The sequence below is a fragment of the Aegilops tauschii genome, chromosome 3, assembly GCF_002575655.3.
Source record: "Aegilops tauschii subsp. strangulata cultivar AL8/78 chromosome 3, Aet v6.0, whole genome shotgun sequence".
Lineage (NCBI taxonomy): Eukaryota > Viridiplantae > Streptophyta > Magnoliopsida > Poales > Poaceae > Aegilops > Aegilops tauschii.
In genome coordinates this window covers 254,353,535-254,641,892 of record NC_053037.3, presented here as the reverse complement: position 1 = coordinate 254,641,892, position 288,358 = coordinate 254,353,535, and positions in this window count along the sequence as shown.

Genomic DNA, 288,358 nt, shown 5'->3' with positions numbered 1-288,358 from the left:
GAACAGATTTCCATAAGCTAAGCACTGGAAGATTTCTATAAGCATTAACTATACAAAATGTAAAGGTAACAAGTTTCAGCATTGGTATACTAGCTGTGCAACACCATTAAACCAAATACAAAAGTCTAAAGGTAACTAGCATTATTAACTAATGACAATATAAAAAAATTGCAAACCATGTACCTTCAAGGTAAATATCATTTCGAACTCGAGGGGACTTGAAAAATTTGCTATCCCAATCTTGATAATCGACCAAACATAAAAACTTGATCACCTGAATCAAGAAAACGGTCGGAGGAGGAGGTGCCCACTCTTGACCATTCCTCTTCTCTTCATAAATTTTTCTGCAGTTTAACCAAAATAAAATGACATCAGCGCCTTGGCATTTTGATGCGGAGCATCCTACGAACATCACCATGTCAAGAGTCCATTTGGCAAGTGACACGTGCGACATCTACTTCACATACACAAAGGTGAATCATCTCCTTTACACGTGCTCACTTGACCCTCTCGAGGATGGTATACTACTTGACTCTCCTTCCGTGTGCATACATAGGTATTGTCGGAACATCACGGATGTCGAGGAGGAGTGCGAGCGCAAGTGTACGTCTACACCATTCGCGAGGGAAGCATGGAAGAGAAGAAGGAAGAAAGGAGAAGAAGACGGAGCAGCTGCTGAAGCTAGCCCGGACGTCCGGACCGCCGTCCGGATCATTCGGACCCAGCCGGATCATCCGGGTCCCCTTCCGGATCATCCGGGTAACTGCGCTGAGGACACCCGAAGGCTTCCACCGAAGCCGGATCATTCGGGACTCCGTCCGGATCATCCGGACCCCCGACGCCCGGATCATCCGGGACCTCGTCCGGATCATCCGGCCTTGCCTACGCGCATGACTCGGGCCGAGGCCCATGTACCCATTCTGCCCCCTCACTTACCCCTTCGTGGCTTAGACTATAAATGGACCTCCTCCACCTCCTTTCTAGGGTTAGCAAAGTGATAGCTCATTTGATAGAGAGCTTTGCTCCTTGTACCACTCTACTCTTGAGAGAGAGAGAGACCAGAGAGACCACCACTCCCATGGAGTTCAAGACCTCCATGTGAGAAGATCATGCGGGATATATCGATCAAGACCCCCTCTTGGGCGCCCCCCTTCAAGACCTCCTCATGGAGATGAACCTTACCTTGTATCTTTCCTTTTGTTGTTCATGTACCTTGTGGATCTTGTGTGTTTGATTGTCTAGTGGATGTGGGATTGGACTTGTTCTTAAGTGTTTCCCCTTGTGATTTCTCTCCGTTCTTCCCCGTGTTCTTCGTGTTCTTCGAGGGATCTCGCTCCTTTCGTGAAAGATCGGCCATCTAGGGTTCCACCCTACATCATCTTGGATCAGAGCCTAGGTTGATCACGATTTCGGAGCCTCCCCGTTGTGTTTTCTAGCCTAATTTTGTTGATTTTGTCCTAAATTCGAAAATCCCCACCAAAAATAGCCCCAATTTTTTTTGTGATTTGTGACTTTTGATGATGTTTTGTTGATTTTGATCCATGGATTTGCTTGGTTTCGAGTGGGTCTAGCATCTCCCCAAGTTTCCCACCTTCCATGCACAAAATCTCCTCAAATTTGCCCCGAAAATCCCCCATTTCCGCCCAAAAATTCATCCCCGAGAGGAAATCCCGAGCAGTTTGACTTGCCCGGATCATCCGGACCTTCTCCCAGATCATCCGGACACCTCCCGGATAAGCTGGACCCTCCCTCGGACGTCCGGATAATCTAGACACCCGAATACCCGTACCGGAGCTGACGAACCCGGATCATCCGGAAGTACTCCCGGATCATCCGAACCAAGCCCGAATCATCCGGACCTCCTCCCGGATGTCCGGTTAACCCTGACACTGACTCGGACAGATTTTTGTTTTGGTCATAACTAATTCATCCGGAGTCCGTTTTTGACGTTCTTTAGCTCATTTTGAAACTCTTGACATCCCCCTTCCCACAAAAATACCACCAACATCACTTGACTCCATCAAATTTTTGGAAGTTTGGCATCTTTGCCTAGGGCCACCACCATATCATCCACTACACCACCACTGACTTCCGCAACCTAACCCATTTTGATTCCCATCGCATACGTGGTTGCTTGAGTAGTGATTCGGGTCTCCTAAGGTGTTTCGGCTACTTAGGGACGGTTGCTTATTCATCAACCACCACCAATACTTCCGCATAGGCTTGCCCACCATATACTTCCGCCACATCAACTTAACCCAATTTTGTTTGTGTTGTGAGTTGTGTCTCCTAAGGTGTTTCGGCTACTTAGGGACCGTGCTTTCAACTCCGACACCGTGTATAGTCCACCACCATAACCTCCACTTCCGCATTGCCTAGTGCAACACCACCGCTTTCCGCTACCACCATTTGACATTTGTCCTTGAGATTTTGAGTTGTGGTTTTTCCGTTTCCTAAGGTGTTTCAGCTACTTAGGGACGAGTCTCCATCATCTTGGTATCGACATCAAGAACACCGCCACTCATCATCACAACGGACGGTAACCTCGACGACATCAGTGTATATTCCCTTGCAATTGCATTGATAACCCCTAGCCATTTTGCGTCACTTGCCTATCGAGACTAGCCATCTGAGTATTGCCGGCAACGTTACTTGTGCACATTAGTGATCCACCCTTCCATTGCATACATACCATATCGTCTTGGTATCATATCATCCCTTGTGTCGCAAGATTGTTCCCGCATATACACAATTGCTATCTTGGTTTGTGCATTTCGCATTGCGGCCAAATCAAAAAAAAGGAAAAAAAAAAGAATAAGCTTTTAAGCAAAAAGAGAGAGCAAAGAAGCTTGTAAGCAAGTGCCATAGCATCATACCGCATTGTATAAGATTGTCATATCCGATCATCTTGGATCATACCACCGGAACATCATACATATATAGCATACTTGGGATAGCAAGTTGATACATTTTGCATCTTATAGGTTGTGCACAAGTGTCGTATCCGCCTATAGAGCAATCGTGCTAGCATCTCTCTTGAGTTGTGCAACACGAGCGTTTTCCGTGGATTCCACATTTTGAGCTCATTCCTTGGTTGCACGACCCCAATTATCTATCCGTGTGTGCGTTTCCGTGTGCCATTCTTCGCTATTGGTCTACTTGTTTCACTTGCGAATTTGTGAATCTCTTTCAACATTATTGATTCTTGCTAACATTTTGCATCAAATTTTTGTGCCACTATCCTCATCGAGCCACTCCATAAGCTTTACTTGATAGGTGTGAGTGAACAAGTCCGGTACCAATTCCACTATTCTTTCCTCTCACATTGAGTGAAACGGGATACATCCTCAACTTTGGGAAAAGGTAACTTGGTATTGTTTATCTCATTTCCTACTCACCTCTACTCGAGTCTTGTGATGGATAGGCAAGGCATTTCACCTTCGGTATACAACAACAACGACGAGTTCGATGCCACGAACAACTCCAATGATGCCAAGATGCAAGCTCAAATGGAGGAGATCAAAGCCCTCATCAAGTCCTACAAGAGATCTTCCTCATCTTCGAGAAGACACTCTAGTGCACATGCTTCCGAGCTACCATCTCCGGCAAGATCACATCGGCATCGACACCAGCACCGACAAGAACGTGAAGGTCAAGGGCTCAACACCAACAACCGCTCAACGACTTCACCATCTCCCTTGGCATCTTCGCCAAGCGACTTCAAGGCATCTTTGCCTACGGACATACGGCATCTTCGCCAACAAGGACCCCAAGACTACGCTCAAGAGAAGCTCCCCAAGCTCAAGTCCGCGACTTCCACGAGCTACTACGACCTCGACACCGACCACGAGATTCCTTTCTATGGGACTCTAGAACCCGAGGAGTATCTCGAGTGGGAGCGTTTGATGGACGACTACCTCAAGCTACATCAAGTTCCTCCCGAAGATCAAGTGAAGTGCGCCACAAGAAACTTCCACGACTACGCCTCGACATGGTGGCTTCACACACCTTCGGCGAGCCACGACATGAGTTGGCCCAAGACGAAGAGAGCTTTGCGGCGAGAGTTTGTGCCTCCAACCTACACGGAACAACTTCTACACCAATTGGAGAACACCATCCAAGGATCCAAGTCCATCGACGAGTATTTCAAGGAGATGAAGATTGCCTTGCGACAAGCCGGAGTGGACGACCCCATGTCGATGAAGTTCCACTTCATGATGGGATTGCACAATGACATCTCCAAGATAATCTTCCTCGAGAACTACAAGTCCCTCGACGACAACTACATTGGTGCTCTCAAGGCGGAACAAGAACTCATGAAGGCCAAGGCTTCTCCACCCCAAGCACACTTCTCGAAGACCAAGCTCCAAGAAGGCGAGCATGAGGATAGTACCACCAAGATGTCCAAGCCCGATGAGCTCCAAGACGATGCTCCCAAGTTCGACTTCACAGCCATCCCTCTTTGTGGCATTGATGATGCCGAGTCCTCCACGACTCTTTTTCAAGACGGTGCGGCGACGAGTACGACTACGGAGACCTTCAAGGACCAAGCTTTGGAGGCGTGTGACATGGTGACGAGCAAGGATGATGCTTCCATCTTAGGAGGCGAGAGTGATGTTGTGCCATCTTCGGCCTTCATCCATGACGTCGACGACGAGATGGTTGAGCATGGGATTTTCCCTTCGACCACGGCGACGTATGATGACTTGAGTGACTTGTGCCACCATATTGAGAGTGAGAGTGACTTCACCACTAGCTCCATATACGATGTGTTGCCCCAATTCCCATGCGAGGAGAGCCACAACCCCCACCATTTGAGTGAGATGAGTGACTCCACCATATGTGAGTTTGAGTGCACCTACCTTGAGGGAGTGAGTGAGCCACCACATAGAGAGAGTGAGGCCATTTGCATTTCTAACAACTTGACCTCTACCTCTATTGTGTCTTCTCATTTGGTGCTAGGTCTCATATATGATGATGCGCCGATCCTCGACGACTTCGTCCTCCCTTTGGACAAGACGATGGCCATGGTGGAATATGATGCACCCCCCACATGGTTCCATCATGATGAAGATGGCCACCATTTGGTCTTTCCCACCTCACCTACACCACTTGAGTGGAATGAACAAGGTAACATAGGTGAAGGTGATGCTCTAGTCCCACTAGTGGACATTCTTGACATTGATTGCTTGCATGATGTTGATCAACCTATTACCATGCCTCATGCTAGTGCGACTTCCCCATGTGATGATTTGCCCATTTATGATGAGTTTGATGATTACCATGTGGAGTCTATTAGTTGTGAGGCCATGTAACATAGGATTTCTTGTGACAATTCTTTAGGTCACATCATGTTTGACAATCCGCTTGACTTGTCATATGCTATGAATGAGATCAACCATATTCTTATTTGCAATCTCATCGTAGTGACTATGCATATGCCATTAAAATGCACCCAATTTGCACTTATGGCATAGATGACAACCCCATGGTTATTGGCATTTGTTTTTCTTGTGATGATATTGATATGCTCCCTTTGCATCATTTATCTCATATGCCATTCCATGACCACCTAGCTTTGGATATGCATTGTTTTGGATGTTGTCCATTTTCTCCATGTGATGTTTACAATATTGCTCATGAGGAGACCCCCATAGTTTCCTCATACATTTTAGGAGATTTTGCTTCATCATATCCATTGCATGATCCCAATACTTGTGTGCACAATATGCTTCCCATGAATGAAAATGCTATTGTTGTGCCATATAATTGTATGCTCAATTTGCATCCCCATCGTGTCATACATAATACCTATTCTTTCATGATGGATGACATGTTCTTATACCATGCATCAAATTTCTTTGAGCAATGCTTATCTTGTGCTAACTCACACATGCACATACACATCATGATGGATGATGTGTACATTTACCACATACACAATTTCTTTCGTTTGTGTATTTGTTGTGTAGGATACTTGGACTTCGTGTCGACTTCCACTTCACGTGAGTTGACCATTCGAGCTTTTGAGAGCGAACCACCTTCTACCACGACAATTCTACATCGCACTTGCTTGTGCTTCGGCATTGTGAAGGACGCACAAGGACATGCTTTCAAGGTGATATCCTTCTCTTTTGAGAACCCCCAAACCATGAGCTTGGATATTATGGATCATACTACTTGTGTTGCTTGCTCCATTAGACTTCTTGGTCATCTTGGACCACTTGATTATGCACATGTTAGAGATCTTGCTTGCCATTTCAACATTCCCATGCCTCATGATATATATGCCTTGTGTGTTGCATCCAATTCTTGGATTACTTGTTCCTATCACATGTTTGGTTGCAACAATGTCATCACTTCACATATGCTATGTCCCATTGATTGCTACATGATTGACTTGATCGCCTCACACATGATGAACAATTGCTCTTTCCATTGTGTTGAGTGCCACGATATCTCCACTACACCCTATGCACATTATGCTAGGATGGTCTTGCACTTGCCCCATGTGTTTAGACATATCATTATATTTGGTGTTGTGAATGACTCCTATGCCTACCATAGACCATTTGTCGAGCGCTTTATGCATGATCGCTATGACCGTGAGATTGATGCTTCTTCTCTTGTTACATATATTTGCATCACTACCTCACATTTACATGCTTCTTTCCATGATGTCCTTCTTTGTGCTCAATTTATGTGCTTACATGCCATGTCACAATCCTTTGTCACACCATATGCTATGCTTGATGACGACACTTGTTGGGTGAATCACCACTTGAATGCTTGGTTTTGCACTAACGCTAACCACATTTGTTTTTCCAAGTGTTTGTTGTCTTTGCTCCTTTTGAAGGAATCCCAAGACGGTGCGACATTGGAGAGTGCCCATTTCGAGCTTCAAGATGACGACAACTTGGTGATCGACCAATTCTACACGGCGACGCCATCTCTTTCCCATGGTGATTTAGATTTTGATCCGAGGTCGGATCTTTCCCAAGGGGGAGGGGATGATGCGGAGCATCCTACGGACATCACCATGTCAAGAGTCCATTTGGCAAGTGACACGTGCGACATCTACTTCACATACACAAAGGTGAATCATCTCCTCATCTCCTTTACACGTGCTCACTTGACCCTCTCGAGGATGGTATACTACTTGACACTCCTTCCGTGTGCATGCATAGGTATTGTCGGAACATCATGGATGTCGAGGAGGAGTGCGAGCGCAAGTGTACGTCTACACCATTCGCGAGGGAAGCATGGAAGAGAAGAAGGAAGAAAGGAGAAGACGGAGCAGCTGCTGAAGCTAGCCCGGACGTCCGGACCGCCGTCCGGATCATCTGGACCCAGCCGGATCATCCGGGTCCCCTTCCGGATCATCCGGATAACTGCGCTGAGGACACCCGAAGGCTTCCACCGAAGCCGGGTCATCCGGGACTCCGTCCGGATCATCCGGACCCCCGACGCCCGGATCATCCGGGACCCCGTCCGGATCATCCGGACTTGCCTATGCGCATGAGTCGGGCCGAGGCCCATGTACCCATTCTGCCCCCTCACTTACCCCTTCGTGGCTTAGACTATAAATAGACCTCCTCCACCTCCTTTCTAGGGTTAGCAAAGTGATAGCTCATTTGATAGGGAGCTTTGCTCCTTGTACCACTCTACTCTTGAGAGAGAGAGAGAGACCACCACTACCATGGAGTTCAAGACCTCCATGTGAGAAGATCCTGCGGGATATATCGATCAAGACCCCCTCTTGGGCGGCCCCCTTCAAGACCTCCTCATGGAGATGAACCTTACCTTGTATCTTTCCCTTTGTTGTTCATGTACCTTGTGGATCTTGTGTGTTTGATTGTCTAGTGGATGTGTGATTGGACTTGTTCTTGAGTGTTTCCCCTTGTGATTTCTCTCCGTTCTTCCCCGTGTTCTTCGTGTGCTTCGAGGGATCTCGCTCCTTTCGTGAAAGATCGGCCATCTAGGGTTCCACTCTACATCACATTTTAGTGACATTGTACAAAAATATTGACTTATCTATAAGCATTAACATTGCAAAAATCTAAAGGTAGTAACATGTTTCATCATTGGTATACTGGTTGTGATGTAGCGTAGAACCCTAGCGGCCCGATCTTTCACGAAAGGAGGGATCCTACGAAGAACACGAGGGGAAGCACGAGGGGAAACACAAGAGGAATCACTCAAACCAACAAGATTCGATCACACATGTGCTAGATCCTTGAAACACAAAGAGACACACGATCCATATCCAACAAAGGACGATACAAGAGGAAACTAGTTCATCTCCGTGAGGAGGCCTTGAGGGGGGTCTTCCCGTAATGGGTCTTGAATCCGCTTGGGGGATCTTCTCCGAAGAGGTCGTGAACTCCAATGGAGAAGTAACCAAGTGGATGAGCAAAGCTCTATCTCTCAAATGAGCTATCACATTGCTAACCCTAGAAAGATGGAGGAGGAGGTCTATTTATAGTCTAGAGTCACGAAAGGGTAAGTGGGCTTCGGCCCAACACACGGTTGACACACATGCGTCGGACGTCCGGAGGCTCGCGGGGGATCGAACGTCCGGCTAGGGTCGGTCGTCCGATGTTTTGGCTTTGTTGGGGCTTGGTCGGTCGTCCGGTCGGGGTCGGACGTCCGAGGCGTCATTCGTCCGGAGGCTTCCATACTTCCAAAGTTTTGGTGCTGTGGTGGAGGTGCCGGTCGTCCGGAAGGGCTCGGTCGTCCGGGCGCTGGGAGGTGTCGGTCGTCCGACGAGCATCGGTCGTCCGATCGCTGTAGCGTTCGCTGGCAGGGACTTGTCCGGCTGGCTGGAGCTTCAGGCATCGGTCGTCCAGTCGTGGTCGGTCGTCCGACGGCTGGAGACCTCAAGGCTCCTTTTTCTTCCCGTTCCTTGTACTTGGTGTCCTCGCTGTCTTGTCCGTTGGGTGTAGCTGCTCCATGGCCTTCCTCCAAGTACCTGATCATGCATAGGGTCTCCGCTTGAGGTAGTAGCCATGTCCCATATCTAGAAAGTGGTAGTTCGGAGAGGAGCGAGTTCACCTTGTCTTTGATAGCCTTTGCTCGAGCTCTTGTCATTGGTCCAAGTGGTGTCGTGGGAGATGTAGGTAGGTCCATGGGGATGACCTTGGGATGCTCCGCATCAGGCTGTGCAATAGCATTAGAATGCCTTAGCTAAAAATCTTTAACACATCCACAATCAACAACTAACCCTGAAATAATCCAGTGACATTAAATGGCATTGCTTAAATTTATCGATGGCATTAGACTGAGTGCGGCAATAGTTAAATGTGGCATCACTTTAGAAGTAGCATTGCTTGACTTTACCGCTTGCGTTATACTAACAACAAAAAAGTGGCAATAAGAGCATGGGGGGCCCATTCGGACAGTGAGCGCACCAGTACAATGTACCTCCACGGATGCATAGAGTGGTGAGGGGGGATGGTTGCCCAAAGCAACAAATATCCATGCAGCATATGTGGATTACGTCCCATTTTTGTTCTCTTTACCCACCTTTTTCCTATGTGAGGACAACAAACCGATCGACCTGGTCATTCTCTATTGCGTTGTCATGCCTTTCTACCCTTTTTCAACCAAGAGACACGAGACTCGTTCCTTAGCTACTGATTTTCCCCTTTTCAACCTAGATGCTGGTTCGATGCCTAGTCTCTTCGACAGTACTTTCTCCCTTCCTTCCCTTATTCAACCCAGACATTGATTAGTCTGTATGAAGTAAGGTTTCCTTTAATAGTGCAAATTAAGGTTTTCCTCTGTGTGACCAGCAGAGCAGAGGATATCAAATTGGGGAAATGGTGGAGTGGAAAAAGAGCCACATGCAGCGACGTGGCAGATGGGGCAATAGAACAAGGGTATGGTTTGAAAAGAGGTAGCATACCCGAGGGTCGGCGAGAAGTGGCTTCGCTTGTGGTCATCGTCCTCCGCACACACTACGACAGCGAGCTTGGGGACGGAGGCCATCACGCGCCGGCGCTATGTCAAAGAGGACGCCCTTGTCATCAGTGTGTGACCTCGCTCGTCAACAACGAGTGTGTCAACGCTACATGTCCTTTTCTTCCCCGTGGATCTGTGACCATCAGTGAGGAGGGAGAGATACGGGCACCACCGTCTTTTTTAGATCTACAAAGAGGGTGATAGTGTGAGAAGCAAGTGGGCAGCCCTTAGCAAGCAAGCGCTGAAGCTCCAGCCTTTATATCTTTTTTGATACTAGTACTAGAGGTGGAGTAGTGGTAGAGTAGTTTATATTTTCTCTGCATAGAGTACCAGTTAGTCGTGCTTCAAAACTGAACAACATGCTATGAAAAAAATAAAGTCGAGAAATAATGCGGCACCTTGGGCCAATGCGGCCAGATCACATTTTGCATGAGAAATGACACACCATGTTTCGTTGACATGTGGTCCCTTTCCAACATGTCAGTGAGACGACGGCGAGTCCCTTTGTAAATTTTCCGAATGGACGTCTATGTAGGCTGGGGCGCCTCTTCCTGTACCGTGGCAACCGTCCATCACCTCTCCGCCTTTCCCTCTCGATTTCGAACTGCTGTCGCACGCTCTTCCTCCCTCCATTTGCCTTCACCCTAGATGTAGGGTAGAACCCTAGATGCCCGATCTTTCACGAAATGGAGGGGATCCTGTGAAGAACATGAAGAACACAAGGGGAAAACACGAGGGGAAATGAGAGTAATCACTCAAATCAACAAGAAATGGTCACACATGTGCTAGATCCATGGACAATACGAGTGATACACTATGCAAACGCAACAAGGGACAATACAAGAGGTAACTAGTTCATCTCCGTGAGGAGGCCTTGAGGGGGTCTTCCCGTGAGGGGTCTTGACTCCACTTGGGGGATCTTCTCCGTAGAGGTCGTGATCTCCTATGGATAAGGTATCAAGTGGATGAGCAAAGCTCTATCTCTCAAATGAGATAATCCTTTGCTGTCCCTAATTCGGAGCTAGGGGACGAGTACTTATAGTCCAAGGGGTAAGTTGGGGGTTACATGTGTCGTTGACCTTTTACTGCTCGCAGGCAGACTGGTTGTACTGGATATGTGAGCGGTTGTACCGCTAGGGGCTCAGGTACCGTTTGTACCGGTGGTAGGGCCGGTTGAACCGGTCTTGCTGTAGTTGCCGGGGTAACCGGGCTGTACCCGTCTTGTGCCGCTCGTTCACAGAAGCTGGAGCGGTAGTTGGGCGGTTGTACCTCTCAACTGGTAGTTGCACGGTGGTTGGGCGGTTGTACCTCTATCTTTGCGCTGGAAAAATCCCTCTCCATGCTCTTGGTGTCCATCTTGCACCATTCCTTCTCCTTGGTTGATTCCTTGGTTCCTAATCACACAAAGCATCTCCGTTTGAGGTAGTAGCCATGTCTCAAGTGGGTCAAAGGGGAGTTCAACAAGGAGAGAGTTAACCTCGTTCTCGATAGCCCTTGCTCGAGCTTGTGTCATCGGTCCATGTGGTGTCTTGGGAGACGAACGTAGGTCCATGGGGATGACCGTAGGATGCTCCGCATCATCTCTCCCCACCCCTTGGGAAAGATTCGACCTCGGATCGAAAACCTCATCACCATGGTAGGGAGAGAGATCCTTGACGTTGAATATGTCGCTTACGGAGTACTTGTCGCGTGGGATGTCGATCTTGTAGGCATTGTTGTTGTAACATTCTAGCACCTTGAAGGGTCCGTCGGGTCTAGGTAGAAGCTTGGACTTGCATTCGTTGGGGAAGTGGTCCTTGCGAAGGTGTAGCCACACAAGATCTCTGGTGTTGAATATTATGGGGTTCTTGTTAGTGTTGATCTTGGTCGCGAGGCGTTGTACTTGGTGCTCGATGGTGTGCCTTGTATCTTCATGCACCTTCTTGAGATATTTCGCTCGTGCACTCGCATCCTTGTAGAGGCGCTCTTGTAGTTGTAGAGGTAGAATGTCCAATGGGGACAACAGATTGAAACAGTAGACGACCTCGAAGGGGGACTTGTCGGTAGTCGAATGTCTTGCGCGATTGTAGGAGTACTCGGCGATGGGTAGACACTCCTCCCACTCCTTGATGTTCCTCTTGATCAACACGCTTAGGAGAGTAGATAGCGTCCGGTTCGTGACCTCCGTTTGGCCGTCGGTTTGTGGATGGTATGCCGAAGAGAACAAGAGCTTGGTTCCGAGCTTGGCGCATAACGTCTTCCAAAAGTAGCTTAGGAACTTGACGTCGCGGTCCAAAATAATTGTCTTTGGCACTCCATGTAGACGCAAGATTTCCCTACAAAAGAGATTTGCAACATGTGAAGCATCGTCATTCTTGTTGCGTGGGATAAAATGTGCCATCGTAGAGAAACGGTGCACAACAACAAATATAGAATCTTTGCCATTTTGAGTTCTAGGCAAACCAAGCACAAAAATCCATACTAATATCTTCCCATGGGTGATATGGAATAGGAAGTGGCACATAGAGACCATGGGATTGAGCTTTAGACTTAGCTTTCAGGCATGTAGAGCATCGGTTGGTGTAGCGGGAGACGTCGCGGAACATCTTGGGCCAAAAGTAGTTCTTGGAGAGCGCAGCGAAGGTAAGTGAGCCATAAGTCCTCCTCCACGATCCTCTTACAAAAGTAACAAACGGAGACAAGACTCGGGATACATAGTTTGTTAGCTCTCATAAGATAATCATCCTTCATGTAATATCGTTCCCAAGACGTATGCGTCAAACATTTGGTATAAGAGATAGCAAAAGTAGGATCATGCGCATATAAGTCTTTTATGTGCTCAAAGCCAATGACATTCAATTCAAGTAGGTTCACAAGCATGCATTACGAGAAAGCGCATCCACCACAACACTCTCTTTGCCTTTGATATACTTAATGACGTAAGGAAAAGACTCAATGAATTCACTCCACTTAGCATGACGCTTGTTTAACTTAGTTTGACCCTTAAGATACTTAAGTGTTTCAAGATCCGTGTGAAGAATGAACTCATGAGGGCACAGATAATGCTCCCAAACACGCAAGACTCTCACTAAAGCATATAACTCTTTGTCATGGATGGGGTAGTTAAGTTGCACTCCGGAAAGTTTTTCACTAAAGTAAGCTATGGGGCGCTTCTCTTGCTTCAACACACCTCCTATGATGGAACCACTAGAATCGCAATGTATCTCAAATGGTTTATCAAAGTTGGGTAATGCAAGCAAAGGGGCATGCGTAAGCAAATTCTTAAGCTCATTGAATGTGGTATCTTGAGATGGTCCCCAAACAAATGGTGCATTTTTCTTACTCAAGGCATGTAAAGGTAAAGCGATGGTGCTAAAATCCTTCACAAATCGATGATAAAATCCGGCTAAGCCAAGAAAACTACCCACTTGTTGCAAGTTTGTTGGTTGGGGCCAAGTTTTAATAGCTTCAATCTTAGATTCATCTACATGAACACCCTTAGAAGACACAACGAAACCCAAGAAAACAAGCTTATCAACACCAAAAAGGCATTTGTCCATATTAGCATAAAGGCGATCTTTTCTAAGAGTGTCGACGTGCATAGCAGGGGTGTATGATTGGGATGAACTTTGCCTTGTATCTTTTCCCTTTGTTGTTCATGTAACTTGTGGATCTTGCGTGTTTGATTGTTTAGTGGATGTGTGATTGGACTTGTTCTTCAGTGTTTCCCCTTGTGATTTCTCTCTGTTCTTCCCCGTGTTGATCGTGTTCTTCGAGGGAGCCCACTCCAATCGTGAAAGATCGGCCTACACCGGGTTAGCCCCGTATCACCAGGCCCATGTAATTTCAAAATACTTGAATATAGGCTGTTTTTAGAGTCCGTATGTGTGGGGAAACAAGAGTTAGGGTTGGTTTCGGATCCCTCCTCCAAGGCCACGAAATTCCCCCCTCTTCCTCCATATATACAGCCCTTAGGGCAACGTTTAGACTTTGGATTTTGTTTAGATCAAAAGTTCGCCATAGCTGCAACTTCGCGTACTTCGTTTGTGTTCAACGACCAGACCAAGGCGTCACAGAACCCCACCTTCATTAATAAAGCTTTCCTCTTATATTCGCAATATCTAGATTGCAATCTCAGTTTCTTGATTGTTCTTCATTTGCTCGCAGGAAATAGACCCTCGTGGTCAGGTTGATCGTGCTCCGGCGTGGTCAATAACCCTCGGAAGTTGGTTTAGCAATTGCTAAGGCACGACGTCTTTGCACGTTCGTAGTCAGATCGTCAAAGTCGACTCCCATAGAAAAAGAAAGTTATGTCATCGAAACATCAGGACACCTTCGCCTCTATCAGACTGCAAGCAAAGACGGCGAGAAAAAAATCAAGAAGCAGAAGTGTCAGAGAAGCCCGAAGCACGATGCGAAAAAAGGAGAGAAGGAAGGAGAAAACAATAGATGAATTACCCGGAGGAGTTTGCCGGGCGGAAGCCTCAGTTTCCGCGGCAACATTAGTTGCCGGGCCTTTTTTTCCGTCTCCTTCCGTGACAACCACGGCATGGTCCAGGGCAAGCTCTCCCATTGAAGCCATCATCAGGGGCTCCTCGACTTGATCGGCGGGCGGAGTAAGTCCTTCCCGGAGGGGCTCGTTCTGGGTCATCTCTCCCCCTCTTCCCGCCGAGGAGGTTGGGAGCTCTCCTGCATCACTCCCTACAGGACGAGCCAATCCCATGCTTTCATGTCGGGGGCTGAGCTGGGGGCTTGGTGTCGGGTCGTTCATGCTGCTCCCCACTAGGCATGTGCCCTCCACAGTCTTTGGCGGCTCCGCGTGCTTGAGCCGCTTGGACCGGTGGATGAGAGTCTCTGTCTCCTCCTCCTCCCTGGCAAAGGCAACAAACAAAAGATCAGTCAACAAGAGAAAGCGGGCATACTGAAGCTACTAGAAGAAAAGGAGATTGTTCGCTCTTAATCTTCATCGATGAGCATGGAGTTCAGCTCAAACCCAATGGGCGGTGAGGGCGCCCGGCCTCTCTTCTGGGGCGGGGGAACGGAACTTGCCGACAGCTTTGAGCCTTGCCGAGGCGCAAGAGACTGTGACGAGGACGAGTTCTGTGAGGAGCTCAAGCCTGACTCGGAGCTGGAGTCAATTTACGCAGCCGCCGATTGCTTGGCGGGTGGGGTTTTAGCCCCGGCAAGACAGGAGGAATGCTGGCGCACCACATCCTGCTTGTTGCCCTTAGGCAATCTTCTTCACCTTCTTGGTGGCAAGCGCAGGATCGGGAACCGCCGCTCCCCGGTTGGCAACCCGCCTGTGAGAGCGCTGGTCCAAGACTGGCTCGGGGGATTGAGGGCGTGCCGCAAGCCATTCCTTCTCGGGTTCCTCCACCTCCTCAGCCTCCTCTTCCTCCTGGGCCTCTGCCGCCGTGGTGTACAGAGCCTCAAACCGGGCAGGCTCGTCCCCGCAGGCTCATTCCTGGCAGGTTCGATCTCAACAAGCTCACTCCTGGTAGGATCGTCCCCGTTAGCTTCCTCTGTGGCTTGCGTCTCGTCCCTACCGTGGGAGGAGCCTTTGTCCTCAACCTCCCCCTTCTTCTCTGCTGCCTTCTCGGCCTTTGCCTTTGCGGCGGCTTGAAGTGCCCTGTCTTCCTCGAGCCGCCTCCTGATATACGCCTCATCCACCTTGGAAGTGCGCTTGTACGTATTGGTCTCCTCACTAGTAGCCTTCTCCACAAGGCTGGAGGACCACGCAAGCTCTTCATCGAGCGTGGGTAACCGCCAATCACCTGAAACTCCATGAGCATTGCAATCTGGCATCCATTTCAAGATCTAATCCTGGGCGGAGTTGACGTTTAGTGGGACGACACTTGCCGACAACTTGAACGGCCCTAGGATGCGGAACAGTTGTTCGCACAACCAAGCATGCCCATAGACCGACAGATTGTTGGCCAGACCTGGAAGCAACCTCATCCTATCTGCAGCACCTCCTTATAGCCAGGCGAGTCTGTCCCTCTTCTGCAGAGGTGCAGTGCAGCATCGAAGGAAGTTGGCCCCCACATGCCTGATGGTCAACCCGGCAGCCTTTAGGCGGGTGATCCTGTTTATTGCTAGGCAAAGCCTGTCATCGGTGAGACCAAATTCCTTCCACACATTGTCCCGCACAATGCACTCTTCTCGTGCCTGATAGAATTCCGGGGCTTCCTCATCTTGAATCCAGCACCAATCTCCCCTCCATTCCTCCCATCTACCGCGCTGTAGTCCAGGGAGGTAGCCCCAATTCTCCCTCGCCATCCGAGGCATCCAACTTATATTCCCGGAGCGGTGGACCTTGCTATCCACTCGTGGTACGAAATAGTGCCTGAACAAGTCAACATTGGGGGCAACCCTGAAAAAGTTCTCGCACAAATGGGCAAAGATCGCCATGCACGCCATTGCATTCGGTGTGAAATCAAGAAGGTGAAATCCATAGATCATCATCATGGCTTCGAAGAAATCCGAGAAGGGGGGACAGAGGCCATAGATGAAGTACGCACAGAAGAATCGATATGAATCTAGCAGGTCCTCTTCCCCCCCCCCCCCCGCCAGAACTTTGGGTGCACGATGCCCCTTCGGGACCTCCCTCCCCCACATATATCCATACCTTGCCTGCAAAACGTCACCGTCCAGGTTCGACGGGAAGAAGACCACGTCTCCCCGTCGGTTCTTGTCCAGCTCCACGGCTCTCTTCTTGCTTCCTCCGATGGCTGTCTCCTACGGAAAAGATGCGGAGGAGGGCACGACTCTTCAGAAGTTACCGTTTCACATTAACTGCTACAGTACCACGACCCGCGGTAATTACGCGAAGTGGACGTTGGATTGACTAGTCATCATAGCAAACCACTGCATGCGCAGCATTTTCCTGCCACGTGTCCGTGCACTGTTTGGGGCCTAACCCAACGTGCCCGGCGACACCTATGGCTCAGGCCCGGGGGCTTCTGTCGGGTACACATACATGGGTGTATGTTTTCCCCTGACTTGTGCATGGACAGTGAACCTGCAGGCCAACGATTGCAACATCGGAGACCAAACCAAGCAGAAGAGACCAGCTCTTTGAGGATTCAGAGCAGATCAAGTCAAGCCAAGGGAAGAAAGACACCACTAAGAGGAAACCTCCCTTGCCGGGCAGGCGAGCCTAGCGAGGTCAAGGTTACCCCAAAGACAAGCCTCTAGACCGTCCTGGTAGGCCTTCCGGACCCTACGAAGGCAAACTACCCCGCCAAGGCTTCACCGCTCCACCTCACAGCGACACAAGTCATCGATCGGTGTGGTGTCAAGCCCCCAAGTGATTAAGTGGCTGTTTCTTGCCACATGGCAGCCACTTCCTATGGAAATCGCCTCCAGATGACACCCGTCCAGAGAAGAAGACAGACAAGAAGGTGACAGAACAGCTTGGCAAGGCTTGCCGGGCATGCCTTAATGTGACACTATGCGGCGCATTTAATGCGCTCTGCCCTGTCTGCAGAGTTAGGTATGATAGCACTATTTGCTATCTAATCAGTACACAATGACTAATTTGCCATTGTGGTGACCCCTTGATCTATAAAAGGAGGCCCGTGGCAACCATAGAAAGGATTCAGACCTACACTCGTACGCGCGTAGCCATTCTCACCCCAAGGCAACCCTGCAGGGCTAGAGCACTGCGTTTCCACCACAATCCACCATCAATCCACCAAAACAGGAGTAGGGTTTTACGCCTCACGGCGGCCCGAACCTGGGTAAAATTGCCCATGTGATCTCTGCCGCGCTGCGTGATGTTCTCCGCTCTTTGTGCAATGTGCTCATCCCCCATGCCGAACCACAAAGGGGCTCATGGCCCCATAGGTGGCCATGGTTTCCCATGACAAAGAGTTTGCAAAATGGTGCTAAGATGGGTGACATGATCTTTTAGAGATTTGCTAAATACAAGAATATCATCAAAATAGACCACAACAAATACGCCAATGTATGGGTGAAGAACAAAATGCATCACACGCATGAAGGTGCCGGGTGCTTCCGATAAACCCATTGGCATGACCAACCATTCATACAAGCCAAACTTGGTTTTGAAAGCAGTTTTCCATTCATCACCTTCTTGGATGCGTATTTGATAGTAGCCACTTTTAAGATCAATTTTAGAGAAAATTGTGACTCAACTAAGTTTGTCTAGCATGTCATCAAGGCGAGGAATAGGATATCTATAGCGGACGGTGATAGAATTGATAGGACGACAATCGGAACACATGCGATATGTACCATCTTTCTTGGGAATAAGGATTACCGGTATGGCACATGGGCTCAAGCTTTCTCGTACATGGCCGTTGTCGATGAGTTGTTGAACTTGCCATTGGATCTCCTTGGTTTCCTCAGGGTTGACGCGGTATGGAGCCTTGTTAGGAAGAGGTGCTCCGAGTATAAGGTCGATGCGGTGTTCGATGCCTCGAAGAGGAGGTAGGCCTGGAGGTTGCTCGTCGGGGAATACATCATGGAATTCCTCCAATAGAAGACAACACTAAAGGTAGATTGTGAGTAGTGTTAGTCCTTGTCATTTCATCCTTGCACAAAAGATAGTGCATAAAACTTGGATCGGTTCTCACACACTTCTCTAATCGCACTTTTGGTGGCAAATAGTATTAAGTTTTTCTTGTCGCTCATCGTGGAGGCACTCATTTTGGGTTTGTGTGATAGAGGCATAGATGTCCCGTCTTTCGATGAGATGGTGGCTATCGTTTATGCTGGAGTAGACTTTGACGATCCGACAACGAACGTGCGAGGACGTCGCGCCTTAGTAATCGCTAAACCAACTCTGAGAGGTTAATGACCACGCCGGAGCACGATCAACCTGACCACGAGGGTCTATTTCCACCAAGCAAACGAAGAACAAAAAGAAACTGAAACTGCAATCTGGATATTGCGAATAAAAGAGGAAAGCTTTATTGATGAAGTGGGGGTTCTGTGACACCTTGGTCTCATCGTTGAACACAAACGAAGTACGTGAAGTTGCAGATATGGCAAATTTTTAATCTAAACAAACCGAAGCAAAAAGCTACTAGATGGATCTACTTATATAGTAGCAAGGGGGGCGGCCAAGGAGGTCGGAGGATGTCCCAAGGCAGCCTAAAACTAACCCTATGTTGTACAAGGCTCATGGCCCAAGTGGAGGTGATGCAACACCTTTGGACTTGTAGTTTGACTCGGATTCTGCTGCAGCGTTAGATTGTTTCGTCGATAACTCAACGCCCCGGATGAATTCGAAGGTGAATCCAATTGGGTTGGAAAGATCACGAAATCTACTTTCAACAAAAAAGAATCACCCAATTCGGAGTCCGTATGAAAGTGTTCTTGGCATTTTGAGTCAGGTATGTCTATGCAGTCCGAATCTGAATCCAGAACGTGAGAGACTTGGACTCTATCTTCTCTTGGCCCAAAAGTGACGTGAGAGGACTTTTTGAACAACACCTAAACTTCCTTTTCCCCCTCATCTTCATATGTGGATTGTACAAATGTCCTATACACCTGCAATTAGACATCACACAAAAGTCTGTGAAGTATTTTTGTCCTGGATAACATAAATAAATAATTGCATACTTTGCATTAGAAATCACCTCACAAACATAGATGTATGCAATATTTTTGGTCGTATCCAAGGTAGTCATGTCCTCATCATCCTCCCCTTCTTCAAAACAAAGCCATCCTCGGCATTGCTTAATCTGAAATGTGGCTAACAAAAGAGTCAAGGTGTACATGTTGTATATGTATATGTCATCCATTTTTACTTCCCTTGGTTTTTGCACATATGACACATGTATACATGAGTAACTTTCATAGTTCATAAAATCTAAAGCCAAAATATTATCACAAGAAGTAAAAGGCATGAAAAAATTGCAACTCAGTTTGCACATATAAGTGAAGCTCTTATTCATTTCAAAAGATTGACAATGTTCATCATTCAACCATCCCAACATTGGTGAGTAAACCTTACTTGCATTAAATTTACATGCTACAACATGCTTAAATAAGCAAACATGCAATAAGTCATTGGACACAGAATCATCACCAAGATTAGAGGTCATATCAAAATGATTAAACATTGGTTCTTTTGCATCAACAGTTAATTCAATGAGTGCACTCAAAATTGTTGGTGTTTTAGTTGTTTGATCACATGCCACATTCATGACAGTAACATGAGTCTCTAAAATAGGTGGTGTGCTCAAATCAATAGGTAACTCAACACATGATGTATTCAAGTTAACTAGGCATGCATCATTCTCATGTGAAAGTGGAAAATCTGTACCTTTGTCATTACCTCTTATGACCAACTCAGATGATGTAGGCACTCTCGGTGGTGATGTGTCACATGGTGGAGATGATGTAGTCCTCGCAACAACGTATGTGGTTATCATAGTACGCCTAGTAGTTGAAGAAACATCTGTATCAACAGTTGGAATGTGCACCGTGCGCTTGTTCTCCTTTTGGGCAACACGTCGTTTTATTTCCTGTTGAGCTTTGCAAGCAAGACGAAACAAATGGTCCATAGGATAACACTCTTCATGAATTAGTATCTCCTGAATATCATGGTTTAATCCTCCCCAAAATCTATCCATAAAATCTTCTTCACTTTCTTCTAAAAATGAGTGCAATAAGGTATTTTGTAAATCATCATAATATTTTGTTACGGTGTCACTACCTTGTTTTAAATGTTGTAGTTTTTTAATCATGCCACGAGTATAATGAATATCTACGAATCTATCTCTCATGACATGTTTTAAACCATCCCAAGTAGTAGGTATATAATCAGGGTTTAACCGGCAGTATTCACTCCACCAAGCTAAAGAAAAGCTACTGAAAGTACTAACCACACCTTGAAATTTTCCACGCTCATCAAAATTATGGGAAGCAAATATAGCATTTATTTCGTACTCCCATTCAATATATAAATCAGGCCTAAAATGACCAATAAATGGTGGCATGGAAACATTAACCTGATTATGTGCATTCTGATGTTGTTGCTCCTCTTGTGACGGTTGGTGTATTTTCTTAGGTGGTGGGCAAATCTCCCACGATCGATGAAGCCCAAGAACTAACAACTCCGGAGCCTGCCATGATTAGTAGAAACAAGAAAAAAATCTAGAATAATGTTCCTATGAACTACTAGGATGTGATGGTAAAGCGCTCACAGTAAAGCAAATATCAATATTCTTACAAGTTCTTACCATGCAGCAGGTGGTGACAGGCAACCAACGGTGTCAAATAACTCTCAAGGTTGAGTAAAGCGATTGCCAGGGGGAACGTACGTATACACGGGGTAGAAATATGTGGAGCTTGGAAGGCTTAAATATTTGGTAGCAAAAAATTAGCAATAATCAATTCAGAGATGCAATGTTGAATAAACGCTCAACGATGGTACTGTGTTGGTCCTAGGCTAGACCAGACTAGAGGCGTGAGCCTAGAACACTAACGAGGTCATGGCGTAGCACAACTAGCATAAATAAATGACATGAAGTAGCTCTGGACAGAAAGATATAAGTGTAGATCACAATAGCAGTAAAGATGATGATGTGAAACAACTGCCAAGCAGGATATAACAACAACTTCTCTCCAACGTTCTTCTAGAAAAGTTTGTGCCAATTTTCTGATAATTTTTCTCAAGAATGGCACTTACTCAAGATTTCAAACGCAAAAAGAATCACTCAATCCCGAGTTGATATGAGGAGTCAAAAAATTCTAAAACTGGCCTGAAAAACTTGAATAAGCCGTGTTCGCGAACTTCGGAGGGCAAAATGACCTATTTAGAAGATGATTTTTATGTGTCAAATATTGAATCAGCTTCTGCAATTATTTAGATGCGGCTTGTCGCTAGCTTTAATTTGACCACGGAGCCAAAATGGACTTCGTCTGAAGAAGATATGCCAGTTTGACTGAATAGCGTAAAAAACATATTTCAATCGGAATTCAGCTACGAGATTGAGTCTAGATAGATCCGAATTTGTTTTTTTTTCTTTTTTTTTTTCTCACACCTTTTTCCTCTCTCCCTATTTCCAAGACAAACTAGATAAGATGCAAATTGGATCAAGCGAAGATGTGAACGACCTCGACTATAATTATTACATTGTACGATGGGTAGCACGTGGTGGAAACTGATGGATGGGGTGGTGGACAACGGAAGAGATAACGATGCAGCGGCAGCGTGACTAATGTGAGCAAAACTCGAAACACTAAACAAACTAGACACTAAGACTAGCAACTCGACACGATGATGCAACCCATAATTCAATAATGCAAACAGTAAAAAGAAAATTGCAAAGGCTCAGACTGGCTTGGACAAAGGATGAATAGATCTAATTTTTTTGTCGCTTTTTTTGGACAATAGGTAACAAAATAAATCTAATCTAGGGAAAACTGGAAATTCTCACCGAGCAACCTAAAAAATGATAGCACTTGATAAAGGCAAAGTTGTCCGGTCTTTCGACGATATGGTGGCTATCGTTTATGGTGGAGTAAACTTTGACAATCTGACTACGAACATGCGAGGACGTCGCACCTTAGCAATCACTAAACCAACTCCGAGAGGTTATTGACCATGCCGAAGCACGATCACTGATCATGAGGGTCTATTTCCTGCAAGCAAACGAAGAACAAGCAAGAAACTAAAAATTGCAATCTGGATATTGCAAATAAAAGAGGAAAGCTTTATTGATCAAGTGGGGTTCTGTGGCACCTTTGTCTGGTCGTTGAACACAAACGAAGTACGCGAAGTTGCGTTGGCTAACTTTTAACTAAACAAGTCCCAAGCAAAAAGCTACTAGATGGATCTACTTATATAGGAGCAAGGGGTGGCGGCCAAGGAGGTCGGAGGACGTACCAAGCTAGCCTAAAACTAACCCTAGGTCGTACAAGGCTCATGGGCCCATGTGTTGGTGATGCAACATCTTTGACTTGTAATTTGACTCGGATTCTGTTGCAGCGTCAGATTGTTTCGTCGATAACTCAACGATCCGGACGAATTTGAAGGTGAATCCAATTGGGTTCGAAAGAGCACGAAATCTACTTTCCAACAAAAAAGAATTCAATTTGGAGTCCATATGAAAGGTTCTTGGCGTTTTGAGTTTGGTATGTCTGTGCAGTCCGAATCTGAATCCAGAACATGAGAGACTTGGACTCTATCTTCTCTTAGCCAAAAAGTGACACACGGGGACTTTTTGAACTGCACCTAAACTTCTTTTTTCCCCTTATCTTCATATGTGTATTTTACAAATGTCCTATACACCTGCAATTAGACATGGCACAAAAGTCTGTGAAGTATTTTTGTCTTGGATAATATAAATAAATTATTGCATACATTGCTTTAGAAATCACCACACAAATATAGATGTATGCAATATTTTTGGTCGTATCCAAAGTGGTCATGTCTCATCATTGTGGCTCTCACTCCCTTTTGGGTGGCTCACTCTCTCACTATTCTCTCCACGATGTGTGGTTGCTTGCTTGTCGCCGATCACTTGGCTTGGTGACATATGTCGTAGCACGTACTCCTTCCCTTCCATCTTGAAGCTATTGTGATTGGTTCGCCCGTTGTGGATGACGCCTCGGTCAAATTTCCATGGTCGTCCAAGTAGGAGGTGGCAAACAGACATAGGAACAACATCACACTCCAAAGTGTCTTCGTGTGCTCCGATTTTGAAGGAGACTTGGCCATGTGTTGCACTTGAATTGTGCAGGAGTCGCTAAGCCATTGGACCTTGTAGGGATGAGGGTGCTTCATCTTGACCAATTGGAGCTTGGAGCATAGTTCTTCACTTGCCAAGTTTTGACAACTTCCTCCATCGATGATGACCTTCACGGATCTTCCATTGATGCCCGCCTTGGTGCGGAAGATAAGGCATCTTTTGTCTTCGTCTTGTTGATGTTGAAGAGTCAAGACCTTGGAGACAACTAGAGCGGGGCTTGAATCTTCGTCACAAAAGACTTGGTCATCTTCATCTTCATTCAGTTGCTGGTGCGTAGCCACATTCTCAAGGGCTTCCATTTTGCCTTCACTCATGGAGTCGTATGTACCATCGTCGTTGAAGATCATGGTGCACTTATTGGTACACTCGAAGGACTTGTGGCCTCAGCCGCCGCATGTGAAGCATTTGATGGAACTTGTCTTGATGGTCTCATCCGGTGGAGTTGTAGATGATGAAGCTCTCGGCTTGAAGTTGCTTGTAGTAGGAGGATGACTTGAGGTTGTCGAAGTTTTCTTGTAACTTGACTTGTCGCCATTGCTAGGAGAAGCTTTCGTCTTGGAAGAAGGTGTCGAAGTCGTTGAAGCTTGATTGTAGGAGGAACCGTAGGACTTGGAAGAGAACTTGGCATACTTGAAGTCATCTTGCACTTGTTGCTCCACTTTGGTAGCTTGATGCACTAGCTCGATGAGGTTGGAGTAACGTTGGAAGTCGGCTATCTTCTTGATAGGATGGTTGAGTCCATTCAAGAAATGTGCCATAGTTTGCTCATCATCTTCCGTGACATTTGCTCGAATCATTGCAATCTCCATTTCCTTGTAGTACTCTTCAACACTCTTTGTTCCTTGCTTGAGGAGTTGTAATCCCTTGAAGAGGTCGCGGTTGTAGTAGGTTGGCACAAAGCATGCTCTCATGACATCCTTCATTTGCTCCCAAGTTGTGATGGGTGGCTCACCTCTTGCTTCACGGCGCTCAATGACTTGCTCCCTCCAAATGAGGACATAGTCTTGGAACTCAAGCGATGCCATGGTGATCTTCTTCTCTTCCTCATAGTTGTGCAAACGAAAGATCTTGTCAACCTTCAATGCCCATGAAAGGTACTCTTCGGGATCACTGCATTCGGTGAACTTGGGCCTGGTGGACTTCAATTTGTCGTAGCGTTGCTCTTCATTATGTTGGGGTCGAGGGTGATGACGTCCATGACGAGGAGGATTGTCTCCCTCAACTTGCTCTTGGCATGGAGGATTTCCATTCTCTTATTGATCTTGGCGAACATGAGGTTCTTGTCGAGCTTGTGGAACTTGTCAGTGCAATCGTGCTTGATAGTTCCTTTCTTGACCTTCGTCGCTAAGTACTTCGTCTTGCTCACGAGTATGTCGGTTGCGTGTGTCAACGGCACAAATTGTGTCTCGGAGGGCACGTTGCGCCTCAAGGGCTTGAGCTTCTTGTCGTTGTTGTTGTTGACGGAGAGCTTCGGCGTCTTGCTCGTCTTGGTGTTGGCGTGCTCGCTCTTCCTCTTGTTGGTGTAGGCGTTGCCGTTCTTGTGCTTGCGCAAAGGTAGCTTGATTTTGGCGATGTCGATGTTCTTGTGCTAGGAGTTGCTCTTGAGGATCGTTGCCGTGTAGAGGATTGTGGTTTGCTTGACGGTCTTGGCGCACAGCTTGTCAGAGAGTGTTAAATGTCGGTGTACTTGAGCCGGAGATGGTGTCGTCGGAGTGTCGACTCGAGCGGCTCCGTCTTGAATATGACGAAGTGGTAGAAGAGCGGTTGACCAACAAGGCACGAATCTCGTTCATTCTTGCGTTGCCCTCTTGTTTTTGTTCGTCGAGCTTGTTGTCGAAGTAGTCTCTTGTACGTTGCTCGGACAAGTCGGCGGCGAGATTGTCAATGCGGTCACTCAATGCTTGTTGTTCTTGATGCAATGCTCTTTGTGCACCGAAGAGGTGGTTCTTGGTGACGTAGGTGTTCGGGTCCTCGTCTTGCTCGATGAAGAGTGGGTTCGTAGAAGTAGTTGGCCTATCCATCATTCCAAGCAAATATGTGAGTGGAAGAAGAAAAGAACTATACCAAATGTACCTTGACCGATGTTGAGAATGGATCAATGATCACTCAATAGTGTAGCAAGGAAATAGCACAATTGGTACCGTTTCTTTTCAATCTCTCACACCTACACGAATAAAGCTTATGGCCGGGCTCAATTAGGATGGTGGCACAAAATTTATGCAATTGTTAGTGAGGCTCAATGATGTTGAAAAAAATTCGCAAATTCACAAATGCAACAAGTAGACCAATAGCAAGATATGAGACACGGAAACACACACATGGATAGATAGATGGGGTCGTGCAACCAAGGAATTAGCTAAAATGTGGAATACACAAAAATGCTCTTGTTGCACAACGCTAGAGAAACGCTAGCACGATTGCACAATAGGTGGATACGAGACTTGTGCACAACCTAGTAAGCAAAATCCCACGACTTCTATCCCAAGTATGCTATATGTATGGTGTTCTGGCGATATGATCCAAGATGATAGAGTATGACAACCTTAATGTAGTATGATGCTATGGTTCTTGCTTAAAACCTCTTTGCTTATCTTTTTTGTTGCTTAAAAGCTTGTTTGGCTCTTTCTCTTTTGAGCTCTTTCTTTGGCCTCTTATGCAAAACTTCACGAACCAAGATAGCAATTGCGTATATGCGATGACAACTTTTGTGACACAAGAGATTATACCAAGATATGTATATGAATATGATATGGTATGTATGCAATGGGAACTATGACCACTAATGTGCACAAGTAACATTGCCGGCAATATTCAATGGCTAGTATCTATAGAAAAGGTACGAAAAACGGGCTGTGGGGTTATTAATGTAATGGCAAGGAGTAGACAAAGTGATGAGGACATGACTACCTTGGATACGACCAAAAATATTGCATACATGTATATTTGTGAGGTGATTTCTAATGCAAACTATGCAATAATTTATTTATGTCATCTAGGACACAAACTTTTGTGTCATGTTTAATTGCAGTTGTATGGGACGTTTGTACAATCCACATATGAAGATAAGGGAAAAAGAGAAGTTTAGGTGATGTTCAAAAAGTCCTCTCACGTCACCTTTGGGCCAAGAGAAAATAGAGTCCAAGTCTCTCACGTTCTGGATTCAGATTCGGACTACATAGACATACCTGACTCAAAACGGCAATAACTCTTTCATACGGACTCCGAATTGGGTGATTCTTTTTTTGTTGGAAAATAGATTCCGTGCTCTTTGCAACCCAATTGGATCACCTTCAAATTCGTCCAGAGCGTTGAGTTATGGACGAAACAATATGATGCTGCAACAGAATCCGAGTCAAACTACAAGTCCAAATGTGTTGCATCACCTCCACTTGGGCCCATTGGCCTTGTGTGACCTATGGTTAGTTTTAGGCTGCCTTGGGACGTCCTCCCACCTCCTTGGCCGCCACCCCTTGCTCCTATATAAGTAGATCCATCTAGTAGCTTTTTCTTCGGATTTGTTTAGTTAAAAGTTAGCCATTGCAACTTCGTGTACTTCGTTTGTGTCCAACGACTAGATCAAGACCGCTTTTTGGATCGCCACCTTTATCAATACTTCATCTATATTCACAATATTCAGATTGCATTATCATATTCTTGCTTGTTCTTCGATTACATGCAGGAATAGACCTTCGTGGTCAGGTTGATCGTGCTCTGGGGTGGTCAAAAACCTCTCAGAGTTGGTCTAGCGATTGCTAAGGCGCAGCGTCGTTGCACGTCTATAGTCGGATCGGCAAAGTCTTCTCCACCAAATCGATAATTATCATCTCATCGAAAGATCGGGACACCCCCGCCTCTATCAAGTGGTATCAGTTTTCAGGTTGCTCGGTGAGAATTTTCAGTTTTTCCTAGATTAGATTTATTTTCTTACCTATTTTCCAAGAAAAAGCCACAAAAAAAAGTTAGATCTATTCATCATTTGTCCAAGCGAGTCTGAGCCTTTGGAATTTCCTTTTCATTGCATGCATAGTTGAATTATCGGTTGCATCACCGTGTCGAGTTGCTGGTCTTAGTGTCTAGTTCGTTTAGAGTTTCGAGTTCTGTTCACGTTAGTCACGCCGCCGCTGCATCGTTATCCCTTCCGCTGTCCACCACCCATCCATCAATTTCCAGCACGTGCTACCCACCGTTCATTGTCATAATCATAGTTGAGATCGTTCACACCTTCACTTGATCCAATATGCATCTTATCTAGTTTGTTTTGGAAAGAGGGAGAGAGAAAAAAGAGAGAAAAAAGTAAAAAAAAGTCAAGAGAAAAAAAAGAGAGAAAGAAAAAGAAAAAAGTGTGAGAAAATAAAAGAGGGAAGAAAAAAACAAAATTCGGATCTATCTAGACTCAATTTCGTAGTTGAATTCGGATTGGAATCTGTTTTGTTCACTGTTCAGTAAAACAGGCATAACTTCCTCATACGAAGTCCGCTTTGACTCCGCTAATACTCAAATGAAAGCTAGTGACGAGCCACATCTAAATAGTTGCAGAAGCTAGTTCAATATTTGGCACCTCAAAATCGGCTTCTAAATAGGTCTTTTTGCCCTCTGAAGTTCGCGAACACAGCTTATTCCAGTTTTTCATGCCAGTTTTAGAATTTTTTGACTCGTCATATCAACTCGGAATTGAGTGATTCTTTTTGCGTTTGAAAGCTTGAGTCAGTGCCATTCTTGAGAAAAATTATCAGAAAATTGGCACAAATTTTTCCAGAGAAAACTTGGAGAGAAAGTATTTGGCATATCCTGCTTGGCTGTTGTTTCTCATCATTATCTTTACTACTATTGTGATCTTCACTTATGTCTTGCTGTCCAAAGCTACTTATATCCTTTATTGATGCTAGTTGTGCTACTTTGTGACCTCATTAGTATTCTAGGCTCGCGTCTCTAGTACGGTCTAGCCTAGGACCAGCACAGTACCGTCATTGAGCGTTTCTTCAACATTGCATCTCTGAATTGATTATTGCTAATCTTTTGCTACCATATACTTAAGCCTTCCAAGCTCCACATATTTCTACACCGTGTATACACACTTTTCCCCGGCAATCGCTTTATTCAATCTTCGAAGTTATTTGACATCGTTGGTTGCCTGTCACCACCAGCTGCATGGTAAGAACTTGTAAGATATTGATATTTGTTATACTGTGAGCATTTTACCTCCACATCCTAGTAGTTCATAGGAACATTATTCTCAGATTTTGTTTCTTGTTTTCTACTAACTATGGTAGGTTCCGGAGTTGTTAGTTCTTGGGCATCATCGATTGTGGGAGATTTGCCATCACCTAAGAAAATACAACAACTGTCACAAGAGTAGCAACAACATCAGAATGCACATAATCAGGTTAATGTTTCCATGCCACCATTTACTGGTCGTTTTAGGCCTGATTTATATATTGAATGGGAGTACCAAATAAATTCTATATTTTCTACCCATAATTTTGATGAGCATGAAAAATTTCAAGCTGCGGTTAGTACTTTCAGTAGCTTTGCTTTAGTTCGATGGAGTGAATATTGTCGGTTAAACCCTGATTTTATACCTACTACTTGGGATGATTTAAAACTTGTCATGTGAGATAGATTTGTTGATGTTTATTATACTCGTGGCAAGATTAAGAAATTACAACATTTGAAACAAGGCACTGACACCGTATCAAAATATTATGATGATTTAAAAACTACCTTGTTGCACTCATTTTTAGAAGAAAGTGAAGAAGATTTTATGGATAGATTTTGGGGAAGATTAAACCGTGATATTCAAGAGATACTAATTCATGAAGAGTGTTATCCTATGGACCATTTGTTTCATCTTGCTTGAAAAGCTGAACAGGAAATAAAACATCGTGTTGCCCACGAGGAGAACAAGCGCACAGTGCACATTCCAAGAGTTGATACGATTGTTCCTTCAACTACTAGGCATACTATGACAACCACATCCGTTGTTGTGAGGACCACATCACCTCCACCATGTGACACATCACCACCGAGAGTGCCTACATCATCGGAGTTGGTCATAAAAGGTAATGAAAAAGGTACTGATCTTTCACCTCCACATGAGTACGATGAATGCCTTGTCAATTTAAATGCACCATGTGATGACCTACCCACTACTTTGATCACGCCACCTATTTTAGAGGACTATGTTGATGATTTGACTTTGTCATGTGATCAAACAAATGCAATATTGATAGAGGCAAAGGTGTCCCGTCTTTCGATGAGATGATGGATATCGCTTTGGTGGAAGTCGACTTTGACGATCCGACTACGAACGTGCGATGACGTCGCGCCTTAGCAACCGCTAAACCAACTCCGAGAGGTTATTGACCACGCCGGAGCACGATCAACCTGACCACGAGGGTCTGTTTCCTGCGAGCAAACGAAGAACAAGCAAGAAACTGAGATTTCAATCTGGATATTGCGAATATAAGATGAAAGCTTTATTGATCAACGTGGAGTTCTGTGACGCCTTTGTCTGGTCGCTGAACACAAACGAAGTACGCGAAGTTGCAGCTATGGCGAACTTTTAATCTAAACAAAACCCAAAGTCTAAACGACGCCCTAAGGGCTGTATATATGGAGGAAGAGGGGGGGAATTTCGTGGCCCTTGAGGAAGGGGTCCGAAACCAACCCTATCTCTTGTTTCCCCACACATACGGACTCTAAAAACAGCCTATACTTATGTATTTCGAAATTACATGGGCCTGGCCCAATAATAAGGTGACGCAGCACCTAGAATAGCCTCTGGACGAAACTTATGAAGTAGCATCTTGTATATTTCGCCCAAGGCTTCATGCACACATTATGGTGGCTTCAACGTTGATGAGGACATCAATACCATTGTTACACCCACAGCCCCTGCTGCTATACATACTGGACCAATTACTAGAGCTCGCGCACGCCAATTAAATTACCAGGTACTTTCATTTCTTGGTAATGATTCTAATGTTCATGAGAATATGATGCTGCCTAAATTGGATACATTTGTTTTGCTTACAAATGAAGGGCCTAGCTTTGAGAAGGATGAACATTGGAGCAAGAACAAGCATGGAGATGATGGCATGCGCATGGGGAACAAGAACGGAGTTACAAGTGATGATTTCAAGACGTTGAAGCCACCATAATGCGTGCATGAAGCCTTGGACGAAATATACAAGATGCTACTTCATAACTTTCGTCCAGAGGCTATTCTAGGTGCTGCGTCACCTTATTATTGGGCTAGGCCCATGTAATTTCGAAATACATAAGTATAGGCTGTTTTTAGAGTCCGTATGTGTGGGGAAACAAGAGATAGGGTTGGTTTCGGACCCCTTCCTCAAGGGCCACGAAATTCCCAGCTCTTCCTCCATATATACAGCCCTTAGGGCGTCGTTTAGACTTTGGGGTTTTGTTTAGATTAAAAGTTCGCCATAGCTGCAACTTCGCGTACTTCGTTTGTGTTCAGCGACCAGACAAAGGCGTCACAGAACTCCACCTTGATCAATAAAGCTTTCATCTTATATTCGCAATATCAGATTGCAATCTCAGTTTCTTGCTTGTTCTTCGTTTGCTCGCAGGAAATAGACCCTCGTGGTCAGGTTGATCGTGCTCCGGCGTGGTCAATAACCTCTCGGAGTTGGTTAAGCGATTGCTAAGGCACGACGTCCTCGCACGTTCGTAGTCGGATCGTCAAAGTCGACTTCCACCAAAGCGATATCCATCATCTCATCGAAAGACGGGACACCTTTGCCTCTATCAAGTGGTATCAGATTTCCAGGTTGCTCGGTGAGATTTTACAGTTTTTCGTAGTTTAGATCGAGTCTGTTCTTCATACCTACAGTCCACGAAAAAGCCACAAAAAAATTAGGGTTAGTTCATCATATCCGAACCAATCTGAGCCTTTGCATAATCTTTTTAGGGTTTTTGCTTTATTGAATTTGCGGTTGCATCGTCGTGTCAAGTTGCTGGTCTTAGAGTCTAGTCTTTTAGAGTTTCGAGTTCTGGTCATAAGTTGTCACGCCGCCGCCGCACCATCATCATCACCTTGCCATCTACCACCATTGCTTATCCGCCACCGCTTTGAATCCGTATCCATATACCACCACCAATCCGTATCCATATACGACCACCGATCCGTATCCATATACCACTACCGCTACCATATACCACCACCGCTGCCATATCCTACCGCCATATATCCACCACCAATCCGAGTTCTTTTCATATTCAGTTGGTTTTAGAGATCCATATATTTTCCGTTTCGTGTTTCCTTGCCTGAGTAGGTCTCGGAAAAAAAAGAGTCTAGAGACCCCCGGGCAGTTTTTAGGCCAAAATTTCGGCAACCAAAAATATTTTTTCCCTATCCTATTTTTAGGCCCCGGGTAGTGTTTTGAGACACTCGCCATCATAGTGATTTTTTGTCGCACTTTTTCTTCATCGCTGCCCTGATTTCCGAAAAAAAATAGTCAAAATTTTTTGTGCCCATCCTGTCAGTTTGACCTGGGAAGAGTTTTGAGACACTCGCCATTATAGTGATTTTTCGCAAAAAAAAAGAGGAGCGCAGAAAAAAAAGAGCGCAAAAAAAAGAGCGATTTTTTTTTCCTGAGTGTGCTTTTCCCTTGTTTACGTGCAGCGCCGTGATTTTGTTAGTGTTCTAGGCTCGCGTCTCTAGCACGGTCTAGCCTAGGACCAGCACAGTACCGTCGTTGAGCGTTTATTCAACTTTGCATCTCTGAATTGATTATTGCTTACCATTTTGCTACCATATTATAAGCCTTCCCAGCTCCACATAAGTCTACATCGTGCGTTTGACTCTCCCTGGTAATCGCTATATCCAAGCTTTGAGAGTTTTTGACTACAACGGTTGCCGATCACCACCTGCTGCTGGGTAAGAACTGGTAAGAATTTGAGATTCGCTTGAAGGTTTTGTGACACACCACCATCACCACCACTTCTAGTAGTCCGCAGGATCATATTCTTTTGTGTTTCTATTGCTGCTAACCATGGCAGGTTCACAAGCCGATGAGACTGATTGGGAGAACATGACGAACAAGGAGTTGCATGATAAATTTCAGCAAATGATGAGTGGCCTGGTGGGAGATGTGCTAAACAGATTTGAAGAGGCTATGGAGAAGATAGATGCCGTGGAGAAGTCGTTTGAGACAAAGCTGGATAACAAGTTTACTGAATTACTCAAGCGTCTTCCCCAACCACCACCGGCTGCACATGTCGCACCTCTACAACAACAACAACCACATCTCCAACGCCGCCTTCCAAATCAAGTGGGACGGGCACAGCGCGTTCCAATTGAGATTGGTCAAAATTCGGGTGCTGCTGCACCTACTGTTGATGCTTCTTTGGCTCCTGCTCCTGCGGCGCCTGAGGAGGATGACGATTATGCGGGCGATTATGAGGATGGGTTGATCAAAATCAGAACTACGTGCAGCCACCAGCACCACCACCAGCAGGTCGACCTCAGGTATATATTCGCAACGGTAGGCCGGCACCACCACCTCAGGTACGAGATCATGACCATCTCCCTAAACTTAAATTGAATATTCCACCATTTGAGGGTAGATATGTTCCTGATATATATCTTACTTGGGAGTTAGAAACTGAACAACGATTTACATGTTTACAATATCCTGAGGAGAGACGTGTTCCTGCTGCTGTTTGTGCTTTCACTAGCTTTGCATGTGTTTGGTGGTCTGAACATTGTAGATTATATCTTGTTCCAGCTACTTGGGCTGCTTTGAAAACTGCTATGCGTACTCGTTGGGTTCCACCATATTATCAACGTGAATTACTTCAAAAATTGCAGCGTTTAAGACAAGGGAAAAATTCTGTAGAAGAATATTATCAGGAATTACAAACTGGCATGATTAGATGTGGTATTGTTGAGGAGAATGAAGCTATGCTTGCACGTTTTATGGGTGGATTAAATAAAGAGATTCAGACCATTCTAGAGTATAAGGATTATAATAATATCACTCGTTTATTCCATCTTGCTTGTAAAGCTGAACGTGAAGTGCAGGATCGACAGCCATTGGCGCGAACTAACTTTTCTGCAGGTCGACCTTCATCATGGACACCGCGTGCATCTTCTACTTCCACTTCACCATCACCTCCATCAGGTGCCACCTCCAGCCGTGATACACGAAAGCAGGCACAACCACCACTCTCTGCCAAGAGCACACCTGCCGGGCCTGCGCAGAGCTCTTCTTCTTCCATGGCATCGACAGGGCACACAAGTGATATTATTTGTCGTCGTTGTAAGGGAAGAGGACATTTTGCGAGAGAATGCAAATCTCAGCGTGTCATGATTGCTACTGAGGATGGTGGGTATGAGTCCGCTAGTGACTATGATGAGGAGACTTTGGCTCTTATTACACGTGAAGAACATGGTGGAGATGATTCTGAAAATGAGACGCAATACATGGCTCCTGAAGACGCTGACAGGTATGAATGTTTAGTTGCTCAATGTGTTTTGAGTGTGCAGGTCACACAAGCAGAGCAAAATCAGAGGCATAATTTGTTCCATACAAAGGGAGTTGTGAAGGAACGTTCTGTTCGCGTCATCATAGATGGAGGGAGCTGTAACAACTTGGCTAGCATGGAGATGGTGGAGAAGCTATCTCTCACCACAAGACCACATCCACATCCTTACTACATCCAATGGTTCAACAACAGCGGCAAGGTTAAGGTAACACGTACTGTTCGTGTGCATTTTAGTATCTCTACATATGCTGATTATGTTGATTGTGATGTGGTACCCATGCAAGCATGTTCCTTATTACTAGGTAGACCATGGCAATTTGATAAAAATTCTGTACACCATGGTAGAAACAATCAGTATACTCTTGTTCATAAGGATAAAAATATTACTTTGCTTCCTATGACTCTTGATTCCATTTTGAAAGATGACATTAATAGAGCTAATAAAGCAAAACAGGAGAAAAATAAGAGTGAAAATCAGATTGTGGCAAAGGAATTTGAGCAACAAATGAAACCTAATAATAAACCATCTAGTGTTGTTTCTGAAATTAAATTGAAAAGTGCATGTTTACTTGCCACAAAATCTGATATTGATGAACTAGATTTCAGCAAATCTGTTTGCTATGCTTTTGTGTGCAAAGAGGCATTATTTTCATTCGAGGACGTGCCTTCCTCTTTGCCCCCTGCTGTCACTAACATTTTGCAGGAGTTCGCTGACGTCTTCCCACAAGACGTGCCACCGGGATTACCACCTATTCGAGGGATTGAGCATCAAATTGACTTAATTCCCGGTGCATCGCTACCCAACCGTGCACCATACCGTACCAATCCAGAGGAGACGAAGGAGATTATGCGTCAAGTACAGGAGCTGCTCGACAAAGGTTATATCCGCGAATCTCTTAGTCCTTGTGCTGTTCCTATTATACTCGTGCCTAAAAAGGATGGTACGTCGCGTATGTGTGTTGATTGTAGAGGCATTAATAATATTACTATTCGTTATCGTCATCCTATTCCTAGGCTAGATGATATGCTTGATGAATTGAGTGGCTCTACAATATTCTCCAAAGTTGATTTGCGTAGTGGATACCATCAAATTCGTATGAAATTGGGAGATGAATGGAAAACTGCATTTAAAACTAAGTTTGGTTTATATGAGTGGTTAGTCATGCCTTTTGGGTTAACTAATGCACCTAGTACTTTCATGAGACTAATGAACGAAGTTTTACGTGCTTTCATTGGACGATTTGTGGTAGTCTATTTTGATGATATACTGATTTATAGCAAATCTTTGGAAGAACATTTGGAACATTTACGTGCTGTTTTTATTGCTCTACGTGATGCACGTTTGTTTGGTAACCTTGGGAAGTGCACCTTTTGCACCGACCGAGTATCTTTTCTTGGCTATGTTGTTACTCCACAGGGAATTGAAGTTGATAAAGCCAAGATTGAAGCTATTGAGAGTTGGCCGCAGCCCAAAACGGTCACACAAGTGCGGAGTTTTCTTGGACTCGCTGGTTTCTATAGGCGTTTTGTGAGAGATTTTAGCACCATTGCTGCACCTCTCAACGAGCTTACAAAGAAGGATGTGCCTTTTGTTTGGGGTACCGCACAGGAAGAAGCCTTCACGGTATTGAAAGATAAGTTGACACATGCTCCTTTACTCCAACTTCCTGATTTTAATAAGACTTTTGAGCTTGAATGTGATGCTAGTGGCATTAGATTAGGAGGTGTGTTATTACAAGATGGCAAACCTGTTGCATACTTTTCTGAAAAATTGAGTGGGCCTAGTCTGAATTATTCTACTTATGATAAAGAACTATATGCTCTTGTTCGGACTTTAGAAACATGGCAACATTATTTATGGCCCAAAGAATTTGTTATACATTCTGATCATGAATCTTTGAAACATATTAAAAGTCAAGCTAAACTGAATCGTAGACATGCTAAATGGGTTGAATTCATTGAAACTTTCCCTTATGTCATTAACCACAAGAAGGGTAAAGAAAATGTTATTGCTGATGCATTGTCTCGTCGCTATACTATGCTTTCACAACTTGACTTCAAAATATTTGGTTTGGAGACCATCAAAGATCAATATGTGCATGATGCTGATTTTAAAGATGTATTGCAGAATTGTAAAGAAGGAAGAACCTGGAACAAGTTTGTCGTTAATGATGGATTTGTGTTCCGTGCTAACAAGCTATGCATTCCAGCTAGCGCTCTTCGTCTTTTGTTGTTGCAGGAGGCGCATGGCGGAGGATTAATGGGACACTTTGGCGTGAAGAAGACAGAGGACGTACTTGCTACACATTTCTTTTGGCCAAAGATGAGACGGGATGTTGAGCGTTTTGTTGCTCGCTGCACTACATGTCAAAAAGCTAAGTCACGACTCAATCCTCATGGTTTATATATGCCTTTGCCTGTACCTAGTGTTCCTTGGGAGGATATATCTATGGACTTTGTTTTAGGTTTACCTCGAACAAAGAAGGGGAGGGATAGCATATTTGTTGACGTGGAGCACACTTTATACCATGTCATAAAAGCGATGATGCTGTTAATGTTGCTGATTTGTTCTTTCGTGAAATTATTCGCTTGCATGGTGTGCCAAATACTATTGTTTCCGATCGTGATACTAAATTTCTTAGCCACTTTTGGAGATGTTTATGGGCTAAGTTGGGGACTAAACTGCTTTTTAGTACTACTTGTCACCCCCAAACTGATGGACAAACTGAAGTAGTCAATAGAACATTGTCTACTATGCTTAGGGCTGTTTTGAAGAATAATAAGAAAATGTGGGAAGAATGCTTGCCTCATATTGAGTTTGCTTATAATCGTTCATTGCATTCTACTACTAAGATGTGCCCTTTTGAAATTGTGTATGGTTTCCTACCTCGTGCACCTATTGATTTGTTGCCTCTTCCATCTTCGGAGAAGGTTAATTTTGATGCTAAACAACGTGCTGAATTGATCTTAAAAATGCATGAGTTAACTAAGGAAAACATTGAGCGTATGAATGCTAAATATAAACTTGCTGGAGATAAGGGTAGAAAACATGTTGTGTTTGCACCTGGAGATCTTGTTTGGTTACATTTGCGTAAGGATAGATTTCCTGATTTGCGCAAATCAAAGCTAATGCCACGTGCTGATGGTCCTTTTAAGGTGTTAGAGAAAATAAATGATAATGCATATAAACTTGAGCTGCCTGCAGATTTTGGGGTTAGTCCCACTTTTAACATTGCAGATTTGAAGCCTTATTTGGGTGAGGAAGATGAGCTTCCGTCGAGGACGACTTCATTTCAAGAAGGGGAGGATGATGAGGACATCAATACCATTGTTACACCCACAGCCCCTGCTGCTATACATACTGGACCAATTACTAGAGCTCGCGCACGCCAATTAAATTACCAGGTACTTTCGTTTCTTGGTAATGATTCTAATGTTCATGAGAATATGATGCTGCCTAAATTGGATACATTTGTTTTGCTTACAAATGAAGGGCCTAGCTTTGAGAAGGATGAACATTGGAGCAAGAACAAGCATGGAGATGATGGCATGCGCATGGGGAACAAGAACGGAGTTACAAGTGATGATTTCAAGACGTTGAAGCCACCATAATGCGTGCATGAAGCCTTGGACGAAATATACAAGATGCTACTTCATAACTTTCGTCCAGAGGCTATTCTAGGTGCTGCGTCACCTTATTATTGGGCCAGGCCCATGTAATTTCGAAATACATAAGTATAGGCTGTTTTTAGAGTCCGTATGTGTGGGGAAACAAGAGATAGGGTTGGTTTCGGACCCCTTCCTCAAGGGCCACGAAATTCCCCCTCTTCCTCCATATATACAGCCCTTAGGGCGTCGTTTAGACTTTGGGGTTTTGTTTAGATTAAAAGTTCGCCATAGCTGCAACTTCGCGTACTTCGTTTAGTTCAGCGACCAGACAAAGGCGTCACAGAACTCCAGGTTGATCAATAAAGCTTTCATCTTATATTCACAATATCCTGATTGCAATCTCAGTTTCTTGCTTGTTCTTCGTTTGCTCGCAGGAAACAGACCCTCGTGGTCAGGTTGATCGTGCTCCGGCGTGGTCAATAACCTCTCGGAGTTGGTTTAGCGATTGCTAAGGCACGACGTCCTCGCACGTTCGTAGTCGGATCGTCAAAGTCGACTTCCACCAAAGCGATATCCATCATCTCATCGAAAGACGGGACACCTTTGCCTCTATCGAACGTCCTGGATTCATCACTTGTAACTCCGTTCTTGTTCCCCATGCGCATGCCATCATCTCCATGCTTGTTCTTGCTCCAATGTTCATCCCTCTTCAAGCTAGGCCCTTCATTTGTAAGCAAAACAAATGTATCCAATTTAGGCAGCATCATATTCTCATGAACATTAGAATCATTACCAAGAAACGAAAGTACCTGGTAATTTAATTGGCGTGCGCGAGCTCTAGTAATTGGCCCAGTATGTATAGCAGCAGGGGCTGTGGGTGTAATAATGGTATTGATTTCCTCATCATCCTCCCCTTCTTGAAATGAAGTCGTCCTCGACGGAAGCTCATCTTCCTCACCCAAATAAGGCTTCAAATCTACAATGTTAAAAGTGGGACTAACCCCAAAATCTGCAGGCAGCTCAAGTTTATATGCATTATCATTTATTTTCTCTAACACCTTAAAAGGACCATCAGCACGTGGCATTAGCTTTGATTTGCGCAAATCAGGGAATCTATCCTTACGCAAATGTAACCAAACAAGATCTCCAGGTGCAAAGACAACATGTTTTCTACCCTTATCTCCAGCAAGTTTATATTTGGCATTCATACGCTCAATGTTTTCCTTAGTTAACTCATGCATTTTTAAGATCAATTCAGCACGTTGTTTAGCATCAAAATTAACCTTCTCCGAAGATGGAAGAGGCAACAAATCAATAGGTGCACGAGGTAGGAAACCATACACAATTTCAAAAGGGCACATCTTAGTAGTAGAATGCAATGAACGATTATAAGCAAACTCAATATGAGGCAAGCATTCTTCCCACATTTTCTTATTATTCTTCAAAACAGCCCTAAGCATAGTAGACAATGTTCTATTGACTACTTCAGTTTGTCCATCAGTTTGGGGGTGACAAGTAGTACTAAAAAGCAGTTTAGTCCCCAACTTAGCCCATAAACATCTCCAAAAGTGGCTAAGAAATTTAGTATCACGATCTGAAACAATAGTATTTGGCACACCATGCAAGCGAATAATTTCACGAAAGAACAAATCAGCAACATTAACAGCATCATCGCTTTTATGACATGGTATAAAGTGTGCCATTTTCGAGAAACTATCCACGACAACAAATATGCTATCCCTCCCCTTCTTTGTTCGAGGTAAACCTAAAACAAAGTCCATAGATATATCCTCCCAAGGAACACTAGGTACAGGCAAAGGCATATATAAACCATGAGGATTGAGTCGTGACTTAGCTTTTTGACATGTAGTGCAGCGAGCAACAAAACGCTCAACATCCCGTCTCATCTTTGGCCAAAAGAAATGTGTAGCAAGTACGTCCTCCGTCTTCTTCACACCAAAGTGTCCCATTAATCCTCCTCCATGCGCCTCCTGCAACAACAAAAGACGAAGAGAGCTAGCTGGAATGCATAGCTTGTTAGCACGGAACACAAATCCATCATTAACGACAAACTTGTTCCAGGTTCTTCCTTCTTTACAATTCTGCAATACATCTTTAAAATCAGCATCATGCACATATTGATCTTTGATGGTCTCCAAACCAAATATTTTGAAGTCAAGTTGTGAAAGGATAGTATAGCGACGAGACAATGCATCAGCAATAACATTTTCTTTACCCTTCTTGTGTTTAATGACATAAGGGAAAGTTTCAATGAATTCAACCCATTTAGCATGTCTACAATTCAGTTTAGCTTGACTTTTAATATGTTTCAAAGATTCATGATCAGAATGTATAACAAATTCTTTGGGCCATAAATAATGTTGCCATGTTTCTAAAGTCCGAACAAGAGCATATAGTTCTTTATCATAAGTAGAATAATTCAGACTAGGCCCACTCAATTTTTCAGAAAAGTATGCAACAGGTTTGCCATCTTGTAATAACACACCTCCTAATCCAATGCCACTAGCATCACATTCAAGCTCAAAAGTCTTATTAAAATCAGGAAGTTGGAGTAAAGGAGCATGTGTCAACTTATCTTTCAATACCGTGAAGGCTTCTTCCTGTGCGGTACCCCAAACAAAAGGCACATCCTTCTTTGTAAGCTCGTTGAGAGGTGCAGCAATGGTGCTAAAATCTCTCACAAAACGCCTATAGAAACCAGCGAGTCCAAGAAAACTCCGCACTTGTGTGACCGTTTTGGGCTGCGGCCAACTCTCAATAGCTTCAATCTTGGCTTTATCAACTTCAATTCCCTGTGGAGTAACAACATAGCCAAGAAAAGATACTCGGTCGGTGCAAAAGGTGCACTTCCCAAGGTTACCAAACAAACGTGCATCACGTAGAGCAATAAAACAGCACGTAAATGTTCCAAATGTTCTTCCAAAGATTTGCTATAAATCAGTATATCATCAAAATAGACTACCACAAATCGTCCAATGAAAGCACGTAAAACTTCGTTCATTAGTCTCATGAAAGTACTAGGTGCATTAGTTAACCCAAAAGGCATAACTAACCACTCATATAAACCAAACTTAGTTTTAAATGCAGTTTTCCATTCATCTCCCAATTTCATACGAATTTGATGGTATCCACTACGCAAATCAACTTTGGAGAATATTGTAGAGCCACTCAATTCATCAAGCATATCATCTAGCCTAGGAATAGGATGACGATAACGAATAGTAATATTATTAATGCCTCTACAATCAACACACATACGCGACGTACCATCCTTTTTAGGCACTAGTATAATAGGAACAGCACAAGGACTAAGAGATTCACGTATATAACCTTTGTCGAGCAGCTCCTGTACTTGACGCATAATCTCCTTCGTCTCCTCTGGATTGGTACGGTATGGTGCACGGTTGGGTAGCGATGCACCGGGAATTAAGTCAATTTGATGCTCAATCCCTCGAATAGGTGGTAATCCCGGTGGCACGTCTTGTGGGAAGACGTCAGCGAACTCCTGCAAAATGTTAGTGACAGCAGGGGGCAAAGAGGAAGGCACGTCCTCGAATGAAAATAATGCCTCTTTGCACACAAAAGCATAGCAAACAGATTTGCTGAAATCGAGCTCATCAATATCAGATTTTGTGGCAAGTAAACATGCACTTTTCAATTTAATTTCAGAAACAACACTAGATGGTTTATTATTAGGTTTCATTTGTTGCTCAAATTCTTTTGCCACAATCTGATTTTCACTCTTATTTTTCTCCTGTTTTGCTTTATTAGCTCTATTAATGTCATCTTTCAAAATGGAATCAGGAGTCATAGGAAGCAAAGTAATATTTTTATCCTTATGAACAAGAGTATACTGATTGTTTCTACCATGGTGTACAGAATTTTTATCAAATTGCCATGGTCTACCTAGTAATAAGGAACATGCTTGCATGGGTACCACATCACAATCAACATAATCAGCATATGTAGAGATACTAAAATGCACACGAACAGTACGTGTTACCTTAACCTTGCCGCTGTTGTTGAACCATTGGATGTAGTAAGGATGTGGATGTGGTCTTGTGGTGAGAGATAGCTTCTCCACCATCTCCATGCTAGCCAAGTTGTTACAGCTCCCTCCATCTATGATGACGCGAACAGAACGTTCCTTCACAACTCCCTTTGTATGGAACAAATTATGCCTCTGATTTTGCTCTGCTTGTGTGACCTGCACACTCAAAACACGTTGAGCAACTAAACATTCATACCTGTCAGCGTCTTCAGGAGCCATGTATTGCGTCTCATTTTCAGAATCATCTCCACCATGTTCTTCACGTGTAATAAGAGCCAAAGTCTCCTCATCATAGTCACTAGCGGACTCATACCCACCATCCTCAGTAGCAATCATGACACGCTGAGATTTGCATTCTCTCGCAAAATGTCCTCTTCCCTTACAACGACGACAAATAATATCACTTGTGTGCCCTGTCGATGCCATGGAAGAAGAAGAGCTCTGCGCAGGCCCGGCAGGTGTGCTCTTGGCAGAGAGTGGTGGTTGTGCCTGCTTTCTTGTATCACGGCTGGAGGTGGCACCTGATGGAGGTGATGGTGAAGTGGAAGTAGAAGATGCACGCGGTGTCCATGATGAAGGTCGACCTGCAGAAAAGTTAGTTCGCGCCAATGGCTGTCGATCCTGCACTTCACGTTCAGCTTTACAAGCAAGATGGAATAAACGAGTGATATTATTATAATCCTTATACTCTAGAATGGTCTGAATATCTTTATTTAATCCACCCATAAAACGTGCAAGCATAGCTTCATTCTCCTCAACAATACCACATCTAATCATGCCAGTTTGTAATTCCTGATAATATTCTTCTACAGAATTTTTCCCTTGTCTTAAACGCTGCAATTTTTGAAGTAATTCACGTTGATAATATGGTGGAACCCAACAAGTACGCATAGCAGTTTTCAAAGCAGCCCAAGTAGCTGGAACAGGATATAATCTACAATGTTCAGACCACCAAACACATGCAAAGCTAGTGAAAGCACAAACAGCAGCAGGAACACGTCTCTCCTCAGGATATTGTAAACATGTAAATCGTTGTTCAGTTTCTAACTCCCAAGTAAGATATATATCAGGAACATATCTACCCTCAAATGGTGGAATATTCAATTTCAGTTTAGGGAGATGGTCATGATCTCGTACCTGAGGTGGTGGTGCCGGCCTACCGTTGCGAATATATACCTGAGGTCGACCTGCTGGTGGAGGTGCTGGTGGCTGCACGTAGTTCTGATTTTGATCAACCTCATCCTCATAATCGCCCGAATAATCGTCATCCTCCTCAGCCGACGCAGGAGCAGGAGCCAAAGAAGCATCAACAGTAGGTGCAGCAACACCCGAATTTTGACCAGTCTCAATTGGAACGCGCTGTGCCCGTCCCACTTGATTTGGAAGGCGGCATTGGAGATGTGGTTGTTGTTGTTGTAGAGGTGCGACATGTGCAGCTGGTGGTGGTTGGGGAAGACGCTTGAGTAATTCAGTAAACTTGTTATCCAGCTTTGTCTCGAACGACTTCTCCACGGCATCTATCTTCTCCATAGCCTCTTCAAATCTGTTTAGCACATCTCCCACCTGGCCTCTCATCATTTGCTGAAATTTATGATGCAACTCCTTGTTCGTCATGTTCTCCCAATCAGTGTCATCGGCTTGTGAACCTGCCATGGTTAGCAGCAATAGAAACACAAAAGAATATGATCCTGCAGACTACTAGAAGTGGTGGTGATGGTGGTGTGTCACAAAACCTTCAAGCGAATCTCAAATTCTTACCAGTTCTTACCCAGCAGCAGGTGGTGACCGGCAACCGTTGTAGTCAAAAACTCTCAAAGCTTGGATATAGCGATTACCAGGGAGAGTCAAACGCACGATGTAGACTTATGTGGAGCTGGGAAGGCTTATAATATGGTAGCAAAATGGTAAGCAATAATCAATTCAGAGATGCAAAGTTGAATAAACGCTCAAGGATGGTACTGTGCTGGTCCTAGGCTAGACCGTGCTAGAGACGCGAGCCTAGAACACTAACAAAATCACGGCGCTGCACGTAAACAAGGGAAAAGCACACTCTGGAATTTTTTTTTCGCTCTTTTTTTTTGCGCTCTCTTTTTTTATTGCGAAAAAATCACTATAATGGCGAGTTTCTCAAAACTCTTCCCAGGTCAAATTGACATGATGGGCACAAAATTTTTTGACTATTTTTTTTCGGAAATCAGGGCAGCGACAACGAAAAAATGCGACAAAAAAATCACTATGATGGCGAGTGTCTCAAAACACTACCCGTGGCCTAAAAATAGGATAGGGAAAAATTATTTTTGGTTGCCGAAATTTTGGCCTAAAAACTGCCCGGGGGTCTCCAGACTCTTTTTTTTTTTTCCGAGACCTACTCAGGCAAGGAAACACGAAACGGAAAATATATGGATCTCTAAAACCAACCGAATATGAAAAGAACTCGGATTGGTGGTGGATATATGGCGGTAGGATATGGCAGCGGTGGTGGTATATGGTAGCGGTAGTGGTATATGGATACGGATCGGTGGTGGTATATGGATACGGATTGGTGGTGGTATATAGATACGGATTCAGAGCGGTGGCGGATAAGCAATGGTGGTAGATGGCAAGGCGATGATGATGGTGCGGCGGCGGCGTGACAACTTATGACCAGAACTCGAAACTCTAAAAGACTAGACTCTAAGACCAGCAACTTGACACGACGATGCAACCGCAAATTCAACAAAGCAAAAACCCTAAAAAGATTATGCAAAGGCTCAGATTGGTTCGGATATGATGAACTAACCCTAATTTTTTTTGGTGTGGCTTTTTCGTGGACTGTAGGTATGAAGAACAGACTCGATCTAAACTATGAAAAACTGTAAAATCTCACCGAGCAACCTGGAAATCTGATACCACTTGATAGAGGCAAAGGTGTCCCGTCTTTCGATGAGATGATGGATATCGCTTTGGTGGAAGTCGACTTTGACGATCCGACTACGAACGTGCGATGACGTCGCGCCTTAGCAATCGCTAAACCAACTCCGAGAGGTTATTGACCACGCCGGAGCACGATCAACCTGACCACGAGGGTCTGTTTCCTGCGGCAAACGAAGAACAAGCAAGAAACTGAGATTGCAATCTGGATATTGCGAATATAAGATGAGCTTTATTGATCAAGGTGGAGTTCTGTGACGCCTTTGTCTGGTCGCTGAACACAAACGAAGTACGCAAAGTTGCAGCTATGGCGAACTTTTAATCTAAACAAAACCCAAAGTCTAAACGACGCCCTAAGGGCTGTATATATGGAGGAAGAGGGGGGGAATTTCGTGGCCCTTGAGGAAGGGGTCCGAAACCAACCCTATCTCTTGTTTCCCCACACATACGGACTCTAAAAACAGCCTATACTTATGTATTTCGAAATTACATGGGCCTGGCCCAATAATAAGGTGACGCAGCACCTAGAATAGCCTCTGGACGAAAGTTATGAAGTAGCATCTTGTATATTTCGTCCAAGGCTTCATGCACGCATTATGGTGGCTTCAACGTCCTGAAATCATCACTTGTAACTCCGTTCTTGTTCCCCATGCGCATGCCATCATCTCCATGCTTGTTCTTGCTCCAATGTTCATCCTTCTCAAAGCTAGGCCCTTCATTTGTAAGCAAAACAAATGTATCCAATTTAGGCAGCATCATATTCTCATGAACATTAGAATCATTACCAAGAAACGAAAGTACCTGGTAATTTAATTGGCGTGCGTGAGCTCTAGTAATTGGTCTAGTATGTATAGCAGAAGGGGCTGTGGGTGTAATAATGGTATTGATGTCCTCATCAAATATCAACAATGTCGAGTGCACCCATTGAAATAACTGAGAAAGAATCATGTGAATCAGGGAATCAATCAGATTTGGATCAAATACGTTTGAAAATAATTGTGCCAATGTTTAATCATTTTGATATGACCTCCAATATTGGTGATAATTTTGTGTCGGATAACTTGTTGCATGTTTGCTTATTTAAGCATGTTATAGATTGTAATTTGGAAACAATTGAAGTTTATTCACCAATGTGGGGATGGTTTAATGATGAACATTGTCAATCATTTGATATGAATAAGAGCTTCACTTATATGTGCAAATTGAGTTGCAATATTTTCATGTCTTCTAATACTTGTGATAATATTTTGGCTTTACATTTTATGAAATATGAAAGTTACTCATGTATACATGTGTAATATGTGCCAAAATTAAGGGAAGTAAAAATGGATGACATATACATATACAACATGTACACCTTGTCTCTTTTGATAGCCACATTTTAGATTAAGCAACGCCGATGACGGCTTTGTTTTCAAGAAGGGGAGGATGATGAGGACATGACTACCTTGGATACGACCAAAAATATTGCATACATGTATATTTGTGAGGTGATTTCTATGCAAACTATGCAATAATTTATTTATGTCATCCAGGACAAAGATACTTCACAAACTTTTGTGTCATGTTTAATTGCAGGTGTATGGGACATTTCTACAATCCACATATATGAAGACAAGGGAAAAAGAGAAGTTTAGGTGATGTTCAAAAAGTCCTCTCACGTCACTTTTGGGCCAAGAGAAGATAGAGTCCAAGTCTCTCACGTTCTGGATTCAGATTCGGACTACACAGACATACCTGACTCAAAACGGCAATAACTCTTTCATACAGACTCCGAATTGGGTGATTCTATTTTTGTTGGAAAATAGATTCCGTGCTATTTCCAACCCAATTGGATTCACCTTAGAATTCGTCCGGAGCGTTGAGTTATGGATGAAACAATATGATGCTGCAGCAGAATCCGAGTCAAACTACAAGTCCAAAGGTGTTGCATCACCTCCACTTGGGCCCATTGGCCTTGTGCGACCTAGGGTTAGTTTTAGGCTGCCTTGGGACGTCCTCCCACCTCCTTGTCCGCCACCCCTTGCTCCTATATAAGTAAATCCATCTAGTAGCTTTTTCCTTGGGATTTGTTTAGTTAAAAGTTAGCCATTGCAACTTCGTGTACTTCGTTTGTGTCCAATGACCAGATCAAGACCGCTTTTCGGATCCACACCGTTATCAATACTTCATCTATATTCGCAATATTCAGATTGCATTATCATATTCTTGCTTGTTCTTCGATTGCATGCAGTAATAGACCTTCGTGGTCAGGTTGATCGTGCTCCGGCGTGGTCAATAACCTCTCGGAGTTGGTCTAGCGATTGCTAAGGCGCAGCGTTGTTGCACGTCTGTAGTCGGATCATCAAAGTCGTCTCCACCAAATCAATAATTATCATCTCATCGAAAGATCGGGACACCCCCGCCTTTACCACAAAGATGTCGTCAAAGTTACCGTCCTTGCTTACGGTCGATGGTGTCAAAATGGTTGAATGGTTGTTGTCGACAACGAGTCCATGTCAAAAATGAGCGGTGGTGATGTCAATGTCGAACCGTTCCTAGTTAGCTGAAACACCCTAGAAAACGATGAACCACAACTCAAATTCTCAAAACAAAATTCAAATGGTGGTAGCGAAATGCAGTGGTGGTGTCGAAGTTGGCAATGCGGAAGTAGTGGTGGTGGTTGATGAAGAAGCAACCGTCCCTAAGTAGCTGAAGCACCTTAGGAGACTCCAGTCATAACTCAAACAATCACAAATGCTATGTGAATCAAAATGTGTTAAGTTGCGGAAGTCGGTGGTGGTAATGTGGATGATATGGTGGAGGATCAAGGCAAAGATGACGAAGTTCCAAAAATTTTATGGAGTCAAATGTTGTTGTAACCTATCTATATGGATGGGGGTGTCAATAGCTATCCAATAAGCTAAAAAACGTCAAAATCGGACTCCGGATGAATTATTTATGAACAAAACGGTCAATCAGCCGAGGCTGAAACTAGGAGGGGCGGTTGTACCGCTTGCAAGGGCGGTTGTACCGCTCCTGGAGCGTCATGGAGTTCCAGTTTTGTGCTAGAAGAAGTATCAGGGGATGGGGTAGAGGTACCGCCTCGGGGGTCGGTTATACCGCTTTTGTCGGAAAAAATTCCAGATCTATGTACGGGATGGACTTGGGCCGAAATGGATGATTCCGAGGGCAAAATTTGACGAATTTCATGGATAGAAAGTGGGGAAACTTATGCGGAAGCTAGATCCACTCGAAACACAAAGAATCCATGGATCAAAATCAACAAAACTTCATCACACCAACAAATCACAAAAAAATTGGGGCTATTTTGGTGGGTATTTTCGAATTTAGGACGAAAACAAGCAAAATTAGGCTAGAAAGTGGGGGTAGGGACTCCAAATTCGTGGTCAACCATGGCTCATGATACCAAGATGATCTAGGGTAGAACCCTAGATGCCCGATCTTCTATGAAATGGTGGGCATCCCGCGAAGAACACGAAGAACACGAGGGGAAAACATGAGGGTAAAGGAGAAGAATCACTCAAATTAACAAGAAATGGTCACACATGTGCTAGATCCATGAACAATACGAGTGATACATGATGCAAACGCAACAAAGGACGATACAAGAGACTAGTTCATCTCTGTGAGGAGGCCTTGAGGGGGTCTTCCCGTGAGGGGTCTTGAATCCACTTGGGGGATCTTCTACGTAGAGGTCGTGATCTCCTATGGAGAAGGTATCAAGTGGATGAGCAAAGCTTTATCTCTCAAATGAGCTAATTTGTCGAGTTCCCAACCGCTCTTGGGATTACACGAACTATCATGTTGTTGCTATCTTCCATAAGCTTGTTTCCATCCTTACTTCCACGCCTCGATGGATATTGCTCAAAAATCAATTTTTGTACACGGATGAGTACTGTGATGCAATTCAATACGAGAGTCTTGTGTTTGCTGCCACCACTCGTGGCACTGTTTTTGCATGGAATCCTTATGGTTTCGGTATGTTTGTCTTCCCACGTAATTAGAATTGTCTCATCCACATGCATGCAAGTTAGTATGCCCATACTAATTAACCTTCTTGTGTTTCCAAGGTCCTGTGAACATTCCACCACCCATACTTGAAATTTTTTATAACCAAGGGAGAGATGATGATGGTGATGATCACGAGCATGAGGACGAGTAGGACCTACGTACTCAGTGGCGCCTGGCAACTTATTCCGATGGATCACCTCTTCTTGTCTGTATACAGGGCACTGCTGATGTTACTAAGGAAGCAGGTGTTGTCTCCCATGGTCGCACTCTCCGGACCTATTCCAACATCCGTTGCAGGGTATTCGGGATGGATACTAGTGTGCTGGCGCCAACACCTTCTCCCGGGTTCAATATTGATAGTCTTTGAGAGAACTCGCTCTTCCTTGGACTAAACTATCCAATGATGGTGAAAGGCGATCCAGCTGCTGTTGGCACAACATTACTGCCATTTATGAGAAGCAACTGTATCTATACATCAGACATTTCTATGGTTCCCTACCCTGGCTATCACAATATGCGTCCTAATATAGGCCGCTTCAGCCTGGATGATGAGTCCTGCGTTGGTATCGATATTGACAATAGCTGGCCCTTCCCAGAGGCTTACTTATGGTTCAAAGCAAGCATTTCCAACACTGAGGATTAGTTGAGTTGAAGTACATTTCATTGCTTGTTATTTGTTGTGTGATAAAAAATTTAGTATTTACTAGAATGTTTTGTTGGAAATAATCTATAATCCAACATGTATCCTTGTTGTCGTTGTGTGTTGACGACTTGTTGTATGTAATGAATGGTACATTTGCCTATGCATGTGATAAACTCAATTTATGAATGGTTTTCGAGTCACTTCTTGGAGTGTGAGTACCGTAGTAGTATAGCCAACATCCGGTTATATGAAGTCGCCACATCACATAGGGCCAACCTAATAGTATGCTAGTACAATAGTTAGTCCTAGTAGTAGTATACCATTAACTAGAGCTAGGTGTCGCACGGAGGCTGAGAAATATGGTGATAGCGTGAGGTGGGCTTGTACGTATGATGTAGGCATAGGACTTGCCATGTTTCCTACTCCTCCGGTCTAAATGTGGAGAAGATTTGGTCGAGCTCTTCCTCCTTTTGCCGACACGTGGGACATCCAGCATCCAGGTCGTGTCATGCAAGAAAATGGAGTGCTAGTTGAAGCCACGTGATGTGCATCTTGGGTTAAACTGTAAATATAATCTTACTCTTGAGTAACTCCAAAAGCGGCCACCGAAGATCTTTATTGGATTTGTTTTTCATCACCAGCATGTCGAGGTGAAAGATGCGCAGGTTCAGTGGGTCGTCTTGCGTTTTCACTGACATGTGGGACCGCATGTGAGCAAACAGACGACGGGCACACTCCGCGCGTCTGCTGGCTGGCTGAGAAGAGAGAAAGAGGAGGGCTGAGCACGGACTCCAGGAAAATTTGCGACAATGTGAGTAGTACTAGTGGTGTATCGTACTCCTGGAGAGATAATGTGTTCGCTGTACGTAACCAGCATCTTGATATAGTGGGGTGGCATGGGCCATAACTAGCATTCACGTCTAGCAGTACGACACATGCCACCCACACAAGTCCCATTTGACACCAATTTTCTTGGAGTTCGTGCTACATCCATCTCTTCTCCCTCCTATTTTCTCTAACTCAGCCATCGCGCGGTGGGCGGGGTGGGGGTTTGCTGATAGTCGGTTTGCTCAACTGCGGTCCCACTTGTATGTCAAAATGTAACACAACACGCATTCCCCCTTGAGCGGCGTGTCGGACCAACCGTGTGGGGGTGCGACGCAAACACGGTAGGCTTTTCCTTTTGAACTTGTAACTTGCAAAATTTGGTTCTGCTCCATGGCGCCACCGATAGATAGAAATAATGATTTTCCCTAGTGTAATGAGAAGTTTGGTTCTAGCGCGGTTCATGCATAGAGTACGTACGAAAATTATGAAGGTTATGCAAAAGGTAAGATAATTACTAGTACAATATACTACTACATGGAATTGACGGAAAGATAAAGGTACATACAGGTCCATCAACGGCATCCTCACGCCCAAGTGTGCCGAGTCACCAACCGATGTGCGAGGAGCAGCGGCGTTGGAGGCGAGGTCAACGTGCTTCTGAACAATGCCGTCCAAGGTTTTCCTGCGTTCCAAGAAGGCCAGCATCCTATAGTCCTCTTCTTGCATGTAGTAGTCCTTGTGGATGATTTGCGCGTAGACGTGGGTGATTATGTGGATGGTGTCTTGCTGCGCCAGGCGCTGCGCGGCGAGCGCAACATCGAGGTGGACATTCTCTGGCGTGACGGCGGGCAATCGCAGGGCCACCAGTGCGTCGAAGAAGTTGTCACCATAGAGGCCATTGAGGGTGACGGGCATCGCAGAGCCTGGGCGCGTGGGCTGGAGGCGTACGTCAAGGTCTTCCGCAAGCTTCTTGACGATGGTGAACTTGTCAAGGAAGCCGACGAGGACCTCGTCGAACAAGGAGACAAAGCTGTCGTCCAAGAGGCCTCTCGCCCTGGCGGCCTCAAGCATGACCTGGCGACGTTCCTCGGTGTCGGGCCGCAGGCCGGCGTCATGGACCATCTAGCACAGCCGGCTGATGCTCGCGCTCATCGCCTCCATGGGTCTAGCTTCTAGTCAATTGATCTTGCGATTGGAGTGATCACTCTTGCCCTTGGTTAGTGATAGAGGCAAAGGTGTCCCGTCTTTCGATGAGATGATGGATATCGCCTTGATGGAAGTCGACTTTGACGATCCGACTATGAACGTGCGAGGACGTCGCGCCTTAGCAATCGCTAAACCAACTCCGAGAGGTTATTGACCACGCTGGAGCACGATGAACCTGACCACGAGGGTCTGTTTCCTGCGAGCAAACGAAGAACAAGCAAGAAACTGAGATTGCAATCTGGATATTGCGAATATAAGATGAAAGCTTTATTGATCAAGGTGGGGTTCTGTGACGCCTTTGTCTGGTCGTTGAACACAAACGAAGTACGCGAAGTTGCAGCTATGGCGAACTTTTAATCTAAACAAAACCCAAAGTCTAAACGACGCCCTAAGGGCTGTATATATGGAGGAAGAGGGGGGAATTTCGTGGCCCTTGGGGAAGGGGTCCGAAACCAATCCTATCTCTTGTTTCCCCACACATACGGACTCTAAAAATAGCCTATACTCAAGTATTTCGAAATTACATGGGCCTGGCCCAATAATAAGGTGACACAGCACCTAGAATAGCCTCTGGACGAAAGTTATGAAGTAGTATCTTGTATATTTCTTCCAAGGCTTCATGCACGCATTATGGTGGCTTCAACGTCCTGAAATCATCACTTGTAGCTCTGTTCTTGTCCCCCATGCGCATGCCATCATCTCCATGCTTGTTCTTGCTCCAATGTTCATCCTTCTCAAGCTAGGCCCTTCATTTGTAAGCAAAACAAATGTATCCAATTTAGGCAGCATCATATTCTCATGAACATTAGCATCATTACCAAGAAACGAAAGTACCTAGTAATTTAATTGGCGTGCGCGAGCTCTAGTAATTGGTCCAGTATGTATAGCAGCCGGGGCTGTGGGTGTAACAATGGTATTGATGTCCTCATCATCCTCCCCTTCTTGAAATGAAGTCGTCCTCGACGGAAGCTCATCTCCCTCACCCAAATAAGGCTTCAAATCTGCAATCTTAAAAGTGGGACTAACCCCAAAATCTGCAGGCAGCTCAAGTTTATATGCATTATCATTTATTTTCTCTAACACCTTAAAAGGACCATCAGCACGTGGCATTAGCTTTGATTTGCGCAAATCAGGAAATCTATCCTTACGCAAATGTAACCAAACAAGATCTCCAGGTGCAAACACAACATGTTTTCTACCCTTATCTCCAGCAAGTTTATATTTAGCATTCATACGCTCAATGTTTTCCTTAGTTAACTCATGCATTTTTAAGATCAATTCAGCACGTTGTTTAGCATCAAAATTAACGTTCTCCGAAGATGGAAGAGGCAACAAATCAATAGGTGCACGAGGTAGGAAACCATACACAATTTCAAAAGGGCACATCTTAGTAGTAGAATGCAATGAACGATTATAAGCAAACTCAATATGAGGCAAGCATTCTTCCCACATTTTCTTATTATTCTTCAAAACAGCCCTAAGCATAGTAGACAATGTTCTATTGACTACTTCAGTTTGTCCATCAGTTTGGGGGTGACAAGTAGTACTAAAAAGCAGTTTAGTCCCCAACTTAGCCCATAAACATCTCCAAAAGTGGCTAAGAAATTTAGTATCACGATCTGACACAATAGTATTTGGCACACCATGCAAACGAATAATTTCACGGAAGAACAAATCAGCAACATTAACAGCATCATCGCTTTTATGACATGGTATAAAGTGTGCCATTTTTGAGAATCTATCCATGACAACAAATATGCTATCCCTCCCCTTCTTTGTTCGAGGTAAACCTAAAACAAAGTCCATAGATATATCCTCCCAAGGAACACTAGGTACAGGCAAAGGCATATATAAACCATGAGGATTGATTCGTGACTTAGCTTTTTGACATGTAGTGCAGCGAGCAACAAAACGCTCAACATCCCGTCTCATCTTTGGCCAAAAGAAATGTGTAGCAAGTACGTCCTCCGTCTTCTTCACGCCAAAGTGTCCCATTAGTCCTCCTCCATGCGCCTCCTGCAACAACAAAAGACGAAGAGAGCTAGCTGGAATGCATAGCTTGTTAGCACGGAACACAAATCCATCATTAACGACAAACTTGTTCCAGGTTCTTCCTTCTTTACAATTCTGCAAAACATCTTTAAAATCAGCATCATGCACATATTGATCTTTGATGGTCTCCAAACCAAATATTTTGAAGTCAAGTTGTGAAAGCATAGTATAGCGACGAGACAATGCATCAGCAATAACATTTTCTTTACCCTTCTTGTGTTTAATGACATAAGGGAAAGTTTCAATGAATTCAACCCATTTAGCATGTCTACGATTCAGTTTAGCTTGACTTTTAATATGTTTCAAAGATTCATGATCAGAATGTATAACAAATTCTTTGGGCCATAAATAATGTTGCCATGTTTCTAAAGTCCGAACAAGAGCATATAGTTCTTTATCATAAGTAGAATATTCAGACTAGGCCCACTCAATTTTTCAGAAAAGTATGCAACAGGTTTACCATCTTGTAATAACACACCTCCTAATCCAATGCCACTAGCATCACATTCAAGCTCAAAAGTCTTATTAAAATCAGGAAGTTGGAGTAAAGGAGCATGTGTCAACTTATCTTTCAATACCGTGAAGGCTTCTTCCTGTGCGGTACCCCAAACAAAAGGCACATCCATCTTTGTATGCTCGTTGAGAGGTGCAGCAATGGTGCTAAAATCTCTCACAAAACGCCTATAGAAACCAGCGAGTCCAAGAAAACTCCGCACTTGTGTGACCGTTTTGGGCTGCGGCCAACTCTCAATAGCTTCAATCTTGGCTTTATCAACGTCAATTCCCTGTGGAGTAACAACATAGCCAAGAAAAGATACTCGGTCGGTGCAAAAGGTGCACTTCCCAAGGTTACCAAACAAATGTGCATCACGTAGAGCAATAAAAACAGCACGTAAATGTTCCAAATGTTCTTCCAAAGATTTGCTATAAATCAGTATATCATCAAAATAGACTACCACAAATCATCCAATGAAAGCACGTAAAACTTTGTTCATTAGTCTCATGAAAGTACTAGGTGCATTAGTTAACCCAAAAGGCATGACTAACCACTCATATAAACCAAACTTAGTTTTAAATGCAGTTTTCCATTCATCTCCCAATTTCATACGAATTTGATGGTATCCACTACGCAAATCAACTTTGGAGAATATTGTAGAGCCACTCAATTCATCAAGCGTATCATCTAGCCTAGGAATAGGATGACGATAACGAATAGTAATATTATTAATGCCTCTACAATCAACACACATACGCGACGTACCATCCTTTTTAGGCACTAGTATAATAGGAACAGCACAAGGACTAAGAGATTCGCGTATATAACCTTTGTCGAGCAGCTCCTAACTTGACGCATAATCTCCTTCGTGTCCTCTGTATTGGTACAGTATGGTGCACGGTTGGGTAGCGATCCACCGGGAATTAAGTCAATTTGATGCTCAATCCCTCGAATAGGTGGTAATCCCGGTGGCACGTCTTGTGGGAAGACGTCAGCGAACTCCTGCAAAATGTTAGTGACAGCAGGGGGTAAAGAGGAAGGCACGTCCTCGAATGAAAATAATGCCTCTTTGCACACTAAAGCATAGCAAACAGATTTGCTGAAATCTAGCTCATCAATATCAGATTTTGTGGCAAGTAAACATGCACTTTTCAATTTAATTTCAGAAACAACACTAGATGGTTTATTATTAGGTTTCATTTGTTGCTCAAATTGTTTTGCCACAATCTGATTTTCACTCTTATTTTTCTCCTGTTTTGCTTTATTAGCTCTATTAATGTCATCTTTCAAAATGGAATCAGGAGTCATAGGAAGCAAAGTAATATTTTTATCCTTATGAACAAGAGTATACTGATTGTTTCTACCATGGTGTACAGAATTTTTATCAAATTGCCATGGTCTACCAAGTAATAAGGAACATGCTTGCATGGGTACCACATCACAATCAACATAATCAGCATATGTAGAGATACTAAAATGCACACGAACAGTACGTGTTACCTTAACCTTGCCGTTGTTGTTGAGCCATTGGATGTAGTAAGGATGTGGATGTGGTCTTGTGGTGAGAGATAGCTTCTCCACCATCTCCATGCTAGCCAAGTTGTTACAGCTCCCTCCATCTATGATGACGCGAACAGAACGTTCCTTCACAACTCCCTTTGTATGGAACAAATTATGCCTCTGCTTTTGCTCTACTTGTGTGACCTGCACACTCAAAACACGTTGAGCAACTAAACATTCATACCTGTCAGCGTCTTCAGGAGCCATGTATTGCGTCTCATTTTCAGAATCATTTCCACCATGTTCTTCACGTGTAATAAGAGCCAAAGTCTCCTCATCATAGTCACTAGCGGACTCATACCCACCATCCTCAGTAGCAATCATTACACGCTGAGATTTGCATTCTCTCGCATAATGCCCTCTTCCCTAAACAACGACGACAAATAATATCACTTGTGTGCCCTGTTGACGCCATGGAAGAAGAAGAGCTCTGTGCAGGCCCGGCAGGTGCGCTCTTGGCAGATAGTGGTGGTTGTGCCTGCTTTCTTGTATCACGGCTGGAGGTGGAACCCGATGGAGGTGCTGGTGCAGTGGAAGTAGAAGATGCACGCGGTGTCCATGATGAAGGTCGACCTGCAGAAAAGTTAGTTCGCGCCAATGGCTGTCGATCCTGCACTTCACGTTCAGCTTTACAAGCAAGATGGAATAAACGAGTGATATTATTATAATCCTTATACTCTAGAATGGTCTGAATCTCTTTATTTAATCCACCCATAAAACGTGCAAGCATAGCTTCATTCTCCTCAACAATACCACATCTAATCATGCCAGTTTGTAATTCCTGATAATATTCTTCTACAGAATTTTTCCCTTGTCTTAAGCGCTGCAATTTTTGAAGTAATTCACCTTGATAATATGGTGGAACCCAACGAGTACGCATAGCAGTTTTCAAAGCAGCCCAAGTAGCTGGAACAGGATATAATCTACAATGTTCAGACCACCAAACACATGCAAAGCTAGTGAAAGCACAAACATCAGCAGGAACACGTCTCTCCTCAGGATATTGTAAACATGTAAATCGTTGTTCAGTTTCTAACTCCCAAGTAAGATATATATCAGGAACATATCTACCCTCAAATGGTGGAATATTCAATTTCAGTTTAGGGAGATGGTCATGATCTCGTACCTGAGGTGGTGGTGCCGGCCTACCGTTGCGAATATATACCTGAGGTCGACCTGCTGGTGGTGGTGCTGGTGGCTGCACGTAGTTCTGATTTTGATCAACCTCATCCTCATAATCGCCCGCATAATCGTCATCCTCCTCAGGCGCCGCAGGAGCAGGAGCCAAAGAAGCATCAACAGTAGGTGCAGCAGCACCCGAATTTTGACCAATCTCAATTGGAACGCGCTGTGCCCGTCCCACTTGATTTGGAAGGCGGCGTTGGAGATGTGGTTGTTGTTGTTGTAGAGGTGCGACATGTGCAGCCGGTGGTGGTTGGGGAAGACGCTTGAGTAATTCAGTAAACTTGTTATCCAGCTTTGTCTCAAACGACTTCTCCACGGCATCTATCTTCTCCATAGCCTCTTCAAATCTGTTTAGCACATCTCCCACCTGGCCACTCATCATTTCCTGAAATTTATCATGCAACTCCTTGTTCGTCATGTTCGCCCAATCAGTCTCATCGGCTTGTGATCCTGCCATAGTTAGCAGCAATAGAAACACAAAAGAATATGATCCTGCAGACTACTAGGAAGTGGTGGTGATGGTGGTGTGTCACAAAACCTTCAAGCGAATCTCAAATTCTTACCAGTTCTTACCCAGCAGCAGGTGGTGATCGGCAACCGTTGTAGTCAAAACTCTCAAAGCTTGGATAGAGCGATTACCAGGGAGAGTCAAACGCACGATGTAGATGTATGTGGAGCTGGGAAGGCATATAATATGGTAGCAAAAATGGTCTGCAATAATCAATTCAGAGATGCAAAGTTGAAGAAACGCTCAACGACGGTACTGTGCTGGTCCTAGGGTAGACCGTGCTAGAGACGCGAGCCTAGAACACTAACAAAATCACGGCGCTTCACGTAAACAAGGGAAAAGCACACTCTGGAAAAAAAATTGCTCTTTTTTTTCGCTCTTTTTTTTGCGCTCCTCCTTTTTTTGCGAAAAATCACTATAATGGCGAGTGTCTCAAAACTCTTCCCAGGTCAAACTGACAGGATGGGCACAAAATTTTTTTGACAATTTTTTTTCGGAAATCAGGGCAGCGACGACAAAAAAGTGCGACAAAAAATCACTATGATGGCGAGTGTCTCAAAACACTCCCCGGGACCTAAAAAATAGGATAGGGAAAATATTTTTGGTTGCCGAAATTTTGGCCTAAAAACTGCCCGGGGGTCTCCAGACACTTTTTTTCCAAGACCTACTCAGGCAAGGAAACACGAAACGGAAAATAGATGGATCTCAAAACAAACCGAATATGAAAAGAACTCGGATTGGTGGTGGATATATGGTGGTAGGATATGGCAGCGGTGGTGGTATATGGTAGCGGTGGTGGTATATGGATACGGATCGGTGGTGGTATATGGATACGGATTGGTGGTGGTATATGGATACGGATTCAGAGCGGTGGCGGATAAGCAATAGTGGTAGATGGCAAGGCGATGATGATGGTGCGGCGACGGTGTGACAACTTATGACCAGAACTCGAAACTCTAAAAGACTAGACTCTAAGACCAGCAACTTGACACGACGATGCAACCGCAAATTCAACAAAGCAAAAACCCTAAAAAGATTATGCAAAGGCTCAGATTGGTTCGGATATACTGAACTAACCCTAATTTTTTTTGTGGCTTTTTCGTGGACTGTAGGTATGAAGAACAGACTCGATCTAAACTACGAAAAACTGTAAAATCTCACCGAGCAACCTGGAAATCTGATACCACTTGATAGAGGCAAAGGTGTCCCGTCTTTCGATGAGATGATGGATATCGCTTTGATGGAAGTCGACTTTGATGATCTGACTACGAACGTGATGAGGACATCAATACAATTATTACACCCACAGGCCCTGCTGCTATACATACTGGACCAATTACTAGAGCTCGCGCACGCCAATTAAATTACCAGGTACTTTCGTTTCTTGCTAATGATTCTAATGTTCATGAGAATATGATGCTGCCTAAATTGGATACATTTGTTTTGCTTACAAATGAAGGGCCTAGCTTTGAGAAGGATGAACATTGGAGCAAGAACAAGCATGGAGATGATGGCATGCGCATGGGGAACAAGAACGGAGTTACAAGTGATGATTTCAGGACGTTGAAGCCACCATAATGCGTGCATGAAGCCTTGGACGAAATATACAAGATGCTACTTCATAACTTTCGTCCAGAGGCTATTCTAGGTGCTGCGTCACCTTATTATTGGGCCAGGCCCATGTAATTTCGAAATACATAAGTATAGGCTGTTTTTAGAGTCCGTATGTGTGGGGAAACAAGAGATAGGGTTGGTTTCGGACCCCTTCCTCAAGGGCCACGAAATTCCCCCCTCTTCCTCCATATATACAGCCCTTAGGGCGTCGTTTAGACTTTGGGTTTTGTTTAGATTAAAAGTTCGCCATAGCTGCAACTTCGCATACTTCGTTTGTGTTCAGCGACCAGACAAAGGCGTCACAGAACCCCACCTTGATCAATAAAGCTTTCATCTTATATTCGCAATATCCAGATTGCAATCTCAGTTTCTTGCCTGTTCTTCGTTTGCTCGCAGGAAACAGACCCTCGTGGTCAGGTTGATCGTGCTCCGGCGTGGTCGATAACCTCTCGGAGTTGGTTTAGCGATTGCTAAGGCGCGACGTCCTCGCACGTTCGTAGTCGGATCGTCAAAGTCGACTTCCATCAAAGCGATATTCATCATCTCATCGAAAGACGGGACACCTTTGCCTCTATCAAGTGGCTGCACGTAGTTCTGATTTTGATCAACCTCATCCTCATCATCGCCTTGCCATCTACCACCATTGCTTATCCGCCACCGCTTTGAATCCGTATCCATATACCACCACCGCTGCCATATACTACCGCCATATATCCACCACCAATCCGAGTTCTTTTCATAGTCGGTTTGTTTTAGAGATCCATATATTTTCCGTTTCGTGTTTCCTTGCCTGAGTAGGTCTCGGAAAAAAAAAAGAGTCTGGAGACCCCCGGGCAGTTTTTAGGCCAAAATTTCGGCAACCAAAAATATTTTTTCCCTATCCTATTTTTAGGCCCCGGGTAGTGTTTTGAGACACTCGCCATCATAGTGATTTTTTGTCGCACTTTTTCGTCGTCGCTGCCCTGATTTCCGAAAAAAAAAATAGTCAAAAAATTTTGTGCCCATCCTGTCAGTTTGACCTGGGAAGAGTTTTGAGACACTCGCCATTATAGTGATTTTTTCGCAAAAAAAAAAAAAAAAAAAAAAAGAGGAGCGCAAAAAAAAAAAAAAAAGAGGAGCGCAAAAAAAAAAAAAAGAGCGAAAAAAAAAAATTTCCTGAGTGTGCTTTTCCCTTGTTTACGTGCAGCGCCGTGATTTTGTTAGTGTTCTAGGCTCGCGTCTCTAGCACGGTCTAGCCTAGGACCAGCACAGTACCGTCGTTGAGCGTTTATTCAACTTTGCATCTCTGAATTGATTATTGCTTACCATTTTGCTACCATATTATAAGCCTTCCCAGCTCCACATAAGTCTACATCGTGCGTTTGACTCTCCCTGGTAATCGCTATATCCAAGCTTTGAGAGTTTTTGACTACAACGGTTGCCGATCACCACCTGCTGCTGGGTAAGAACTGGTAAGAATTTGAGATTCGCTTGAAGGTTTTGTGACACACCACCATCCCACCACTTCTAGTAGTCTGCAGGATCATATTCTTTTGTGTTTCTATTGCTGCTAACCATGGCAGGTTCACAAGCCGATGAGACTGATTGGGCGAACATGACGAACAAGGAGTTGCATGATAAATTTCAGCAAATGATGAGTGGCCAGGTGGGAGATGTGCTAAACAGATTTGAAGAGGCTATGGAGAAGATAGATGCCGTGGAGAAGTCGTTTGAGACAAAGCTGGATAACAAGTTTACTGAATTACTAAAGCGTCTTCCCCAACCACCACCGGCTGCACATGTCGCACCTCTACAACAACAACAACCACATCTCCAACGCCGCCTTCCAAATCAAGTGGGACGGGCACAGCGCGTTCCAATTGAGATTGGTCAAAATTCGGGTGCTGCTGTCCCTACTGTTGATGCTTCTTTGGCTCCTGCTCCTGCGGCGGCTGAGGAGGATGACGATTATGCAGGCGATTATGAGGATGAGGTTGATCAAAATCAGAACTACGTGCAGCCACCAGCACCACCACCAGCAGGTCGACCTCAGGTATATATTCGCAACGGTAGGCCGGCACCACCACCTCAGGTACGAGATCATGACCATCTCCCTAAACTGAAATTGAATATTCCACCATTTGAGGGTAGATATGTTCCTGATATATATCTTACTTGGGAGTTAGAAACTGAACAACGATTTACATGTTTACAATATCCTGAGGAGAGACGTGTTCCTGCTGCTGTTTGTGCTTTCACTAGCTTTGCATGTGTTTGGTGGTCTGAACATTGTAGATTATATCCTGTTCCAGCTACTTGGGCTGCTTTGAAAACTGCTATGCGTACTCGTTGGGTTCCACCATATTATCAACGTGAATTACTTCAAAAATTGCAGCGTTTAAGACAAGGAAAAAATTCTGTAGAAGAATATTATCAGGAATTACAAACTGGCATGATTAGATGTGGTATTGTTGAGGAGAATGAAGCTATGCTTGCACGTTTTATGGGTGGATTAAATAGAGAGATTCAGACCATTCTAGAGTATAAGGATTATAATAATATCACTCGTTTATTCCATCTTGCTTGTAAAGCTGAACGTGAAGTGCAGGATCGACAGCCATTGGCGCGACCTAACTTTTCTGCAGGTCGACCTTCATCATGGACACCGCGTGCATCTTCTACTTCCACTTCACCATCACCTCCATCAGGTGCCACCTCCAGCCGTGATACAAGAAAGCAGGCACAACCACCACTCTCTGCCAAGAGCACACCTGCCGGGCCTGTGCAGAGCTCTTCTTCTTCCATGGCATCGACAGGGCACACAAGTGATATTATTTGTCGTCGTTGTAAGGGAAGAGGACATTTTGCGAGAGAATGCAAATCTCAGCGTGTCATGATTGCTACTGAGGATGGTGGGTATGAGTCCGCTAGTGACTATGACGAGGAGACTTTGGCTCTTATTACACGTGAAGAACATGGTGGAGATGATTCTGAAAATGAGACGCAATACATGGCTCCTGAAGACGCTGACAGGTATGAATGTTTAGTTGCTCAACGTGTTTTGAGTGTGCAGGTCACACAAGCAGAGCAAAATCAGAGGCATAATTTGTTCCATACAAAGGGAGTTGTGAAGGAACGTTCTGTTCGCGTCATCATAGATGGAGGTAGCTGTAACAACTTGGCTAGCATGGAGATGGTGGAGAAGCTATCTCTCACCACAAGACCACATCCACATCCTTACTACATCCAATGGTTCAACAACAGCGGCAAGGTTAAGGTAACACGTACTGTTCGTGTGCATTTTAGTATCTCTACATATGCTGATTATGTTGATTGTGATGTGGTACCCATGCAAGCATGTTCCTTATTACTAGGTAGACCATGGCAATTTGATAAAAATTCTGTACACCATGGTAGAAACAATCAGTATACTCTTGTTCATAAGGATAAAAATATTACTTTGCTTCCTATGACTCCTGATTCCATTTTGAAAGATGACATTAATAGAGCTAATAAAGCAAAACAGGAGAAAAATAAGAGTGAAAATCAGATTGTGGCAAAGGAATTTGAGCAACAACTGAAACCTAATAATAAACCATCTAGTGTTGTTTCTGAAATTAAATTGAAAAGTGCATGTTTACTTGCCACAAAATCTGATATTGATGAACTAGATTTCAGCAAATCTGTTTGCTATGCTTTTGTGTGCAAAGAGGCATTATTTTCATTCGAGGACGTGCCTTCCTCTTTGCCCCCTGCTGTCACTCACATTTTGCAGGAGTTCGCTGACGTCTTCCCACAAGACGTGCCACCAGGATTACCACCTATTCGAGGGATTGAGCATCAAATTGACTTAATTCCCGGTGCATCGCTACCCAACCGTGCACCATACCGTACCAATCCAGAGGAGACGAAGGAGATTATGCGTCAAGTACAGGAGCTGCTCGACAAAGGTTATATACGCGAATCTCTTAGTCCTTGTGCTGTTCCTATTATACTCGTGCCTAAAAAGGATGGTACGTCGCGTATGTGTGTTGATTGTAGAGGCATTAATAATATTACTATTCGTTATCGTCATCCTATTCCTAGGCTCGATGATATGCTTGATGAATTGAGTGGCTCTACAATATTCTCCAAAGTTGATTTGCGTAGTGGATACCATCAAATTCGTATGAAATTGGGAGATGAATGGAAAACTGCATTTAAAACTAAGTTTGGTTTATATGAGTGGTTAGTCATGCCTTTTGGGTTAACTAATGCACCTAGTACTTTCATGAGACTAATGAACGAAGTTTTACGTGCTTTCATTGGACGATTTGTGGTGGTCTATTTTGATGATATACTGATTTATAGCAAATCTTTGGAAGAACATTTGGAACATTTACGTGCTGTTTTTATTGCTCTACGTGATGCACGTTTGTTTGGTAACCTTGGGAAGTGCACCTTTTGCACCGACCGAGTATCTTTTCTTGGCTATGTTGTTACTCCACAGGGAATTGAAGTTGATAAAGCCAAGATTGAAGCTATTGAGAGTTGGCCGCAGCCCAAAACGGTCACACAAGTGCGGAGTTTTCTTGGACTCGCTGGTTTCTATAGGCGTTTTGTGAGAGATTTTAGCACCATTGCTGCACCTCTCAACGAGCTTACAAAGAAGGATGTGCCTTTTGTTTGGGGTACCGCACAGGAAGAAGCCTTCACGGTATTGAAAGATAAGTTGACACATGCTCCTTTACTCCAACTTCCTGATTTTAGTAAGACTTTTGAGCTTGAATGTGATGCTAGTGGCATTGGATTAGGAGGTGTGTTATTACAAGATGGCAAACCTGTTGCATACTTTTCTGAAAAATTGAGTGGGCCTAGTCTGAATTATTCTACTTATGATAAAGAACTATATGCTCTTGTTCGGACTTTAGAAACATGGCAACATTATTTATGGCCCAAAGAATTTGTTATACATTCTGATCATGAATCTTTGAAACATATTAAAAGTCAAGCTAAACTGAATCGTAGACATGCTAAATGGGTTGAATTCATTGAAACTTTCCCTTATGTCATTAAACACAAGAAGGGTAAAGAAAATGTTATTGCTGATGCATTGTCTCGTCGCTATACTATGCTTTCACAACTTGACTTCAAAATATTTGGTTTGGAGACCATCAAAGATCAATATGTGCATGATGCTGATTTTAAAGATGTATTGCAGAATTGTAAAGAAGGAAGAACCTGGAACAAGTTTGTCGTTAATGATGGATTTGTGTTCCGTGCTAACAAGCTATGCATTCCAGCTAGCTCCCTTCGTCTTTTGTTGTTGCAGGAGGCGCATGGAGGAGGATTAATGGGACACTTTGGCGTGAAGAAGACGGAGGACGTACTTGCTACACATTTCTTTTGGCCAAAGATGAGACGGGATGTTGAGCGTTTTGTTGCTCGCTGCACTACATGTCAAAAAGCTAAGTCACGACTAAATCCTCATGGTTTATATATGCCTTTGCCTGTACCTAGTGTTCCTTGGGAGGATATATCTATGGACTTTGTTTTAGGTTTACCTCGAACAAAGAAGGGGAGGGATAGCATATTTGTTGTCGTGGATAGATTCTCGAAAATGGCGCACTTTATACCATGTCATAAAAGCGATGATGCTGTTAATGTTGCTGATTTGTTCTTTCGTGAAATTATTCGCTTGCATGGTGTGCCAAATACTATTGTTTCAGATCGTGATACTAAATTTCTTAGCCACTTTTGGAGATGTTTATGGGCTAAGTTGGGGACTAAACTGCTTTTTAGTACTACTTGTCACCCCCAAACTGATGGACAAACTGAAGTAGTCAATAGAACATTGTCTACTATGCTTAGGGCTGTTTTGAAGAATAATAAGAAAATGTGGGAAGACTGCTTGCCTCATATTGAGTTTGCTTATAATCGTTCATTGCATTCTACTACTAAGATGTGCCCTTTTGAAATTGTGTATGGTTTCCTACCTCGTGCACCTATTGATTTGTTGCCTCTTCCATCTTCGGAGAAGGTTAATTTTGATGCTAAACAACGTGCTGAATTGATCTTAAAAATGCATGAGTTAACTAAGGAAAACATTGAGCGTATGAATGCTAAATATAAACTTGCTGGAGATAAGGGTAGAAAACATGTTGTGTTTGCACCTGGAGATCTTGTTTGGTTACATTTGCGTAAGGATAGATTTCCTGATTTGCGCAAATCAAAGCTAATGCCACGTGCTGATGGTCCTTTTAAGGTGTTAGAGAAAATAAATGATAATGCATATAAACTTGAGCTGCCTGCAGATTTTGGGGTTAGTCCCACTTTTAATATTGCAGATTTGAAGCCTTATTTGGGTGAGGAAGATGAGCTTCCGTCGAGGACGACTTCATTTCAAGAAGGGGAGGATGATGAGGACATCAATACAATTATTACACCCACAGGCCCTGCTGCTATACATACTGGACCAATTACTAGAGCTCGCGCACGCCAATTAAATTACCAGGTACTTTCGTTTCTTGCTAATGATTCTAATGTTCATGAGAATATGATGCTGCCTAAATTGGATACATTTGTTTTGCTTACAAATGAAGGGCCTAGCTTTGAGAAGGATGAACATTGGAGCAAGAACAAGCATGGAGATGATGGCATGCGCATGGGGAACAAGAACGGAGTTACAAGTGATGATTTCAGGACGTTGAAGCCACCATAATGCGTGCATGAAGCCTTGGACGAAATATACAAGATGCTACTTCATAACTTTCGTCCAGAGGCTATTCTAGGTGCTGCGTCACCTTATTATTGGGCCAGGCCCATGTAATTTCGAAATACATAAGTATAGGCTGTTTTTAGAGTCCGTATGTGTGGGGAAACAAGAGATAGGGTTGGTTTCGGACCCCTTCCTCAAGGGCCACGAAATTCCCCCCTCTTCCTCCATATATACAGCCCTTAGGGCGTCGTTTAGACTTTGGGTTTTGTTTAGATTAAAAGTTCGCCATAGCTGCAACTTCGCGTACTTCGTTTGTGTTCAGCGACCAGACAAAGGCGTCACAGAACCCCACCTTGATCAATAAAGCTTTCATCTTATATTCGCAATATCCAGATTGCAATCTCAGTTTCTTGCCTGTTCTTCGTTTGCTCGCAGGAAACAGACCCTCGTGGTCAGGTTGATCGTGCTCCGGCGTGGTCGATAACCTCTCGGAGTTGGTTTAGCGATTGCTAAGGCGCGACGTCCTCGCACGTTCGTAGTCGGATCGTCAAAGTCGACTTCCATCAAAGCGATATTCATCATCTCATCGAAAGACGGGACACCTTTGCCTCTATCAGAACGTGCGAGGACGTCGCGCCTTAGCAATCGCTAAATCAACTCCGAGAGGTTATTGACCACGCCGGAGCACGATCAACCTGACCACGAGGGTCTGTTTCCTGCGAGCAAACGAAGAACAAGCAAGAAACTGAGATTGCAATCTGGATATTGCGAATATAAGATGAAAGCTTTATTGATCAAGGTGGGGTTCTGTGATGCCTTTGTCTGGTCGTTGAACACAAACGAAGTACGCGAAGTTGCAGCTATGGCGAACTTTTAATCTAAACAAAATCCAAAGTCTAAACGACGGCCTAAGGGCTGTATATATGGAGGAAGGGGGGAATTTCGTGGCCCTTGGGGAAGGGGTCCGAAACCAGTCCTATCTCTTGTTTCCCCACACATACGGACTCTAAAAATAGCCTATACTCAAGTATTTCGAAATTACATGGGACTGGCCCAATAATAATGTGACACAGCACCTAGAATAGCCTCTGGACGAAAGTTATGAAGTAGCATCTTGTATATTTCGTCCAAGGCTTCATGCACGCATTATGGTGGCTTCAACGTCCTGAAATCATCACTTGTAGCTCCGTTCTTGTCCCCCATGCGCATGCCATCATCTCCATGCTTGTACTTGCTCCAATGTTCATCCTTCTCAAAGCTAGGCCCTTCATTTGTAAGCAAAACAAATGTATCCAATTTAGGCAGCATCATATTCTCATGAACATTAGAATCATTACCAAGAAACGAAAGTACCTGGTAATTTAATTGGCGTGCGCGAGCTCTAGTAATTGGTCCAGTATGTATAGCAGCAGGGGTTGTGGGTGTAACAATGGTATTGATGTCCTCATCAGTTAGGGTGCGTAGGTGCGTAGGATTTTGTTAGATTGCACTGGCGGGGAGCCTTTATATGAGAAGTGCAGACTGCATTGCATTCACGTGTTTGTTGGCCATCTACTCGGCCCTCCCTCGGTGCCGGTGCAGTATAGTCATCTCACCGAGACCAAGTTGGGGCAAAACGAGAGAACTTTGATAATTACTGGTTTATTGGTCCCCTTTGCATTTTGCGCCAAGTTTTGACCTTTGATTTCACTAATAAAATGTTAATGCATGTAACCAAAAATAATATCATTGTCAACTATGTTCAAATACGGATCCAATGATACAATTTTTGGTGAAATGGATTATTATTATTTTAGTTAAATCTATGGTCAAAATTTGGCACAAAATACTAAGGGGGCCAATAAACTAGGACGAAGGTAGGAGTAGTATTTTGTAATTAGTCATTGCATAAAGAGAATTGAGCACTGCATGTTGTGCTAAGTAGTCTCAAGTCATTGAATGCATACGCACCCCATGTCTCGTACTCGGTGATTTCTTTTTTCGTGGCAAAAAATAGGGAACGAGGTGGGTAGTTAATACACCACCCTAAAAGTTGTGGGATTATTTGGTTTTCGTAATGTGACTAATACACCAGTATGGAGGGAGTACAACAGTAGTCCTTGAATGCAATTTTTTGTTGGTAGCTTACCAAGCTGACCGCTCGGTGAGTACAATGGTAGTCTGATTGATGCTATTTCAGATTTGAGCCATCTACCGGAAGGGAGAGAGTATAATATCATCGGGAAATATGTTCAAAGCCGAATAAAACAATACTCCATGTATTTATTTACAGAGGGTGTAGTATATTTTTTGTGACATGCATTACTAGATATTGCTAGTCAAATACTAAATCCAGACGGACGTGGTAGTACTACTAAATCCAGACGGTGGTGCTAGACTAGTAGTAGGACTACCAATGTAGTAGTACTGTACTACCCATTGGTCCAATTATTACGTGCTGCTCATCACAGTGAAGTGACAAGACCCTGCGTCGGAGATGACACCTGAGTGTAGGCGCCGTGTTCGGCATACCAAAGTCAGCCTCCCCATGTGCAGTCACTATCATCATGGCTATAGAGCTAGCCTGCTTACATCTAGTCATGTTGTAACATCCCAATTTTCCTAAATTAGGATGTTATTAGATCATTCATATGCATCTCATATTTTTCTATGCATTATTTGCTTTTTCGGAATATTCTTCTCATTATGCAACAAAAGGCAATTTATTGGAGTGGAGATAACATGACTTCTCCCCTGTTTTTAAAAATGTTCATAATGTGCAGAATATTAATTCCAGTTTATCTGATACGTTCTGGTATTTTTATTATTCTCCAAAATATTTTATTTGACTGTTTTGTTGCTGTTGTGTGGTCTATTGCATAAAAATCCATTTTCAAAATTGCATTAGAGTAGGAACTACTTGTTCCTGTAGGTTATATTAGTAGTTTTATTTTTAATGCGGTCATAGGATTTATTTTAGAATTTAGTTTGACTTTATTATATTTTTAGTATTTGTTTTGCTGTAGCATTGGTTTTACAAAAAGCCACTACACGCAGCGCCGCACCGCGGCCCAGCAAGCCAGCCGCAGCCCACCTTTTCGCGCAACAGCCCAGTGCCAGTGCGCAGCAAGCCGTCCCAGCCGCAGCGAAGCAGTACGGGCCCAGCAGCTCCCCTCGCCCGCACCTGACCCATCGCACCCGTCCCCTTCCGCCGAGTCGGGCACGCACCGCACTGGACCGCACGCACGCCGTAGCAGAACCCGAGTCGAGCTTGCGTCCTGGACAACGCGCCCGACCTGTCGTGCGCGAGCCCAAGACTCCAGGAGCCCTACCGTTCGCCTCTTGCCATCTGCACGCGCTGCTAGGGCGAAACCGATCTCGCCGGGGAAGCTCCGTCCACCGCCGTTTCTCCGCTCGTTTCCGTCGCTGTAAGGACGCCCCGGCCACGCTCCTGGTTTCCCCTCGAACCTCTTCTCGGTTGCCCGTTTCTTTGACACTGTGGGGTGCTCTACAGAGCTTCCGGACGTCATCCGACGCACACCCGCCGCCGCCGCAGTTCACTTCGCTGTCGCCGCCACTCGAGGCAGCCCCGCCGTCGTTTGAGCCACCAGCATCCCCGCCGTTCGACGCCGCATCAACCTGCCACCTCAACTCCTCCGGAGACTCGCCGGAGAAGCGGCGGCGCCGACGCCCGAGGCAGCCGCCTCCGTCCTCTGCTTCCGGTGAGCACGCACGCGTAGGAGTTTTTTGGCCAATCACACGCTGCCACTGGCACGTCGCTACAGGAGCTTCTACAGGAGTTCGCTACAGCGCCCAAGAGTTTTCTGTTGTTTTCTATTTTCTTTTTCAGATTTCAGCCAAAACTTCAACTAGCTATATCTTTTATTCTATAAGTCCAATTTAGGTAATTCTTTTTCCTATGCACTCATAAAAATCGGCACATTATCATAGTACCAACTTTGCACATGTTTGCACTGTTCAAATTTGAATTCGTTTGAATTTGAATTAAACCTTCCGGAGGCCGTAACTTTCAAACCGTTTATTGGAATCGAGTGATTCTTTTTGTGTTGTGACCGTAGTGCAATTTAGGTGCTGTTAAGCTTCTTTTGTTGAGTTTTAAATATGGTTTTCTTACTGTTGGTTTTGTTTTGGTTCTCTTCGTGTTTCGGTGATTGATTTATTTAATTGTTTGAAACATGTAGATTGTGATAGAGGCAAAGGTGTCCCGATGTTTCGATGAGATGGTGTCTATCGTTTTCTGTGGGAGTCAACCTTGACGATCCGACTACGTAAACGTGCGAGACGTCGCGCCTTAGCAGTCGCTAAACCAACTTCCGAGGGTTATTGACCACGCCGGAGCACGATCAACCTGACCACGAGGCCTGTTTCCTCCGAGCAAACGAAGAACAAGCAAGAAACTAAGATTGCAATCTGGATATTGCGAATATAAGAGGAAAGCTTTATTAATGAAGGTGGGGTTCTGTGACGTCTTGGTCTGGTCATTGAACACAAACGAAGTACGCGAAGTTGCAACTATGACGAACTTTTGATCTAAACAAAACCCAAAGTCTAAACGATGCCCTAGGGGCTGTATATATGGAGGAAGAGGGGGGGGGGATTTCGTGGCCCTTGGAGGAGGGGTCCAAAACCCACCCTAACTCTTGTTTCCCCACACATACGGACTCAAAAAACAGCCTATATTGAAGTATTCGAAATTACATGGGCCTGGCCCAAAAATAAGGTGATGCAGCACCTAGAATAGCCTCTGGACGAAAATTATGAAGTGGCATCTTGTATATTTCGTCCAAGGCTTCATGCACTCATTATGGTGGCTTCAAAGTCCTGAAATCATCACTTGAAACTCTGTTCTTGTCTCCCTTGCGCATGCCATCCACTCCATGCTTGTTCTTGCTCCAATGTTCATCCTTCTCCAAGCTAGGCCCTTCATTTGTAAGCAAAACAAATGTATCCAATTTAGGCACCATCATATTCTCATGAACATTAGAATCATTACCAAGAAACGAAAGTACCTGGTAATTTAATTGGCGTGCGCGAGCTCTAGTAATCGGTCCAGTATGTATAGTAGGGGTTGTGGGTGTAACAATGGTATTGATGTCCTCATCATCCTCCCCTTCTTGAAATGAAGTCGTCCTCGACGGAAGCTCATCTTCCTCACCCAAATAAGGCTTCAAATCTGCAATGTTAAAAGTGGGACTAACCCCAAAATCTGCAGGCAGCTCAAGTTTATATGCATTATCATTTATTTTCTCTAACACCTTGAAAGGACCATCAGCACGTGGCATTAGCTTTGATTTGTGCAAATTAGGAAACCTATTCTTACGCAATTGTAACCAAACAAGATCTCCAGGTGCAAAGACAACATGTTTTCTACCCTTATCTCCAACAAGTTTATATTGAGCATTCATACGCTCAATGTTTTCCTTAGTTAACTCATGCATTTTAAAGATCAATTCAGCACGTTGTTTAGCATCAAAATTAACCTTCTCCGAAGATGGAAGAGGCAACAAATCAATGGGTGCACGAGGTAGGAAACCATACACAATTTCAAAAAGGCACATCTTAGTAGTAGAATGCAACGAACGATTATAAGCAAATTCAATATGAGGCAAGCATTCTTCCCACATTTTCTTATTATTCTTCAAAACAGCCCTAAGCATAGTAGACAATGTTCTATTGACTACTTCAGTGTGACCATCAGTTTGGGGGTGACAAGTAGTACTAAAAAGCAGTTTAGTCCCCAACTTAGCCCATAAACATCTCCAAAAGTGGCTAAGAAATTTAGTATCACGATCTGAAACAATAGTATTTGGCACACCATGCAAGCGAATAATTTCACGAAAGAACAAATCAGCAACATTAACAGCATCATCGCTTTTATGACATGGTATAAATTGTGCCATTTTCAAGAACCTATCCACGACAACAAATATGCTATCCCTACCCTTCTTTGTTCGAGGTAAACCTAAAACAAAGTGCATAGATATATCCTCCCAAGGAACACTAGGTACAGGCAAAGGCATATATAAACCATGAGGATTGAGTCGTGACTTAGCTTTTTGACATGTAGTGCAGCGAGCAACAAAACGCTCAACATCCCGTCTCATCTTTGGCCAAAAGAAATGTGTAGCAAGTATATCCTCCGTCTTCTTCACGCCAAAGTGTCCCATTAGTCCTCCTCCATGCGCCTTCTGCAACAACAAAAGACGAACGGAGCTAGTTGGAATGCATAGCTTGTGTTGTAGGGTGGAACCCTAGGTGGAGATCTTTCACGAATTGGAGGGGAAATCCCCAAGAACACGAAGAACACAACAGAGGGAAGACACTCAAATTGACTAGATCCAATCACATATATGCTAGATCCAAGAACATACAAGAGTTCACAATGATTCAAGAATAACAAAGGAAAGATACAAGGTACTAGTTCATCCCAATCCTATGAGGAGAGAGGTCTTGATGATGCTATGATGGGGATCTTTCCCTAGATGGGGGGGGGGGGGCTTGAATCCACTAGGGGATCTTCTCCATAGGAGGTCTTGAACTCCAATGGAGTGGTCTCTCTCTCACAAGAGGAGATACAAGGAGCAAAGCTCACTAAATCATGTCATATCCTTTGCTATCCTCTAAAAGAGGTAGGGAAAGAGTTTATATAGCCTAGGGACGAGTTGGGAGAGGGGAGAGGGATACAAGGGTAAAAACCCAACAAGGCACACATGCCCTCGGAGTGGCCGGGCACCCGGGGCAGCAGAGGCCGGGCACCCGGGCTAGGCCGAGGCCGGCTGGAGCTGGGCCGGGCACCCGGGGGTGATGGCCCGGGCACCCGGTGGGGAGGCTGGGCCGCGCCAGGAGGAGGCCCGGCACCCGGGGTGTGATGGCCCGGGCACCCAGGGTGGGCCGCACCAGCGCCCAGGCGGCGGACGGCCAAGGGCCGGGCACCCGGGGCCGGCAGAGGCAGCGCCCAGGGGAGGGCCGGGCACCCGGGCTGCGGGTGGCCGGGCACCCGGGGTGGCCAGGGACTTGGCCCTCCGGCGGTTGGGGTCCGGGCACCCAGGGTGGCAGGTGGCCGGGTACCCGGGGTGGTCCGCGACCTCTCTTGCTTCACGCCTCGCGTGTCCTTCTTCCTTCTCCTCCACCATAGGTGCATGTGTCTCCGTCCTCGCCTCTTCACGGTCCTCTTCTTGGTACCTACAAGTGCATAGAGTTTCCATTTGAGGTAGAATCCGACTCTCGTGTGAATCCGAATGAAACTCGAAGAGGAAAGAGTTCACCTCGGTCTCGATGGCGCGTGCGCGTGTCCTTGACGTTGGTTCTCTCCGTCCTTGCGGTGGTGGTGTGACGTCCCTGGTGATGGTCGAGGGATGCTCCGCATCACCCCCCCCCCCTTGGGAGAGATCCGTCCACGGATCGTGATCTTCATCACCATGGGAAAGAGAGGGTGTCGCCATGTAGAAGTGGACGACCACCAAGCACTTGTCATGTGGAAGCTCGAAATGGTCACTCTCTAATGTCGCACCATCTTGTGATTCCTTCGAAAGGAGCAAGTAGAACAAACACTTGGAAAAACAAATGCGGTTAGCGTTAGAGCAAAACCAAGCATTCAAGTGGTGATTCACCAAACAAGTGTCGTCATCAAGCATAGCATATGGTGTGACAAGGGAGGGTGACATGTCATGTAAGCACATAAATTGAGCAAAATCAAGGACATCATGGAAACAAGCATGTAAATGTGAGGTAGAGATGCAAATATGTGTGACAAGAGAATAAGCATCTACCTCAAGTTCATAGCAAGCATGCATAAAGTGCTCAACAAATGGTCTATGGTATGCATATGAACCATTCACAACACCAAATAAGAGAAGATGTCTAAACACATGGGGTAAGTGCAAGACAATCCGAGCATAATGTGCACATGGTATAGTGAAAATAGTGTGGCACTCAACACAATGGAAAGAGCAATTGTTCATCATGTGTGAGGCAATCAAGTCAAACAAGTGGCACGCAATGGGACATGGAATATGTGAAGTAATGACATTGTTGCAACCAAATATATGATATGAGAAAGTAATCCAAGAATTGGATGCAACATGAGAAAGCATAGCAATCAAGTCGTGCAAACTAGTGGAGCGAAGATGCAACACACTAGAGGAAATCATGGCAATCATGCCATGTGAGTAAATAATAGGCATAGACAATGCACAAGACATATCACAAGCACGAACACAAAGCAAGATCATAGTATCATCATAGGCATGGGGCACAAAGCAAACATGGCAATAACAAGTGATATCCCCACCAAGCTTGCAAATACACATACAAGTACTAGAATCAATCATCATGTGTAATGCAAAGCATGGGTCACAAATGCATGTCAAAGGATAGGAATGAGCATATCATGCAAAGTGAACATGTCAAGATGGGTATATAACATGTAATGGACAATAACCCATAGCCAAGTGAGGGACATGTAGAAGAGATGCGCGAAGAGAGCGGTGCGAAAGACAATCCATGGGATCTCGAGTCATCATTGCTCTCTAGAGCTCGTTTTGTCAACTCATTGGATCGTTCTGGTGGAGGGATGTGTTGAAACTCACCCCAATATACAGAGGCATATCCAAAGCAAATGTACACGTTGGCGACACGGTGCTTATGTGGAAGGATCTTTGGTTGGACAGCACACTGGCAGAAACGTACCCGAGAGCCTTCTCCTACGCAATAAATGAGGATATATCAGTCAGAGATTTCTTGGGATCAGTGTCACTGCATGAAAGGTTTCATCTACTCCTCTCAGTGCAAGCACACGAAGAAGTCAGAGAACTACAACAAAAAGTGATCCATGTAGGTAACACCGCGGATCTGCTTCCCCATGACACTTGGTCGTACTGCTGGGATCAAAGGAATACAAGGCCAACAGATACTACAGATTCTATTTTAGAGATGTGAAGGCCCACCAATCATATCAATGGCTCTGGAAATCGAAGGTTGATGAGGACATGACTACCTTGGATACGACCAAAAATATTGCATACATGCATATTTGTCAGGTGATTTCTAGTGCAAACTATTCAATAATCTATTTATGTTATTCAAAACAAAAATACTTCACACACTTTTGTGTTTTGTCTAATTGCAGGTGTATGGGACATTTGTACAATCCACATATGAAGATAAGGCAAAAGGAGAAGTTTAGGTTCTGTTCAAAAAGTCCTCTCACGTCACTTTTGGGCCAAGAGAAGATAGAGTCCAAGTCTCTCACGTTCTGGATTCAGATTCGGACTGCACAGACATACCTGACTCAAAACGCCAACAACTTTTTCATACGAACTCCGAATTGGGTGATTCTTTTTTTGTTGGAAACTAGATTTCGTGCTCTTTCCAACCCAATTGGATTCACCTTTAAATTCGTCCGGAGCATTGAGTTATGGTCGAAACAATCTGACGTTGCACCAGAATCCGAGTCAAACTACAAGTCCAAAGGTGTTGCATCACCTCCACTTGGGCCCATGAGCCTTGTACGACCTAGGGTTGGTTTTAGGCTGCCTTGGGACGTCCTCCCACCTCCTTGGCCGCCACCCCTTGCTCCTATATAAGTAGATCCATCTAGTAGCTTTTTCCTTGGAATTTGTTTAGTTAAAAGTTAGCCATTGCAACTTCGTGTACTTCGTTTGTGTCCAACGACCAGACCAAGACCGCTTACGGATTCCCACCACTATCAATACTTCATATATATTCGCAATATTCAGATTGCATTATCATATTCTTGCTCGTTCTTCGATTTCTTGCAGGAATAGACCTTCGTGGTCAGGCTGATCGTGCTTCCGGCATCGTCAGTAACCTCAGGAGATTGGTTTAGCGATTGATAAGGCGCAACGTCGTGCACGTTTGTAGTCGGATCGTCAAAGTCGTCTCCACCAAATCGATAGTTATCATCTCATCGAAAGATCGGGACACCCTCGCCTCTATCAAAGGTAACATTGAAAATCAAGGTGTTTGGGTGGCTCCTTCTCTCTGCCCGCCTAAACACACGCAACATGCTCAAGAGGAGGCACTACAACATTGGGGATGACTTCAATTGCCTATTATGTGATCAACAAATAGAAGAGGACGTGGAACACATGATCTTCCATTGCTCCTTCAGTAAGCACTGCTGGTCCAAACTGGGGGTCACATGGGAAGACACCGGATCTAGACTTTAATGGATAAGCCACGCATCCACCAATCGGAGCAAGCTCATGTTCATGGAAATCTTTCTACAAGCAGCATGGAGCATCTGGAAAGAGAGAAATAACGAGCACTTCAGAAGCATCGCCCCCACTTACCACTCTTGGCTTGTACGATTCAAACATGACTTTAGCCTCCTTCAACATAGAACTAGTGCAGACAAGAGAGACTTCATTCTCTCTTTCGTAGACAATTTACCACCTCATTAGACTTCCTCAAGCATAGACATCTGCCACTCCCTCCCAAAGTGGAGGATGAGTAACTTGTAAATATGCTGTGTACATTGTACTATACTTTTTGAGTAATACAAACACCGTGGGAGCCTCTCCCACTATATGACCCCTTAAAAAAATTATATATTAAACTTCTACAAAAAGAATCAACTCAAAAGCACTCTTCTGTTAAAAATGAGACTTATTTTCATGAGCACAAAAGTTTCTGTTTTTCAGCAAGATCAAATCAACTATCACCCAACATGATCCCAAAGGCTTTACTTGGCACTTTATTGAAACAAAAGCAATAAAACATGATCAATACAGTACCATAATCATGTGAGCACACAAAAATAGTAAGTAAAAGTTTTGGGTTGTCTCCCAACAAGTGCTTTTCTTTAATGCCTTTTAGCTAGGCATGATGAGTTCAATGATGCTCGCATAAAAGATAAGAATTGAAACATAGTGAGAGCACCATGAAGCATATGACTAGTATATTTAGGTCTAACCCACTTCCTATGCATAGGGATTTTGTGAGTAAACAACTTACGGGAACAAGAATCAACTAGCATAGGAAGGCAAAACAAGTGCAACTTCAAAACAATCAACACATAGAGAAGAAACTTGATATTATTGAGATATGTAAGAGCATAAGTTCCTTCCTTAGAATAATTTTCAGAAACATCATGAATGGATTCAACAATATAACTATCACATACAACACTCTTTTCGTGATGCACAAGCATAGAAGATTTATCACTCTTTATGGCATACATGTCATGATAATAATCGTCATAGATAGCAACTTTATTGTCATAGTCAATTGAAACCTCTTCCAAAATAGTGGATGTATCACTAAATAAAGTCTTGACCTCTCCAAATCCACTTTAATCAATTTTGTAATAAGATTCAACACCCTCCAAAATAGTGGGATCACTACTACCTAGAGTTGACACTCTTCCAAACCCACTTTTATCAATTTAATCATCATAAATAGGAGGCATGCTATCATCATAATAAATTTTCTTATCGAAAGTAGAAGGAATCAAAGGATCATATTCATTAAGCAAAGCATCCCCAAGCTTAGGACAAGCATTATTTCCAGCAAATAAATCTTCAAACATGTCATACTCATTAAACATAGAATCCCAAGCTTGTGGTTTTGCATATCATCACCATCATTCTTATCAATATCATGAATGGCACCAATAGTATAGCAAACATTATTATCATATCCTCCAAGCAAGTGCTAAAAATATTTTCAAGATCATAAGGGATATCGTTGTCTTCCCAATCATAATCATTACAAAAAGTAGTAGGTATCACAAAATCATACTCGATATCATCATCCTCCATCAACATATTTGATTCACTTTCATGAGGCACAATGGTGATAGGAGCAACATTATTTGGGAGAGATACCTTTTTACCTTTATTCTTTCTTCTTTTCTTCTTCTTCACCACATCATGTGTGGGTTTAATTAATTTTTTCAAGCTTCTTGTTGAAGAGATTGATTGGATAGGAAGCTCCTCCACGTTACATGATTCATCATAATAAACACTAGGAGGGTATTGGGAAACATTTTCCCTTTCATTAGTACTCTCTTCATATTCCATTTGTTTTCTTGTCTTTAGGTAGTTGGCAATATAAGGATTCTCAATGAAATTTACCGCACAAAACATATAAATTTCTTCTATATCAAAATCAAGAAATCTCTCAGGATTTGGAAAACCCTTAGTTATACATTTCATTTCTTCATACCCCAAAAGAAGACTAAGCTCTTTATGATACTCAAGGTTAATCAAGTTATCACAATTTTTGGACATGATTTGATCATGAAATAATTTGCATTGGAGATTTAAATGACCACGTTCATTGTAAAGTTCACAAGGATGGCAAAAAAATTACATCTTTCAGCACAATCATCTAGCCTCTCTTGCAACTTTTTCGTTTCTAAATATTTATGCTTCTTACAAAATCTATCTTCCCTTTTTGGTGTGCAATTGCACTCCCAATTCACTCCACAAAAAGTGACATGCTTATAAGAAACATTTTTGTCATGACTTGTGCAATCATCATTAGCATGATCGATATTCAAAGAATTCATACCAACAACATTGCGATCATGCTCATCATTCAAATACTTTGTGCCAAACATTTTATTGACTTCTTCTTCTAATAATTGAGCAAAATTTTCCGATCCATCATTTTCAAGAAAGATATTATAAAGATGATCAATAATATGATGCAACCTAAATTCCATTTTTTGTGTAGTTTTCTTTTATAAACCAAACTAGTGATAAAACAAGAAACTAAAAGATTTAATTGCAAGAGCTAAAGATATACCTTCAAGCACTCACCTCCCCGGCAACGGCGCCAGAAAAGAGCTTGATGTCTAATACGCAACTTTATTCTTGTAGACATGTGTTGGGCCTCCAAGCCCAGAGTTTTGTAGGACAGTAGCAATTTTCCCTCAAGTGGATGACCTAAAGTTTATCAATCCGTGAGAGGTGTAGCATCAAGATGGTCTCTCTCAAACGACCCCGCAACCAAATACAAGAAATCTCTTGTGTCCCCAACACACCCAATACAATGGCAAATTGTAAAGGTGCACTAGTTCGGCGAAGAGATGGTGATAAAAGTGTAATATTTATGGTAGAAATATATTTTTATAATCTGAATAAATAAATAAAACACGGTAGCAAATAGTAAACGGGCACAAGAACAGTATTGCAATGCTTGAAAATGAGGCCTAGGGTCCGTACTTTCGCTAGTGCATCTCTCAACAATGCTAACATAGTTGGATCATATGATTATCCCTCAAAGTGCAATAAAGAATCACTCCCGAGTTCCTATTAGCGGAGAACAAAAGATAGAAATTGTTTGTAGGGTATGAAACCACCTCAAAGCAATTCTTTCCGATCAATCTATCCTAGAGTTTGTACTAAAATAACGCAAGATATTCTTTCCGATCGATCTAATCAAGAGTTCTTACTAAAATAACACCATATGACACACATCACCAACTCTAATGTCACCTAGATACTCCAACATCAACACGAGTATCCGTGAGTTAATTCTATGATATGCATCAAACAAATTCATGATCATAATAGTCAATCCACACAAAGAACTACAAAGAGACCCCAAAGTTTCTATTGGAGAAAAGATAATAAAAATGTGCATCAACCCATATGCATAGATTACCCCAATGTCACCTCGGGAATCCGCAAGTTGAGTGCCATAACATACATCACGTGTTCTCATATCTGAATATTCAATCCAACAAGACAATACTTCAAAGGGTAAAGATTCAATTCATCACAACAAGAGTATAGAGGGGAGAAACATCATATGATCCATCTATGTTAACAAAGCCCATGATATAGATCACGAGAGAGAGAGATTAAACACATAGCTACTGGTTCAAACCCTCAGCCCCGAGGGTGGACTACTCCATCCTCATCGTGGTGGCCGCCGGGATGATAAAGATGGCCACCGGTGATGATTCCCCCCTCCGGCAGGGTGCCGGAACGGGTCTAAGTTAGTTTTCGGTGGCTACAAAGCCTTGCGGTGGCGGAACTTCTGATCTAGGTTAACCCCAAAGGGTTTTGGAATATTTGTGAATTTATAGGGTAAAGAGGGGTGTGGGAGGCCACCGAGGTGGGCACAACCCACCTAGGCGCGCCTGGGCCCCCAGGCGCGCCCTGGTTGGTTGTGCCCCCTCGGTGATGAGGACATCAATACCATTGTTACACCCACAACCCCTGCTGCTATATATACTGGACCAATTACTAGAGCTCGCGCACGCCAATTAAATTACCAGGTACTTTCGTTTCTTGGTAATGATTCTAATGTTCATGAGAATATGATGCTGCCTAAATTGGATACATTTGTTTTGCTTACAAATGAAGGGCCTAGCTTTGAGAAGGATGAACATTGGAGCAAGAACAAGCATGGAGATGATGGCATGCGCATGGGGGACAAGAACGGAGTTACAAGTGATGATTTCAGGACATTGAAGCCACCATAATGCTTGCATGAAGCCTTGGACGAAATATACAAGATGCTACTTCATAACTTTCGTCCAGAGGCTATTCTAGGTGCTGCGTCACCTTATTATTGGGCCAGGCCCATGTAATTTCGAAATACTTGAGTATAGGCTATTTTTAGAGTCCGTATGTGTGGGGAAACAAGTGATAGGGTTGGTTTCGGACCCCTTCCCCAAGGGCCACGAAATTCCCCCCCTCTTCCTCCATATATACAGCCCTTAGGGCGTCGTTTAGACTTTGGGTTTTGTTTAGATTAAAAGTTCGCCATAGCTGCAACTTCGCGTACTTCGTTTGTGTTCAACGACCAGACAAAGGCGTCACAGAACCCCACCTTGATCAATAAAGCTTTCATCTTATATTCGCAATATCCAGATTGCAATATCAGTTTCTTGCTTGTTCTTCGTTTGCTCGCAGGAAACAGACCCTCGTGGTCAGGTTGATCGTGCTCCGGCGTGGTCAATAACCTCTCGGAGTTGGTTTAGCGATTGCTAAGGCGCGACGTCATCGCACGTTCGTAGTCGGATCGTCAAAGTCGACTTCCACCAAAGCGATATCCATCATCTCATCGAAAGACGGGACACCTTTGCCTCTATCAAGTGGTATCAGATTTCCAGGTTGCTCGGTGAGATTTTACAGTTTTTCGTAGTTTAGATCGAGTCTGTTCTTCATACCTACAGTCCACGAAAAAGCCACACACAAAAAAATTAGGGTTAGTTCATCATATCCGAACCAATCTGAGCCTTTGCATAATCTTTTTAGGGTTTTTGCTTTGTTGAATTTGCGGTTGCATCGTCGTGTCAAGTTGCTGGTCTTAGAGTCTAGTCTTTTAGAGTTTCGAGTTCTGGTCATAAGTTGTCACGCCGCCGCCGCACCATCATCATCGCCTTGCCATCTACCACCATTGCTTATCCGCCACCGCTTTGAATCCGTATCCATATACCACCACCAATCCGTATCCATATACAACCACCGCTATCATATACCACCACCGCTGCCATATCCTACCACCATATATCCACAACCAATCCGAGTTCGTTTCATATTCGGTTTGTTTTAGAGATCCATCTATTTTCCGTTTCGGTTTCCTTGCCTGAGTAGGTCTTGAAAAAAAAAACTCGCCATCATTTCGGCAACCAAAAATATTTTTCCCTATCCTATTTTTAGGTCCCGAGGAGTGTTTTGAGACACTCGCCATCATAGTGATTTTTTTGTCGCACTTTTTCGTCGTCGCTGCCCTGATTTCCGAAAAAAAATAGTCAAAAAAATTTTGTGCCTATCCTGTCAGTTTGACCTGGGAAGAGTTTTGAGACACTCGCCATTATAGTGATTTTTCGCAAAAAAAAAGAGCGCAAAAAAAAAGAGCGCGAAAAAAAAGAGCAATTTTTTTTTCCAGAGTGTGCTTTTCCCTTGTTTACGTGCAGCGCCGTGATTTTGTTAGTGTTCTAGGCTCGCGTCTCTAGCACGGTCTAGCCTAGGACCAGCACAGTACCGTCGTTGAGCGTTTATTCAACTTTGCATCTCTGAATTGATTATTGCTGACCATTTTTGCTACCATATTATAAGCCTTCCCAGCGCCACATACATCTACATCGTGCGTTTGACTCTCCCTGGTAATCGCTTTATCCAAGCTTTGACAGTTTTGACTACAACGGTTGCCGATCACCACCTGCTGCTGGGTAAGAACTGGTAAGAATTTGAGATTCGCTTGAAGGATTTGTGACACACCACCATCACCACCACTTCCTAGTAGTCTGTAGGATCATATTCTTTGTGTTTCTATTCCTGCTAACCATGGCAGAATCACAAGCCGATGAGACTGATTGGGAGAACATGATGAACAAGGAGTTGCATGATAAATTTCAGCAAATGATGAGTGGCCAGGTGGGAGATGTGCTAAACAGATTTGAAGAGGCTATGGAGAAGATAGATGCCGTGGAGAAGTCGTTCGAGACAAAGCTGGATAACAAGTTTACTGAATTACTCAAGCGTCTTCCCCAACCACCACCGGCTGCATATGTCACACCTCTACAACAGCAACAACCACATCTCCAACGCCGCCTTCCAAATCAAGTGGGACGAGCACAGCGCGTTCCAATTGAGACTGGTCAAAATACGGGTGCCGCTGCACCTACTGTTGATGCTTCTTTAGCTCCTGCTACTGCGGCGGCTGAGGAGGATGACGATTATGCGGGCGATTATGAGGATGAGGTTGATCAAAATCAGAACTACGTGCAGCCACCAGCAGGTCGACCTCAGGTATATATTCGCAACGGTAGGCCGGCACCACCACCTCAGGTACGAGATCATTACCATCTCCCTAAACTGAAATTGAATATTCCACCATTTGAGGGTAGATATGTTCCTGATATATATCTTACTTGGGAGTTAGAAACTGAACAACGATTTACATGTTTACAATATCCTGAGGAGAGACGTGTTCCTGCTGCTGTTTGTGCTTTCACTAGCTTTGCATGTGTTTGGTGGTCTGAACATTGTCGATTATATCCTGTTCCAGCTACTTGGGCTGCTTTGAAAACTGCTATGCGTACTCGTTGGGTTCCACCATATTATCAACGTGAATTACTTCAAAAATTGCAGCGCTTAAGACAAGGGAAAAATTCTGTAGAAGAATATTATCAGGAATTACAAACTGGCATGATTAGATGTGGTATTGTTGAGGAGAATGAAGCTATGCTTGCACGTTTTATGGGTGGATTAAATAAAGAGATTCAGACCATTCTAGAGTATAAGGATTATAATAATATCACTCGTTTATTCCATCTTGCTTGTAAAGCTGAACGTGAAGTGCAGGATCGACACGCATTGCCGCGAACTAACTTTTCTGCAGGTCGACCTTCATCATGGACACCACGTGCATCCTCTACTTCCACTTCACCATCACCTCCATCAGGTGCCATCTCCAGCCGTGATACAAGAAAGCAGGCACAACCACCCCTCTCTGCCAAGAGCACACCTGCCGGGCCTGCGCAGAGCTCTTCTTCTTCCATGGCGTCAACAGGGCACACAAGTGATATTATTTGTCGTCGTTGTAAGGGAAGAGGACATTATGCGAGAGAATGCAAATCTCAGCGTGTGATGATTGCTACTGAGGATGGTGGGTATGAGTCCGCTAGTGACTATGATGAGGAGACTTTGGCTCTTATTACACGTGAAGAACATGGTGGAGATGATTCTGAAAATGAGACGCAATACATGGCTCCTGAAGACGCTGACAGGTATGAATGTTTAGTTGCTCAACGTGTTTTGAGTGTGCAGGTCACACAAGCAGAGCAAAATCAGAGGCATAATTTGTTCCATACAAAGGGAGTTGAGAAGGAACGTTCTGTTCGCGTCATCATGATGGAGGGAGCTGTAACAACTTGGCTAGCATGGAGATGGTGGAGAAACTATCTCTCACCACAAGACCACATCCACATCCTTACTACATCCAATGGTTCAACAACAGCGGCAAGGTTAAGGTGACACGTACTGTTCGTGTGCATTTTAGTATCTCTACATATGCTGATTATGTTGATTGTGATGTGGTACCCATGCAAGCATGTTCCTTATTACTTGGTAGACCATGGCAATTTGATAAAAATTCTGTACACCATGGTAGAAACAATCAGTATACTCTTGTTCATAAGGATAAAAATATTACTTTGCTTCCTATGACTCCTGATTCCATTTTGAAAGATGACATTAATAGAGCTAATAAAGCAAAACAGGATAAAAATAAGAGTGAAAATCAGATTGTGGCAAAAGAATTTGAGCAACAAATGAAACCTAAACCATCTAGTGTTGTTTCTGAAATTAAATTGAAAAGTGCATGTTTACTTGCCACAAAATCTGATATTGATGAGCCAGATTTCAACAAATCTGTTTGCTATGCTTTTGTGTGCAAAGAGGCATTATTTTCATTCGAGGACGTGCCTTCCTCTTTGCCCCCTGCTGTCACTAACATTTTGCAGGAGTTCCCACAAGACGTGCCACCGGGATTACCACCTATTCGAGGGATTGAGCATCAAATTGATTTAATTCCCGGTGCATCGCTACCCAACCGTGCACCATACCGTACCAATCCAGAGGAGACGAAGGAGATTATGCGTCAAGTACAGGAGCTGCTCGACAAAGGTTATATACGCGAATCTCTTAGTCCTTGTGCTGTTCCTATTATACTAGTGCCTAAAAAGGATGGTACGTCGCGTATGTGTGTTGATTGTAGAGGCATTAATAATATTACTATTCGTTATCGTCATCCTATTCCTAGGCTAGATGATATGCTTGATGAATTGAGTGGCTCTACAATATTCTCCAAAGTTGATTTGCGTAGTGGATACCATCAAATTCGTATGAAATTGGGAGATGAATGGAAAACTGCATTTAAAATTAAGTTTGGTTTATATGAGTGGTTAGTCATGCCTTTTGGGTTAACTAATGCACCTAGTACTTTCATGAGACTAATGAACGAAGTTTTACGTGCTTTCATTGGACGATTTGTGGTAGTCTATTTTGATGATATACTGATTTATAGCAAATCTTTGGAAGAACATTTGGAACATTTACGTGCTGTTTTTATTGCTCTACGTGATGCACGTTTGTTTGGTAACCTTGGGAAGTGCACCTTTTGCACCGACCGAGTATCTTTTCTTGGCTATGTTGTTACTCCACAGGGAATTGAAGTTGATAAAGCCAAGATTGAAGCTATTGAGAGTTGGCCGCAGCCCAAAACGGTCACACAAGTGCGGAGTTTTCTTGGACTCGCTGGTTTCTATAGGCGTTTTGTGAGAGATTTTAGCACCATTGCTGCACCTCTCAACGAGCTTACAAAGAAGGATGTGCCTTTTGTTTGGGGTACCGCACAGGAAGAAGCCTTCACGGTATTGAAAGATAAGTTCACACATGCTCCTTTACTCCAACTTCCTGATTTTAATAAGACTTTTGAGCTTGAATGTGATGCTAGTGGAATTGGATTAGGAGGTGTGTTATTACAAGATGGCAAACCTGTTGCATACTTTTCTGAAAAATTGAGTGGGCCTAGTCTGAATTATTCTACTTATGATAAAGAACTATATGCTCTTGTTCGGACTTTAGAAACATGGCAACATTATTTATGGCCCAAAGAATTTGTTATACATTCTGATCATGAATCTTTGAAACATATTAAAAGTCAAGCTAAACTGAATCGTAGACATGCTAAATGGGTTGAATTCATTGAAACTTTCCCTTATGTCATTAAACACAAGAAGGGTAAAGAAAATGTTATTGCCGATGCATTGTCTCGTCGCTATACTATGCTTTCACAACTTGACTTCAAAATATTTGGTTTGGAGACCATCAAAGATCAATATGTGCATGATGCTGATTTTAAAGATGTATTGCAGAATTGTAAAGAAGGAAGAACCTGGAACAAGTTTGTCGTTAATGATGGATTTGTGTTCCGTGTTAACAAGCTATGCATTCCAGCTAGCTCTCTTCGTCTTTTGTTGTTGCAGGAGGCGCATGGCGGAGGATTAATGGGACACTTTGGCGTGAAGAAGACAGAGGACGTACTTGCTACACATTTCTTTTGGCCAAAGATGAGACGGGATGTTGAGCGTTTTGTTGCTCGCTGCACTACATGTCAAAAAGCTAAGTCACGACTCAATCCTCATGGTTTATATATGCCTTTGCCTGTACCTAGTGTTCCTTGGGAGGATATATCTATGGACTTTGTTTTAGGTTTACCTCGAACAAAGAAGGGGAGGGATAGCATATTTGTTGACGTGGATAGTTTTCTCGAAAATGGCACACTTTATACCATGTCATAAAAGCGATGATGCTGTTAATGTTGCTGATTTGTTCTTTCGTGAAATTATTCGCTTGCATGGTGTGCCAAATACTATTGTTTCCAATCGTGATACTAAATTTCTTAGCCACTTTTGGAGATGTTTATGGGCTAAGTTGGGGACTAAACTGCTTTTTAGTACTACTTGTCACGCCCAAACTGATGGACAAACTGAAGTAGTCAATAGAACATTGTCTACTATGCTTAGGGCTGTTTTGAAGAATAATAATAAAATGTGGGAAGAATGCTTGCCTCATATTGAGTTTGCTTATAATCGTTCATTGCATTCTACTACTAAGATGTACCCTTTTGAAATTGTGTATGGTTTCCTACCTCGTGCACCTATTGATTTGATGCCTCTTCCATCTTCGGAGAAGGTTAATTTTGATGCTAAACAACGTGCTGAATTGATCTTAAAACTGCATGAGTTAACTAAGGAAAACATTGAGCGTATGAATGCTAAATATAAACTTGCTGGAGATAAGGGTAGAAAACATGTTGTGTTTGCACCTGGAGATCTTGTTTGGTTACATTTGCGTAAGGATAGATTTCCTGATTTGCGCAAATCAAAGCTAATGCCACGTGCTGATGGTCCTTTTAAGGTGTTAGAGAAAATAAATGATAATGCATATAAACTTGAGCTGCCTGCAGATTTTGGGGTTAGTCCCACTTTTAACTTTGCAGATTTGAAGCCTTATTTGGGTGAGGGAGATGAGCTTCCGTCGAGGACGACTTCATTTCAAGAAGGGGAGGATGATGAGGACATCAATACCATTGTTACACCCACAACCCCTGCTGCTATACATACTGGACCAATTACTAGAGCTCGCGCACGCCAATTAAATTACCAGGTACTTTCGTTTCTTGGTAATGATTCTAATGTTCATGAGAATATGATGCTGCCTAAATTGGATACATTTGTTTTGCTTACGAATGAAGGGCCTAGCTTTGAGAAGGATGAACATTAGAGCAAGAACAAGCATGGAGATGATGGCATGCGCATGGGGGACAAGAACGGAGTTACAAGTGATGATTTCAGGACATTGAAGCCACCATAATGCGTGCATGAAGCCTTGGACGAAATATACAAGATGCTACTTCATAACTTTCGTCCAGAGGCTATTCTAGGTGCTGCGTCACCTTATTATTGGGCCAGGCCCATGTAATTTCGAAATACTTGAGTATAGGCTATTTTTAGAGTCCGTATGTGTGGGGAAACAAGAGATAGGGTTGGTTTCGGACCCCTTCCCCAAGGGCCACGAAATCCCCCCCCCCCCCCCCGCTTCCTCCATATATACAGCCCTTAGGGCGTCGTTTAGACTTTGGATTTTGTTTAGATTAAAAGTTCGCCATAGCTGCAACTTCGTGTACTTCGTTTGTGTTTAACGACCAGACAAAGGCGTCACAGAACTCCACCTTGATCAATAAAGCTTTCATCTTATATTCGCAATATCCAGATTGCAATCTCAGTTTATTGCTTGTTCTTCGTTTGCTCGCAGGAAACAGACCCTCGTGGTCAGGTTGATCGTGCTCCGGCGTGGTCAATAACCTCTCGGAGTTGGTTTAGCGATTGCTAAGGTGCGACGTCATCGCACGTTCGTAGTCGGATCGTCAAAGTCGACTTCCACCAAAGCGATATCCATCATCTCATCGAAAGACGGGACACCTTTGCCTCTATCACTTGGGGCACCCCCAGGTGCAGCTCTGGCCCATCTTGGGTGTTCTGGTCCATAAAAAATCTCCAACAAGTTTCGCGGTGGTTGGACTCCGTTTGATATTGATTTCCTGCAATGTAAAAAACAAGCAAAAAACAGCAACTGGCACTGGGCACTGGGTCAATAGGTTAGTCCCAAAAACTGATATAAAGTTGCTATAAAATGATTGTAAAACATTCGGGAATGATAAAATAACAGCATGAGTACTTCATAAATTATAGATACGTTGGAGACGTATCAGGTACCCGTTCGACGTCTGAAGACGTGTGTGACCATAGTTCGGTTGAGCCAAACACGTGGCGTTAATTTAGTTTAGGCCCCACAACTGCCCATGGTAGCTTGAGCGCGAAGTTGTGCTTACGAGGTACGTAGCGTGCAACTAGGGTGGGCATGCCGTGGGGGGTGTATCCCTGTGTACCTCGAATGTAGGGAGGCTCTCTGAATGGGGACAGGGATCGAGCCTGTTTACTTGCCCTTCATGCCTTGATGGGTTGTTACTTCGGCCTCTCAAGGCCGGTTTGGGCTTCGGCCCCTAGAGCTACTGTATGCTCCTTGGTCCGGAGTGAGCACTCCGTATTACCATTGACTGTGCTGACGCCCTTGGGTCCGGGCATCTTTAACTTGAGGTATGCGTAGTGGGGGACATCGTTGAAACGAGAAAACGTTATTCGACCCAGGAGTGCGTGATAGCCGCTGCGAAAGTGGACAATATCGAAGATCAAGTCTTCACTGCGGAAGTTGTCCGGCGAGCTGAACACCACTTCCAGGATCAGGGTGCCTGAGCAGCGCGCCTTCACGCTTGGGATTACCCCTTTAAAGGTAGTGTTGCTGGGTTTGATCCTTGGTCAATACCCATTTTCCTTACTGTATCTGCATAAATCAGATTGAGGCTACTGTCGGTGTCAAAACCGGCGGATCTCGGGTAGGGGGTCCCGAACTGTGTGTCTAGGATCGATGGTAACAGGAGACGGGGGACACGATGTTTACCCTGGTTCGGTCCCTCTCTATGGAGGTAATACCCTACTTCCTGCTTGATTGATCTTGATGAATATGAGTGTTACAAGAGTTGATCTACCACGAGATCGTAATGGCTAAACCCTAGAAGTCTAGCCTATGTGAATATGGTAATGAGTATCCGCCTATCCGGACTACGCTCTCCGGTTTATATAGACACCGGAGAGATCTAGGGTTACATGGGGTCGGTTACATAAGAAGGAATCTTCATAGTTGGTCGCCTAGCTTACCTTCCACGCCAAGGAGAGTCCAATCCGGACACGGGTATAGTCTCGGCCTTCATATCTTCATAGCCCATCAGTCCGGCCCAATGAATAACAGGCCAGACGCCCGAGGACCCCTTAGTCCAGGACTCCCTCAGTAGCCCCTGAACCTGGCTTCAATGACGAGGAGTCCGGCGCGCAGATTGTCTTCGGCATTGCAAGGCGGGTTCCCCTTTTTCCGAACTCCACGATAGTCTTCGGCAATGATTGTATCCGGACCTGTAACGCTTACCACACACAACCGCAGAGAGAATATAATATTTGCACGAATCTAATCTGTTGACAGCTTTTTCACAACACGACATCACGTCTGTCCGGTCATAATTTCGAACCGTTTTTCATCTGCCATCCCACGTTTCAAGACGCAGTTGTAATTGGCACGTCCTGTCGAAGCAGAGATCGTGTCCCCTTATTGCGGGATCCTCATCAATGCAAGCGTGGGTAACCCAACCGTGCCATTCGCACGGCCCTTGGGAACAGGCGAGTTTAAGGCGAGTGGGGAGGCGTTTGATATTTGCGGCCTCTATAAAGGGGTAAGGATTCCCCTTTCACACCCATGCCCTTTCTTTTCCTCAGCCCTTCCGTCCTTGAGCTCCAGCGCCCAAGCCTTAGCTTTTCTTCGTCCAAGAAAGCACTCCAAACATGTCCGGATCCAGAGCTGGAGGCAAGTGGATGGCCTCCTCCGTTAAGAAGAAGGACATCAAGGATCTCCGGGAGGCCGGATACCTAGCTAAGGAGATTGTTCACCGACTCCCGGCCAAGGGGCAGATTGTCCCTACTCCAGAGCCCCATGACAGGGTTGTGTTTCTCACACATTTTGTCCACGGACTGGGATTCCCTCTCCATCCATTTGTCCGTGGACTGATGTTTTACTATGGGCTGGATTTTCATGACCTAGCCCCCAACTTCATCCTCAACATTTCGGCATTTATCGTCGTTTGTGAGGCTTTTCTCCGCATCCCACCTCACTTCGGCCTGTGGCTGAAGACCTTTTAATGTGAGGCCGAAAGTAGTGAGCGGTCAACAAGCAGACTGCGGAGACGCTATGGTGGGCAAGATGCCCAACGTCACCTGGCCCGAAGGCTCATTCGCAGAGACGGTGAAGGGGTGGCAATCGGGGTGGTTCTACATCAACGAGTCATGCGACGCCAACTGGGCGGCGGCCCCCGAATTCTGATCCAGAATCCCGATGCAGCTCACCTCTTAGCAAGAGAGGGGCCTAACCTGGGGTCCTTCGAACGAGCTGACTGGGCTCCAGACGTGCGTCCAGAACATGATAGACAGGAAAATCAAGCTCGTCAACGTGGTCCTAGTCATGCTCATTCGTCGCGTCCTTCCGTGCCAACGCCGGACTTGCTATCTGTGGGAGTATGATCCGGCAAAGCACCAGACGCTGCAAGAGATCTTCGACACGATGCACGAAGACATCTAGAGAGTGCTTTTCAAGGCCGGCGAGACGCCGCCACCTATGACCGAGGATCGCGGGCTTAGCTTAAAGCGCCAAGCCAATTCGGTAAGTTATTTCATGTTTTCAAGGCATACCTTTTACTGGCATATTCTGAGGTAAAGCCTAAGCTTTCCCATCCATGTTTTCAGGCCTGGATCGAGGTAGTAGAGGGGATTAACTGTCTGGCTCCTCTGCCCGAAGACAAAGAATTCCCATTACTGACGAAAATGCTTTTTCCCGCACCTTATGAGGTGCCAGAGAAGACAGCCAGGAAAAGCGGCCAAAGGGGCCAAGAAGGACCCTCGCCGAAAAGGTGCTCCGGACGTGACGTCCGAAGACGAAACTTCTTCTTCGTCCACTGACGACGACGACGAAGAGGAGGAAGAAGACGACTCCCCACCTGAGGTGGGGAAGAAGAAAAGAGCGGCCCCCACGAGTCCGGAAGCGAAAGCGCCTAAGAGGGTTAAAGGCTCCCTCGCGGATAACTCCGCGTGGGATGTTGACAGCAGTCTGGAGCGACCTCGCCGGACCAAGCCTCCCGCCGCTTCGTAAGTACCAGAATCCGCAAACGTCCGGCCTTCCTGGTTTGTAATATTGACATATTGTAAACTTTGTCACTGCAGTCCGGCATGCGATGGCTCCCCGCGTTCCTCGACAAAGGATTCACTGGACTCGAAGGAGATGGCTAGCATGTCTCCACCACCTGCTCATTCTGTCTCACCCAAGGGCGATGACGAGGTGGTGTCCAAAAAGACTTTCCCAGGCCGGGGGAAGATCCCGGAGATCATCGGGGTGACGCCCCAGGATGACTCCTTGGCCGCCGGACATACGGGGGAAAAAGTCCCTACGGGGACTGGTGACGGGGCCCGAGTTCCCTTTGGACCTTAGCCGGATACCATTCCGGAGTTCTACACGGCTCCGGGGTTCAGCGAACGGCATTCCCCACAAGGAGGGAATGTGCCTGTTCCACCGGTGACCTCTGTCCAACCAGAGGCACCGGATAATCTGCTGGAGGCGCTACGAGGCGCCTCTATCGTGGATGAACATCGTGTCTTATGGACATGGTAATAGAGAAGGTTCAATTTGTCAAAAGCGGACTGACCGAAGCCTGCACTAGCCTTCTAACGGGCTTTGAGGTAAGTAATGTGATTGTAGGAAAAATATCACATTATAGACAGTAGCCCCTGATGCTCTGTTTGGTGTTCGGGAAGAAAAGCCAAACAGAGGGTAAAGAATAAAAATCACAGGAGTCTAACATGAGTTGTCTATGTGAATAAGCAGGTATCGCTGCAGGCTGCCACTGCTCATGCTGCGGAGGTCTTTGGACTGAAGCAGAAACTGGAGCGGGCCGAGGAGGAGCTCGGCCTCGTGAAGAAGCAGCTGGAGGATAGCCAAGGTATGCAGTAACCGGTGGGTACATTTCAAAAAAATGAGTAGTCCGACCAGACTAAAGTGTCATAAACTTTATTAGGGGCCACGACCGAGGTGGCGGCCCTTAAGAAGGCGCTAGCCGAGGCCGAGGACAAAGCGGCCAAGGAACGCGCCTCGCGCAAGAAGCACGAGGCCCGGGTTGGCGAGGCGCAGCAACAGCTCCAGGGCGCGATAGAGAGATTTGAGTCCTTGGAGCGCGATTGTAAGGCGTAAGAGTCCGAATTGGCGAAGGCCCGCCAGAGCGCGCAGGATGCACGAGCCGAAGCCCAGAGCGCCCTCTAGGAAATTCAGGCGGCTAAGAAGATTACGGCGGGTAAGTCTTTCACCATGCATAGCAAGTATGTAGAAGAAACGTTCCTTGTACTTATCCTGAATTTGGATTTTCCAGGGGCGTTTACAGATCTGCCACATAGTGTATCAGATGCTGCCGAGCATTATAGAGCCGAAGAAGGGATGTCTATGGAGAAGCTGTTCTGGTCCCAATATCTGGGATCCGAACATCCGGTGCCCTTCAGCGACCAACTAAAGCAGTTGGTCGAGCTACACAGGTTGGCAGAGCTAGCCATGAAGGACCTGATAGTCCGGCTGTGGCCTGCCGATCCTATACCTAGCAGGTACTTCGGACTCCTGCAGCGGCTTGTGAGTGCCTGTCCGCGGCTCGAAGTCGTGAAGCGGTCGGTCTGTATTGAAGGTGCGCGTATGGCCTTTGCCCGCGTCAAGATGCATTGGGCAAAGCTGGATGCCAAGAAGCTAATGACCGAGGGGCCGCCGGAGGGCAAGGAGCATCGTCGGCCCGAGCTCTATTTTGGTGTCCTGGAGGGGTCCCACCTTGTGGCGGAACAATGTTCGAAGGATATCATATTCCCATGAGAACATGTGTATTACCTTGCCCTGTAATATGGAACAATGATGTTATGTAGTATAATGCTTATGATTTAAATTTTACCTCCTGTGCGGCTGTTTATTAAATTTGAGGGTTGACCAGTCATCGGCTTCTGCCCCCACGTAGATAGTACGGGGGTGTTCGGGATAAATCTAAACACTCTTTACTCCACATTATGGTCCTTAAAGGAGGTGTTTAGCGCAACGAATAAGGCAATCAGACTATGCAGCCTTTACCGCCCTCACTTAGCCATAGGAGTTTGACAATTAAAAAAGTTGGCGAAGCCCCTGGTATTCGGAAGACCGAACTAGGGGCGCTATATACGCCTAATCGGAGGAGCCGATTCTTCTCAAGAAGTGGAAAAATCTCTAACGATTTGGAACCTCTCGAACAGCTGACCGGCTCTCGCCGCATCATGACAGTCAGTTTTCGGCTTTCTCTACTAAGGTGCTCGTCCGGAAGAACCGGGACACAATCGCAGTAGTTCTCCCTTTACTACCCTAGCCGATATAGCGGAACGTAAGGTAGTAAGCACAGGAGCCGGGCAACCCAACTATTGACCCAAGACTTGATTCGGAGCCGATGCATATAATGCTATAAGTTCGGGGTGCCGAACTATACTATAAAAGTGTTCGGACTTTTTATTGCCGTAGTGTTGGGTGTAATAAAGCCCCTGGCGTAGTAATACGTACCGTGGTGTACGTGTGCAATGAGTAATGAATACCGAGGTGAGGAAACAGGAAAATGAAATAACAAGGTGACGCTACCGTGTATTCACCATTGTGATGTTACTAGTACGTCGAGGCGTACTTTGTACAAGTAATGCAATAAGCAAGTAAGGCTATTTAACATGCCGCAACCAAGGGCGAGCTACGTGCGGGTATGAAAAGCAAGTGTCGTAATCGTTTAGTAGAGACCACCTGGGGATTCCCTTGTAAGCCAGAGCTCCTTGCCTCCTTGGTGTGTTCTGCAAGCGGGTTGTCCGTATAGACCTCGAAAAGAGAAGAAAACCCGTAAAAAGAAAAAGTAAAAGCGTGCGAATCCCAGGGTCGGTCAAGCCATACTGTGGATCGCGAACGAGTTATGCCTCCGTCAATACCCATGGGGTTTTGAGTGCATAGTTTATGTACATGTGGCATTAATGCCATTGCCTCATCGGGGCCGGGACGGAGGCCAAATTGCTAATTCGACTCGTGACGAGCCGAGCTGTCCTGCTGCAGTGCGGTCCGGACCCTCTTGATGATGTCCAGGGGCTTGGCAGCCGGATTATAATGCTGCTTGAGAAGGCCGCGCTGTACTTCTGCTGCTAGGGCGGCGGTGTGCTCCTCTGTACGGAGGGAGCGTTCCGTGTTTCCATTTACTGTAATGACGCCACGTGGACCGGGCATCTTGAGCTTGAGATAAGCGTAATGCGGCACCGCGTTGAATCTAGCGAATGCGGTTCGTCCGAGCAGGGCGTGATAGCCACTGCGAAATGGGACGATATCGAAGATTACTTCTTCGCTTTGGAAGTTATCCGGGGAACCGAATACTACCTCCAGCGTTATTGAGCCCGTACAACGGGCCTCTACGCCTGGTATGACTCCTTTAAAGGTAGTCTTCGTGGGCTTGACTTGTGAGGGGTCGATGCTCATTTTACGTACTGTATCCTGATAGAGCAAGTTGAGGCTGCTACCACCGTCCATTAGGACTCGTGTTAGGTGAAATCCGTCGATGATTGGGTCGAGGACCAGTGCGACTGAACCGCCGTGTCGGATGATGGTTGGATGATCTCGGCGGTCAAAGGTGATCGGGAATGACGACCACATATTGAATTTTGGGGCGACTGGCTCTAACGCATAGACGTCCCTAAGTGCGCGCTTGCGCTCCCTTTTGGGGATGTGTGTAGCGTATATCATGTTCACTGTTTTGACTTGAGGGGGAAATTTCTTTTGCCCCCCAGTGTTCGGCTGCCAGGGCTCCTCGTCATCGCCCTCGCTCTGTGATTCCCCTTCCTTGTTTCTGCTGTTTACCTTGCTGGCTTGTTTAAAGACCCGGCAATCTCTGTTAGTATGGTTGGCCCGTTTGTCTGGGGTGCCATGTATCTGGCAAGGGCGATCGAGTATGCGGTCCAAGCTGGATGGTCCTCCGCTGCCCCTTTTATAGGGCTTCTTTCGCTGGCCGGACTTGGAGCCACTGAATCTGGCGTGAACTGTGGTGTCATCGGTGTTATCGCCATTGCTTCGGCGTTTGTATCTGTTGCGCCGAGCTTGCCGGTGCTGTTTTTCACCTCGGAGGGGCCTGTTTCGTTGGCTGTGTTTGTACTGCGATCCAGCCAACTATCCTCTCCCGCACAGAAGCGGGTCATAAGTGCCGTGAGGGCTGCCATGGACCTCGGCTTTTCCTGGCCGAGGTGGCGGGCGAGCCATTCGTCCCAGATGCTATGTTTAAAGGCCGCTAGGGCTTCAACATCCAGACAGTCGACGATCTGGTTCTTTTTGGTTAGGAACCTAGTCCGGAATTTTCTGGCTGTTTCTCCGGGTTGTTGAACTATGTGGCTTAAGTCATCGGCATCTGGTGGCCGGACATAAGTTCCTTGGAAGTTATCAAGGAAAGCCTCTTCCAAGTCCTCCCAGTTGCCGATGGAATTCTCAGGCAGGCTATTTAACCAGTGTCGAGCTGGTCCTTTGAGCTTTAATGGGAGGTATTTGATAGCGTGGAGGTCGTCTCCTCGGGCCATGTGGATGTGGAGGATAAAATCTTCGATCCACACTGCGGGACCGGTTGTTCCGTCGTGTGATTCGATATTGACGAGCTTGAACCCCTCGGGGAATTCATGATACAGTAAATCATCTGTGAAGCAGAGAGGGTGTGCGGCGCCTCTATATCGGGCCGCATCGTCGCGTAGCTCTGATGGAGTCCGTCTGCGGCATTCGGCCCGGGCGTGGTTAGGTTTGTCATGTCCGAATAGATAGCCGTCGTCGTGCCTTGAGGCACGTCCTCGCGATCCGTAGATCGATCTTGTATGTCCTGCTCTACTGTCCAGGGTCTGCCAGAGGTCGTAGGTATGACCCCGAACTCTTCCGTCTCTATTTTTACGGGGCGGTGGGGCAGGCTGCTGTTCGACCTGAGTTGCCGCTTTATCCCGACCGCGGGGTGACCGGTCGGCCGCCCTGTCTGGACCACGTGGTGGTCGTTCCGCATCACGCGAGGGAGGTGTGTGCTCCGGCGCCTCCTCATCGAATTGAGGTAGCAGTCTGTGTTTCGGGTAGCTCTTGGCTGGGCGCTTGAGGCCGTATTCTTCGGCTGTCAGGACATCAGTCCATCTGTCAACGAGCAGATCTTGTTCAGCTTGAAGCTGCTGCTGTTTCTTTTTCAGGCTCCTTGCAGTGGCTATGAGCTGAAGCTTAAAGCGCCCCTGCTTCAGAGGATCTTCAGGCACGATGAAGTCTTCGTTGCCGAGGCTTGTCTCCTCCTCGGAGGCTGGACGGTAAATATCGTCCTCCGAGTCATCTTCTATGGCCTGTTCGTCAGGGTTATCTTGCCCGTTGTCGTGTTCCTCCTGTTCGGATGCAGCTCCGACAGGGTCTTCACTGTTTTCGGTGTCGCCCGGAGTACTATTTTCTCCGGTGCCAGTGTTGCCATGCTTTGAGCGACGGGGCTTAGAACGGCGTTTGGGCCGCCGGCGCTTGGACTGCGTCTCAGAGGGTTTATTCGCATCTGGCTCTTCTTTGTCGTCGCCAGATCCTTTAGGTGTATCAACCATGTACACGTCGTATGAAGAGGTGGCCGTCCAACGTCCAGTAAATGGCGGGTCTTGGCCTTGCTCCTTGTCGGCATCGTCGTCCATACCGTCGATGTCTTTGGAGCCATAATCAAGCACGTCGGTTAAGTCATCGACAGTGGCTATGAAGTGGGTGGCGGGTGGGAAGCAAAATTCCTCGTCATCCGCCTCTAGTTCGAACTGAACATAGTTCGGCTGTGAGTCCTCCTCCAAGGACAAGTTCTTTAAAGAGTTTAGCACGTCACCAAAAGGTGAGTGCTGGAAGATGTCTGTGGCGCTAAATTCAAAAATCGATAACCGATCCAGCTCGGTGTCCGCAGGCGTACCTGGCCCGGAACTTATAGCCAGAGACGAGTCCGGAGTTCCATTGACGCAAATATTGCAGGATGTCGAGTCCGTGTGTGGTTCCAACGCCGCGGACTTTGTGGCCTCGGAGGGCACGATCTGCTTCGGTTCTAAGGCCGTTGCAGCAACAGGATCCATCTCCTGGATGTAATCCGATGACAGATATGAGTCATGTTCATCGGGACGAGGGGGAGCGATCGCTGCGGTTTCAAACACATTGAAGATCGAGTCTCCACGGGTATTCGTGACGTAGTTCAAGCTTCCAAATCTGACCTGGTGGCCAGGGGCGTAGCTATCGATCTGCTCCAGACGGCCAAGAGAGTTGGCCCGCAGTACGAAGCCGCCGAACACAAAAATCTGTCCTGGGAGGAAGGTTCTTCCTTGGACAGCGTCATTATCGACGATTGAAGGGGCCATCAAACCTTTTGTCGATGGCACAGTGGAACTCTCAATGAAAGCACCAATTTTGGTGTCAAAACCGGCAGATCTCGGGTAGGGGGTCCCGAACTGTGCGTCTAGGATCGATGGTAACAGGAGACGGGGGACACGATGTTTACCAAGGTTCGGGCCCTCTCTATGGAGGTAATACCCTACTTCCTGCTTGATTGATCTTGATGAATATGAGTGTTACAAAAGTTGATCTACCACGAGATCGTAATGGCTAAACCCTAGAAGTCTAGCCTATGTGAATATGGTAATGAGTATCCGCCTATCCGGACTACGCTCTCCGGTTTATATAGACACCGGAGAGATCTAGGGTTACATGGGGTCAGTTACATAAGCAGGAATCTTCATAGTTGGTCGCCTAGCTTGCCTTCCATGCCAAGGAGAGTCCAATCCGGACATGGGTATAGTCTTCGGCCTTCATATCTTCACAGCCCATCAGTCCGGCCCAATGAATAACAGGTCGGACGCCCGAGGACCCCTTAGTGCAGGACTCCCTCAGCTACTACCTCCGTCTATGAGGACTCTGGTGAGGTGGTACCCGCCAATAATGGGATCAAGCACCAGGGCCGCCGATCCTCCATGATGGATACTGGTCGGATGGTCCCTGCGGTCGAAGGTGATCGGACATGCCCATGGGTTAAATTTCGGGGCTACAGGCTCTACGGCGTAGACATCCCCAAGTCCACATTTTCACTCCTTGGGTACATGAGTGGCGTAGATCATATTCAACATCTTTACCTCAGGAGGAATTGTTTTTGGCCCCTGTTGTTCGACCTCCGAGGTTCCTCATCGTCCTCGCTGTGGGGGCTTTTGCCTGCGTCCTCGGCTGTGAGCTTGCAGTCCTGTTTGATCACCCAACAATTATGGTTTGTGTGGTTAGCGGGTTCGTCAGATGTGCTATGGATCTGGCAGGGCATGTCCAGAATTGTGTCCAACTTGGTGGGTTCATCATGGTTGCCTTTGGAAGGCTTCTTCTCCGGTGCTGACTTGGGGTTACGAAATTCGGCATTCACTTTCGTGTCTTCGGCTTCACCGCCGTTGTGGAGGCGCTTATGCCTGTTGCACCGGGCTTCCCGTTTCTACCCCGGATTCTGAGGTGCCGAGGTCTTCTGGGTTGGTGCTTCTACAAGCTAGCCAACTGCCTTCTCCCGCACAAAAGTGGGTCATGAGAGAGGTAAGTGCCGACATCGTCCTCGGCTTATCTTGGCCGAGATGGCGTGCGAGCCACTCGTCCCGGATACTATGCTTGAATGCAGCTACAACTTCGGCGTCCGGGCAGTCGACAATTTGGTTCTTTTTGGTCAAAAACCATTACCAAAACTACCAAGCCAATTTGCTAGGTTGTTGGACCACGTGGCTCAAGTAATCGGCATCCGTAGGCCAGACATAAGTGCCTTGAAAGTTAGCTCAGAAAGCATCCTCTAGCTCTTCCCAGCTCTCGATGCAGTTTTCAGGTGGGGCTGTTGAGCCAATGCCTGGCTGGTCCTTTGAGCTTAAGTGGTAGGTATTTTATGGCATGGAGATCGTCTCCTCGAGCGATATGAATGTGGAGAAGAAAATCTTCGATCGATACGGCCGGGTCTGTTGTCCCTTCGAGGAACTGATGCCGTATTACCTCATCTATGAAACACATCGGATGAGCGGCGCCCCTGACCCGGGCTACGTCGCTCCGGTGATCGGCTGCCATATCGGCCCGGTGCTCCTCTCGAACTCTGTCATTTCGGTCACGCCAAGTTTGGTATCCGTCCCGTCCAGCCGGAGCGTGATCTCGAGATCCGTAGATGGATCTTGTGTGTCCTGCTCTAATGGCTAGGTCGTGACGGAGATCGTATTGGTATTCTGGATGCGTTGCCTCCTTGCCTTTACAATGAGGGGGAGCGGGTGGGTATTCGACCTCTCCAGCCGGCCTATCTATTCCTCGAGGGGGTGGTCGGGCTAGTCTGCCTGCGTATATCTTGGTGGTGCGGGCGCAAGGGCCTCGTCGTCAAATTGCGGCAGCAGTTTGCGCTTTGGGTAGCTTTTGGTCTGCCGCTCATTGTCGTACCCTTCTTCAGCAACTAGGATTTTGGTCCATTTGTCATTGAGTGTGTCTTGTTTGGCTTTTATCCATTGCTGCTTTCTTTTCAAGCTTCGTGCGGTGGAAATAAGTTGTCGTTTAATCTATTTTTGGTCCAATGGATCCTCGGGGATGATGAAATCCTCAGCTCCAAGACCGTCCTCCTGTTCGGAAGGGGGAGGTAGTTACTGTCTTTGGAGTCGTTGAGGTCATCAGTATTTAACTGATCCTCGCGCTCGTCCGAGTTATCTAGCTGTTGTTCGGCGGCGGCGGGGTCGCCGAGGTCTTCCATATTTTCTGGGGTCTCATTTTCTCCGTTGCCCGTGTTGCTTTCTCTGCCTCGATGCTCCTTGGATCGTCGGCGCTCTTTCTGGCGTTTAGACGGCTCCTCGCCGAGCTTGTTGCTATTTCTCCTAGGGGTGCCATCACCGTTGTTGGCATCATCGCCGTTGTCCTTGGGGGTATCCACCATGTAAACATCGTAGGTGGAGGTGGCCGTCCATCGGTCGGTGACGGGAGGGGAAGTATAAGTGTGGGCCATGGCTTCGATGTCTTCGGCCTCTTCAGAGGCGTAGTCCAACATGTCGGTTAAGTCTTCGACAGTGGCTACTAAGTGGGTGGTGGGTGGGACGTAAAATTCCATGTGGCCCGCCTCAAGACCCCGTTGAGCGTGGGCCGAGGATGGGGCATCCAAGATAATCATCATCTAGATCTGGTCGAGCGCTTTGTTTATCAGGGCGAGACTAGCTAAATTAACGCGTGAGATTTCTTCGGAGTCGGCCTCTGGTGTGATGGGGGGCGAGGGGTGGGTTCGGCCAAGGCTGACTCCTGGTCTTCGGACGCCGAACTTGTGCCAAGGCTCGAAGTTGGATCCGCGGTATGGAGGGTGAGTCCGGCCAAGGATGATTCCCGGTCTTCGGACGTCGAACCCTCGTCAAAGTTCAAAGATGGATCCGTAGTAAGGGGGTGAGTCCGGGCGGGGTTAACTCCTGGTCTTCGGACACGATGATCGGATCAGGGAGAGGTACTGTCGGGGATATATCCCATGGTATAACCCAGCCTGAAGTATGACCCGGCCGGGACTTGGCGCCTCATCAGTAACCCGGCCAAACTTGGCGGCTAATTGGTGATCCGGTCAGTGGGTCAGACAAGCGGCAAGACCCGAGGCCCAGAAGGCGGCTCGTGAGAGGGCCGGCTCAAGGAGAGGCCTGGACGGTCGGCTCATGGAGAACGTCCAAGAAGAGCAAGACCTGGCAAGGGGAGCAAGCCCTAGACTTTTATCCGGTTTGTAATGGAAGATAGACTAGTCCTAATCCTACTAGGACTCTACATGTAAGCCAACCCCTTCAACTTATATAAGGAGGAGCAAGGCACCCCAAGAGGGAGAAGTTTAGACAGAAAGACAAGTCTTAGACAAGATCAAAGTAGATGCTCTTGAGATAGAGGTAGCGAAAACCGCCCTTGTAATCGAGATCATCATCATCAATATCAATCAAGCAGGATGTAGGCTTTTACCTCCACTGCGAGGGGCTGAACCTGGGTAAAACTCGCGTCTCTTGATTCCGATCAACACCATCCAAGCTACCACCTAGTGGTGATGGCTTCATGACTAAGTCCTCACACTAGGACATCTGCCGTGACAAAACTGCGGTAGTTGCCGCCCACCATGGGGCCAGTGCATGGTGGTGTTGAGTTCTTGGAGGGAGCTTTTCCAGGGTTCGAGAAGATCACGATTAACGGATGAATAAGAGCCAGCACGGGAGGATCTACACCGGATAAGTTAGGGTTCGCGTTCGTGCGGCGCGACAAGTCGCCGGGTCAAGATCGTCCTGCATTTCCGCTGCAAAATTCTATCTACATGGCGATCGAGTCGGACTGTTACTATACGCTTTCTCCGCCCACGCGCTATGTAGAGGATCAAGTCTCGAGACTACAAGAGCTGTTGGAATTTGTTAGTAGGCCTTTGGCCCAAAGCCCAACTAAAATTCTGAAATTCTCTTGGCCCATTCACGCATAGCTTGTGAGTGGTGTGAGTAGGACTAATTTTAGTCCCACCCCGGAATTTGAGTGAGACTTGCACCTCTTTATAAGGTGAGCTCATCTACCACTTGTATGAGCATGTGAAGAGGATACCTACACGCGCGCTCCTCCTCCTCGCTCACCTCACCACGCCACGCCTCGTCACGACGCGCCGCGGGTTGCGGGAATGAGCCGAGCCGAGGGCAGAGCTATTCACGTTGTCTATATTTTTGCTGCTCGGGAAAAATTAATGAGTCATTAATTAATAATTAACGGACGCATTAATTACTGAACCGTTTTCAATTCTTTTGGATCGCAACGACTCAGACGTGGGATTTACTCCCACGACCTACTCGGCCCGCACTATATAGTCAGGCGGATGTCCACCCTAGCCGCCGCCGTATCGCAAGGTTTTGCACCACCGTTCCAGATCATTGCGCCGCCACACAAGTCTTCTCCATCCCTCCTTTCGGGTTGCACCGTGAGAAGGGATAGCAGGCCTCCGGAACCCCGCCTCTCATGATCCTGTACGAGAGAGGGCGATCAGGTTTTTGGGGAGCGCACTCGCACGACTGCTGGCAGCGACGACTTCGCCGACGACGACTTCTTCCCCGACCTCGGCAACCTCTTCCTCAACGACATGGGCGACAACATCAACGCTGGCGGTCCTGCTCCCGCTGCACCGTATGTGATCTTATCCTCCTTGTTTGAGACTGTGCTAGAATTCTTAGTTACAGTTTGTGCTCTATGTTTGATCTGTTCATCTACTATGCTAGTCTGCATGATTAGTTTACTCTCTGTTTTTGTCGTCATGATTTATTTACTGTTTGTTCGGATTAAATCTCATAGTAATTTTCTCATGTATTCAACAATCCAAAAACCTGATTATAGGAAATTTGCTCCGACTGGTTTTGCTGCGCATCTGAAGCCGCCTACCTTTAAGGGCATGCAATATAAGAGGTGGCGCACGAGAGCAGTTTACTGGTTCCAGACCATGTACTGCTAAGACGCCACCAAGGGCGAGCCTGAGGGCAATCTTGAACCTGCACAACAGGAAGTTTTTGACAAGATCGATACCCTCTTTGATAGAGGCGAGGGTGTCCCGATCTTTCGATGAGATGATAACTATCGATTTGGTGGAGACGACTTTGACGATCAGACTACAAACGTGCACGACGTTGCGCCTTATCAATCGCTAAACCAATCTCCTGAGGTTACTGACGATGCCGGAAGCACGATCAGCCTGACCACGAAGGTCTATTCCTGCAAGCAATCGAAGAACGAGCAAGAATATGATAATGCAATCTGAATATTGCGAATATATATGAAGTATTGATAGTGGTGGGGATCCGTAAGCGGTCTTGGTCTGGTCGTTGGACACAAACGAAGTACACGAAGTTGCAATGGCTAATTTTTAACTAAACAAATCTCAAGGAAAAAGCTACTAGATGGATCTACTTATATAGGAGCAAGGGGTGGCGGCCAAGGAGGTGGGAGGACGTCCCAAGGCAGCCTAAAACCAACCCTAGGTCGTACAAGGCTCATGGGCCCAAGTGGAGGTGATGCAACACCTTTGGACTTGTAGTTTGACTCGGATTCTGGTGCAACGTCAGATTGTTTCGACCATAACTCAATGCTCCGGACGAATTTAAAGGTGAATCCAATTGGGTTGGAAAGAGCACGAAATCTAGTTTCCAACAAAAAAAGAATCACCCAATTCGGAGTCCGTATGAAAAAGTTGTTGGCGTTTTGAGTCAGGTATGTCTGTGCAGTCCGAATCTGAATCCAGAACGTGAGAGACTTGGACTCTTTCTTCTCTTGGCCCAAAAGTGACGTGAGAGGACTTTTTGAACAGAACCTAAACTTCTCCTTTTCCCCTATCTTCATATGTGGATTGTACAAATGTCCCATACACCTGCAATTAGACAAAACACAAAAGTGTGTGAAGTATTTTTGTTCTGGATAACATAAATAGATTATTGAATAGTTTGCACTAGAAATCACCTGACAAATATGCATGTATGCAATATTTTTGGTCGTATCCAAGGTAATCATGTCCTCATCACTCTTTAAAGGTTCCCTTCTCAGTGTTCTGGTCAATTCCATTGTGGATTCATATATGTCTGTCGTGTACAAAAGTAGGGGCCTTCTGTACCCCTTTACTTGTGCGCAGGCAGTTGTAGCCACACCTGCGTCCACGCTTGGCGGGGCAGAGGAAGCGAAGAACAAGATAACCAGAGCAACGCCAAGACAGAGGCGCGAGGAGCAAAGGGACAAGGTGGGCTTTCCCCGGCAAGAGCCTTGCCGGGGCAGCCTGCGTAGCCCCGGCAAGAGCCTTGCCGGGGCAACTTGCCCCACACCAGCGAGGCCGCCACCCTTGAGCCCAAGAGTTCCGACACCATCGACAACATTGGAACCAAGGCTCAGGAGGCGCTAGCATGGTGGCATGTAGATCTTTGTGAAGACCAAGAGCATACAAGACTAGATGAGAACCAGAAGATGGAGACCACCGGCAAGATCCTTGCCAGGGACGCTCACAAGACCCCCAGCAAGACCCTTGCCGGGGACACCTGCGAGACCCCGGCAAGGCCCTTGCCGGGGCCCCGACAAGACCTTGCTGGGGACATCTGCGGGGCCGCAGCATGGCCCACGCCTACCGAAGCTCCACCGTCGTTCCAACACAGCAGTCAGCCCGCCAACTACGCAGGCACCTGCATGGCGACATGCGGTTTCCAGACCAACTCAGCAAGCACCTGCGTGGTGGCATGCAGATATTCATGGACTCCGGCACCACACCAGCTCAGCAGCCAGCCAGCCAGCATGGCGCTGCGCGCCTCGTCAGCATGGACGCGCGTTAGAGCGAGGCGAGGCAGCGACGGACGAGACGAACTTCCTTGCCGTCCCCGATAAAGTGAGAGGGCATGTCGGCAGCGCATTAAATGCGTTTGTCCTGCGGTGCCAGGCGATAGACTTGTATACATTACATACTTTCCACCTCCTGTGTGTCACTGTGGCAACCCTTTTTGACTATAAAAGGAGGCCTGAGGCATACAGGAGAAGGATTCGGACTTTTTGGACCGTGCACGCCTTGTAGCTAGTCCAAGAACACCAGATAAACACACCAAAGCATGATTAGGGTATTACGCATCGCTTGCGGCCCGAACCTGGATAAAACTCCCCCGTGTTGATCTTCTAAATCCGCTCTTTCCACAGCCCCGCGCCCCTTCAACTGTAGTAGGGATTCCCCATGATCCCATAGGTGTCGTTTCCCGACATCTTTTGCGCGCCAGGTAGGGGGTGGCAACCTAATAAAATCCGGTTTGGAAGTTAGCATATCGACTTCATCATTACCATGGCCCCCAAGAAGAAGGGGATCACAGCCATCGGGTCGTCCGGAGCCGGCCCGTCCGCACCAGCACGGGCGGGCGACGGGGTGGCCACGGATGGCGCCGGAGGCGCCGCCCGCGAGCGTCCACGACACTCTAGCGATCGGAGCCAGGGGAGCGGCGCCGTTCGGGTCCAAGACAACGAGCCACACGCCGCGGGCCCCGGGGGCGGGGCTGTGCCGCCCACGGGCGGCGCGGCGACCTCCCGGACGCCCCCGCCGGCGTCCGCGGTGCGACCTTCTCAGGCCGCGCGCGATGAGCAACAACGCGACGATGGTGCCCCCAGGCACCCCCGCGGGAAGAGCCCTTTGCGTCACTCTCAGGACGCACCGGGCCGGCGTGCGCACCTGGACGCTGGTAGAAGCGGCGCGCGACCGCGATAGAGCTCCTTCTAACGTGGTTACAAGTCGGAGTATGTCACGGTCGATGCAGCTGTCACCGCCGCCCACACCAGAAGAAGCATTAGAGCGCGTGCAACTGCTCCTCGAAGTCCCGCCCGCCGCGGAGAAGCTCGACGAGTGGAGAGCCACCATTCGAAGCCTTGTCAGCTTCGGCAACAAAGATGAGACACCCCCAGCAGGACCCTCGTGTCGGCGTTCTGTCGAGCCGACGCGTGCCGGCGGAGGGAGGACCGGGGATGCTGCGACCACGGTGCACTCTGATGACCCACAAGTATAGGGGATCTATCGTAGTCCTTTTGATAAGTAAGAGTGTCGAACCCAATGAGGAGGAGAAGGAAATGATAAGCGGTTTTCAGCAAGGTATTCTCTGCAAGCACTGAAATTATAGGTAACAGATAATTTTGTGATAAGATAATTTGTAACGAGCAAAAGTAACAAAAGTAAATAAAGTGCAGCAAGGTGGCCCAATCCTTTTTGTAGAAAAGGACAAGCCTGTACAAATTCTTATATAGAGAAAAGCGCTCCCGAGGACACATGGGAATTATCGTCAAGCTAGTTGTCATCACATTCATATGATTCGCATTCGGTACTTTGATAATTTGATATGTGGGTGGACCGGTGCTTGGGTGCTGTCCTTACTTGAACAAGCATCCCACTTATGATTAACTCCTATTGCAAGCATCCGCTACTACAAAAGAAGTATTAAGGTAAACCTAACCATAGCATGAAACATATGGATCCAAATAAGCCCCTTACGAAGCAACGCATAAACTAGGGTTTAAGCTTCTGTCACTCTAGCAACCCATCATCTACTTATTACTTCCCAATGCCTTCCTCTAGGCCCAAATGGTGAAGTGTCATGTAGTCAACGTTCAGATGACACCACTAGAGGAGAGACAACATACATCTCATCAAAATATCGAACGAATACCAAATTCACATGACTACTAATAGCAAGACTTCTCCCATGTCCTCGGGAACAAACGTTACTACTCACAAAGCATATTCATGTTCATAATCAGAGGAGTATTAATATGCATATAGGATCTGAACATATGATCTTCCACCAAATAAACCAACTAGCATCAACTACAAGGAGTAATCAACACTACTAACAACCTACAAATACCAATCTCAGACTTAGTGACAAGAATTGGATACAAGAGATGAACTAGGGTTTGAGAGGAGATGGTGCTGGTGAAGATGTTGATGGAGATTGGCCCCCTCCCGATGAGAGGAGCGTTGGTGATGACGATGGCGATGACTTCCCCCTCCCGGAGGGAAGTGTTCCCGACAGAACAGCTCCGCCAGAGCCCTAGATTGGTTCCGCCAAGGTTCCGCCTCGTGGCGGCGGAGTCTCGTCCCGAAAGCTTGCTTATCATTTTTCCTCGGACGAAAGACTTCATATAGCAGAAGATGGGCACCGGAGGGCCACCAGGGGGCCCACGAGGTAGGGGGCGCGCCCAGGGGGGTAGGGCGCGCCCCCACCCTCGTGCCCATGGTGTGGGTCCCCTCTGGTATTTTCTTCGCTCAGTATTTTTTATTATTTCCAAAAATAACTTCCGTGGAGTTTCAGGACTTTTGGAGTTGTGCAGAATAGGTCTCTAATATTTGCTCCTTTTCCAGCCCAGAATTCCAGCTGCCGACATTCTCCCTCTTCATGTAAACCTTATAAAATAAGAGAGAATAGGCATAAGTATTGTGACATAATGTGTAATAACAGCCCATAATGCAATAAATATCGATATAAAAGCATGATGCAAAATGGACGTATCACACTCTCCACCTCCATGACCGCGGCAGCAACTGCCGGCTCGTCGGGCTGACGCCTGTGACAACGTTTCCATAGCGCCGTCCGACCCGCGAACCCGCTGCGACCAACGTTGAGTTCTTCGAGAGCGAGCTCAGGAGGACGCTCGGACCACCATCGAGCGATGGCGGGAAGCGCGCCATCAGTCAGATAGGCGTGCAGGGCCTACTATGGACCACCCAGCGTCGGGGGGCTCCGGCAACCTGCCTTACGAGGTGGGTTGTCTAGCTTTTACCCGAGAGCTGCAGCAATTCCAGTGGCCCTCCCACCGCACATTCAAGCCTGATGTTGGGGAAAAGTACAACGGCAAGACTCACCCGTCGGAGTTCCTCAACATCTACACCATCGCGATGCAAGCTGCCGGGGCTCGCGACGACAAGGTTCTCGCCAACTACTTCCCGTTGGCACTTAAGCCCAACGTCATGTCATGGTTGATGCACCTGCCAATAGATTCCATTTCTTCTTGGTCGGATCTGTGCCACGAGTTTGTTGGCGCCTTTACCGGAGGCCACCAAGCTCTTGGCCAGGCAAGTGATTTTCATGTCATCCCCCAGAAGGATGGCGAGTCCCTGCGAAAATACATACAGAGGTTCAGCCGTGTACAGTACACCATCCCAGATGTTCACCCCGCCGCTGTCATCAATGCATTCCATCAGAATGTACGCAACCGCAAGATGTGTGAAGAGCTGGCGATGAACAAGGTCAAGGATGTAGCCGAACTTTATGTTCTGGCTGATAGATGTGCTCGGGCTGAGGAAGGAAGGAAGTACCCCGGCGAGGATGCTGGCGCGGAAATCGACTCCACTAACAAAGACACCGCCACCCCGACAAAGAAGGGCCGGCGCCGCAACAGGAAGCGTAAGGGCAAGACTGTGCTTGCCGTTGAGGGATCTGGCGACCCCGGCGCCGCCAAGAAGGCCAAGGCTGACGACCCCGGCAAGGAGGTTGCCGGGTAAGCTGCCTGCCTTGGCGGCCGCCGACAAGCCAGGAGGCTCCGACAAGCAGTACTGCAAGATCCACCGCACCAAGGGCCATGACCTCCAGAACTGCCGACAGGTTGAGCTGCTTGCAGAAAAGAAGAAAGCTGAATATGAAAGGCGGGACAAGGAGAAGGGTTAGGATGGTGCTAAGGGGTCCGGCAAGAAGCGTGGCGGCCAAGGAGGTCGCCGCGGCAAAGATAATCAACAAGAGAGGCCCGCTCGGGGCCACGACAAGGAGGAAGATGATGATCATGACGAGGACGACGAGTCCGGCGAGCACGAGTTCCAGAAAGCTACAAAGGCCATGTGCATCAACGGCGGCGCCTCGTTGCACACCTCGCACCGCCAACTGAAGCAGTGGGCGCTTAAGGTCACTGCGGCGAAGCCATTGTTCGATGCCCAGAAGCCACTGAAGTGGTCCCGCATGCCCATCATTTTTGACACCGAGGATCACCCTGATCGCACAACTGCGGTCGGGTGTTTGCCGTTGTAGGTTTCACCAACAATACACAACCTCAAGGTGACAAAAGTGCTGGTTGACGGTGGGGCCGGTCTGAATTTGATCTCGCCCGATGTGATCAAGAGGTTGCAGATTCCTGATGGAGATCTCGAGTTGACGGGCACGTTTCAAGGGGTCAACCCGGGAAGGAGCCAGCCAAAAGGTAAAATCATGCTGCCCGTTACGTTTGGGGCGAGCTGAACTATAGGACGGAGAAGACCGTTTTCGATGTCGCCAAGATCCCCGTGCCATACAATGGGATCCTTGGCCGCCCAGCGTTGGCCAAGTTCATGGCTGCATCACACTACGCCTACAACACATTGAAGATGCCAGGGCCGCTGACCATCATCACCGTCCCCTCTGACAAGAAAGACGCGCTCATCTGCGCCGACCAACTCTACCGAGAGGTAGTTGCAGCAACTGCCGCCAAGGCACTTGCTCCTACTGCTGAAGCCCTGGGAAGGAAGAAGGCCAGCAAGACCCCTTCCGGCGAGACCTCTTCCGGCAAGACCTCCGGCACCCACTCCAGCAAGCGCGCCTCTTCGGAGTGCAGCGCTCCCATTGAGGACGTGCTAGAGAGCTCCACTGATAAGAGCAAGAAGTCCAAGGCTGCACCACCAGAAACCAAGAAGGTGTCTGTCAAGGAGGACGGCATGGGCGGGGCTTTCACTATAAGCTCCACCTTCAACAGCAAATAGGAAAGCGCGCTCGTCGCCTTCCTGCAGGCGAATGTCGATGTGTTTGCATGGCAAGCATCCGACATCCTCGGCGTTTCCAGGGAGGTGATTGAGCATCATCTTGATGTATGTCCTCATGCGCGGCCTGTCAAGCAGAAGGTCAGGAAGCAAGCTTTGGAGCGGCAAGAGTTCATCATCGAGGATATCAGGAAGTTGGAGGCGGCAGGCCTGGTTAGAGGAGTGCTCCACCCCACGTGGTTGGCCAATCCAGTGGTGGTGCATAAGGCAAATGGGAAATGGAGGTTGTGTATTGACTACACAGATATCAATAAAGCTGTCGAAAGGATCCTTTCCCTCTGCCATGCATCGACCAGATTGTGGACTCCACTGCCGGGTGTGACCTGCTGTCATTCCTTGACGCTTATTTAGGTTACCACCAGATCTTCATGATGAAGGAAGACCAAGAAAAGACCGCATTCATCACCCCATGTGGTACGTACTATTTTGTACGAATGCTTTCGGGTTGAAGAGCGCTGGTTCAATGTTTGCCCGAGTGGTCCAAATTGGTTTTGAGCCCCAGCTACATAGAAATATGGAAGCTTATATGGACGACATAGTGGTCAAAACCAAGGACAGGGCCACGCTCGTGCAAGATTTAGAAGAAACATTTGCAAATCTGCGCAAGATCAACCTCAAGCTCAACCCACAGAAGTGCGTGTTCGGTGTCCCATCCGGCAAACTCCTTGGGTTCTTTGTGTCTCAACGCGGAATCGAATCAAATCTCGACAAGATCAAAGCAATTGAGAAGATTGAGGCGCCAAAACGGGTCAAAGACGTCCGTAGGCTCGCCGGATGTGTTGCTGCCCTGAGTAGGTTCATCTCCAAATCTGCTGAGCGCGCCCTCCCCTTTTTCAAAGTTTTGAAAAAGGCGGGTCTAGTAAAATGGACTCCGGAGGCAGAGGCAACGCTGCAAGATTTGAAGAGGTACCTCTCCTCCACGCCAATACTAGTCGCGCCTAAATCACAAGTGCCGTTGCTGCTATACTTAGGAGCAACGAATCAAGTGGTCAGTGCTGCGCTGGTGGCGTAGAGAGGAACTTGAGGAAGAAGCAGCGGTAGCAGCGGAGCCGTCGGATGATGGGCCGGAACCCCCGGCAAGGCCTGGTCCCGGCAAGACAGAGTCTGCGCAGATGGGCGAAGTGGAACAGAAGAAGAAGGTGGTGCAACACCTGGTTTATTTCGCCACTTCGCTCTTGCAGGGGGCTAGATCAAGATATTCTGGTATGCAGAAACTACTTTTCGGCCTCCTCATGGCCTCGAGAAAGCTGCGCCACTATTTCCAAGCACATGAGATCACCGTCGTCACCCGCCTCCCGTTGCGACGAATCTTGCACAAACCGGATGCAACCAGGAGGATTGTGGAGTGGGCTTTGGAATTGTCAAGCTTTGGCCTCAAATTTGAAAGTACTTCGATAATCAAGAGCCGAGCATTGGCAGAGTTCATAGCAGAATGGACCACGCTTGATGTTCCAGGTGGCGTGAGTTGCGAAGCTATTCCACATTGTTTCAAATGAAGATCAAACTCGTTATTCAAATATTCGTCTCTGCGATCAGATCGTAGAAACTTTATTTTCTTGTTACGATGATTTTCCACATCACTTTGAAATTCTTTGAACTTTTCAAATGTTTCAGACTTATGTTTCATCAAGTAGATATACCCTTATCTGCTCAAATCATGTGTGAAGGTCAGAAAATAACGATACCCGCCGCGAGCCTCAACACTCATCGGATCGCATACATCAGTATGTATTATTTCCAATAAGTCAGTTGCTCGCTCCTTTGTTCCGGAGAACGGAGTCTTAGTCATCTTGCCCATGAGGCATGGTTTGCAAGCATCAAGTGATTCATACTCAAGTGATTCCAAAAGTCCATCAGCATGGAGTTTCTTCATGCGCTTTACACTAATATGACCTAAACGGAAGTGCCACATATAAGTTGCACTATCATTATTAACTTTGCATCTTTTGGCTTCAATATTAAGAATATGTGTATCACTACAATCGAGATTCAATAAACCATTTATATTGAGTGTATGACCATAGAAGGTTTTATTCATGTAAATAGAACAACAATTATTCTTTGACTTAAATGAATAACTGTATTGCAATAAACATGATCCAATCATATTCATGCTCAACGCAAACACCAAATAACATTTATTTTAGGTTCAACACTAATCCCAAAGGTAAAGGGAGCGTGCGATGATGATCTTATCAACCTTGGAATCACTTCCAACACACATCATCACCTCGCCCTTAACTAGTCTATGTTTATTTTGCAACTCCCGTTTCGAGTTACTACTCTTAGCAACTGAACCAGTATCAAATACCGAGGGGTTACTATAAACACTAGTGAAGTACACATCAATAACATGTATATCAAATATACCTTTGTTCACTTTGCCATCCTTCTTATCCGCCAAGTATCTAGGGCAGTTCCACTTCCAGTGACCATTTCCTTTGCAGTAGAAGCACTCAGTTTCAGGTTTGGGTCTAGCTTTGGGCTTCTTCATGGGAGTGGCAACTTGCTTGCCATTCCTCTTGAAGATCCCTTTATATCCCTTGACCTTTTACTTGAAACTAGTGGTCTTGTCAACCATCCACACTTGATGCTTTTCTTGATTTCTACCTTCGCTGATTTTCGGCATCACGAAGAGCTCGGGAATCGTTTTCGTCATCCCTTGCATATTATAGTTCATCACGAAGTTCCAGTAACTTGGTGATAGTGACTAGAGAACTCTGTCAATCACTATTTTATCTGGAAGATTAACTCCCACTTGATTCAAGCGATTGTAGTACTCAGACAATCTGAGCACATGCTCACTGGTTGAGCTATTCTCCTCCATCTTGTAGGCAAAGTACTTGTCAGAGGTCTCTTACCTCTCGACTCGGGCATGAGTCTGAAATACTAATTTCAGCTCTTGGAACATCTTATATGCTCCGTGGCGTTCAAAAATGCTTTTGAAGTCCCGGTTTTAAGCCGTAAAGCATGGTGCACTAAACTATCAAGTAGTCATCATACCGAGCTTTTGTCAAAACGTTCATAACGTCTGCATCTGCTCCTGCAATAGGTCTGTCACCTAGCGGTGCATCAAGGACATAATTCTTCTGTCAAGCAATGAGGAAAATCCTCAGATCACAGACCAAGTCCGCATCATTGCTACTATCATATTTCAACTTATATTTCTCTAGGAACATATAAAAATAAATGGGAGCTACATCGCGAGCTATTGATCTACAACATAGATATGCTAATACTACGAGGACAAAGTTCATGATAAATTAAAGTTCAATTAATCATATTACTTAAGAACTCCCACTTAGATAGACATCCCTCTAGTCATCTAAATGATCACGTCATCCAAATCAACCATGTCTGATCATCACGTGAGATGGAGTAGTTTTCAATGGTGAACATCACTATGTTGATCATATCTACTATATGATTCACGCTCGACCTTTCGGTCTCCAGTGTTCCGAGGCCATATCTGCATGTGCTAGGCTCGTCAAGTTTAACCCGAGTATTCTGCGTGTGCAAAACTGGTTTGCACCCATTGTATGTGAACTTAGAGCTTAACACACCCGATCATCACGTGGTGTCTCGGCACGACGAACTATCGCAACGGTGCATACTCAGGGAGAACACTTATACCTTGAAATTTTAGTGAGGAATCATCTTATAATGCTACCGCCGTACTAAGCAAAATAAGATGCATAAAGGATAAACATCACATGCAATCAATATAAGTGATATGATATGGCCATCATCATCTTGTGCCTTTGATCTCCATCTCCAAAGCACTGTCATGATCACCATCGTCACAAGCTTGACACCTTGATCTCCATCGAAGCATCGTCGTCTAGCCAACTATTGCTTCTACGACTATCGCTACCGCTTAGTGATAAAGTAAAGCAATTACATGGTGATTGCATTTCATACAATAAAGCGACAACCATATGGCTCTTGCCAGTTGCCGATAACTGTTACAAAACATGATCATCTCATACAATAAAATTTAGCATCATGTCTTGACCATATCACATCACAACATGCCCTGCAAAAACAAGTTAGACGTCCTCTACTTTGTTGTTGCAAGTTTTACGTGGCTGCTACGGGCTGAGCAAGAACTGTTCTTACCTACGCATCAAAACCACAACGATTTTTCGTCAAGTGTGCTATTTTAACCTTCAACAAGGACCAGGCGTAGCCACACTCGATTCAACTAAAGTTGGAGAAACTGACACCCGCCAGCCACCTGTCTGCAAAGCATGTCGGTAGAACCAGTCTCGCGTAAGCGTACGCGTAATGTCGGTCCGGGCCGCTTCATCCCATAATACCGCCGAATCAAAGTATGACATGCTGGTAAGCAGTATGATTATTATCGCCCACAACTCTTTGTGTTCTACTCATGCATATAACATCTACGCATAGACCTGGCTCGGATGCCACTGTTGGGGAACGCAGTATTTCAAAAAATTTACCTACGATCACGCAAGATCTATCTATGTGATGCATAGCAATGAGCGGGAGAGTGTGTCCACGTACCCTCGTAGACCAAAAGCGGAAGCGTTTAGTAATGCGGTTGATGTAGTCGAACGTCTTTGCGATCCAACCGATCTAGTACCGAACGCACGGCACCTCCGCGATCTGCACACGTTCAGCTCGGTGACGTCCCTCGTACTCTTGATCCAGCTGAGGACAAGGGAGAGTGCCATCAGCACGATGGCGTGGTGACGGTGTTGATGAAGTTACCGACGCATGGCTTCACCTAAGCACTACAACGATATGACCGAGGTGGAAATCTGTGGAGGGGGGCACCGCACACGGCTAAGATCAACTTTGATATGTTCTAGGGTGCCCCCCTCTCCACGTATATAAAGGAGGGTGGGGGAGGCCGGCCGGCCCTCATAGGCGTGCCAAGGGGGGAGGAATCCTCCTCCTAGTAGGAGTAGGACTCCCCCCTTTCCTAGTCCTACTAGGAGAAGAAGGAAGGAGGGGGGAAGAGAAGGAAGGAGGGGGCGCCGCCCCTCCCCCTAGTCCAATTCGGACTAGGCCCATGGGGGCGCGTGGCCAGCCCTTGGCAGCCCCTCTCTCTCCCCTAGGCCCAATAAGGCCCATTACTTCTCCGGTGGTTCCGATAACCCTTCCGGCACTCCGATATTTATCCGATGACCCCCGGAACGCATCTGGTGTCCGAATAACATCGTCCAATATATCATTGTTTATGTCTCGACCATTCGACACTCCTCGTCATGTCCGTGATCACATCCAGGACTCCGAACTACCTTCGGTACATCAAAACACATAAACTCATAATATAGATCGTCATCGAACGTTAAGCGTGCGGATGATAATCCACAAGTATAGGGGATCAATTGTAGTCTCTTTCGATAAGTAAGAGTGTCGAACCCAACGAGGAGCTAAAGGTAGAACAAATATTCCCTCAAGTTCTATCGACCACCGATACAACTCTACGCACGCTTGACGTTCGCTTTACCTAGAACAAGTATAAATCTAGAAGTACTTTGTAGGTGTAACGGGATAGGTTTGCAAGAATATAAAGAGCACATAAATAAAAACTAGGGGCTGTTTAGGTAAAGAAGCAATAAAGTTAGTATAGCGAGTGTGGAAAAGTGGTGGTAGGAGTTGCGAAATTGTCCCTAAGCAATTGACTACTTTACTAGACAGATATCAAGTTTTATGTGGGAGAGGCCACTGCTAGCATGTCATCCCTGACTTGGAATTCTATGCACTTATAATTGGAACTATTAGCAAGCATCCGCAACTACTAACTTTCATTAAGGTAAAACCCAACCATAGCATTAAGATATATTGGTCCCCCTTCAATCCCGGATGCATCAATTTCTATGCTAGGTTGATGCTTCTGTCACTCTTGCCCTCCAATACATAGTCCAATCAACATACAACTAACCCTATGGTATGATCCACGCGCGCGCTCATATGATGGGCACCAAAGGACAGCAACATAATCACAAGCAAATTAAACCAATCATAGCAATTCATCAATTACCGATAGGACAACGAAAATCTACTCAGACATCATAGGATGGCAACACATCATTGGATAATAATATGAAGCATAAAGCACCATGTTCAAGTAGAGGGTACAACGGGTTGCGGGAGAGTGGACCGCTGTAGATAGATGGGGGAAGGTGATGAAGATGTTGGTGAAGATGACAGAGGTGTTGGTGTAGATGGCAGTGATGATGATGGCCCCGGCAGTGTTCCGGCACCACCGGAAGAGAGGGGGAGAGAGCCCCCCTTATTCTTCTTCTTCTTCTTCTTCTTCTTCTTCTTCTTGTTCTTCTTCTTCCTTGACTTTCTCCCTAGATGGGAGAAGGGTCTCAGGTCCTTGGCTTCCATGGCATGGGAGGGGCAAGAGCCCCTCCGAGATTGGATCTGTCTCTCTGTCTCTCTCTGTTTCTGCGCTCCCTGATTCCGCCCTTTCACCGTTTCTTATATTCCCAGAGATCCGTAACTCCAATTGGGCTGAAATTTGGACACGGTTTTTATCCGGATATTGGCTTTCTTGCGGTGAAAGAAGGGCACCAACCGCATTACGGGGTGGCCACAAGGGCCCAGGGCGCGCCCCTCACCCTCGTGGGCCCCTCGAGCATCGTCTCGCGTTGATTCCACTTCCCAAAATTCACATATATTCCAAAACAAATCTCCGTCAATTTTTATCCCGTTTGGACTCCGTTTGATATGGATTTTCTGCGAAGAAAAAACATGCAACAAACAGGAACTGGCACTAGGCATTGGATCAATATGTTAGTCCCAAAAATAGTATAAAAAGTTGCCAAAAGAATATAAAAGTTGTAGAATATTGGCATAGAACAATCAAAAATTATAGATACGACGAAGACGTATCAACATCCCCAAGCTTAATTCCTGCTCGTCCTCGAGTAGGTAAATGATAAAAAAGATAATTTTTGATGTGGAATGCTACCTAGCATAATCTTGATCATGTATCTAATCATGGCATGAATATTAAGACACGAGTGATTCAAAGCAATAGTCTATAATTTGACATAAAGACATCAATACTCAGGCATCCCAACAAACAATCATGTCTTTCAAAATATCAACGGTAAAGAAAGCTATCCCTACAAAATCATATAATCTTGACATGCTCTATCTTCTTTACACAAAGTATTTATCATGCACAACCCCGATGACAAGCCGGGCGATTGGTTCATACTTTTTAACGCTTCAGCTTTTTCAACCCTCACGCAATACATGAGCGCAAGCCATGGATATAGCACTACAGGTGGAATAGAGTATGATGATAGGGGTAAATATAAAGAAGATAAAAAGTAAGAAAGTCTCACACCGATGCGGCTAACCAACGGGCTATGGAGATGCCCATCAATCGATATCAATGTGAGGAGTAGGGATTGCCATGCAACAAATGCACTAAGAGCTATAAATGTATGAAAGCTCAAACTGGAAACTAAGTGGGTGTGCATCCAACTTGCTTGCTCATGAAGACCTCGGGCATTTGAGGAAGCCCATCATCGGAATATACAAGCAAAGTTCTATAATGAAAATTCCCACTAGTATATGAAAGTGATAACTCAAGAGACTCTCTATATGAAGAACATGGTGCTACTTTGAAGCACAAGTGTGGTAAAAGGATAGTAGCATTGCCCCTTCTCTCTTTTTCTCTCATTTTTTTCGTTTTGTTTTGTTTTTGTTTTTTTGGTGGGCTTCTTTGGCCTCTTTTATTTTTTTGTGGGCTTCTTTGGCCTCTTTTTTTTGTTAAGTCCGGCGACTCATCCCAACTTGTGAGGGAATCATAGCTTCCATCATCCTTTCCTCACATGGGACAATGCTCTAATAATGATGATCATCACACTTTTGTTTACTTACAACTCAATATTACAACTCGATACTAGAACAAAAATATGACTATATGAATGCCTCCGGCAGTGTACCGGGATGTGCAATGATGTAGCGTAGCAATGACATCAAAAAATGGACAAGCCATGAAAACATCATGCTAGCTATCTTACGATCATGCAAAGCAATATGACAATGAATGCTCAAGTCATGTATATGATGATGATGGAAGTTGCATGGCAATATATCTCGGAATGGCTATGGAAATGCCATGATAGGTAGGTATGGTGGCTGTTCTGAGGAAGATATAGGAGGCTTATGTGTGATAGAGCGTATCGTATCACAGGGGTTTGGATGCACCGACGAAGTTTGCACCAACTCTCGAGGTGAGGAAGGGCAATGCACGGTACCGTAGAGGCTAGCAATTTGCGAAAAGGTAAGAGCGTGTATAATCCATGGACTCACATTAGTCATAAAGAACTCATATACTTATTGCAAAAGTTTATTAGCCCTCGAAGCAAAGTACTACTATGCATGCCCCTAGGGGGATAGATTGGTAGGAAAAGACCATCGCTCGTCCCCGACCGCCACTCATAACGAGGACAATCAATAATAAATCATGCTCCAACTTCATAGCATAACGAGAGACTATACGTGCCTGTTTCGGGAATCACAAACCTTAACACCAATATTCTTACTAAACACAACCATTTACTAGTACCTCCCACATATTATCATCTCTATATCGCAAACTATTTCAAGGAATCAAACATATCATATTCAGTGATCCATAAGTTTTATGTAGGATTTTATGACTAACCATGTGAATGACCAATTCCTGTCATCTCTCTAAATATAGTGAAGCAAGGGAGTTTAATTCTTTCTACAAAAGATATGCCCACGCTCTAACAAATATAAGTGAAGCAAAATAGCATCCTACAAATGGCGGTTTTCTATGTGTAGGGAAACAGGCAATCGAAACTTCAAAAGATATAAGTGAAGCACATGAAGCATTCTATAAAGCCATACTCAAAAGATATAAGTGAAGTGCAAAGAGCATTCTATAAATCAACCATGGACTATCTCATACCAGCATGGTGCATAAAAGAAAAGTGAAAACTAAATGCAAAAGACGCTCCAAGATTTGCACATATCACATGAACGAAACGAATCCGAAAACATACCGATAGTTGTTGAAGAAAGATAGGATGCCTTCCGGTGCATCCCCAAGCTTAGACGCTTGAGTCTCCTTGAATATTTACTTGGGGTGCCTTGGGCATCCCCAAGCTTGAGCTCTTGCCTCTCCTCCTTCTCCTCACATCGAGACATCCTCGATCTTCGAACACTTCATCCACACAAAACTCAACAGAAAGCTCGGTCAGATCCGTTAGTATAATAAAGAAAATCACTACTCTAAGTACTGTTGCAAACCAATTCATATTTTGTTTTTGCATTGTAGCTATTGTAATATAACTTTTCCATGTCTTAATCCACTGATAGAAATCGATAGTTTCATCAAAACAAGCAAACTATGCATCAAAAACAGAATCTGTCTTAAACAGGATAGTCTGTAGTAATCTGAACATTCACCATACCTCTGGTACTCCAAAAATTCTGAAAAATTTAGAAAAAATAAACAATTTGTATAGAAAGACAGTGCAAAAAGTTTCAGAACCGTTCGACGTTCCAGTAAACAATGTAAAATCGCGCACTACAGCCAAAGTTTCTGTTTTGCACGACACAAACCAACAAGCAATGTAAACATCCTAAAGGCAAATCTTGGCACATTATTTTTGTTTTTAAACTTTATAAAAGCACACAACAGAAATAAATGACTCTCTAAAACTTTCGGGTTGTCTCCCTGGCAGCGCTTTCTTTAAAGCCATTAAGCTAGGCATATAGTGCTCAAGTAATGGATCAACCCGGATCCCAAGGTATATCAAAGCCAATTTTAATTAACAATGATTTGTAATTTAGTAGTGAGCACAAAGTAACATATATCATGCAACAACGAAGTCTAACTCTCTTCCTATGCATCGGCATGTCATAAAAGAACAATTCATGCACATCAAGTAAAGGCCAATACATAGCATAAGCAGTTTCTTGCAATTCTATCATGTTGGAAACATAAAGAGGCGGAGATGTAGTTCCTCTCTCATAATAATTGCAAGTAGGAGCAGCAAGCACATGCATATTATATCTATCAAAATCATCATGTGTAGTAGTAAAACGCAACCCATCAATATAATCCTTATATGGGCAAACTTCTCCGATATAGTGTAGTTTGGAGAATTTGAAAAGATAATAGGACTATCATGTGTGGGTGCAATAGCAACAATTTATGTTTAACATAAGGAACAATCGCAAGTTCATCTCCATAAGCACAATTCATATTGGCATCTTGGCCACACGCATAGCAAGCATCATCAAAAAGGGATATTTCAAATGAATCAACGGGATCATAGCAATTATCATAGCATTCATCCTTTGGTAAGCACGAAGGGGAATTAAATAATGTATGAGTTGAAGAGTTACTCTCATTAGAAGGTGGGCACGGGTAGCTAATCCGCTCTTCCTCCTTTTGTTCTTCGCTCTCGTCATCAACTTTTTCATCCAATGAGCCCACAGTTTCATCAATTCCTTCTTCCATAGACTCCTGCAAAATATTAGTCTCTTCTTGGACAGCGGAGACTCTCTCAATAAAATAATCAATATCAGAATTGAATTCATAATTCTCATAGCAATATTGAAGTATAGCAAAATTTTCAGGTCTGTAAACAGCATCATCAAGATTTTCACAGTCTTTAAACAAAGATTCAATTTCATAAGCACCCATAAAAGCAATGAATTCTTCTATTTGTTCCATGTCATAGTAATCATATATACCATTAGCATAAGAAGCCAAGGTTTTATCATCATTAAATTTGCATGAAAAGAGAAGGTGTGGAGCCTTCATCCGACAGCAACAAGTATAATCATATCTCAAGCATAGTTGCCGAGCATACCAATGCAACATATGAATTTGATCCCATAATAGTTTCCCTTTTTGAGTCAAGCGATAATCCCTAAAGTATTCACGTTGATCCAACGTGTCTCCCATTATATAATTAAATGGGGTTTTCTCAGGATTATTAAAGTAGTCCATAATATCTTTCACATAATGAGCATCGAGGGTTTTAGGAGGTTCCCATCTCCATGAGTAGCAAGTACACCTAATTTTTTTGGTATTTCGTGTTCCATATCCATAACTAAATATAGAGAACAACTTAGAACAGCAAATAAAAATTACTTAGTGATAAAGCAAACAAGCACACACGAGAATATTCACCCCACGCTATAACTCCCCGGCAACGGCGCCAAAAAAGGTCTTGATAAGTATAGGGGATCAATTGTAGCCTCTTTCGATAAGTAAGAGTGTCGAACCCAACGAGGAGCTAAAGGTAGGACAAATATTCCCTCAAGTTCTATCGACCACCGATACAACTCTACGCACGCTTGACGTTCGCTTTACCTACAACAAGTATAAATCTAGAAGTACTTTGTAGGTGTAACGGGATAGGTTTGCAATAATATAAAGAGCACGTAAATAAAAACTAGGGGATGTTTAGGTAAAGAAGCAATAAAGTTAGTATAGCGAGTGTGGAAAAGTGGTGGTAGGAGTTGCGAAATTGTCCCTAAGCAATTGACTACTTTACTAGACCGATAGCAAGTTTTATGTGGGAGAGGCCACTGCTAGCATGTCATCCCTGACTTGGAATTATATGCACTTATGATTGGAACTATTAGCAAGCATCCGCAACTACTAACGTTCATTAAGGTAAAACCCAACCATAGCATTAAGATATATTGGTCCCCCACAACTACTAACGTTCAAGTTTTCTGTCACTCTTGCCCTCCAATACATAGTCCTGTCAACATACAACTAACCCTATGGTGTGGATCCACGCATGCGCTCATATAATGGGCACCAAAGGATAGCAACATAACCACAAGCAAATTAAACCAATCATAGCAATTCATCAATTACCGATAGGACAACAAAAATCTACACAGACATCATAGGATGGCAACACATCATTGGATAATAATATGAAGCATAAAGCACCATGTTCAAGTAGATGGTACAGCGGGTTGCGGGAGAGTGGACCGCTGTAGATAGATGGGGGAAGGTGATGAAGATGTTGGTGAAGATGACAGAGGTGTTGGTGTAGATTGCGGTGACGATGGTGGCCCCGGCGGCGTTCCGGCACCGCCGGAAGAGACGGGGAGAGAGCCCCCTTCTTCTTCTTCCTTGACCTTCTCGCTAGATGGGAGAAGGTGATGAGGACATCAATACCATTGTTACACCCACAGCCCCTGCTGCTATACATACTGGACCAATTACTAGAGCTCGCGCACGCCAATTAAATTACCAGGTACTTTCGTTTCTTGGTAATGATTCTAATGTTCATGAGAATATGATGCTGCCTAAATTGGATACATTTGTTTTGCTTACAAATGAAGGGCCTAGCTTTGAGAAGGATGAACATTGGAGCAAGAACAAGCATGGAGATGATGGCATGCGCATGGGGAACAAGAACGGAGTTACAAGGGATGATTTCAGGACGTTGAAGCCACCATAATGCGTGCATGAAGCCTTGGACGAAATATACAAGATGCTACTTCATAACTTTCGTCCAGAGGCTATTCTAGGTGCTGCGTCACCTTATTATTGGGCCAGGCCCATGTAATTTCGAAATACATAAGTATAGGCTGTTTTTAGAGTCCGTATGTGTGGGGAAACAAGAGATAGGGTTGGTTTCGGACCTCTTCCTCAAGGGCCACGAAATTCCCCCCTCTTCCTCCATATATACAGCCCTTAGGGCGTCGTTTAGACTTTGGGTTTTGTTTAGATTAAAAGTTCACCATAGCTGCAACTTCGCGTACTTCGTTTGTGTTCAACGACCAGACAAAGGCGTCACAGAACCCCACCTTGATCAATAAAGCTTTCATCTTATATTCGCAATATCCAGATTGCAATCTCAGTTTCTTGCTTGTTCTTCGTTTGCTCGCAGGAAACAGACCCTCGTGGTCAGGTTGATCGTGCTCCGGCGTGGTCAATAACCTCTCGGAGTTGGTTTAGCGATTGCTAAGGCGCGACGTCATCGCACGTTCGTAGTCGGATCGTCAAAGTCGACTTCCACCAAAGCGATATCCATCATCTCATCGAAAGACGGGACACCTTTGCCTCTATCAAGTGGTATCAGATTTCCAGGTTGCTCGGTGAGATTTTACAGTTTTTCATAGTTTAGATCGAGTCTGTTCTTCATACCTACAGTCCACGAAAAAGCCACACCAAAAAATTTTAGGGTTAGTTCATCATATCCGAACCAATCTGAGCCTTTGCATAATCTTTTTAGGGTTTTTGCTTTGTTGAATTTGCGGTTGCATCGTCGTGTCAAGTTGCTGGTCTTAGAGTCTAGTCTTTTAGAGTTTCGAGTTCTGGTCATAAGTTGTCACGCCGCCGCCGCACCATCATCATCGCCTTGCCATCTACCACCATTGCTTATCCGCCACCGCTCTGAATCCGTATCTATATACCACCACCAATCCGTATCCATATACCACCACCGATCCGTATCCATATACCACCACCGATCCGTATCCATATACCACTACCGCTACCATATACCACCACCGCTGCCATATCCTACCGCCATATATCCACCACCAATCCGAGTTCTTTTCATATTCGGTTGGTTTTAGAGATCCATATATTTTCCGTTTCGTGTTTCCTTGCCTGAGTAGGTCTCGGAAAAAAAAAAGAGCCTCGAGACCCCCGGGCAGTTTTTAGGCCAAAATTTCGGCAACCAAAAATATTTTTTCCCTATCCTATTTTTAGGCCACGAGTAGTGTTTTGAGACACTCGCCATCATAGTGATTTTTTTGTCGCATTTTTTCGTCGTCGCTGCCCTGATTTCCGAAAAGAAAATAGTCAAATTTTTTGTGCCCATCCTGTCAGTTTGACCTGGGAAGAGTTTTGAGACACTCGCCATTATAGTGATTTTTTCGCAAAAAAAAAAGAGGAGCGCAAAAAAAAAGGAGAGCGCAAAAAAAAAGAGCGAAAAAAAAAATTCCAGAGTGTGCTTTTCCCTTGTTTACGTGCAGCGCCGTGATTTTGTTAGTGTTCTAGGCTCGCGTCTCTAGCACGGTCTAGCCTAGGACCAGCACAGTACCGTCGTTGAGCGTTTATTCAACTTTGCATCTCTGAATTGATTATTGCTTACCATTTTGCTACCATATTATAAGCCTTCCCAGCTCCACATAAGTCTACATCGTGCGTTTGACTCTCCCTGGTAATCGCTATATCCAAGCTTTGAGAGTTTTTGACTACAACGGTTGTCGATCACCACCTGCTGCTGGGTAAGAACTGGTAAGAATTTGAGATTCGCTTGAAGGTTTTGTGACACACCACCATCACCACCACTTCTAGTAGTCTGCTGGATCATATTCTTTTGTGTTTCTATTGCTGCTAACCATGACAGGTTCACAAGCCGATGAGACTGATTGGGAGAACATGACGAACAAGGAGTTGCATGATAAATTTCAGCAAATGATGAGTGGCCAGGTGGGAGATGTGCTAAACAGATTTGAAGAGGCTATGGAGAAGATAGATGCCGTGGAGAAGTCATTCGAGACAAAGCTGGATAACAAGTTTACTGAATTACTCAAGCGTCTTCCCCAACCACCACCGGCTGCACATGTCGCACCTCTACAACAACAACAACCACATCTCCAACGCCGCCTTCCAAATCAAGTGGGACGGGCACAGCGCGTTCCAATTGAGACTGGTCAAAATTCGGGTGCTACTGCACCTACTGTTGATGCTTCTTTGGCTCCTGCTCCTGCGTCGGCTGAGGAGGATGACGATTATGCGGGCGATTATGAGGATGAGGTTGATCAAAATCAGAACTACGTGCAGCCACCAGCACCTCCACCAGCAGGTCGACCTCAGGTATATATTCGCAACGGTAGGCCGGCACCACCACCTCAGGTACGAGATCATGACCATCTCCCTAAACTGAAATTGAATATTCCACCATTTGAGGTAGATATGTTCCTGATATATATCTTACTTGGGAGTTAGAAACTGAACAACGATTTACATGTTTACAATATCCTGAGGAGAGACGTGTTCCTGCTGCTGTTTGTGCTTTCACTAGCTTTGCATGTGTTTGGTGGTCTGAACATTGTAGATTATATCCTGTTCCAGCTACTTGGGCTGCTTTGAAAACTGCTATGCGTACTCGTTGGGTTCCACCATATTATCAACGTGAATTACTTCAAAAATTGCAGCGTTTAAGACAAGGGAAAAATTCTGTAGATGAATATTATCAGGAATTACAAACTGGCATGATTAGATGTGGTATTGTTGAGGAGAATGAAGCTATGCTTGCACGTTTTATGGGTGGATTAAATAAAGAGATTCAGACCATTCTAGAGTATAAGGATTATAATAATATCACTCGTTTATTCCATCTTGCTTGTAAAGCTGAACGTGAAGTGCAGGATCGACAGCCATTGGCGCGAACTAACTTTTCTGCAGGTCGACCTTCATCATGGACACCGCGTGCATCTTCTACTTCCACTTCACCATCACCTCCATCAGGTGCCACCTCCAGCCGTGATACAAGAAAGCAGGCACAACCACCACTCTCTGCCAAGAGCACACCTGCCGGGCCTGCGCAGAGCTCTTCTTCTTCCATGGCATCGACAGGGCACACAAGTGATATTATTTGTCGTCGTTGTAAGGGAAGAGGACATTTTGCGAGAGAATGCAAATCTCAGCGTGTAATGATTGCTACTGAGGATGGTGGGTATGAGTCCGCTAGTGACTATGATGAGGAGACTTTGGCTCTTATTACACGTGAAGAACATGGTGGAGATGATTCTGAAAATGAGACGCAATACATGGCTCCTGAAGACGCTGACAGGTATGAATGTTTAGTTGCTCAACGTGTTTTGAGTGTGCAGGTCACACAAGCAGAGCAAAATCAGAGGCATAATTTGTTCCATACAAAGGGAGTTGTGAAGGAACGTTCTGTTCGCGTCATCATAGATGGAGGGAGCTGTAACAACTTTGCTAGCATGGAGATGGTGGAGAAGCTATCCCTCACCACAAGACCACATCCACATCCTTACTACATCCAATGGTTCAACAACAGCGGCAAGGTTAAGGTAACATGTACTGTTCATGTGCATTTTAGTATCTCTACATATGCTGATTATGTTGATTGTGATGTGGTACCCATGCAAGCATGTTCCTTATTACTAGGTAGACCATGGCAATTTGATAAAAATTCTGTACACCATGGTAGAAACAATCAGTATACTCTTGTTCATAAGGATAAAAATATTACTTTGCTTCCTATGACTCCTGATTCCATTTTGAAAGATGACATTAATAGAGCTAATAAAGGAAAACAGGAGAAAATAAGAGTGAAAATCAGATTGTGGCAAAAGAATTTGAGCAACAAATGAAACCTAATAATAAACCATCTAGTGTTGTTTCTGAAATAAAATTGAAAAGTGCATGTTTACTTGCCACAAAATCTGATATTGATGAGCTAGATTTCAGCAAATCTGTTTGCTATGCTTTTGTGTGCAAAGAGGCATTATTTTCATTCGAGGACGTGCCTTCCTCTTTGCCCCCTGCTGTCACTAACATTTTGCAGGAGTTCGCTGACGTCTTCCCACAAGACGTGCCACCGGGATTACCACCTATTCGAGGGATTGAGCATCAAATTGACTTACTTCCCGGTGCATCGCTACCCAACCGTGCACCATACCGTACCAATCCAGAGGAGACGAAGGAGATTATGCGTCAAGTACAGGAGCTGCTCGACAAAGGTTATATACGCGAATCTCTTAGTCCTTGTGCTGTTCCTATTATACTAGTGCCTAAAAAGGATGGTACGTCGCGTATGTGTGTTGATTGTAGAGGCATTAATAATATTACTATTCGTTATCGTCATCCTATTCCTAGGCTAGATGATATGCTTGATGAATTGAGTGGCTCTACAATATTCTCCAAAGTTGATTTGCGTAGTGGATACCATCAAATTCGTATGAAATTGGGAGATGAATGGATAACTGCATTTAAAACTAAGTTTGGTTTATATGAGTGGTTAGTCATGCCTTTTGGGTTAACTAATGCACCTAGTACTGTCATGAGACTAATGAACGAAGTTTGACGTGCTTTCATTGGACGATTTGTGGTAGTCTATTTTGATGATATACTGATTTATAGCAAATCTTTGGAAGAACATTTGGAACATTTACGTGCTGTTTTTATTGCTCTACGTGATGCACGTTTGTTTGGTAACCTTGGGAAGTGCACCTTTTGCACCGACCGAGTATCTTTTCTTGGCTATGTTGTTACTCCACAGGGAATTGAAGTTGATAAAGCCAAGATTGAAGCTATTGAGAGTTGGCCGCAGCCCAAAACGGTCACACAAGTGCGGAGTTTTCTTGGACTCGCTGGTTTTTATAGGCGTTTTGTGAGAGATTTTAGCACCATTGCTGCACCTCTCAACGAGCTTACAAAGAAGGATGTGCCTTTTGTTTGGGGTACCGCACAGGAAGAAGCCTTCACGGTATTGAAAGATAAGTTGACACATGCTCCTTTACTCCAACTTCCTGATTTTAATAAGACTTTTGAGCTTGAATGTGATGCTAGTGGAATTGGATTAGGAGGTGTGTTATTACAAGATGGCAAACCTGTTGCATACTTTTCTGAAAAATTGAGTGGGCCTAGTCTGAATTATTCTACTTATGATAAAGAACTATATGCTCTTGTTCGGACTTTAGAAACATGGCAACATTATTTATGGCCCAAAGAATTTGTTATACATTCTGATCATGAATCTTTGAAACATATTAAAAGTCAAGCTAAACTGAATCGTAGACATGCTAAATGGGTTGAATTCATTGAAACTTTCCCTTATGTCATTAAACACAAGAAGGGTAAAGAAAATGTTATTGTTGATGCATTGTCTCGTCGCTATACTATGCTTTCACAACTTGACTTCAAAATATTTGGTTTGGAGACCATCAAAGATCAATATGTGCATGATGCTGATTTTAAAGATGTATTGCAGAATTGTAAAGAAGGAAGAACCTGGAACAAGTTTGTCGTTAATGATGGATTTGTGTTCCGTGCTAACAAGCTATGCATTCCAGCTAGCTCTCTTCGTCTTTTGTTGTTGCAGGAGGCGCATGGAGGAGGATTAATGGGACACTTTGGCGTGAAGAAGACGGAAGACGTACTTGCTACACATTTCTTTTGGTCAAAGATGAGACGGGATGTTGAGCGTTTTGTTGCTCGCTGCACTACATGTCAAAAAGCTAAGTCCCGACTCAATCCTCATGGTTTATATATGCCTTTGCCTGTACCTAGTGCTCCTTGGGAGGATATATCTATGGACTTTGTTTTAGGTTTACCTCGAACAAAGAAGGGGAGGGATAGCATATTTGTTGTCGTGGATAGATTCTCGAAAATGGCACACTTTATACCATGTCATAAAAGCGATGATGCTGTTAATGTTGCTGATTTGTTCTTTCGTGAAATTATTCGCTTGCATGGTGTGCCAAATACTATTGTTTCAGATCGTGATACTAAATTTCTTAGCCACTTTTGGAGATGTTTATGGGCTAAGTTGGGGACTAAACTGCTTTTTAGTACTACTTGTCACCCCCAAACTGATGGACAAACTGAAGTGGTCAATAGAACATTGTCTACTATGCTTAGGGCTGTTTTGAAGAATAATAAGAAAATGTGGGAAGAATGCTTGCCTCATATTGAGTTTGCTTATAATCGTTCATTGCATTCTACTACTAAGATGTGCCCTTTTGAAATTGTGTATGGTTTCCTACCTCGTGCACCTATTGATTTGTTGCCTCTTCCATCTTCGGAGAAGGTTAATTTTGATGCTAAACAACGTGCTGAATTGATCTTAAAAATGCATGAGTTAACTAAGGAAAACATTGAGCGTATGAATGCTAAATATAAACTTGCTGGAGATAAGGGTAGAAAACATGTTGTGTTTGCACCTGGAGATCTTGTTTGGTTACATTTGCGTAAGGATAGATTTCCTGATTTGCGCAAATCAAAGCTAATGCCACGTGCTGATGGTCCTTTTAAGGTGTTAGAGAAAATAAATGATAATGCATATAAACTTGAGCTGCCTGCAGATTTTGGGGTTAGTCCCACTTTTAACATTGCAGATTTGAAGCCTTATTTGGGTGAGGAAGATGAGCTTTCGTCGAGGACGACTTCATTTCAAGAAGGGGATGATGATGAGGACATCAATACCATTGTTACACCCACAGCCCCTGCTGCTATACATACTGGACCAATTACTAGAGCTCGCGCACGCCAATTAAATTACCAGGTACATTCGTTTCTTGGTAATGATTCTAATGTTCATGAGAATATGATGTTGCCTAAATTGGATACATTTGTTTTGCTTACAAATGAAGGGCCTAGCTTTGAGAAGGATGAACATTGGAGCAAGAACAAGCATGGAGATGATGGCATGCGCATGGGGAACAAGAACGGAGTTACAAGTGATGATTTCAGGACGTTGAAGCCACCATAATGCGTGCATGAAGCCTTGGACGAAATATACAAGATGCTACTTCATAACTTTCGTCCAGAGGCTATTCTAGGTGCTGCGTCACCTTATTATTGGGTCAGGCCCATGTAATTTCGAAATACATAAGTATAGGCTGTTTTTAGAGTCCGTATGTGTGGGGAAACAAGAGATAGGGTTGGTTTCGGACCTCTTCCTCAAGGGCCACGAAATTCCCCCCTCTTCCTCCATATATACAGCCCTTAGGGCGTCGTTTAGACTTTGGGTTTTGTTTAGATTAAAAGTTCGCCATAGCTGCAACTTCGCGTACTTCGTTTGTGTTCAACGACCAGACAAAGGCGTCACAGAACCCCACCTTGATCAATAAAGCTTTCATCTTATATTCGCAATATCCAGATTGCAATCTCAGTTTCTTGCTTGTTCTTCGTTTGCTCGCAGGAAACAGACCCTCGTGGTCAAGTTGATCGTGCTCCGGCGTGGTCAATAACCTCTCGGAGTTGGTTTAGCGATTGCTAAGGCGCGACGTCATCGCACGTTCGTAGTCGGATCGTCAAAGTCGACTTCCACCAAAGCGATATCCATCATCTCATCGAAAGACGGGACAGCTTTGCCTCTATCAGAAGGGTTTCCCCTCTGGTCCTTGGCTTCCATGGCATGGGAGGGGCAAGAGCCCCTCCGAGATTGGATCTGTCTCTCTGTCCCTCTCTGTTTCTGCGCTCCCTGATTCTGCCCTTTCACCGTTTCTTATATTCCCGGAGATCCGTCACTCGGATTAGGCTGAAATTTGGACACAATTTTTATCCGGATATTGGCTTTCTTGCAGCGAAAGAAGGGCACCTATCGCATTACGGGGTGACCACGAGGGCCCAGGGTGCGCCTGACCCCCTGGGGCGCGCCCCTCACCCTTGTGGGCCCCTCGAGCATCGTCTCGCGTTGATTCCACTTCCCAAAATTCACATATATTCCAAAAAAATTCTCCGTCAGTTTTTATCCCGTTTGGGCTCCGTTTGATATGGATTTTCTGCGATACAAAAAACATGCAACAAACAGGAACTGGCACTGGGCACTGGATCAATATGTTACTCCCAAAAATAGTATAAAAAGTTGTTAAAAGTATATAAAAGTTGTAGAATATTGGCATGGAACAATCAAAAATTATAGATACGACGAAGATGTATCAGCGGGCCCTACGGGTTCGAGAACTATGTAGACATGACCGAGACTCATCTCCGGTCAATAACCAATAGCAAAACCTGGATGCTCATATTGGCTCCCACATATTCTACGAAGATCTTTATCGGTCAAACCGCATAACAACATACGTTGTTCCCTTTGTCATCGGTATGTTACTTGCCCGAGATTCAATCGTCGGTATCTCAATACCTAGTTCAATCTCGTTACCGGCAAGTCTCTTTACTCATTCCGTAATGCATCATCCCGCAACTAACTCATTAGTCACATTGCTTTCAAGGCTTATAGTGATGTGCATTACCGAGAGGGCCCAGAGATACCTCTTCGATACACGGAGTGAAAAATCCTAATCTTGATCTATGCCAACCCAACAAACACCTTCGGAGACACCTGCAGAGCATCTTTATAATCACCCAGTTACGTTGTGACGTTTGATAGCACACAAGGTGTTCCTCCGGTGTTCGGGAGTTGCATAATCTCATAGTCAGAGGAACATGTATAAGTCATGAAGAAAGCAATAGCAATAAAACTTAACGATCATTATGCTAAGTTAACGGATGGGTCTTGTCCATCACATCATTCTCCTAATGATGTGATCCCGTTCATCAAATGACAACACATGTCTATGGTCAGGAAACTTAACCATCTTTGATTAACGAGCTAGTCTAGTAGAGGCATACTAGGGACACTTTGTTTTGTCTACGTATTCACACATGTATCAAGTTTCCGGTTCATACAATTCTAGCATGAATAATAAACTTTTATCATGATATAAGGAAATAAATAATAACTTTATTACTGCCTCTAGGGCATATTTCCTTCAAAAAGAGCAAACACAAATGACACTTGGAAATACAATTGTTAGCGCACACAAGGTGTCCATCAAGTAAACATGAGTCCGTTCGGCAAGATTGTTTGTGACAAAGCGCATGAAGCTTAGTAAGATGATATAGAATGATATGCAAAGCATTCATGGGAGCAAAAGCATTCATTGTGCACACAAATGTATCGTGAATGTGATCAATGCAACCATGGTGCAAAATGATGTCATAGTGAGACGGTTTATCAATGGCATGAATATGGCAATTGGTGCTCAATGTGAGTATGTGATCATGCAATTGATGGTAGGCAATGCGATCATGATGTATGAATATGCCATCAAGTAAGATCACAACAAATTTGCTAAGGAAGTGCACAAGCTCATATATTATGGAAGACAAGGTAATACTAGATGCAACAAGGCAATCATAATGTGAGTCAATCCATGCATAAGATGCAAATTTGTTATGGGTGGTGTTGTACCATAGCTCGATGTCGTGGTACAAGTTTTGGTCCGGTGGTGCATCCACTAAGTCTAGGCACTCCTCAACTTGAAGGTCCATAGGGTCCATCTCCAATGTCGGTCCTCCATCCAATATACGTATCATGTAGACAAGAAGAAGGAAACAACAATGAAAGTATGGCCCATCCAATATGCACATGTGAAGATGGCTCAAAGGGAAGGAGTTCACCTTTAGTAGTTTCTCGAAAATGTTGGTGTTGCACATCATGTATGCCTTCACATAACCAATATGTCTCGCCATGGTACCGCCTTGTGAATTCCTCAAAATGGAAGAACATGACAAACACTCGGAAAAACAAATGAGGTTAGTGCAAATGTAACACCTATCATTCGAGTGGTAAGATACCCAACAAGTGTTCTCATCATTCTTATCATAAGAAAGGACAAGGTGTGGTATGGTATGAAAGCTTATGATGCAACTACAACCAAAGACAATAGGCTCAAGTAAGCAAGCATGCTTCACAAGTAATATGTCCAAGTCTCCACGATCAATAAGTGATGAGCACATCAATACCATTGTTACACCCACAGCCCCTGCTGCTATACATACTGGACCAATTACTAGAGCTCGCGCACGCCAATTAAATTACCAGGTACTTTCGTTTCTTGGTAATGATTCTAATGTTCATGAGAATATGATGCTGCCTAAAGTGGATACATTTGTTTTGCTTACAAATGAAGGGCCTAGCTTGGAGAAGGATGAACATTAGAGCAAGAACAAGAATGGAGATGATGGCATGCGCATGGGGGACAAGAACGAAGTTACAAGTGATGATTTCAGGACATTGAAGCCACCATAATGCGTGCATGAAACCTTGGACGAAATATACAAGATGCTACTTCATAACTTTCGTCCAGAGGCTATTCTAGGTGCTGCGTCACCTTATTATTGGGCCAGGCCCATGTAATTTCGAAATACTTGAGTATAGGCTATTTTTAGAGTCCGTATGTGTGGGGAAACAAGAGATAGGGTTGGTTTCGGACCCCTTCCCCAAGGGCCACGGAATTCCCCCCTCTTCCTCCATATATACAGCCCTTAGGGCGTCGTTTAGACTTTGGGTTTTGTTTAGATTGAAAGTTCGCCATAGCTGCAACTTCGCGTACTTCGTTTGTGTTCAACGACCAGACAAAGGCGTCACAGAACCCCACCTTGATCAATAAAGCTTTCATCTTATATTCGCAATATCCAGATTGCAATCTCAGTTTCTTGCTTGTTCTTCGTTTGCTCGCAGGAAACAGACCCTCGTGGTCAGGTTGATCGTGCTCCGGCGTGGTCAATAACCTCTCGGAGTTGGTTTAGCGATTGCTAAGGCGCGACGTCATCGCACGTTCGTAGTCGGATCGTCAAAGTCGACTTCCACCAAAGCGATATCCATCATCTCATCGAAAGACGGGACACCTTTGCCTCTATCAAGTGGTATCAGATTTCCAGGTTGCTCGGTGAGATTTTACAGTTTTTCGTAGTTTAGATCGAGTCTGTTCTTCATACCTACAGTCCACGAAAAAGCCACAAAAAAATTTAGGGTTAGTTCATCATATCCGAACCAATCTGAGCCTTTGCATAATCTTTTTAGGGTTTTTGCTTTGTTGAATTTGCGATTGCATCGTCGTGTCGAGTTGCTGGTCTTAGAGTCTAGTCTTTTAGAGTTTTGAATTCTGGTCATAAGTTGTCACGCCGCCGCCGCACCATCATCATCGCCTTGCCATCTACCACCATTGCTTATCCGCCACCGCTCTGAATCCGTATCCATATACCGCCACCAATCCGTATCCATATACCACCACCGATCCGTATCCATATACCACCAGCGCTACCATATACCACCACCGCTGCCATATCCTACCACCATATATCCACCAGCAATCCGAGTTCTTTTCATATTCGGTTTGTGTTGGAGATCCATCTATTTTCCGTTTCGTGTTTCCTTGCCTGAGTAGGTCTCAGAAAAAAAAGAAAAAAAAAGAGTTTGGAAACCCCCGGGCAGTTTAGGCCAAAATTTCGGCGACCAAAAATATTTTTCCCTATCCTATTTTTAGGTCCCGGGGAGTGTTTTGAGACACTCGCCATCATAGTGATTTTTTGTCGCACTTTTTCGTCGTCGCTGCCCTGATTTCCGAAAAAAATAGTCAAAAAAATTTGTGCCTATCGTGTCAGTTTGACCTGGGAAGAGTTTTGAGACACTCGTCATTATAGTGTTTTTCCGCAAAAAAAAAGGAGCGCAAAAAAAAGAGCGCGAAAAAAAGAGCAAAAAAAATTCCAGAGTGTGCTTTTCCCTTGTTTACGTGCAGCGCCGTGATTTTGTTAGTGTTCTAGGCTCGCGTCTCTAGCACGGTCTAGCCTAGGACCAGCACAGTACCGTCGTTGAGCGTTTATTCAACTTTGCATCTCTGAATTGATTATTGCTGACCATTTTTGCTACCATATTATAAGCCTTCCCAGCTCCACATACATCTACATCGTGCGTTTGACTCTCCCTGGTAATCGCTCTATCCAAGCTTTGAGAGTTTTGACTACAACGGTTGCCGATCACCACCTGCTGCTGGGTAAGAACTGGTAAGAATTTGAGATTCGCTTGAAGGATTTGTGACAAACCACCATCACCACCACTTCCTAGTAGTCTGTAGGATCATATTCTTTTGTGTTTCTATTGCTGCTAACCATGGCAGGATCACAAGCCGATGAGACTGATTGGGAGAACATGACGAACAAGGAGTTGCACGATAAATTTCAGCAAATGATGAGTGGCCAGGTGGGAGATGTGCTAAACAGATTTGAAGAGGCTATGGAGAAGATAGATGCCGTGGTGAAGTCGTTCGAGACAAAGCTGGATAACAAGTTTACTGAATTACTCAAGCGTCTTCCCCAACCACCACCGGCTGCATATGTCGCACCTCTACAACAACAACAACCACATCTCCAACGCCGCCTTCCAAATCAAGTGGGACGAGCACAGCGCGTTCCAATTGAGACTGGTCAGAATTCGGGTGCCGCTGCACCTACTGTTGATGCTTCTTTGGCTCCTGCTACTGCGGCGGCTGAGGAGGATGACGATTATGCGGGCGATTATGAGGATGAGGTTGATCAAAATCAGAACTACGTGCAGCCACCAGCACCACCACCAGCAGGTCGACCTCAGGTATATATTCGCAACGGTAGGCCGGCACCACCACCTCAGGTACGAGATCATGACCATCTCCCTAAACTGAAATTGAATATTCCACCATTTGAGGGTAGATATGTTCCTGATATATATCTTACTTGGGAGTTAGAAACTGAACAACGATTTACATGTTTACAATATCCTGAGGAGAGACGTGTTCCTGCTGCTGTTTGTGCTTTCACTAGCTTTGCATGTGTTTGGTGGTCTGAACATTGTAGATTATATCCTGTTCCAGCTACTTGGGCTGCTTTGAAAACTGCTATGCGTACTCGTTGGGTTCCACCATATTATCAACGTGAATTACTTCAAAAATTGCAGCGCTTAAGACAAGGGAAAAATTCTGTAGAAGAATATTATCAGGAATTACAAACAGGCATGATTAGATGTGGTATTGTTGAGGAGAATGAAGCTACGCTTGCACGTTTTATGGGTGGATTAAATAAAGAGATTCAGACCATTCTAGAGTATAAGGATTATAATAATATCACTCGTTTATTCCATCTTGCTTGTAAAGCTGAACGTGAAGTGCAGGATCGACAGGCATTGGCGCGAACTAACTTTTCTGCAGGTCGACCTTCATCATGGACACCACGTGCATCCTCTACTTCCACTTCACCATCACCTCCATCAGGTGCCACCTCCAGCCGTGATACAAGAAAGCAGGCACAACCACCACTCTCTGCCAAGAGCACACCTGCCGGGCCTGCGCAGAGCTCTTCTTCTTCCATGGCGTCAACAGGGCACACAAGTGATATTATTTGTCGTCGTTGTAAGGGAAGAGGACATTATGCGAGAGAATGCAAATCTCAGCGTGTGATGATTGCTACTGAGGATGGAGGGTATGAGTCCGCTAGTGACTATGATGAGGAGACTTTGGCTCTTATTACATGTGAAGAACATGGTGGAGATGATCCTGAAAATGAGATGCAATACATGGCTCCTGAAGACGCTGACAGGTATGAATGTTTAGTTGCTCAACGTGTTTTGAGTGTGCAGGTCACACAAGCAGAGCAAAATCAGAGGCATAATTTGTTCCATACAAAGGGAGTTGTGAAGGAACGTTCTGTTCGCGTCATCATAGATGGAGGGAGCTGTAACAACTTGGCTAGCATGGAGATGGTGGAGAAACTATCTCTCACCACAAGACCACATCCACATCCTTTCTACATCCAATGGTTCAACAACAGCGGCAAGGTTAAGGTAACACGTACTGTTCGTGTGCATTTTAGTATCTCTACATATGCTGATTATGTTGATTGTGATGTGGTACCCATGCAAGCATGTTCCTTATTACTTGGTAGACCATGGCAATTTGATAAAAATTCTGTACACCATGGTAGAAACAATCAGTATACTCTTGTTCATAAGGATAAAAATATTACTTTGCTTCCTATGACTCCTGATTCCATTTTGAAAGATGACATTAATAGAGCTAATAAAGGAAAACAGGAGAAAATAAGAGTGAAAATCAGATTGTGGCAAAAGAATTTGAGCAACAAATGAAACCAAATAATAAACCATCTAGTGTTGTTTCTGAAATTAAATTGGAAAGTGCATGTTTACTTGCCACAAAATCTGATATTGATGAGCTAGATTTCAACAAATCTGTTTGCTATGCTTTTGTGTGCAAAGAGGCATTATTTTCATTCGAGGACGTGCCTTCCTCTTTGCCCCCTGCTGTCACTAACATCTTGCAGGAGTTCGCTCACGTCTTCCCACAAGACGTGCCACCGGGATTACCACCTATTCGAGGGATTGAGCATCAAATTGATTTAATTCCCGGTGCACCGCTACCCAACCGTGCACCATACCGTACCAATCCAGAGGAGACGAAGGAGATTATGCGTCAAGTACAGGAGCTGCTCGACAAAGGTTATATACGCGAATCTCTTAGTCCTTGTGCTGTTCCTATTATACTAGTGCCTAAAAAGGATGGTACGTCGCGTATGTGTGTTGATTGTAGAGGCATTAATAATATTACTATTCGTTATCGTCATCCTACTCCTAGGCTAGATGATATGCTTGATGAATTGAGTGGCTCTACAATATTCTCCAAAGTTGATTTGCGTAGTGGATACCATCAAATTCGTATGAAATTGATAGATGAATGGATAACTGCATTTAAAACTAAGTTTGGTTTATATGAGTGGTTAGTCATGCCTTTTGGGTTAACTAATGCACCTAGTACTTTCATGAGACTAATGAACGAAGTTTTACGTGCTTTCATTGGACGATTTGTGGTAGTCTATTTTGATGATATACTGATTTATAGCAAATCTTTGGAAGAACATTTGGAACATTTACGTGCTGTTTTTATTGCTCTACGTGATGCACGTTTGTTTGGTAACCTTGGGAAGTGCACCTTTTGCACCGACCGCGTATCTTTTCTTGGCTATGTTGTTACTCCACAGGGAATTGAAGTTGATAAAGCCAAGATTGAAGCTATTGAGAGTTGGCCGCAGCCCAAAACGGTCACACAAGTGCGGAGTTTTGTTGGACTCGCTGGTTTCTATAGGCGTTTTGTGAGAGATTTTAGCACCATTGCTGCACCTCTCAACGAGCTTACAAAGAAGGATGTGCCTTTTGTTTGGGGTACCGCACAGGAAGAAGCCTTCACGGTATTGAAAGATAAGTTGACACATGCTCCTTTACTCCAACTTCCTGATTTTAATAAGACATTTGAGCTTGAATGTGATGCTAGTGGAATTGGATTAGGAGGTGTGTTATTACAAGATGGTAAACCTGTTGCATACTTTTCTGAAAAATTGAGTGGGCCTAGTCTGAATTATTCTACTTATGATAAAGAACTATATGCTCTTGTTCGGACTTTAGAAACATGGCAACATTATTTATGGCCCCAAAAATTTGTTATACATTCTGATCATGAATCTTTGAAACATATTAAAAGTCAAGCTAAACTGAATCGTAGACATGCTAAATGGGTTGAATTCATTGAAACTTTCCCTTATGTCATTAAACACAAGAAGGGTAAAGAAAATGTTATTGCTGATGCATTGTCTCGTCGCTATACTATGCTTTCACAACTTGACTTCAAAATATTTGGTTTGGAGACCATCAAAGATCAATATGTGCATGATGCTGATTTTAAAGATGTTTTGCAGAATTGTAAAGAAGGAAGAACCTGGAACAAGTTTGTCGTTAATGATGGATTTGTGTTCCGTGCTAACAAGCTATGCATTCCAGCTAGCTCTCTTCGTCTTTTGTTGTTGCAGGAGGCGCATGGAGGAGGATTAATGGGACACTTTGGCGTGAAGAAGACGGAGGACGTACTTGCTACACATTTCTTTTGGCCAAAGATGAGACGGGATGTTGAGCGTTTTGTTGCTCGTTGCACTACATGTCAAAAAGCTAAGTCATGACTCAATCCTCATGGTTTATATATGCCTTTGCCTGTACCTAGTGTTCCTTGGGAGGATATATCTATGGACTTTGTTTTAGGTTTACCTCGAACAAAGAAGGGGAGGGATAGCATATTTGTTGTCGTGGATAGATTCTCAAAAATGGCACACTTTATACCATGTCATAAAAGCGATGATGCTGTTAATGTTGCTGATTTGTTCTTCCGTGAAATTATTCGTTTGCATGGTGTGCCAAATACTATTGTTTCAGATCGTGATACTAAATTTCTTAGCCACTTTTGGAGATGTTTATGGGCTAAGTTGGGGACTAAACTGCTTTTTAGTACTACTTGTCACCCCCAAACTGATGGACAAACTGAAGTAGTCAATAGAACATTGTCTACTATGCTTAGGGCTGTTTTGAAGAATAATAAGAAAATGTGGGAAGAATGCTTGCCTCATATTGAGTTTGCTTATAATCGTTCATTGTATTCTACTACTAAGATGTGCCCTTTTGAAATTGTGTATGGTTTCCTACCTCGTGCACCTATTGATTTGTTGCCTCTTCCATCTTCGGAGAAGGTTAATTTTGATGCTAAACAACGTGCTGAATTGATCTTAAAAATGCATGAGTTAACTAAGGAAAACATTGAGCGTATGAATGCTAAATATAAACTTGCTGGAGATAAGGGTAGAAAACATGTTGTGTTTGCACCTGGAGATCTTGTTTGGTTACATTTGCGTAAGGATAGATTTCCTGATTTGCGCAAATCAAAGCTAATGCCACGTGCTGATGGTCCTTTTAAGGTGTTAGAGAAAATAAATGATAATGCATATAAACTTGAGCTGCCTGCAGATTTTGGGGTTAGTCCCACTTTTAACATTGCAGATTTGAAGCCTTATTTGGGTGAGGGAGATGAGCTTCCGTCGAGGACGACTTCATTTGAAGAAGGGGAGGATGATGAGGACATCAATACCATTGTTACACCCACAGCCCCTGCTGCTATACATACTGGACCAATTACTAGAGCTCGCGCACGCCAATTAAATTACCAGGTACTTTCGTTTCTTGGTAATGATTCTAATGTTCATGAGAATATGATGCCGCCTAAAGTGGATACATTTGTCTTGCTTACAAATGAAGGGCCTAGCTTGGACAAGAAGGATGAACATTAGAGCAAGAACAAGAATGGAGATGATGGCATGCGCATGGGGGACAAGAACGGAGTTACAAATGATGATTTCAGGACATTGAAGCCACCATAATGCGTGCATGAAGCCTTGGACGAAATATACAAGATGCCACTTCATAACTTTCGTCCAGAGGCTATTCTAGGTGCTGCGTCACCTTATTATTGGGCCAGGCCCATGTAATTTGAAAATACCTGAGTATAGGCTGTTTTTAGAGTCCGTATGTGTGGGGAAACAAGACTTAGGGTTGGTTTCGGACCCCTTCCCCAAGGGCCACGAAATTCCCCCCTCTTCCTCCATATATACAGCCCTTAGGGCGTCGTTTAGACTTTGGGTTTTGTTTAGATTAAAAGTTCGCCATAGCTGCAACTTCGCGTACTTCGTTTGTGTTCAACGACCAGACAAAGGCGTCACAGAACCCCACCTTGATCAATAAAGCTTTCATCTTATATTCGCAATATCCAGATTGCAATCTCAGTTTCTTGCTTGTTCTTCGTTTGCTCGCAGGAAACAGACCCTCGTGGTCAGGTTGATCGTGCTCCGGCGTGGTCAATAACCTCTCGGAGTTGGTTTAGTGATTGCTAAGGTGCGACATCCTCGCACGTTCGTAGTCGGATCGTCAAAGTCGACTTCGACCAAAGCGATATCCATCATCTCATCGAAAGACGGGACACCTTTGCCTCTATCAAGTGGTATCAGATTTCTAGGTTGCTCGGTGAGATTTTACAGTTTTCATAGTTTAAATCGAGTCTGTTCTTCATACCTACAGTCCATGAAAAAGCCAAAAAAAATTAGGGTTAGTTCCTCATATCCGAACTAGTCTGAGCCTTTGCATAGTCTTTTCAGTATTTTGCTTTGTTGAATTTGCGGTTGCATCGTCGTGTCAAGTTGCTAGTCTTAGCATCTAGTTTCCCTTAGAGTTTCGAGTTCTGTTCACAAGTTGTCACGCCGCTGCCACACCATCGTCATCGCTCCTGCCATCTACCACCACCACTTATCCGCCACCAATCCGTATCCATATACCATCACCAATCCGTATCATATATCCAACACCAATCCGAGTTCTTCTCATATTAGGTTTGTTTTCGAGATCCATCAATTTTTCGATTCGTGTTTCCTTGCCTGAGTAGGTTTCGGAAAAAAAGGAAAAAGAAAAAGAAAAAAAACAGTCTGGAGACCCCCGTGCAGTTTTTAGGCCATAATTTCAGCGACCGAAAATATTTTTCCCCATCCTACTTTTAGGTCCCAGGGAGCGTTTTGAGAACTCGCCATCAAAGTGATTTTTTGTCGCACTTTTTCGTCATCGCTGCCCTGATTTCTGAAAAAAAAATTATCAAAAAAATTTCATGCCTATCCTGTTAGATTGACTTGGGAAGAGTTTTGAGACACTCGCCATTGTAGTGATTTTTCGCAAAAAAAACAGGAGCGAAAAAAAGAGCACAAAAATAATTCAAAGTGTGCTTTTCCCTTGTTTACGTTTCGCGCCGTGATTTTGTTCGTGTTCTAGGCTCATGTCTCTAGTACGGTCTAGCCTAGGACCAACACAGTACCGTCGTTGAGCATTTATTCAACTTTGCATCTCTGAATTGATTATTGCTGACCCTTTTTGCTACCATATTATAAGCCTTCCCAACTCCACATACATCTACATCGTGCGTTTGACACCACCTGGCAATCACTCTGTCCAAGCTTTGAGAGCTTTGACTACAACGGTTGCCGATTACCACCTGCGGCTGGGTAAGAACTGGTAAGAATTTGAGATTTGCTTGACGGATTTGTGACGACCCACCACCACCATTTTCTAGTTGTCCGTAGGATCATATTCTTGTGTGTTTCTATATGCTGCTAACCATGGCAGGATCACAAGTCGATGAGACTGACTGGGAGAACATGATGAATAAGGAGTTGCATGATATATTTCAGCAAATGATGACTGAACAGGTGCAAGATGTGCAGAACAATTTTGAAGAGGCCATGGATAAGATAACTGGCCTTCAGAAGACGTTTGAAACAAAGCTCGATAACAAATTTAATGAACTGCTTGTGCGTCTTCCACAACCACCACTAGCTGCACCTGCCGCACCTCCACAACAACAACAACAACAACGACTACCTCCACGTCGCGAAACAGCCCTCTGTCGAGCGAGCTGTGTCCCTCTTGAGCCTGGCCAAACTGTTGGAGCTGCTGTTGATACTTCTGTGGCTCCTGCTGCTAATGAGGAGGAGGAGGATTACGCGGGCGATTACGAGGATGAGGTTGATCAAAATCAGAACTACGTGCAACCACCAGCACCAGGTCGTCCACATGCAAATAATCGCAAAGGTAGGGCTGTTCTACCACCTCAAGTACGAGAGGCTGACCATCTCCCTAAACTAAAACTAAATATTCCACCATTTGAGGGTAGATATATTCCTGATATATATCTTACTTGGGAGTTAGAAAGTGAACAACATTTTACATGTTTACAATATCCCGAGGAGAGACGTGTTGCTGCTCCTCTTTGTGCATTCACTAGTTTTGCTTGTGTGTGGTGGTCTGAACATCGTAGATTATATCCTAATAATATCCCAACTACTTGGGCTGCTTTGAAAGCTGCTATGCGTACTCGTTGGGTTCCACCATATTATCAACGTGAGTTACTACAAAAATTGCAACGTTTAAGACAAGGGAAAAAATCGGTAGAAGAATATTATCAGGAATTACAAATTGGCATGATTAGATGTGGTATTGTTGAGGATAATGAAGCTATGCTTGCACGTTTTATGGGTGGATTAAATAGAGAGATTCAGACCATTCTAGAGTATAAGGAGTATAATAATATCACTCGTTTATTCCATCTTGCTTGTAAAGCTGAACGTGAAGTGCAGGATCGACAGGCATTCGCACGAACTAACTTTTCTGCAGGTCGACCTTCCTCATGGACACCGCGTGCATCCTCACTTCCACACATTCTACTGCATCGGCACCTCCATCAGCTGCACCTCTAGTCGTGATACAAGAAAGCAGGCACAACCACCACTATCTACTAAGAGTGCACCTGTCGGGCCTGTACAGAGCTCTTCTTCTTCCATGGCATCAACAGGGCACACAAGTGATATTATTTGTCGTCGTTGTAAGGGAAGAGGTCATTATGCGAGAGAATGCAAATCTCAGCATGTGATGATTGCTACTGAGGATGGTGGGTATGAGTCTGCTAGTAACTATGATGCGGAGACTTTGGCTCTTATTACACGTGAAGAACACGGTGGAGATGATTCTGAAAATGAGACGCAATACATGGCTCCTGAAGACGCTGACAGGTATGAATGTTTAGTTGCTCAATGTGTTTTGAGTGTGCAGGTCACACAAGCAAAGCAAAATCAGAGGCATAATTTGTTCCATACAAAGGGAGTTGTGAAGGAACGTTCTGTTCGCGTCATCATAGATGGAGGGAGCTGCAACAACTTGGCTAGCATGGAGATGGTGGAGAAGCTATCTCTCACCACAAGACCACATTCACATCCTTACTACATGCAATGGTTCAACAACAGTGGCAAGGTTAAGGTAACACGTACTGTTCGTGTGCATTTTAGTATCTCTACATATGCTGATTATCTTGATTGTGATGTGGTACCCATGCAAGCATGTTCCTTATTACTTGGTAGACAATGGCAATTTGATAAAAATTCTGTACACCATGGTAGAAACAATCAGTATACTCTTGTTCATAAGGATAAACATACTCCTTTGCTTCCTATGTCTCCTGATTCCATTTTGAAAGATGATATTAATAGAGCTAATAAAGCAAAACAGGAGCACAATAAGAGTGAAAATCAGATTGCGGCAAAAGAATTTGAGCAACAAATGAAGCCTAATAACTCACCATCATCTCATGCTGCATCTGAAATTAAATTAAAAAGTGGATGTTTACTTGCCACCAAATCTGATATTGATGATCTAGATTTCAGCAAATCTGTTTGCTATGCTTTTGTGTGCAAAGAGGCATTATTTTCATTCGAGGACGTGCCTTCCTCTTTGCCTCCTGCTGTCACTAATATTTTGCAGGAGTTCGCGGATGTCTTTCCACAAGACGTGCCACCGGGATTACCACCTATTCGAGGGATTGAGCATCATATTGACTTAATTCCCGGTGCATTGCTACCCAACCGCGCACCATACCGTACCAATCCAGAGGAGACTAAGGAGATTATGCGTCAAGTACAGGAGCTACTCGACAAAGGTTATATACGCAAATCCCTTAGTCCTTGTGTCATTCCTATTATTCTAGTGCCAAAAAAAAGGATGGTACATCGCGTATGTGTGTTGATTGTAGAGGCATTAATAATATTACTATTCGTTATCGTCATCCTATTCCTAGTCTAGATGATATGCTTGATGAATTGAGTGGCTCTACAATATTCTCCAAAGTTGATTTGCGTAGTGGATACCATCAAATTCGTATGAAATTGGGAGATGAATGGAAAACATCATTTAAAACTAAGTTTGGATTATATGAGTGGTTAGTCATGCCCTTTGGGTTAACTAATGAACCTAGTACATTCATGAGATTAATGAACGAAGTTTTTACGTGCTTTCATTGGACGATTTGTGGTAGTTTACTTTGATGATATACCGATTTATAGCAGATCTTTGGAGGAACATTTGGAACATTTACGTGTTGTTTTTATTGCTCTACATGATGCACGCTTGTTTGGTAACCTTGGGAGGTGCACCTTTTGCACTGACCGAATGTCTTTTCTTGGTTGTGTTGTTACTCCACAGGGAATTGAAGTTGACAAAGCCAAGATTGAAGCTATTGAGAGTTGGCCGCAGCGCAAAACAGTCACACACGTGAGGAGTTTTGTTGGCCTCGCTGGTTTCTATAGGCGTTTTGTGAGAGATTTCAACACCATTGCTGCACCTCTCAATGAGCTTACAAAGAAGGATGTGCCTTTTGTTTGGGGTACTGCACAGAAAGAAGCATTCACGGTATTGAAAGATAAGTTGACACATGCTCCTTTACTCCAACTTCCTGATTTTAATAAGACTTTTGAGCTTGAATGTGATGCTAGTGGAATTGGGTTAGGAGGTGTGCTATTACAAGATGGTAAACCTGTTGCATACTTTTCTAAAAAATTGAGTGGGCCTAGTCTGAATTATTCTACTTATGATAAGGAATTATATGCTCTTGTTCGAACTTTGGAAACATGGCAACATTATTTATGGCCCAAAGAATTTGTTATACATTCTGATCATGAATCTTTGAAGCACATTAAAAGTCAAGAAAAACTGAACCGTAGACATGCTAAATGGGTTGAATTCATAGAGACTTTCCTTTATGTTATTAAACACAAGAAGGGAAAAGAAAATGTTATGGCTGATGCATTGTCTCGTCGTTATACTATGCTTTCACAACTTGACTTTAAAATATTTGGTTTGGAGACCATCAAAGATCAATATGTGCATGATGCTGAATTTAAAGATGTATTGCAAAATTGTAAAGAAGGGAGAACATGGAACAAGTTCGTCGTTAATGACGGAATTGTGTTACGTGTTAACAAGCTATGCATTCCAGCTAGCTCTATTCGTCTTTTGTTGTTGCAGGCGGCGCATGGAGGAGGATTAATGGGACACTTTGGCGTGAAGAAGATGGAGGACGTACTTGCTACACATTTCTTTTGGCCAATGATGAGATGGGATGTTGAGCGTTTTGTTGCTCGCTGCACTACATGTCAAAAAGCTAATTCACGACTCAATCCTCATGGTTTATATATGCCTTTCCATGTCCCTAGTGTTCCTTGGGAAGATATATCTATGGACTTTGTTTTGGGTTTACCTCAAACAAAGAAGGGGAGGGATAGCATATTTGTTGTCGTGGATAGGTTCTCGAAAATGGCACACTTTATACCATGACATAAAAGCGATGATGCTGCTAATGTTGCTGATTTGTTCTTTCGTGAAATTATTCGCTTGTATGGTGTGCCAAATACTATTGTTTCAAATCGTGATACTAAATTTTTTATCCACTTTTTGGGATGTTTATGGGCTAAGTTGGGGACTAAACTGCTTTTTAGTACTACATGTCACCCCCAAACTGATGGACAAATTGAAGTAGTCAATAGAACTTTATCTACTATGCTTAGGGTTGTTTTGAGGAATAACAAGAAAATATGGGAAGAATGCTTGCCTCATATTGAATTTGCTAATAATTGTTCGCTGCATTCTACTACTAAGATGTGATGAGGACATCAATACCATTGTTACACCCACAGGCCCTGCTGCTATACATACTGGACCAATTACTAGAGCTCGCGCACGCCAATTAAATTACCAGGTACTTTCGTTTCTTGGTAATGATTCTAATGTTCATGAGAATATGATGCTCCCTAAATTGGATACATTTGTTTTGCTTACAAATGAAGGGCCTAGCTTTGAGAAGGATGAACATTGGAGCAAGAACAAGCATGGAGATGATGGCATGCGCATGGGGAACAAGAACGGAGTTACAAGTGATGATTTCAGGACGTTGAAGCCACCATAATGTGTGCATGAAGCCTTGGACGAAATATACAAGATGCTACTTCATAACTTTCGTCCAGAGGCTATTCTAGGTGCTGCGTCACCTTATTATTGGGCCAGGCCCATGTAATTTCGAATTACATAAGTATAGGCTGTTTTTAGAGTCCGTATGTGTGGGGAAACAAGAGATAGGGTTGGTTTCGGACCCCTTCCTCAAGGGCCACGAAATTCCCCCCTCTTCCTCCATATATACAGCCCTTAGGGCGTCGTTTAGACTTTGGGTTTTGTTTAGATTAAAAGTTCGCCATAGCTGCAACTTCGCGTACTTCGTTTGTGTTCAGCGACTAGACAAAGGCGTCACAGAACTCCACCTTGATCAATAAAGCTTTCATCTTATATTCACAATATCCAGATTGTAATCTCAGTTTCTTGCTTGTTCTTCGTTTGCTCGCAGGAAACAGACCCTCGTGGTCAGGTTGATCGTGCTCTGGCGTGGTCGATAACCTCTCGGAGTTGGTTTAGCGATTGCTAAGGCGCGACGTCCTCGCACGTTCGTAGTCGGATCGTCAAAGTCGACTTCCACCAAAGCGATATCCATCATCTCATCGAAAGACGGGACACCTTTGCCTCTATCAAGTGGTATCAGATTTCCAGGTTGCTCGGTGAGATTTTACAGTTTTTCGTAGTTTAGATCGAGTCTGTTCTTCATACCTACAGTCCACGAAAAAGCCACAAAAAAATTAGGGTTAGTTCATCATATCCGAACCAATCTGAGCCTTTGCATAATCTTTTTAGGGTTTTTGCTTTGTTGAATTTGCGGTTGCATCGTCGTGTCAAGTTGCTGGTCTTAGAGTCTAGTCTTTTAGAGTTTCGAGTTCTGGTCATAAGTTGTCACGCCACCGCCGCACCATCATCATCGCCTTGCCATCTACCACCATTGCTCATCCACCACCGCTCTGAATCCGTATCTATATACCACCACCAATCCGTATCCATATATCACCACCGATCCATATCCATATACCACTACCGCTACCATATACCACCACCGCTGCCATATCCTACCGCCATATATCCACCACCAATCCGAGTTCTTTTCATATTCGGTTGGTTTTAGAGATCCATATATTTTCCGTTTCGTGTTTCCTTGCCTGAGTAGGTCTCGGAAAAAAAAAAGTCTAGAGACCCTCGGGCAGTTTTTAGGCCAAAATTTCGGCAACCAAAAATATTTTTTCCCTATCCTATTTTTAGGCCCCGGGTAGTGTTTTGAGACACTCGCCATCATAGTGATTTTTTGTCGCACTTTTTCGTCGTCGCTGCCCTGATTTCCGAAAAAAAATAGTCAAAAAATTTTGTGCCCGTCCTGTCAGTTTGACCTGGGAAGAGTTTTGAGACACTCGCCATTATAGTGATTTTTCGCAAAAAAAAAAAAAAGAGGAGCGCAAAAAAAAAAGAGCGCAAAAAAAAAAGAGCGAAAAAAAATTCCAGAGTGTGCTTTTCCCTTGTTTACGTGCAGCGCCGTGATTTTGTTAGTGTTCTAGGCTCGCGTCTCTAGCACGGTCTAGCCTAGGACCAGCACAGTACCGTCGTTGAGCGTTTATTCAACTTTGCATCTCTGAATTGATTATTGCTTACCATTTTGCTACCATATTATAAGCCTTCCCAGCTCCACATAAGTCTACATCGTGCGTTTGACTCTCCCTGGTAATCGCTATATCCAAGCTTTGAGAGTTTTTGACTACAACGGTTGCCGATCACCACCTGCTGCTGGGTAAGAACTGGTAAGAATTTGAGATTCGCTTGAAGGTTTTGTGACACACCACCATCACCACCACTACTTCTAGTAGTCTACAGGATCATATTCTTTTGTGTTTCTATTGCTGCTAACCATGGCAGGTTCACAAGCCGATGAGACTGATTGGGAGAACATGACGAACAAGGAGTTGCATGATAAATTTCAGCAAATGATGAGTGGCCAGGTGGGAGATGTGCTAAACAGATTTGAAGAGGCTATGGAGAAGATAGATGCCGTGGAGAAGTCGTTCGAGACAAAGCTGGATAACAAGTTTACTGAATTACTCAAGCGTCTTCCCCAACCACCACCGGCTGCACATGTCGCACCTCTACAACAACAACAACCACATCTCCAACGCCGCCTTCCAAATCAAGTGGGACGGGCACAGCGCGTTCCAATTGAGATTGGTCAAAATTCGGGTGCTGTTGCACCTACTGTTGATGCTTCTTTGGCTCCTGCTCCTGCGGCGGCTGAAGAGGATGACGATTATGCGGGCGATTATGAGGATGAGGTTGATCAAAATCAGAACTACGTGCAGCCACCAGCACCACCACCAGCAGGTCGACCTCAGGTATATATTCGCAACGGTAGGCCGGCACCACCACCTCAGGTACGAGATCATGACCATCTCCCTAACTGAAATTGAATATTCCACCATTTGAGGGTAGATATGTTCCTGATATATATCTTACTTGGAAGTTAGAAACTGAACAACGATTTACATGTTTACAATATCCTGAGGAGAGACGTGTTCCTGCTGCTGTTTGTGCTTTCACTAGCTTTGCATGTGTTTGGTGGTCTGAACATTGTAGATTATATCCTGTTCCAGCTACTTGGGCTGCTTTGAAAACTGCTATGCGTACTTGTTGGGTTCCACCATATTTTCAACGTGAATTACTTCAAAAATTGCAGCGTTTAAGACAAGGGAAAAATTCTGTAGAAGAATATTATCAGGAATTACAAACTGGCATGATTAGATGTGGTATTGTTGAGGAGAATGAAGCTATGCTTGCACGTTTTATGGGTGGATTAAATAAAGAGATTCAGACCATTCTAGAGTATAAGGATTATAATAATATCACTCGTTTATTCCATCTTGCTTGTAAAGCTGAACGTGAAGTGCAGGATCGACAGCCATTGGCGCGAACTAACTTTTCTGCAGGTCGACCTTCATCATGGACACCGCGTGCATCTTCTACTTCCACTTCACCATCACCTCCATCAGGTGCCACCTCCAGCCGTGATACAAGAAAGCAGGCACAACCACCACTCTCTGCCAAGAGCACACCTGCCGGGCCTGCGCAGAGCTCTTCTTCTTCCATGGCATCGACAGGGCACACAAGTGATATTATTTGTCGTCGTTGTAAGGGAAGAGGACATTTTGCGAGAGAATGCAAATCTCAGCCTGTCATGATTGCTACTCAGGATGGTGGGTATGAGTCCGCTAGTGACTATGATGAGGAGACTTTGGCTCTTATTACACGTGAAGAACATGGTGGAGATGATTCTGAAAATGAGACGCAATACATGGCTCCTGAAGACGCTGACAGGTATGAATGTTTAGTTGCTCAACGTGTTTTGAGTGTGCAGGTCACGCAAGCAGAGCAAAATCAGAGGCATAATTTGTTCCATACAAAGGGAGTTGTGAAGGAATGTTCTGTTCGCGTCATCATAGATGGAGGGAGCTGTAACAACTTGGCTAGCATGGAGATGGTGGAGAAGCTATTTCTCACCACAAGACCACATCCACATCCTTACTACATCCAATGGTTCAACAACAGCGGCAAGGTTAAGGTAACACGTACTGTTCGTGTGCATTTTAGTATCTCTACATATGCTGATTATGTTGATTGTGATGTGGTACCCATGCAAGCATGTTCCTTATTACTAGGTAGACCATGGCAATTTGATAAAAATTATGTACACCATGGTAGAAACAATCAGTATACTCTTGTTCATAAGGATAAAAATATTACTTTGCTTCCTATGACTCCTGATTCCATTTTGAAAGATGACATTAATAGAGCTAATAAAGCAAAACAGGAGAAAAATAAGAGTGAAAATCAGATTGTGGCAAAGGAATTTGAGCAACAAATGAAACCTAATAATAAACCATCTACAGTTGTTTCTGAAATTAAATTGAAAAGTGCATGTTTACTTGCCACAAAATCTGATATTGATGACCTAGATTTCAGCAAATCTGTTTGCTATGCTTTTGTGTGCAAAGAGGCATTATTTTCATTCGAGGACGTGCCTTCCTCTTTGCCCCCTGCTGTCACTAACATTTTGCAGGAGTTCGCTGACGTCTTCCCACAAGACGTGCCACCGGGATTACCACCTATTCGAGGGATTGAGCATCAAATTGACTTAATTCCCGGTGCATCGCTACCCAACCGTGCACCATACCGTACCAATCCAGAGGAGACGAAGGAGATTATGCGTCAAGTACAGGAGCTGCTCGACAAAGGTTATATACGCGAATCTCTTAGTCCTTGTGCGGTTCCTATTATACTAGTGCCTAAAAAGGATGGTACGTCGCGTATGTGTGTTGATTGTAGAGGCATTAATAATATTACTATTCGTTATCGTCATCCTATTCCTAGGCTAGATGATATGCTTGATGAATTGAGTGGCTCTACAATATTCTCCAAAGTTGATTTGCGTAGTGGATACCATCAAATTCGTATGAAATTGGGAGATGAATGGAAAACTGCATTTAAAACTAAGTTTGGTTTATATGAGTGGTTAGTCATGCCTTTTGGGTTAACTAATGCACCTAGTACTTTCATGAGACTAATGAACGAAGTTTTACGTGCTTTCATTGGACGATTTGTGGTAGTCTATTTTGATGATATACTGATTTATAGCAAATCTTTGGAAGAACATTTGGAACATTTACGTGCTGTTTTTATTGCTCTACGTGATGCACGTTTGTTTGGTAACCTTGGGAAGTGCACCTTTTGCACCGACCGAGTATCTTTTCTTGGCTATGTTGTTACTCCACAGGGAATTGAAGTTGATAAAGCCAAGATTGAAGCTATTGAGAGTTGGCCGCAGCCCAAAACGGTCACACAAGTGCGGAGTTTTCTTGGACTCGCTGTTTCTATAGGCGTTTTGTGAGAGATTTTAGCACCATTGCTGCACCTCTCAACGAGCTTACAAAGAAGGATGTGCCTTTTGTTTGGGGTACCGCACAGGAAGAAGCCTTCACGGAATTGAAAGATAAGTTGACACATGCTCCTTTACTCCAACTTCCTGATTTTAATAAGACTTTTGAGCTTGAATGTGATGCTAGTGGCATTGGATTAGGAGGTGTGTTATTACAAGATGGCAAACCTGTTGCATACTTTTCTGAAAAATTGAGTGGGCCTAGTCTGAATTATTCTACTTATGATAAAGAACTATATGCTCTTGTTCAGACTTTAGAAACATGGCAACATTATTTATGGCCCAAAGAATTTGTTATACATTCTGATCATGAATCTTTGAAACATATTAAAAGTCAAGCTAAACTGAATCGTAGACATGCTAAATGGGTTGAATTCATTAAAACTTTCCCTTATGTCATTAAACACAAGAAGGGTAAAGAAAATGTTATTGCTGATGCATTGTCTCGTCGCTATACTATGCTTTCACAACTTGACTTCAAAATATTTGGTTTGGAGATCATCAATGATCAATATGTGCATGATGCTGATTTTAAAGATGTATTGCAGAATTGTAAAGAAGGAAGAACCTGGAACAAGTTTGTCGTTAATGATGGATTTGTGTTCTGTGCTAACAAGCTATGCATTCCAGCTAGCTCTCTTCGTCTTTTGTTGTTGCAGGAGGCGCATGGAGGAGGATTAATGGGACACTTTGGCGTGAAGAAGACGGAGGACGTACTTGCTACACATTTCTTTTGGCCAAAGATGAGACGGGATGTTGAGCGTTTTGTGGCTCGCTGCACTACATGTCAAAAAGCTAAGTCACGACTCAATCCTCATGGTTTATATATGCCTTTGCCTGTACCTAGTGTTCCTTGGGAGGATATATCTATGGACTTTGTTTTAGGTTTACCTCGAACAAAGAAGGGGAGGGATAGCATATTTGTTGTCGTGGATAGATTCTCGAAAATGGCACACTTTATACCATGTCATAAAAGCGATGATGCTGTTAATGTTGCTGATTTGTTCTTTCGTGAAATTATTCGCTTGCATGGTGTGCCAAATACTATTGTTTCCGATCGTGATACTAAATTTCTTAGCCACTTTTGGAGATGTTTATGGGCTAAGTTGGGGACTAAACTGCTTTTTAGTACTACTTGTCACCCCCAAACTGATGGACAAACTGAAGTAGTCAATAGAACATTGTCTACTATGCTTAGGGCTGTTTTGAAGAATAATAAGAAAATGTGGGAAGAATGCTTGCCTCATATTGAGTTTGCTTATAATCGTTCATTGCATTCTACTACTAAGATGTGCCCTTTTGAAATTGTGTATGGTTTCCTACCTCGTGCACCTATTGATTTGTTGCCTCTTCCATCTTCGGAGAAGGTTAATTTTGATGCTAAACAACGTGCTGAATTGATCTTAAAAATGCATGAGTTAACTAAGGAAAACATTGAGCGTATGAATGCTAAATATAAACTTGCTGGAGATAAGGGTAGAAAACATGTTGTGTTTCCACCTGGAGATCTTGTTTGGTTACATTTGCGTAAGGATAGATTTCCTGATTTGCGCAAATCAAAGCTAATGCCACGTGCTGATGGTCCTTTTAAGGTGTTAGAGAAAATAAATGATAATGCATATAAACTTGAGCTGCCTGCAGATTTTGGGGTTAGTCCCACTTTTAACCTTGCGGATTTGAAGCCTTATTTGGGTGAGGAAGATGAGCTTCCGTCGAGGACGACTTCATTTCAAGAAGGGGAGGATGATCAGGACATCAATACCATTGTTACACCCACAGGCCCTGCTGCTATACATACTGGACCAATTACTAGAGCTCGCGCACGCCAATTAAATTACCAGGTACTTTCGTTTCTTGGTAATGATTCTAATGTTCATGAGAATATGATGCTGCCTAAATTGGATACATTTGTTTTGCTTACAAATGAAGGGCCTAGCTTTGAGAAGGATGAACATTGGAGCAAGAACAAGCATGGAGATGATGGCATGCGCATGGGGAACAAGAACGGAGTTACAAGTGATGATTTCAGGACGTTGAAGCCACCATAATGTGTGCATGAAGCCTTGGACGAAATATACAAGATGCTACTTCATAACTTTCGTCCAGAGGCTATTCTAGGTGCTGCGTCACCTTATTATTGGGCCAGGCCCACGTAATTTCGAAATACATAAGTATAGGCTGTTTTTAGAGTCCGTATGTGTGGGGAAACAAGAGATAGGGTTGGTTTCGGACCCCTTCCTCAAGGGCCACGAAATTCCCCCCTCTTCCTCCATATATACAGCCCTTAGGGCGTCGTTTAGACTTTGGGTTTTGTTTAGATTAAAAGCTCGCCATAGCTGCAACTTCGCGTACTTCGTTTGTGTTCAGCGACCAGACAAAGGCGTCACAGAACTCCACCTTGATCAATAAAGCTTTCATCTTATATTCGCAATATCCAGATTGCAATCTCAGTTTCTTGCTTGTTCTTCGTTTGCTCGCAGGAAACAGACCCTCGTGGTCAGGTTGATCGTGCTCCGGCGTGGTCGATAACCTCTCGGAGTTGGTTTAGCGATTGCTAAGGCGCGACATCCTCGCACGTTCGTAGTCGGATCGTCAAAGTCGACTTCCACCAAAGCGATATCCATCATCTCATCGAAAGACGGGACACCTTTGCCTCTATCAAGATGTGCCCTGTTGAATTTGTGTATGGTTTCTTACCTCATGCACCTATTGATTTGTTGCCTCTTCCATCTTCGGAGAAGGTTAATTTTGATGCTAAAGAACGTGCTGAATTGATCTTAAAAATGCATGAGTTTACTAAGGAAAATATTGAGCGCATGAATGCTAAATATAATCTTGTTGGAGATAAGGGTAGGAAATGTGTTGTCCTTGCACCTGGAGATCTTGTTTGGTTACATTTGCGTAAGGATAGGTTTCCAAATTTGCGCAAGTGAAAGCTAATGCCACGTGCTAATGGTCCTTTTAAGGTGTTAGAAATATAAATGATAATGCATATAAACTTGAGTTGCCTGCAGAATTTTGGGTTAGTCCCACTTTTAACATTGCAGATTTGAAGCCTTACTTGGGTGAGGAAGATGAGCTTCCGTCGAGGACGACTTCAATTCAAGAAGGGGAGGATGATGAGGACATCGCTAACAAAGTTACACCCACAGCCCCTACTGATACACATACAGGACCAATTACTAGAGCTCGCGCACGCCAATTAAATTACCTGGTACTTTCGTTTCTTGGTAATGATTGTAATGTTCGTGAGATATGATGTTGCCTAAATTGGATACATTTGTCTTGCTTACGAATGAAGGGCCTAGCTTGGACAAGAAGGATGATCATTGGAGCAAGATCAAGCATGGAGATGAGGGCATGCGCAAGGGGAACAAGAACGGAGTTACAAGTGATTATTTCAGGACTTTGAAGCCACCATAATGAGTGCGTGAAGCCTTGGATGAAATATACAAGATGTCACTTCATAAATTTCGTCCAGAGGCTATTATAGGTACCGCGTCACCTTATTATTGGGCCAGGCCCATGCAATTTCGAAGTACTTGAGTATAGGCTGTTTTTAGAGTCCGCATGTGTGGGGAAATAAGAGTTAGGGTTGGTTTTGGACCCCTCCTGCAAGGGCCACGAAATCCCCCCCTCTTTCTCCATATATACAGCCCTTAGGGCGTCGTTTAGACTTTGGGTTTTGTTTAGATTAAAAGTTTGCCATAGTTGCAACTTCGCGTACTTTGTTTGTGTTCAACGACCAGACCAAGACGTCACAAACCCCACCTTGGTCAATAAAGCTTTCACCTTATATTCGCAATATCCAGATTGCAATCTTAGTTTCTTGTTTTGTTCTTCGTTTGCTTGCAGGAAATAGACCTTCGTGGTTAGGTTGATCGTGCTCCGGCGTGGTCAATAACCTCTCGGAGTTGGTTTAGCTATTGCTAAGGCGCGACGTCCTCGCACGTTCGTAGTCGGATCGTCAAAGTCGATTTCCACCAAAGCGATATCCATCATCTCATCGAAAGACGGGACACCTTTGCCTCTATCAGCGACTGCACGCCTTCTCCAACTCCATATGATGCTAGTGTGTTCCTTTGAAAGAATCGACAGATTGCCAGAGATCAACTGAGGTATTCTCAGATTATTGGATCGCTTATGTATTTGGCGAGTGCCACGAGGCCTGACATCTCTTTTGCCATGAGCAAGGTGAGTCGGTTCGTGTCAAAACTGGGAGATGATCATTGGCATGCTCTTGAGAGAGTTATGCGCTACTTGAAAGGCACTGTGAGCTATGGGATTCACTACACCGAGTATCCAAGGGTACTGGAGGGTTATAGTGACTCAAACTGGATATCTGATGCTGATGAGATTAAGGCCACAAGTGGTTATGTTTTTACACTTGGTGGTGGCGCTGTTTCCTAGAAGTCTTGCAAGCAGACCATCTTAACAAGGTCAACTATGGAAGTAGAACTCACAACATTAGACACTGCCACTGTTGAAGCAGAGTGGCTTCGTGAGCTCTTGGTGGACTTACCTATGGTTGAAAAACCAATACCCCCTATCCTGATGAACTGTGATAATCAAACTGTGATTGTCAAGATAAACAGTTCTAAGGATAATATGAAGTCCTCAAAGCATGTGAAGAGGAGACTAAAATCTGTCAGAAAATTGAGGAACTCTGGAGTAATTACGTTGGATTATATCCAAACATCAAAAAACATGGCAGATACCTTCACAAAGGGTTTATCACGTAATGTGATAGATAATGCATCAATTGAGATGGGTGTGAGATCCACCGCATGAGTTGTCCATAGTGGTAACCCACTCTATGTGATCTGAGATCCCATGAAGTAGAAGTGGGAGACAAGCTGTTGGTCAGCTGAGAGGAGAGTATCCCTATTTCAATTATCCCACTCCGTGAAGATGCAATACTTTCCTGATTTGCATGGCAGGTTGATAGTTATCTTAATGTGTTCCAAGTGGCTTATTTGAGTAAGCAGAGATGTTGTCCTGCATAGCATCTCCCGCGGAACACACCTATATGAATTTGACTGTTAACGTTGCAGTATGTGAGAATTGAGTGTTATCTAATAAATTCATGAAAGGCCCTGGAGTATGACGTATACGCTCCACCCGTGGGGAAGCCTTGTGGCAGCCCAGTATCGGTCGAGAATTTGTGTGAAACTAGTCTCGCAGAACACTTGTAGTTCAAGGCATAGTCCACTATTCAAGTTGTGATCTGGTCTAGCATAAACCTCTCAGTGGACGTACAACTTTACAGTCTCCACTAAGCATCGGTATATAAACAATGTTTTGAAATAAGTGACGAGATGTGCCAATGAGACTTTGTGAGGGATGGTTGGAATTTTCTAGTAGGACTTTGGCCTAAAGCCCAACTAAAATTCTGAAATTCTCTTGGCACATTCATGCATAGCTGTGTGAGTGGGACTAAAATTTAGTCCCACCCCGGAAGTTGAGTGAGACTTGCACCTCTTTCTAAGGTGAGCTCTTCTACCACTTGTAAGAGCATGAGAAGAGGAGACCTACACGCGCGCTCCTCTTCCTCGCTCGCCACACCACGCCTCGTCACGACGCGCCGCGGGTTGCGGAATGAGCCGAGCCGAGGACAGAGCTATGCACGTTATCTATATTTTTGCTGCTCGGGAAAAATTAATGAGTAATAAATTAATAATTAACAGAAGCATTAATTACTGAACCGTTTCCCATTCTTTTGGATCGCAATGACTCGGACCTGGGGTTTACTCCCACAACCTACCCGACCCGCACTATATAGTCAGGCAGACGTCTACCCTAGTCGCCGCCGTATCGCATGGTTTCGCACCACCGTTTCAGATCATTGCGCCGCCATGCAAGTCTTCTCCATCCCTCCTTTCGGCGCGCACCGCAAGAAGGGACAGCAGGCCTCCAGAACCCCGCCTCTCGTGATCCTGTACGGGAGAGGAGCGATCAGGTTTTTGGGGAGCGCACTCGCGCGACTGCTGGTAGCGACGACTTTGCCGATGATGACTTCTTCCCCGACCTCGGCAACCTCTTCCTCAACGACATGGGCGACAACATCAACGCTGGCGGTCCTACTCCCGCTGCATCATACGTGATCTTGTCCTCCTTGTTCGAGATCGTGCTAGAATTCTTAGTTCTAGTCTGTGCCCTAGATTTGATCTGTTCATCTACTATGCCAGTCCACATGATTAGTTTACTCTTTGTTTTTGTCATTATGATTTATTTACTGTTTGTTTGGATCAAATATCGTAGTAATTTGCTCATACATTCAACAAGAGCAAGCTCAGTCCACAGTCGCTGCGTTTGTGTTACTGCTCTCCGCAAAGTACAAGTCTCGAAGGGAATAAACTGCTATTGCTCTCTAAGAATAAATTGAAGGCATCACCTATAACGAGCGCGGATCAAGTCTGCGTACAGAGGAAACCTACAGGCAGCAACGGAAAGGAATATTTTTTCCCAGTCATGGAAACAACCACAATCAGAGGAATTATAAAGACCAGAAGCTAAAAGACAATCCGATTGACAATAGTATTAGTACTGTTTGATGGGCCCGGAAATTAAGGTGCATTAATTGAAAGCACTATCATGTTCGACTAGGATTACTACTTCCCACGTGAAGGCCCTTACATTAGACTAGTTATTGGGGCGCCACCCTATGGCGCCACTTGAAAGGAAAATGTGCATCCGTTTCCATCTTAAAAAATACATGGGACATCACCTCCATCTTAAAAAAAAACCTCACATTCATCATAAAAAAACTTTCCTCACACAGCCAACCAGAAAATGCCATGTGGCAAGCTGTGCACTCGTTCAATTTAAAAAATTTCAAAAAAAACTCCTCATCTCCATCTAAAATAGAAAAAATGATTTTTTTTCTCACCGCAGCCAACCAGCTTGTGCCACATGGCATAGCTGGTTGGATACCTTTCTCCCGTAGCTTAATGGGTTTAATTGGACCGGCTACCTTTTTGCTTCAATGGCCGACCGATCAATCATTATTCAAAGAAAAAAAGACGAGCGCAGGCAGGCGGCCAACATAGGACCGAACAGTCCAAATTCCAAGGCCGCCGCCTGAGACATCACGACCCATTAGTAGGCTGCGTGTGCATGAACTGAAGCATTGACCGTTTATAAAAACAAAAAGACAAAGGAGAGGGTCACGTGGAGGTCTGGTACTACAAATACTACACTAGGACATATACAAAACAGTATTACATCAGATCAGAACGTACCTGCGTTCTTCGAGCGTTATCTAGCATGAGTGCCTTCATTCATCTGATAAAAATACCACGACAATTATTCACTATAAGGGTGACCGTCATACCGCAAATACAGAGCAATAATTCATCCGATCAGTCTACATGTACATCTACTCAACTACAACACCGCAGTCAACTCGCGCAGACCGCCATCCCTGCGGATGACTCGCGCATCCACGCCGGCCTACAAACACCGCGGCCGACTCGCACGTCCGCCCCGGCTCACAATGCCACGGCTGATTCGTCCGTCCGCGTCGTGGCCGCGTCCACGCTGGCCTAGAAACGCGGTGGCCGGCTCGCGCATCCGCGCCAGCCTCCAACGTCGCGGCCGACTCGCGCGTCCGCCCCGAATTACAACACCGCGGCCAACTCACCCGTCCTCGTTGGTCTCAAACGTCGCCGCCGCTTCTACCGTTCGCGCTCTCATTCGCACCGGCTTGCAATGCCGCGGCCGACCCCCTCGTTTACATCAACACACCGGAGCCGCACCCGTCCGCACGAGTTGTTCAGCGGCACGAGCAAGTCGCCACCCCGGTGACCCGGTCTACTCCAACAACGCTGGAGCAAGAAACAAATAATATATATTATCAGGTGCTATCCACCCTATTTATGTTATCAGTACACTTTAATTCATGCAAGGACAATTATTATGCCTTTAATATTTTTGTACGCAGGACAATTGTTCACTGCCGTAAGAGACATGACGAGATCATCTGTCGTCCAAATACATCAGGACAATTATTCAGTACAAAAGTGGTGTCATATCGCGAATATGGAGGTCGCGACGACATCATTATGCACCAGCATCCATCCGTGCCAAGCTTCCCAACGGACGCGTGCAAGCCGCTGACCCCAAGATCCTGTCAACATCAACATACTAGGATCGCGCCCGCTCACACAAGCTGCTCAACGAACACGCGCAAGCCACCGCCCCGCGGTCCAATTTACATCAACACACCAGGGTCATGCCCGCTCGCGCGAGTTTCCCAACGGACGGGCGCAAGCGGCCGCCCCCATGGCCAAGTAATTCACTAGAGAGAGAGGGAGAGAGAGAGAGAAAGAAAGAGGGAGAGAGAAAGAGAAATGGCCCTGGAGAAGCAAGGAGAGGCGGACAAAGGAAGAATGGAAAGGACCGGCAGGACATACGACGAGTATCACAATAATCATCAACTCGCCACATCGCCTTCGGTTTGAATAAATTCCATCTTTCAGTTGTCAACTCTACTCCAGCTTATGCCATAGCAAAGTATCAAGAATCTCAAGCCGGCTCCTCGAAGAGACTTAAGACTCGGGGGCTATAGAGATATGACTTGGCGGATTTGGCCAGCTTCAACAAATATAAGAACCCCAGGTCGTTGCAGGGAAGATAACCCGGTGCCCGAGGACTGCTACTGTATTGGCGAAAAATTGAAGGTTTCCAAAGAGAACTTGCTGCCATGATGCGCAGTTCAAACATGGGTATCCTGCCGTATCACGAAAAATTGAAGGTTGCCAAAGAGAACTAGCTGCCACGATGCACAGTTCAAACATAGGTATCCTACCTTATTGGCGAAAAGTAAGGTTACCAAAGAAGACTACTCACCATGATGCACAGTCTAAACATGGGTATTCTGTTCAATTTTGATCATTGGTCACTAGGGGGCTTCCAACTCACCGAGTGCAGCTTTCTCACCCTCTTGACCTGGCAAAAAATGCCATAATAAATTTGGTTAAACCTGCCCGTCTGCTTGATGCTACTCTGAAAAGGTGACCCCCCGTACTCTTGACAGTCAATCTTTATGATCGTGAACTTGTCAAGGTTAAAACGACAGCTTGATTCACGTGATATCCAGCTTACAGAAAGTGAGGATAAACAAGGCTATCATGCCAGCTTCACCAAAGTAAGACTCGAGCCTCGAAAGTCGATTTTATGTCGAGCCTCGAAAGCCGGCATTTTTATACTCTGTTATCATACACATACATCATCATACATTGCGTCATCATACAATGCATCATACATGCATGTATATATTTGTTTATGTTGCAGGAGTCAGTTTTCAAACCAGGTTACATTGTAACTCTGCATGAATAAACAAATCTTTGATGGCCAACATGGTTGGATTTTCCTCATGGTTATCATGACCAGTGTTAAATGATTGAGGTTTTCAAAGCCGTTTCAATGAGATGGCTAATATTTCCTAATGCAAAAAACACCAACTTACAGCAAGGAGTATGGTTCAACATTGATATGCAAAGCATTCAGCAACATCATCCAAACAGTGGATCTCATTTATTCTACAATGGAAGGAATAGTCCCGAGTCGCTGCAAGCACACGACCCGGTACTTGGGGGCTACATTGTTCAAGTTTCCAAAGTCTCGAGTCGCCACAGGCACACGACCCGGCGCTTGGGGGTTACATGTTCATGTTTCCAAAGTCCTGAGTCACCACTGGCGAACGACCCGGCACTTGGGGGATACATCAGCCAATTTTGCCTTACAAAACATCATGTCCCATGTAGATGTGAACACTCAACATGGCACTTGAGGGCTAATCTACTGTCATTTTCAAGTTAAGGGATCATATGAAGACCCGACACATCAAATAAAGAAGAGTCGGCCCTTGGGGGTTACACATTGTTGCTCAAGTCTACATAATCAGATCTACAAAGTCCCTGCTCATTATTGCATAACGACTCGGCCCTTGGGGGCTACACTAGCTGAAGGTTTATGAGCATAGGACAAATACAAAGTCCCAGGTTGCTGTAGGCAAGATAACCCGTCACTTGGGGGCTACAACGCCCATTGTTTCAAGAGATTATAAGGTCCAAATTGAAGACTCGACCATCAAATATTGGTGAGCCGTCCCTTGGGGGCTACACATGTGAAATACAAAACATTCAGTTTATGACTGGTGACTCAGATGAATAAACCCAAATTTCTCCAAAGTTGTTGTCGGCGGGCGCGGGGTTGTGGAAAGAGCAGGTCTAGGAGCCAGCACAAAGGTCGTTTACCCAGGTTCGGGCCACGAAGATGCGTAAAACCCTAGTCCTGCTTTGGTGTATATTTGAATGTTCTTGAGCTCTTGAACTAGCTACGGTGCGTGCGTCGTCCAAAAGATCTGAATCCCTCTCCTAGACGCCTCGGGCCTCCTTTTATAGACAAAAGGGGTCGCCACAGTGGTACACAGGAGGTGGAAAGGTGTACAGTGTACGAGCTTATCGCCTATCATTACGGGACAAGGCGCATTAAATGCGCTCCTTAGGTGTCCCGTTGCTTTATTGGGGACGGCAACGAGACCCGTCCCGTCCGTCGTTGCTCCGTCTTGCTTCGACACGCGTCCAGGCCAACGAGGCATGCAGCGCCACGTAGGCTGGCTGGCTGCTGAGATGGCGTGGTGGTAGGGTCTTCACGAAGATCTGCATGCCACCACGTAGGTGTTTGCTGAGTTGGTCTGGAAGCCGCACGTCGCCACGCAGGTGCCTGCCCAGCTGGTTAGGCTGGCAGTTGTATGGGAACGGCGGTGGAGTCTTGGCAGACGCGGGCCTGGCTACGGCCCCGTAGGTGTCCGTGGCAAGGGCCTTGCCGGGGCCCCGACAAGGGTCTTGCCGTGGCATCGTGGTCGTCCCCGGCAAAGTCTCGTGGATTTCCTCAGCAAGGGTCTTGCCGAGGATCGTCGTCTTCTGGTCCTCACCTGATCTCGTGTGTTTATGATCTTGACAAAGATCTGCATGTCACCACGGAGGTGCCTCCCGCCTTGGTTCCAATGTGGTTGTTGGCGGTGTTGGAACCCTTGGGCTCAAGGGTGGTGCGCCCTGCTGGCATTGGGCAAGTGTCCCGGCAAGGCTCTTGCCGGGGCCTCGGAGGCCACCCCGGCAAGGATCTCGCCGGGGGAGTCCTGCTCGCCGTCTTGCTCTTTGTGTTTCTGGTCTTGTCATTGCTTTGCCCGTCTCATGCCTTCCTCTGCCCTACTTAGTGTGGCCGCGGGCGTGGCTCGGACTGCCCGTGCACAAGTAGAGGGGTACAAAAAGGGCCCCTACTTCTGTGCACCGACAGTTGCAAACATTTATATTGAAGCAAGTCTTAAGCTATCACTAGGTTCCCCTCTTAAGACTTGGGGGCTATAGGCAATATGGATATAAGGGAGGTACACCTTCAAGTTCTCAGTTTTGAGCAAACCGGGTATCATATTCTTAGTGGAGAAATTGGTAAAGTTTATCTCCTCCGAGCTATTCATAGAAAGGCCCGGAGAGCCGACTCAACGATTGGAAGCTATATTTACAAAAGCAAGCACCAAGTCATCACAAGGTATAAGGACTTGGCCTGAAGAACTCAGGAAGACCAATTATATGACCCGACGTCTGTAACAATCATGACCCGGTATGATCAATTTCTATAACTCAGAAATTTCGGTGATCACAACTCGGCAAGCTCTACATCCTCAAGCCGGCCAAAAACCAGATGAATATCTTAAATCCAATATTTTTGCCAAGCCAGAGCGTTGGAAGCTGACTCAAATGGATTATTTTTCCCCCAATTTTTTCCTGCAAGAAACCAATGTCAGCAAATTGATTTTGAAGCTGCCTACTGCTATAACGAAGAGACTCAGACTTTCCAGGAGGGATTCCCTTGAATATAACAAAGAGACACGATATGAAATAACTCAAGTATTACATGACCCAACAAAGATTGACTCGGTCGGGTGTTTTCACAAAAGAAAGTGACATGGATTTAAGGATGAACATATGTCGGCTCACAAGAACCCTTGACCCGGCGCACAACCTGTCAAATTTGTTCTTGTTTTTATTTTTTAGGATAAGTTTAACATGGATAAATCCAAATTAAACTGGGGGCTAATGTCGGGGATATACCCTGCTGTATAACCCAACCTAAAGTATGACCTGGCCGGGACTTGGTGCCTCCTCGGTAACCCGCTCAGACTTGGCGGCTCATTAATGATCCGGTCAGTGGGTCGGACAAGCGGCAAGGCCCAAGGCCTAGAAGGCGGCTCGTGAGAGGGCCGGCTTAAGGAGAGGCTTGGACGGCCGGCTCACGGAGAAGGTCCAAGAAGAGCAAGACCTGGCAAGGGAAGCAAGACCCAGACTTGTATCTGGTTGGTAATAGAAGATAGACTAGTCCTAATCCTACTAGGACTCTACATGTAAGCCAACCCCTTCAACTTATATAAGGAGGGGCAAGGCACCCCAAGAGGGAGATGTTTAGACAGACATTACAAGTCTTAGACAAGATCAAAGTAGATGCTCTTGAGATAGAGGTAGCGAAACACCGCCCCTGTAATCAAGATCATCATCATCAATATCAATCAAGCAGGATGTAGGCTTTTACCTCCACCACGAGGGGGCCGAACCTGGGTAAAACTCGCGTCTCTTGATTCCGATCAACCCCATCCAAGCTACCACCTAGTTGCGATGGCCTCACGACTAAGTCTTCAAACTAGGACATCTGTCGTTGCAAAACCACGAGAGGTACCAAAGTCGATGCTTTGGGGTCCGTGGGCATCCCAGATAAGGTTGAGAAGCCAGTGAAGATCGGGTCGCCCCGAGCGTCGGTGACATACTCAAAGTTACCGAACCTGATCTGGTGTTCAGGGGCGAAAATTGTCGACCTGGTCGAGATGAACAGTCGAGTCGGCGTGCAGAACGATGCTGCCGAATGCGAAAAGCTGCCTGGGGACGAAGATGTCCCCGGTGTTGATGCCATCTCCGATGATCAGGCGAGCCATCGATCCTTTGGCGATCAAACAGCGGAACTCTCAATGAAAGCACCAATGTCGGTGTCAAAACCGGCGGACCTCGGGTAGGGGGTCAGGAGCTGTGGATCTTGGATCAATGGGGAACAAGGGACGAAGGACACAATGTTTACCCAGGTTCGGGCCCTCTCTAATAGGTAAAACCTTACATCCTGCTTGATTATATTGAGGTGTATAGGATGATTACATAGTCGATCAACCACGAGATCAGATGAACTAAACCCTAAGCGAGTAGGATGATGGTTGTTGTTCTAGCCTCTACGGACTAAACCCTACGGTTTATATAGACACCAGGGGTACTAGGGTTACATATGGTCGATTACAAGGAACGGAATAAACATGCCGAATCTTCTGTCTTGACTTGGAGGACACACAAAGACTTCGAGGGTTTCCTATCCAGACACGGAGCCGCCCTATAGCCTGGCCTTGTCGCAGCCGTATAGAGGCCCACTTGTCCGGCCCACCAGTGGTAGGCCGACCGCCTGAAGACCCCCTAGTCCAGGACTCTCTTAGCAGTCCCCTCCTCGGCAGGTACGGCAAACCCAGCGGGTCGAAGCTCATGACAGCATGTCCATGGTGTTGTCTGATCCGCAAGGCCATAGGAATCGCCACGTAGACCAACGCCAAGTCATCAATGACCGGCGTCATCAATGACCGGCGTGCTGAAGATGCTCGAACCACCATCGAGCGACGTCGGGAAGTGCACCGTCAATCAGAAGCGCGAGAAGGGCCGATGGTGAACGAGCCTGCTTCACGGTTCCCTAGGTGACTGCCCTATGATGTGGGTTGCCCAGCATTTACCCGCAAGCTGCAGCAAGTTCAGTGGCCCTACTGCCGAAATTTCAAGCCTGACTTGCGTGAGTTTCTTACAATCTACACCATCGCAGTGCAAGCTACCAGTGGCAGAGACGACAAGATTATCATCAACTACTTTCCGTTGGTGCTCAAGTTCAACGTGAGATCTTGGTTGGTGAACTGCCGGAGAACTCCATCTCTTCTTGGTCGGACTTGTGTCATGTGTTCATTGGGACTTATATCGGGGGCCACAACCCTCTGGGAAAGCCCAACGACCTCCACTTGACCCCCTAGAAGGATGGCGAGTCTCTGCGCAAGTATGTCCAGAGATTTAGCCATGTGCACCACAACATCCCCATTGTGCACCTTGCTATTGTGATTGCGTCATTCCACACGAATGTGTGCAATCGCAGGATGCGCGCTGAGTTGAACAACGAGTAGGTGAGCACCGTCAACGAGCTGTACACCTTGGCGGATCAGTGTGCACGTGCTGAGGAGGGGAGGAGACTTCCCGGGGAGGACGCTGGAGCCGAGGTTGATTCTGAGGATGATGACACGTCCACCCCAAAGAAGACAGTCCGGAAGCACAATCACAAGCGCAAGGGCAAGGCCATGATGGCAGTCGAAAGCTCCGGCAACTCAGATGCTGCCTAGAAGCCCAAGACTGTCAACACTGACAATGATCCTGCCGGATGCGCTGATTGTCGGGAGGCTGCAGTAGGCGAGAAGTCGGATGGCTCCGGCAAGACCAAGGGGCAACAAGAACCGCGGTGGCCGTGGGGGCCGCTGCGCCAAAGGTCAACAGCAGAAGGAGAACCTACTTATGGCCACGAGAAGAAAGATGGTGAAGGTGATGGTGATGATGACGAGGAGGTGCATCTTTGCACTCCTCTCACCGCCAGCTCAAGCACTGGGGGCGTGAGATCAACGCGGCTGAACCAGCAGTAGAAGCGTAGAAGCCGCTCAAGCGGTCCGACACGCCTATTGTTTTCGACAGCGAGGACCAGACTGACCGCACCAAAGTGGTCGGGTGTTTTCCTTTGTTGGTCTCACCAACAATTCACAACCTCAAGGTGATGAAAGTACTGATTGACGGTGGGGCCGGCTTGAACCTGATCTCACTTGATGTGATCAGGAGGCTGCAAATCCCTGATGGAGATATCTGAGAAACGAGAACTTTTCAAGGGATCAATCCGGGGAGGAGCCAGCCCACCGGCAAGGTTACCTTGCCGGTCACTTTTGGGACCAAACTGAACTACCGGACCGAGAAGGTCATTTTCGATGTCGTCAAGATGTCGTTACCCTACAATGGCATTCTTGGTCGTCCAGCCCTGACAAAGTGTATGGCTGCGTCCCATTACGCTTATAAAACTTTGAAGATGCCGGGCCCGATGAGCATCATTAGCGTCCACTCTCACAAGAAGGGCGCAGTTATCTGTGCCGACAAGCTCTACTAGGTGGTAGAGCAGCATCTGCCGTCAAGGTACCTGCTCCTGTCGGCAAAGCTCCTGGGGGAGGAAAGAAGAAGAAGAGCGGCAAGACCTGCGACAAGGACTCTTGGAAGCGCACTTCTTCGGAGTGTATTGCACCCATTGAGGACAAACCGGAGGGCTCTACCGGCAAGATCAAGAAGAATAAGGCCTCACCACTTACTATGAAGCAAGTCTGTGCAAGGGAGGATGACACTGGCGGTACTTTTACCGTGAGTGCTACCTTCATGGCAAATAGGAACACGCTCGTTGCCTTCCTGCGGGGGAATATTGATGTGTTTGCATGGTAACCATCAGATATCCTCGACGTTCCTAGGAGGTGATTAAGCACCACCTTGTCGTCTGCCCTGATGCGAGACCCATCAAGCAGAAGGTCACGAAGCAAGCCTTGGAGCGGCAAGAGTTCATCGCCCAAGATATCCCAAACCTAGATGCAGCAGGCTTGGTCAGAGGAGTGCTACACCCAACTTTTTTAGCAAACCCAGTGGTTGTTCGCAAGGCAAATGGGAAGTGGAGGCTTTGTATTGAATTCACTAACATAAACAAATCATGCCTGAAGGACCCTTTCCCTTTGCCACAAATTGACCAGGTTATGGACTCCACCGCCGGCTGCGACCGGCTCTCCTTTCTCCATGCCTACTCTGGTTATGATTATGATGAGGACATCAATACCATTGTTACACCCGCAGCCCCTGCTACTATACATACTGGACCAGTTACTAGAGCTCGCGCACACTAATTAAATTACCAGGTACTCTCATTTCTTGGTAATGATTCTAATGTTCATGAGAATATGATGCTGCCTAAATTGGATACATTTGTTTTGCTTACAAATGAAGGGCCTAGGTTGGAGAAGGATGAATATAGGAGCAAGAACAAGCATGGAGATGATGGCATGCAAAAGGGAAACAAGAACGGAGTTTCAAGTGATGATTTCAGGACTTTGGAGCCACCGTAATGAGTGCATGAAGGCTTGGACGAAATATACAAGATGCCACTTCAGAAATTTCGTCCAGAGGCTATTATAGGTGTTGCGTCACCTTATTATTGGGCCAGGCCCATGTAATTTCGAAATATAGAAGTATAGGCTATTTTTAGTGTCCGTATACATGGGAAAAATAGAGTTAGGTTGGTTTCGGATCCCTCCTACAAGGGGCCACGAAATTCCCCCCTCTTCCTCCTTATATACAACCCTTAGGGCATATTTTAGACTTTGGGTTTTGTTTAGATTAAAAGTTCGCCATAGCTGCAACTTCACGTACTTTGTTTGTGTTCAATGACCAGACCAAGACGTCACAGAACCCCACTTGATCAATAAAGCTTTCCTCTTTTATACGCAATATCCAGATTGCAATCTTAGTATCTTGCTTGTTCTTAGTTTGCTTGCAGGAAATAGACCCTCGTGGTCAGGTTGATCATGCTCCAGCGTGGTCAATAACCTCGCGGAGTTTGTTTAGCGATTGCTAAGGCGCGACGCCCTCGCACGTTCGTAGTCGGATCGTCAAAGTCTTGATAGAGGCAAAGGTGTCCCGATGTTTCGATGAGATAGCAATCGTTTTCTGTGGGAGTTGACTTTGACGATCCGACTACGAACGTGCGAAGACGTCGCGCCTTAGCAATCGCTAAACCAAGTTCCGACGGGTTATTGACCACGCCGGAGCACGATCAACCTGACCACGAGGGTCTATTTCCTGCGAGCAAACGAAGAACAAGCAAGAAACTGAGATTGCAATCTAGATATTGCGAATAAAAGAGGAAAGCTTTATTAATGAAGGTGGGGTTCTGTGACGCCTTTGTCTGGTCGTTGAACACAAACGAAGTACGCGAAGTGGCAGCTATGGCGAACTTTTAATCTAAACAAAACCCAAGCAAAAAGCTACTAGATGGATCTACTTATATAGGAGCAAGGGGTGGAGGCCAAGGAGGTGGGAGGAAGTCCCAAGGCAGCCTAAAACCAACCCTAGGTCGTACAAGGCTCATGGGCCCAAGTGGAGGTGATGCAAGACCTTTGGACTTGTTGTTTGACCCGGATTCTGCTGCAGCGTCAGATTGTTTCGTCCATATCTCAACGCTCCGGACGAATTTAAAGGTGAATCCAATTGGGTTGGAAAGAGGACAAAATCTACTTTCCAACAAAAAAATCACCCAATTCGGAGTCCGTATGAAAAAGTTGTTGGCGTTTTGAGTCAGGTATGTCTGTGCAGTCCGGATCTGAATCCAGAACGTGAGAGACTTGGACTCTATCTTCTCTTGGCCCAAAAGTGACGTGAGAGGACTTTTTGAACAGAACCTAAACTTCTCCTTTTCCCCTATCTTCATATGTGGATTGTACAAATGTCCCATACACCTGCAATTAGACAAAACACAAAAGTGTGTGAAGTATTTTTGTTCTGGATAACATAAATAGATTATTGAATAATTTGCACTAGAAATCACCTAACAAATATGCATGTATGCAATATTTTTGGTCGTATCCAAGGTAGTCATGTCCTCATCATCCTCCCCTTCTTGAAAATAGAGCCGTCCTCAGCGTTGCTTAATCTGAAATGTGGCTAACAAAAGAGACAAGGTGTACATGTTGTATATGTATATGTCATCCATTTTCACTTCCCGTGGATTTTGCACATATGACACATGTATACATGAGTAACTTCCATAGTTAATAAAATATAAAGCCAAAATATTATTACGAGAAGTAGAAGGCATGAAGTATTGCAACTCAGTTTGCACATATAAGTGAAGCTCTTATTCATATGAAAAGATTGACAATATTCATCATTAAACCATCCCAACATTGGTGAATAAACCTTGCATCAAATTTACATGCTACAACATGCTTAAATAAGCAAACATGCAATAAGTCATTTGACACAGAATCATCACCAAGATTAGAGGTCATAGCAAAATGATTAAACATTGGTTCTTTTGCATCAACAGTTAATTCATTGGGTCCACTCAAAATTGTTGGTATTTCAGATGTTTGATCACATGACGCATTCATGACAGTAACATGATTCTCTAAATTAGGTGATGCGCTCAAATCAATAGGTAACTCAACACCTGATGTATTCAAGTTAACTAGGCATGCATCATTCTCATGTGAAGTTATATCATCAATACCTTTACAGTTACCTTGTCGCAAAGATGTAGCTGATGTAGGTACGGATGATGGCAATGTACCATACTCTTGAGATGATGTCGCGCTCACAATCTGAGGTGTGGCTGCTCTAGTAGGTGCAACGATGGAGGAACCAAGCGGTGGTGGTGAGCATGAACTAGAATAGTAGTTGTTGTAGTCATCCAATGCATCCTCCTGTAACTGTCTCTCAAAGGTACAAGCACAAACATACATACCAGTAATGCAACGAGGAATATACTGAAATCGTGCCTGAATATCATGGTTCAAACCACCAAAAAATCTATTCATTGTATCATCCTCAGATTCTTCTATGTCACAATGATGCATATAAGATTTGAACTCTTGGTAGTAAGCATGAACAGTGTTGTTGCCTTGTTTAAATTGTTCAAATTTGCGAAGCAATTCACGACGATAGTAAGGAGGGAAAATTGTTGTCTTATTACATCTTTCAAATCTTTCCAAGTTGTGGGTTGGTTATCAATGTTTTTCTTACAATGCACACTCCACCAAACAGAAGCAAAACCAGTAAATGCTCTAGTGGCAGCTCGCACTCGCTCAAGTTCAGAAAAGTCATGGTGACTAAAAACTTGTTCTACTTCAAGCTCCCAAGCTAGATAAATAGCAGGATTAAATCTACCCTCAAATGACGGTAAAGAGATAACCTGACCATGTGCTTGTGTGTGTCGTCCCAACTCTTGTGATGGTGATGATGTGTCTGTCGTCCAAGAACTTCTGTCTCTGGAACCTGTCATGATTAGTAGAAACAAGAAACAAAATTCCAGAATAATGTTCCGATGAACTACTAGGATGTGGTTGTAAAGTGCTCACAGTAAAGCAAATATCAATATCTTACAAGTTCTTACCATGCGGCAGGTGGTGACAGGCAACCAGCGGTGTCAAATAACTCCGAAGATTGTGTAAAGCGATTGCCAGGAGAACGTACGTATATACGGTGTAGAAATATGTGGAGCTGGGTTGGCTATATATGGTAGCAAAATATTAGCAATAATCAATTCAAAGATGCAATTTTGAATAAACGCTCAACGACGGTACTGTGCTGGTCCTAGGCTAGATCGGAACTAGAGAGGCGAGCCTAGAACACTAATAAGGTCACGGCGTAGCACAACTAGCATCAATAAAGGATATGAAGTAGCTCTGGACAGCAAGATATAAGTGAAGATGACAATAGCACTAAAGATAATGATGTGAAACCACAGCCAAGCAGGATATATCAACAACTTTCTCCTCAACTTTTCTCGGGAAAAGCTTGTGCTAGTTTTCTAATAATTTTTCTCAAAATGGCACTGACTCAAGCTTTCAAACGCAAAAAGAATCACTCAATTCCGAGTTGATATGAGGAGTCAAAAAATTCTTAAACTGGCTTGAAAAACTGGAATAAGCTGTGTTCGCGAACTTCGGAGGGCAAAAAGACCTATTTAGAAGCCGATTTTGAGGTGCCAAATATCGAAGTAGCTTTTGCAACTATTTAGATGCGGCTCGTCGCTAGCTTTCGTTTGAGTACTCGCGGAGCCAAAACGGACTTCGTACGAGGAAGTTATTCCTGTTTTACTAAACAGTGCACAAAAACAGATTCCAATCCGAATTCAACTACGAGATTGACTCTAGATAGATCCGAATTTTGTTGTTTTTTTTCTCTCTTTTTTTTCCTCACACTTTTTTTTCTTTTTCTTTCTCTTTTTCTTTCTCTTTTTTTTTCTCTGACTTTTTTTTTACTTTTTTCTCTCTTTCTTTCTCTGTCTTTTGTTCTCTCCCTCTTTCCAAGACAAACTATATAAGATGCAGATTGGATCAAGCGAAGATGTGAACGACCTCAACTATGATTGTGACAATGAACTATGGGTAGCACGTGGTGGAAATTGATGGATGGTGTGGTGGACAGCGGAAGGGATAACGATGCAGCGGCGACGTGACTAATGTGAACAGAACTCGAAACTCTAAACGAACTACACCCTAAGACCAGCAACTCGACACGACGATGCAACCGATAATTCAATAATGCAAACAATGAAAAGAAAATTGCAAAGGCTCAGACTGGCTTGGACAAAAGGATGAATAGATCTAACTTTTTGTGGCTTTTTCTTGGACAATAGGTAAGAAAATAAATCTAATCTAGGGGAAACTGGAAATTCTCACCGAGCAACCTGGAAACTGATACCACTTGATAGAGGCAAAGGTGTCCCGATGTTTCGATGAGATAGCAATCGTTTTCTGTGGGAGTCGACTTTGACGATCCGACTACGAACGTGCGAAGACGTCATGCCTTAGCAATCGCTAAACCAACTTCCGAGGGGTTATTGACCACGCCGGAGCACGATCAACCTGACCACGAGGGTCTATTTCCTGCGAGCAAACGAAGAACAAGCAAGAAACTGAGATTGCAATCTAGATATTGCGAATAAAAGAGGAAAGCTTTATTAATGAAGGTGGGGTTCTGTGATCCCTTTGTCTGGTCGTTGAACACAAACGAAGTACGCGAAGTTGCAGCTATGGTGAACTTTTAATCTAAACAAAACCCAAGCAAAAAGCTACTAGATGGATCTACTTATATAGGAGCAAGGGGTGGAGGCCAAGGAGGTGGGAGGACGTCCCAAGGCAGCCTAAAACCAACCCTAGGTCGTACAAGGCTCATGGGCCCAAGTGGAGGTGATGCAACACCTTTGGACTTGTTGTTTGACCCGGATACTGCTGCAGCGTCAGATTGTTTCGTCCATATCTCAACGCTCCGGACGAATTTAAAGGTGAATCCAATTGGGTTGGAAAGAGGACGAAGTCTACTTTCCAACAAAAAAAATCACCCAATTCGGAGTCCGTATGAAAAAGTTGTTGGCGTTTTGAGTCAGGTATGTCTGTGCAGCCCGAATCTGAATCCAGAACGTGAGAGACTTGGACTCTATCTTCTCATGGCCCAAAAGTGACGTGAGAGGACTTTTTGAACAGAACCTAAACTTCTCCTTTTCCCCTATCTTCATATGTGGATTGTACAAATGTCCCATACACCTGCAATTAGACAAAACACAAAAGTGTGTGAAGTATTTTTGTTCTGGATAACATAAATAGATTATTGAATAATTTGCACTAGAAATCACCTGACAAATATCCATGTATGCAATATTTTTGGTCGTATCCAAGGTAGTCATGTCCTCATCAAGTCTACTCCATCCAAAACAATAGCCACCATCTCATCGAAAGACGGGACACCTTTGCCTCTATCAGATTAGATCTTCATGGTGAGGAGAAGACGACATTCATTACTCCATGTGGTATGTACTGCTTTGTACGCATGCCTTTCGGATTAAAGAGTGTCAGAGTTGTGCTAATTGGTTTTGGTTCCCAACTACACAGAAATTTGGAAGCCTACATGGACGATATAGTGATCAAAATCAGGCACTAGGATTCCCTGATACGAGACCTAGAAAAAGACATTTGCAAATTTGCGCAAGATCAACTTGAAGCTCAACCTTGAGAAGTGTGTGTTTGGCGTCCCATTTGACAAGCTTCTCGAGTTCTTTGTATCTTAACGTGGAGTTGAAGCCAACCCGGAGAAGAGCAAGGCAACTGAGTAGTTGGAGGCACCGAAGCGCATCAAGGACGTAAGGCGCCTTACTTGTTGTGTAGCAGCTCTAAGTAGGTTCATCTCCAAGTCAGCTGAGCGCGCCTTGCCGTTTTTCCAAATCTTGAAGAAGGTAGGTCCAATGCAATGTACCCCTGAAGCGGGGACTGCACTCCAAGACTTGAAGGAGTACCTCTCCTCTCTGCCAGTACTAGTTGAGCCAATCCCAGGAGAACCGTTGCTGCTATACCTAGCGGAAACCAATCAAGTGGTCAGTGCTGCACTAGTGGCTGAGAGAGAAGCCGAATACAAAGAGATAGCAACCACAGGGCCTCAAGCCGACAAGTTGGAATCTTTTCCGGCAAGGTCAGATGCCAGCAACCCAAGTTCAGCATAGGCAAATGGGATAGAACAATAATTGTTGTAGAAGAAGATGGTGCAACGACCAGTCTACTTTGTCAGTTCCCTTCTCGAAGGGGCTAGATCAAGGTACTCTGGTGTGCAGAAGTTTCTCTTTTGCCTCCTCATGGCCTCATGGAAGCTGCGCCATTACTTCCAAGCACATCACATCACCGTCGTCACTCGCTTTTCGCTGCAGCGCATCTTGAGAAATTGAGAAGCCACCGGTAAGATAGTGGAGTAGGCGTTGGAGCTGTTGAGCTTTGATTTGAAGTTTGCAAGTACATCAACAATGTAAAGCAGAGCCTTGGCAGGGTTCATTGCAGAATGGACACAAACTCCAGATGAAGGAATACCAGAGACCTCGCTTGCTGGCAAGGAAGCGCCCCAAGACTACATCATGTACTTTGATGATGCTTTCTCGCTCCAGGGTGCAGGTGCCGGAGTGCTGCTTGTCGCACCCACCGAAGAGCATCTCAAGTATGTGGTTCAAATGAAGTTCCCTCGGGAGCAGTCCAACAACAATACTGCTGTGTACGAAGGGTTGCTGGCCGGACTCTGCATAGCAATCGGCCTTGGTATCAGAAAGTTGATCATCAGAGGTGAATCACAGTTAGTGGGGAAGCAAGTGACCAAAGATTACCAGAGCCCATTAATGAAGGCATATGTTGATGAAGTGAGGAAGTTGGAAGCACACTTTGACGTCTGTAGGTGGAGCATGTTCCTCGTGTTGAGAAAAACATTGCCGACAATCTGTCGAAGCTTGCCGCCAAGAAATTACCTATGGAACCAGGTACATTTGTGCTCCTTCTGAATCAACCTTCAGCTACACCATGGATGAGTCCAAACAAGAGGAGAAAGTTGAATTCCGGCGAGTAATTTCCGACAGAGCTTCCAACAGCCGCCGGGAAGGAGCTTGCCGGAAACAATCTGATGCTTGTCAGTGAGTAGCAGGCTCCGGCAGGCCCTCAGGTCCTTGCCATCGAGACAAGCGCTCCTGCAGCAGAAGAGATGCTTTTAGTACTTGTCGTTGAGCCATAGGCTCCGTCATGGGCAAAGTAGATAGTCCATTACCTACATATAGGTCAACTACTCGATGAACAAGAAGAAGTTGAGAAAGTAGCCTGCCAATCAAGTATGTATCAGTTTGTTGATAGCATTCTGTACAAAAAGTGGCCGAATGGGGTGAAAATGAAGTGCATCTGCCAGTAGATGGACAGAAGCTGGTGGCAGAGATACGTGAAGGGGTGAGTGGCTCCTATATTCAGTCCCGCGTGCTTGTCGGCAAGGTTTCCCATCAAGGTTTCTATCGGCCGACAGCCCGTCAAGATGCAGTAGATGTGGTAACAAGGTGCGAAGCGTGCTAGTTCCATGCCAAGAACATCCATCAGCCAGCTCAAGCTCTTTAGACGATTCCTCTCTCCTAACCCTTCTCGGTCTGGGGGCTCGACATCCTCGGCCTCTTTCCCCGTGCTATAGGGGGCTTTGAGTTCTTGTATCTAGCAATTGACAAGTTTACAAAGTGGCCCAAGGTTGAGCTAGTGAGGAAGGTAAAATCATAGTCAGCCGTCAAGTTCTTCAGAGGACTACTTTGCCGTTTTGGTGTGCCCAGACGGGTGATCACCGACAATGGCACGCAGTTCACGAGCCGCGCCTTCATGTAATGTTGTCAAGACCTTGGTAGGAAAAATTGTTTTGCATCTGTTGCTCACCTGTGAAGCAATGGCCAGGTAGAGAGGGTAAACGCAAAATTGTTGTAAGGACTCAAGAGAAGGACATTTGATAGGCTACAGAAGTGTGGAAGAGGCTGGATCAACGAGTTGTCGGCGGTTATATGGTCACTCAGGACGACACCAAGTCGAGCCACTTGAGAGACACCCTTCTCCCTATCTATGGCACAAAAGTGGTGCTCCCCACGGAACTCACATACGGGTCACCTCAAGTGCAAGATTTTGACGAAGCTGATGAAGAGCAAATGTGGCATGACGATGTCATGCTCCTCAAGGAAGATCATCTCCGGGCTGTGATACGTCCATTTTGCATCATATTTTCCTACTATTATTTATAGTGTTTTTAATTAATATAACACTTTGTGGAGCAATTCTAATGCCTTTTCTCTCTTAATATGACAGATTTACATGAAGAGGGAGATTGCTGACAACTTGAATTCTGGACCTCAATAAGCTATGTCAGAGATACCTATTCTGCACATCTCCAAATGAGCTGAAATTTCACAGAGATTTATTTTGGAATAAAAAATATTGGAGAAAAGAAGTACCAGAGGGGGCCACCCAGGTGCCCACGAGGCACCAGGGCGCGCCCTGGGGGCCCTGACCAGCCTCCAGTGCCTATCTTCTGGTATATAAGCCCATTTGCCCTAGAAAAATAAGGAGAAGACTTTAGGGAAGGAGAACTGCCGTCTCGAGGCGGAAAATGGGCATGAGCACTTTTGCTCTCCTGCGGAGCGATTCCACTGGGGATACTTCCCTTCGGGAGGACCAATCTTCATCAACATGTTCACCATCACCATCTCGTCTCAAACCCTAGTCCATTTCTTGTATTCAATCTTTGTATCAAAACCTCAGATTGCTACATGTGGGTTGCTAGTAGTGTTGATTACATCTTGTAGTTGACGCTAGTGTTTTTGGTATAATTGCATTGACCAAAAATACTATAGCAGTTGCCGTAGTATGAAGTCGATCACTGATTATATCATTACTCAGGGCGATGTCCAACGATACATCGGCCAAATTTGCTTAGGGCGATATTTGGAATAACATATCGGCCACAACATGTTCAGGCCTCCTGCCACATGCTAGGATAGTACTTCTTCAAATATTTCCCATTGAGAGCTTTCGACAACTTATCTCCGTGCAAAGATTGTACAAAATATGAATTTCCAGGAACAATCTCTATAATTTTATACGGGCCTTCCCAACTCGGCGACCATTTGCCGAATTTCCTATCTTTAGTTCCAATAGGCAAAATTGTTTTCCACACTAAGTCTCCTATTTGAAACGATTTCTCTCTCACCTTTTTATTATAAGCCTTGGCTACTCTTAATTTCTCCTTCTCAATCTCGCGCAAAGCTCTTAATCTCTCTTCTGAAATGTCATCTATCTTATCCATCATCAAATCATTATAATCTACAACCGACAAATCATTTTGTCTGGCCACTCTAAGAGCCTGTAAATTAACCTCTACAGGTAACACCGCATCCTGACCATATACTAGATCATACGGTACTACTTGAGTTGCTCCGTGCTGAGATATCCAATGAGCCCATAAAGCTTCCGAAAGTACCTCATGCCATCTTTTCAAATGCTCCCCAATTTTCTTTTTGATAAGCTTAATTAAAGTTTTATTGCTAGATTCGGCCCGTCCGTTAGCTTGAGCATAATAAGGCGACGAATTTAACCATTTAATTTCTAAAGATTCGGCAAATTCACGAAATTGATGAGACATAAAAGAAGCACCTTGATCAGTAGTTAAAGTTTGAGGAATGCCGAATCTATGAATAATATGCTCTAAAACAAAACTAATAACTTCCTTATGAGTCATATTTTTCAAAGGAACTGCTTCAGTCCATTTAGTAAAATAATCTATGGCAACTAGGACGAAGCGATGTCTTTTGAAGACGAAGGTTGTATTTCACCAATAAAATCTAGAGCCCATCCCCTAAATGGCCACAACCTAATTATGGGATTTAACATAGATGCAGGCGCTAACTGTACATTACCAATTTTTGACATGCCTCACAACCTTTATAGTACCGAAAACAATCCTCTAGCAAAGTCGGCCAATAAAACCCCGCTCTTTTTAACAACCATCGCATTTTGTGAGCCGACTAATGTGTTCCACATATTCCTTCGTGCACTTCACCCATAGCTATTCTAGATTGATCAGAATCCAAGCATTTTAAAAATAACCCATCGATTGTTCGGCGATACAACTTGTCGTTAAACAAAGTATATTTTAAAGCTTGTCGTCGAATTTTTCTATCTCTCGTTTGACTTGGATCCCTTAAATGATTAACTAGAGGAACTCTCCAATCACTCGGGTCTAAGTTATTTGCTAATTCAGTCGTTTGTGACTCATGCAGCGAATCTGCACTACACTGTACAACTAATTGTTGAACTGTGCTTGGCCCAAGTGCACTCTGTGGCAAAGTATCCAACATTATAGACTCAGCATGCATTGGCTTTTCTAATATAAAAACATTCCTTTGCTAATGTCATAATCGGATGCTTGCTGTGCTAAATAATTAGCTCTAGAATTTTCTTCTCTGGGTATATGATGGATGGTGAAAGTATCTAGAGACTTAATTATGTCTAAACATCGGTCCAAATAACTATTTAATAACCCATCAAACCATTGAAATTCGCCTTTAATCTGTTATACTACCAGAAGCGAATCCCCAAAAGCATCTACATCCTTTACACCCATCTCAACTAAAGTTTGTAAAGCAAACAGTAAAGCTTCGTACACAGCTTGGTTATTAGTGGAAGGATATTCCAAACGGACATTATTAGGTGAAACTAAAACATTACCGATGCCTTGCCTGTCCCTACAAACCGATCCATCAAAATAAAGCTTCCATGGACACATACTAACATAATTAGTATTTTCATCATCGTTAATCCTATGATCAACAATGAAATCGGTGATAACTTGACCCTTCATAGCACACAACGATTCATATGTTAAATCATATTCTATTAGTGCGTAAGCCCACTTTCTAATCCTACCACTAAGAATCGGTTGTTGCAACATATACTTAATGACGTCGGCCTGGCAAGCTACTACACACGTGCTAGAAAGAAGATAAGGCCGAAACTTGGTACATGCATAGTATAAAGATAAGCATAACTTTTCAATAAACACGTACAGACTTTCGGCGTCGAGCAAACGACGGCTTAAGTATGCAATGATGTATTCTTTCCCGCTGACCTCTTGCGCCAACACCGCATCGATCACCCTATCTTCTGCAGCAATGTATAGCCTGAACGGCGCACCGGACTTGGGCGCCCGCAATATTGGAGGATTCGACAAGCATCACTTTATATAATTAAAAGCATCTCGTTGCTCTGCCCCCCAAGTAAATTCGGCATCATTCTTTAGCCGAAGTAGAGTAACAAACGATTCAATTTTCCCTGCCAGGTTAGATATGAATCGTCTAAAGTTATTATTTTTTCCTAGCAATTTTTGCACATCCCTTTTACACGTGGGTTCCTCCAAATTTTGAATTGCCTCCACTTTCTTAGGGTCAATCTCTATGCCATTTTCATGAATTATGAAGCCTAAAAACTTACCAGCCGACACGCCAAAAGCACATTTGAGTGGGTTCATTTTTAATCCATACCGGTGCATCCTTTCAAAAGCTATTCTTAAATCGGCGAAATGATGATCAAACCCGTTCGATTTAACAACTATGTCATCAATATATATTTCTAGTACAATGCCTAGAAGATCATGAAAAATTAAATTCATAGCTCGTTGGTATGCAGCGCCGGCATTTTTCAACCCAAATGTCATAACGACCCACTCAAATAAACCAACAAAACCTGGGCAACGACAAGCAGTCTTAGACATATCTTGTTCGGCCATAAATATTTGATTACAACCTACATTACCATCTAAAAAGCTAATCACTTTATGTCCCAACGCATCATTAATAAGCATGTCGGCTATAGGCATAGGATATTCATCTTTTGGAGTAGCTTTATTCAAATCTCTAAAATCAACACAGATTCTAATATTACCAGTATTTTTCTTTTCCACGGGCACAATATTAGAAACCCAATCTGCATATCTACACGGCCGAATAAACTTAGCTTTTAACAACCGATCAACTTCTTCTTTGATGCGGTCATACAAATTAGGATTGAAACTTCTACGAGGTTGTTTATGCGGCCTAAAACTGGATTTAATAGGTAATCTATGTTCTACTAAATCTCTACTCAAACCGGGCATGTGAGTATAATTCCAAGCAAAGCAATCAATGAATTCAAGTAATAAACATACCTTGCTTCTCTCATCGGCTTTCAAGCTAGCTTTGATAATGCAGGCCTCGGGATACTTCCATCACCAATATCAATTTCTTCAAGTGGATCAGCCAATGAGAATCCTTGTCCAAGCTTTTCCATGTCATCAAAATCATCAATTGTTTCATGCATATCGCTCTTTCCGGAATGATACTCCTCCATGCGTCTTTGTAGCCACTTAATACTATCGTCTTTATTCATCATTTATATAGATAAATCATTAAGCCGAGCTTTGTGAGCCGACTGTGCATTTATAGGTACAAAACCATCTCTACCAATACTGATATAATCATATTCCGATAAATCCCTACCGGTCAAACATCGCATGTCACCGTGTTGCCAATCAACCGGCGCCTCCGTCAAAGCAATGCAAGAAGAATTGTCCGCCTCAATCACCTCGACATCATCATTAACCCACTGAATTAAGCATTGATGAAAAGTAGAAGGGATGCAACAATTTGCATGAATCCAGTCGCGTGCCAAAAGAATATTATACCGGCTTCGACATCGACAACAAAAAACGCAGTCGGCAACGTTTTGCTTCCGACTGTGAGATCCATAGAAATAACACCCTTAGCCTTAGACAATTCTCCTGAGAACCCACTAAGTCCCATGTTGATCTTCATTAACTCGCTCTCTTTTTGGTTCAGTTTAGAAAATACCGAAAAGGGCATAATATTAACACCTGCACCGCCATCAACAAGCATGCGACCAATAGGCTTACCATCAATGTGACCTCTGATAAATAATGGCTTTACGTGCTGTCATGCTTCTCTGGTTTCTCAAATGTAGCATTCTTTGGGCCAAGAACAAGTTCAGCAATTTCAGCTTCGGGCGCGCGAAATTCAGCAGGCAATGCAACACCATATTAACATCCATGTCAGTTGGTACATCTTTATCATTCTCTGAATTTTCTACAATAATTGTGTCATCCGTATTTTTATTTTCCTCTGCTGCGATGTGCTTCTCCTTCCAAGTTTTTGTGGGTATCATTGGTTTATCTTGATTGAACCATTTATCGCACTTCTTCTCAGCTATCTCTTCCTTTATTTCCAATGTCTGCAGTCGTTGTACACGTCATTTCTGAGTGTGAGTAAGTCCCTTCGGGCACCACGGAGGTGCTGGTTTAGTCCCTGGCGCGACTGACTTAATTTTGCTGCCGCCGGATCCTTTGGGCCTGTACTGACGTATTGTTGTTGAGGGGATCACTTTGTCTTTGGCTGAAAAACCTCCTTGCTGATTGTATACTTTACCAGCATTTAAATCCTGACCGGATACATTATTTGAATCCCAACGTGTACGTGTGCTACTGTTATACTTCAAACCCGTTGGAGACAAACTCTTGGACGTTCCTGGGCCACAATTTCTCATAACTAAATCAGCATACGAACTTCTCAATTTATATTGTTGACTAGTACATGAGGATACAACATATTCCTTGTCTGACCGTGCATGCGGGTGATGCCCAGAATTAGTTTTCTCTTCAAATTGATTAGATTGGCCGACTTGCCGCAACTTCACGCAATTACTTTTCTCCTCTGTACCAACAACTTCTTTTGAGACACTGCTTGTTTCTGTACAATTGACAACACCTTCATCTGACTGGTGATTTGCTATTTTCGGACCATGAGAAGCATCTAAATCATCTGCACTTTTTACAGGTTTAGGATCGGCACGTTTCACCGGCATCCATACGCGCTTGTAGTCGCCCTTATAGTTGTTGCGCTCTGCACTGCGTACTGGTGATCGACCACCTCGAATCTCGATGGCATTATGTGATCTAGCCTCCTCATTGAAACAAGCCCTTTTCTCATGTATGTTTGGTCTGAACATAGGCCTCGGCAGGATCCATCTCGTCTAAAAATAACCTGCTGGCCCTGTAGGATATGGCGCCTAAGGATTAAACCCCCATGGAAGAAACTGCGGATACATAGGAGGTGCACAACCCCAATATGTCGGCTCCATTGCAAAATACGGTTGTTGGTCATATGCACTTCCTTGCCATTGCTCATGATTGTGAGGTCCAGAAGGAGATCTAGGATGCTTATTACCTCCGAGCCGATTAAACACATTGTTGGTCTTGCGTGAGGTATATTTTTCCAACAACATGCTAACTGTCAGCTTTGGCCTTGGAGCTTGTCTCCTTCCTCCGTTGACTTTCCACACTCCTATCTCTGGATTTTTTTGGTTTGATCATCCTTGGACGAGCACTGTTATCAACAACATTCTCTCTCTTGCGGATTCGGTCTGATCCGACCAAATAAGCATTTTTTCACTCTCAAGCTCGACCACATTGATAGGAAAAGGGTCGCTATCGAGCTTCATCTTAGAACCTTCTATAAACGTCAATCGTCCTTCATTGATGGCCGATTGCACCTGTCGACGAAACACGTTACAATCATTAGTAGCATGAGAAAAAGAATTGTGCCACTTACAATAAGCTCTTCTACCCAATTCTTCTGGAGTTGGAATTACATGACCGTCCCTCACTCTAATTAATTTATTTTGAAGTAACATATCAAAAATTCTATCACACTTGCTTACATCAAAAGTATATTTAATTTCGTCTCTTCTAGCAGGTGTAGGTTTCAAAGCAGAACATGCAAAAGGTTTTGACTTCGGCGCTTGAACCCATTCGGCTACACATATATTAACATCATCCTCACTAGCCGAATCACTATCATAATCTAAGGCACTAACCGCATGGTTATCTTTCTCTTTATTTCTATTATCTTTAAACCGGCTATATTGTTTAATTTCCTTAGCCCGGTTTTCCTGTGCCAAAGCCTTCTGCAAAACTTGGTTAACATCTAAAAATTCTTGCCCTTTTCGGCTATGGACAAACTGAAACATCGGTTTTTGACATCCCTAAACCTCCTAATATAATCATGAACATGCTCATTATATTTTTGCCTAACCATAGTTAAATCTGAAAGCTGAAGTTCTGTTTCACCGCTATAAAAATACTCATGAAATTTTTGCTCCAATTGTGCCCATGTTGAAATAGAATTAGGAGCAAGCGATGTAAACCAAGTAAATGCAGTACCGGATAAACATAAAGGAAATAATTTTAATCTAAAAACATCCGATGTGCTGACCTCGCTGCATTGTGCTAAAAATTATCCTACATGCTCAAAAGTAGATCTACCATCTTCCCCCGTGAATTTAACAAAATCTGGAATTCTAAAACCACGAGGATATGGTGTCGAGTCGAAGTAATCAGGGTATGGTTTTTGATATGCACGTGCTCTACCCTTAGGTTCTAAACTAAATTCTCTAAGTATACTAGCAAGTTGATCTTTAAAATTATCATTGGGCTGTAGAGAACTAGCTTGTGGAGCAGATGGAACACAAGCACGTGGTGGAAATTCCGGCAAAGAAATGGGAGCATGCAAAGTTTGCAATGGAGACCCACTAAAAGATGAATCAGGTACCGGCCCATGCGGAACCCCGGTACCGACAGGCGGCAGTGGTGGCATACTATATGCCACTGTCCGATAACTAGGCTGCTGCAAATTAGAATTAAAACCAAAACTTCGGTTATTGCTATTGTGATCTTATGGAACCGAAGTTGAAACAATAGGAGCAGTAGTACTAGGAACAAAATCATTAGCCGAAGTGTCCACATAGTTCCGGCCATCTTGATTATTTGTTAAAGGGACGTGAGGCTGCATAGCATTAGCCGATGCACTAGGCGTATGTATATTACTTGGAAAATTGTTAAATCTGCTACTGTCTGGTGGCATCGGTCTTTTTCCAAAATACTCATCATTGACTTGCAGCACTAACAAGCGTACATGACCAGGTAGACAATTTTCAAGATCTTTATTAAACTGCACCTTAAATTCTTCAAGTCTATTGGCTACTGCTTGAGTAATTGTACGCACCGTATTTCCCATATCAGAACCATATTTACTAGCTACGGACACATCAATTAGATGAGCAATTTCTTTGGTTGAGTTTTTTACCTGAGTGTTGAACGCGTCGGAAGTGCTTGGAACTACCTTTTTTACGACACCGTTCCTCTTCTTTGCGTATCCAGCCAACTTCAGCTTCAACCTCTCAATCTTCTCTTTCTCAAGCTCCTCTTCAAGCTCGCCTCGATCATCTTCCGATAGATCGTCAAGGGTGACGGCGGTGACGTTCTTCGGGTCGATGTCGCTCCCGTTCTTGGACTCGGTACTCATTGTGTTCCTCTTCTTCTTCTCGTCCCCAGCGGAGTCGCCAATTATATTGGCATGGGAAATCGCCGTGCAACACCAAGATAATTGTCGTGCTTTCGTGACGACGAACGATTGCTTTCCGAGCAAAGCAACAAAGATCCCTCGCTTTCGTGGAGGAGAAACGACCGCTTTTCAGTGCAAAACGGCAAAGATTACCAAACCCTAGGGCTGCTAGGGCTCGACAGAGAAGAACGATAGAGAAAAAGACATACGTGAAAAAGTAATGTATTTGTTGATAGATCGATTGTTGTCCTTTCAATCGGCCACGGCCGTGTGTATATATATGGCACACTGGACTTGGCGTATAAGATTACAACTCTGGAGCTAAAACCGATCAGGACTTGCCTTTCTTGATTCGATTACCGTGTAACATATGTCTACGAAAATCTACTTGCCAATCTAAGTACATAGCAAATCTTGGCCATACACGTACAAGTACTCTTGTATATATGAATAAAGTATTCTGGTCACGTCGCCATCACACTAAATATAGTGGCTAAGCATACGTATAAATACCTTGAGCCCATAGAAAACATTTAAATATTTCGGCAGCGTCGCAAATCAAACTGGATAATGGCCATCAGTACTAAGCATACTTCTTCATATACGTAGATATATAACATATGCATGCAGCACGCCCATGGTTCAGTATAGCACATGATTCTTCTTAGGACTTGGATCTTCACCTTCCATTAAATTACCTGTGGCAATACTTCAACAATGCATTAACCGATCAGCTTGATAAATCATTGATTTAATTTGGCTCACCATATACTGAGTAGCCAAATTATACCATCAATGGCTAGTTGGTTTATTTGGTGGGCGCTTATATGTTCAGATCTATTATGCTATTCAATATCGCTCTGATCTTGGACATGAATATGATGCGTGAGTAGTTACTTTTGTTCTCGAGGACATGGGAGAAGTCTTGTTATAAGTAATCATGTGATTTTGGTATTCGTTTGATATTTTGTTGATATGTATGTTGTTGTTTCCCTTAGTGGTGTTATGTGAATGTTGACTACATGAAACTTCACCATCTTTGGGCCTAAGGGAATGCATTGTGGAGTAGTAAGTAGATGATTGGTTGCTAGAGTGGCAGAAGCTTAAACTCTAGTTTATGCACTATTCCGTAAGGGGCTGATTTGGATACATATGTTTAATGCTATGGTTAGATTTATCTCAATTCTTCTTTCGTAGTTGCGGATGCTTGCGAGAGGGGTTAATCATAAGTGGGAGGCTTGTTCAAATAAGAACAACACCCAACCACTGGTCCACCCACATAAGAAATTATCAAAGTAGTGAACGTGAATCAAACAAACACGATGATAGTGACTAGAGGAAATTCCCGTGTGTCCTCAAGAACGCTTTGCTGCAAGTTTCAAATACCAACTTTTATCATGTGTTTTTGATTCACGTTCGTTACTTTGATAATTCGATATGTGGGTGGACCGGTGCTTGGGTGCTGTTCTTACTTGAACAAGCCTCCCACTTATGATTACCTCCTCTCGCAGGCATCTGCAACTATGAAAGAACAATTAAGATAAATCGAACCGTAGCATGAAACATATGGGTCCAAATCAGCCCCTTATGGAATCGCGCATAAACTAGGGTTTAAGCTTCTGACACTTTAGCAACCCATCATCCAATAACTACTCCACAATGCTTTCCCTTAGGCCCAAAGATTGTGAAGTGTCATGTAGTCGATGTTCACATAACACCACTAAGGGAAACAACAACATACATATCATCAAAACATATTCATGTTCAATATCAGACGGGTAGTGAAGAACATAACGGATCTGAACAAATCATCTTCCACCAAATAAACCAACAAGCATCAACTACAAGATGTAATCAACACTACTAGCAACCCACAAATACAAATCTGAGGTTTTGAGACAAAGATTGAATACAAGAGATGAACTAGGGTTTGAGATGAGATGGTGCTCGTGAAGATGTTGATGAAGATTGGTCCTCCAATGATTAGAGGATCGTTGGTGATGACAATGGCTTCGATTTCCCCCTCCCGGAGGAAGTTTCCCTGGCGGAATCGCTTAGCTGGAGAGCAAAAGTGCTCCTGCCCAGGTTCCGCCCCGGGACGTCGGCGCTTCGTGCCTAAACCTTCCTTCTGATTTTTTCTAGGGAAAATGGCATCATATAGGAGAAGATGGTCCTTGGAGGCCTGCTAGGGCCACCATAAGCTCTGGGGGCGCGCCCCCAGGCTTGTGGCTCCCTTGTGGGTCCCCCTCTTGTATTTCTTTCGCCAATAATTTTAATATATACGTTCCAAAAGAATTCTCCGTCAATTTTCACCTCATGTGGAGATGTTTAGAAAAATGCCTCCGATATAGCCCTTTCCGGTCCAGAATTCTAGCTGCCGGCAATCTCCCTCTTTATGTGAAAGTTGTAAAATAAGAGAGAAAAGGCATAACAATTATATCATAAAGTGAAATAGCAGTACGTAATGCAATAAACATCAACATAAAACATGATGCAAAATGGACATATCAACTTCCCAAGCTTAGACCTCACTTGTCCTCAAGTGAAAGCCGAAATCGATGTTCATGACCACATGTCTAGAGAGAGAGAGGTGTCGATAAAAATGAAATACGGGCATGGAAGCATCGTGGTCATTAACATAACAGCAATATAGTATCATAAAACTTCTCATTCCAGTGTAACAATTCATTCACAATCTAAATTATGGAACATAAACTTTATTAGAAACTAACAAACTGTGTTCTTAGTCATTGAAACAATCACAATCCATCATATTTTTAGAAAGAGTTCATGTCAGAGCATTATTTAGCAAGCTCACATACTCAACCATCATATAGTCTTCTATGATTGTTGACACTCGAAGCATATTTATAGAGAAAAAAGTCTCAGCCAGACACATCAAAAGATAGGGGCTTATGATTTCGCCTCCCAACTTATTTACCTCAACGGTAATGTCAACAATAATAACTCATGATCACCTACATCCAACTGGATATATGTGTCTGGATCTATCTACCACATGACGCTTGCCACTATAGAGGACATAGAGAGGGATAGGGATAAATACTAATGACTCTTGCATAAAAGTAAATACATGAAAGTAAAAGATAGGCCCTTCGTAGAGGGAAGCAGAGGTTGCCATGCGCTTTTTATTTTTGGATTTGCAAACTCTTAATGTAAAGGAACCTCACTTTATATTGCCCTTGTGATATCAACCTTTATTATGCAGTCTGTCGTTTTTATTTCTTCACCATCACAAGATCATATAAAGCTTACTTTCCCTTACAATAAAAGATCATACATATTTATGTGCAATTTTTATTACTTTTGCACCGATGACAACTTACTTGAAGGATCTTATTCAATCCCTAAGTACATATGGTGGACTCGCATGTCATGAAACTGGGTTTAAGGGTTTTGGATGCACAAGTAGTATCTCTACTTAGTGAGAATTTTTGGCTAGCAAAAGATCCTAGACAAGCACCACATGTTAGGAGATCCATAAAAATATAACTTATATGTGAATGTAAACAACCATAACTCATTACATCGTCTTCCTTGTCCAATGTCAACTAATTGATATAGAATATTTGATGGGGGCTCACAATCATAAAAGATGCCCAAGATAGTATATTTATATGTGAGACCTCTCTGCCCTTATTACTTTTTCATGGATTGCATCAATGACCAATGTTATGTTTGTCAACTTCAACAAATTTTATTAACTATACTTCTTTCATGTGAAGTCATTACTCCCCATGGAGTATCATATGATATTTTATTCTTTTTATTTTTCATTGCCAAGATTGAAATAAGAAAGCAAAGAAAAACTCAAACTACTCTTTATTATATGTCTTGCACACGATTACATAGATAGATAGATAGATAGATAGATCACTAAGCAAGCACTCGAAAATAGATCAAACTAAAACTTTATTCTTCTAAATCACGAAATAACTAAGGATCGAACTAAGATAGGTAATAAAGATAAAAGTGGTGGTGATACGATAGCGGGGCACCTCCCCCAAGCTTGGCCAAGGGGAGTGCCCATACCCATGTACTCAAGTCCCCTTATTTGGTGATGATGGTGATGATGAAGTAGTAGGCTTGTCCTTCCACCTACGTTTGAGGATGAAATTTTCCTCCCTCAGCTTATCGAATTGTTGCTCAAGCTTCAATACCTTTTTAATAATGCCTCCTTGCTTTCCTACAGAAGACAGAACGGGATAAATTGAAGCTTAGATTCGTTTACTGATGAGGACATCAATACCATTGTTACACCCACAACCCCTGCTACTATACATACTGGACCGATTACTAGAGCTCGCGCACGCCAATTAAATTACCAGGTACTTACGTTTCTTGGTAATGATTCTAATGTTCATGAGAATATGATGCTGCCTAAATTGGATACATTTGTTTTGCTTACAAATGAAGGGCCTAGCTTGGAGAAGGATGAACATTGGAGCAAGAACAAGTATGGAGTTGATGGCATGCGCAAGGGAGACAAGAACAGAGTTTCAAGTAATGATTTCAGGACTTTGAAGCCACCATAATGAGTGCATGAAGCCTTGGACGAAATATACAAGATGCCACTTCATAATTTTCGTCCAGAGGCTATTCTAGGTGCTGCGTCACCTTATTTTTGGGCCAGGCCCATGTAATTTCGAAATACTTCAATATAGGCTGTTTTTTAGAGTCCGTATGTGTGGGGAAACAAGAGTTAGGGTGGGTTTCGGACCCCTCCTCCAAGGGCCACGAAATTCCCCCCTCTTCCTCCATATATATAGCCCCTAGGGCATCGTTTAGACTTTGGGTTTTGTTTAGATTAAAAGTTCGCCATAGCTGCAACTTCGCGTACTTCGTTTGTGTTCAACGACCAGACAAAGGCATCACAGAACCCCACCTTCATTAATAAAGCTTTCCTCTTTTATTCGCAATATCTAGATTGCAATCTCAGTTTCTTGCTTGTTCTTCGTTTGCTCGCAGGAAATAGACCCTCGTGGTCAGGTTGATCATGCTCCGGCGTGGTCAATAACCCCTCGGAAGTTGGTTTAGCGATTGCTAAGGCGCGACGTCTTCGCACGTTCGTAGTCGGATCGTCAAAGTCGACTCCCACAGAAAACGATTGCTATCTCATCGAAACATCGGGACACCTTTGCCTCTATCAAGTGGTATCAGATTTCCAGGTTGCTCGGTGAGATTTTACAGTTTTTCGTAGTTTAGATCGAGTCTGTTCTTCATACCTATAGTCAACGAAAAAGCAAAAAAATTAGGGTTAGTTCATCCTATCTGAACCAATCTGAGCCTTTGCATAATCTTTTCTATATTTGCTTTGTTGACTTTGCGGTTGCATCGTCGTGTCAAGTTGCTGGTCTTAGCGTCTAGTCCTTTAGAGTTTCGAGTTCTGTTCACAGGTTCTCACGTTGCCGCTGCCATATATCACCACCGCATCATCATCATCGCTGCTGCCATATACCACCACCGCACCAACTTCATTACCGCTGCCATATACCACCGCCACATCTTCACCGCCAATCCGAGTCCATATACACCACCACATATCCGCCGCCGTCACGCAAGTCCGAGTTCCACCAGATTCATCTCCGCCACCAGTCCGAGTTCCACCAGATTCATCTCCGCCACCAGTCCTATTCCGAGTCCACTATTTTGTTACTCTGTTTTGGATTTCCAGATCACGCCATACTCCGAGTCGTGACAGAGAAGGACTCCCGAACTTCCGTGTTACCCGCAGTAGAAAAATAGTTCCAGTTTCAAAAAAAACTAAGTCTGGAAAATTCTGGCTAGGCAGTTTTTAGGCCATTTGTAGACTATCGAAAAAAATTGTTGCAGAGCAAAAAAAAGAGAAAAAAAAAGTGCAAAAAAAAGGAAAAAAAAGAGAATTTTTTTCCAGAGTGTGCTCCTCCCTTGTTTCCGTGCAGCGCCGTGATTTTGTTAGTGTTCTAGGCTCGCGTTTCTAGCACGGTCTAGCCTAGGACCAGCACAGTACCGTCGTTGAGCGTTTATTCAACTTTGCATCTCTGTTGATTATTTCTGACCCTTTTTGCTACCATATTATAAGCCTTCCCAGCTCCACATACATCTACATCGTGCGTTTGACTCTCCCTGGTAATCGCTCTATCCAAGCTTTGAGAGTTTTGACTACATCGGTTGCCGATCACCGCCTGCTGCTGGGTAAGAATTGGTAAGAATTTGAGATTTGCTTGACGGATTTGTGACACCCACCACCACCACCACTTGTTAGTAGTCTATAGGATCATATTCTTGTGTGTTTCTATTGCTGCTAACCATGCCAGGATCACAAGCCGACGAGATTGACTGGGAGAACTTAACGAACAAGGAGCTTCATGATAAGTTTCAGCAAATGATGACTGAACAGGTGCAAGATGTGCTGAACAATTTTGAAGAGGCCATGGAGAAGATCACTGGCCTTGAGAAGACGTTCGAAACAAAGCTCGATAACAGATTTAATGAACTGCTTGCGCGTCTTCCACCACCGGCTGCACATGCCGCACCTCTGCAACAACAACAACAACAACAACGACTACCTCCATGTCGGGAAACAGCCCTTCGCTGAGCGAGCCGTGTCCCTCTTCAGCCTGGCCAAACTGCTGGTGCTGCTGTTGATACTTCTGTGGCTCCTGCTGCTAATGTGGAGGAGGATGATTATGCGGGAGATTACGAGGATGAGGTTGATCAAAATCAGAACTACGTGCAACCACCAGCACCACAACCACCAGGTCGTCCACACGCAAATAATGGCAATGTTAGGGCTCCCCCTTAGGTACGAGATCATGACCATCTCCCTAAACTGAAATTGAATATTTCACCATTTGAGGGTAGATATGTTCCTGATATATATCTTACTTGGGAGTTAGAAACTGAACAACGATTTACATCTTTACAATATCCTGAGGAGAGACGTGTTCCTGCTGCTGTTTGTGCTTTCACTAGCTTTGCATGTGTTTGGTGGTCTGAACATTGTAGATTATATCCTGTTCCAGCTACTTGGGCTGCTTTGAAAACTGCTATGCGTACTCGTTGGGTTCCACCATATTATCAACGTGAATTACTTCAAAAATTGCAGCGCTTAAGACAAGGAAAAAATTCTGTAGAAGAATATTATCAGGAATTACAAACTGGCTTGATTAGATGTGGTATTGTTGAGGAGAATGAAGCTATGCTTGCACGTTTTATAGGTGGATTAAATAGAGAGATTCGGACCATTCTAGAGTATAAGGATTATAATAATATCACTTGTTTATTCCATCTTCCTTGTAAAGCAGAACGTGAAGTGCAGGATCGACAGGCATTGGCGCGAACTAACTTTTCTGCAGGTCGACCTTCATCATGGACACCACGTGCATCATCTACTTCCACTGCACCATCACCTCCTTCAGGTGCCACCTCCAACCGTGATACAAGAAAGCAAGCACAACCCCACTATCTGCCAAGAGCACACCTGCCGGGCCTGCACAGAGCTCTTCTTCTTCCATGGCGTCAACAGGGCACACAAGTGATATTATTTGTCGTCGTTGTAAGGGAAGAGGACATTTTGCGAGAGAATGCAAATCTCAGCGTGTGATGATTGCTACTGAGGATGGTGGGTATGAGTCCGCTAGTGACTATGATGAGGAGACTTTGGCTCTTATTACACATGAAGAACACGGTGGAGATGATTCTGATCATGAGACGCAATACATGGCTGCTGAAGATGCTGACAGGTATGAATGTTTAGTTGCTCAACGTGTTTTTAGTGTGCAGGTTACACAAGCTGAGCAAAATCAGAGGCATAATTTGTTCCATACAAAGGGAGTTGTGAAGGAACGTTCTATTCGCGTCATCATAGATGGAGGGAGCTGCAACAACTTGGCTAGCATGGAGATGGTGGAGAAGCTATCTCTCACCACAAGACCACATCCACATCCTTACTACATCCAATGGTTCAACAACAGCGGCAAGGTTAAGGTAACACGTACTGTTCGGGTGCATTTTAGTATCTCTACATATGCTGATTATGTTGATTGTGATGTGGTACCTATGCAAGCATGTTCCTTATTACTTGGTAGACCATGGCAATTTGATAAAAAAATTGTACACCATGGTAGAAACAATCAGTATACTCTTGTTCATAAGGATACAAATATTACTTTGCTTCCTATGACTCCTGATTCCATTTTGAAAGATGATATTCATAGAGCTAATAAAGCAAAACAGGAGAAAAATAAGAGTGAAAATCAGATTGTAGCAAAAGAATTTGAGCAACAAATGAAGCCTAATAATAAACCATCTAGTGGTTCTTCTGAAATTAAATTGAAAAGTGCATGCTTACTTGCCACCAAATCTGATATTGATGAGCTAGTTTTTAGCAACTCTGTTTGCTATGCTTTTGTGTGCAAAGAGGCATTATTTTCATTCGAGGACGTGCCTTCCTCTTTGCCCCCTGCAGTCACTAACATTTTGCAGGAGTTCGCTGACGTCTTCCCACAAGACGTGCCACCGGGATTACCACCTATTCGAGGGATTGAGCATCAAATTGACTTAATTCCCGGTGCATCGCTACCCAACCGTGCACCATACCGTACCAATCCAGAGGAGACGAAGGAGATTATGCGTCAAGTACAGGAGTTGCTCGACAAAGGTTATATTCGCGAGTCCCTTAGTCCTTGTGCTGTTCCTATTATTCTAGTGCCAAAAAAGGATGGTACGTCGCGTATGTGTGTTGATTGTAGAGGTATTAATAATATTAATATTCGTTATCGTCATCCTATTCCTAGGCTAGATGGTATGCTTGAATTGAGTGGCTCTACAATATTCTCCAAAGTTGATTTGCGTAGTGGATACCATCAAATTCGTATGAAATTGGGAGATGAATGGAAAGCAGCTTTTAAAAACTAAGTTTGGTTTATATGAGTGGTTAGTCATGCCTTTTGGGTTAACTAATGCACCTAGTACTTTCATGAGACTAATGAACGAAGTTTTACGTGCTTTCATTGGACGATTTGTGGTAGTCTATTTTTCTGATATACTGATTTATAGCAAATCTTTGGAAGAACATTTGGAACATTTACGTGTTGTTTTCATTGCTCCACGTGATGCACGTTTGTTTGGTAACCTTGGGAAGTGCACCTTTTGCACCGACCGAGTATCTTTTCTTGGCTATGTTGTTACTCCACAGGGAATTGAAGTTGATCAAGCCAAGATTGAAGCCATTGAGAGTTGGCCGCAACCCAAAACGGTCACACAAGTGAGGAGTTTTCTTGGACTCGCTGGTTTCTATAGGCGTTTTGTGCGAGATTTTAGCACCATTGCTGCACCTCTCAATGAGCTTACAAAGAAGGATGTGCCTTTTGTTTGGGGTACCGCACAGGAAGAAGCCTTCACGATATTGAAAGATAAGTTGACACATGCTCCTTTACTCTAACTTCCTGATTTTAATAAGACTTTTGAGCTTGAATGTGATGCTAGTGGAATTGGATTAGGAGGTGTGTTATTACAGGATGGCAAACCTGTTGCATACTTTTCTGAAAAATTGAGTGGGCCTAGTCTGAACTATTCTACTTATGATAAAGAATTATATGCTCTTGTTCGGATCTTAGAAACATGGCAACATTATTTATGGCCCAAAGAATTTGTTATACATTCTGATCATGAATCTTTGAAACACATTAAAAGTCAAGCTAAACTGAACCGTAGACATGCTAAATGGGTTGAATTCATTGAGACTTTCCCTTATGTCATTAAACACAAGAAGGGTAAAGAAAATGTTATTGCTGATGCATTGTCTCATCGTTATACTATGATTTCACAACTTGACTTTAAAATATTTGGTTTGGAGACCATCAAAGATCAATATGTGCATGATGCTGAATTTAAAGATGTATTGCAGAATTCTAAAGAAGGTAGAACATGGAACAAGTTCGTCGTTAACGATGGATTTGTGTTTCGTGCTAACAAGCTATGCATTCCAGCTAGCTCCGTTCGTCTTTTGTTGTTGCAGGAGGCGCATGGAGGTGGACTAATGGGACACTTTGGCGTGAAGAAGACGGAGGATATACTTGCTACACATTTCTTTTGGCCAAAGATGAGACGGGATGTTGAGCGTTTTGTTGCTCGCTGCACTACATGTCAAAAAGCTAAGTCACGACTCAATCCTCATGGTTTATATATGCCTTTGCCTGTACCTAGTGTTCCTTGGGAGGATATATCTATGGACTTTGTTTTAGGTTTACCTCGAACAAAGAAGGGGAGGGATAGCATATTTGTTGTCGTGGATAGGTTCTCGAAAATGGCACACTTTATACCATGTCATAAAATCGATGATGCTGTTAATGTTGCTGATTTGTTCTTTCGTGAAATTATTCGCTTGCATGGTGTGCCAAATACTATTGTTTCAGATCGTGATACTAAATTTCTTAGCCACTTTTGGAGATGTTTATGGGCTAAGTTGGGGACTAAACTGCTTTTTAGTACTACTTGTCACCCCCAAACTGATGGTCAAACTGAAGTAGTCAATAGAACATTGTCTACTATGCTTAGGGCTGTTTTGAAGAATAATAAGAAAATGTGGGAAGAATGCTTGCCTCATATTGAATTTGCATATAATCGTTCGTTGCATTCTACTACTAAGATGTGCCCTTTTGAAATTGTGTATGGTTTCCTACCTCATGCACCCATTGATTTGTTGCCTCTTCCATCTTCGAAGAAGGTTAATTTTGATGCTAAACAACGTGCTGAATTGATCTTAAAAATGCATGAGTTAACTAAGGAAAACATTGAGCGTATGGATGCTAAATATAAACTTGCTGGAGATAAGGGTAGAAAACATGTTGTCTTTGCACCTGGAGATCTTGTTTGGTTACATTTGCGTAAGGATAGGTTTCCTAATTTGCGCAAAGTGCTGATGGTCCTTTTAAGGTGTTAGAGAAAATAAATGATAATGCATATAAACTTGAGCTGCCTGCAGATTTTGGTGTTAGTCCCACTTTTAACATTGCAGATTTGAAGCCTTATTTGGGTGAGGAAGATGAGCTTCTGTCGAGGACGACTTCATTTCAAGAAGGGGAGGATGATGAGGACATCAATACCATTGTTACACCCACAACCCCTGCTACTATACATACTGGACCGATTACTAGAGCTCGCGCACGCAAATTAAATTACCAGGTACTTTCGTTTCTTGGTAATGATTCTAATATTCATGAGAATATGATGCTGCCTAAATTGGATACATTTGTTTTGCTTACAAATGAAGGGCCTAGCTTGGAGAAGGATGAACATTGGAGCAAGAACAAGTATGGAGTTGATGGCATGCGCAAGGGAGACAAGAACAGAGTTTCAAGTGATGATTTTAGGACTTTGAAGCCACCATAATGAGTGCATGAAGCCTTGGACGAAATATACAAGATGCCACTTCATAATTTTCGTCTAGAGGCTATTCTAGTTGCTGCGTCACCTTATTTTTGGGCCAGGCCCATGTAATTTCGAAATACTTCAATATAGGCTGTTTTTTAGAGTTCGTATGTGTGGGGAAACAAGAGTTAGGGTGGGTTTTGGACCCCTCCTCCAAGGGCCACGAAATTCCCCCCTCTTCCTCCATATATACAGCCCCTAGGGCATCGTTTAGACTTTGGGTTTTGTTTAGATTAAAAGTTCGCCATAGCTGCAATTTCGCGTACTTCGTTTGTGTTCAACGACCACACAAAGGCGTCACAGAACCCCACCTTCATTAATAAAGCTTTCCTCTTTTATTTGCAATATCTAGATTGCAATCTCAGTTTCTTGCTTGTTCTTCGTTTGCTCGCAGGAAATAGACCCTCGTGGTCTGGTTGATCGTGCTCCGGCATGGTCAATAACCCCTCGGAAGTTGGTTTAGCGATTGCTAAGGCGCGACGTCTTCGCACGTTCGTAGTCGGATCGTCAAAATCGACTCCCACAGAAAACGATTGCTATCTCATCGAAACATCGGGACACCTTTGCCTCTATCATTTACTTTGTTTGGGAGGCTTGACTTCTTGAATTCCACATGCACATCTCCAGGTTGAGGTAGAGGAGCTTCATCTTCTTCTTTTGAGCTGGTGTTCCCCACTCCCTTCAGATCAACATCTAGTTCTTCTTCCGTGGACCAACCATAAGGATCCACATCTCCATAGATCCTTGGGTTTGCAATGTAGTGGGAAACATAGCTCTCTCCATATGAGTCTTGGGACGACGTACTCTGAGATTTGTTAGAAAAATAGCACGAAACAAGAACAAAAGATATCTCTACGATACGGTGGTCAAAACCTCGGGAAGTATACATAATGAGCTTTTTTCGTGCAGGACAAGTAACATGGAAGAAAAACAGAGTCAGGAAAGTCCACGAGGGGGCCACAAGCCTGGGGGGCACACCCAGGTGGTGGCCCGCGCCCCTAGGGCTTATCGCTCCCTCGTGCACTTCTCGGACTGTTCATTATTTTCCTAATTTTTAAAATATTCCAAAGCGGACAAAAAGTACTTTTATGGAACTTTTGGAGTCGATTTACTTACGGTACCACATACCTACCCCCTTTTCAGGGCCCTGGAGCGTTCATGAAGGTTCTCTTATGTGTTCCTCCGTTGTCATGGTTTGGATAATATTAGTTTCAACATTAATGGGCGTACCTGAGATGTAATTTTTAACTCTTTGCCCCTTGACCACCTTTGGATTAGCGCCTTCGCTGTTGTTATCCTGATGGCTCCGGAACGATAAACTTCTTCAATGATATATGGTCCTTCCCACTTAGAGAGAAGTTTTCCTACAAAGAATCTTAAACGAGAGTTGTATAATAAAACTTGATCTCCAATTTTGAATTCCTGTTTTTGGATTCTTTTATCATGCCATCTTTTAACTTTTTTCCTTCAATAACTTAGCATTTTCATAAGCATGTGTCCTCCATTCATCTAGAGAACTAATATCAAATAACCTCTTTTCACCGGCAAGTTTAAAATCATAGTTAAGTTCTTTGATTGCCCAATATGCTTTATGTTCTAACTCAAGAGGTAAATGACATGCTTTTCCATAAACCATTTTATAAGGGGACTTACCCATAGGATTTTTATAAGTAGTTCTATATGTCCATAATGCATCATCAAGTTTTTTTAGACCATTTCTTTCTAGATCTATTAATGGTCTTTTGTAAAATTAGCTTTACTAGGAACCGTGCCCGTGCGTTGCAACGGGGATAAACAATAATTTTGTCAAAATACATACTCTTGAAGATCATCCATAACGTCCCTACAAAAAAAAGATTGTCCATAACAAAAGACACATAATTGGGGAGGCTATGAATAATCTTGGCTGAAAATATTAAAGGATGCAGTTTGAATGCTTTTGACAACCGTGGCATCTAACTAAAATTTCAGAGTTGTAGAAGTAAGAGGGGACAGACCAATAATAGAAATATTAAAGAAACAAAAATAACATTAGGTAACACCAAACCTTCCAAAAGTCTTCTTAATCTTATAATCCCAGATGCAGGATGACAAAGAAAGATCATACAGTGATAGACGCGTAGCACCGACGCCCAAAAAAAAGATCTGATGGAGGTTGTAAAGATGAAAGGTCTGTAAAGGACGCAATGGAAGATAACAATGCAGATACTTATGTTGTTGCCATTCATCTGTATATTGACAATGGGTAATCGCAAGATGAAAGGTCTGTAAAAAGGGTTCATCTGTATCTAAAGATGAAATGCTGGATATTGACAATAGGTAATCACAAGAAATCTAGACATCTGATGTCGTGGAGTATGACAGAGATGATTCTTCTTGCAACACGGAAAATATAGAGAAGATTAATCAAAATATTTCAAAGATAAAAAGTTCTCACCATTCATCGTCACACTCCCATAGAAGTTTTAGGCATTCCAGGGGCAAATACCACTGGGGTGGTACTGACAAGAACAAATCAAAGAAATCAGCAGAGGGGTGCTAGAGCTAGGAAATACAATTGTTCTCTTGATGATCCCTTGTCTTCGGATAAGAAGAAATTTTGTATGGAGAGCCTTGTTGATAGGATGATTATAATTAGTCAGAAACTGGTTCAAATTTTGATGGCTTCAAGCATGATACTGAAGTTAGGCTATGAAATGCTTCATTATAAGAATTAGATCTGCTTATCCATGAAGACCAACAATTTGCTGATGAAACTGGTAGAGATAAATTCTTATTAGATGCTCCACCATCATCAAAGTAGAAAGGCAAGGAAGATATTTGCTATGTTGCGTCTGACTTTAATGGGCAATATGGACCTGAAGGAGTTGGCACCTTAGGGGCACCGAACAGTCCGCCGTATGATATTAACCACAATGTTTACGTGAGCTGCCACATCGTTCAGTTGGCTCGTTGCAGGGGCTACTCATACAATGGATGCATAGCTGTATTGTTGTTTGTTATCTCCTCTCGATTTAGGAGTTTTGTTTGCAAAATATGAAGATCTTTGGAGAGCTTTAGTGCTGACCAAGTGTACATCTGATCTACAAAAATGTGTCTAGAAACCTTGTGCTCAAATAAATTTGTTTAGAAAACTGAAAAATAATCTACCAATCAAACAACTTTAACTATTTTAGTGGTTGAAAATGAATGGTGTTAAAGATACACCATATGTTCATGCACATCAAGCATAGATGACCTTTTGGGGATTGTAGTTCTCGATCTAGTTCAATAAGATCATATACGTGGTGATTAGAAGTCCCCAAAAGAGATCGTTGGGCCTCTTTTTGAGTGATAACCAAATGGCCATAAGGCAAATAGATAAAAAGTAACAGTTGAAAATAATGCAGAATAATATTCTCTAGATCGACGGATACACCACCAAAGCAGATTAAAATAATTACCAAGGGATGCAACCAGGCACCACAATAGTTGTGCTCGCTGTCAGATTTTGGCTTGCCTCCCATGGTAATCAGTAAAGAGTTATTCGATTCTTCTTGTCTAGTTGGTGGCCTGGATCGGATTCAATGCTTCCCCTATCCAGCTCGCCGCAGACCAGAGCGCAGCCCCAAATCTGCTTCCTCTAGCAAGTTTCTTATTAAAAAGTACATGCAACTTTAGTAGACGCCCAGGTTACACGTAATGTTTTTGATTTGCAAAAAAGGGAAAATCTCCAAGCAATACCGAACAACGTTGGACTAATATGAGTACAAGTTAATAGATGTGAAGCATTTGTTTACTGGAACGTGACTCTGGTCCCTTTTATTTTTGTTACTTAATTAGCTTGATCAGCGGACAAAACACCTTCTTTTGTTTTTCATGATCGCAGAAGCTTAATACTTGAGCTATCTAGAAAAAACACTAAAACTACTTGCCAATCTAGTGTATCTATATCAAGATATAGGTTAATAGATGTGAAGCTAATAGAACCTGACTATTGGTCGCTTTTATTTTAGTTACTTAATTAGGTTGAGTTGCTGCATGACACCTTTTGTTTCATGATTGTGGAAGCTTAAGTACTTGAGCTATCTTCTATTAAAAAAACACTAAAACTACTTGCGAATCCAGTGCATCTCTATCAAGATAAATCATTACTGCATTTTTTTTGACATATTGTGCACCATTGTATGAATTGTTTCATAAAACAAAGTAGAAATTAACACAGGAAACATCTGGCACTAAGCCATCTTGGTGCATAACACAAAATCAGGGGCTTCTATCTATCGGTCAATAGATGGGTCAGATTTCATGGGCTTCTATCTACTGACCAATTCACAAACGAATTGTTCCATAAAACAAAGTAGAAATTGACACAAGAAATGTCTGATGCTAAGCCATCTTGGTGCATAACACAAAATCAAGGGCTTCTTCTGGCCAATATATAATTGGGTCAGATTTCAGGGGCTTTTATCTACTGGATAATTCAGAAACAATAAACTAACAAGAGCAATCGGAAGTGGCGGCAATCAAAAATGTAAACTGAATCAGAGGCTTCTATCAACTAATTATACTTAGGGGATGCATACCTCTGGTGAAGCACGTTCAGACGGCGGATCTTGTTCCTCCGGCAAACTCAGCGGAGGCGACATTGTACGGCTTGAGGGATGTTTTTCTTCAGCCGGCGAACTCGGCGGAGCTCGATGGAGATTCTGGTGATGCAACCTGATAGAGATTCCGGTCGAGGCTCCTTCCTTCTTATGGCAGCCAAATTGCTCCATGGCCTTGTGCTGGAGAAGGACACGGACTCTAACATTGATCCAAATCCAACTTTGATCCAAATCAGAGAGCGGAGTTTGGGGATTGAGGAGGCTACGGGTGACGTCGGAGAAGATTAAGGCCGGATGGGGAGGGGAAGGAGAAAAGGGCGGCGGATGGTGGCCGGAGAAGAAGACTGTCCGCCGGCGGCGGCGCCATTACGGATCGAAGAGAGCACGCATCCGAGAAGGAGCATGTGTGTTTCCCAATTAACCACTTTTAAAAGGACTCCAGGTCAAATATATCAGACTACAGGGTCTGTTTTGCAAAAATGAAACGTTATCTCAGGTTAGTCAATTAGAAAGGGAGTGCGGGTTTAGTTATCAAAACATACAGTGACTTTTCGCAAAAAGACGGCGACGGTGAACCCGAGAGACTCAACCGTGCTTTATTATTAGGGAGAGATTTCTCCATTACTCAACTAAACTTGACCAGTAGACTGAGGATGATAAGGCGATGCAATTCTATGGTTGACATCATATTTAGCAAGGAGTTGACGAAAAGCACCATGAATAAAATGTGAATCACCATCAGTCATTAAATATATAGGGACTCCAAACCTAGGGAAAATAACTTCTTTAAGCATTTTAATAGATGTGTTGTGATCGACACTACTAATTAGAATAGCTTCTACCCACTTAGTAACATAATCAACAACAACTAGATATGAGTATACCCATTGGAGGAAGGAAAAGGTCCCATATAATTAGATCCCCAAACATCAAATGGTTCAATTACAAGTGAATAATTCATAGGCATTTCCTGACATCTAGTAATATTACCAATTCTTTGACATTCATCACATGATAAGACAAACTTACGTGCATCTTTGAAGAGAGTAGGCCAATAAAAACCAGACTGTAATACCTTATCCACAGTTCTGTCTCCAGCATGGTGTCCTCCATATGCCTCGGAGTGACACTTACGTAGGATTTGTCCTGTTCATGGTCAGGTATACAACATCTAATAATACCATCTACTCCTTTATAAAGGTGTGGATCATCCCAAAAGTAGTGTCTCAAATGAAAGAAGAACTATTTCTTTTGTTGGTATATAAAACTAGGTGGTATATATTTAGCAACAATGTAATTAGCATAGTCTGCATACAAGGGAGTATTGCGAGAAGCATTTATAACAGCTAGTTGTTCATTAGGAAAACTATCATCAATAGGTAGTGGGTCATCAAGAACATTTTCCAACCGAGACAAGTTATCAGCTACGGGATTCTCAGTTCCCTCCCTATCAGTAATATACAAGTCAAAATCTTGTAGCAGAAGAACCCACCTAATGAGTCTAGGTTTAGCATCTTTCTTTTCCATTAATAGCAGCATGATCGGTGTGAACAGTTACTTTTGAATCAACAATGTAAAATCCGAATTTATCACAAACAAACACAACTGCTAGAAATTCCTTGTCAGTAGTACCATAATTCCTTTGGGCGCTTTCTAGAATTTTACTAGCATAATGGATAACATTTAATTTCTTATCAACTCTTTGTCCTAGAACAACCCCAACAACATAATCACTAGCATAACACATAATTTCAAAAGGCAAGTTCCAATCAGGTGGTTGAACAATAGGTGCAGAAGTTAAGGCTTTCTTAAGTGTTTCAAAGGCTCCTACACAATCATCATCAAAAACAAATGGAACATCTTTTTGCAAGAGATTAGTAAGAGACCTAGAAATTTTAGAGAAGTCTTTAATAAACCTCCTATAGAAACTGGCATGACCAAGGAAACTTCTTATACCTTTAATATCTTTAGGACATGGCATTTTCTCAATTGCATCAACTTTAGCTTTGTGTACTTCAATGCCTCGCTGAGAAATTTTATGCCCCAAGACAATACCTTCATTCACCATAAATTGGCACTTCTCCCAATCCAAGACAAGATTAGTTTGTTCACATCTATGCAAAATTCGATCATGGTTGCTTAAGCAATCGTCAAAAGAAGTTCCATAAACGGAAAATCATCCATGAAAACCTCAACAATCTTTTCACAAAAGTCAGAGAATATAGCAGTCGTACATCTTTGAAAGGTAGCAGGTGCATTGCATAAACACAAGGCATACGTCTATAAGCATAAGTTCGAAAAGGACGAGTAAAAGTGGTTTTGTCTTGGTTGGCTTGTGATATAGGTATTTGAGAGAAACCAAAATACCCATCACGAAAGCAAAAGTGTGTATGCTTGGACAATCTTTTTAACATTTGATCAATAAAAGGTAAGGAGTAATGGCCTTTTCTAGTAGCTTTGTTTAATTTTCTAAAATCAATTACCATCCTATAACCAGTTACAATTCTTTGTGGAATGAGTTCATTTTTATCATTAGGAAGAATAGTAATGCCTTCTTTCTAAGGGACACAATACGTGACTTACCCATCTGCTATCAGCTATGGGATAGATTATACTTGCTTCCAAAAGCTTTAATATTTCAGTTCTTACCACCTCCTACATCTTAGTATTTAATCATCGTTGATGATCGACAACTGGTTCTGTATCAGGTTCCATATTAATTTTGTGCTGACATAATGTGGGACTAATGCCCTTAAGATCATCAATAGTATAACCAGTAGCGGCACGGTGCTTCCTCAGAGTTTTTAGTAATCTGTTTTCTTCATGCTCTGATAGGTCAACACTAATAATAACATGATATATCTTGTTTTAATCAAGATAAACATATTTCAACGTATCAGGCAATTGTTTCAATTCAAATACAAGGTCACCCTTAGGTGGAGCAAGACATTCAAGACTTTCAACATGAAAATTGTATTTAAGAATAGGTGGTTGATCAAAGAACATCTTATCTATTTCATTTCTTTCATTCATGTGCATATCATTTTCATGGTCTAGCATATATTGTTCTAACGGATCTGTAGGAGGTACGAGAATAGAAGAAAGAACAATAATTCCATCTTTACTAGTAGATTATTTATCATGAGGTTGTCTACGAAACTTAGAGAAATCAAACTCATGAGATATATCACCAAAGTTAGCACTGACAGTTTCTTTAGTGCAATCAATCTTAGCACTAACAGTGTTGGAGAAAGGTCTACCAGATATAATGAAAAAAATCATCTTGTGGAGAACCAAGAACTAGAAAATTAGTAGGGTATTTTTTTCCCACACAAGACTTCAACATCTCTAACAATCCCAAGCGACGTAATAGTATCTCTATTAGCAAGCTTAATAGTAACATAAATGTCCTCTATTTCAATAGGTGCAATGTCATTCATAATTTCTTGATATAAGGTAAACGGAATAGCACTCACACTAGCACCGAAATCACATAAGCCATGATAACAATGGTCTCCTATTTTAACAGAGACAATAGGTATGCCAATGACAGGTTTATTATTATCTTTGGGATCGGGCTTAGCAATCCTAGTAGCTTCACCACAGAAGTAAATAACATGTCCATCTATATTATCGACGAAGAGATCTTTAACCATAGCAACATTAGGTTCAACTTTAATTTGTTCAGAAGGTCTAGCTGCTCTAATATTACATTTGGTAAAAACAGTTGAAACTTTAGCATGTTCCTTAATCCTAACAGGAAAAGGTGGGTTCTCAATATAAGCGGTGGGCGCAACTGGATCAACATTGTAAATGATAGTTTCTTCTTTAACTATAACGGGTTCCTCAATCTTTTCTTTCACAGGGGATGATAATTAAACCACTTCTCCTTAGGGAGATCAACATAAGTAGAAAATGATTCACAAAAGGAAGCTACTATCTCACAGTCAAGTCCATATTTAGTACTAAACTCATCAAAAGCATTGGTATCCATTAAAGATTTAACACAATCGAACTCAAGTATTATACCTGACTCATTACCTTGGTCGAGTTCCAAATCTTCAGAGTTGCATTTAATTCTTTCCAGAAGATCCCATCTGAATTCAATAGTTTTCTTCATAAAGGAGCCAGTCGAAGAAGAATCAAGCATGGTTTGATCATCATGAGAAAGCTATGCATAAAAGTTCTGTAAGATAATTTCTTTTGAGAGATGATGGTTAGGGCATGTGTACATCATGTACTTAAGCTTCCCCCAAGCTTGAGTGATGCTTTCTCCTTCATGAGCCGAAACAAACCCCTCAAAGGATTGTTTTCCATAGTAGCGAGTGACCGTAAATTTCAGCACATAATATAAATGTTTCCTTACCAAATTCCACTTACCAATGGCGCTTCACTCCCTGGCAACCGGTGCCAGAAAAGAGACTTGATGACCCACAAGTATAGGGATTAATCGTAGTCCTTTCGGTAAGTAAGAGTGTCAAACCCAACGAGGAGCAGAAGGAAACGACAAGCAGTTTCTGCAAGCACTAAAATTATCGGTAGCGAGTAGTTTGATAGGAATATAATTTGTAACAAGTGACAAGTAACAATAGTAACTAAGGTGCAGCAAGGTAGCCCAATCTTTTTTGTAGCAAAGGACATGCCGGAACACTCTCTTATAATAAGCAAAGCGTTCTTGAGGACACATGGGAATTTCATCTAGTCACTTTCATCATGTTTGTTTGATTCACGTTCGCTACTTTGATAATTTGATATGTGGGTGGACCGGTGCTTGGATGTTGTTCTTACTTGAACAAGCCGCCAACTTATGATTAAACCCTCTCCCAAGCATCCGCGACTACAAAATAAGAATTAAGATAAATCTAACCATAGCATTAAACATATGGATCCAAATCAGCCCCTTACGGAATAGCGCATAAACTAGGGTGTATGCTTCTGTCACTCGACCAGCCCATCATCTATTACTACTCCACAATGCATTCCCTTAGGCCCAAAGATGGTGAAGTGTCATGTAGTTGATGTTCACATAACACCACTAAGGGAAACAACAACATACATATCATCGAAATATCGAACGAATACCAAATTCACATGATTACTTATGACAAGACTTCTCCCATGTCCTCAAGAACAAAAGTAACCACTTACAAATCATATTCATGTCCAAGATCAGAGGGGTATTGAATAGCATAATAGATCTGAACATATAATCTTCCACCAAATAAACCAACTTGCATCAACCACAAGATGTAATCAACACTACTAGCAACCCACAGGTATGAATCTGAGGTTTTGATACAAAGATTGAATACAACAGATGAACTAGGGTTTGAGATGCGATGGTGCTGGTGAACATGTTGATGAAGATTGGTCCTCCCATGATGAGAGGGTTGTTGGTGATGACGATGGCTTCGATTTCCCCCTCCTGGAGGGAAGTATCCCCTGCGGAATCGCTCCGACGGAGAGCAAAATCGCTCCTGCCCAAGTTCCGCCTCGAGATAGCGGGCTCTTTCCCGAAAGTCTTATCTTTATTTTTTGGGGAAAATGGGCTTATATACTAGAAGATGGGCACCGGAGGCTGGCCAGGGGCCCCAGAAGCTACCAGGGCACACCCAAGGGGTGGGCGCACCCTGGTGCCTCGTGGGCACCTGGGTGGCCCTCTCTAGTATTTCTTTTCTGCAATATATTTTATTTATTTCAAAATAAATACCCGTGAAATTTCAGCTCATTTGGAGATGTGCAGAATAGGTATCTCTAACATAGCCTTTTCAGGTCCAGAATTCCAGCTACCAGCAATCTCTCGCTTCATGTAAATCTTGCATATTAAGAGAGAAAAGGCATTAGAATTGCTCCAAAAAGGGTTATATTGATTAAAAACACTATAAATAAGAGTAGGAAAACAAGATGCAAAATGAACGTATCAAGGGGCTAATGCCCTTTAAGTCATCAATGGAATATCCAAAGGCTTTTCTATGCCTCCTCAAAGTATCCATTAATCTTCCTTTCTCTTCATCTGAAAGGTTAGCACTGTTGATAATAGGGTACTTATTTGTTTCATCTAACAACTCATACCTCAACTCTTTTGGTAAAGGTTTAAGTTCACGCGGTGGTGGTCCTTCATCCCCTCTCTTTTCTGGTACTTCGTATTGTTCATTGTCCACCGCATATTGGACCGGTGCTTCATTCAAGTGATAATCTATTTCTTCTTTTGCTGGGTCCTTTGGACTCTTTTCGTAGTCGGTTAGCCTCCTTTCCAGGTCATCTTCAGGGGTTCCAAAGTAGCTAGCGGCTGGCTGCCCTATAGTTTTCTCTTCATGGTTATCATGTTCTCGCGGTTGGGGATGATTTTTAAACCTTGAAAAGTGAAACTCTCTTACCTCATCCCCAAATTTGAGAGAGACAACTTCCCTCTTACAATCGATGCTTGCACCTGCATTATTAAAAAAGGTCTACCAAAAATTATGGGGCAAAGATCACCACCAGGAATTCCAATAACTTCAAAGTTTAGTTGATAAGTGAAAGTTCCTAAGATAACATAAACTTCAGGTACCATCCAAATTGGTCTCCTTAAAGTACCATAAACTAATTTTATTTCCATATCAGTAGGCCGCAAGTCACACGCATAAATTTTATAATGAAGCTTAGTATAAAAAATGTAAGGTATCACATTGATAGAGGAGCCTATATCGCAAAGACTAAAATAACAAGTGCTACAAAAAGAAAAAGGACTACCGGTTTACCGTATCGGCTGCTTTAATACAACCTTTCACAAAATAAGTTACCTTTTCCTCCATTGATTTAATTGGCTTTTCTAGCTTCCTCCTTGATGTAGGGTGGAAACCCTAAGGCCGATCTTTCATGATTTGGAGAGGATCCTACGAAGAACACGAAGAACACGAGGGGAAAACATGAGAGAGAGACACGCAATTCAACAAGAACAATCACACATGTGCTAGATCCATGAAAATAAAGAGTGATACAAGATCCAAATGCAACAAAGGACGATAGAAGAGGCGGTAGTTCTTCTCCATGAGGAGGTCTTGAGGGGTCTTCCCGTGAGGAGGTCTTGAGGGGTCTTCCTGTGAGGGGCCTTGAATCCACTTGGGGGATCTTCTCCGTAGCGGTCGTGGTCTCCGATGGAGAAGGTATCAAGTGGATGAGCAAAGCTCTATATCTCAAATGAGCTAATCCTTTGCTAACCCTAGCTAGGAGGAGGAGGGGGTCTATGTATAGTGCTAGTGCAAGTTGGGGCGAAGAGGTACATGGGCTTTCGGCCCGGATAACTGCACAAAGGCAGGAAGGGCCGGATGTCCGGGTGTCGGGCCGGATGTCTGGGCGTTCGAGGAGGGACCGGATGTCCGGGGCAGGGGGCGGATGTTCGGGCTGGCTGGCTTGTGTTCTGTGGGGGAGGCCGGATTTCTGGGCGGGGGTCGGATGTCCGGCGGCTCGCGTCGGGCCGGATGTCCGGGCCCTGTAGCACTTCGGCTGCTGGGCTGTTGTTGTTGTTGACATCTTCAGGAGCCGGATGTCCGGGGCCTAGGAACCTTCTCTGGTTCCTTTCGTCGTGCTCCCTCGTCATGTACTTGGGGACTTGTCAGTGATCCCGAGCATCTCCGAGAAGGTCTTGATGGTACCTAAGCACATGTAGTGTCTTTGCATGAGGTAGCAACCATGTCTCACATGAATGGAAAGGGGAAGCATTTAGGAGTGGGTTCACCTTGTGTCCAATAATGTATGCTTGAGGTCTCGTCGTATATCCACTTAGGGCTTGGGGAGTAGTCGTAGTATACATGGGGATGATCGTAGGATGCTCCACTTCATATCCCCCCCTTGGGAAAGATCCGACCTCGGATCGTAAACCTCATCACCATGGAAACGGTTGTCGTGGACGGACTTGAATTTGGACGGAGTTGAATACATGGCGCAATCCAAGTACTCCAAGGTGTCTCCGGAGTGGTATACATGCAAAAAGAGCAAACACAAACGACACTCGGAAATACAATGGTTAGCGCACACAAGGTGTCCATCAAATAAGCATGAGTTCAGCCGGTAAGATTGTTTGTGGCAAGGCACATGAAGCTAGCAAGATGAATAGAATGACATGTGAAGCATTCATGTGAGCAAATCAATTTTTCGTATGCACAAAGGTGTGGGGAATGCGATTAATACGACCGTAGTGCAAAATGATGTCATAATGGGACAGTTTATAAAAAGAATGGACATGGTAATTGGTGCTCAATGTGATTATGTTATCATGCAATTGATGGTATGCAATGTGATCATGATGTATGAATATGCCGTCATGGAAGATCACAAAAAATTTGCTGATGCGGAGCATCCCACGTTCATCCCCATGTACACTCTGACTACTCTCCAAGCCCCAAGAGGACATATGACGAGACCTCGAACATACACCATTGGACACAAGGTGAACTCGCTCCTCTCCGAACCATCACTTTACACATGTGAGACATGGCTACTACCTCAAATAATGTGCTATGCATGACCAGGAACAAAGAGGAAGACCATGGACAAGACGGCGAGGACACCAAGTACAAGGACCAAACGGAGAAGCTACCAGAAATCTACAGCCACCGGATGACCGGTCTGGATCGGATGTCCGACGCCTGGAAGCTGCACTAGCCAGAAGGCCCAGCCCCCAACTCTACAGCGACCGGACGACTGCTAGCCGCCGGACGTCCGACACCCTTCAGCGCGCGGACGACCGACGCCAACCGGACGTCAGTTGCCACCTTCACAGAACGTAATTAGCGGAAGTCCGAAGACTTCCGGACAGCCGGTCCTTCATGAGCCTCCGGACGTCCGACATCCACCGGACGTCCGATGCATGCCTGTGCGCAGCCGCGGGCCTTGGGCCTTGTAACTCTCTCCCACTTACCCCTTCGTGGCCCTATACTATATATACTCCTCCACCTCCTCCTAGTGAGGGTTAGCAATGGTTTAGCTCATTTAGAGATAGAGCTTTGCTCATCCATACGGATCTACTCCACGAGAGAGACCGTGCGCCTCTACGGAGAAGATCCACTTTGGATTCAAGACCCCCTCACGGGTGGCCCCATCAAGACCTCCTCACGGAGAAGAACCGGTTACCCTATGTATCGTCCCTTGTTGATTGTGGATCATGTATCTCTTTGTGTTTCGAGGATCTAGCACATGTGTGATCACTTATTGTCTATTTGAGTGTTTCATATCGTTTCCCCTGATGATTTCCCTCGCGTTTCTCCTCGTGTTCTTCATAGGATCCCCTCCATTTCGTGAAAGATCGGGCCATAGGGTTCTACCCTACATCATCTTGGATCAGAGCTAGCTTGTCTCATGCTATCTTGGTATCATGAGCCACGTTGATCGCGTATATGGAGCCCCTACCCCTTGTTTTCTAGATTGATTTTGTTGTGTTCTTCCCCAATTTCGAAAATCCCCACCAAAAATAGCCCCAATTTTTTTTGTGATTTGTTGGTTTGATGAAGTTTTGTTGATTTTGATCCATGAATTTGCTTGGTTTCGTGTGGATGTAGCATTTCCCCAAGTTTCCCCACTTTCCATCCATGAAATTTGCTCAATTTTGACCCCAAAATCATCAAATTCCGCCCAAAATCGCGGCCCGGATCTCAAATCCCGCATTCACCCCGACCCACCGGACGACCGCCACTTTACTGGACGTCCGGCGCCCCAGGAACGACCGGACGTCCGCCATCTTCCGGATGACCGGTGCCACCCAACAGAACCAAATTAGCGGATTTACGAGCCCGACCGGACATCCGTCCATTTCCGGACGTCCGACACCTGCACATATCAACTTCGGCTGATTTTTGTTTTCTCCATAACTAATTCATCCGAACTCCGATTTTGACGTTCTTTAGCTCGTTTTGAAGCTATTGACATCCCCCTTTCCACAAAATACTTCCAACATCATTTGTGATGTAGGGTGGAACCTAGATGGACGATCTTTCACGAAAGGAGCGGATCCCAACGAGGAACACGAAGAACATGAGGGGAAATACGAGGGAAAACACGAGAGAATCACTCAAACCAACAAGATTCGATTACACATGTGCTAGATCCTTGAAACACAAAGAGATACACGATCCAAAGTCAACAAGGGACGATACATAGGGTAACCGGTTCTTCTCCGTGTGGAGGTCTTGATGGGGCAACCCAAGAGGGGGTCTTGAATCCAAGGTGGATCTTCTCCGAAGAGGGGCCGCGGTCTCTCTCGAGGAGTAGATCCGTACGAATGAGCGAGGCTCTATCTCAGAAATGAGCTATCACAACACTGACCGTAGCTAGGAGGAGGGAGAGGTCTATTTATAGTCGTAGTACAAAAGGGGGGCAAAGTGACGTGGGCCTCAGCCCGCAACTGGACACAGCCAGGGGCCGGACGTCCGTAAGGTAGCGGTCGTCCGGTGGGTCGTGGACGTTCGAATGTCCGGGACTCCTCAGAAATCTGCTAATTACGTTCTGTGAAGGAGGTACCGGACGTCCGGTTTTCCTCAGATTTCCGCTATTTTTGTTATGTTGTAGTGGTGACGGTCGTCCGGAGAGGTTCGGTCGTCCAGGGCCTAGGAGGTCTCGGACGTCCGGTCCTGGGTGGACGTCCGGCCGCTGTAGCATTCGTTGGCCTGGTTTCCTTGGGTTGGCGTGACCTTCAGGGGCCGGACGTCCGGTCTGGACCGGTCGTCCGGTGGCTGTAGCTTCCGTGGCAGCTCTTCTTCTTGTCCTTCGCACTTGGTGTCCTCGCCGTCTTGTCTGTTGGATGTAGATGTTCCGTGGCTTTCCTCCAAGTACCTGATCACAATAGTGTTTCCGCTTGAGGTAGCAACCATGTCTCATGTATAGAAAGTGGTAGTTCGGAAAGGAGAGAGTTCACCTTATCTTAGATAGCCTTTGCTCGGGCTCTTGTCATAGGTCCAAGTGGTGTCGTGGGAGACGTAGGTAGGTCCATGGGGATGACCTTGGGATGCTCCGCATCAATTTGACTCCATCAAATTTTTGGGACTTTGGCATCTTTGCCTAGGGCTTCCACCACATCATCCGCTACACCACCACCGACTTCCGCAACCTAACCCATATTTGATGCGGAGCATCCTACGGTCATCCCCATGGACCTACCATCGTCTCATCAAGAGCCAAGAGGACCTATGACACGAGCACGAGCTAGAGCTCTCGAGAACGAGGTGACTTCCTTCCTTAGTGATATCACATATGATCCACTCGAGACATGGCTACTACCTAAGTCCGATATGCTATGCATGATCAGGTGTCAAGAGGACCCTCACGAAGATGCACGTGAAGACGGACAAGCCACCAAGTCCATGGATGAAGAGAACCAACAGAAGAAGGCAAGTCCACCTTCCAGGCCCCGGACATCCGGCCAAGGCCCCAGACATCCGGCCCCTGAAGATGTCAACAACAGCAGCAGCCCAGCCATCAAAGTGCTACAGGGCCCGGACATCCGGACCCAGCCCCGGACATCCGGCTCCTCCCGAAGCCCCGGAAATCCGGCCCCTCGCCCGGACATCCGGCGCCACGCGACAGAAACTACAGTAGCTGAACCCTCCAGCCCGGACATCCGGCCCCTCGGGAAGGCCCGGACATCCGGCCCGTCGCCCGGACATCCGGGCCCCTCTGTCTGCGCACAGTAAAGGGCCGAAGCCCGTGTACCCCTTCGACCCTCTAGACTATATATACTCCTTCTCCCCCATCTTTCTAGGGTTAGCATTGGTTTAGCTCATATGTGACATAGAGCATTGCTCATCCATACGGATCTCCTCCTCGAGAGAGACTGCGGCCCCTCTTCGGAGACGATCCATGTTGGATTCAAGACCCCTCTTGGGTGGCCCCCATCAAGACCTCCTCACGGAGAAGAACCGGTTACCCTTTGTATCGTCCTTTGTTGATCGTGGATCGTGTATCTCCCTTTGTATTCATGGATCTAGCGCATGTGTAATCGAATCTTGTTGGTTTGAGTGATTCTCTTGTGTTTCCCCTCGTGTTCTTCGTGTTCTTAGTTGGGATCCGCTCCTTTCGTGAAAGATCGACCATCTAGGGTTCCACCCTACATCATCTTGGTATCATGAGCCACGTTGATCACGATTTCGGAGCCCCTCTCTTTGTTTTCTAGCTTGATTTTGTTGTTTTTCGTCCTAACCCGAAAATTGCCCCAGAAAAATAGCCCCAAATTTTTTTTGTGATTTGTTGGTGTGATGAAGTTTTGTTGGATTTGATCCGCGGATTTCGTGTGTTGCAGGTAGATCTAGCTTTTCCCCATCTTTTCCCCAATTTCCATCCACAAAATCTTCCGAATTTTGCCCCGGATTTGACCTCTCCACGCGGTGTTCATCCACGGATCCAGAGCCCGGACATCCGGCCTGGCCTGGACATCCGGCCCCTCACAGCATCAACTCCATCCTCCACTCCGTTTACCGCCTAACTTTCGTCCAATTTTGTTCCGGAGCCCACATACACTTCCGCATACCACCACCATTTCCGCATAGCACCACCATAGCCTTTCCCGCTACCAACTCCGACAATTTTGACCCATTTTGTTTTGAGAATTTGAGTTGTGGTTTCCGTATCGTATATTGTGTTTCGGCTATCTAGGTACGGTTCAGCAACAACATCACCATCGCTCATCTTCGCCAAGGACTACTACGAACGGCTACATTGGTATCACCTTCACCTTCATATCATCTTGGTATAGCGATATCATCATACTCTCTCGCATTTGCATTGATAAACCCATGGCCTTACTTTTGCGTAGCTTACCCATCAAGACTAGCCTTTGAGTATTGCCGGCAACGTGATTTGTGCATGATGCGGAGCATCCTATGGACATCACCATGTCAAGAGTTTGTTTGGCAAGTGCCACGTGCGACATCTACTTCACATACACAAAGGTGAATCATCTCCTTTACATGTGCTCACTTGACCCCTTCGAGGATGGTATACTACTTGACACTCCACTCGTGTGCATGCATAGGTATTGTCGGAACACTACGGACGACGAGGAGGAGTGCAAGCGCCAAGGAACAACTACACCATCGGTGAGAGAAGCATGGAAGCGACGACGGAAGAAGAAGACGGAGATAGCTCCTAGGACCCGGACATCCGGCCCCTGGAACCTCACCCACAGCAGCCGCCCAGCCGCCAAGTACCATCAGCGACCGGACATCCGGCGCCAGCCCCGGACATCCGGCGCCTCGCCAAAGCCCGGACATCCGGCCCTTCCCCCGGAAATCCGGCATCGACAACAGAAGGCACCCGAAGTTTGGCCACTTCAGCCCGGACATCCGGCCCCCAGCCCGGACATCCGGCGCCTGCCTGCGCGCAGCCACGGGCCAGAGGCCCATGTATCTCTCTTTCCCACTTACCCCTTCGTGGCTTAGACTATATATACTACTCCCCCTCCTCCTAGTTAGGGTTAGCAAAGGATTAGCTCATTTAGAGATAGAGCTTTGCTCATCCATATCAGATCTACTCCACGAGAGAGACTGCGGCCCCTCTACGGAGAAGATCCACCTTGGATTCAAGACCCCTCACGGGAAGATCCCCTCGTGGATTCAAGACCTCCTCACGGAGAAGAACCGGTTACCGTTTGTATCGTCCGTTGTTGACTTTGGATCTTGTATCTCACCTTTGCGTTCATCGATCTAGCGCATGTGTGATCTATTCTTGTTGGTTGAGAGATTTCTCTCGTGTTCCCCTTGTGTTTCCCCTCGTGTTTCCCCTCGTGTTCATCGCGTTCTTCGTAGGGATCCGCTCCTTTCGTGAAAGATCGGCCATCTAGGCTTCCACCCTACATCATCTTGGTATCATGAGCCACGTTGATCACGATTTCGGAGCCTCCCTGTTGTGTTTTCTAGCCTAGTTTTGTTGATTTCGTCCTAAATTCGAAAATTCCCCACCAAAAATAGCCCCAAATGTTTTTTGTGATTTGTTGGTTTGATGATGTTTTGTTGAATTTGATCCGTGGATTTGCTTTGTTACTTGTGGATCTAGCTTTCCCCCAATTTTCCCCACTTTCCATCCACAAAATCTTCCGAATTTTGCCCCGAATTTGACCTCTCCACGCGGTGTTCATCCTCGGATCCCGAGCCCGGACATCCGGCCCGGCCCGGACATCCGGCCATCAGCCCGGACATCCGGCCCTTGACAGCATCAACTCCATCCCCCACTCTGTTTACCGCCTAACTTTCGTCCAATTTTGTTCCAGAGCCCACATACACTTCCGCATACCACCACCAACTTCAGCATAACCACCATAGCCTTCCAAGTTAACCCAATTTTGTTTGTGTTGAGAGTTGTGTCTCCTAAGGTGTTTCGGCTACTTAGGGACCGTGTTTCGAACTCCGACATCGTGTATAGTCCATCCACATTACTCTCGACTTCCACATTGCCTCTCAAAACCCATCATTGCATTTCCGCAATCCCATTGAGCTTCCGCATAACAACCACCGCATTCCCGCTACCACCGTTTGACTTTTGTCCTTGAGATTTGAGTTGTGGTTTTTCCGTTTCCTAAGGTGTTTCGACTACTTAGGGACGAGTCTCCATCATCTTGGTATCTACATCAAGAACACCGCCACTCATCATCGCCAAGGACGGTAACCTCGACGACACCATTGTATATTCCCTTGCACATTGCACTGATAACCCTTAGCCCATTTTGCGTCACTTGCCTATCGAGACTAGCCATTTGAGTATTGCCGGCAACGTTACTTGTGCACATTAGTGATCGACACCTACCATTGCATACATACCATATCATATTGGTATCATATCATCTCTTGTGTCACAAAGATTGTTCCCGCATATACACAATTGCTATCTTGGTTTGTGCATTTCGCAAAGTGGCCATACATACAAAAAAAAGAATAAGCTTTTAAGCAAAAGAGAAGAGCAAAGAAGCTTGTAAGCAAGTGCCATAGCATCATACCACATTGCATATAAGATTGTCATATCCGATCATCTTGGATCATCTTGAGAGAAACACCGGGAACCATACATACATAGCATACTTGGGATAGACATTTTATCCATATTGCATATCATAGGTTGTGCACAAGTGTCGTATCCGCCTATTGCGCAATCGTGCTAGCGTCTCTCTTGAGTTGTGCAACACGAGCGTTTTCCGTGGACTCCACATTTTGTGCTCATTCCTTGGTTGCACGACCCCATTTATCTATCCGTGTGTGTGTTTTCGTGTGCCATTCTTTGCTATTGGTCTACTTGTTTCACTTGCGAATTTGTGAATCTTTTTCAACATTATTGACTCTTGCTAACATTTTGCATCAAATTTTTTTGTGCCACTATCCTCACCGAGCTCCACTATAAGCCTTACTTGTGTAGGTGTGAGAAACCGACAAGAATTGGTACCAATTGTGCTATTTCCTTGTTACACATTGAGTGATCATTGATCCATCTTCAACATCGGTCAAGGTACATTTGGTATCGTTCTTCTCTTTCTTCCACTAATATTTGCTCGAGTCTTGTGATGGATAGGCAAGGTATTTCACCTTCGGTCTACAACAACAACGACAAGTTCGATGCCACGAACAACTCCAACGACGCCAAGATGCAAGCTCAAATGGAGGAGATCAAATCCCTCATCAAGTCATAGAAGCGATCTTCCTCATCTTCGAGAAGACGCTCAAGAGCACATGCCTCCGAGCTACCATCTCCGGCAAGGTCACATCCGCATCGACACCATCACCACCAAGAACGTGAAGGTCAAGAGCTCTACACCAACAACCGCTCAACGACTTCACCATCTCCCTTGGCATCTTCGCCAAGCGACTTCAAGGCATCTTCGCCTACGGATATACGGCATCTTCGCCAACAAGCACCTCAAGACTACGCTCAAGACAAGCTCCCCAAGTTCAATTCCTCGACTTCCACGAGCTACTACGACCTCGACACCGACCATGAGATTCCTTTCTATGGGACTCAAGAACCCGAGGAGTATCTCGAGTGGGAGCACCTAATGGACGACTACCTCAAGCTACATCAAGTTCCTCCCGAAGATCAAGTGAAGTGCGCCACAAGAAACTTCCACGACTACGCCTCGACATGGTGGCTTCACACACCTTCGGAAACCTACGACATGAGTTGGCCCAAGACGAAGAAAGCATTGCGGCGAGAGTTTGTGCCTCCAACCTACACGGAACAACTTCTACGCCAATTGGAGAACACCAAGCAAGGATCCAAGTCCATCGACGCGTACTTCAAGGAGATGAAGATTGCCTTGCGACGAGCCGGCGTGGACGACCCCATGTCAATGAAGTTCCACTTCATGATGGCATTGAACAATGCCATCTCCAAGACTATCTTCCTCGAGAACTACAAGTCCCTCGACGACAACTACATTGGTGCTCTCACGACGGAACAACAACTCATGAAGGCCAAGGCTTCTCCACACCAAGCACACTTCTCGAAGACCAAGCTCAAAGACAACGAGCATGAGGCTAGTACCACCAAGATGTGCAAGCCCGACGAGCTCCAAGACGATGCTCCCAAGTTCGACTTCACCGCCATCCCTCTTTGTGGCAGTGATGATGCCGAGTCCTCCACGACTCTTTTTCAAGATGGTGCGGCGACGAGTACGACTACGAAGACCTTCAAGGACCAAGCTTTTGAGGCAAGCGACATGGTGACGAGCAAGGATGATGCTTCCATCTTAGGAGGCGAGAGTGATGATGTGCCATCTTCGGCCTTCATCCACGGCGACGGTGATGAGATGGTTGAGTATTTCACTTCGACCACGGCGACGTATGATGACTTGAGTGACTTGTGCCACCATATTGAGAGTGAGAGTGACTTCACCACTAGCCCCATATCCGATGTGTTGCCCCAATTCCCATGTGAGGAGAGCCACAACCCCCACCACTTGAGTGAGATGAGTGACTCCACCATACGTGCAATTGAGTGCACCTACTTTGAGGGAGTGAGTGAACCACCTAGAGAGAGGGAGGAGATTTTGAACTCTAACGACTTAACCTCTACCTCTATTGTGTCTTATCATCTGGTGCTAGGTCCCATATATGATGACGCGCCGATTCGCGACGACTTCGTCCTTCCTATGGACATGACGATGGCCATGGTGGAATATGATGCACCCCCACATGGTTCCATCACGATGAAGATGACCACCATTTGGTCTTTCACACCTCACCTACACCACTTGAGTGGAATGAACAAGGTAACATAGGTGAAGGCGATGCTCTAGTCCCACTAGTGGACATTCTTGACATTGATTGCTTGCATGATGTTGATCAACCTATTACCATGCTTCATGCTAGTATGATTTCCCCATGCGATGACTTACCCATTTATGATGAGTTTGATGATTGTCATGCGGAGTCTCTTAGTTGTGATGCCATGTTACATAGGATTTCTTGTGACAATTCTTTAGGTCACATCATGTTTGACAACCCGCTTGACTTGTCATATGCTATGCATGAGATCAATCATATGTCATATTTGCAATCTCTTCGTAGTGACTATGCATATGCCATTAAAATAAGCCCAATTTGCACTTATGGCATAGATGACAAGCCCATGGTTATTGGCATTTGTTTTTCTTGCGATGATCTTGATATGCTCCCTTTGCATCATTTATCTCATATGCCATGCCATGACCACCTAGCTTCGGATATGCATTGTTGTGGATGTTGTCCATTTTCTCCATATGATTACAATATTGCTCATGAGGAGACCCCCATAGTTTCCTCATACATTTTAGGAGATTTTGATCCATCCTATCCATTGCATGATCCCAATAATTATGTGCACAATATGCTCCCCATGAATCATAATGATATTGTTGTGCCATATACTAGTATGCTCAATTTGCATCCCCATCGTGTCATACATAACAACTATTATTTCATGATGGATGACATGTTCTTATACCATGCATCAAATTTCTTTGAGCGATGCTTATCTTGTGCTAACACTCACTTGCACATACACATCATGATGGATGATGTGTACATTTACCACGCGCACAATTTCTTTGGTTTGTGTCTCTTTTGTGTAGGTACCCATGAATACTTGTCAACCTCGCAATACCACGAGTTGACAAAATGAGCTCTAGAGAGCAATGATGACTTGGGATCCCATGGATTGCCTTTCCCACCGCTCACTTTGTGCAAACACTTCGCGCATTTCTTTTACATGGCCCTCACATGGTTATGGGTTGTTGTCCATTATATATCCTTTGCCCATCTTGCCATGTTCACTTTGCATGATATGCCCATTACTATGCCTTTGCCATGCATTTGTGACCCATGCTTTGCATTACACATGATGATTGATTCTAGTACTTGTATGTGTATTTGCAAGCGTGGTGGAGATATTGTTTGTTATTGCCATGATTGTTTTGTGCCCCATGCCTATGATGATACTATGATCTTGATTTGTGTTCGTGCTTGCGATATGTCATGTACATTGCCTATGCCTATTCTTTACTCACATGACATGATTGCCATGATTCCCTCTAGTGTGTTGCATCTTCGCTCCACTAGTTTGCACGACTTGATTACTATTGCTTGCCTTGTTGCATCACCAATGATTGATACTTGCTAATTTCATTCGGTTGATGACAACCACCTACATGCTTTGCACATGATTGTTATTGCTTCTTGTCATATCTCTACATATATTGCCTCTATCATGATAGATGCTTTGACATGTATTGAGTGCAACAATGCCCTTAGTCTTGATAATGAGTTTGCCCCCATAGCATTCTCACATATATTTGGAGATTTTGACATATTTCTTGTGAAGCATGCTTGCCTTACCTCTTTGAACCATATTCCTCGTGCCATGAATATAGCCATTATTGCATCATATTATTCATGCACTTGTGTTTCTAATGGCTATGTGCAAGAGAAGAAAACCATCATGATGGATGATGTGTTTATGTACCATGCGCATACGTTCTTTGTTTTGTTGTGTGCATGTGTAGGATACTTGGACTTTGTGTCGACTTCCGCTTCACGTGAGTTGACCATTCGAGCTCTTGAGAGCGAGCCTCATACATTCGACCACGACTCGTTTCTACGCCACCTTTCCTACCACTTCGGCATTGTGAAGGACGCACAAGGACATGCTTTCAAGGTGATATCCTTCACTTTTGAGAACCTCCCAACCATGAGCACGGATATTGCGGATCATACTATTTGTGTTGCTTGCACCATGAGACTTATTGGTCATCTTGGACCATTTGATTGCGCACATGTTAGAGATCTTACTTCGACTTGTCATTGTCACCTTTCCATGCCTCATGACATATATACCTTGTGTGTTGCATCCAAATCTTGGATTACTTGCCCCTATCACATGTTTGGTTGCAACAATGTCATCACTTCACATATGCCATGTCCCATTGCTTGTCACATGATTGACTTGATTGCCTCACACATGATGAACAATTGCTCTTTCTATTGTGTTGAGTGGCACACTATGTTCACTACACCCTATGCACATTATGCTTGGATTGTCTTGCACTTAACCCATGTGTTTAGACATCTCATCTTCTTAGGTGTTGTGAATGATTCCTATGCCTACCATAGACCTTTCATTGAGCGCTTTGCCCATGCTTGCTATGAACCTGAGGTAGATGCTTATTCTCTTCACACACATATTTGCATCTCTACCTCCAATTTACATGCTTGCCCCCATGATATCTTTGCTTGTGCTCGATTGATATACTTACATGCCATGTCTCAATCCTTTGTCACACCATATGCTTTGCATGATGACGGCACTTGTTTGGTGAATCACCTCTTGAATGCTTGGTTTTGCACTAACGCTAACCACATTTGTTTTTCCAAGTGTTTGTTGTCCTTACTCCTTTTGAATGAATCACAAGACGGTGCGACATTGGAGAGTGCCCATTTCGAGCTTCAAGATGACACGTACTTGGTGAACGTCCACTTCTACACGGCGAAGCCATCTCTTTTCCATGGTGATTTGGTTTTCGATCCGAGGTCGGATCTTTCCCAAGGGAGGGGAGATGATGCGGAGCATCCTATGGACATCACCATGTCAAGAGTTCGTTTGGCAAGTGACACGTGCGACATCTACTTCACATACACAAAGGTGAATCATCTCCTTTACACGTGCTCACTTGACCCCTTCGAGGATGGTATACTACTTGACACTCCACTCGTGTGCATGCATAGGTATTGTTGGAACACTACGGACGACGAGGAGGAGTGCAAGCGCCAAGGAACAACTACACCATCCGCAAGAGAAGCATGGAAGCGACGAAGGAAGAAGAAGACGGAGATAGCTCCCAGGATCCGGACATCCGGCCAGGACCCCGGACATCTGGCCCCTGGAACCTCACCCACAGCAGCCGCCCAGCCGCCAAGTACCATCAGCGGCCGGACATCCGGCGCCAGCCCCGGACATCCGGCGCCTCGCCAAAGCCCGGACATCTGGCCCTTCCCCCGGAAATCCGGCATCGACAATAGAAGGCACCTGAAGTTTGGCCACTTCAGCCCGGACATCCAGCCCGAGCCCCGGACATCCGGCCCCCAGCCCGGACATCTGGCGCCTGCCTGCGCGCAGCCACGGGCCAGAGGCCCATGTATCTCTCTTTCCCACTTACCCCTTCGTGGCTTAGACTATATATACTACTCCCCCTCCTCCTAGTTAGGGTTAGCAAAGGATTAGCTCATTTAGAGATAGAGCTTTGCTCATCCATATCGGATCTACTCCACGAGAGAGACTGCGGCCCCTCTACGGAGAAGATCTGATACAGGCAAAGGTGTCCCGTCTTTCGATGAGATGATGGATATCGCTTTGATGGAAGTCGACTTCGACGATCCGACTACGAACGTGCGAGGACGTCGCGCCTTAGCAATCGCTAAACCAACTCCGAGAGGTTATTGACCACGCCGGAGCACGATCAACCTGACCACGAGGGTCTGTTTCCTGCGAGCAAACGAAGAACAAGCAAGAAACTGAGATTGCAATCTGGATATTGCGAATATAAGATGAAAGCTTTATTGATCAAGGTGGGGTTCTGTGACGCCTTTGTCTGGTCGTTGAACACAAACGAAGTACGCGAAGTTGCAGCTATGGCGAACTTTTAATCTAAACAAAACCCAAAGTCTAAACGACGCCCTAAGGGCTGTATATATGGAGACCCCCGGGCAGTTTTTAGGCCAAAATTTCGGCAACCCAAAATATTTTTTCCCTATCCTATTTTTAGGCCCCGGGTAGTGTTTTGAGACACTCGCCATCATAGTGATTTTTTGTCGCACTTTTTCGTCGTCGCTGCCCTGATTTCCGAAAAAAAACAATAGTCAAAAAATTTTGTGCCCATCCTGTCAGTTTGACCTGGGAAGAGTTTTGAGACACTCGCCATTATAGTGATTTTTTCGCAAAAAAAAAAAAGAAAAAGGAGGAGCGCAAAAAAAAAAAAAAGAGCGCAAAAAAAAAAAAAAAGAGCGAAAAAAAAAATTTCCTGAGTGTGCTTTTCCCTTGTTTACGTGCAGCGCCGTGATTTTGTTAGTGTTCTAGGCTCGCGTCTCTAGCACGGTCTAGCCTAGGACCAGCACAGTACCGTCGTTGAGCGTTTATTCAACTTTGCATCTCTGAATTGATTATTGCTTACCATTTTGCTACCATATTATAAGCCTTCCCAGCTCCACATAAGTCTACATCGTGCGTTTGACTCTCCCTGGTAATCGCTATATCCAAGCTTTGAGAGTTTTTTGACTACAACGGTTGCCGATCACCACCTGCTGCTGGGTAAGAACTGGTAAGAATTTGAGATTCGCTTGAAGGTTTTGTGACACACCACCATCCCACCACTTCTAGTAGTCTGCAGGATCATATTCTTTTGTGTTTCTATTGCTGCTAACCATGGCAGGTTCACAAGCCGATGAGACTGATTGGGCGAACATGACGAACAAGGAGTTGCATGATAAATTTCAGCAAATGATGAGTGGCCAGGTGGGAGATGTGCTAAACAGATTTGAAGAGGCTATGGAGAAGATAGATGCCGTGGAGAAGTCGTTTGAGACAAAGCTGGATAACAAGTTTACTGAATTACTAAAGCGTCTTCCCCAACCACCACCGGCTGCACATGTCGCACCTCTACAACAACAACAACCACATCTCCAACGCCGCCTTCCAAATCAAGTGGGACGGGCACAGCGCGTTCCAATTGAGATTGGTCAAAATTCGGGTGCTGCTGTCCCTACTGTTGATGCTTCTTTGGCTCCTGCTCCTGCGGCGGCTGAGGAGGATGACGATTATGCGGGCGATTATGAGGATGAGGTTGATCAAAATCAGAACTACGTGCAGCCACCAGCACCACCACCAGCAGGTCGACCTCAGGTATATATTCGCAACGGTAGGCCGGCACCACCACCTCAGGTACGAGATCATGACCATCTCCCTAAACTGAAATTGAATATTCCACCATTTGAGGGTAGATATGTTCCTGATATATATCTTACTTGGGAGTTAGAAACTGAACAACGATTTACATGTTTACAATATCCTGAGGAGAGACGTGTTCCTGCTGCTGTTTGTGCTTTCACTAGCTTTGCATGTGTTTGGTGGTCTGAACATTGTAGATTATATCCTGTTCCAGCTACTTGGGCTGCTTTGAAAACTGCTATGCGTACTCGTTGGGTTCCACCATATTATCAACGTGAATTACTTCAAAAATTGCAGCGTTTAAGACAAGGAAAAAATTCTGTAGAAGAATATTATCAGGAATTACAAACTGGCATGATTAGATGTGGTATTGTTGAGGAGAATGAAGCTATGCTTGCACGTTTTATGGGTGGATTAAATAAAGAGATTCAGACCATTCTAGAGTATAAGGATTATAATAATATCACTCGTTTATTCCATCTTGCTTGTAAAGCTGAACGTGAAGTGTAGGATCGACAGCCATTGGCGCGAACTAACTTTTCTGCAGGTCGACCTTCATCATGGACACCGCGTGCATCTTCTACTTCCACTTCACCATCACCTCCATCAGGTGCCACCTCCAGCCGTGATACAAGAAAGCAGGCACAACCACCACTCTCTGCCAAGAGCACACCTGCCGGGCCTGTGCAGAGCTCTTCTTCTTCCATGGCATCGACAGGGCACACAAGTGATATTATTTGTCGTCGTTGTAAGGGAAGAGGACATTTTGCGAGAGAATGCAAATCTCAGCGTGTCATGATTGCTACTGAGGATGGTGGGTATGAGTCCGCTAGTGACTATGATGAGGAGACTTTGGCTCTTATTACACGTGAAGAACATGGTGGAGATGATTCTGAAAATGAGACGCAATACATGGCTCCTGAAGCCGCTGACAGGTATGAATGTTTAGTTGCTCAACGTGTTTTGAGTGTGCAGGTCACACAAGCAGAGCAAAATCAGAGGCATAATTTGTTCCATACAAAGGGAGTTGTGAAGGAACGTTCTGTTCGCGTCATCATAGATGGAGGGAGCTGTAACAACTTGGCTAGCATGGAGATGGTGGAGAAGCTATCTCTCACCACAAGACCACATCCACATCCTTACTACATCCAATGGTTCAACAACAGCGGCAAGGTTAAGGTAACACGTACTGTTCGTGTGCATTTTAGTATCTCTACATATGCTGATTATGTTGATTGTGATGTGGTACCCATGCAAGCATGTTCCTTATTACTAGGTAGACCATGGCAATTTGATAAAAATTCTGTACACCATGGTAGAAACAATCAGTATACTCTTGTTCATAAGGATAAAAATATTACTTTGCTTCCTATGACTCCTGATTCCATTTTGAAAGATGACATTAATAGAGCTAATAAAGCAAAACAGGAGAAAAATAAGAGTGAAAATCAGATTGTGGCAAAGGAATTTGAGCAACAAATGAAACCTAATAATAAACCATCTAGTGTTGTTTCTGAAATTAAATTGAAAAGTGCATGTTTACTTGCCACAAAATCTGATATTGATGAACTAGATTTCAGCAAATCTGTTTGCTATGCTTTTGTGTGCAAAGAGGCATTATTTTCATTCGAGGACGTGCCTTCCTCTTTGCCCCCTGCTGTCACTCACATTTTGCAGGAGTTCGCTGACGTCTTCCCACAAGACGTGCCACCGGGATTACCACCTATTCGAGGGATTGAGCATCAAATTGACTTAATTCCCGGTGCATCGCTACCCAACCGTGCACCATACCGTACCAATCCAGAGGAGACGAAGGAGATTATGCGTCAAGTACAGGAGCTGCTCGACAAAGGTTATATACGCGAATCTCTTAGTCCTTGTGCTGTTCCTATTATACTCGTGCCTAAAAAGGATGGTACGTCGCGTATGTGTGTTGATTGTAGAGGCATTAATAATATTACTATTCGTTATCGTCATCCTATTCCTAGGCTCGATGATATGCTTGATGAATTGAGTGGCTCTACAATATTCTCCAAAGTTGATTTGCGTAGTGGATACCATCAAATTCGTATGAAATTGGGAGATGAATGGAAAACTGCATTTAAAACTAAGTTTGGTTTATATGAGTGGTTAGTCATGCCTTTTGGGTTAACTAATGCACCTAGTACTTTCATGAGACTAATGAACGAAGTTTTACGTGCTTTCATTGGACGATTTGTGGTGGTCTATTTTGATGATATACTGATTTATAGCAAATCTTTGGAAGAACATTTGGAACATTTACGTGCTGTTTTTATTGCTCTACGTGATGCACGTTTGTTTGGTAACCTTGGGAAGTGCACCTTTTGCACCGACCGAGTATCTTTTCTTGGCTATGTTGTTACTCCACAGGGAATTGAAGTTGATAAAGCCAAGATTGAAGCTATTGAGAGTTGGCCGCAGCCCAAAACGGTCACACAAGTGCGGAGTTTTCTTGGACTCGCTGGTTTCTATAGGCGTTTTGTGAGAGATTTTAGCACCATTGCTGCACCTCTCAACGAGCTTACAAAGAAGGATGTGCCTTTTGTTTGGGGTACCGCACAGGAAGAAGCCTTCACGGTATTGAAAGATAAGTTGACACATGCTCCTTTACTCCAACTTCCTGATTTTAATAAGACTTTTGAGCTTGAATGTGATGCTAGTGGCATTGGATTAGGAGGTGTGTTATTACAAGATGGCAAACCTGTTGCATACTTTTCTGAAAAATTGAGTGGGCCTAGTCTGAATTATTCTACTTATGATAAAGAACTATATGCTCTTGTTCGGACTTTAGAAACATGGCAACATTATTTATGGCCCAAAGAATTTGTTATACATTCTGATCATGAATCTTTGAAACATATTAAAAGTCAAGCTAAACTGAATCGTAGACATGCTAAATGGGTTGAATTCATTGAAACTTTCCCTTATGTCATTAAACACAAGAAGGGTAAAGAAAATGTTATTGCTGATGCATTGTCTCGTCGCTATACTATGCTTTCACAACTTGACTTCAAAATATTTGGTTTGGAGACCATCAAAGATCAATATGTGCATGATGCTGATTTTAAAGATGTATTGCAGAATTGTAAAGAAGGAAGAACCTGGAACAAGTTTGTCGTTAATGATGGATTTGTGTTCCGTGCTAACAAGCTATGCATTCCAGCTAGCTCTCTTCGTCTTTTGTTGTTGCAGGAGGCGCATGGAGGAGGATTAATGGGACACTTTGGCGTGAAGAAGACGGAGGACGTACTTGCTACACATTTCTTTTGGCCAAAGATGAGACGGGATGTTGAGCGTTTTGTTGCTCGCTGCACTACATGTCAAAAAGCTAAGTCACGACTCAATCCTCATGGTTTATATATGCCTTTGCCTGTACCTAGTGTTCCTTGGGAGGATATATCTATGGACTTTGTTTTAGGTTTACCTCGAACAAAGAAGGGGAGGGATAGCATATTTGTTGTCGTGGATAGATTCTCGAAAATGGCGCACTTTATACCATGTCATAAAAGCGATGATGCTGTTAATGTTGCTGATTTGTTCTTTCGTGAAATTATTCGCTTGCATGGTGTGCCAAATACTATTGTTTCAGATCGTGATACTAAATTTCTTAGCCACTTTTGGAGATGTTTATGGGCTAAGTTGGGGACTAAACTGCTTTTTAGTACTACTTGTCACCCCCAAACTGATGGACAAACTGAAGTAGTCAATAGAACATTGTCTACTATGCTTAGGGCTGTTTTGAAGAATAATAAGAAAATGTGGGAAGACTGCTTACCTCATATTGAGTTTGCTTATAATCGTTCATTGCATTCTACTACTAAGATGTGCCCTTTTGAAATTGTGTATGGTTTCCTACCTCGTGCACCTATTGATTTGTTGCCTCTTCCATCTTCGGAGAAGGTTAATTTTGATGCTAAACAACGTGCTGAATTGATCTTAAAAATGCATGAGTTAACTAAGGAAAACATTGAGCGTATGAATGCTAAATATAAACTTGCTGGAGATAAGGGTAGAAAACATGTTGTGTTTGCACCTGGAGATCTTGTTTGGTTACATTTGCGTAAGGATAGATTTCCTGATTTGCGCAAATCAAAGCTAATGCCACGTGCTGATGGTCCTTTTAAGGTGTTAGAGAAAATAAATGATAATGCATATAAACTTGAGCTACCTGCAGATTTTGGGGTTAGTCCCACTTTTAATATTGCAGATTTGAAGCCTTATTTGGGTGAGGAAGATGAGCTTCCGTCGAGGACGACTTCATTTCAAGAAGGGGAGGATGATGAGGACATCAATACAATTATTACACCCACAGTCCCTGCTGCTATACATACTGGACCAATTACTAGAGCTCGCGCACGCCAATTAAATTACCAGGTACTTTCGTTTCTTGCTAATGATTCTAATGTTCATGAGAATATGATGCTGCCTAAATTGGATACATTTGTTTTGCTTACAAATGAAGGGCCTAGCTTTGAGAAGGATGAACATTGGAGCAAGAACAAGCATGGAGATGATGGCATGCGCATGGGGAACAAGAACGGAGTTACAAGTGATGATTTCAGGACGTTGAAGCCACCATAATGCGTGCATGAAGCCTTGGACGAAATATACCAGATGCTACTTCATAACTTTCGTCCAGAGGCTATTCTAGGTGCTGCGTCACCTTATTATTGGGCCAGGCCCATGTAATTTCGAAATACATAAGTATAGGCTGTTTTTAGAGTCCGTATGTGTGGGGAAACAAGAGATAGGGTTGGTTTCGGACCCCTTCCTCAAGGGCCACGAAATTCCCCCCCTCTTCCTCCATATATACAGCCCTTAGGGCGTCGTTTAGACTTTGGGTTTTGTTTAGATTAAAAGTTCGCCATAGCTGCAACTTCGCGTACTTCGTTTGTGTTCAGCGACCAGACAAAGGCGTCACAGAACCCCACCTTGATCAATAAAGCTTTCATCTTATATTCGCAATATCCAGATTGCAATCTCAGTTTCTTGCCTGTTCTTCGTTTGCTCGCAGGAAACAGACCCTCGTGGTCAGGTTGATCGTGCTCCGGCGTGGTCGATAACCTCTCGGAGTTGGTTTAGCGATTGCTAAGGCGCGACGTCCTCGCACGTTCGTAGTCGGATCGTCAAAGTCGACTTCCATCAAAGCGATATTCATCATCTCATCGAAAGACGGGACACCTTTGCCTCTATCAGAGGAAGAGGGGGGAATTTCGTGGCCCTTGGGGAAGGGGTCCAAAACCAATCCTATCTCTTGTTTCCCCACACATACGGACTCTAAAAATAGCCTATACTCAAGTATTTCGAAATTGCATGGGCCTGGCCCAATAATAAGGTGACGCAGCACCTAGAATAGCCTCTAGACGAAAGTTATGAAGTAGCATCTTGTATATTTCGTCCAAGGCTTCATGCACGCATTATGGTGGCTTCAACGTGCTGAAATCATCACTTGTAGCTCCGTTCTTGTCCCCCATGCGCATGCCATCATCTCCATGCTTGTTCTTGCTCCAATGTTCATCCTTCTCAAAGCTAGGCCCTTCATTTGTAAGCAAAACAAATGTATCCAATTTAGGCAGCATTATATTCTCATGAACATTAGAATCATTACCAAGAAACGAAAGTACCTGGTAATTTAATTGGCGTGCGCGAGCTCTAGTAATTGGTCCAGTATGTATAGCAGTAGGGGCTGTGGGTGTAACAATGGTATTGATGTCCTCATCAAGATCCACCTTGGATTCAAGACCCCTCACGGGAAGATCCCCTCGTGGATTCAAGACTTCCTCACGGAGAAGAACCGGTTACTGTTTGTATCGTCCGTTGTTGACTTTGGATCTTGTATCTCACCTTTGTGTTCATCGATCTAGCGCATGTGTGATCTATTCTTGTTGGTTGAGAGATTTCTCTCGTGTTCCCCTCGTGTTTCCCCTCGTGTTCATCGCGTTCTTCGTAGGGATCCGCTCCTTTCGTGGAAGATCGGCCATCTAGGGTTCCACCCTACATCAGTGCACATTAGTGTTCATACTTCACATAGCATACATAACATCATTGAGTTGCATATCTTGGTATCATCTCTTGTGTCACAAAAGTTGTCTTCGCATACACAATTGCTATCTTGGTTCGTGAAGCATTGCATGTGAAAAGAGCTCAACCAACAAAGAGCCAAACAAGCTTTTAAGCAAAAGGGAACGATAAGCAAAGAGCTTATAAGCAAGAACCATAGCATCATACAACATTAAGATTGTCATACTCGATCATCTTGGATCAAAGCATAGAAACATCATACATATAGCATACTTGGGATAGAAGTCGTTGCATTTTTGCTTAGTAGGTTGTGCACAGGTTCGTATCCGCCTATTGTGCAATCGTGCTAGCGTCTCTCTAGTGTTGTGCAACAAGAGCATCTTGGTGGATTCCACATTTTGGCTCACCCTTGGTTGCCCAACCCCACTTATCTATTTGCATGTGTGTTTCCGTGTACCATATCTTGCTATTGGTCTACTTGTTGCATTTGCAAATTTGTGAATCTTTTCCAACATTATTGAGTCTCACTTACAATTGCATCAAATTTTGTGCCACCATCCTAACCAAGCTTCACCATAAACTTTTACTTGTGTAGGTGTGAGAACCGACAAGAAACGGTACCAATCCCTTGATACACATTGGAGTGATCTTTGATCCATTTTCAACATCGGTCAAGGTACATTTGGTATTGGTTCTTCTCTTTCTCCCACTCACATATCTTTGTTTGGAATGATGGATAGGCCAAGTACTTCTACCAATCCACTCTTCTTGGAGCAAGACAACGACATGTCATCCTACGTCACCAAGACTCAACTATTTGGTGCACACCGAGCTTTGCATCAAGAACAACTTGCTTTGGGCGATCGCATCGACAACCTCGCCACCGATCTACAACAATCTGAGCAACGTACAAGAGACTACTTCGACACATCCATGAGTTCCCTCAAAGAAGATATCCGAACCATGATGGTCCGCTCTTCTACAACTTTGTCCTCGTCAAGACGGAGCCGCTCAAGTCGACACTACGACGACACCATCTCCGGTTCAAGTACACCGACATCAAACACTCTTCGTCGTGCCGCGCGTCAAGACCGTCAAGCTAACCGCAATCCTCTACACGACACCGACTCTCAAGAGCATCGACATCGTCACAACCAAGCTGCTTTCGCACAAGCACAAGAACGGCAACGCCAACGACAACAAGAACAAGAGGAGCGAGCGCGACAACATCAAGATGCACAAGACGCCGAGGCGCAACGTCAAGAACGACAACTACGTGAAGCTCAAGCACTTGAGGCGCAACGTGCTCTTCAAGACTCAAGTCGTGCCGTAGCCAATCGAGGCCGACAAGCTCGACTACATCAAGAAGCACTTCGCGACGAATCTCAAGAAAGGATTTACCAAGCACGTGTGCATCGTCAAGCCCCTCGTCAAGATCGACAAGCTCCTCGTCAAGATAGACAAGTTTCTCCTCAAGCGAGACAAGAACATCAAGTCCATCGAGAGCAAGAAGACAATGGACCCCCTCCTCGCCAAGAGCAACATGAGATCGACAACCCTCCTCGCCAAGAGCAACATGAGGAAGACAACCCTCCTCGCCAAGCACAACATGAGATTGTCAATCCTCAACGACATGGGCGTCATCATCCCCGACCCCAACACAATGAAGAGCAACGATATGGCAAGCTAAAGTTCACCATGCCCAAGTTTACTGGAAGCAATGACCCCGAAGAGTACATATCATGGGCATTGAAGGTTGACAAAATCTTCCGCTTGCACAACTACGAAGAAGAGAAGAAGATCGCAATGGCATCCCTCGAATTCCAAGACTACGTCCTCATTTGGTGGGAACAAGTCATTGAACGCCATGCGGCAAGAGGTGAACCACCCATCACCACTTGGGCACAAATGAAGGATGTCATGAGAGCACAATTCGTGCCAAACTACTACAACCGCGACCTCTTCAAGAAACTCCAACAACTCAAGCAAGGAACCAAGAGTGTTGAAGAGTACTACAAGGAAATGGAGATTGCCATGATACGAGCCAATGTCAAAGAAGATGATGAGCAAACTATGGCACGTTTCTTGAATGGACTCAATCACCCTATCAAGAAGATTGCCGACTTCCAACCATACTCGAACCTCATCGAGCTAGTGCATCAAGCTACCAAAGCGGAACGGCAAGTACAAGACGACTTCAAGTATGCCAAGTTCTCATCCAAGTCCTATGGCCTCTCCAACAATCAAGCTTCAACGACTCCCAACACGAGCAATGGCGACAAGTCAAGTTACAAGAAAGCTTCGACAAGCTCAAGTCGTCCTCCTACTACAAGCAACTTCAAGCCGAAAGCTTCATCATCATCTACTCCAACCGATAAGACCATCAAGACAAGTTCCATCAAATGTTTCACATGCGGAGGCCGAGGCCACAAGTCCTTCGAGTGCACAAACAAGTGCACCATGATCCTCAACGACGACGGCACCTACGACTCCATGAGTGAAGGAGAAATGGAAGCTCTTGAGCAAGTGGCCATGCACCGACAAGTGAACAATGAAGAAGAAGATGATCACATCTTTTGTGACGAAGACTCAAGTCCCGCTCTTGTTGTCTCCAAGGTCTTGACTCTTCAACATCAACAAGACGAAGATCAAAGATGCCATATCTTCCACACAAAGGCCGGCATCAATGGACGGTCCGTCAAGGTCATCATCGATTGAGGGAGTTGCCATAACTTGGCAAATGAAGAACTATGCTCCAAACTCCAATTGGTCAAGATGAAGCACCCGCACCCCTACAAGGTTCAATGGCTAAGCGACACCGGCACTATACAAGTCGAGCAGAGAGTACAAGTCTCTTTCAAGATCGGCGCCTATGAAGACACTTTGGAGTGTGATGTCCTTCCGATGACCGTGTGCCACCTCCTTCTTGGACGGCCATGGCAATTTGACCAAGGTGTCATTCACAATGGGCGTACAAATCACTATAGCTTCAAGATGAAAGGGAAAGAATTTGTGCTACGTCCTATGTCTCCAAGCCAAGTGCTCGCCGACAAGCAAAACACCCATCGTGGAGAGAATAGTGAGAGAGTGAACCACCAAAAAGAGAGTGAGCGCCACAAGCCCAAATTGAATGCCTCCACGATGAGCGACAAGAAAAACTTAGTCCTATTTGCCACCAAACGTGAGATGAGAGAAGTGTGTGAGAACCCATCAAGTGTCCTACACTATGTTCTATTGTGCAAGGATGAGGCACCAAAAACTAACAACTCTCACGATCTACCTTTGGTGTTATCTTCTTTATTGCAGGAATTCCAAGATGTTTTCCCCGATGAGCTACCTCCGGGTCTACCTCCACTACGAGGCATTGAGCACCGAATTGATCTCATCCCCGGAGCGCCGCTTCCAAACAAAGCGCCCTACCGCGTCAACCCCTAAGAAACCAAAGAAATTCAAAGGCAAGTAAAGCATCTCATAGACCATGGACATGTGCGTGAAAGTTTGAGTCCTTGTGCCGTACCGGTCATTCTTGTGCCAAAACGAGACGGTAGCTTTCGCATGTGTTCAGATTGAAGACCTATCAATGCTATCACCGTTCGTTATAGGTATCCCATTCCACGCCTTGATGATATGCTTGATGAACTTTGCGGTGCCACTATCTTTTCCAAAATTGATCTTAAAAGTGGTTACTATCAAATCTGCATACAATAGGGTGATGAATGGAAAACCGCTTTCAAAACAAAGTTTGGTCTATATGAGTGGTTAGTCATGCCTATGGGTTTATCGGAAGCACCCGGTACTTTCATGCGTCTTATGCATTACGTGTTTCGCCCTTACATTGGTGAATTTGTTGTTGTCTACTTTGATGATATGATAGAGGCAAAGGTGTCCCGTCTTTCGATGAGATGATGGATATCGCTTTGGTGGAAGTCGACTTTGAAGATCCGACTACGAACGTGCGATGACGTCGCGCCTTAGCAATCGCTAAACCAACTCCGAGAGGTTATTGACCACGCCGGAGCACGATCAACCAGACCACGAGGGTCTGTTTCCTGCGAGCAAACGAAGAACAAGCAAGAAACTGAGATTGCAATCTGGATATTGCGAATATAAGATGAAAGCTTTATTGATCAAGGTGGGGTTCTATGACGCCTTTGTCTGGTCGTTGAACACAAACGAAGTACGCGAAGTTGCAGCTATGGCGAACTTTTAATCTAAACAAAACCCAAAGTCTAAACGATGCCCTAAGGGCTGTATATATGGAGGAAGAGGGGGGAATTTCTTGGCCCTTGGGGAAGGGGTCCGAAACCAACCCTATGTCTTGTTTCCCCACACATACGGACTCTAAAAATAGCCTATACTCAAGTATTTCGAAATTACATGGGCCTGGCCCAATAATAAGGTGACGCAGCACCTAGAATAGCCTCTGGACGAAAGTTATGAAGTAGCATCTTGTATATTTCGTCCAAGGCTTCATGCACGCATTATGGTGGCTTCAATGTCCTGAAATCATCACTTGTAACTCCGTTCTTGTCCCCCATGCGCATGCCATCATCTCCATGCTTGTTCTTGCTCCAATGTTCATCCTTCTCAAAGCTAGGCCCTTCTTTTGTAAGCAAAACAAATGTATCCAATTTAGGCAGCATCATATTCTCATAAACATTAGAATCATTACCAAGAAACGAAAGTACCTGGTAATTTAATTGGCGTGCGCGAGCTCTAGTAATTGGTCCAGTAGGTATAGCAGCAGGGGCTGTGGGTGTAACAATGGTATTGATGTCCTCATCATGATATCCTTGTGTTTAGCAAATCTCTCAAAGAGCATGTCACCCACCTTCGCACCGTGCTACAAACTCTTCGAAAAGAGCAACTTTATGCTAATATGGAAAAATGCCTATTTGGTGTTGATAAGCTTGTTTTCTTGGGTTTCGTAGTATCTTCTAAGGGTGTTCATGTTGATGAATCTAAGATCAATGCTATTAAAACTTGGCCCCAACCAACCAATTTGCAGCAAGTGCGTAGTTTTCTTGGATTAGCCAGTTTCTATCACAGATTTGTGAAGGATTTTAGCACCATTGCTTCACCTTTGCATGCTTTGAGTAAGAAAAATGCACCGTTTGTTTGGGGAACATCTCAAGATATCGCTTTCAATGAGCTTAAGAATTTGCTTACTCATGCTCCCGTGCTTGCATTACCCAACTTTTACAAACCTTTCAAAATTCATTGCGATGCTAGTGGTAATGGCATAGGAGGTGTGTTAACGCAAGAGAAGCGCCCAATTGCTTATTTTAGTGAGAAACTCTCCGGAGCGCAACTCAATTACCCTATCTATGACAAAGCGCTATATGCTTTGGTGCGAGTTTTGCATGAATGGAAACATTTCCAACGCCCTCATGAGTTCATCATGCATACCGACCATGAAACCCTTAAATACCTTAAGGGTCAAACTAAGTTGAACAAGCGTCATGCTAAATGGAGTGAGTTCATTGAGTCGTTTCCTTATGTCATCAAGTATATTAAAGGTAAGGAAAATGTTGTGGCGGATGCACTTTCCCGTATATGCATGCTTGTTAATCAACTTGAGTTAAATGTCATTGGCTTTGAGCATATAAAAGACTTGTATGAGCATGATCCTACATTTTCTATTCCTTATGCCAAGTGTTTGACGCATACTTCTTGGGATCGATACTACCTCAAAGATGGATATCTTATGAGAGCTAACAAACTTTGCATCCCCGAGTCCTCTCTTCGCTTGTTGGTTTTGCAGGAATCTCATGGAGGCGGACTCATGGGATTACTTTGGACACGACAAGACATTTGCTACGCTCTCCAAGAACTACTTTTGGCCCAAGATGTTCCGCGACGTCAATCGCTTCACCAACCGATGCTCTACATGTCGCAAAGCTAAGTCCAAAGCTCAATCTCATGGCCTCTATATGCCACTTCCAATTCCATATCACCCATGGGAAGACATTAGCATGGACTTTGTGCTTGGTTTGCCTAGAACTCGAAATGGCAAGGATTCCGTTTTTGTTGTTGTGGACCGATTCTCCAAAATGGCACATTTCATTCCTTGCAACAAGATAGACGATGCTTCACATGTTGCAAATTTGTTTTGTAGGGAAATCTTGCGCCTTCATGGAGTGCCAAAGACGATTGTCTCGGACCGCGACGTCAAGTTCTTGAGTTACTTTTGGAAGACATTGTGCGCCAAGCTCGGAATCAAGCTTTTGTTCTCTTCGGCATAACATCCACAAACCGATGGCCAAACGGAGGTGACCAACCGCACGCTCTCCACTCTACTACGCGTGTTGATAAAGAAGAACATCAAGGAGTGGGAGGAGTGCCTACCCATCGCCGAGTGCACCTACAATCGTGCAAGACATTCGACTACCGGCAAGTCCCCCTTCGAGGTCGTCTATGGCTTCAACCCATTGTCTCCATTGGACATTCTACCTCTACCGCTACAAGAGCGCACAAACATGGACGCGAGTGCCGGAGTCAACTTCCTCAAGAAGATGCACGAAGATACAAGAAACACCATCGAGCGCCAAGTACAACGACTCGCGACCAAGCTCAACGTCAACAAGCAACCCATGATGTTCAATGTTGGAGATCTTGTGTGGCTACACCTTCGCAAGGATCACTTCCCCAAGGAACACAAGTCCAAGCTACTACCCCGAGCGGATGGACCCTTCAAGGTGCTTGCACGCTACAACAACAACGCATACAAGATCGACATCCCATGCGACAAGTACTCCGTGACCGACATCTTCAACATCAAAGATCTATCCCCGTACCATGGTGATGAGGATTTCGATCCGAGGTCGGATCTTTCCCAAGTGCGGGGAGATGATGCGGAGCATCCTATGGTCATCCCCATGGACCTACCATCGTCTCATCAAGAGCCAAGAGGACCTATGACACGAGCACGAGCTAGAGCTCTCGAGAACGAGGTGACTTCCTTCCTTAGTGATATCACATATGATCCACTCGAGACATGGCTACTACCTAAGTCCGATATGCTATGCATGATCAGGTATCAAGAGGACCCTCACGAAGATGCACGTGAAGACGGACAAGCCACCAAGTCCATGGATGAAGAGAACCAACGGAAGAAGGCAAGTCCACCTTCCAGGCCCCGGACATCCGGCCCCTGAAGATGTCAACAACAGCAGCAACCCAGCCATCGAAGTGCTACAGGGCCCGGACATCCGGACCCAGCCCCGGACATCCGGACCCAGCCCCGGACATCCGGACCCAGCCCCGGACATCCGGCTCCTCCCGAAGCCCAGGAAATCCGGCCCCTCGCCTGGACATCCGGCGCCACGCGACAGAAACTACAGTAGCTGAACCATCCAGCCCGGACATCCGGCCCCTCGCCTGGACATCCGGCGCCACGCGAAAGAAACTACAGTAGCTGAACCATCCAGCCCGGACATCCGGCCACCAAGCCCGGACATCCGGCCCCTCGGGAAGGCCCGGACATCCGGCCCGTCGCCCGGACATCCGCCCCCTCTGTCTACGCACAGTAAAGGGCCGAAGCCCGTGTACCCCTTCGACCCTCTAGACTATATATACTCCTTCTCCCCCATCTTTCTAGGGTTAAGATTGGTTTAGCTCATATGTGAGATATAGCATTGCTCATCCATACGGATCTCCTCCTCGAGAGAGACTGCGGCCCCTCTTCGGAGACGACCCACGTTGGATTCAAGACCCCCTCTTGGGTGGCCCCCATCAAGACCTCCTCACGGAGAAGAACCGGTTACCCTTTGTATCATCCTTTGTTGATCGTGGATCGTGTATCTCCCTTTGTATTCTTGGATCTAGCGCATGTGTAATCGAATCTTGTTGGTTTGAGTGATTCTCTTGTGTTTCCCCTCATGTTTCCCCTCGTGTTCTTCGTGTTCTTAGTTGGGATCCGCTCCTTTCGTGAAAGATCGGCCATCTAGGGTTCCACCCTACATCAATATTGATCCATATAGCATTAGTGGTCGCTTGAGTTGTGATTTGAGTCTCCTAAGGTGTTTCGGCTACTTAGGGACGGTTGCTTCTTCATCAACCACCACCACCACTTCCGCATTGGCTTGCCCACCATACACTACCACCACCACTTCCGCATTGCCTACTCGCAACCTAACCCATCATTGCATTTCCGCAATCCCATTGATCTTCCGCAACAACCCCATCGCATCCCGCTACCACCATTTGACTTTTGTCCTTGAGATTTTGAGTTGTGGTTTTTCCGTTTCCTAAGGTGTTTCGGCTAATTAGGAACGGGTCGACATCGGCAACACCGCCTCTCATCATCGCCAAGGATGGTAACCTCGAAGACACCATTGTATATCCCCCTTGCAATTGCATTGATAACCCCTAGCCCATTTTGCGTTACTTGCCTATCGAGACTAGCCATTTGAGTATTGTCGGCTACGTCACTTGTGCACATTAGTGATCTACACCTTCCATTGCATACATACCATATCATATTGGTATCATCATATCATATCTTGTGTCACAAGTTCGTTCTCGCATATATACAATTGCTATCTTGGTTTGTGCATTTCGCATTGTGGCCATATCAAAAAAAAAAGAATAAGCTTTTAAGCAAAAGAGAAAGAGCAAAGAAGCTTCTGAGCAATAGCCATAGCATCCTACCATATTGCATAAGATTGTCATATCCGATAGAAACACCGGGAACCATACATACATAGCATACTTGGGATAGAAAGTTTATTTGCATCTTATAGGTTGTGCACAAGTGTCGTATCCGCCTATTGAGCAATCGTGCTAGCGTCTCTCTTGAGTTGTGCAACACGAGCGTTTTCCATGGATTCCACATTTTGTGCTCATTCCTTGGTTGCACGACCCCATTTATCTATCCGTGTGTGCGTTTTCGTGTGCCATTCTTTGCTATTGGTCTACTTGTTACATTTGCGAATTTGTGAATTTCTTTCAACATTATTGACTCTTACTAAAATTTTGCATTAAATTTTTGTGCCACTATCCTCACTGAGCTCCACCATAAGCCTTATTTGTGTAGGTGTGAGAAGTTGACGAGATCGGTACCGATTGTGCTATTTCCTTGTTACATCATTGAGTGATCATTGATCCATTTTCAACATCGGTCAAGGTACATTTGGTATAGTTCCTTCCTTTCTTCTACTCATATTTGCTCAAGTCTTGTGATGGATAGGAAAGGCATTTCATCTCCGGTCTTCGACAACAACGACGGCGCGAACAACTACATCACCAAAGCGTCCATCTTCGATCTACAACGACAAATGCAAGGCGCACAATCAAGATTGCGAGAGCGCATCGACAACCTCGCCATCGACATACGACACTCCGAAGCACATACAAGAGACTACTTCAACTACAAGCTTTCCGCACAAAAGAAGGAGGAAGATGCAAGGATGGAGGAGATTCAGACCTTGTTGATCAACCGTTCTTCCCCTTCATCGTCCTCAAGGCAGTGACGTTCAAGTCACAAGTCTTCGGAGCGCCAACAAGATGCAAGCGCAAGTCGTCCACGTCCACATCTCCATGGCGACCACCATCACGTTCGTGATCCACATCATCATGAAGGGCAAGTCACCTCCAAGCATCATGTGCACGACGATGACGAACGACATCTACTACGACCTCAAGTACGACAACGACACCATCCTCATGAAGATGCTCGCCAAGCGCAAATGTACAAGTCCCAACAAGCCCTACTTCACGCCAAGTCCAAGCTTCATGAGCAAAAGAGAAGACCGCGAGACGAGCACCACCAAGACGGAGCTATGGCTACCACCACCACTTTGGCATATTCGCCAAGTGCTATCAAGGCATCTTCGCCTTTGGACGTACGACATCTTCGCCTACTTCCCATGAGTTCACCTACATCGACATCTTCAACAACAAGGCGACCACCTACGAGCAAGGGCGACACTTCCTTCTTTGGAAGCCCCTCAAGAAAGATGACCGAGCATGGGAAATTCCCTTCGGTCATAGAGATGAGCTACGAGGTGCCACATCATATGGGCCTCCAACAACAAGACGGTGACAAGAAGGTCGAGCAAGGGCCATCCCCTTCGACCACGGCGACGAGCACGAACCTCTTCAACAACATGAAGACGGCGCCCATATTGGACTCATACTCCGAGTCAAGCTACGAGACCGCACATGAGACTTTATCTTTTGTCTCGGAGGAGAGTGATGTTTTGCCACATCCTACGGCACTCATCTTTGGAGACGTTTGCACCTACACCTCTCCGACACCCACATATGACAAGATGTCCCAATTCCCATGTGAGGAGAGCCACCCCACCATGAGGGATATGAGTGACTCCACCATATGTGACATTGAGTGCATTTCCTATGAGAGGATGAGTGTGACCACCACTAGCCCCACACTTGAGAGCATGCCACACATCCTATGTGAGGTTGAGAGCCATTTGAGTGACTCCACCAACCATGCGAGTGAGCGCATCCAAGAGGGAGTGAGTGAGCCACAACACTTCGTGAGTGAGGTAGTTGACACGGCATGTGAGGCCACTATGATTTCTAACGACTTAACCTCTACTCCGAGTGTATTTTCTTCTTTGGTGCTAGGTCTCCTACATGACGACATGCCTATCCTCGATGAGTCCATACCTCCAATGGAGACGATGATGGCCATGGTGGACGATGATGCACCCCCACATGGTTCCATCAAGATGAAGATAGCCACGACTTGGTATTCGACACCTCACCTACAACACATGAGCGATGCTCCAAAAGTAACATAGGTGATGGTACTTCACTTGTCTCACTAGCGGACTATCTTACCAATGATTGCTTGCATGATGTTGATCCACCTATCCCCATGCTTCATGCTAGTGCGAACTCCTCATGTCATGACTTACCAATTTATGACGAATATGACGATGAGCATGTTGATTTGCCTAGTTGTGATGCTATGCTCCATAGGATATCATGTGAAAATCTATTGGTCACATCATGTTTGACAATCCAGTGAACTTGTCATATGCTATGAGTGAGATCTCCCATATTGCATCATTTCAATCTCAACATAGTAACTATGCATGCCCCGCTAAAATAAATCCCATTTGCACTTATGGCATAGATGACGACATGATGGTTATTGGTTTTTGCTTTTCATGCGATGATATTGCCATGCTTCCTTTAAATGATTTGCGCAATTCATCTCATATGCCATGCCATGATCACATTGTTCCGAATATGCTTTGTTTTGGATGTTGTCAATATTCCCCATGTAATGTTTCCACTAATGCTCATGAGGAGACCCCCATAGTTTCCTCATACATATTGGGAGATTTTAATGCATTCCGTACTTTGCACCATATGCATACCATTCATGACAATGCTCTAGGTGTTACACATGATGCATTAAACCCTTTGAGTCTCCATTATGCTATACATAATAACAAACCTATCATGATGGATGACATGTTTCTATATCACGCATCTCATTTATTTGAGCATTGGCTATTTTGTGCTAACCAACACATGCACGTGCGCATCATGATGGATGATGTGTACATATACCACACACACAACAATTTTCCCTCTGTCTTTCTTTTGTGTAGGTACTCACGTACACTCGTCAACCTCTCAATCCCAAGAGTTGACGAAACGAGCTCTTGAGAGCAACGACGATTTGGGATACCGTGGGCTATCCTTACCACCATTCCCTTTGCGCGAGGACTACGCGCATCTCTTCTACTTAGCTCTCACACGGCTATGGGCTATATATCACTTGTTACTTTATGCCCATTGTATCTTGTTCACTTTGCATGTTATGCCTCTTTACATGATTTTGCCATGCTATTGTGACCCTTGCGTGCATCTATCCATGATTCACCATTATGCTACCACTACTAGGGAAAACCCTAGTAGTAGCGCGGGTTTTGAGGCTATCAGCAGCGCGGGCAACCGCGCTACCAATAAGGCGCTACAGCTAACTGTTAGTAGTAGCGCGGTCTGTACCCGCGCTACTACTATGGACTATATCAGCAGCGCGTTTCTGGAGCGCGCTACTATTAATTAGCTGTAGCGATTTCCTGGCCCCGCGCTATCTTTCATCATTTCCCCCCGCTTCCTACCCCGTTTCAGCTTCAATAAACTGCAATTTCCAGATACTAGGTACTAGTAGATATCAATTTCATAAAGCATTATAGGTACTAGGTAGTACTCCCTCGGTTCCAAATTACTCGACGAGTAATTTGGAACGGAGGGAGTACTAGATAACAATTTCATATATACTCAACATGCATCCTCAAGCAGTACAAGGTGATATCGACGACGATCATCATATGTAGTTCTAGATGATATCGACGACGATCATCATATGTAGTTCTACATGATATCGACGACGATCATCATATGTAGTTCTAGATGATATAGCCACACACACATATGTAGTTCTAGATGATATCGACGACGATCATCATCCTCAAGCCTGGGCGGTGGGTGTTCCTGATAGTAATTAGGATGGCCTGTCCAACACGAAGATTCTTGGCAACGAGGAATCTCTTCCACCCAACCGAGTTTAAGTGTGTGCGACCGTCTATGTCCATGCGGTAAGTACAGGTGGTGACGGAGCCCCTTGCGGTAAGGCGTAGTCCAGCTGAGCCTTCTTCATCAGGCTCGATACCACAACTCACAGATAGGTTCTTTGGCGATTTCTGAATAAGAAAAACATATCAATTAATAGATAGCCTCGCACATACTCTTGCAAATATATTTCTATTAAGTCTAGATTTCTACACTATCAAAAGACACAGTACTACGCATTTGTACTAACTAATCATGAATTCTACTAATAAGTATATATGGATTATCTACACTATTAATAGTTCCTTGGATTCTACACTAATAAGCATGTGATCAGACTCTACACTAAAGCATATCATCGACTAGATTCCACAAAGCATATCATTGGACTCTACACTAAGCATATCATCGGATTCACTAAGCATATCATCGGATAATTTGCATTTGTAAGTATAACAATAAAGCATATATATATCATCAAATTACTACAGTCAGTACGTATAACATACCATTTCATGCCGATCGACCATGGTACTTGTCAGGCGGGTCACGAATGGCACCTCGACAAAGTCATCACGTGGCGGAATTATGTCCCATAGGTTGCACACCTCCTCCTCGCTCAGCCTCATTCTTTGAGCTACGATGGCTTCATGAAGTGGGTTCTCATCATCTTCATCGAGTGGGTCCTCATTATCTTCATCATCTTTGTCATCTTCATCATCTGCATCATCTTCATCATCTTCCACCAGGTTGAGATAAATGACAGCCAGCTTGGGTCTTTCTGCTCTGAAGGAGAAGCTGATCAACTCACCACCAGTAAGACGCATGCGGGCAAGGAAACGGGCCCATCCATCTCCTCCAATCTGCGACATATTGCGTCCTTTCTCGACCTCCATAGTGTACGCCCCCCAGGAGCCTCAAATGTCACAGTGTCTCCTGTCAGCTTGTTGAATTTCAACCTCACATTGCATGGGACGATCTGTGTAAAAAAGCAAAATGACACAATGCAGTAATGCCAACACTAAAAATAAAATAGTTGTTACATTTCATCTAATTTCTTACCGCCGCATGACGAAAACTCGGCTGGAAGTAGATGCCGAACAGCTTGCCAGTTGCAAGGCTGTTGGCGCACCTTGACTGGCACAGTCGACATAGTGGTGGTGGTGGTGGCGCCATTTTCCTAAAGCAATATGAGAAAAGGATTAACGATTCACTTCACAGGAAAGAAAAACAGTAGCATGTGATATTTTTGGTTCTTCCGCGAGAAGCAATTTTATGGACAAAGCATTTCGGTGGCACCTATTGCCGAAAAAACTTTTCACAAATATCTACCAAATAAGGGTACCACCTACCAAGACATTTCATCTCATTTGGCCCCTATTGCCTAAGATAATTGATTTAAAAACAAGTGGCAAATTTAACTAAATTGGCACCTACATTTTGCCCAAAAATAACTTATTACAAAAAAACAAAAGCATCTACCTATCCATGTACAGAAAAAATAACAATAAAATGGTGCATACTAAATCAACTAGCCTACTAAATCCACTAGCATACTAAATCAAAATGTTCTAAATCAACTAGCCTACTAAATCAACTAAATCAAAATGTTCTAAATCAACTAAATCAACTAGCATACTAAATCAAAATGTTCTAAATCAACTATCAACTAGCCTACTAAATCAAAATGTAGCAGGGAGGAGGGGTTGTGGATGGAGGAGGGAGAAGGGAGAAGGAGGGGCGACTCGGGGAGGGAGAAGAGAGTAGGACGGAGGAGGAAGACGGAGCGAGGAGGGGTCGGCCGACGGCGAGTGGAGGGAGGACGGAGGAGGAAGGCGGAGCGAGGAGGGGCCGACCAGCGGCGACTGGAGGGAGGACGGATGAGGAGGCCGGTACCGAGTCCAGCGAGGAGGAGGAGGTGACGGCGGCGCAGATCGGAGGAGGGCGACGAGGGAGGACCGACGTGGGTGGTTGAGGGGGAGATCGAGTGAAGTGTGAGTGGATCGGATAGAGGAGAGTGGGGGAGATGGAATGGCTTAGCAGTAGCGCGCTATAGCAAAAGGCGCTACTGCTAAACGACCTAGCAGTAGCGCCTTTCACAAGAACGCGCTACTGCTATGTGTCAGCATGTAAAAATAGACATAAAAATACATTGATCATCTATGATCTTTTTGTGTACAATCTGATTTGTCAATATGAGTCCTCACCAGTTTAGGAACTGGTGAAGATTCATATTGCGGCCACAAATTCTACACATAGAGTTCAATGAAGACCAAGTGCTTGTGAAAGTTTGAGAAGTAACATATTTAAGGTGGTACAAACTCTCTTCACGGAGCGAGGTGGGTAAATTTTTGTAGCAAACATAGCAGTAGCGGTTATTGTGCAAATGCGCTAGTGCTATGATCCGTAGCAGTAGCGCTCTTCATATTAACGCGCTGCTGCTAGAACTAGCCTCGCGGCGGCGTCGTGGCAATTATAGCAATAGCGCGTCTTAGACCGGGCGCACTACTGATACATTTATTTCAGCAGCGAGTTTTGTGCCCACGCGCTACTACTAGTTAGCAGCAGCGCCTTATTTTAAAGCGCGCTGCTGGTAAGATTCTGTGTATAGGTTTTTCCCTAGTAGTGTACTCCTATGTGTATTTGCATGCTTGGTGGAGATCCTTGTAGCTATTGCCATGATTTCTTTGTGCCCCATGATAGTAATGCTTGTTGTGTTGGGAGAGTCATGATGTCCCATTGCTATTTACATATGGCCTCTCGCCAATACATTGATGATATTTTGCTCATATCTTGCCTTCATGCTTGTGATATGTCTTGTGCATTATTCATGACCACCATTTGCACACATGACATGCTTGACATGATTCCTTCTAGTACGTTGCATCTTCGCACTACTAGCTTGCTTGACTTGATCACTATGATTGCTTGCTTTGTCGCATCACCCATGTTCCATGCTTACTCGCTTTCTTGGGTTAATAACATATATGCTCTTGCCTCTCACATGATATATCTTGATCATTGTCGCTTGTCTCCATTAGTGCCATCTCTCATACCCCCTTGTATTGAGTGCCAACTTGCTATGCTTATTGATCGTGGAGACTTGGACATATTACTTGTGATGCATGCTTTTTTGATTGAGCCTATTGTATTTGGTTGTTCTCGCATCGTATGCCTCCATACTATGAAATACTCCCTTTTCCTTTCTTATGATGAGCATGATGCATACTGATAGAGGCAAAGGTGTCCCGTCTTTCGATGAGATGATGAATATCGCTTTGCTGGAAGTCGACTTTGACGATCCGACTACGAACGTGCGAGGACGTCGCGCCTTAGCAATCGCTAAACCAACTCCGAGAGGTTATCGACCACGCCGGAGCACGATCAACCTGACCACGAGGGTCTGTTTCCTGCGAGCAAACAAAGAACAAGCAAGAAACTGAGATTGCAATCTGGATATCGCGAATATAAGATGAAAGCTTTATTGATCAAGGTGGAGTTCTGTGACGCCTTTGTCTGGTCGCTGAACACAAACGAAGTACGCGAAGTTGCAGCTATGGCGAACTTTTAATCTAAACAAAACCCAAAGTCTAAACGACGCCCTAAGGGCTGTATATATGGAGGAAGAGGGGGGAATTTCGTGGCCCTTGAGGAAGGGGTCCGAAACCAACCCTATCTCTTGTTTCCCCACACATACGGACTCTAAAAACAGCCTATACTTATGTATTTCGAAATTACATGGGCCTGGCCCAATAATAAGGTGACGCAGCACCTAGAATAGCCTCTGGACGAAAGTTATGAAGTAGCATCTTGTATATTTCGTCCAAGGCTTCATGCACGCATTATGGTGGCTTCAACGTCCTGAAATCATCACTTGTAACTCCGTTCTTGTTCCCCATGCGCATGCCATCATCTCCATGCTTGTTCTTGCTCCAATGTTCATCCTTCTCCAAGCTAGGCCCTTCATTTGTAAGCAAAACAAATGTATCCAATTTAGGCAGCATCATATTCTCATGAACATTAGAATCATTACCAAGAAACGAAAGTACCTGGTAATTTAATTGGCGTGCACGAGCTCTAGTAATTGGTCCAGTATGTATAGCAGCAGGGCCTGTGGGTATAACAATGGTATTGATGTCCTCATCATCCTCCCCTTCTTGAAATGAAGTCGTCCTCGACGGAAGCTCATCTTCCTCACCCAAATAAGGCTTCAAATCTGCAATGTTAAAAGTGGGACTAACCCCAAAATCTGCAGGCAGCTCAAGTTTATATGCATTATCATTTATTTTCTCTAACACCTTAAAAGGACCATCAGCACGTGGCATTAGCTTTGATTTGCGCAAATCAGGAAATCTATCCTTACACAAATGTAACCAAACAAGATCTCCAGGTGCAAACACAACATGTTTTCTACCCTTATCTCCAGCAAGTTTATATTTAGCATTCATACGCTCAATGTTTTCCTTAGTTAACTCATGCATTTTTAAGATCAATTCAACACGTTGTTTAGCATCAAAATTAACCTTCTCCGAAGATGGAAGAGGCAACAAATCAATAGGTGCACGAGGTAGGAAACCATACACAATTTCAAAAGGGCACATCTTAGTAGTAGAATGCAATGAACGATTATAAGCAAACTCAATATGAGGCAAGCATTCTTCCCACATTTTCTTATTATTCTTCAAAACAGCCCTAAGCATAGTAGACAATGTTCTATTGACTACTTCAGTTTGTCCATCAGTTTGGGGGTGACAAGTAGTACTAAAAAGCAGTTTAGTCCCCAACTTAGCCCATAAACATCTCCAAAAGTGGCTAAGAAATTTAGTATCACGATCCGAAACAATACTATTTGGCACACCATGCAAGCGAATAATTTCACGAAAGAACAAATCAGCAACATTAACAGCATCATCGCTTTTATGACATGGTATAAAGTGTGCCATTTTCGAGAATCTATCCACGACAACAAATATGCTATCCCTCCCCTTCTTTGTTCGAGGTAAACCTAAAACAAAGTCCATAGATATATCCTCCCAAGGAACACTAGGTACAGGCAAAGGCATATATAAACCATGAGGATTGAGTCGTGACTTAGCTTTTTGACATGTAGTGCAGCGAGCAACAAAACGCTCAACATCCCGTCTCATCTTTGGCCAAAAGAAATGTGTAGCAAGTACGTCCTCCGTCTTCTTCACGCCAAAGTGTCCCATTAATCCTCCTCCATGCGCCTCCTGCAACAACAAAAGACGAAGAGAGCTAGCTGGAATGCATAGCTTGTTAGCACGGAACACAAATCCATCATTAACGACAAACTTGTTCCAGGTTCTTCCTTCTTTACAATTCTGCAATACATCTTTAAAATCAGCATCATGCACATATTGATCTTTGATGGTCTCCAAACCAAATATTTTGAAGTCAAGTTGTGAAAGCATAGTATAGCGACGAGACAATGCATCAGCAATAACATTTTCTTTACCCTTCTTGTGTTTAATGACATAAGGGAAAGTTTCAATGAATTCAACCCATTTAGCATGTCTACGATTCAGTTTAGCTTGACTTTTAATATGTTTCAAAGATTCATGATCAGAATGTATAACAAATTCTTTGGGCCATAAATAATGTTGCCATGTTTCTAAAGTCCGAACAAGAGCATATAGTTCTTTATCATAAGTAGAATAATTCAGACTAGGCCCACTCAATTTTTCAGAAAAGTATGCAACAAGTTTGCCATCTTGTAATAACACACCTCCTAATCCAATTCCACTAGCATCACATTCAAGCTCAAAAGTCTTATTAAAATCAGGAAGTTGGAGTAAAGGAGCATGTGTCAGCTTATCTTTCAATACCGTGAAGGCTTCTTCCTGTGCAGTACCCCAAACAAAAGGCACATCCTTCTTTGTAAGCTCGTTGAGAGGTGCAGCAATGGTGCTAAAATCTCTCACAAAACGCCTATAGAAACCAGCGAGTCCAAGAAAACTCCGCACTTGTGTGACTGTTTTGGGCTGCGGCCAACTCTCAATAGCTTCAATCTTGGCTTTATCAACTTCAATTCCCTGTGGAGTAACAACATAGCCAAGAAAAGATACTCGGTCGGTGCAAAAGGTGCACTTCCCAAGGTTACCAAACAAACGTGCATCACGTAGAGCAATAAAAACAGCACGTAAATGTTCCAAATGTCTTCCAAAGATTTGCTATAAATCAGTATATCATCAAAATAGACTACCACAAATCGTCCAATGAAAGCACGTAAAACTTCGTTCATTAGTCTCATGAAAGTACTAGGTGCATTAGTTAACCCAAAAGGCATGACTAACCACTCATATAAACCAAACTTAGTTTTAAATGCAGTTTTCCATTCATCTCCCAATTTCATACGAATTTGATGGTATCCACTACGCAAATCAACTTTGGAGAATATTGTAGAGCCACTCAATTCATCAAGCATATCATCTAGCCTAGGAATAGGATGACGATAACGAATAGTAATATTATTAATGCCTCTACAATCAACACACATACGCGACGTACCATCCTTTTTAGGCACTAGTATAATAGGAACAGCACAAGGACTAAGAGATTCGTGTATATAACCTTTGTCGAGCAGCTCCTGTACTTGACGCATAATCTCCTTCGTCTCCTCTGGATTGGTACGGTATGGTGCACGGTTGGGTAGCGATGCACCGGGAATTAAGTCAATTTGATGCTCAATCCCTCGAATAGGTGGTAATCCCGGTGGCACGTCTTGTGGAAAGACGTCAGCGAACTCCTGCAAAATGTTAGTGACAGCAGGGGGCAAAGAGGAACGCACGTCCTCGAATGAAAATAATGCCTCTTTGCACACAAAAGCATAGCAAACAGATTTGCTGAAATCTAGCTCATCAATATCAGATTTTGTGGCTAGTAAACATGCACTTTTCAATTTAATTTCAGAAACAACACTAGATGGTTTATTATTAGGTTTCATTTGTTGCTCAAATTCATTTGCCACAATCTGATTTTCACTCTTATTTTTCTCCTGTTTTGCTTTATTAGCTCTATTAATGTCATCTTTCAAAATGGAATCAGGAGTCATAGGAAGCAAAGTAATATTTTTATCCTTATGAACAAGGGTATACTGATTGTTTCTACCATGGTGTACAGAATTTTTATCAAATTGCCATGGTCTACCTAGTAATAAGGAACATGCTTGCATGGGTACCACATCACAATCAACATAATCAGCATATGTAGAGATACTAAAATGCACACGAACAGTACGTGTTACCTTAACCTTGCCGCTGTTGTTGAACCATTGGATGTAGTAAGGATGTGGATGTGGTCTTGTGGTGAGAGATAGCTTCTCCACCATCTCCATGCTAGCCAAGTTGTTACAGCTCCCTCCATCTATGATGACGCGAACAGAACGTTCCTTCACAACTCCCTTTGTATGGAACAAATTATGCCTCTCATTTTGCTCTGCTTGTGTGACCTGCACACTCAAAACACGTTGAGCAACTAAACATTCATACCTGTCAGCGTCTTCAGGAGCCATATATTGCGTCTCATTTTCAGAATCATCTCCACCATGTTCTTCACGGGTAATAAGAGCCAAAGTCTCCTCATCATAGTCACTAGCGGACTCATACCCACCATCCTCAGTAGCAATCATTACACGCTGAGATTTGCATTCTCTCGCAAAATGTCCTCTTCCCTTACAACGACGACAAATAATATCACTTGTGTGCCCTGTCGATGCCATGGAAGAAGAAGAGCTCTGCGCAGGACCGGCAGGTGTGCTCTTGGCAGAGAGTGGTGGTTGTGCCTGCTTTCTTGTATCACGGCTGGAGGTGGCACCTGATGGAGGTGATGGTGAAGTGGAAGTAGAAGATGCACGCGGTGTCCATGATGAAGGTCGACCTGCAGAAAAGTTAGTTCGCGCCAATGGCTGTCGATCCTGCACTTCACGTTCAGCTTTACAAGCAAGATGGAATAAACGAGTGATATTATTATAATCCTTATACTCTAGAATGGTCTGAATCTCTTTATTTAATCCACCCATAAAACGTGCAAGCATAGCTTCATTCTCCTCAACAATACCACATCTAATCATGCCAGTTTGTAATTCCTGATAATATTCTTCTACAGAAATTTTCCCTTGTCTTAAACGCTGCAATTTTTGAAGTAATTCACGTTGATAATATGGTGGAACCCAACGAGTACGCATAGCAGTTTTCAAAGCAGCCCAAGTAGCTGGAACAGGATATAATCTACAATGTTCAGACCACCAAACACATGCAAAGCTAGTGAAAGCACAAACAGCAGCAGGAACACGTCTGTCCTCAGGATATTGTAAACATGTAAATCGTTGTTCAGTTTCTAACTCCCAAGTAAGATATATATCAGGAACATATCTACCCTCAAATGGTGGAATATTCAATTTTAGTTTAGGGAGATGGTCATGATCTCGTACCTGAGGTGGTGGTGCCGGCCTACCGTTGCGAATATATACCTGAGGTCGACCTGCTGGTGGTGGTGCTGGTGGCTGCACGTAGTTCTGATTTTGATCAACCTCATCCTCATAATTGCCCGCATAATCGTCATCCTCCTCAGCCGCCGCAGGAGCAGGAGCCAAAGAAGCATCAACAGTAGGTGCAGCAGCACCCGAATTTTGACCAGTCTCAATTGGAACGCGCTGTGCCCGTCCCACTTGATTTGGAAGGCGGCGTTGGAGATGTGGTTGTTGTTGTTGTAGAGGTGCGACATGTGCAGCCGGTGGTGGTTGGGGAAGACGCTTGAGTAATTCAGTAAACTTGTTATCCAGCTTTGTCTCGAACGACTTCTCCACGGCATCTATCTTCTCCATAGCCTCTTCAAATCTGTTTAGCACATCTCCCACCTGGCCACTCATCATTTGCTGCAATTTATCATGCAACTCCTTGTTCGTCATGTTCTCCCAATCAGTCTCATCGGCTTGTGAACCTGCCATGGTTAGCAGCAATAGAAACACAAAAGAATATGATCCTGCAGACTACTAGAAGTGGTGGTGATGGTGGTGTGTCACAAAACCTTCAAGCGAATCTCAAATTCTTACCAGTTCTTACCCAGCAGCAGGTGGTGATCGGCAACCGTTGTAGTCAAAAACTCTCAAAGCTTGGATATAGCGATTACCAGGGAGAGTCAAACGCACGATGTAGACTTATGTGGAGCTGGGAAGGCTTATAATATGGTAGCAAAATGGTAAGCAATAATCAATTCAGAGATGCAAAGTTGAATAAACGCTCAACGACGGTACTGTGCTGGTCCTAGGCTAGACCGTGCTAGAGACGCGAGCCTAGAACACTAACAAAATCACGGCGCTGCACGTAAACAAGGGAAAAGCACACTCTGGAATTTATTTATTTTCGCTTTTTTTTTGCGCTCTCTTTTTTTTTGCGCTCCTCTTTTTTTCTTTTTTTTTGCGAAAAATCACTATAATGGCGAGTGTCTCAAAACTCTTCCCAGGTCAAACTGACAGGATGGGCACAAAATTTTTTGACTAATTTTTTTCAGAAATGAGGGCAACGACGACGAAAAAGTGCGACAAAAAATCACTATGATGGCGAGTGTCTCAAAACACTACCCGGGGCCTAAAAATAGGATAGGGAAAAAATATTTTTGGTTGCCGAAATTTTGGCCTAAAAACTGCCCGGGGGTCTCCAGACTCTTTTTTTTCGAGACCTACTCAGGCAAGGAAACACGAAACGGAAAATATATGGATCTCTAAAACCAACCGAATATGAAAAGAACTCGGATTGGTGGTGGATATATGGCGGTAGGATATGGCAGCGGTGGTGGTATATGGTAGCGGTAGTGGTATATGGATACGGATTGGTGGTGGTATATAGATACGGATTCAGAGCGGTGGCGGAGAAGCAATGGTGGTAGATGGCAAGGCGATGATGATGGTGCGGCGGCGGCGTGACAACTTATGACCAGAACTCGAAACTCTAAAAGACTAGACTCTAAGACCAGCAACTTGACACGACGATGCAACCGCAAATTCAACAAAGCAAAAACCCTAAAAAGATTATGCAAAGGCTCAGATTGGTTCGGATATGATGAACTAACCCTAATTTTTTTTGTGACTTTTTCGTGGACTGTAGGTATGAAGAACAGACTTGATCTAAACTACGAAAAACTGTAAAATCTCACCGAGCAACCTAGAAATCTGATACCACTTGATAGAGGCAAAGGTGTCCCGTCTTTCGATGAGATGATGAATATCGCTTTGCTGGAAGTCGACTTTGACGATCCGACTACGAACGTGCGAGGACGTCGCGCCTTAGCAATCGCTAAACCAACTCCGAGAGGTTATCGACCACGCCGGAGCACGATCAACCTGACCACGAGGGTCTGTTTCCTGCGAGCAAACGAAGAACAAGCAAGAAACTGAGATTGCAATCTGGATATCGCGAATATAAGATGAAAGCTTTATTGATCAAGGTGGAGTTCTGTGACGCCTTTGTCTGGTCGCTGAACACAAACGAAGTACGCGAAGTTGCAGCTATGGCGAACTTTTAATCTAAACAAAACCCAAAGTCTAAACGACGTCCTAAGGGCTGTATATATGGAGGAAGAGGGGGGAATTTCGTGGCCCTTGAGGAAGGGGTCCGAAACCAACCCTATCTCTTGTTTCCCCACACATACGGACTCTAAAAACAGCCTATACTTATGTATTTCGAAATTAGATGGGCCTGGCCCAATAATAAGGTGACGCAGCACCTAGAATAGCCTCTGGACGAAAGTTATGAAGTAGCATCTTGTATATTTCGTCCAAGGCTTCATGCACGCATTATGGTGGCTTCAACGTCCTGAAATCATCACTTGTAACTCCGTTCTTGTTCCCCATGCGCATGCCATCATCTCCATGCTTGTTCTTGCTCCAATGTTCATCCGTCTCCAAGCTAGGCCCTTCATTTGTAAGCAAAACAAATGTATCCAATTTAGGCAGCATCATATTCTCATGAACATTAGAATCATTACCAAGAAACGAAAGTACCTGGTAATTTAATTGGCGTGCGCGAGCTCTAGTAATTGGTCCAGTATGTATAGCAGCAGGGCTTGTGGGTGTAACAATGGTATTGATGTCCTCATCACATACACTTGTTGGGTATTTCGCCACACGAATGCTAGGTTTTGCATTTCCGCTAACCTCATTAGTTTTTCCGAGTGTTTGTCATGTTCTTTCATTTTGAAGGATTCACAAGGCGGTACCATCACCAGACAACTTAGTCATGTGAAGGAACACGTGATGCGCAACTCCAACATCCTTGAGAAACTCCTAAAGGTGTATTCCTTCCATTTGAGCCATCCTCAAATATGCATATAGGATGGGTCATTCTTTCATTGTTCTTTCCTTCTTGTTGCATACATGATACATCTCACGAACGGAGGAGCGACATTGGAGATTGGCTCTATGGACCTTTACATTGAGAAGCGCTCGGACTTATTGGATGCACCTTCGAACCTCCACTCATGCCACGATATCGAGCCTTGGGACATCAACATTTCTTTGACACATTGCAGCAACACCTCCATATTTGTTGATGGTGCTCACACATGCCATGCTCGATGGACATCTCATACTCGCCACAAGTTTGCACCCCATGCATGGATTGACTCACATTATGCTTGTCTTGTTGCATATATTTCCATGTCACCCATGATATACCAGCTTGTGCATTTCCTTAGCAAATTTGTTGTGATATTCCTTGATGGCATATTCTTACATCATGATCATATTGCCCACCAACAATTGCATGATCACATAGTCACATTGAGCACCAATTACCATGTTCATGCTTTTGATACACCATCCCATTATGACATCATTTTGCACAATGGTTGCATTGATCACATTCATAATACATTTGTGTGCACAATGAATGCTTTTGCTCCCATGAATGCTTTACATCTCATTCCATATCATCTTGCTAAGCTTCATGTGCTTTCTCACAAACTATCTTGCCTCACGGACTCATACTTCCTTGATGGACACTTTGTGTGCGCTAACCATTGTATTTCTGAGTGTCATTTGTGCTTGCTTTTCTTGCATGTATACCACTCCGGCAACACCTTGGAGTACATGGATTGCACAACGTCTTCCACTCCGTCCAACTACAAGTCCGTCCACGACAACCGTTTCCATGGTCATGAGATTACGATCCGAGTTTGGATCTTTCCCAAGGGAGGGGAGATGATGCGGAGCATCCCACGTTCATCCCCATGTACACTCCGACTACTCTCCAAGCCCTAAGAGGACATATGACGAGACCTCGAACATACAGCATTGGACACAAGGTGAACTCGCTCCTCTCCGGACCATCGCTTTACACATGTGAGACATGGCTACTACCTCAAATATATGTACTATGCATGACCAGGAACAAAGAGGAAGACCATGGACAAGACGCGAGGACACCAAGTACAAGGACCAAACAGAGAAGCTACCAGAAATCTACAGCACCGGACGACCAGTCTGGACCGGACGTCCGATGCCTGGAAGCCGCACCAGCCAGAAGGCCCAGCTCCCAACTCTACAGCGACCGGACGACAGCTACTCGCTGGACGTTCGACACCCTTCAACGCCCGGACGACCGACGCCGACCGGACGTCCGTTGCCACCTTCACAGAACGTAATTAGCGGAAGTCCGAAGACTTCCGGACGGCCGGTCCTTCATGAGCCTCCGGACGTCCGACATCCACCGGACGTCCGATGCATGCCTGTGCGCAGCCTTGGGCCTTGGGCCTTGTAACTCTCTCCCACTTACCCCTTCGTGGCCCTAGACTATATATACTCCTCGACCTCCTCCTATGATAGAGGCGAGGGTGTCCCGATCTTTCGATGAGATGATAACTATCGATTTGGTGGAGTCGACTTTGACGATCCGACTACAAACGTGCACGATGTTGCGCCTTAGCAATCGCTAAACCAATCTCCTAAGGTTACTGACGATGCCGGAAGCACGATCAGCCTGACCACGAAGGTCTATTCCTGCAAACAATCGAAGAACAACCAATAATATGATAATGCAATCTGAATATTGCGAACATAGATGAAGTATTGATAAAGGTGGGGATCCGTAGCGGTCTTTGTCTGGTCGTTGGACACAAACGAAGCACACGAAGTTGCAATGGCTAACTTTTAACTAAACAAATCCCAAGGAAAAAGCTACTAGATGGATCTACATATATAGGAGCAAGGGGTGGTGGCCAAGGAGGTGGGAGGACGTCCCAAGGCAGCCTAAAACCAACCCTAGGTCGTACAAGGCTCATGGGCCCAAGTGGAGGTGATGCAACACCTTTGGACTTGTTGTTTGACTCGGATTCTGCTGCAGCGTCAGATTGTTTCGTCCATATCTCAACGCTCCAGACAAATTTAAAGGTGAATCCAATTGGGTTGGAAAGAGGACGAAATCTACTTTCCAACAAAAAAAGAATCACCCAATTCGGAGTCCGTATGAAAAAGTTGTTGGCGTTTTGAGTCAGGTATGTCTGTGCAGTCCGAATCTGAATCCAGAACGTGAGAGACTTGGACTCTATCTTCTCTTGCCCCAAAAGTGACGTGAAAGGACTTTTTGAACAGAACCTAAACTTCTCCGTTTCCCCTATCTTCATATGTGGATTGTACAAATGTCCCATACACCTGCAATTAGACAAAACACAAAAGTGTGTGAAGTATTTTTGTTCTGGATAACATAGATAGATTATTGAATAGTTTGCACTAGAAATTACCTAAAAATATGCATGTATGCAATATTTTTGGTCGTATCCAAGGTAGTCATGTCCTCATCATCCTCCCCTTCTTGAAAACAAAGCCATCCTCGGCGTTGCTTAATCTGAAATGTGGCTAACAAAAGAGACAAGGTGTACATGTTGTATATGTATATGTCATCCATTTTTACTTTCCTTTGTTTTTGCACATATGGCACATGTATACATGAGTAACCTTCATAGTTGATAAAATCTAAAGCCAAAATATTATCACAAGAAGTAGGAGGCATGAAAGTATTGCAACTCAGTTTGCATATATAAGCGAAGCTCTTATTCATTTCAAAAGGTTGACAATGTTCATCATTAAACCATCCCAACATTGGTGAATAAACCTTACTTGCATCAAATTTACATGCTACAACATGCTTAAATAAGCAAACATGCAATAAGTCATTGGACACAGAATCATCACCAAGATTGGAGGTCATATCAAAATGATTAAACGTTGGTTCTTTTGCATCAACAGTTAATTCAATGGGTGCACTCAAAATTGTTGGTACTTCAACTGTTTGATCATATGACACATTCATGACAGTAACACAATTCTCTAAAACAGGTGATGTGCTCAAATCAACAGGTAACTCAACACATGATGTATTCAAGTTAACTAGGCATGCATCATTCTCATGTGAAGTTATATCATCAATACCTTTACAATTACCTTGTCGCAAAGATGTAGCTGATGTAGGTACGGATGATGGCAATGTACCATACTCTTGAGATGATGTCGCGCTCACAATCTGAGGTGTGGCTGCTCTAGTAGGTGCAACGGTCGAGGAACCAACCGGTGGTGGTGAGCATGAACTGGAATAGTTGTTGTTGTAGTCACTCAATGCGTCCTCCTGTAACTGTCTCTCAAAGGTACAAGCACGAACATACATACCAGTAATGCAACGAGGAATATACTGAAATCGTGCCTGAATATCATGGTTCAAGCCACCAAAAAATCTATTCATTGTATCATCCTCAGATTCTTCTATGTCACAATGATGCATATAAGATTTGAACTCTTGGTAGTAAGCATGAACAGTGTTGTTGCCTTGTTTAAATTGTTCAAATTTGCGAAGCAATTCACGACGATAGTAAGGAGGGAAAAATTGTGGTCTCATTACATCTTTCAAATCTTTCCAAGTTGTGGGTTGGTTATCAATGTTTTTCTTACAATGCACACTCCACCAAACAGAAGCAAAACCAGTAAATGCTCTAGTGGCAGCTCGTACTCGCTCAAGTTCAGAAAAGTCATGGTGACTAAAAACTTGTTCTACTTCAAGCTCCCAAGCTAGATAAATAGCAGGATTAAATCTACCCTCAAATGACGGTAAAGAGATAACCTGACCATGTGCTTGTGTGTGTTGTCCCAACTCTCGTGATGGTGATGATGTCTCCGTCGTCCAAGAACTTCTATCTCCGGAACCTGTCATAATTAGTAGAAACAAGAAACAAAATTCGAGAATAATGTTCCTATGAACTACTAGGATGTGGTTGTAAAGTGCTCACAGTAAAGCAAATATCAATATCTTACAAGTTCTTACCATGCGGCAGGTGGTGACAGGCAACCAGCGGTGTCAAATAACTCCGAAGATTGTGTAAAGCGATTGCCAGGGGAACGTACGTATACACGGTGTAGAAATATGTGGAGTTGGGTTGGCTATATATGGTAGCAAAAGATTAGCAATAATCAATTCAAAGATGCAATATTGAATAAACGCTCAACGACGGTACTGTGCTGGTCCTAGGCTAGACCGGACTAGAGACGCGAGCCTAGAACACTAATGAGGTCACAGCGTAGCACAACTAGCATGAATGAAGGATACTAAGTAGCTCTGGACAGCAAGATATAAGTGAAGATCACAACGGCAGTAAAGATAATGATGAAAAACAACTGCCCAGTAGGATATACAACAACTCTCTCTCCAACTTTCCTCTTGAAAAGTTTGAGCCAATTTTCTGATAATTTTTTTCAAAGAATGCTACTAACTCAAGCTTTCCAATGCAAAAAGAATCACTCAATTCCGAGTTGATATGAGGAGTCAAAGAATTCTGAAACTGGCTTGAAAAACTGGAATAAGCTGTGTCCGCAAACTTCGGAGGGCAAAAAGACCTATTTAGAAGACGATTTTGAGGTGTCAAATATTGAACTTGTCTCTGCAACTATTTAGATGCGGCTCGTCGCTAGCTTTCATTTGAGTACTCGCGGAGCCAAAACGGACTTCGTATGAGGAAGTTATGTCTGTTTTACTGAACAGTGCACAAAACAGATTCCAATCCGAATTCAACTACGAGATTGAGTCTAGATAGATCCGAATTTTGTTTTTTTTTTCTTTTCTTTTTTTTTCCTCACACTTTTTTTCTTTTTCTTTCTCTTTTTTTTCTCTGACTTCTTTTTCTTTTTTTTCTCTCTTTTTTTCTCTGTCTTTTTTTCTCTCCCTCTTTCCAAGACAAACTAGATAAGATGCAGATTGGATCAAGCGAAGATGTGAACGACCTCAACTATGATTGTGACAATGAACTATGGGTAGCACGTGGTGGAAATTGATGGATGGTGTGGTGGACAGCGGAAGGGATAACGATGCAGCGGCGACATGACTAATGTGAACAGAACTCGAAACTCTAAACGAACTAGACACTAAGACCAGCAACTCGACACGACGATGCAACCGATAATTCAATAATGCAAACAATGAAAAGAAAATTGCAAAGGCTCAGACTGGCTTGGACAAAAGGATGAATAGATCTAACTTTTTTGTGGCTTTTTTGGACAATAGGTAAGAAAATAAATCTAATCTAGGGGAAACTAGAAATTCTCACCGAGCAACCTGAAAACTGATACCACTTGATAGAGGCGAGGGTGTCCCGATCTTTTGATGAGATGATAACTATCGATTTGGTGGAGTCGACTTTGACGATCCGACTACAAACATGCACGACGTTGCGCCTTAGCAATCGCTAAACCAATCTCCTGAGGTTACTGACGATGCCGGAAGCACGATCAGCCTGACCACGAAGGTCTATTCCTGCAAGCAATCGAAGAACAAGCAAGAATATGGTAATGCAATCTGAATATTGTGAATATAGATGAAGTATTGATAAAGATGGGGATACGTAAGCGGTCTTGGTCTGGTCATTGGACACAAACGAAGTACACGAAGTTGCAATGGCTAACTTTTAACTAAACAAATCCCAAGGAAAAAGCTACTAGATGGATCTACTTATATAGGAGCAAGGGGTGGCGGCCAAGGAGGTGGGAGGACGTCCCAAGGCAGCCTAAAACCAACCCTAGGTCGTACAAGGCTCATGGGCCCAAGTGGAGGTGATGCAACACCTTTGGACTTGTTGTTTGACTCAGATTCTGCTGCAGCGTCAGATTGTTTCGTCCATATCTCAACGCTCCAGACGAATTTAAAGGTGAATCCAATTGGGTTGGAAAGAGGACGAAATCTACTTTCCAACAAAAAAAGAATCACCCAATTCGGACTCCGTATGAAAAAGTTGTTGGCGTTTTGAGTCAGGTATGTCTGTGCAGTCCGAATCTGAATCCAGAACGTGAGAGACTTGGACTCTATCTTCTCTTGGCCCAAAAGTGACGTGAAAGGACTTTTTGAACAGAACCTAAACTTCTCCTTTTCCCCTATATTCATATGTGGATTGTACAAATGTTCCATACACCTGCAATTAGACAAAACACAAAAGTGTGTGAAGTATTTTTGTTCTGGATAACAGAAATAGATTATTGAATAGTTTGCAATAGAAATCACCTGATAAATATGCATTTATGCAATATTTTTGGTCGTATCCAAGGTAGTCATGTCCTCATCATCCTTGATAGAGGCAAAGGTGTCCCGTCTTTCGATGAGATGATGGATATCGCTTTGGTGGAAGTCGACTTTGACGATTCGACTACGAACGTGCGAGACGTTGCGCCTTAGCAATCGCTAAACCAATCTCCTGAGGTTACTGACGATGCCGGAAGCACGATCAGCCTGACCACGAAGGTCTATTCCTGCAAGCAATCGAAGAACAAGCAAGAATATGATAATGCAATCTGAATATTGCGAATATAGATGAAGTATTGATAAAGGTGGGGATCCGTAAGCGGTCTTGGTCTGGTCGTTGGACACAAACGAAGTACACGAAGTTGCAATGCCTAACTTTTAACTAAACAAATCCCAAGAAAAAAGCTACTAGATGGATCTACTTATATAGGAGCAAGGGGTGGCGGCCAAGGAGGTGGGAGGACGTCCCAAGGCAGCCTAAGACCAACCCTAGGTCATACAAGGCTCATGGGCCCAAGTGGAGGTGATGCAACACCTTTGGACTTGTTGTTTGACTCGGATTCTGCTGCAGCGTCAGATTGTTTCGTCCATATCTCAACGCCCCGGACGAATTTAAAGGTGAATCCAATTGGGTTGGAAAGAGGACGAAATCTACTTTCCAACAAAAAAATCACCCAATTCGGAGTCCGTATGAAAAAGTTGTTGGCGTTTTGAGTCAGGTATGTCTGTGCAATCTGAATCTGAATCCAGAACGTGAGAGACTTGGACTCTATCTTCTCTTGGCCCAAAAGTGACGTGAAAGGACTTTTTGAACAGAACCTAAACTTCTCCTTTTCCCCTATCTTCATATGTGGATTGTACAGATGTCCCATACACCTGCAATTAGACAAAACACAAAAGTGTGTGAAGTATTTTTGTTCTGGATAACATAGATAGATTATTGAATAGTTTGCACTAGAAATCACCTGATAAATATGCATGTATGCAATATTTTTTGTCGTATCCAAGGTAGTCATGTCCTCATCATCCTAGTGAGGGTTAGCAATGGTTTAGCTCATTTAGAGATAGAGCTTTGCTCATCCATACGGATCTACTCCACGAGAGAGACCGCGCGCCTCTACTGATAGAGCGAGGGTGTCCCGATCTTTCGATGAGATGATAACTATCGATTTGGTGGAGTCGACTTTGACGATCCGACTACAAACGTGCACGATGTTGCGCCTTAGCAATCGCTAAACCAATCTCGTGAGGTTATTGACCACGCCGGAGCACGACCAACCTGACCACGAAGGTCTATTCCTGCAAGCAATCGAAGAACAAGCAAGAATATGATAAAAGCAATTTGAATATTGCGAATATGTATGAAGTATTGATAAAGGCGGGGATCCAAAAACGGTCTTCGTCTGGTCGTTGGACACAAACAAAGTACACAAAGTTGCAATGGCTAACTTTTAACTAAACAAATCCCAAGGAAATAGCTACTAGATGGATGTACTTATATAGGAGCAAGGGGTGGCGGCCAAGGAGGTGGGAGGACGTCCCAAGGCATCCTAAAACCAACCCTAGGTCATACAAGGCTCATGGGCCCAAGTGCAGGTGATGCAACACCTTTGGACTTGTAGTTTGACCCGGATTCTGCTGCAATGTCAGATTGTTTCGTCCATAACTCAATGCTCCGGATGAATTTGAATATGAATCCAATTGTGTTGGAACGTGCACGAAATCTACTTTCCAACAAAAAAAGAATCACCCAATTCAGAGTCTGTATGAGAGAATTATTGGCGTTTTGAGTCAGGTATGTCTGTGCAGTCCGAATGTGAATCCGTGAGAGACTTGGACTCTATCTTCTCTTGGCCCAAAAATGACGTGAGAGGACTTTTTGAACAGCACATAAACTTCTCTTTTTCCCTTATCTTAATATGTGAATTGTACAAATGTCCCATACACCTGCAATTAGACATGGCACAAAAGTCTGTGAAGTATTTTTTGTCCTGGATGACATAAATAAATTATTGCATAGTTTGCATTAGAAATCACCTCACAAATATGCATGTATGCAATATTTTTGGTCGTATCCAAGGTAGTCATGTCCTCAGCATCTACGGAGAAGATCCACTTTGGATTCAAGACCCCACGGGTGGCCCCATCAAGACCTCCTCACGGAGAAGAATCGGTTACCCTATGTATCGTCCCTTGTTGATTGTGGATCGTGTATCTCTTTGTGTTTCGAGGATCTAGCACATGTGTGGTCGCTTCTTGTCTATTTGAGTGTTTCCTCTCATTTTTCCTCATGATTTCCCTCGCGTTTATCCTCGTGTTCTTCGTAGGATCCCCTCCATTTCGTGAAAGATCGGGCCATAGGGTTCTACCCTACATCATTTACTAAGGAAGTGCACAAGCTCATAATATCATGGATGACATAGAAATACAAGATGCAACAAGGCAATCATAATGTGAGTCAATCCATGCATAAGATGCAAATTTGTCATGGAAAGAATGTTTCCATCTAGCATGATCATGAATAAATATGTAGGTGTCGGTGCAATATGGCAAAAGTTTCATCGCATACCATTGACCAATGCCATGGCAAGAGTGGTGGTCTAATTCCGAGCGCTCCTCAATTTGAAGGTCCATAGGTTCCATCTCCAATGTCAGTCCTCCATCCAATATATGTATCATGTAGACAAGAAGAAGGAGACAACAATGAAAGTATGACCCATCCAATATGCGTATGTGAGTATGGCTCAAAGGGAAGGAGGTCACCTGTAGGAGTTTCTCAAAAATGTTGGAGTCGTGCATCATGTACACGGATACGTCTTCAACATATCTACTTTTCCTAATGCTTTTCCTCTTGTTTTGGACTCTAATTTGCATGATTTGAATGAAACTAACCCCGGACTGACGCTGTTTTCAGCAGAACTAGCATGGTGTTTTTTTGTGCAAAAATAAAAGTTCTCGGAATGGGGCGAAACTTTGCGAGGAATTTTTATATAATATATAAGAATTTTTGGATCCAAGATCTACCAGAGAGGGGCCCCTGAGTGGGCACAACCCACCAGGGCGCGCCCCCCTCTCCTGGCGCGCCCAGAAAAAAATCAGGGAGAAAGAATTATCGTGATCCATGAGACGGAGCCGCCGTCACCTCCTGTTCTTCATTGGGAGGCCAGATCTGGAGTCCGTTTGGGGCTTCGGAGAGGGGGATGTTCGTTCTTCATCATCACCAACCCTTCTCCATCGCTAATTCCATGATGCTCCCCACCGGGAGTGAGTAATTCCTTCGTAGGCTCGCTGGTCGGTGACGAGTTGGATGAGATTCATCATGTAATCGAGTTAGTTTTGTTAGGGCTTGATCCCTAGTATCCACTACGTTCTAAGATTGATGTTGCTATGACTTTGCCATGCTTAATGCTTGTCACTTTGTGCCCGGGCGCCATGAACTCAGATCTGAACAGTTTATGTTATCATCATTATATCCATGTTCTAGACCTGATCTTGCATGTTATAGTCACCTACTATGTGTTATGATCCGGCAACCCCGAAGGGACAATAGTCAGGACCACTCCCGGTGATGACTGTAGTTTGAGGAGTTCATGTATTCACTATGTGTTAATGCTTTGTTCTGGTTCTCTGTTAAAAGCAAGCCTTAATATCCCTTAGTTTCCAATATGGACCCCGCTGCCACGAGAGGCTAGGACAAAAGATGTCATGCAAGTTCTTTCCATAAGCACGTATGACTATTTACGGAATACATGCCTACATTATATTGACGAATTGGAGCTAGTGTCGTATCGCCCTAGGTTATAACTGTCTCATGATGAATATCATCCAACAAGTCACCGATCCAATGCCTACGAATTTATGTTATATTGTTTCTGCTAAGTTACTACTGCTATCATCACTGTTATACTTGCTACAAAATTACTGCTATCACTGTTACTGTTACCGTTGCTGCTGTCACTACTATCAAAACTATCATATTACTGTGCTACTGATTACTTGCTGTAGATAATTAATCTCCAGGTGTAGTTGAATTGACAACTCGACTGCTAATATCTTCAAATATTATTTGGCTCCCCTTGTGTCGAATCTATAAATTTGGGTTGAATACTCTACCCTCGAAAACTGTTGCGATCCCCTATACTTGTGGGTTATCAAGACCTTTTTCGGGCGCCGTTGCCGGGGAGCACAGCTATATTTGATGAGTCACTTGGGATTATTATCAATTTATCACTATGAAGAATCTGAAGGATGCCAAGACTAAGATATTTCCCTCAAAGACGAGGGGAGGTAAGGAACTGCCATCCAGTTCTGCTTTAGATTCACCTTCTGTTATAAGTGAAATTCCAACACCACCACATGCTATTAATCTTGATACGTCGCAAGTTATTGATGATGCTACTTCTGCTATGGATAATGCTTATGATGATGCTAATACCTTGCTTGATAATGTTGATGTGCCACTTGTTGAATTTCTTGATGAACAAATTGCTAGAGTAATACAACATGATGTTGTTGAATCTGATGATGAGCTTGAAACTGAAACTCTTGAAACACCTACTAGAACTAGCCTTCCTAGATATGAATTGCCTAAGGTACCGGAAGGTTATGTTATGAATGAGGAGACAACTAGAGATACTAAGGAACATGCGGCAAGGTTAAGGTAACACGTACTGTTCGTGTGCATTTTAGTATCTCTACATATGCTGATTATGTTGATTGTGATGTGGTACCCATGCAAGCATGTTCCTTATTACTTGGTAGACCATGGCAAAATTTTTTTCCGAGACCTACTCAGGCAAGGAAACACGAAACGGAAAATAGATGGATCTCTAAAACAAACCGAATATGAAAAGAACTCGGATTGGTTGTGGATATATGGTGGTAGGATATGGCAGCGGTGGTAGTATATGGTAGCGGTGGTGGTATATGGATACGGATCGGTGGTGGTATATGGATACGGATTGGTGGTGGTATATGGATACGGATTCAAAGCGGTGGCGGATAAGCAATGGTGGTAGATGGCAAGGCGATGATGATGGTGCGGCGGCGGCGTGACAACTTATGACCAGAACTTGAAACTCTAAATGACTAGACTCTAAGACCAGCAACTTGACACGACGATGCAACCGCAAATTCAACAAAGCAAAAACCCTAAAAAGATTATGCAAAGGCTCAGATTGGTTCGGATATGATGAACTAACCCTAATATTTTTTTGTGTGGCTTTTTCGTGGACTGTAGGTATGAAGAACAGACTCGATCTAAACTACGAAAAACTGTAAAATCTCACCGAGCAACCTAGAAATCTGATACCACTTGATAGAGGCAAAGGTGACCCGTCTTTCGATGAGATGATGGATATCGCTTTGGTGGAAATCGACTTTGACGATCCGACTACAAACGTGCGATGACGTCGCGCCTTAGCAATCGCTAAACCAACTCCGAGAGGTTATTGACCACACCGGAGCACGATCAACCTGACCACGAGGGTCTGTTTCCTGCGAGCAAACGAAGAACAAGCAAGAAACTGAGATTGCAATCTGGATATCGCGATTATAAGATGAAAGCTTTATTGATCAAGGTGGGGTTCTGTGACGCCTTTGTCTAGTCGTTGAACACAAACGAAGTACGCGAAGTTGCAGCTATGGCGAACTTTTAATCTAAACAAAACCCAAAGTCTAAACGACGCCCTAAGGGCTGTATATATGGAGGAAGAGGGGGAATTTCGTGGTCCTTGGGGAAGGGGTCCGAAACCAACCCTATCTCTTGTTTCCCCACACATACGGACTCTAAAAATAGCCTATACTCAAGTATTTCGAAATTACATGGGCCTGGCCCAATAATAAGGTGACGCAGCACCTAGAATAGCCTCTGGATGAAAGTTATGAAGTAGCATCTTGTATATTTCGTCCAAGGCTTCATGCACGCATTATGGTGGCTTCAATGTCCTGAAATCATCACTTGTAACTCCGTTCTTGTCCCCCATGGCATGCCATCATCTCCATGCTTGTTCTTGCTCCAATGTTCATCCTTCTCAAAGCTAGGCCCTTCATTTGTAAGCAAAACAAATGTATCCAATTTAGGCAGCATCATATTCTCATGAACATTAGAATCATTACCAAGAAACGAAAGTACCTGGTAATTTAATTGGCGTGCGCGAGCTCTAGTAATTGGTCCAGTATGTATAGCAGTAGGGGCTGTGGGTGTAACAATGGTATTGATGTCCTCATCATGTTATATTGTTTCTGCTAAGTTACTACTGCTATCATCACTGTTATACTTGCTACAAAATTACTGCTATCACTGTTACTGTTACCGTTGCTGCTGTCACTACTATCAAAACTATCATATTACTGTGCTACTGATTACTTGCTGTAGATAATTAATCTCCAGGTGTAGTTGAATTGACAACTCGACTGCTAATATCTTCAAATATTATTTGGCTCCCCTTGTGTCGAATCTATAAATTTGGGTTGAATACTCTACCCTCGAAAACTGTTGCGATCCCCTATACTTGTGGGTTATCAAGACCTTTTTCGGGCGCCGTTGCCGGGGAGCACAGCTATATTTGATGAGTCACTTGGGATTATTATCAATTTATCACTATGAAGAATCTGAAGGATGCCAAGACTAAGATATTTCCCTCAAAGACGAGGGGAGGTAAGGAACTGCCATCCAGTTCTGCTTTAGATTCACCTTCTGTTATAAGTGAAATTCCAACACCACCACATGCTATTAATCTTGATACGTCGCAAGTTATTGATGATGCTACTTCTGCTATGGATAATGCTTATGATGATGCTAGTACCTTGCTTGATAATGTTGATGTGCCACTTGTTGAATTTCTTGATGAACAAATTGCTAGAGTAATACAACATGATGTTGTTGAATCTGATGATGAGCTTGAAACTGAAACTCTTGAAACACCTACTAGAACTAGCCTTCCTAGATATGAATTGCCTAAGGTACCGGAAGGTTATGTTATGAATGAGGAGACAACTAGAGATATTCTTGCTTGTAGGGAGAGAGATGATCTAGAGAAATTACTACGCAAGTATAAAGAAAAATCTCTGAATGCTAGAATGAAGTATGATCCTAAGTTTGCTACTTCACCTATCTTTATTGATGACAAGTATTATGAATTCTGTGTCGACCCAGAGTTAATTACTTTGGTTGAATCTGATCCTTTCCATGGTTATGAAACTGAAACTGTTGTGGCACATCTTACTAAGTTTAATGACATAGCCACCCTTTTTACTCATGATGAGAAGACTTGCTATTACTTTATTCTCAAATTATTTCTTGTCTCATTAAAGGGTGACGCTAAAGCTTGGTACAATACTCTTACTCCTGGTTGTGTGCGTAGTCCCCAGAATATGATTTATTACTTCTCTGAAAAGTATTTTCCTGCTCATAAGAAACAAGCTGCTTTACAGGAAATATTTAACTTTGTGCAAACTAAAGAAGAGAGTCTCCCACAAGCTTGGGGGAGGCTTTGCCAGCTACTTAATGCTTTGACTGGTCATCCTCTTAATGGACTAACCGATGCTTCTAGGGACTTCCTAGATAGTTGTGCTGGTTGTATTTTCAGGGAACGAACTATTGGGCAAGCTGAAGAATTATTGAATAATATATTGAAAATTTATGATGATTGGACTCTTCCTGAACCACCGCCTAAACCCACTCCAAACAAGAGGGGTATATTATACCTCAGTCCTGAAGATATGCAAGAGGCAAAGAAATCTATGAAGGAAAAAGGTATTAAAGCTGAGGATGTTAAAAATTTACCTCCTATTGAAGAAATACATGGGCTTAATACACCACCACTGCCTAAGGTGGTAGAGGTAAATTCTCTAATGAAGATCAATGATAATGATAATCCTCACAATATGCATCCTAATCAATGCCTTTATGAGTTTGAAAACTACATTAGGAAACAAGATCACTTTAATGCAAATGTTATTAAACAATTAAAATATAATTCTGATATGATTGCCCGCTTGAGTGACTTGTTATTTAGAATTTCAAATGATGTTAGAGGAGTTGGAAAACATGCTTCTATGGTACAAACCCAGTTAGAACAAGTTGCTAAACCTAAAAGAGAATTGCTTGATGAAATGAATAGTAATATACATGACTTTTTCTGTTAGAGTTGCAACTAGAGGAGGTAAAATGACTCAGGAACTACTTTATCCTGAGAGACACCCAAAAAGAATTGAACAAGACTCACAAAGAAATAACACTAGTGCACCTAGTCCTTCTAAAAGGAAAAAGAAGAAGAAAATGATAGGACTTTGCATGCTTCTAGTGAACCTGAAATAGAAAAACCTCCGGATAATGAAAATGAAACTTCTATCTCTGATGCTGAAACTCAATCTGGTAATGAACATCCACTTCGTGATAATGAAAACGATAATGATGAGGTTCATGAAGATGCTCAACCAAATAATGAAAATGAACCAGATAATGATGTTGAGATAGAACCACCTGTTGATCTTGATAACCCACAACCTAAGAATAAAAGGTATGATAAAAGAGACTTCATTGCTAGAAAACACGGTAAAGAAAGAGAACCGTGGGTTCAAAAACCTATGCCTTTTCCACCCAAGTCAATTAAAAATAAAGATGATGAAGAATTTGAACGCTTTGCTGAAATGCTGAGGCCAGTCTTTTTGCGTACTCGCTTGACTGATATATTGAAAATGCCTCCACTATGCTTGCTAATTATACTTTCAAAGATGGAGTACCTAAAAACTTGGAGATCCGGGAATACCAAATATACCTTGCTCTATCAAAAAGAATTATGTGAAAACTACTTTGTGTGATTTAGGAGCAGGTGTTAGTGTTATGCCTTTCTCTTTATGTAAATGGCTTGACTTGAATAAACTCACACCTACCGAAATATCTTTGCAAATGGCTGAAAAATCAACTGCCATACCTATCGGTATCTGTGAGGATGTGCCCGTTGTTGTTGCTAATGTTACTATTTTGACTGACTTTGTTATACTATAGATGCCCGAGGACGACAACATGTCGATTATCCTTGGTAGACCTTCTTGAATACTGCAGGGGCTGTTATTGATTGCAATAAAAGCAAGGTCACTTTTCATATTAATGGTAATGAGCATACGGTGCACTTTCCGAAGAAACAATTCCAAGTGAATGGTATTAATGTTATTGAAAAATCTCCGACAATCACTATTGGAAGTTTTCAAATACCTCTACCGACTGTCAAAAAGAAATATGAAATGCTTATTGTTGGGGACATCCATATCCCCATTGAGGCTACTGTAGCGACCCGACCTCAGATGGTAAAGTCTCTGTGCTTCAGTGTCATCCCTGGATCGGTAATGCTGACACACACACAGTACTCGAAGGATTTATAGCAGAGTAGCAATCACACACTTATTACATCGAATGTCTCCAAAGAGAACTTATTACAATAAATATGGCTTAAGGACATCTAATACGATAACAGCGGAAGGCTTGGAAGATAAAGTGAGTCCATCAACTCCAACGGCATAGCTGAGTGCATGACAACGACCTATCGCACCTTTACTCGTCGTCTGAAAAGTCTGCAACATAATACATTGCAGCCCGAAAACGGGTCAGCACATGGAATATGCTAGCAATGTAACACAGTAGAGCAATGAACAAATAAAAGCTATCACTACATGCATATATGGCTGGTGGATGCTCTATGTGATGAGGACATCAATACCATTGTTAGACCCACAGCCCCTGCTGCTATACATACTGGACCAATTACTAGAGCTCGCGCACACCAATTAAATTACCAGGTACTTTCGTTTCTTGGTAATGATTCTAATGTTCATGAGAATATGATGCTGCCTAAATTGGATACATTTGTTTCGCTTACAAATGAAGGGCCTAGCTTTGAGAAGGATGAACATTGGAGCAAGAACAAGCATGGAGATGATGGCATGCGCATGGGGGACAAGAACGGAGTTACAAGTGATGATTTCAGGACGTTGAAGCCACCATAATGCGTGCATGAAGCCTTGGACGAAATATACAAGATGCTACTTCATAACTTTCGTCCAGAGGCTATTCTAGGTGCTGCGTCACCTTATTATTGGCCCAGTCCCATGTAATTTCGAAATACTTGAGTATAGGCTATTTTTAGAGTCCGTATGTGTGGGGAAACAAGAGATAGGGTTGGTTTCGGACCCCTTCCCCAAGGGCCACGAAATTCCCCCCCTCTTCCTCCATATATACAGCCCTTAGGGCGTAGTTTAGACTTTGGGTTTTGTTTAGATTAAAAGTTCGCCATAGCTGCAACTTCGCGTACTTCGTTTGTGTTCAACGACCAGACAAAGGCGTCACAGAACCCCACCTTGATCAATAAAGCTTTCATCTTATATTCGCAATATCCAGATTGCAATCTCAGTTTCTTGCTTGTTCTTCATTTGCTCGCAGGAAACAGACCCTCGTGGTGTTGGTTTAGCGATTGCTAAGGCGCGACGTCCTCGCACGTTCGTAGTCGGATCGTCAAAGTCGACTTCCACCAAAGCGATATCCATCATCTCATCGAAAGACGGGACACCTTTGCCTCTATCAGTAGACCATGGCAATTTGATAAAAATTCTGTACACCATGGTAGAAACAATCAGTATACTCTTGTTCATAAGGATAAAAATATTACTTTGCTTCCTATGACTCCTGATTCTATTTTGAAAGATGACATTAATAGAGCTAATAAAGTAAAACAGGAGAAAAATAAGAGTGAAAATCAGATTGTGGCAAAAGAATTTGAGCAACAAATGAAACCTAATAATAAACCATCTAGTGTTGTTTCTGAAATTAAATTGAAAAGTGCATGTTTACTTGCCACAAAATCTGATATTGATGAGCTAGATTTCAACAAATCTGTTTGCTATGCTTTTGTGTGCAAAGAGGCATTATTTTCATTCGAGGACGTGCCTTCCTCTTTGCCCCCTGCCGTCACTAACATTTTGCAGGAGTTCGCTGACGTCTTTCCACAAGACGTGCCACCGGGATTACCACCTATTCGAGGGATTGAGCATCAAATTGACTTAATTCCCGGTGCATCGCTACCCAACCGTGCACCATACCGTACCAATCCAGAGGAAACGAAGGAGATTATGCGTCAAGTACAGGAGCTGCTCGACAAAGGTTATATACGCGAATCTCTTAGTCCTTGTGCTGTTCCTATTATACTAGTGCCTAAAAAGGTTGGTACGTCGCGTATGTGTGTTGATTGTAGAGGCATTAATAATATTACTATTCGTTATCGTCATCCTATTCCTAGGCTAGATGATATGCTTGATGAATTGAGTGGCTCTACAATATTTTCCAAAGTTGATTTGCGTAGTGGATACCATCAAATTCGTATGAAACTGGGAGATGAATGGAAAACAGCATTTAAAACTAAGTTTGGTTTATATGAGTGGTTAGTCATGCCTTTTGGGTTAACTAATGCACCTAGTACTTTCATGAGACTAATGAACGAAGTTTTACGTGCTTTTATTGGACGATTTGTGGTAGTCTATTTTGATGATATACTGATTTATAGAAAATCTTTGGAAGAACATTTGGAACATTTACGTGCTGTTTTTATTGCTCTGCGTCATGCACGTTTGTTTGGTAACCTTGGGAAGTGCACCTTTTGCACCGACCGAGTATCTTTTCTTGGCTATGTTGTTACTCCACAGGGAATTGAAGTTGATAAAGCCAAGATTGAAGCTATTGAGAGTTGGCCGCAGCCCAAAACGGTCACACAAGTGAGGAGTTTCCTTGGCCTCGCTGGTTTCTATAGGCGTTTTGTGAGAGATTTCAGCACCATTGCTGCACCTCTCAACAAGCTTACAAAGAAGGATGTGCCTTTTGTTAGGGGTACCGCACAGGAAGAAGCCTTCACGGTATTGAAAGATAAGTTGACACATGCTCCTTTACTCCAACTTCGTGATTTTAATAAGACTTTTGAGATTGAATGTGATGCTAGTGGAATTGGATTAGGAGGTGTGTTATTACAAGATGGTAAACCTGTTGCATACTTTTCTGAAAAATTGAGTGGGCCTAGTACGAATTATTCTACTTATGATAAAGAACTATATGCTCTTGTTCGGACTTTAGAAACATGGCAACATTATTTATGGCCCAAAGAATTTGTTATACATTCTGATCATGAATCTTTGAAACGTATTAAAAGTCAAGCTAAACTGAATCGTAGACATGCTAAATGGGTTGAATTCATTGAAACTTTCCCTTATGTCATTAAACACAAGAAGGGTAAAGAAAATGTTATTGCTGATGCATTGTCTCGTCGCTATACTATGCTTTCACAACTTGACTTCAAAATATTTGGTTTGGAGACCATCAAAGATCATCCTGACCACGAGGGTCTGTTTCCTGCGAGCAAACGAAGAACAAGCAAGAAACTGAGATTGCAATCTGGATATTGCGAATATAAGATGAAAGCTTTATTGATCAAGGTGGAGTTCTGTGACGCCTTTGTCTGGTCGCTGAACACAAACGAAGTACGCGAAGTTGCAGCTATGGCGAACTTTTAATCTAAACAAAACCCAAAGTCTAAACTACGCCCTAAGGGCTGTATATATGGAGGAAGAGGGGGGAATTTCGTGGCCCTTGGGGAAGGGGTCCGAAACCAACCCTATCTCTTGTTTCCCCACACATACGGACCCTAAAAACAGCCTATACTTATGTATTTCGAAATTACATGGGTCTGGCCCAATAATAAGGTGACGCAGCACCTAGAATAGCCTCTGGACGAAAGTTATGAAGTAGCATCTTGTATATTTCGTCCAAGGCTTCATGCACGCATTATGGTGGCTTCAACGTCCTGAAATCATCACTTGTAACTCCGTTCTTGTCCCCCATGCGCATGCCATCATCTCCATGCTTGTTCTTGCTCCAATGTTCATCCTTCTCAAAGCTAGGCCCTTCATTTGTAAGCAAAACAAATGTATCCAATTTAGGCAGCATCATATTCTCATGAACATTAGAATCATTACCAAGAAACGAAAGTACCTGGTAATTTAATTGGCGTGCGCGAGCTCTAGTAATTGTTCCAGTATGTATAGCAGCAGGGCCTGTGGGTGTAACAATAGTATTGATGTCCTCATCATCCTCCCCTTCTTGAAATGAAGTCGTCCTCGACGGAAGCTCATCTTCCTCACCCAAATAAGGCTTCAAATCTGCAATGTTAAAAGTGGGACTAACCCCAAAATCTGCAGGCAGCTCAAGTTTATATGCATTATCATTTATTTTCTCTAACACCTTAAAAGGACCATCAGCACGTGGCATTAGCTTTGATTTGCGCAAATCAGGAAATCTATCCTTACGCAAATGTAACCAAACAAGATCTCCAGGTGCAAACACAACATGTTTTCTACCCTTATCTCCAGCAAGTTTATATTTAGCATTCATACGCTCAATGTTTTCCTTAGTTAACTCATGCATTTTTAAGATCAATTCAGCACGTTGTTTAGCATGAAAATTAACCTTCTCCGAAGATGGAAGAGGCAACAAATCAATAGGTGCACGAGGTAGGAAACCATACATAATTTCAAAAGGGCACATCTTAGTAGTAGAATGCAATGAACGATTATAAGCAAACTCAATATGAGGCAAGCATTCTTCCCACATTTTCTTATTATTCTTCAAAACAGCCCTAAGCATAGTAGACAATGTTCTATTGACTACTTCCGTTTGTCCATCAGTTTGGGGGTGACAAGTAGTACTAAAAAGCAGTTTAGTCCCCAACTTAGCCCATAAACATCTCCAAAAGTGGCTAAAAAATTTAGTATCACGATCTGAAACAATACTATTTGGCACACCATGCAAGCGAATAATTTCACGAAAGAACAAATCAGCAACATTAACAACATCATCGCTTTTATGACATGGTATAAAGTGTGCCATTTTCGAGAATCTATCCACGACAACAAATATGCTATCCCTCCCCTTCTTTGTTCGAGGTAAACCTAAAACAAAGTCCATAGATATATCCTCCCAAGGAACACTAGGTACAGGCAAAGGCATATATAAACCATGAGGATTGAGTCATGACTTAGCTTTTTGACATGTAGTGCAGCGAGCAACAAAACGCTCAACATCCCGTCTCATCCTTGGCCAAAAGAAATGTGTAGCAAGTACGTCCTCCGTCTTCTTCACGCCAAAGTGTCCCATTAATCCTCCTCCATGCGCCTCCTGCAACAACAAAAGACGAAGAGAGCTAGCTGGAATGCATAGCTTGTTAGCACGGAACACAAATCCATCATTAACGACAAACTTGTTCCAGGTTGTTCCTTCTTTACAATTCTGCAATACATCTTTAAAATCAGCATCATGCACATATTGATCTTTGATGGTCTCCAAACCAAATATTTTGAAGTCAAGTTGTGAAAGCATAGTATAGCGACGAGACAATGCATCAGCAATAACATTTTCTTTACCCTTCTTGTGTTTAATGACATAAGGGAAAGTTTCAATGAATTCAACCCATTTAGCATGTCTACGATTCAGTTTAGCTTGACTTTTAATATGTTTCAAAGATTCATGATCAGAATGTATAACAAATTCTTTGGGCCATAAATAATGTTGCCATGTTTCTAAAGTCCGAACAAGAGCATATAGTTCTTTATCATAAGTAGAATAATTCAGACTAGGCCCAGTCAATTTTTCAGAAAAGTATGCAACAAGTTTGCCATCTTGTAATAACACACCTCCTAATCCAATTCCACTAGCATCACATTCAAGCTCAAAAGTCTTATTAAAATCAGGAAGTTGGAGTAAAGGAGCATGTGTGAACTTATCTTTCAATACCGTGAAGGCTTCTTCCTGTGCGGTACCCCAAACAAAAGGCACATACTTCTTTGTAAGCTCGTTGAGAGGTGCAGCAATGGTGCTAAAATCTCTCACAAAACGCCTATAGAAACCAGCGAGTCCAAGAAAACTCCGCACTTGTGTGACTGTTTTGGGCTGCGGCCAACTCTCAATAGCTTCAATCTTGGCTTTATCAACTTCAATTCCCTGTGGAGTAACAACATAGCCAAGAAAAGATACTCGGTCGGTGCAAAAGGTGCACTTCCCAAGGTTACCAAACAAACGTGCATCACGTAGAGCAATAAAAACAGCACGTAAATGTTCCAAATGTTCTTCCAAAGATTTTCTATAAATCAGTATATCATCAAAATAGACTACCACAAATCGTCCAATGAAAACACGTAAAACTTCGTTCATTAGTCTCATGAAAGTACTAGGTGCATTAGTTAACCCAAAAGGCATGACTAACCACTCATATAAACCAAACTTAGTTTTAAATGCAGTTTTCCATTCATCTCCCAATTTCATATGAATTTGATGGTATCCACTACGCAAATCAACTTTGGAGAATATTGTAGAGCCACTCAATTCATCAAGCATATCATCTAGCCTAGGAATAGGATGACGATAACGAATAGTAATATTATTAATGCCTCTACAATCAACACACATACGCGACGTACCATCCTTTTTAGGCACTAGTATAATAGGAACAGCACAAGGACTAAGATTCGCGTATATAACCTTTGTCGAGCAGCTCCTGTACTTGACGCATAATCTCCTTCGTCTCCTCTGGATTGGTACGGTATGGTGCACGGTTGGGTAGCGATGCACCGGGAATTAAGTCAATTTGATGCTCAATCCCTCGAATAGGTGGTAATCCCGGTGGCACGTCTTGTGGAAAGACGTCAGCGAACTCCTGCAAAATGTTAGTGACAGCAGGGGGCAAAGAGGAAGGCACGTCCTCGAATGAAAATAATGCCTCTTTGCACACAAAAGCATAGCAAACAGATTTGCTGAAATCTAGCTCATCAATATCAGATTTTGTGGCTAGTAAACATGCACTTTTCAATTTAATTTCAGAAACAACACTAGACGGTTTATTATTAGGTTTCATTTGTTGCTCAAATTCCTTTGCCACAATCTGATTTTCACTCTTATTTTTCTCCTGTTTTGCTTTATTAGCTCTATTAATGTCATCTTTCAAAATGGAATCAGGAGTCATAGGAAGCAAAGTAATATTTTTATCCTTATGAACAAGAGTATACTGATTGTTTCTACCATGGTGTACAGAATTTTTATCAAATTGCCATGGTCTACCTAGTAATAAGGAACATGCTTGCATGGGTACCACATCACAATCAACATAATCAGCATAGGTAGAGATACTAAAATGCACACGAACAGTACGTCTTACCTTAACCTTGCCGCTGTTGTTGAACCATTGGATGTAGTAAGGATGTGGATGTGGTCTTGTGGTGAGAGATAGCTTCTCCACCATCTCCATGCTAGCCAAGTTGTTACAGCTCCCTCCATCTATGATGACGCGAACAGAACGTTCCTTCACAACTCCCTTTGTATGGAACAAATTATGCCTCTGATTTTGCTCTGCTTGTGTGACCTGCACACTCAAAACACGTTGAGCAACTAAACATTCATACCTGTCAGCGTCTTCAGGAGCCATGTATTGCGTCTCATTTTCAGAATCATCTCCACCATGTTCTTCACGTGTAATAAGAGCCAAAGTCTCCTCATCATAGTCACTAGCGGACTCATACCCACCATCCTCAGTAGCAATCATGACACGCTGAGATTTGCATTCTCTCGCAAAATGTCCTCTTCCCTTACAACGACGACAAATAATATCACTTGTGTGCCCTGTCGATGCCATGGAAGAAGAAGAGCTCTGCGCAGGACCGGCAGGTGTGCTCTTGGCAGAGAGTGGTGGTTGTGCCTGCTTTCTTGTATCACGGCTGGAGGTGGCACCTGATGGAGGTGATGGTGAAGTGGAAGTAGAAGATGCACGCGGTGTCCATGATGAAGGTCGACCTGCAGAAAAGTTAGTTCGCGCCAATGGCTGTCGATCCTGCACTTCACGTTCAGCTTTACAAGCAAGATGGAATAAACGAGTGATATTATTATAATCCTTATACTCTAGAATGGTCTGAATCTCTTTATTTAATCCACCCATAAAACGTGCAAGCATAGCTTCATTCTCCTCAACAATACCACATCTAATCATGCCAGTTTGTAATTCCTGATAATATTCTTCTACAGAATTTTTCCCTTGTCTTAAACGCTGCAATTTTTGAAGTAATTCACGCTGATAATATGGTGGAACCCAACGAGTACGCATAGCAGTTTTCAAAGCAGCCCAAGTAGCTGGAACAGGATATAATCTACAATGTTCAGACCACCAAACACATGCAAAGCTAGTGAAAGCACAAACAGCAGCAGGAACACGTCTGTCCTCAGGATATTGTAAACATGTAAATCGTTGTTCAGTTTCTAACTCCCAAGTAAGATATATATCAGGAACATATCTACCCTCAAATGGTGGAATATTCAATTTCAGTTTAGGGAGATGATCATGATCTCGTACCTGAGGTGGTGGTGCCGGCCTACCGTTGCGAATATATACCTGAGGTCGACCTGCTGGTGGTGGTGCTGGTGGTTGCACGTAGTTCTGATTTTGATCAACCTCATCCTCATAATCGCCCGCATAATCGTCATCCTCCTCAGCCGCCGCAGGAGCAGGAGCCAAAGAAGCATCAACAGTAGGTGCAGCAGCACCCGAATTTTAACCAATCTCAATTGGAACGCGCTGTGCCCGTCCCACTTGATTTGGAAGGCGGCGTTGGAGATGTGGTTGTTGTTGTTGTAGAGGTGCGACATGTGCAGCCGGTGGTGGTTGGGGAAGACGCTTGAGTAATTCAGTAAACTTGTTATCCAGCTTGGTCTCGAACGACTTCTCGACGGCATCTATCTTCTCCATAGCCTCTTCAAATCTGTTTAGCACATCTCCCACCTGGCCACTCATCATTTGCTGAAATTTATCATGCAACTCCTTGTTCGTCATGTTCTCCCAATCAGTCTCATCGGCTTGTGAACCTGCCATGGTTATGAGGACATGACTACCTTGGATACGACCAAAAATATTGCATACATGCATATTTGTCAGGTGATTTCTAGTGCAAACTATTCAATAATCTATTTATGTTATCCAGAACAAAAATACTTCACACACTTTTGTGTTTTGTCTAATTGCAGGTGTATGGGACATTTGTACAATCCACATATGAAGATAAGGCAAAAGGAGAAGTTTAGGTTCTGTTCAAAAAGTCCTCTCACGTCACTTTTGGGCCAAGAGAAGATAGAGTCCAAGTCTCTCACGTTCTGGATTCAGATTCGGACTGCACAGACATACCTGACTCAAAACTCCAACAACTTTTTCATACAGACTCCGAATTGGGTGATTCTTTTTTTGTTGGAAACTAGATTTCGTGCTCTTTCCAACCCAATTGGATTCACCTTTAAATTCGTCCGGAGCATTGAGTTATGGTCGAAACAATCTGACGTTGCACCAGAATCTGAGTCAAACTACAAGTCCAAAGGTGTTGCATCACCTCCACTTGGGCCCATGAGCCTTGTACGACCTAGGGTTGGTTTTAGGCTGCCTTGGGACGTCCTCCCACCTCCTTGGCCGCCACCCCTTGCTCCTATATAAGTAGATCCATCTAGTAGCTTTTTCCTTGGGATTTGTTTAGTTAAAAGTTAGCCATTGCAACTTCGTGTACTTCGTTCGTGTCCAACGACCAGACCAAGACCGCTTACGGATCCCCACCATTATCAATACTTCATATATGTTCGCAATATTCAGATTGCTTTATCATATTCTTGCTCGTTCTTCGATTGCTTGCAGGAATAGACCTTCGTGGTCAGGCTGATCGTGCTTCCGGCATCGTCAGTAACCTCAGGAGATTGGTTTAGCGATTGCTAAGGCGCAACGTCGTGCACGTTTGTAGTCGGATCGTCAAAGTCGACTCCACCAAATCGATAGTTATCATCTCATCGAAAGATCGGGACACCCTCGCCTCTATCAAGTGGTATCAGTTTTCAGGTTGCTCGGTGAGAATTTCCAGTTTCCCCTAGATTAGATTTATTTTCTTACCTATTGTCCAAGAAAAAGCCACAAAAAGTTAGATCTATTCATCCTTTTGTCCAAGCCAGTCTGAGCCTTTGCAATTTTCTATTCATTGTTTGCATTATTGAATTATCGGTTGCATCGTCGTGTCGAGTTGCTGGTCTTAGGGTCTAGTTCGTTTAGAGTTTCGAGTTCTGTTCACATTAGTCACGTCGCCGCTGCATCGTTATCCCTTCTGCTGTCCACCACACCATCCATCAAATTCCACCATGTGCTACCCATAGTTCATTGTCACAATCATAGTTGAGGTCGTTCACATCTTCGCTTGATCCAATATGCATCTTATCTAGTTTGTCTTGGAAAGAGGGAGAGAAAAAAAAGACAGAGAAAAAGAAAGAGAGAAAAAAAAGAAAAAGAAGTCAGAAAAAAAAGAGAAAGAAAAAAAAGTGTGAGGAAAAAAAAAGAGAAGAAAAAAAACAAAATTCGGATCTATCTAGACTCAATCTCGTAGTTGAATTCGGATTGGAATCTGTTTTGTGCACTGTTTAGTAAAACAGGCATACCTTCCTCATACGAAGTCCGTTTTGACTCCGCGAGTACTCGAATGAAAGCTAGTGACGAGCCGCATCTAAATAGTTGCAGAGACTAGTTCAATATTTGACACCTCAAAATCGTCTTCTAAATAGGTCTTTTTGCCCTCCGAAGTTCGCGGACACAGCTTATTCCAGTTTTTCAAGCCAGTTCCAGAATTCTTTCACTCCTCATATCAACTCGGAATTGAGTGATTCTTTTTGCATTGGAAAGCTTGAGTTAGTAGCATTCTTTGAAAAAAATTATCAGAAAATTGGCACAAACTTTTCAAGAGGAAAGTTGGAGAGAGTTGTTGTATATCCTGCTTGGCAGTTGTTTTTCATCATTATCTTTACTGCCGTTGTGATCTTCACTTATATCTTGCTGTCCAGAGCTACTTAGTATCCTTCATTGATGCTAGTTGTGCTACGCCGTGACCTCATTAGTGTTCTAGGCTCGCGTCTCTAGTCCGGTCTAGCCTAGGACTAGCACAGTACCGTCATTGAGCGTTTATTCAACATTGCATCTCTGAATTGATTATTGCTAATATTTTGCTACCATATATAGCCAACCCAGCTCCACATATTTCTACACCGTGTATACGTACGTTCCCCTGGCAATCGCTTTACTCAATCTTTGGAGTTATTTGACACCGCTGGTTGCCTGTCACCACCTGCTGCTTGGTAAGAACTTGTAAGATATTGATATTTGCTTTACTGTGAGCGCTTTACCACCACATCCTAGTAGTTCATAGGAACATTATTCTTGAATTTTGTTTCTTGTTTCTACTAATCATGACAGGATCTAGAGTCAATTCATGGGGTTTGTCGATCGTGGGAGATGTGCCATCACCTATGCAAATACCACAACCGTCACGAGAGGTGCACAAACATCCAAATGCACATGATCAGGTTAATGTTTCTATACCACCATTTAATGGCCGTTTTAGACCTGCTTTATATATTGAATGGGAGTTTGACCTAAATAATATATTTGCTTCCAATAATTTTGATGTACGTAAAAAAGTTAAGGTTGCGGTTGGTTCTTTCACTGGTTATGCTGTAGTTTGGTGGAGTGAATATTGTCGGTTACACCCTAATGATATACCTACTACTTGGGATGATTTGAAACTTGCCATGCGACATACATTCATTCCCGCTTATTATACTCGTGACATGATTACAAAGTTGCAACATTTAAAACAAGGTAGTGACACCGTAACGAAATATTATGATACTTTACAAACTACCTTGCTGCATTCCTCTTTAGAAGAAAGTGAAGAAGATTTTATGGATAGATTTTGGGGAGGATTAAATCGTGACATTCAGGAGATACTAATACATGAAGAGTGTTATCCTATGGACCATTTGTTTCATCTTGCTTGCAAAGCGGAACAGGAAATAAAACGACGTGCTGCGCACAAGGAGAACAAGCGCGAGATGCACATTCCAAGAGTTGATACGGTTGTCCCTTCAACTACTAAGCATACTATGACAACCACATCCGTTGTTGTGAGGACTACATCACCTCCACCATGTGACACATCATCACCGAGAGTGCCTACCTCATCTGAGTTGATCATAAGAGGTAATGACAAAGGTACTAATCTTCCACTTCCACATGAGTATGATGAATGTCTTGTCAATTTAAGTGCACCATGCGGTGAGCTACCCACTACTTTGATCACACCAGCTACCTTAGAGGACTATGTTGATGATTTGACTTTGCCATGTGATCAAACAATTTTGAGTGAGCCCATTGAATTAACTATCGATGCAAAAGAATCAAGTGAATCAGGGAATAAATCAGATTTGGATCAAATATGTTTGAAAATAATTGTGCCAATGTTTAATCATTTTGATATGACCTCTAATCTTGGTGATGGTTCATCAATGTTGGGATGGTTTAATGATGAATATTGTCAATCTTTTCATATGAATAAGAGCTTCACTTATATGTGCAAACTGAGTTGCAATACTTTCATGCCTTCTACTTCTTGTGATAATATTTTGGCTTTATATTTTATTAACTATGAAAGTTACTCATGTATACATGTGTCATATGTGCAAAATCCACGGGAAGTAAAAATGGATGACATATACATATACAACATGTACACCTTGTCTCTTTTGTTAGCCACATTTCAGATTAAGCAACGCCGAGGACGGCTTTGTTTTCAAGAAGGGGAGGATGATGAGGACATGACTACCTTTGATACGACCAAAAATATTGCATACATGCATATTTGTCAGGTGATTTCTAGTGCAAACTATTCAATAATCTATTTATGTTATCCAGAACAAAAATACTTCACACACTTTTGTGTTTTGTCTAATTGCAGGTGTATGGGACATTTGTACAATCCACATATGAAGATAAGGCAAAAGGAGAAGTTTAGGTTCTGTTCAAAAAGTCCTCTCACGTCACTTTTGGGCCAAGAGAAGATAGAGTCCAAGTCTCTCACGTTCTGGATTCAGATTCGGACTGCACAGACATACCTGACTCAAAACGCCAACAACTTTTTCATACGGACTCCGAATTGGGTGATTCTTTTTTTGTTGGAAACTAGATTTCGTGCTCTTTCCAACCCAATTGGATTCACCTTTAAATTCGTCCGGAGCATTGAGTTATGGTCGAAACAATCTGACGTTGCACCAGAATCTGAGTCAAACTACAAGTCCAAAGGTGTTGCATCACCTCCACTTGGGCCCATGAGCCTTGTACGACCTAGGGTTGGTTTTAGGCTGCCTTGGGACGTCCTCCCACCTCCTTGGCCGCCACCCCTTGCTCCTATATAAGTAGATCCATCTAGTAGCTTTTTCCTTGGGATTTGTTTAGTTAAAAGTTAGCCATTGCAACTTCGTGTACTTCGTTCGTGTCCAACGACCAGACCAAGACCGCTTACGGATCCCCACCATTATCAATACTTCATATATGTTCGCAATATTCAGATTGCTTTATCATATTCTTGCTCGTTCTTCGATTGCTTGCAGGAATAGACCTTCGTGGTCAGGCTGATCGTGCTTCCGGCATCGTCAGTAACCTCAGGAGATTGGTTTAGCGATTGCTAAGGCGCAACGTCGTGCACGTTTGTAGTCGGATCGTCAAAGTCGACTCCACCAAATCGATAGTTATCATCTCATCGAAAGATCGGGACACCCTCGCCTCTATCAAGTGGTATCAGTTTTCAGGTTGCTCGGTGAGAATTTCCAGTTTCCCCTAGATTAGATTTATTTTCTTACCTATTGTCCAAGAAAAAGCCACAAAAAGTTAGATCTATTCATCCTTTTGTCCAAGCCAGTCTGAGCCTTTGCAATTTTCTATTCATTGTTTGCATTATTGAATTATCGGTTGCATCGTCGTGTCGAGTTGCTGGTCTTAGGGTCTAGTTCGTTTAGAGTTTCGAGTTCTGTTCACATTAGTCACGTCGCCGCTGCATCGTTATCCCTTCTGCTGTCCACCACACCATCCATCAAATTCCACCATGTGCTACCCATAGTTCATTGTCACAATCATAGTTGAGGTCGTTCACATCTTCGCTTGATCCAATATGCATCTTATCTAGTTTGTCTTGGAAAGAGGGAGAGAAAAAAAAGACAGAGAAAAAGAAAGAGAGAAAAAAAAGAAAAAGAAGTCAGAAAAAAAAGAGAAAGAAAAAAAAGTGTGAGGAAAAAAAAAGAGAAGAAAAAAAACAAAATTCGGATCTATCTAGACTCAATCTCGTAGTTGAATTCGGATTGGAATCTGTTTTGTGCACTGTTTAGTAAAACAGGCATACCTTCCTCATACGAAGTCCGTTTTGACTCCGCGAGTACTCGAATGAAAGCTAGTGACGAGCCGCATCTAAATAGTTGCAGAGACTAGTTCAATATTTGACACCTCAAAATCGTCTTCTAAATAGGTCTTTTTGCCCTCCGAAGTTCGCGGACACAGCTTATTCCAGTTTTTCAAGCCAGTTCCAGAATTCTTTCACTCCTCATATCAACTCGGAATTGAGTGATTCTTTTTGCATTGGAAAGCTTGAGTTAGTAGCATTCTTTGAAAAAAATTATCAGAAAATTGGCACAAACTTTTCAAGAGGAAAGTTGGAGAGAGTTGTTGTATATCCTGCTTGGCAGTTGTTTTTCATCATTATCTTTACTGCCGTTGTGATCTTCACTTATATCTTGCTGTCCAGAGCTACTTAGTATCCTTCATTGATGCTAGTTGTGCTACGCCGTGACCTCATTAGTGTTCTAGGCTCGCGTCTCTAGTCCGGTCTAGCCTAGGACTAGCACAGTACCGTCATTGAGCGTTTATTCAACATTGCATCTCTGAATTGATTATTGCTAATATTTTGCTACCATATATAGCCAACCCAGCTCCACATATTTCTACACCGTGTATACGTACGTTCCCCTGGCAATCGCTTTACTCAATCTTTGGAGTTATTTGACACCGCTGGTTGCCTGTCACCACCTGCTGCTTGGTAAGAACTTGTAAGATATTGATATTTGCTTTACTGTGAGCGCTTTACCACCACATCCTAGTAGTTCATAGGAACATTATTCTTGAATTTTGTTTCTTGTTTCTACTAATCATGACAGGATCTAGAGTCAATTCATGGGGTTTGTCGATCGTGGGAGATGTGCCATCACCTATGCAAATACCACAACCGTCACGAGAGGTGCAATTATTCTTGAATTTTGTTTCTTGTTTCTACTAATCATTTGCTGCAATTTATCATGCAACTCCTTGTTCGTCATGTTCTCCCAATCAGTCTCATCGGCTTGTGAACCTGCCATGGTTAGCAGCAATAGAAACACAAAAGAATATGATCCTGCAGACTACTAGAAGTGGTGGTGATGGTGGTGTGTCACAAAACCTTCAAGCGAATCTCAAATTCTTACCAGTTCTTACCCAGCAGCAGGTGGTGATCGGCAACCGTTGTAGTCAAAAACTCTCAAAGCTTGGATATAGCGATTACCAGGGAGAGTCAAACGCACGATGTAGACTTATGTGGAGCTGGGAAGGCTTATAATATGGTAGCAAAATGGTAAGCAATAATCAATTCAGAGATGCAAAGTTGAATAAACGCTCAACGACGGTACTGTGCTGGTCCTAGGCTAGACCGTGCTAGAGACGCGAGCCTAGAACACTAACAAAATCACGGCGCTGCACGTAAACAAGGGAAAAGCACACTCTGGAAAAAAAATCGCTCTTTTTTTTTGTGCTCTCTTTTTTTTTGCGCCTTTTTTTTTGCGAAGAATCACTATAATGGCGAGTGTCTCAAAACTCTTCCCAGGTCAAACTGACAGGATGGGCACAAATTTTTTTTGACTATTTTTTTTCGAAAATCAGGGCAGCGACGACGAAAAAGTGCGACAAAAAATCACTATGATGGCGAGTGTCTCAAAACACTACCCGGGGCCTAAAAATAGGATAGGGAAAAAATATTTTTGGTTGCCGAAATTTTGGCCTAAAAACTGCCCGGGGGTCTCCAAGGCTTGGATAGGAAATTTTCCAGAGTGTGCTCCTCCCTTGTTTACGTGCAGCGCCGTGATTTTTTTTCCGAGACCTACTCAGGCAAGGAAACACGAAACGGAAAATATATGGATCTCTAAAACCAACCGAATATGAAAAGAACTCGGATTGGTGGTGGATATATGGCGGTAGAATATGGCAGCGGTGGTGGTATATGGTAGCGGTAGTGGTATATGGATACGGATCGGTGGTGGTATATGGATATGGATTGGTGGTGGTATATGGATACGGATTGGTGGTGGTATATAGATACGGATTCAGAGCGGTGGCGGATGAGCAATGGTGGTAGATGGCAAGGCGATGATGATGGTGCGGCGGCGGCGTGACAACTTATGACCAGAACTCGAAACTCTAAAAGACTAGACTCTAAGACCAGCAACTTGACACGACGATGCAACCGCAAATTCAACAAAGCAAAAACCCTAAAAAGATTATGCAAAGGCTCAGAATGGTTCGGATATGATGAACTAACCCTAATTTTTTTGTGTGGCTTTTTCGTGGACTGTAGGTATGAAGAACAGACTCGATCTAAACTACGAAAAACTGTAAAATCTCACCGAGCAACCTGGAAATCTGATACCACTTGATAGAGGCAAAGGTGTCCCGTCTTTCGATGAGATGATGGATATCGCTTTGGTGGAAGTCGACTTTGACGATCCGACTACGAACGTGCGAGGACGTCGCGCCTTAGCAATCGCTAAACCAATCCGAGAGGTTATCGACCACGCCGGAGCACGATCAACCTGACCACGAGGGTCTGTTTCCTGCGAGCAAACGAAGAACAAGCAAGAAACTGAGATTGCAATCTGGATATTGCGAATATAAGATGAAAGCTTTATTGATCAAGGTGGAGTTCTGTGACGCCTTTGTCTGGTCGCTGAACACAAACGAAGTACGCGAAGTTGCAGCTATGGCGAACTTTTAATCTAAACAAAACCCAAAGTCTAAACGACGCCCTAAGGGCTGTATATATGGAGGAAGAGGGGGGAATTTCGTGGCCCTTGAGGAAGGGGTCCGAAACCAACCCTATCTCTTCTTTCCCCACACATACGGACTCTAAAAACAGCCTATACTTATGTATTTCGAAATTACATGGGTCTGGCCCAATAATAAGGTGACGCAGCACCTAGAATAGCCTTTGGACGAAAGTTATGAAGTAGCATCTTGTATATTTCGTCCAAGGCTTCATGCACGCATTATGGTGGCTTCAACGTCCTGAAATCATCACTTGTAACTCTGTTCTTGTTCCCCATGCGCATGCCATCATCTCCATGCTTGTTCTTGCTCCAATGTCCATCCTTCTCCAAGCTAGGCCCTTCATTTGTAAGCAAAACAAATGTATCCAATTTAGGCAGCATCATATTCTCATGAACATTAGAATCATTACCAAGAAACGAAAGTACCTGGTAATTTAATTGGCGTGCGCGAGCTCTAGTAATTGTTCCAGTATGTATAGCAGCAGGGCCTGTGGGTGTAACAATGGTATTGATGTCCTCATCATCTACCAAGTAATAAGGAACATGCTTGCATGGGTACCACATCACAATCAACATAATCAGCATATATAGAGATACTAAAATGCACACGAACAGTACGTGTTACCTTAACCTTGCCGCTGTTGTTGAACCATTGGATGTAGTAAGGATGTGGATGTGGTCTTGTGGTGAGAGATAGTTTCTCCACCATCTCCATGCTAGCCAAGTTGTTACAGCTCCCTCCATCTATGATGACGCGAACAGAACGTTCCTTCACAACTCCCTTTGTATGGAACAAATTATGCCTCTGATTTTGCTCTGCTTGTGTGACCTGCACACTCAAAACACGTTGAGCAACTAAACATTCATACCTGTCAGCGTCTTTAGGAGCCATGTATTGCGTCTCATTTTCAGAATCATCTCCACCATGTTCTTCACGTGTAATAAGAGCCAAAGTCTCCTCATCATAGTCACTAGCGGACTCATACCCACCATCCTCAGTAGCAATCATTACACACTGAGATTTGCATTCTCGCGCATAATGTCCTCTTCCCTTACAACGACGACAAATAATATCACTTGTGTGCCCTGTTGATGCCATGGAAGAAGAAGAGCTTTGTGCAGGCCCGACAGGTGCGCTCTTGGCAGATAGTGGTGGTTGTGCCTGCTTTCTTGTATCACGGCTGCAGGTGGAACCTGATGGAGGTGCTGGTGCAGTGGAAGTAGAAGATGCACGCAGGTGAAACTTTTTCGTCGTCGCTGCCCTGATTTCGTCGTCGCTAACTATGGCAGGATCACAAGCCGATGAGACTGATTGGGGGAACATGACGAACAAGGAGTTGCATGATAAATTTCAGCAAATGATGAGTGGCCAGGTGGGAGATGTGCTAAACAGATTTGAAGAGCCTATGGAGAAGATAGATGCCGTGGAGAAGTCGTTCGAGACAAAGCTGGAAAACAAGTTTACTGAATTACTCAAGCGTCTTCCCCAACCACCACCGGCTGCACATGTCGCACCTCTACAACAACAACAACCACATCTCCAACGCCGCCTTCCAAATCAAGTGGGACGAGCACAGCGCGTTCCAATTGAAACTGGTCAAAATTCGGGTGCCGTTGCACCTACTGTTGATGCTTCTTTGGCTCCTGCTACTGCGGCGGCTGAGGAGGATGACGATTATGCGGGCGATTATGAGGATGAGGTTGATCAAAATCAGAACTACGTGCAGCCACCAGCACTACCACCAGCAGGTCGCCCTTAGGTATATATTCGCGGTGTCCATGATGAAGGTCGACCTGCAGAAAAGTTAGTTCGCGCCAATGCTTGTCGATCCTGCACTTCACGTTCAACTTTACAAGCAAGATGGAATAAACGAGTGATATTATTATAATCCTTATACTCTAGAATGGTCTGAATCTCTTTATTTAATCCACCCATAAAACGTGCAAGCATAGCTTCATTCTCCTCAACAATACCACATCTAATCATGCCAGTTTGTAATTCCTGATAATATTCTTCTACAGAATTTTTCCCTTGTCTTAAGCGCTGCAATTTTTGAAGTAATTCACGTTGATAATATGGTGGAACCCAACGAGTACGCATAGCAGTTTTCAAAGCAGCCCAAGTAGCTGGAACAGGATATAATCTACAATGTTAAGACCACCAAACACATGCAAAGCTAGTGAAAGCACAAACAGCAGCAGGAACACGTCTCTCCTCAGGATATTGTAAACATGTAAATCGTTGTTCAGTTTCTAACTCCCAAGTAAGATATATATCAGGAACATATCTACCCTCAAATGGTGGAATATTCAATTTCAGTTTAGGGAGATGGTCATGATCTCGTACCTGAGGTGGTGGTGCCGGCCTACCGTTGCGAATATATAACTGAGGGCGACCTGCTGGTGGTAGTGCTGGTGGCTGCACGTAGTTCTGATTTTGATCAACCTCATCCTCATAATCGCCCGCATAATCGTCATCCTCCTCAGTCGCCGCAGTAGCAGGAGCCAAAGAAGCATCAACAGTAGGTGCAACGGCACCCGAATTTTGACCAGTTTCAATTGGAACGCGCTGTGCTCGTCCCACTTGATTTGGAAGGCGGCGTTGGAGATGTGGTTGTTGTTGTTGTAGAGGTGCGACATGTGCAGCCGGTGGTGGTTGGGGAAGACGCTTGAGTAATTCAGTAAATTGTTATCCAGCTTTGTCTCGAATGACTTCTCCACGGCATCTATCTTCTCCATAGCCTCTTCAAATCTGTTTAGCACATCTCCCACCTGGCCACTCATCATTTGCTGAAATTTATCATGCAACTCCCTTGTTCGTCATGTTCCCCCAATCAGTCTCATCGGCTTGTGATCCTGCCATAGTTAGCGACGACGAAAGCAGGGCAGCGACGACGAAAAAGTTTCACCTGCGTGCATCTTCTACTTCCACTGCACCAGCACCTCCATCAGGTTCCACCTCCAGCCGTGATACAAGAAAGCAGGCACAACCACCACTATCTGCCAAGAGCGCACCTGCCGGGCCTGCACAGAGCTCTTCTTGTTCCATGGCATCATCAGGGCACACAAGTGATATTATTTGTCGTCGTTGTAAGGGAAGAGGACATTATGCGCGAGAATGCAAATCTCAGCGTGTAATGATTGCTACTGAGGATGGTGGGTATGAGTCCGCTAGTGACTATGATGAGGAGACTTTGGTTCTTATTACACGTGAAGAACATGGTGGAGATGATTCTGAAAATGAGACACAATACATGGCTCCTGAAGACGCTGACAGGTATGAATGTTTAGTTGCTCAACGTGTTTTGAGTGTGCAGGTCACACAAGCAGAGCAAAATCAGAGGCATAATTTGTTCCATACAAAGGGAGTTGTGAAGGAACGTTCTGTTCGCGTCATCATAGATGGAGGGAGCTGTAACAACTTGGCTAGCATGGAGATGGTGGAGAAGCTATCTCTCACCACAAGACCACATCCACATCCTTACTACATCCAATGGTTCAACAACAGTGGCAAGATTAAGGTAACACGTACAGTTCGTGTGCATTTTAGTATCTCTACATATGCTGATTATGTTGATTGTGATGTGGTACCCATGCAAGCATGTTCCTTATTACTTGGTAGACCATGGCAATTTGATAAAAATTCTGTACACCATGGTAGAATAATCAGTATACTCTTGTTCATAAGGATAAAAATATTACTTTGCTTCCTATGACTCCTAATTCCATTTTGAAAGATGACATTAATAGAGCTAATAAAGCAAAACAGGAGAAAAATAAGAGTGAAAATCAGATTGTGGCAAAAGAATTTGAGCAACAAATGAAACCTAATAATAAACCATCTAGTGTTGTTTCTGAAATTAAATTGAAAAGTGCATGTTTACTTGCCACAAAATCTGATATTGATGAGCTAGATTTCAAAAAAATCTGTTTGCTATGCTTTTGTGTGCAAAGAGGCATTATTTTCATTCGAGGACATGCCTTCCTCTTTGCCCCCTGCTGTCACTAACATTATGCAGGAGTTCGCTGACGTCTTCCCAAAAGACGTGCCACCGGGATTACCACCTATTCGAGGGATTGAGCATCAAATTGACTTAATTCCCGGTGCATCGCTACCCAACCGTGCACCATACCGTACCAATCCAGAGGAGACGAAGGATATTATGCGTCAAGTACAGGAGCTGCTCGACAAAGGTTATATACGCGAATCTCTTAGTCCTTGTGCTGTTCCTATTATACTAGTGCCTAAAAAGGATGGTACGTCGCGTATGTGTGTTGATTGTAGAGGCATTAATAATATTACTATTCGTTATCGTCATCCTATTCCTAGGCTAGATGATATGCTTGATGAATTACTGATTTATAGCAAATCTTTGGAAGAACATTTGGAACATTTACGTGCTGTTTTTATTGCTCTACATGATGCACGTTTGTTTGGTAACCTTGGGAAGTGCACCTTTTGCACCGACCGAGTATCTTTTCTTGGCTATGTTGTTACTCCACAGGGAATTGAAGTTGATAAAGCCAAGATTGAAGCTATTGAGAGTTGGCCGCAGCCCAAAACGGTCACACAAGTGCGGAGTTTTCTTGGACTCGCTGGTTTCTATAGGCGTTTTGTGAGAGATTTTAGCACCATTGCTGCACCTCTCAACGAGCTTACAAAGAAGGATGTGCCTTTTGTTTGGGGTACCGCACAGGAAGAAGCCTTCATGGCATTGTCTCGTCGCTATACTATGCTTTCACAACTTGACTTCAAAATATTTGGTTTGGA